Source organism: Protopterus annectens, chromosome 7.part1, assembly GCF_019279795.1.
Source record: "Protopterus annectens isolate FY-2018-M chromosome 7.part1, PAN1.0, whole genome shotgun sequence".
NCBI lineage: Eukaryota > Metazoa > Chordata > Ceratodontiformes > Protopteridae > Protopterus > Protopterus annectens.
The window spans coordinates 190,411,957-190,671,339 of record NC_056740.1 but is presented as its reverse complement, the minus strand read 5'-3'; the positions used below and the strand labels follow the sequence as shown (position 1 = coordinate 190,671,339).

At 42.6% G+C, this 259,383-nt stretch overlaps 1 long non-coding RNA gene across 1 annotated transcript; it reads left to right on the top strand.

Annotated features, from left to right (window-relative positions):
- The first annotated feature begins 16,553 nt into the window (after positions 1 to 16,553).
- On the top strand, positions 16,554 to 232,063 carry LOC122807683. The gene is made up of 2 exons (XR_006365716.1): positions 16,554 to 16,734; positions 230,516 to 232,063. It is a non-coding gene; the product is annotated as an uncharacterized LOC122807683 (long non-coding RNA).
- Positions 232,064 to 259,383: the final 27,320 nt, after the last annotated feature.

Sequence of the window (259,383 nt, the reverse complement as noted above, 5' to 3'; positions counted from 1 at the left end):
AGGTTTGTCATTTATCCCAGCAAGACTATCTGATTTATGCTATGTTGAACTTGAGACTGTTTGCTGAGAGCACGATGTTAAAGTATACAAGGGTATGTGAATACCTAGTACTTTTGTAGCAGTTTTTCATCCCGTCCTTGATGCCTTTCTAAAAGTATGTGAATCTAATATTCATGAAGTTCTGAATACAAGATATCCCCAAAGATTTTTTAGTTTAACTGGTGAGGAAAGAGCAGCCTTTGCTGATCTACAATTGAGGAAGAACATTCAGATTTGTCCAGCAGATGGGGTCGGCTTATTGTTGTGGATATTTTTTTTATATCTTTTTTATATTATCCAACACTAGCAGTTAGTCTGGTGTCTAAGATGGAGGTTAATAAGTTGATCCAAGATGTACATGGCACATTATTTGACTTTTTAATGACAAAGATGATGTCTTATGATTTATATAAGTTTGCTAGCTAATGAACCCCTTATTCCAGTAATGCATGGCTTACCTAAAATTCATAAACATCTGGTTGAACCTCTGATCTGGCCAGTAATCTCTGGACGTGGCTGGCTGAACCCTTGTCTGTTGATGTAGAAAGTAAGTTGCAACCAGTTTTGGAAAAGGCGCCTGCAGTGCTAAAAGAAACTGAACACTTTTTACAGTCCTTGTCTGAATGTACTGTTTCTAACTATGTACCTAATTGTTTCATGGTTACTTTAGATGTATGCACACTTTTCACAGTCATACCAAACGATGAAATTGATTCAGTTAGATTTTTTCTTTTACAGCATAGTGACTATTCTAATCAGATTAGTTTAATTTTTTTTATTAGAGCATATATTGACCAGTATATTTATTTTTTATGGCAACTTTTATCTTCAAAAGTTAGGTGTAGTTATGGGCACTGTCTGTGTGAATAGCTACGCCAATATGGTGATGGCACAGTGGGAGTATGAGTATGTTTTAACAAGGAATAGGTTCTCTCAGCATATTATGCACTATAGGAGGTTTGTGGATGACATGTTTTTGTTATGGGATGGACCAGCAATCTCTTAATGTATTTCCTGTGTGTAAGGGTTCAAGGTCTGAGCTGGACGTTCTGCTCGTTAAGTGAAGCTTCTGTTATAGCCTTTTCTTTTCCAGTTATAGTGATCTCTGCAGGACTACTGTCTGGTTCACTAGAAAGGAGGTCTCTGCATATGGCTTCTCTTGCACTAGTGTGTCCACAGCACCACCTTCTCGCGGGAAACCTGATTTCACAGACCCTGATGTGTGGCATGACTGAGTGCCTGGCAGTATAACTGGGTGGGCAGGCTGGACTTGTTAGCCATGGTTGGCAGCTAGCGTAGGAGAAAAACTCTGACTCCCAATCCGAGCAGATGGAGCTTGTTAGCCTTGTCAGACTGTTAATCTAGGAGAAGGTAACTCTTAACTTCAAACCCACAATCTGGCCATTGAATGATGGCTCTGCTGCCTTGTGGACATCTTTGCGGGGAAGAAAAGGCTATGGGAGTAAACCCAGACAGAAAATCCGGAGTGGAGCCCCTATGGCGGCTGGTTGTCAACTCTGACTTCTGGCAGCAAAGCTGACACCAAAAGTATCATTCTGTGTTCCTTTGGATTTCATCATGGAGGCCTAGAGGGGATCCTGTCGACTGGCTATCTCAGGATCACAGCATCAGAAACAACACAGGAGACAGCAGTTACGAGTTATAAGTCCAGAGTGATTGGTGTAAGCTTTGATGCTATGGGCAGTCTCCGGTTGGAGGTGACCATCGTCCCACTGGTCAGCTATCACCCACCTCAAGCTGGGCAGCCCCCAGCAAGTAAGATGCTAAGCCACCACAGTCTGCCTGCTTCAGTGGGTGCATGAAGCTAAGGTAAATACTGAAAAGCAGACTGTAAAATCCTGCACTAGGCAAGGAAAAGAAGAAAAGTTAAACTAATTGCAACTGACGAGCTGCAATGGCAAAACATTATACCCCAGCCTTTCTGATTATCTTCACCAGGTCGATGACTCCAGGAAAACACCCATCATTGATCATGAACTCGAAGCTCCACATCAGTACTGTTGTTCTGCAAGGAGACCAGACTTACAGCAAATGATATCCTCAGAGAATATGACTGTATGTTCTTCTGGCAAGGGAAGGAACTGGAGGAGCCACGATTGCATGGCATCTATTTTGCAGTGAGAAATTCCTGCTTTCCTCAGTCAAATCGCCATCAAAAAGCACAGCTCAAATCCTGTATCTCTCCGCCTCTCAACGTCTTAAGGCCCAGTGGCCATCCTGAGCATCTAGCTCCCACACTCTGCTCTTCAGCTGAGACAAAGGACAAGTTTTACATGGAGCCTGAGATTACTATCAAAGGGATATCTACTACAGAACACCTGTTCCGTTCATGCTTGAAAACCTCAGCATCTGAGATTCCTGGCCAGCAGCATCGGACTGTTTGGCGCTGGAAAGCTGAAAGAGAATGAGCATAGATTGCTAGTTATGCTGTTACCATAACCTCTACATGACTGCCACCAAGCCTAACCACAGAGTAGCCTGGCGACACCCAAGGTCCCATCAGTGGCACCAGCTGGATCTTGTCATCACTAGAAGATGCTTGCTAAACTGCGTCCTTGTCACCTGCAGCTATCCCAGTGCTGACCGTGACACTAATCACTGCCTAGTTGGCAGCAAGGTGCATCTCCAGCCCAAACTAATCTACCTGTCAAAGCATAAAGCACATCCTCATATCAACACTGGCAGGATGTCAATGCCAGACCTGCATGAGTGTTTTGTCAATAGTGTTGAAGAGCCCCTTAAGAACTGCCCACAAAGTGGTACTGAACTGCCCACAAAGTGGTACTGAAGCAAGGTGGAACCATATCCATGACACCATGTACATCTCCCCCATGGATACCTTTGATAAAAGGGAGAGTCAAAACCCAGACTGGTTTGAAGCAGAATCTCTGAGATTGAACCAGCACTGACAGCCAACTGAGTAGCACTGCTCAACTACCAAGTGGGAGCCTGCAGAGGTGACTCTAGCTGCACTTTGGAAGGCCTGAAATGATGCCCAGTGGGATCACTCGACAATGTGCCAGTGACTACTGGCTGAATCTCTGTCATAGCATCCAACTCACTGTTGACTGTGGCAGCATCCATGCCATGTATGAGGGCATGAAGAAAGTCTTCAGCCCCAGTACGGTTAAGATGACGCCCCTAAAGTCTACCTCAGGTGAAGTCATTGCAGGCCGAGGCAAACAGATGGAGAGATGGGCAGAGCTTTACTAGGAGCCCTGCTTAAAGGAGACCATTGTCGCCAACTCAGTCAAAAACTCAACCTCCCTCCCTATCTTGTAAGAGCTTTGATGATCCACCCTCTGTAGAAGAGCTCAGTAAGGCCATTGACTCCCTTGCCCTGCAGTAAAGCTCCAAGAAAGGATGGCATTCCCTCAGAGGTCATCCAGGTTAGAAAGAACTGTGTTCTGCTCGACCACCTGCATAAGGTCCTGCTACAGTGGTGTTGGCAAGGAAAAATGCCCCTGGATATGTGATGCCAACATCATTATGCTATACAAGAACAAAGGAAACAGAACTGACACTGCAGCAGCTACCATGTGATATCCCTCCTCAGCATTGTTGGGAAGGCCTTCAACCACATAGTTCTGAACAGGCATCAGTCACTCGCGGAATGTGTTTACCCTGAGGCGCAGTGTGGATTTAGAGCAGGAAGGTCTATGATCGACATGATCTCATTAAGGCACCTGCAAGAAAAGTGCTGCAAGCAAACGAAACCATTGTGCATCACCTTCATTGATCTAGCTAAGGCATTTGACTTGGTCAGCAGGAAAGGCCTTTTCACCCTGCTGCAGAGGACTGGATGTCCCCCCAAACTTCAGAGGATGACTGCATCCTTCCACGAGAGATATGCAAGGTGCCATACAATATGAAGACTCTTTCGTGCCCATTCCCAGTCAGGAGCAGAGTGAAGCAATGGTGTGTACTTGCTCCAGCACCCTTCAGCATCTTTTTCTTTACTGTCCCATGCCTTTAACAAGTCGAAAAACTCTGTATACCTCCACATTAGAAGCATTGGTAATCTCTTCGGCCTTGCACACCTTCGAGCGAAGACCAACATCTGGACAGCATGATCAGAGAGATGCTGTTTACTTGACTATTCACACTGAGGAAGCACTACAACGCCTCATAAGCTCCTTTGCTGGTGCTTAGAGTGCAGCCTCTCAGCCAGCCTCAAGAAGACCATCATCATGGGGCAGGATGTCAGCAGCACCCCTACATCTTCATCCGTGATCACGCTCTTGGAGTAGTGAAGGACTTTACTCACCTGGGCTCCACCATCACCAGCAACCTCTCCCTGGATGCCAAGCTGAATACCTGGATTGGTAAGGCAGCAGCAATGGCACACCTAACAGCAAGGGTCTGGCACAACTCCAAACTGACGGTTAACGCTAAGGTGAAGGTGTACCAAGCATGTGCACTTAGCATGCTGCTCTGTGATAGTGAAACATGGACCCTGTACTCCTGCCAAGAACACAGGCTCAACCCATTTCATCTATGCTGCCTCAGAAGTATTCTGGGCATCACTTGGCAGTACCGCATCCCAAGTAAGAACATCCTAGATCAGGCAGGGATATCTAGCATGTTTGACCTGTTCTCCCAAAGGAGCTTGTGCTAGCTTGGTCATGTCAGCCATATGCGGGACAGTCGAATCCCCAAAGACCTTCTGTATGGCAAGCTTGCCACTGGCTCTAGACCCAAGGGAAGGCCCGATCTGCACTTCAAAGATGCCTTCAAATGTGACATGAAGGCAGGCAACATCAATCCAACAGGCTAGGAGTAGCCATAGCTGCAGACTGCTTCACTTGGAGATTGGCTGTCAAGACAGGTAGCCAAATGAATGAGGAGAGAGGAGCTGTGGCTGGAGAAGCAAGAGCTCAGATGGCAGTTTTGGTGCCTACACAGCCAATGTAGACTACACTTGTACAAACTGTAAGATTCTGGTGATTAAAAATCGGACTTTACAGTCACAGCAGCCACTACTTTTCAACCATCGACTGACTTTGACACAAACTTTGTCAAGACAAAGGTCAACGCACGACTTGTTCAAAATTTGATACTGACTGTTTCAATGTTTGTCTGTATAAAGATAGGGATGGGCATATTGATACAAGGATATACAAGAAACCTTATTGGAAAAATAACTTGCTACATCGTACAAGTATGCACCTTGGGCTTGTATATAAGAATGTATTAAAAGGACAGAGTCTAAGGATTTCTAGGCTGCATACTGATGAAACCATCCATGATGCATTTAAAAGCTTACATAGCGATTTTGAGTAGAGGTTATTTTATGAATAAAGTTATGGAACCGATTAATGAGGTATGTAGATCAAGGAAAGTGAGAGACCTTTTTTCTCTCATGAACTGGAAGTGGGAACTTAGTAATCTCAGGGTGTCATTGATGCATCTGATAACACCAGAGTTGTTCTTACCTATTCTAGTAATGTTCTTGTTTGCGATGTTATCAAAAAGAACTAGTCAATACTTATGGCTGATGAGATTAGAAACATTATAATGGACCAACCTAGTTTTTGTTTTAAGAATGGACAACTGTGCTGTTGTCATACCCCAAAAATCACTTTGAAGTCAGATTAGGTAGGTACTTTTCCATGATGCTCAAACAAGGCTTGTGCCTCAATTTCTGATTTTGTTTATCCTACCGCTAAGAAAACTGTGCACTGCAAAACTTTATGCTGATTGCAAAAGTACTAATTTGGTTTATTTAGCAGTTTGAAAGGGATCCTCATCTTTTTACATTGGAAAAAACAAACTGTCCCTTGGAACCAGTTCTTGAGATCTGGGGGACGTATGTAATTGTGAGACATCTAATGCTCTTGCGAGGCATATAGCTTATTTTAATGCACACTTTGTTTTATGGTACTGCAATTGGTTGCTAAAAATATGAGGAAAGGTGATGTGATAAACAGAAGAGGTAGCAGAATTAAAATGGATTATTACACTGCAAGCCAGTAAAGGTTTTGGCCTTAATGGTAATGTACCTTTAAAGCCAGTTTTAAAATCACGTAAATTGATTTATTAATTGAATGATTATTTTATTTCAGTGCTGTCTATTTTACTGTTTCGTATGCTCTGAAGAAGTGCCTAGTGCATGAAAGCTTACCTAATAAATTATTTGTTTTGTGTTTGTTAGTCTTTTCCAATTTTGTTGCTGCTGCTGTTTTGTATTTGACCTATCTTTAACAACATTGGATACTTTCTCGTACTTTATCAGAGAATGTCCGTTCAAATAAGGATCACACAGACATGCAAGAAGTACCTTTGGTGGATAAGGTCAGACCAGCTTTTACAAGGCCGTCCATTCATTCTCCCTCACCCCAAAGTCATGGTGACCACAGATGCTTCCCAGATTGGATTGGGGGCATTTCCTGGGGAAAACACTTCAATGCACTTGGTCTCCTGAAGAGGCCATTTTGCACATCAATGTCCTGGAGATGAGTGCAGTGCTTTTAGCATTCCAGGCTTTTCAGGATGCTCTACCTCCGGGAACAGTTGCACTCCAAACAGTCAATATGTCAGTAGTTTGGTACATCAGCAGTCAAGGAGGAACCAGGTCTTATCCCTTGTGTGGAGAAGCCCTCTGAGTGTGGTAATGAGTGATCTTATCCAGCCACTTTCTAATAGCAACACATATTCTGGGGAAGTCCATGATAGACAAATTAAGCAGGTCAATTCTTCTACCTTACGAGAGGTGTCAACAAAAAAGTGACTGTGATTTTCCATCAATGGGGACAGCCTTGCTGCAATCTTTTTGCATCTCCCCTAAACAACAAATGCAGCAGCTTCTTTGCCCTAATCCCCCCAATGGGGTAGTCACTGAGGGATGCTCTGCTCCACAGTTGGCCCTCCGGTCTTCTCTGTGTGTATCCACCAACCCCATTGATTCCCAAATTCCTACAGAGGGCTGCAAGGTTGAAGAGCAAAGTAATCCTCATTGCACTTTACTGACCTTGACAAGTTTGGTTCCCCTTCTTTTGGCCTTGTCTAATTTACCCTCCTTGGATTCTAGATCAAATTCTAGACCTTGTCTCACCTGACAGAATATGATTCACCCAGATTTCTCAAATGTAAAGCCGACAGCATGGTTTCCATACTTCTATTAATAACCAGATAAACTGTTGTCATCTCCTGTCCATCATATACTTTTGTCTTCTCATAAAGCTCCCACTTGAAAAATCTACAAGAGTAAGTGGAAGAAGTTTGGGTGCATCAAAAAAGTATCTATCCTTTTTCACTCCCTACGCAAAATGTATTAGAATTTTTGGCAGAAATTTTTAATGAGGGAGCTAGCTCCACCATCATTAATGTTCAGTTGGTAGTAATGTCTGACTTTCCTATAGGAGTTGACCATTCTTCTCTAGCTCCTACTAAGTTATGCAAGGCCTTTCTAAGATGTACTATTTTACTTCAACCACCTTATAAAGAGCCTACTCCTTAATCTATTCCCTCTTTGAACCAGTTGGAAAATGCAATCTTAATTTTTGACATGGAAGACATTATTTTTAGTGTCTGTTACCTCTGTCAGGAGAATTTTAGAACTCCAAGCATTATTCTCTAAGCCTCCTTACTTGATTTTCCATAAGGCTAGGGTGACATTAAGAACAAACCCTTTCTTTTTTCCTAAGGTGGTGTCAGAATTCAGTACCAATCGATCTTAACTTGCCCATTTTCTTCCCCAAATTTGAAAACAAAGGTGAATACTTTTTCACTTACTAGATGTTCATAGACAGCTGTTTCTACTTGCACAGAACAAAAGACATTAAAAAATCTGACCAATTATTTATATCTTTTGCAGATAAATTGGGCAAGTCTCACAAAAGTGACATTGGCAAGATTGATTAGACTGCATAGCTTTTGTCTGCAAAAAAATCAGGAATTCCATTACCAAAACATTTAAAAGCTTACTAAACAAGATCCATGGCAACCTCTTCAGTATTTTTATCCAATCATTTAATGGATGACGTATGTGCAGCTGCTACTTGGGCCAATCCTCATATTTCTATTGCTCATTACAAATTGGATCTCGTCTCAAGGGGAAGAGCAGCCATTGGTTCAGCCGTGCTCAGGAATATCCTTAGAGTACACCCAGGATATAAGGTAGCTGGCTGGGGGCACTCTCCCAGTGGTTGAGGAATGAATGAAAATTGACAACATCCAATAAAGAAGTTATGTACTTACCATAATGTTCCATCTGTGTAGTCCATTTTCATTCTTCCTCAACTTCTCACCCACCAAGCTCCAACCTGCGTCATCTTAGACTTCTGAAAGAATGAGATGCTATTAAGACACCACCGTGTCTTCTGTGGGGCCCCAGGTAGTGGTTTCCTTTGTTAGGAACATTATTCAGATAGTTACTATTTATATCACTTACCAAACACGATCTGAGGTACGTTAAGCGTTGGTTCAGTATGAGTAGAGAGGAGCTCAAGAATTTCAGTTGGCCACGAACTATAGTATCAGCCAAGTCTGCACTGAGGATTGGCCCTGAACCCAATGGTTGAGGAAAAATGAAAATGGACAACGCAGATGAAACTTTAAGGTAAGTACATAACTTCATTTTTGTTTCAGAAGAAATTCGGTGTTCTCATTTTCAAGTAATCTTCCATCAAAATCAGGCATTGCGTCTTCTGTACTTGAGATTTGTGATTGAGATTGACTCTGCACTTCAACTTGTTTTTTACATTCCCATTTAAAATGATCCATTTTGCTTTCTTGTTTACCTTTCTTTACAGATAACTCATTGATGTTACTTAGTATAGCCTGTATGTCTTTTTTCATTGTACTGTCCTGTACACTGAGCTTAGTGGCCAATTGAGACAGTTGGTTATTTCTAGTTTTTTTGGCAGGAAAAAGCAATTACAAGTTTCAAGCTTTGTAGTAAACCTTTCAATAGATGTTCAGCTATAAATCCATCAAGTTTTGAAACGTTCTATTTGAGGTTTTAGTAAAAATCATGTCAGATGTTAAAATGAAGTAGAGCTAAAAAAAGTGCTGTTAACTGCTCAAAATCTTGGCCATGCCCCCTTAATTGAAAGTTTTGATAAGCATCAAGTAACTATTTCAGATAAAGTGATAAGTAAAATACAAATGCAGGATAATGAAGTCAAATGAGATACTGGCGCTTCTCCATCTATCTGTTAAACTCTGAAGAATTTTAGGAATGGGTAGTAGAAATTGTTCAGGAGTTATTACAGAAGATAGAATTTTTTTCAGAAAATATAGCTAGGGCACAGGATAAAATGAAATTGTAATTTAAAGTTAGGGTAGAAATAAAAGAAAAAAGATGTTTAAGAACCAAGTTATTTAGAGGAACTGACAAAGGTTAAAGTATTGCAGAATAGGGGGAAATCTCTCAGAACAAGAGATTCGACTGCAGATTGCTAGAGAGAGAGAATAGCTGAATAATTTGCATGAGTTTACTTAGGCAATAAGAAGTAGGTTTGTGGCCAAAAATAAGGTGACTGTAATATAGAAAATAACTTGAGATCCTGTAGAGGTATTAGAGATGTATCAGAAATGTTATGAAAATGTGTAGAAGGCAGGGAAATGTGGTAATCAAGAGCTCAAATGCAAGTATTTATGGAAGACTAGTATGCCAAGGTTAAATGTAGATGAGGCTCAGCAATTAACAGGATAGGAGGAGATGATATAGGAACTGTAAAGAACAATCAAGTTGTGCAGGAAAGTGTCCAAGAATAGATGGTATTCCTGTGGAAATTTGGAAGCTAGGAGGGAAGAAAGTGATTATCTGGAAGGTTTTGTTTAACAGTATTTTAATAGGAGAAAAAGCACTAATATATTGGAAGAAAACTGTTGTGGCTGTAGTACCTAAAGGTGGTAGACCCATCAGATCCAGTTTCATTTAGGCCCATTTCAATTCTAAACCATGATTATAAAGTGTTTGTGTACAATGGCTAAAAGAATGGCAAAGTTGATGCCAAACTTGATAGATATTAATGGAACAGTGATGATCCAGAGAGAAGTAGAAAGTCAGAAAATAAAGCTGTGATTGGAGCGTCTTGAGGCAGAAAAAAACCTTAGAGTAAACTGGGAGTTTGAGTAGGGCAATGGAAACGTGCATTCTGTGATAAAATAAGGTTGGATAGAAGGGATATACAAGGGATCTGGGGTTAAAATTAAAGTAGAGGGTCCTTTCTGATGAGTTTTGTTTGAGCAAAGGAACCATTTTGGGGTGACCGCTTTCCCATTGTCTGTATTGTATTTGGATCCAGTGGCAAAATAAGGGACCCAGAAATTCAGCGATGATATTGGTGTGGTAATCAAGAAAATTTGACTTTATTTGTAGAAGTTTTGTACCTGATAAAACCAGAAAAGTAGTTCAGTGTTGAGGAACATGCTGTGTAGTTTTGAGTCTTTTCATAATACAAAATGAATGAAGACAAAACAAAGGCAGTAGATGTAAACAGCTGTAAACTATCTACCCACACACACTAATTGGTTCAGTAATACCCATATTTATGGGGGCATGATGAAATGAAGTACTGAGGAGTATGGATTAAAAGGAATTATGTTATGGCAGCTAAGGATATATGAAGAAACTAAACAAAAGATAGTAAAACTGAGAAATTGGAAGCTTTGTTTTATGGATATGGACAGTAAAAAAAATAGCCAAAGAAAGAAATGCCAAAGTTAAAAAAAAAACACCCAATACTCCAAGCAAAAAACAGTGGACAGTAAGATACAATCAGTGAAAATGTTTTAATAGTTTGTTTTATACACAAATCAGGTACGTTTTTTTTTTATCAGAGGAGAAGTTGTGGATAGCGATCAATAGTTGAAGGATTTTATCTGCAAGGAGAAGAAAGCGAGTCAAGTGGAATAAGTTTATCGTTCCAGTAGAACAAGGTGGTTCGGGATTACCTTATTTGAAAAGATTTCAGACCCTACACAGTTAAGGCTCCTGTACATGGCACAAGTGGAAAGGGATGATGAAACAAACTCTAGAATTTAGAGAGTAGGATTTTGGATGCAGATCTTTAAGGAGAATAAGAGTAATCATACAAAATATATTCATAAAGTAGCAGAAAGTATTCTAAGAACTAGACCAGTATTGGCATGGAGAAAGAAGCTCCTGCCACTGGGGATGACTGCAATTAGGCGTACATAGAATAGGCAAGGGGGGCTAGAATTTACTGGGGAAAACTGGCAGAGGAACCAAGGTATTGGGAGCGGATTTTATCTGCAAGGAGAAGAAAGCGAGTCAAGTGGAATAAGTTTATCGTTCCAGTAGAACAAGGTGGTTCGGGATTACCTTATTTGAAAAGATATTTCAGACCCTACACAGTTAAGGCTCCTGTACATGGCACAAGTGAAAAGGGATGATGAAACAGAAACTCTAGAATTTAGAGAGTAGGATTTTGGATGCAGATCTTCAAGGAGAATAAGAATAATCATACAAAATATATTCATAAAGTAGCAGAAAGTATTCTAAGAACTAGACCAGTATTGGCATGGAGAAAGAAGCTCCTGCCACTGGGGATGACTGCAATTAGGCGTACATAGAATAGGCAAGGGGGGGCTAGAATTTACTGGGGAAAACTGGCAGAGGAACCAAGGTATTGGGAGCAAATAATTCTAGAGAGAAAGATAATAGAATGAGAATAGGCCACAAATGCATTTGGGCCACAGGTTGGAGATTGATATCAGCCTTTGATAGGGAAGGAAGAGCATAGGCAAAAAGAGAGGAATCTGGGAATCCTGAATAAGACCAGCACTTGGTAGAGTTCTTAGAGTCTATAACATAAGCTGCTGTTAAAAGTGATAATTAATAGAGCATATAAAATATTGTGTGATATAGGTATCAGTCAGAGGTGATTAGAAAAAAATGGGAAGAGAGATTGGATAAGCAATTCACGAAGAAACAATGTGTGGATATATGCATGACTCCCAGGTATGCAACAAAGTCTAGAAGATTTAGGATCTTTGCTTGTTTGCTATCTATTTTTATATCCCAAGCAGACTCCAAAAAAGTTTTTTCTAAAGTAGATTGCAAATGGTATGATGAGGAAGTAAGAGGTAAATAGCACATTTCTGGGGGAGTTTGATGAGTTTGCAAACTGTAAAAAAATCGCTACAGACTACTGTGAGAATTACGAGGTGAGCAAATTGGTGTAACTAAGAAAATATTTTTTTTTTGAGCTTTGATACAGAATCAGAATTGCCTAGACATAGTAAGACTTTGCTGAGTTTAATTCTGGTGGCTGCCAAAAAAACATTTACTAGAAAATGGAAATCGGATTTTAGATCAGCTGTATTAGAAGTGAATATAGTAAGAGATAAAAGAACTGGAATAGGTATCTTTAGACACTGGTAGGAGCTAATCACAGAAAAAATATGAATTTCTGGAACAATACATGCAGAATAATGTTTTGGAGGAGGAGTGAGGTTTAAGGGAAAGCAGGAATTGAGCTTTGTAATGTTTGACCGACAATGACTGTGCAGAAAATAATAAGTGATGTATGATGTTTGCAGCTGAAAATGTTAATATGGTTTGTTTTCGTTTAAATGATTGCTTATGTCGTAAGCGTTAATTCAGTAAAGAGAATTTGTATATAAAAAAGTAATAGTAATGAAAAATCAAATGCAAAGCATCTTCTTCCCAAATCCCCTCATAGGTTGGTACTAGGCTATTGGCTGTAGGGCCCATACAAGCCTAACATTAATTCCCTGGCTGTTACTTCCCCTGGTCCCCTGTCTAACAGGGCAATTGACGTGATCCCTGGGGTGAATTTCCTATCTCCCATCCAAACGTCAAGGTTCTTTTTGAAGAGGGCCAAAGAGGAGCTTAGCTTGACATGTATGGTCAGTCTATTCCAGAGTATGGGGAGTTTCATCCTCAGGTTTTGTACTCTCTTCGAGATCTGGAAGATTTTGCACTGTAATGTATCCATCCTTGCACCAATGTAGTCTATCACCATGTTTTCTGATTTTTTAGAACATTCCCGATTTTACCTTATTTTTGCTATATTACTTAAAAATATTTGATAATCTAGTACATCTCATAGCACTTCATTTAGTCAGTAAACCCAGCCATTATAGTTTCATTTATCTTACTGTTCCGAAAAAGCATTTTGATACAAAACCTCTTTCTGTTAGCTTTTTTAAATCCATGAGGTTAATATTTTAGTTTTGTGTAGAATTCTTGAGCAAACAAATTAAGAAATCTAGGTGTACTGTCCCTTGCGCATACATATATAAACACACACACCCTTAATTTAACCCTGAAGTTAATGCATCTAACTTCATTAGTTTTTTTTTTTCCCGTCAATTTTGCTAAACCTGACTTTGTAAATGCCATGGATAGTGAAGGAAAAAATGAACTTGCAGTTACTTTTATATTTTCCTTACTTTTCAGTTTTATTTGCTTATTTTTTTTTAATTGAAGCTTACTAAACAATTGTGATTAGCAAGTAAAAGCAGTATAGCAGCAATTTTTTTTTCTGTCCGTGCATCACAGTAGTTTGATATGCTGCCATGAAGCCATGGACTTGTTCTCGGAATGCAGTTGTACTTTAATATCTTGTTGTTTGATATTGTTACTAAATCCTACTTGTTTTCTAAAGCATAATAACTTTTCAGGCATACCAGCTACTCTCAAGTCTGCAGCATTATTGTGTAAATGCCAAAAGTAAATATCAGGATTGTATTGTATTTCAAAGGTGACCTTGCTAATTTAGTCTGCCCTCTGCTTCCACAAACAGTGCATCTTTTCCTATTTGCTTACTACCTTTTGAAAGGGTGGCAAGATTGCTGGATATGTTTTGTAGAAAGGGTGCTTGCCTCTAATGTACTGTTTGTTCAGGATACTTTACGAAAAGTACAGTTTCATAGGAAAAAAAGACTAGGCTTAACTGTAGTATATCGAAATGCTGATTTGAGTCTGTCTGCTGTGTTAAGGGCTGCAGTGGCAGGTGTAGTAAAAAGACATGCTTGTGATAGATCAAGGAAGACTGCAAGCTCCAGATACTGAATGTACACATAATCTACTTGTGGCAAGCCAACTGCTAATTTGCTGAAAAGTTTGCAAAAAGAAAGGTAAAAATTACCAAAATCTGCCAAGAGCTTACAGTCCTGCATTCCCCTCTTTTCTAGGGGAACTGTTCTTGCTTTGAAAATACTTATCTAAGTTACCAGAAGCAAGCCAGCATCCTGGGTCCCATAAACACAGAGAAGACCACACTGCATATTTTTTCAACAAAGATGCATGCCATTTAAGTTGAAAATCCTACCAAATTGGTCACAAAGCTCCTGTTATTTTACCTATGTTGAGCTCAGGATTAATGAATGGTACCTTTCATAATCTAACAAACGCTATGACCAGGAAAGGCCTCAATGTTGGTGCCAAGTGTATGTACAAAATCCATTGGTAACTGTTTGAAAACTAAAGATAGATGTGTAGTATATTATGAGCTCTTATATGAAGCAAATTACATCTGTCAACTTTGCTTGAGATTTTTCTTTTGTGACTGAAGAGAATAAAACTTTATATAATCAAAGCGATAGGGAAGAAAGTGTTTATGCAGTACACCTTTTTGTGAATATAATGTGATAAGTCATACTTTACATCTTTATACCTAATGGTGTAAGATAGCAATGCTTTTCATAATACTTTTTTAAAATAAGCTTTTAACTAAAATTATTTGGCTGATGCTTGCCATACCTGAGCTTATGCATTGAAAGTAAAGCTGAGTCTTCTTTCTTGTTACTGTGCCTTTAAAGAGAGTGGTCAGCTAACAAAGGTATTCCTCAAACATATCTACAATGAAAGCTGGATAGTTTGAAAAACAATTTGCAGAGGGATAGCTTGAACAGTTTTACTTGTTTAGAAAGTACAGTTTTATGAACTGGCACAGTTCTTTAATTAGTAGAGCATGATAATATCACCAGGCTAATGACATATTTTTAGAGTAGAGACAAAATTATATTCAGCATTTCTGCTACTCAGGTGTACATGGATAATTTTTCAATGTGAAGCCACAATCTGGGGATCAATTTAGTAGTGGAAGTATGGGTAATATGGCAGTAACTGTGTAGGTAAATTCAGTGGACACTAAACTGTAATTTGTAGTGACAGAGCTCCAGAAAATAAACTTGACTTTGAATGCGGTACAGTAAGAAGACAGAATGGCAGTTGGATGAAATGGAAGTTGCACTTTTGTCACATTCAAATTCAGTCTTGGCCTTGGCTGATTCCACGGTGGCGAATGGTCAGTGATTAGCAGACTGAACCAAGATTGAAAATGCCAGAATGTAGATTGTTGATTGAGGATCACACTCCGTGCAAGAAAGTTTTCTTGGAGTCCCCAAATCTGCTGAAGGCATGATTGTAAATGTTTCATCGCCCAAGCACCTGCTGACACTTGTCAAGGGTACCAGAACTTGTCAGAGAATTGGGATGCATGGCTAGGTTTGTAAAGGCCCTTGTGATCGTTAGCCTAGTAAACACCTATAAAACCTACAGGGGAGCTATTCATCTCTTATGTTGGAAAGACTGCTGGAGTAGACAGGCTTACAACTGAACTCTGTTTTTCTTGAGAGGAAGCACAGAATTTAGTTCAATTTCTTGGGAACCACGTCTGTAGACCCATTTTGACATTTTTTGTGACATTTAACCTTAAAGGTATTGTCTTTACTTTGGATGTAGGTAAAAAGTCACCATTTAATGATAGAGATTACTTTGAGCAAACCATTCTGCAGAAACAAGGAAAAGATGCAGGACATTCAGACCTGTCATGCAACTCTCCAGACAGGCTGGAAATTTTATGTTGTACCCAGTGCATCTTTGAGTTTTTGCAGGGGATGGTGCAAATGGTACTGTTCTCCAAGAAGAATGAGTGAAAATAGCAGTGTCCACCTCAGCCGCCTTTTCAACTGCATGAGATGCAACCAATGGGGAAACGTCTTGAGAATAACCTTATGAAGTGAGGGTATGTCCTCGTCATGTCTTGATCAGTTTCTTATGGTTAGAAAGGGAATAGTTGATCATCACAGAGTAGCAGCTAAAACTACTGCTGCAGCACAGTTGCTGAATTTCAGAGCAACTTGTGCTTACAGAAAATGTTAATATTTTGTTTGGATAAATACTTGAGGTTGTTTTTTGTTAGGGATATAGCGGGCTTGACATGTTGGCTAACTATTTGGCCTTTGCCCTTGTGATTATATAATCTGACAGGAGCCATGCTACACTGAGCAGGGGCTACCTCTTATATAGTTTTGATTTTGACTGGCCATGTACGAAAGTATTGAGGAGACTGACCTTACCTAAAAAAGCACTGTGAGGGAGGAAAAGAGTTGGCCAATGTACAGAAGCCTTGAGGCGAAATATGTAGGCCCTCCCTGATAAGATATCCAGATATGTTGATTTTCTTCTCCTATGCAGATACATTATAGTGGATCCCCTCAGAATGCATGTGAGAGTGAAGAGTTAATGTTGCTTAATTTCTTTTCAGGCATTGCTTTACAGACACCTATGATGTGATTGAACCATTTCTAGAAGAATTTCCAAATCTTTATGTGGGTTTCACTGCAGTTTTGACATACCCATCAGCTTCTTCTGCAAGAGAAGCTGCAAAAAAGATACCACTGGAAAGACTGATTGTAGAGACAGATGCTCCATACTTCCTTCCCAGACAGGTAAGAATTTTTACCCCTGCATGCTTACTAATACTTCCATTAATTTGCTTAATGATGTTTAGTAAAGGAAACCAGCATTTTGAATATATATGCATTAGAACACAAAATGCTTGATAGAGTAGTACATTCAATTCATCTTACATTAATTACTATTCTTTTGAGATCTTTCACCACACATGCAAGGAACATATTGGGTAATCTGATGGATGTGGAGGTACTGTTTGCCATTGTCTATTCTGCCTTTACAAACATAATGCACTAGGTACATAATTATGCAAAAGGCAGTACCTCATGTATTTGGAAAAATTTTTAACAGCCTGGGTGAAGTAAAGTTCACACTGTGACACTTATTTTTTTTTACTTTTGTTGTCACTGGGTATACTTTTTGATGACTGTAACCTAGATATCTAACTTTTGAGGTCTTCTGTAGGTAGTAACCATTGGGATGTCCTCTTCTGATTCTTCATAGTACAATTCAGACCTTTCTGTTGTACCCATACTCAGGGATGCACATCTCCCTATAGACACTTTGTAGCCATGTGCTGGGGTAAGAAAATGCTACCTGTCTTGTTCAGACTTGTTCTGTTCTACTAATTACATAGGTTGGATCTCCATCCTTGCGTTAACTATTGTAAGTTTCTATGATTGATGCCCAAGATGTCAACGCAGTCCATTCTGTAGCTCTTATCACTAACCAAGATCTTTACCACCACTGTTAACTGTCAGTTTCAGGATTTATTCATGAGTAGACCATTTAGTGGTATTGCTCTAGCTTCCTCCAAGATTGTGCAACCTCAGAGGATATTGTATAAAGTTGGGGGGGGAGGGTGAAAGGAGTAAAGCAGCCTACATATGCAAGTTGTGATTAGTTCCTCCCCCGCTTTACCAGTACTGGTAATATCTGATGTCTTTTTCGGCCATTTCTCAATTGATGGGTCTCTGATCTGATTTTGGCCACTTATAAAGACTTGGATCCATATCACGAGCTCCTCCCCATACCCATAATCCTCCCAATCAGCAGCATAACTTCAGATCCCATTTGCCGCTTCAGTGAGTAGACGTCTCTATAGCTTGGGTGTATTTTTCAAAATTGGGTAAGGGACAGTTATATCTGTATACTTGTATAGTTTAAGTAATATTTCCATCCTTTTATGGTTCTTCCTCCCCTTCTTAATATTAAAAAAAAACCTTGCTTATTTTCTGCATCCTACTTTGTGTCGGCCTTCTGTTCTCACACTTTCCCTCCAGCTGTTGCCTATCTTAGGTACTCTAAAGAATTACCACCTTCGGTAATATTTTCCATTTTTTGCCATCATTGGTAATCCTCTTTCCTCAACTGTCTTTATCTTATTTTTAGATAATGTCAGACAAGCTGACTGACCTTAAAAAATGCACCTCCTGTGAGCACAAAATACCAAACTCCAATACCCACCAGGAGTGTGTGTACTGTTTGGGTTCTTGAAATTTGTTTACAGACTTTGATGTATATGTGGGTTTCAACCACCGTGTCCTAGTTAAACATTGCAGTAAGTGGTTTTTAAGGGTCTTTTGCCTTCTTCCTCTTCGGGCTCTTCTACCCCTGCTTCTGTTTGCTGGAACTCCCCTTTCCAAGAAGCCTCCTGAGAAGGCCAAAATGGATTAATCAAACAAGAGTAAAAAAGGAAAGAAATTATCCCATGATCATTCTTCTGCTGTTCCAGGTTTTACTCCACCTGAAAAAAATTTCAAAACTGTTGGATTTGGCAACTTCTAAGATAGTCTCCGGCTTGCTGCTCTTCCTCCTTTACCCTAGAGCCAATATCTTCTTGGATCCACTCACCTGCCCTCCAAGAGACTTCCAGAAGTTGTTCCAGACCACCACCTATCTCATCGCCTCTCAGGTCATCTAAGAGCCTAACTAAAACTGTTGTGGACAGGATAATGAGGAAGTTTCTCTGAGCCCAGATTCATTTGGGAGTTGTATAGTCTTTTCCACCAGACCCATGAGTCTACCATTGCCCCCTACCCAGTTACTGATTCCTTTTCTGATCTAACGTTTGATTTCAGAGCTATTGGACCCGAGAATCCAGAGTCTGTATTGGATCCAAAGGCTTGGCCGTCTTCAACTCTGACCACGTCTCTGATTACAGAGGGATCTTTGAGCCGAGGGATCTGGAGGTTAGGGTCAACTCCGATGTTCTCTGAGCCATCTCTTCCTGTCAGAGCCTCAGCTCTTGGCTTCGACATCTCTTCCTGTCATAGCCTCAGCTCTTGGCTTCGAATTCTGCCTGGAGGCAGAGCCGTGGTGATGCTGTGAGCCATCCTGGGTAACTGTCTTCAGCTCCTGGCAGGGCGGTTCTTGCCTCTTCTGTACCTTTGATCTTCAAGGTAGTTACAGATAAGACGTGCTTGCCCCTCTTGTGTCCATCTCTTTCATAACTGTCTGCAGTGGTCTCTGAGCCCATGCATCCTGTTGCATTGAGGCAGCTGAACCATACAAGTCTTTAGACCGTCCTCACTTGGGACTCTACTCACACTTCTGAGTTGTCTCTGGAACATCCCACTGGAAAGTCCCCACGGACGCATACGTGCAAGAGGAAGCACTTGGATTCCCCACAGGGATCCCTTACAGAAGACAGCGATGTCGGTAAAGGGGAAGGGTCCCTCAGATTACACATTAACTCATTCACTCTGGGGCACCTCAGAAAATGCTGCCTGCTTATTTCCACCATAGGAACAATGGTGCAGCCTGAGCTCCTTTTCAGATAACCCATTTGTAATACCATACAGAAATCTGTTTTCATAACTCTTTAACCATAAGAGCTAAACTAAATATGTAAATGTGGAAGTTGTTCAGCAGACACTGACCTTTCCAACAGTGTAAATGTTGATAGTGTATGTCTGTCATTATTAAATATTTGCCAAGGAATGCTGATATTGTGCTTACTTTTTACCTTATTGGTAAAACAAATCACAATGTCTTGGTGAATGTACCATGTTAGACCCATACAGTTTGTAATCTGATTGTATGAATATCAGCTTTAAAATGATACCTTAACCATTACCGTGTGATGCTCCTTTACGGAGGTATTCACTGAAATATGATTAATGTTTCTCATAATTGATGAAGTGTAATATCTCACCACCTGTAAGACAGACTACATATCAGTGTACAAGTTATGTGGCTCAATGTCCGCTTCAAAATGATGCATCATTTGTGTTGTCACTATCCTCCCTTGCAAAGATATGGGCATAATGATGAGAAATATTGCAAATGTATAATTTTCATAATCCTACAAGACTAAAACTAATACCTGTATATGTGTACAGGATACAGACAGTTTTTTTACCATGTAAGGAGTAATACTGTCTTTAAAATGAGATATTACTTGGGACATTGACATGCTCCCTTGCAAAGTTATTTACCAAAATATGAAAAATCATAATTTCCATAACCTAGGTACTAAAACTTTGATATCTGTACATGTGTACAGCATACAGACAGTTTTTTACCATATTGTAACTATTAATACTGTCTTCAAAATGAGGTATTACTTTGCAAGGGAGCATGTCAGTGTGCTATGTTTACCAAAATATGGAAAAAAAATCAATTTTTATAACCTTAGTCCTAAAAAAGCTGCGATGGCTGTACATGTGTACAGCATACAGACACAGTTCTTTTACCATGTTGTACGTACTAATACGGTCTTCAAAATGAGGCATTACTTAGCATATTGACAACTTCCCTAGGAAAGTTATTTACCAAAATATGAAAAAACTCTCATAACCTATGGGCACAGCTCTTTTACCATGTTGTGAGGACAAACATTTTCTTCAAATGAGGTATTAACATGTTGACATGTTCCCTAGCAGAGGTACATTTACAATTCTTTTACCGTGTTCTAAGTAGTGAAAAAGGTTTTCATGAAATGTAATAGACTTTCACTTATACTGCTCCTACTTGGTTATGGTTGTTTTTCATCTTTTATCACTAGGTGCATGTTGCCAGTATGCCATGCAATGCTGCCATTATGCCATTGTGCAGATCAGTCAAGAACTGTTCAGTGCCATCTTCATTTAGGTGAACTCTGTCATTTCTGAAAAGGTGATAAATTATAATCTTATGCAGTGATGCTGTCATGGCTGATTGTCGATCCTCCAACCCTTAGCATCAATCAGCAGATGAACCCATTCTGCAACCATCTGGCATTGTGCGCTGCATGTTGGCTGTTTGCATGTCTCCATTTCTGGCGAGGAATTGTCGGACCACGCAAAATGTCAACATGGCCACCAGAACTGCATGCGTTCAAATATCTCCTTGATTTAAAACCTCAGCTGTCCAAGTTGGATGAGTGATGACATAATTCCCTCCAATGTGCAAGACAAGAATGTCAGGCTCTGGGTAGATGGAACACTTCTCTTCCAACAACCGCAGGAGTCCACCCCAATATACACCTCCTCTTGCAATCCAGTGTACTTTCACGCTAGATGTGGGGAAGCTCAAGTTGTAGTATTTATTTCTGGAAGCTCGTGTGCAAGCCCATTGAATGTAGGAATGGCCACACACCCACTTGTCATTCCCCTGCTTCTGAGCGATGTCACAGTCACAAGGTAGAAACATCTCCACAGGGAAGCAATGCAAGTCAGTTACTGATTGATTGAGGGATTTATTGCATTACTATGACTTGTATATGTATATAATGTTCATTACCTCATTTGCCTGTTGGAGTCTTCAGTGCTATCCACATAGGCATTATTCTTTTGGTTCATTATTTGCAATGATGATGCAGAGGTACATACCCAGCAACCTGAAAACCAGCAGCTCACACACACTATCAGATTAGTAGTAGACTCACATCACTGTAAACATGCACATTCTTGGTGTAGCCAACCTACTGCTGAATGGGTACTGACAAAAGGTTTACAGCCATGGCACATGTAGAGAAAAACTAGGGTAAGGACTGCCACTCCACTAATAAACCCAGGACAGGCATGGGACTTCAGTGGCACTCAAGGGCATCCGATGTGTCCATTACCTGTGCTGGTTACCCACTCAGACTGCTGATACCACTATCATCTTACGACCTCCTTCAGTGTCAGCAGTCTGCCTTACCCCTCTGTCTTTTCTCTTTACATGTGTCCATTCAGCAATGGACATAAGGGATCAAGGATGGAAGTAATGTAATATTTCCTGCCCTGACCTACATACATTTACTGTACCAGAGTGGAGGGAGAGTGAAGGGGAATGTCACACAAGAAAAAGATGTACCAAGACTCTTGTCTTTTTGCAGGTAGCCTTTCGGGGAGGGACTAAAGGCACCAGAGTGGCACCCTTGAAACCATGCATGTCCAGGAAAGCAGCTTAGTGAGACTGAGCTGAAGAGTCTCCAAGTTCCCCACTGCCATCCAGGATGATCCTAAGATTCATGATGTCTAGGTTTGTTGCCCACTGATGTACACAGTCAAATTGGGAATAGAATGAAATCACTGTGAACAGATACATTCTTGCCTTAGTCGAAATACTGCATGAGTGGAAACTGACAGGGGGCTACAGACAGGGCACATGTAAAGACAAAAAGCAGGGTAATGGCCGCCATTCCACTAATGAACCCAGGACAGGCATGGGACTTCAGTGGCACTCAAGGGCACATGTTGTCTCATACCTGTGTTGGGTACCCACTCAGACTGCTGATACCACTACTGTCTCACGACCTTCAGTATCAGCAGTCTGCCTTACCTCTGCCTTTTCTCTTTACATGTGCCCATTCAGCAATGGACATAGGGGATCAAGGGCAGATGTAATGTAATATTTCTTGCCCTGACCTACATACATTTACTGTATCAGAGTAGAGGGAGAGTGAAAGGAGAGCCACAGAAAGAGAACATCACAAAAGAAAGAAATGTACCAAGACTCTTTTTGAAGGTGGCCTTTTGGGGAGGGTCTGAAGGCATCAGTTGCATACTTGAAACCATGCATATCCATGGAAGCAGCCCACTGGGACTGAGCTGAAGAGTCTTCAAGTTCTCCACTGCCATCCAGGATGATCCTAAGATTCATGGTGTTTAGGTGTGATACCCAGTGGCACATGCAGTATTCAGTGCCACACCTAGTGTCTCTCCCAAGTGCCATACGAATACACATCTTCAATTTGTCTTGTGCATCTCATAATGTCCTTTTCCTGCTGTCAGCTACCGACAAAACCTTCATGGCCGTGGTACTCGCCAAAGCATTCAACACACAGGTTGATCTTGCAAGTCAGGCATCCCCATGATGGCTGTGCATGTTTACCTTTGCTGGCGCAGTTTTTGCATTTTGATTTCTGCCATTCAACAGGAAAGTGTGAGCCATGTTCATATCTGGTCATGGGCTGTAGGACCTTAATCTCAGTGCGTCTTTTCCTCCTCTTGTAACTGGCAAGGAGGTGCAAACCTAGGTTCCCTCGAAACTGTAACTGTGTTGCTGGAATAGCGCGTCCAGAGCAAGACAGTTTCTGGTGGCTGTTACTTTCACAAAGTATAATGAAAGCATTGAATATGGCCACATCCCATAAGAGCCAGAACAAGTACAGCCACCATTTGTGGGCCTTTCTGTCAGTGGGATACTGTGTCGTGAGCTGATCTGCTCGGTCCACCCATTCATGTATGTGCTGTAAATGTTTACAACTGGTGGACATGGCACCGATGCCTTTGTTCCATCATGCTTTCTCCTGTGTGTGCTGGTGACTGACAAGGTTGGGTTACTCAACTGTTACCAAAAGAAATAACCTCCGTCGCTGTACCATAAAGGGCTGTCCTCCAGTTACCGCTTGGATGTTCCACAAAGCGTTCGTAAAGGAATATCAGGCTGCAATTAGTCCATCGTTTTAATGCCACAAAAATTCACAAAAACACACACTGACATGAATAAAATGCTGGTGATTGAGCGCACTTTCGTATTTACATAAACACCTTCATCAGAATCACAAATTACAATAAAAATCCACCATCTTTTATATCCATATTACAAGCCCTTATTGGTTGGCTAATTAGTTCATAATTAATTAATTCCATACTATAAAAGATGTAACCCTTTGTTTGCATGTTGCATTCAGGTCCTATTTGATGCATTTACCAACTATACATAAAAAGTGCCTAACCCAACATTAAAGAATGATGTAAATATATGGCAATGTATATTTTCTACATATGAATATCCAAATATTAATTAATTAATATAAATCCAGTTATAAAATAATAATATAAATGCAGAAGTAAAATAAATACAATTATAAAGTGCAAAGTGCAAACCGACTGTCAATCTATCTTGTGTTACATATGGAATTATAACAATAGTTATAAATACATCCAAAAATACAAACAAAAATACATATGAATAATTCCATTTGTCAACCAATTAAAATACACTTGAATACTATAGGTTCAACCTATATGTTATGTTGTTTCTTGTTTAAAAACAGTTGTTAATTAAATAAATAAATAGTCAATATGTAATATGATGGTTAACTATATATTAAAATTAAAAATTACACTATTAAAATATATGATCTTGGGGCATAGGAGTTTTTTATTTTGTATTAGTATAAGTTTATGTTTGTTTATGTTAGTTTTTCTTGTATTTTATTTTGTTTTATTTTCATTTTTATTTTCATTTTTATTTTCATTTTTATTTTTGTTTTTATTTTTGTTTTTATTTTTGTTTTTATTTTGGGTTATTTGCCAAAAACTTTAGAGCTGGTTTTATAGAAAGATGGTCATTCATCCCTTTAGGTCCACAGGCATCCAGTTTAAGCTGCCAAATTAATTCTCTATACTCTAATAGGGATTCCCAGTCTCCTCCTCTATCATTCTTTTTCACTTCTTCTAATACCCAAAATTTAAAATTGGCTACGAAAATTGGCTACGAAAGCGCGCTCAATCACCAGCATTTTATTCATGTCAGTGTGTGTTTTTGTGAATTTTTTGTGGCATTAAAACGATGGACTAATTGCAGCCTGATATTCCTTTACGAACGCTTTGTGGAACATCCAAGCGGTAACTGGAGGACAGCCCTTTATGGTACAGCGACGGAGGTTATTTCTTTTGGTAACAGTTGTGTGACGTGGTGTTGTGTTCAAAGGTTGGGTTACTGTTAGTTGACAGGAGGAATACTGGGTTGCTGTTCTTCCATTCAGTAGTCAGCAGTGGTCCACTTTGCAACTGCTTGTAGTACCCTCAAGGTGCTTTTTCAATGACCTGTCTGTTGAATGTTAGAGGCCATCCTGACCTATTGGAGTGCATGGTACCACAGCCGTATAGGCCATCTTGCAGCAATTGCTGTGCCACCGGGATGGAGGTGAAGTTATCAAAGTAAATGTGATGCTTCTTGCCAATCAGTCCCCTAGTTAAGTCAACCACAGCTCGATGTGCCAGTCTGACCTCTGTATTCTGCTCCGATTTTCCAGTGTATACCTGGAATTCACATACATAACCATTGGCAGAGTATGCCAACACCCACACCTTAATGTCATACCTCTCTGGCTTACCAGGCATAAACTGTCTAAATGGCAAATCCACGGAAGCCGACCATGGCTTCATCTACAGCCACCTCAGTGCACATTGTACTGTGTCCTGCATGTATGAAGTACTGCATCCAGTATTGGACATACATGATGTAGCTTGTCATGACCCACAGAGCCCTGTGGTAAGCTCAGGCGGTTGTCGTTGCAGTGGAAATACTGCTGATTTTTTTTCAAAACCTCTGTGGTCATGTCCTCCGCTATTGGGAAGCGACCATATACATGGTGTTTTTCCCAGTACTGCCTTTATTCAGGAACATGTACAGTAGACATGTATATTCTGACACCTAGAAATGTGCATGTGTGTCCTGGACAAACAGGACTCCACTGTGTATCAACCTTGCCTGCTGCACCCTGCCTCTGTACAGCATGAAGATTTGTTTAATTGGCAATAAGGGTGTACAGCTCCTCTGGGAACATCAAATTCATGAAGTCTGTCTCTGTGCTATCTGAGCCCAATTTGTTTACAGGGCCTACTGGCCCCATAAAGTCATCAATGTGTACTGCCTGTGAGGCATTTTTCCCATGTGAGCTTACATTATGGTCATGCTCTGTATACCTTACTGGGTCGCCTGGAACAGTTGGAAATGTAAAGTCCTGTATGGTTCAGTGATGGTGCTCTCTCACTATTATGGTCAGTTTCATCATTATTGGTCAGGTCTTCTGTGGCAAGTCGTAGTGGTCTGCCAGGAATGGCTGGCACAGGGGTATAATCCGTATCGCTGGCAATGGGCTTCTCACACAGACATGCGAGTGGAATCTCATGGTCCGTCATATCTTCATCCTCACTCTGGCATTACGTGGTGGCTCAAGGTACATACCTGTCTCTGAACCACTGCTACAACTATCAGTCTGTTTCCCCACCCAAAAGGTAAATGCTGCTTGCTTTCTCCTCAGCAGATGGCATCTTCATTGGGGGAACATGTTGCTTTCCACTTGAAATTACACCTGAAAAACACAACAGTATAGAACATTCTGATATATACCTGCACAGAGGCACTTGAAAAGTAACACACCAGAAAACTATATAGTGATTGTGTGATACAGGAAATTGCTACATGATACGATGTTCAATTGCAGCAGTTCACAAAAATATAAAGCATATAACCACAAAGGGGACTTTACTGTATATCAAACAAATTGTAAAAATTACAGAAACTGGTGGGGGGTGGCTTGAAATGACTCCCATGTAGACAAAAACCCAAATCTGGCTTGTGCATTCATCAATGTGATCTTATGTGAATAACAGTGACAGCTGCTGAAAGTAATAATGAATCTGTGCTGCATTTAAACTGCACTTATTGTTAATGTGATAATGACCTGCATTTCATTACTGCAAAGTTATGCATGCTCAGACACAGGTGATGATTGCTGCACATAACCAGTTGAGTAGGCATTCATTATATTACTTTGTGCAGCTGTTATGTAACAGAGTCATTATCTGTTAGGAGACCGGAGTCGCCATCTTTCGGCTTTTCCCAGTTAGGGGTCGCCACAGCGGATCACCTGTCCGCTCATGATTGGCAGTGGAGTTTTACAGTGTCGAGTTGCCAGCCTGGCGCCCAACCTTCCACAGAAGGCGCACACACACACACTCACACCTAGGGCCAATTTAGTGTGTCCAGTCCACCTACTGCATGCTTTGTGATGTGGGAGGAAACCGGAGCACCCGGAGGAAACCTACGCGACCACAGGGAGGACATGCAGACTCCGCACAGAAGACACCCCAGCCGAGGATCGAACCGGAGAACCTCTTGCTGTGAGGCGACAATGCTAACCACTGCACCACCGTGGCAAAAATTGTATAACACTTGTATATTACTGAGCCCTTCCTCCCACCTAAATTCCACCCATGCCTGACAAAGCTAGGAAAAATGCCCAAAATATATGGCAGCTCCATGCTGGTAGTCAGCAAGTAATGACCTTTGTCTCACTCTGGCAACTACGGAGTATAATCAGAAATAGAATAATACAAGCAGAAATGTCAAACTTATCTGGTTGATCTGTGTAAGAATTAGTCCAAAAACTAGTAATTCACGTTAGCTCGCCTAACCACCCCTCTGGTTACAATAAGAGACAAGTAAAAAAAAGGCAAAACTATTGTCCAAAATACCTGGTTGAGCAATGCCAACAATCACCAATAAAATACTAAGCCCCTCATACCACTCGACATTATTCAGTAGAAAGAGGGACCAAATCAGAATATACGTTCAAAATGTTTGGATATATTCTTCAGCACTGCTCTTGTTATCCACCAGTCCAACATTTCAACATAATCAGGGACACACTTAAAATATTAGTACTGTTCACTTGAGATATTGATGGAGTAAGATGACGTGACTTGGTAAACATTTTCTTTCTTGTCCTTTATTAAGGGTAATTCATAACCTTTTGTCTAGAAGTCATCAGTTTTAAGAGGGATGAAGGACAGAACTAAAATTTGCATGAAAGCTATGTTGCCCTGTGTTCACTTCAGCAGTCTAACAATGTATGCACAAACATTTCCCCAAGCAACATCTTCATTAATATGTCCAGGTATACACATGCACCAACATGAGACATTCAAGCAATCAACCCCTTCAGTAAAATATTGTGTTATGCACAATCACCAAAATGAGTCATTTGACCAAATAACCCTTCAGTAACATTTGCTAGTTTGTGCAACCACCAAAATGAAACATTCCAAGCGACCTGTTCAATAAAATAATGCATGCACAAGTGCCAGAATGAAATATTTCATCAAATGACCCTTCAGTAACATTTACTGGTATGTACATGCAGCAAAATTAAACATTTATCCATGCAATCTCATTGCACCTGTAATGCAATTTCTTGGCAAACACCATTCTTGTATTTCTCATAAGTTACTTTGCAGGGAACATGGAAAACTGTAATTCTGTTACACCAAAAAAGCATATATAGTTTTGCTGTCAGTGACCATTTTGGCAGTAAATATGTACAACAGGAAACTACTAACAAAAGTGACCACAAAAAAGCTAGTTATAGCTACTTCCCTTAGCCCATTTTTATTATCAAAAACAACTGGAGTATTATACATACAGCTTGACTCATCTCCATTGAACTCAAAAGTCCTAAATTACATTGACCTCATCTTGTTCCATATTTGCAACGTATATGTCAAGTTTGCATCCCAGTTTTCATAGTTCTGTTTCTAAACCATAAATGCACTGACAAATTTAGTACCCATGCACACTTCTCTTTTCACACACACATACCTGCATGCATTCACTCCCACAAGCAGACACACACACACACACAGCTTAAACCAAAAAGTCACTACTACCGCTGTATTTTACAACATGTTATACTAGAAAGTATCCAACTTACTTTGTGTCTTTCGGCTTTTCCCGGCTAGGGGTCGCCACAGCGGAACTCCCGTCTGCCAATGATTGGCAGTAGATTTTTACGTACTGGCTTGCCGGGCCTAACGCACAACCTTCAACGAAGGAACGCCCATTCATGCATGTCGCCACACAGAAGACGCTCTAACTGAGAATCGAACGGGCAACGTCTAACTGTGAGGCGACAACGCTACCGCAGCACCCCCAACTTACTAGTAAACATAAATAATGAATACCTGAAACTCACTTATACAGTTTTCCAGAATATTCATCCACAGCAACACACCCTTAAGTTCATAGGTTCATACTAGGCTATCTGCCCTGGGGCATTTATAAGCCTAGCCCGATTGTGTTTGGCTTGCGCCACCCCTTGATTTGAGTATACTGTGCCCTTTTTAAAGTTTCGTTTACTGTGCCTCTGTCTAATAGTGACACGGAAGTAATCCCCGGGACAAACCTACGATCCCTCATCCACTCATCAGATTCTTCTTGAAGAGAGTCAGTGAGGTGCTCTGCCTAACATGAATTGGAATTCTATTCCAGAGCGAAGGGAGCCTCTGGGTTATGAATCTGTCCCTCCAGCATGTTCTATTTATTTCTGTGCTGAGGTTCAAGTCCCTCGGGCGCGTGGTTCTAAGGGATTTAGATTTACTGAGGTGGAGCATGTCCATTAATTCTGGGTTGGACATAGCTTTATATGTCAGGCATAAATCGCCTCGAAGTAGACTGTATGCAACTGAGTAGAGCTGGAGTTTTTTTAACTGAGCAGCATATGGCATCTGTTTGAGTCCCTTGATCCTCCTGGTGAGGTACTTTTGGGGTCTTTCTAATTGCTGCAGGTGTCTGGTAAGGTACATCCCAAAGGGGGCATTGTATTCTATGATGGGCCTGATGAGGGATGAATAAAGGGGCACGATTACTTCTCTTGATCTAGATGTGAATCCTTTCATGATGAGGTGGGCTATGTAGAAGGTCTTTCTAACCACTTTGGCAATGTGGTTGTCAAAGGAGAGATTGCTATCAACTTGAGTCCCCAGATCCCTAATTACTTTCTCTGTACTTAATGGGTTACCACCTATGTGGTAATTTGTGGGCACATTGTTTTTGCCAAAGGGTATGACTATACACTTCTTGTCATTTAGCTTTAGACCATGGCTCTGGCACCAGTTATCCGTCTCTACGAGACCTTTTTGAAGGATGTTTGTGTCAGCTGGAGAGTCTATTATGGCGTCCAGTTTGCAGTCATCTGCGAACTTGGTGAGCCATAGTCCTCCCACATTGGCCTGTACCTCAGAAAAGTAAATACCGAACGAGAGGTTCCAGGACAGAACCTTGTGGGACGCCACTTGCGACCGGTTTCGAGTCTGACATGGCTCCAGCAACTCTGACTCTGTGGGTTCTGTCTTTGAGCCAGTTTGCGACCCATCTTGTGACATAGGAATTTATATTTAGGCTGGATAGCTTATCTATGATGCCCGAGTGGGGTATTGTGTCAAATGCCTTTGCGAGATCCAGATAGGCTGTGTGGACTACCTTCCCTTCATCTATGGCCTTGGAGACTGTTTCGAAGAAGTCGATCAGGTTCATAAGGCAGGATCTGCCCTTGACGAAGCCAAATTGGGTAGGATCTAGTGTCTGTAGGTCCCCAGTGTCTTTGTTTATGAGTTCATGATGATCCTCTCCATAGCCTTGCATACTAGGCTAGTCAAGCTTATGGGGCGATAGTTTCCAGGGTCCACAGAGACGTCACCTTTGTGGAGTGGGACCACTGTTGCTGTACGCCATTCTTTGGGCACATATCCTGTAGTGAGGCTGAGATTGTACAGCAGTTTTACCTGAGGGATTAGTTCTTCTTGGAGTTCATGTAGGATGCAACCCGGGACGCCATCTGGTCCCATGGAAGCAGTGTTTTTTGCTTTGGAGAGGGCGGCCTTCACCTGAGCATCAGAGATGTTTGGGAGGCTGCACTCTGCCGGGATAGATACTTGCTCTTTTGGGGGGGAGAAGTTTGCACTGAACCTGTCTGCCAGGATATTGGCGATGTCTGTGGGTTCAGTGTATTTTTTGTCGTTTAGAATCAACTCAGAACAAGTCTGGGAGTTGCATCCCAGGTTCCTAACATAACTGAAAAAAACCTTATGATTGTCTTTAGTGTCCTGTGCAATTTTTCTCTCGAAGCTGGCCTTGGAGGATTTTATGAGGGATCGTAATTTTTTGCTAGTACTGATCAGAGATGCCTTCCCTTTTAGGGATTTTGCTCTATCATGGAGTAGCTTCCTCCTCCTCTTGTACAGTTTATTTATGGCTGGGTCCAGCAGACTGGACGCCTGCCTTTGGATGATTGGGTCTTGATTTTGTTTGGGATAGCATGATCCATGCATTCCTGGAGATGTCCGTAGAATGCGTTTATATAGGATTCTGCAGTTTGGGCCGTAGTTTCCACTGGCCCTGGGGCCTTGAAGGATTCCACTTCGGTTTTGAGAAGTGTGAAGTTCGCTTTTTAGAAGTTTTTCACTGTGGTTTTCTGGGCTGGGGGTGGGGTCGGGATGTGGATATCCAGTGAAATTAATTTATGGTCTGATCTTACCAATGAGGGGTATACTTCTGGTATGGAGCATAGAGTCCCCATGTTGGTAATGATCAGGTCTAGTATGTTTTCTCCTCTTGTGGGAGTGGTGACTAGTTGTTCCATAGCATTTGAGTTTATAAATTCCAGGAACCTTTGGGCTAAGGTGCTGGGGCTTGAGTAATGCTCCCAGTCTATGTTTAGGTAGTTGAAGTCGCCCAATATAATGGTGTTTGGAGAGATCTTCATGTTCTCCAATGTTTTCAGGAAAGCCGAGTGGGATTCCTGACTTTGAGAAGGTGGTCTGTAAGATGCTATAAACTGAAAAGCAGTCTTGCCCACTGTCAGTTGCACATGGATGGTCTCCGATACTTCGTGCAATGCCACTAACCTGGAGGTGTGGATATCCTTGATAAATATGGAAACTCCCCCTCCTTTTGTGGTTCGGTCCGGGTTTTGGGGCCGAAAAGCATGATATGAGGTATAACCTGGTAGTGCTGGGGTGCTCTCTGGAGCCTTGAACCAGGTTTCTGTCACTGCACAGATATCGATGTTCTCCATACTGAGGAGAGCTTCGTGTGCATGCATCTTGAGGTTAAGACTTCTGGCGTTTAGCAGCATTACCCTTAGTTTCTTGTTTTTTGTGCTGTCTATGGAGGTGGGTTTGACTTTTGAGCCTTGCCTAAAAAAGGCACTATGGGGGTGGCAAGAGCCTTTGCCAATATCCGAAAGCCCAGGGGTGACAGGTGCAAGCCGTCCCTAGCGAAGCAACGTGGCTTGTCGAGCATGTCATCCCAGGCTGACAGACACTGGATCCCCTTTGAATGACACCAAAATTTTAGCCAATTGTTAAAATCGATTATTTTGTCTATATACTGTGGCATCATTCTAGGTGAGGGTAAGATGCTGCTCAAGGTCAGGGTCATACCGGCCTGGGCTACATGATGAGAGAGCTCCTCTGTCTCCATGTAGTCGAGGGAGGTACGTCTCAGGTCATTCACGCCAACATGTACAATGACTGAGTCATATTTGCATTTGCTTTGGAGTGACCTTAGTGCTTGCGTTGTGGCGGATCCTAGCGCCCGACAGGCAGCTCACTGTGACCTCCTCTTTATTCAGCCTGGTGAGCGGGACGTCAGTGTGTCTGACAATAGTCACCTATTACAAGAGTAATCAGGTGTGTTATTCAGCCTTAAAGGCTGTGACTGCTTGGCACACTGACTTTGTGTGCTATGTGTTGTACGTGTTTTGTTTTGGGGTAGTGTTTGCTTGGATGTCTGCTTTGGAGGTCTCTGTTGCTTAGGTAGATTTTTATTTAGAGCCTCCGAGTATGTTTTTTGTGTTTTTATGTGTTTGATTCGCTGTTGTGATGGGACTGTGATACTGGAATTGTGTTGTGTGAGGTTACCTTCTCCTCCTGACTGGTTACACCAGTTTTGAGATGAGAGCTCAGCCTCCAGTTTGGCTATATGGTTGTATGTCTCACATATATTTGAACCTGTTTGGAGGAGAAGAGGGTTGTCCGTGTACATGAGACAGTTGTAACATTGCCTCAAAATTCCCAGATTCACCAGCTGGACTGGAGAGGAAACCATTGACTGACCTTTGGACATGCTAGAGTAATATAGGGAACTGAATTAAAACTGACCAATAGAGGACAAGGTAATCTTAGAGAGTATAAGAGTAAGTAGTGCTTATGGTTTATTAGTGCTAACTTGTAAGATTGCTTATTTGGACCAGTGAAGGGGGCCTTAGAATGAGAATATGGTGTTTAATTTGAGAGAGCAGTTCTAAGGGAAAAAGTGAAGAGCAGACTTTGTGGAGCCAGGAATAGTTTAAACCCAATTAGGCGGCGCTACCCGATGTTGCGCTATGCGCAAAAGAGGGTTTTAAGAGAGGGAGATCAAGGAGTTTGGAATTGACCCAAAATGGCCAATAAAACTACAGTTTCAAGGCAGTAACCACTCCCACAGGGGCAGGCAGGCTGCTCAGTGTTTATCACTGCCACTGATGAACACGGACTTCCCTTTAGCCCAAGCAAACAATGGCCTCCAAGAAACTTACAAACAGTTCAGAACAGCAAATCTGTAACTGAACTTTTTTAAATCTCAGAAAAGTGGGGAAAAAGCAAGATATTTTTTTTTTTTTTTTTTTAAGGAAAGCAGAGGTTCACAAGTATCAACAAGTTAGAACAGTGCAGTAAATGACCCCACACTTGAGTGCTAGGCCAGAGACAGATGAAATGCAAGTTTTAAGAAAAAAAAAACGATTTTAAAAATAAGTGCAGGCAGGAAATTCAGTAATCATCTCTAGGTTGTGTTCTAAATATAGTTACCAACACAGAAATTAAGTTTAACAAGCCAGAAAATACTCAAAAGTAGGCGGCAATGCAGAAAAACTTAACAAATAATCTGAAGCAAAATACTTAAAATCTCAAAAGTGGCTCCTTTCTTCTCTCAGCGTTTTCTCCTCCTGGTGGGTGCTTCACCAATAGCCAACAAGTCCAAAGACGCCAAAACCACGAGGCAATCGGGTTTTAAGAGTGGGGGAGGTCAAGGAGTTTGGAATTGACCAGTAAAACTACAGTTTCAAGGCAGTAACCACTCCCACAGGGGCAGGCAGGCTGCTCAATGTTTATCACTGCCACTGATGAACACAGAGACTTCCCTTTATCCAAGCAAACAATGGCCTCCAAGAAACTTACAAACAGTTCAGAACAGCATTGCTGAGCTACTAATTTTAGATGACATAAAACACTGTCAATAGAAAACGTTGGTTAAAAAAACACATCCCCGTGTGACTTCTGAAGTTAGACAAACCATGACGAAAAGAAATTGTTGGCTTGACCTACAAGCAGTGATGAAACTCTAGAGGATATACCTACAACAGAAATTGTGTTAATACCCCAAAATGCAATTAAAAACTTCTGCACATCACAGATTCAGCAGCTGGAGCAGTCATAGGATCATAGAAAGTTACTAGGCAAATGGTCCTGGGGCCCTTACAAGCCTAGCCAAGAGTTTATCCCAAAAAAAGAAACCTCAGTCAGCACCTGACGCCCCTGTCAATGAGGGACACGGTTGGAACCCCTGAGACAAATTTGTGGTCTCTCATCCACTCATCAAGGTTGCACTTGGAGGGTCACTGAGTTATAGGATCATAGGAGGTTTAGTATTACATTATAGAATGTTATACTATATTAGACTATATGTTTTGCATTATAATATGTTAAACATCTTTGTCTCGCTTGACTCTACAAAAAGGATGTTTTACTGACCTTATTAGTGTTTTTTTTTTTTTACATTGTCCACATTATGCAAGAAAATACATTTTATAATGTAATATACCACATTTACTTATTCTGTTCTGACATTGACAGAGTTAGTAGGAGCAGGTAAACTGGTAAAAGTAGGTTGCCCTTACTATCCCAAATAAAAATGGTCACAAACAATTCCAGTGATGTAAAAAAAACTGAGACAAAACAAAGCCACACTGTAAAAGCAGCCTTGCTTACAAATGTCAGTTGAATTATAAGCTGCCCAACTGTGAAATGCAAGTAAAACGTTGTCAGAACTGTGCACTCCAGACATAGCATTTTGGTATGCAAATCAAGAGGAACAATATAAGAGAGAACAATTCTTATACATGCAGCATACAAAACAGCCAAACCACAGCAAATTGAAACAAACTTGTTTTGCTGTCATTTAGTAAAGGAATACAATCTCCCATTCAACAATAAACAATTGTAAACGGCTGAGTACTGCCTACCAGATTAGTTAAGAATGTTCTTCATCTCACATTGCTGCAGTCCTTACACTTGGGTAGTCCGCTGTCCTCGGTCGGCCCGAATATCAAAGTATAAGGCTGACGTCGGTCGGCCCGAATATCAAAGTATAAGGCTGACGTCGGTCAAGGCGCATTTGACTGACATCAGAACGTCAGGGTACAAATGCGCATGACCGACGTCATATCCTCAGTCTTTTTTGCCGCATGGTCCGATGCAGAAGCAGCATTGCAAGTGCCGGTTGGCGTTCTGAGATTTTTCGATTTCGAAGTTTCAGACAGAGTTCAAAGTTGGCTAAGTACCCCGTTAGGTAATATTTTAGTTTTTTCTTGCCTCAGTGATTTACCGGATGTCAGAAAAAGTCAATAATTGCATTTCTTGTGGGAAACAGATACCGCATAGAGATTATCATACTTTGTGTATTCCTTGCTTAGGGCCTGAGCACGACGTTGTTGGCTGTCGCTCTTGTGCTAGATTTAATAAACGCACTATAAAGAGAAGGTTGGATTGTGCAAGGTTAGTCTTTGGGAAGCGGTGCAATTATAAAATGCCGTCGGATGCTCCGACGCCCGCTTCTTCGAAGAAGCGCAAGGACAAAGCAGTTAAGGTTAGGCTAGAAGAACCGTCTGTACCGGACGCCGGTTCTTTAGAGGTGTCGGTGGAGCCGGTGGCTCCACCGGAGGTTTCTTTGTGTTCTCAGGGTGAGACTTTATTATTGCAAGATGTGGCCTCTCAGGAGGCAAGTCAGGCTGAGGGGGCTTCTCAGGTTACTATACTCCCCTCCCTTCCTAGGGTGGCTAGGCCCTCTCCTTCTGTTTCAAAGGCTTCTCCCAGGGGCAGGCCAGGTTTAGCTTCAGTTGGTGTTACCCCTAGCTCTTCAGGAACTGTGCCCAAGAAGCATATGCTTAAAATGGCAGAAGATTTGATTACTTTGATTAGGGTTCTATGCCCCCTCCTGATAAGAGACCTAGGATGGTGCCTGAGCTGGGGGGTTTTGAGCAGGCTTCAGATGTTTCAGAGTCTTCGGCTGAAGACTTGCAGGAGTACTCTCCTTATTCTGATTCTGATGTGGATGATTCTACTCCTTCTGCTTCTCCTCCTGAGGATTTTTCTTTTTCAGAAACTCTTCATTCCATGAGGGAGCATTTTAAGTGGGAAGGTCAGGACTTCTCTGATTCCAGGAAAAGGCTTAGGGAATTTTTGTTTTTGCCCCAGCATAGGCCTTTGGCTATACCTCCTGTTTTGGATGTAGTGGAAGATGTTTTTTCAGAGGCTTCTCTTAATCCTGATTCTTTGCCTCCTGCTCCTGTTAAGCCGGATAGGTATTACAGGGTGCCTGAAGCTCATAAGTATCTTTTTCTGAGTCCTAGGGCAGACCCAGAAACTGTTAGCCAGGGGCCTAAAGGTGTTAAGGCTTCTGTTGTAAAGAATCCGGTTCCTGCAGACAGAGGCTAGGGCCTTGGATAGATGGGGAAAGAAAGTTTATACTTCTTCCACTCTTGCTATGAGGGCATTGAATTGCCAGTTTCACATGTTGAAATACCAAAACTATCTCCTTTCACATTTGAAGTCTAAGGTGGATGCTCTGGCAGTAGGTATTGATTGTAAAGAGTTGCAAGATTTAGTACATGTTTCTGAACAGGTGGGTAAGCATTCTTTGCAATGTGGTTTTGATGCTGTACAGGCCTCGTCTAGGGTGGCTGCCACTGGGCCAGTTCTTCGCAGGCACGCCTGGCTAAGGGATCAAAATTTGTCTGAACATGTTAAAACAAGGATTTTAGATGCTCCTTTACAATCTGACGTGTTGTTTGGTCCTCCTGTTGAGGCAGTTTTAAAGAAAATGGAAGACAAGGCTAAGTCTATGCAGACTGTTAAAGACTTTTTGCAGGTCCAGCCTCCAAAGTTTAGTAGAAATTGGCCTACTAAGGGGTGGACGTATCCTTCTTATGATTCCCAGTCTAGGGGTAGATCTAGACGTGGTAGGGGCAGAGCTCAGGGCTCTTTCAGGCCTAGAACAAGGAGTTCTCCTGCACAGTCTTCGGGTGAGGGCAGGGGTCAGTCCTTTCGTAAACAGACCCAATGACCTACCTTTTCAGCTGCCAGAGCCTTCTCGTCTGGCAGCACCTTTGGGAGGAAGGTTGGCGCTTTTCAAAGAAAATTGGAGTTTAATTACCCAAGACAGATGGGTTTTGGATATCATACACCACGGTTACAGGTTTTATTTCCATACCTTGCCTCCTTTCAAAGGCATGCCAGACGTTCCTCCTCAACAAAGAATAGAGGCTCACAAGCAAGTTTCTCTGTTACTCCAAATAGGGGCCATACAGCCGGTCCCTATGCCAGAAGTGGGCCTAGGATTTTATTCTCGCCTGTTCCTAGTACCAAAGAAGGGGAACACGTGGAGACCAATTTTGGATTTATCTACCCTCAACACTTATCTGGACATTCCCAAGTTCAAAATGTTGACGTTACAGCAGCTTTTACCTCTGCTGGGCAAAGATCATTGGATGGTAACTTTGGATCTCAAGGAGGCTTACCTTCATGTTCCTATCGGACTAAGTTGCAGGAAGTATCTGCGTTTTCGAGCTGGGACTTCTCACTATCAGTTCTCTGCATTGCCCTTTGGCTTATCTACTGCGCCCAGAGTATTCACGAAAGTTCTGGCTCCAGTGATAGCTTTCTTCAGGCTAAAAGGAATACAGATCTATCCTTATTTGGACGACTGCCTGATTCTGGCTCAAGGAAGGGAAGAGCTTCTTCATCATTTGGAATATGTGATAGCAGTGCTAAGATGCCTGGGGTATTCTGTGAACGAAATAAAGTCCAGTCTAGTACCCTCTCAGGACATGTGCTTTCTGGGTGTGAGACTGAATACAGCATCCCAGATGGCCTTTTTAACCCCGGACAAACAAAAGAGTCTATCCCTTTACTTCCATCAGCTATCTCATCAGTCCGGGCTGACTGCAAGGACAGTCCTTCAAGGCTTAGGGTTCATGGCATCTTGTATTCTGGTGCTTCCCAATGCCAAACTGCATATGAGGAGGCTGCAATGGTATCTCAAAAATGTATGGACACAGCACTGCCAGGATCTAGACACTGTCATTCAAATAATACCTTGCATTCAAAAGGAATTTTTGTGGTGGGCTCAGGAATGTCACCTAAACAAGGGACTCTCTGTGACCCGGCCAGAGGCGAGTCAGATTTTAACGACAGATGCCTCAGACAAAGCTTGGGGAGCTCATCTAAATGGAAAGTGGATACAAGACAAGTGGCCTGCCAGACTACAACATCTACATATCAACCTGAAGGAGATGTTAGCAGTCCAGTTTGCATTAATAGCTTTCAAGGATTTACTTCTTCCAGGGCAGGTGTTGATTCTAACAGACAACACAACTGTCATGTGGTACATCAACAAGCAAGGGGGAACGCATTATTATCCTCTATGCAGGCAAGCAATGATTTTGTGGGAGACTGCTCTCAGTTTACAGCTCAATCTTCAGGCAAGGTTTCTGCCAGGAGCACAGAACTCCTTAGCAGATGTGTTGAGCAGACGAATTATGGATCCCCATGAGTGGAAATTGGATCCTCATGTATTTCAGAAATTGACAGTGTCATGGTGTTAGCTTCTCCACTAAACCATCAGCTGCCAAAGTTTTGCACAAAAAGGTTTCATCCCACAGCTTGGAAAGTGGATGCTCTTTCTTTCAATTGGAGCAATCTTCATGTGTATGCCTTTCCTCCTCTGCCTCTCCTCCCAAAGGTACTTCTGAAGGTCAGACAGGACAAGCCAAGGATGATTTTAATAGCTCCAGATTGGCCTCGACAGCACTGGTACCCATTACTGAGAAGTCTGGTACGGAAGCCTCCATGGCCTTTGCCTTCGATTCCACACCTGTTGTCACAGGAGGACAGTCATTTGCTGAATGTCAAACTTCACTCTCTTCACCTAACAGCCTGGCATATTCTGTTTTGAACCATAGAGGGTCTCAACTTCCACAACAAGTTTTGAATGTGATTTTGGAAGCTAGAAGGCCTAGTACAAGGAAAGTGTACGCAGATAAATGGAAGAGATTTTTATTTTGGAGTGCAGCAAAAGATTTTGATGTTTCTGAGCCTAATTTGAGTGTGGCTCTTCAATATCTTACTGAGTTACTGGACAAGGGTTTGTCTTTCTCTTCTATTAAGGTTCATGCTGCAGCAATTTCGGCTCACTATGATTGTGTCCCACCATTGTTTTCTCATCCTTTGTTTAAGCAATTTCTTAGAGGGGCAAAGAATATAAGACCCCCACGAAGAGCTCCTACTCCTGCTTGGGATCTCAATTTTGTGTTGGAGAAACTAACTCTACAACCTTTTGAGCCTGCAGCTACTTCTGAGTTAAAATATTTATCATGGAAGACTGCTTTTTTGTTGGCAATTACCTCTGCAAGAAGGGTTTCTGAATTGCAGGCCCTTATGGCGGTTGAGCCTTTCTTGATTTTTCATAAGGATAGGGTATCATTACGTACTAATCCTTCCTTTATGCCTAAGGTGGTTTCTAGTGTGGCTTTAAACCAAACTATTCATTTGCCTACTTTTTATGCAAATCCCCAAAATAAAGGGGAAAAGATTTTGCACACTTTAGATGTACAGAGGCAGTTGCGTTATTATTTGGACAGAACTAAAGGGTTCAGGCAGTCTCAGCAGCTGTTTGTTTCTTTTGCTTTGAGTTCTCAGGGCAAGCCTGTGTCAAAACAAACTATTTCTAAGTGGATTGGGTTTTGCATTGCTTTCTGTTATTCCCATCATGGCAAGGTGATTCCAGCTGGGATTAGGCCTCATTCCACTAGGGCTACTGCCACTTCAACAGCTTTTTTGAGGGGAGTGGCAACCAAGGATATTTTGGAGGCAGCTACTTGGAGTTCAGTGCATACTTTCTCTAGGCATTATCACCTGCCACTTTACTCTAAATCCAGGGCTGGTTTTGCCACTGCTGTTTTGCAGGGCATTTTGGCAGCTCCTGCTTCCTTGTAGTTAGCCATCCTCCCTTACCTCTGCTTTGGGATTCTACCCAAGTGTAAGGACTGCAGCAATGTGAGATGAAGAACATAGTACAGTTTTGTACCTACCATAAATGTAGATGTTCGAAGATCCACATTGCTGCAGTCCAATTTACTCTCCCTCCTTCCCCTCTGCAGTTAGAGGTGGTTGTGTGGGTTGGGTTGTACATATTGTGTATATTTTATATATTGTACATATAGTTAGTGCAAGGGTGGTTGGTTGGTTGTTTGCTGTCTTTTGGTTTTGAACTTTATTTTTAGGGTCTTCTGACATCTGGGGCAAGAAAAGACTGAGGATATGACGTCGGTCATGCGCATTTGTACCCTGACGTTCTGATGTCAGTCAAATGCTCCTTGACCGACGTCAGCCTTATACTTTGATATTCGGGCCGACCGAGGACAGCGGACTACCCAATTGTAAGGACTGCAGCAATGTGGATCTTCGAACATCTACATTTATGGTAGGTACAAAACTGTACTTTTCTGAAATACAATTGCATATTTTTCTACTGCTCTGTGCATTACTGCTAAATTATTACATTATTAATACATGCTTACTTGCCTAGCAGATGAAATATGCTTACCTCACAGACTCCCTTCTTAAAAATGTGCCATAGTAATGCATCACAGCCCAATCCCAAGGAGAAGCAAAAGATACTAGATGAAATCTACAACCTTTGGGCTATGAGTCAGTTGCAAAATGAAACCAACAATACAGGATTACTTAGATAATAAATATATCTTCCGTTAACAGAAGGCAGTGTGTTTTTTACATTCCGGTATGTCGAACACGATCACCATGGTTACCATTGAACTATAACGCACATTAAATCACCAGTCCTCGTACATTTAGAAATGCCATATCAATCCTTTGACACTTGCGGGATCACTCCTTCATGTGAGCTGTACAAATATCAGCATCAGGAATGCTTTGAACTGAAAACATATGCATATTTTGTAGTAAATTGATCATAGCCCTGGAAGCTTAGATACTGCAACTTTTTATTCACTTTACCAAAAAGCAGGCAACTTTTCCATTAATGAGGCAGCAGTGCTCGCGAAACAGAAATAATTAGGAGAGGAAACGTCATTTTACTATACAAGACTTTGGTGTATTGTTGATACTATAACAGTCTCTAATATGAACAAATGGGGGGGGGGGGGGCAGACAGGCATTCAGAACTAAGCAGTCCGTGATATGTCATTACAATAAATGACATTTGTAGGACAATGATCATTAATGAATCACATACAGAATGTTAGCTATATGATTGCATATAGGCTGTGTGCATCTGATGCAATAAATTTTATTAGTCTTTATGGCAGTATAAGAGAGGTGCAGATTTGAAGTTTGTTTTCCACAATTTTTTTTTTTCTGTATCACAGAAATTGAGTAAAAAGGCATGGTAAAAAGTTCTCATTGGGACCGGGTATCACTATTTTCAGTTGCTCAGTGCTGTGTAAAATAAATGGGGGGAACCTGGCGTGAGTGTTGAAAGCAAGTGTTTTGTGATTCAAAGCCACAGTCAGAGATGAGAAAGACATTGTGCACCAAAATATTGCACTGGGGCTCCAGCCTTTTGAGAGAAGACAGAGACCGATTATTCACAGTTATTTGCTATACAGTTTGTGGGTTACTGGTTTCTTTAGCATCACAAATTGTGATTACAAGTTAAAAACAACCTGCTACATGGCATGTGTCAGAAGCTAAAAACTTAAAACCAGTCATGACTGTCAGTTGGTTCATTAAGACTAAATGTGCGCTGTGTTTACATTAACCAGCTATGCGTTTGGTTCTTCTGTATAAACTTTTCCTTTCTGTGTGGTTAACCTTCTAACGTACTTTGTGTCCAGCCACAACCATCAACACACTGTCAGCATACTATTAAAATAGCATGAACTGCACACTGCTCATTAATGTCAGCAATTCTGCAATTTATCATAGTATACTCATAGCTGAAATGAAAACTTGTAGGGAATTGTCTAAACAGAAATGAAACTGCTTAGCTTACCTTGTTGGTGGAATATGAATTCTGTTTCGCAAACACTAGTGCCCTGTTTTCAGAAAAGTACCAAAAACGGTGTGATTTTTATGCAGTTCCACGATCTAAGTAACTGTCAGTCAGTTATGATAGCAGATGTCCTATGCAGCTGATTCAGTTTCAGCATGACTGTGTCTGTACTGTCTCTCTCCTGTGTAGCAATCCAATCAGCACAGAAAATATCGAGGGATCCAGTAGCAAAGCAGGTACTTTCTGTAAATGTCTGGAAAAAGGGAATAGCTGCTGCTGGATCCTCTGTTTATTTGGACAGGACAATGGAAACTTATAACTGGGGGTGGAGGTGTTATGCAACTGGTGGCTTGGATTGTAAGAGCCCGATTGGCTGCCACTGCTTGAGTCAGGAAATACAGAATGAGTCTACTTTGGTGTCGTCATAAGAAAAGACAGGGAGCATTAAAAGCCAATTTTCTCATACAAGTCCAATAGGGCCATTGGGTAATTACACTCTAAACCCTAAGTTGAGAGAGTAACTGACATTTAGTTACTTTTTCAACTTATTTTTCAACACTAGCTTGAAATTAGGGCTGTAAACTTGCTTGCGCTGCAGGAAGGCACTCAAGGTTAACATGATGGAATTCCTATCATTTCATAGCACGCTCGGATTTGAGCACAGAGGTGCCCTGGAACAGTACTCTGGGTTAATGAGTTAAGGATGTCTCTCAAGCTTTTGAGATAAAAAGATGGTTGGTCTTCTGACCCCCCCCCCTTCCCAAGAGAAGCCAGTGTTTGAGGCTTTTGAGCAGGCTCAGCTACTTGTTAGATAGATCCACCATCTTTTCCGCTGGGGGGACTAATCTCCCACCAGGCATGGAAGGATTCAGATGTCTCAGAACCAATCCCCAAAAGACTAGATAAAGGTTTAGTTGCACCAAAGGATTAGGCCCACAGGAGCAAGGGTCCCCAGTTGATGTTACAGTGGTAGCAGCAGCTACCAAGAAAGAACTTGAGAAGCAAAGTTCTACTGTCCATCCTCCCAAAAGAGAGTTGAGGGTGTTGGACAAGTTTGAGAATTGCGTTTGTGTTAGTGACATTTGCCTTAGGTCACTGAATTATTTGGCACATAATTTCAGAGGGACCTGATCAGAGAGTTTCCTGATGCCCTCTCTGGGTCCTTGTCTGTGGAGAACACAACTGTTTCTATGCAACTGGCCATGCTACAGTCCGTATTGAACACTTCTGTGCATCTCATTTCTCACACCCCAGAAGGTGCTTCGAGAGCTCTGTGTTCAGGAATAGCTGAGACCACATGCCGGGATGCGCTTCTGACTTTGCAGAGCCTTTCAGGTCATCTTTTATCATTGCTCCCTGTGATAGATCTACCTTATTTGGTCGCAAGGTAAAGAAACCCTGTCTGGGAGTGAACAAGATGGGAAGACCTCATCTGTCACAGGGATCCATCTTTCTATACCTCAAAGAACCTTTTCTTGGAATCAGAGAGGTGGCAGGAAAATGTGGTTCCAGAAGTCACAAGACTCTTCCCAGGACCCCTATGGTGACAGATCCCCTCCGTGGAATCAGTGGAGGCCCACAAAATCAGGGTTTCAGAGTTCCTTTTTGTGAGAAATCATATCAGTACTCCTGAAGGGTGGCCCAACCTCTGTGCTCTGGAGGCAGTCAGGGGTGCTTATCCGTACATCCAGAAACATGGACAGATATCACCAAATACACGAGTGCAGAGGATTATTACTTACCCTTCAGCCTCTCCAATTCTGTAAAACTTCCAGATGCTTTTCTTTGACTGGACTGAACATCAGCCCTAGGAATACAAAAACTGGAAAAAGTTATCCAGATGTTCCCCCCCCAGACCAACAAGGATTATGAACTTCTGGTTATTTTTAGTGATAAAGAAAACTGGGAACCTGGGACCCATCCCAGATCTCAGCAATTTAAGCCAATATGTCAAACTCTCCAAGTTCTGAATGGTCACAGTTCAGTCCATTCTGCCACTTCTGGGCAAAGACAAGGACGATTAGATGTGCTTGATGGATCTCCAGGATGCATATTGTCGTATCAAAATAGACAGGTGGTCCAAGAGACTCCTTTCCTTCCAGCTGTGAGCCAGTCCTCATCTATTCAGACCTCTGCCCTTTGGTCTTGCCACAGCCCACAGGGTGTTCACCAAGTGCATGGCAGTGGTCGCAGCTCAGTTGAAACATCTAGGATTGTGTTTTTCCATATCTTGACAACTGGCTCCTCATTGCTCCCACCAACCAACTTCTGATTCAAGCAAGGGACTACTACCTTCAGCTGTGTCTTCAACTGGGCATTACAGTGAACTGTGCTAAATCTCGTCTCCTCCACACAAGTCCTAGAGTTCATTGGTGCTTGTCTGAACACAGTCACACAAATCGCAAGTCTCCCTCAATCAAGGATAAATACATTGAGATCAAACTTCCCAGTTACTAGTTTATCCTTCCCACCAGCAAGGTTCATTTTGCAACTTTGGCAGCTTCCATAACTCGTAATATCACTAGCAAGATATTAGATGAGGGTACTTTAGTGGACACTAGCAGTGGAGTGGTCTATCAGACACCATCCTCTCTGCTGCAGCATGCATTTCAAGAATTTGCAGAGCACGTTTACTGAGTGATCACCACAAGAGAAGTTTCTCAGGGCCTCACTTTTATCATTCCACCACCCACAGCCACAGTGACCATGAACATCTCCCAGCTGGGTGGGCAGGGGGCATTGCTTGGAAAGTACAGTCTGAGGTACTTGGTCCAGTCTGAAGACCAGTCTTCACATCAGTGTCCTGGAAATGAGAGCAGTCCTATTAACGTTTGCAGGCTTTTCAAGATGCTCTCCCTCCAGGGATGATTGACATTCAGACAGGCATGTCAGTTGTCTGATACATTAACAAACGGGGGAACCAAGTCCTACACACTATGTTGAGAAGTGATGAGAGTTTTACAGGGGGTGATCTCTTCCGTCCACTTTCCTATGGCAGCACATTCCCAGGAAGTCCAACATTCTCGCAAATTAAGCAGGTCCATATCACTACCTCACAAGTGGTCAAGCAGTCCTATGGTGGCCTGGAATGATTTTCTGTCAATGGGGGGGGGACCTTGATTCAGTCTCTCTCTCTCTCTACACACTTCTCCAAGTGAAGTAGGTACTTGCCCATGATCCCCTCCAGAGGGTGAGTCACAGGCAGACTTCGTAGTTCGCAGTTGGCCTCCGAGACTCTATGCTTTTCATCCTGTTCCACTGATCCCAAAGTTCTTTCAGAAACTACCAAAGGGCAAAGTAATTTTCATTGCTTCTTTCTGGCTTCGACAAGTATGGTTCCCCTTTCTGTGGCCTCACCTTGTACACCATCCATGGGTATTCGATCTGACCCAGGATCTTCTCTCACCCATTGGGAATAAATAGTTTAGACATTCAGACCATTAAACTAACCACGTGGTTTCTCCACCTCCCATGATGGCTAGCCAGTCCAGGTTTTAATCCTCAGTCAGACACACACTTATCTTCTCAGAAGGGTTCTACAAGAAAGATGTGCAAGAGTAAAAGGAAAAGATTCTCCCATTGAGCTTCCCAGAGACGGACTCCTTTTTAGCTCTTCTGGATTTTTCTGCTTCCATTTTTAACAATGGTGCAGGTTATACAGCTGTAAAAATTCAACTTGCAGCTATCTCATATTTTCATATAGGGCATAACCAGTCCCCTCTGACCTTATCTAGATAATGTAAAGCCTTTCTTAAAAATACTTTCTTACTCCGACCCCCCATCAAAGACCCCGATCCACCATAATATCTAAATATTCTCCTACAAGCCTTGACTTCCTTTTGAACCAGCTGCCAAGGTAGATGTAAAATTTTTGTCTTGGAAAATTGTTTTCTGGTCCCAATCACTTTGGCCAGACAAGTATCAGAACTCCAGGCCCTCTCATGTAAGCCACCATATCTAATTTTTTCATAAGCACAGGATTTTTCTCCACATTAATCCTTCCTTTGTACTTAAAGTGGCCTCAAAGAGTTATGAATCAATCAACCTTGCTGTTTTCTTTTTAAAATTTTCCAGTAAAGGAGTATGTTTCACCTTTTAAATGTGCATAAGCAACTTCAATTCTGTATCCACAGAACAAAAGATTTCAAAAAGATCAGACCAACTATTTAATTTTCCAAAGCCAAAATGGAAAAATCTGTCTCAAAAGTGACTAGCCAAGTGGCGTACTGACTGCATTTCCTTTGTAGACAACAGAAATGGGCCAACCCTTCTGGCTCATTCCAACAGATTGGTGACCACATCATCTGCCTTCTAGTCTGTTTTCTATAGATGACATTTGTGGCGCTGCCACTTGGTCTAATTCACATACCTTTATTGCTCACTGTAAATTTGATATCTTATCTAGAAACACAGCAGCTTTTGGCTGTGTTGTGCTGTGAAATATCCTTCCTTGAGGACTACTTTGGGTTTTCTGTATCTGTGGACTCTGCCCCATCAGTTGAGGAATGGATGAAAGACAATATCAGATGTAAAAGGTGTGTACTCACCATAGCTGTGCATTTGTGTTGCCTGTTTTCATCCTTCCTCAACCTCCATTCCCCTTCTTATTTTACAGTTCTTTTCTATTTCCTAAGACTCCTAGTTCGAACCGAGGAGTAAATATCCTGCTTGACTCACTGAGCTCTAGTGCTTTTCTCCATTTCTCCTTTTTATATAATTATTCTCTAGGATATTTTTATTTTTCCATATTGTTTCTATGTGGTAGCTGTTCGTGCACCCACTGTCGAGTTAAGGGAGGGCAAACTCCATCTGAAGTAATGCCATTGGTGAGGATGATTATGGGTAAAGGGAGGAGTTCGGGCTATGGATCCAAGTCTTTAGAAGCGGCTGAGGTCTGATCCGAGACTCATCAGTTGACGAAGGAAGAAAACGGACAACACAGATGCATAGTTATGGTGAGTATATAACTTTTATGTATATTTGCCATGCCATTGTGACAGAACTGTTGGCTAATAAAACAGAAGTCATAGAACTGTACTATAACTGCCTTTATTGACTTAGAAGGGAGAATATTGTCAGGCATTGGACAAGTGCCAGTGCCTCAACACAGCCATCCACAAGAAGTGAAAATAAATGTTCAAGGCCTGCATCATCTAGGAGTTGGTAGCTTGGGGGGGGGGGGCTATACTAGCCTTCAAAACTGACAGGATGGTGCTTTGAGCGATACTTAATACCAAGTCAATGTCAGACTAAGAGAAGGTGTAGGAATTGAAGACCAGCCATTAGTCAGACTTTAGCCAGAAATTTTCCCCATTTGAATGGTCCCTGGGTGTATGGGTGTAATGTCACACTTTGGCCATTACAGGGCAGCCATCAAGCTGCAAGAGAGAGCACACTGAATGCCTTACTCCACTCCTTTTTCTCCACAAGATTGGTATGCTTAGCCTTCCTTATGTTCAGTTCAGGCCTGCTACTTTAGCAGTAAATTACTTATTTTTGTATGCGAGAAGTATTTTGTACATTTTTCTTGTGCATTGCTAAGAAAATCACCATAGGTTCATAGGTTGGTACTAGGCTATCGGCCCTAGAGCCAACACAAGCCTAACCATAACAATTCCCTGGCTATTTCTTCCCACACTATTTACTTCCCTGGACCCTTGTCTAGCAGGGCGACTGACGTGATCCCTGGGGTGAATTTTCTTTCTCCCATCCAATCATCAAGGTTTTTTTGAAGAGGGCCAAAGAGGCATTCTGCTTGACATGTAGGGGCAGTCTATTCCAGAGTCTGGGGAGTCTCTGCGTCAGGAACCTATCCCTCCAGCATGTTTTGTTTATTGTGATGACAAGGTTTAAATCCCTGGAGTGTGTGGCTCTGAGGGATTGGGATTTCTTTAAGTGTAGTATGTCCAACAGCTCTGGGTTTGACATGGCCTTGTATGTTAAGCAGAGATCACCTCGGAGTAGACGATATGTGACAGAGTATAGCTGGAGATTTTTAAGGCGGTCAGCACAGGGCATCTTCTTTAGGCCTGTGATTCTATTAGTGAGGTATTTCTGCGGCCTTTCCAGCTGTTGCAGATGTCTTGAGAGGTACATACCAAATGAGGCATTGTATTCTATAATGGGTCTGAGAGATGAATACACTGGCACAATGACCTCCTTTTTTCTGGATGAAAAGCCCTTAGTGATGAGGTGTGCCACATAGAAGGATTTCCTGACTTTTGTGGCGATGTGGTTATTGAAGGTGAGACAACTCTCCACCTGTGTCCCTAAGTCTCTTATCACACTTTCATTGTTTAGTGTACTGCCACCTATGTGGTAATTCACAGGTACATGTTTTTTTCCCAAAGGGGATAACTATACATTTCTTGGCATTGAGCTTGAGCCCGTGGCTATGGTACCAAGCATCTGTTTCTGTAAGGCCCTTTTGTAGAGTATCCACATCATTTGGGGATTCAATAATGGCTCCCAGTTTGCAGCCATCTGCAAGCTTTGTTAGCCAGAGTCCCTTAGTGTTGGCCTGTACTTCAGAGAAGTAGATGCCAAACAAGAGAGTTCCCAGGACTGAACCCTGAAATATTCCACTTGTCTGGAGCTGGATTTGGAGTCTGCTACTTTTACAGTGTGGGTTCTGTCAGTAAGCCAGTTGGCAACCCATCGAGTGATGTAGGGATTAATGCCCAGCTTAGTATGTTTATCTATGATTCCAGAGTGGGGGAATGGTGTCAAAGGCCTTGGTGAGGTCCATATAGGCTGTGTGGACTGCCTTACCCTCGTCCACGGCTCTGGAGACTGATTCGAAGAAGTCAGTCAGGTTTAGGAGACCAGATCTGCCCTTCATGAACGTAAACTGGGTGGGGTCCAGTGTCTGAAGGTTGCCAATGTCTTTGTTTATAAGTTCCATGATAGTAGGTTCCATGGCCTAGGCTCGTCAGACTGATGGGGCGGTAGTTCCCGGGATCCAAGGTGGAATCCATCTTGTGGAGTGGGATAACTGTAGCTGTGCGCCACTCAGTGGGCATGAAGCTTGAGGTGAGGGTACGATTAAAGTGTCTATATCACGTTATCGAAATCTTACTACATTGAATCAATAAAGGTTGAACTTTATTGATCAAAGTAGTAAATTATCGAATAAAGTAAAAAAAAAAAAAATCAATTAAAAAAACTGACTAGCATAGGCAGGGGAGCAAGCCCCACTGCACCCCCCCCCCAACTTAAATATACCAACTCCGAGACCACACTACATTGAGGTGAACAGAAATCTCCCCTTTACGGAGATTTCCGTTTACCCGCGCGATGTTCTGAACTTTCGACATTGTCATGCCGAAATATCGTATTCGATATCAGCTTACGACAACGTGAAGTAGACCCTGATTAAACATGACACTTAGGTGAGGTGCCAGTTCATTTTGTAGTTCATGTAGTACACAGCCCAGGATGTCATCTGGTCCCATGGATGTTGTATTCTTAGCTTTGGAGAGTGCTTTTTTTTAACCTGTGTGGACGTTATTAGCAGAATTTGGCAATCTTCCGGTATTGAGATGGGCCATTTAGGGGGTGAAGTTGGCGCTGAATCATTCTGCTAGGATATTGGCAATATCCTTGGGATCAGTATAATGCGATTCTGTTGTAGCTCAGAGCAGATCTGAGCATTGCCATTTAGATTCTTTGCATAGTTATAGAATGCCTTGTGGTTGTCTTTGGAATCTTTGGCAATTTTATTTTTGTAACTAGCTTTGGAGGATTTTGAGGGATCTCAGCTTCTTACTGAGGCTGGTATGGGAGTTTTTTTTGCATCCTGGGATTTTCCTCTCTTCTGCAACAGTTACTTCCTTTTGTTGTAAAGTTTGTTTATGGCAGGAGGGCCACCAGATTGGCTTTCCTTTTTTTGGAGGAGAGCATCTTTGTTCTATTTGGGATGGCATGATTCATGCACAAGTGGATGCGTTCGTACAGTGCCTTAGTGTAGGACTTGGCAGTCGAACTTTCAGTTCCCTTCTGCATGGGTGTCATGAAGTTTGTAACTTCTGACTTGAGTAGCATGAAGTTGGCTTTGGAGAGTTTTTTTATGGAGGTTTCCTTACTGGGGGGTGGGGGTGGGAGTGGGATATGGATGTTAAGAGTGATTAGCTTATGGTCTGACCTGACCGAGGGGGTGACCATAGGTGTGGAGCATCGATTTCCTATGTTGGTAATGACCAGGACTAGGATATTGGAACCCCTGGTGAGACTATGGATTAGTTGATCCAGGGCATTGGAATTCTTGAATTCCAAGAACCGTTGGGCAAAGGTGTTGGTACCACGAGTATTTTTCCCAGTTAATGGCAGGGTAGTTGAAATCACCCAGTATTAGGGTGTTTGGTTGTATATTAATATTTTCCAGTATGTTTAGAAAGGTGTAGTGAGAATCTTGGGGGCATGCTGGGAGATCTGTAGCAAGCTACAATTTGTATTGCAGTCTTACCTAGTGTTAGTTGGACCTGGAGAATTTCAGACTCATTGTGTTGGGCAACTAACCTGGTGGTGTGAATATCCTTGGTGAATATGGACACTCCTCTACCTTTAGTGTTTTGATCCTGGTTTGGTGGCCGAAAAGTGTGGTAAGAGTTGTAGCCTGGTATTCCAGGGGTGCTCTCTAGAGCCTTGAACCAGGTCTTCGTTACTGCACAGATATCGATGTTCTCCACTTTTAGGAGTGCCTTGAGAGAGTGCATTTTGAGTTTTAGACTTCTAGCATTACCTTCAGATTTTGCATGCTTGTACCTGTTACGGTGGTGGTTTTGTCCTTTGAACTTTGCCTAAAAAAGGCACTATAGGGTGGCAAGAGCCTTGGCCAGTAACCTGAATCCCAGGGGCGACAGGTGCAGATTATCTCTGGCAAAGCATTGTGGTCTGTCAATCATGTCGTTCCAGGCAGACAGATACTGGATCCCCTTTGAATGATACCAGAAGCTTAGCCAATTGTTGGTCAATCATTCTGTCCTTATATTGTGGTATTCTGGCCGAAGGCTGGATGCTACTCAGGTCTAGGATCATACCTGTCTGAGCGACATGATCCGAGAGCTCTTCCATGTCTCTCTTCATGTAGTCCAGGGAGGTACATCTCAAGTCATTCACTCCAACATGGACAATATTTGTACTTGTTGCGGAGTGACTTGAATGCATGAGTGAGTTTGTAGGTCAGAGAAGTGAATGCTTATTAAAAGTGTCGACAGCACTGAACCCTGCAAGATACTACTGTGTTCACCTTTGTTTTCTGACACTGTCCTTGCTGCCCACACCTTGTGGATTCTGTCTTTTTGCCACTTTGCTATTCATTTTACCACATGGGGATCTTTGTGAAGCATTTAATTTATTAATTATGCTAGCACGGGGAATGGTGTCAAATGCCTTGGCCAAATCAAGGTAAGCTGTGTGCACATTGTGAACACTGTCAGCAGCTTGTGCTGTCTTCTCATAGAAGTTAACCAGGCTCTCCAGAATGTAGACCGAGATAGGGGTGTCCTATGTCAAAGACCTGCTCTGGTTTTTACATGAATCTAGAACAGAAGCTGCAATGAAAAAGCAGATAATTAGTAGGACATATATAAGAAATGATCAGAGATAGCAAAGCTTGGAAAGAGGGACTGGAAAAGCAATTTACAAGGCAACTATGGGAAGATGTACATATGACTCCCAACTGCAGTCCAGAAGGTTTAGGATTTTTGCAAGTGTTTGCATAGGTGTTTTTATACTTCAAGAAGATTTTAAATATTTTTTTCTTCAGGTGGATGGCAAATGTTGGAGGTGTGACAAGAAGGAAAGAGGAACTGAGAACTTGTTCCTAGAGTGTAATAAGCTGGATGGTTTTAAACATGCCCTACAGAGTGCTCTCTGAAATATTGGGGGAGCCACCATCTGTAACTAAGGAAATTATTCCTTTGAGCTGGAACACAAGATCTGAATTTGCTTATACATAGTTAGGCCTTAAGTTTAATTGTATTGCTTAACAAAAAAACAATTACTAGAAAATCAGAATCTAAACCAGCTGTATTTGAAATGATCGAATATTGTAAAAGAGGTGAAACAACTGGAAGTGAAATCTTAGAAAATGGAAGGAGCAAATTTCATAGAAAAGGAATCTGTGGGAACAATACATGCAAAATAATGTTCAGGAGGAGGAAGTGAGCAATTCATGTATTTTTGGAGTAAATGAAAATAGTAAAGAAAGAAAACCTATATGTAATTTACAATGTGTGTAAATGTAAAAATGTTAATACGTTTGTTTTCTTTTCTATTAAATGTGTGTGCTTCTGTCTTAAGTGATTAACAAAAATGTTAAAAAAAGGCTCATTAGACAGGATATACCTTTTATAAAACTAAATTAATGTAGCAGTAGTCCGAGATTTTTAATGCCTGTGTTAATCATTTCTGTTGTAATGTATTCCATGGCCTTACAAATTAATCAAGACTGTGCCTGTAATTTCCAGGGTCAGTAATAGGGCTGCCATTTTGGACTGGCATCACCAGTGCTCCACAGCATACTGCGGGACTTAACCTTAAGTTAGGCACAGTTTAACTAAGTTTCTGCCAGGCCATGTTTGGTACTATTTATCAAACTGCTAAGTATGTTATCTGGTCATATGGAGGTAGCATTCTTAATCTTAGCACTTTTCTTTAGTGATGATGAGGTGTTTGAGAGCTACAAGGATCATAGGGCTTTGGATAGTTTGTCTTGGGAACAAAATTTGGATTTAATTTATTTTTTATTATATTGGCAATGTTCACCACGTCCGAGTAGGTTTTGACATTTAGTATGACTTCTATACATTGCAGGGTAGTGCTTTCTGACACAAAACATTTGTAATTGTCTCTTGCTTCAGATTCCAACCCGAGTTCATAAGCTGCCTTAGTAGATCTAATGTTCTTTTGAAAATTCTTAGTCATGTTTTCAGTATTTTCCTTGACTGCAGAATCTTTAGATCTGTTGTATACTGAGTTTTTTTTTCTTTTAATTGTAGATTTTATTTGTTGGCCCACCACAATGGTTTGCTTTTAAATTTCAGATTCTATTTAGATATGGGTAGAACTGATTCTGTACATGTTTGTTTATATGGGTATAAAACTCCTTGGCCATTCTGTATGCTGAGGCAATGCCTAAGGTGATATAAGAGAATTTTTAAACTTTATTGTAGAATTTAAGGAGATTTGAACACACTGAATTCTGGTATAGTGGTTTCACGAAGCTTAGCGTGAGGGAAAAGGTTACTAGTTTATGGTCTGGCTTAATCGGTGAGAGAGTTGGGCTAGTAATCTGGTCCACTGAATTTTTAATTAAGCCTAGAAACTTCAGAAAATATACATTGATGATGTAGATACTCCAGTGAACTGCTGGGTAGTCTCCCAGAATCATGGAGATGTTCTTCATTCCACATTGCTGCAGTCCTAACCATTGGGTAGTCCGCTGTCCAGTCGGCCCGAATACCAAAGTATATGGCTGACGTCGGTCAAGGCGCATTAGACTGATGTCAGGACGTCAGGGTACTAATGCGCATGACCGACGTCATATCCTCAGTCTTTTTTGCCGCATGGTCCGATGCAGAAGCAGTTTTGCGAGTGCAGGTTGGCGTTCTGAAATTTTCTGAAGTCGGAGTTTCAGACCGAATCAAAGTTGGTTAAGTACCCCGTTGGGGAACATTTTGGTTTTTTCTTGCCTCAGTATTTAAACGGATGTCAGAAAAAGTGAATAACTGTATTTCTTGTGGGAAACAGATACCTCATAGGGATTATCATACTTTGTGTATACCTTGCTTAGGGCCTGAGCACGACGTTGTTGGATGCCGCTCTTGTGCTAGATTTAACAAACGCACTATTAAGAGAAGGTTAGACTGTGCCAGGTTAGTGTTTGGGAAGCGTTGTAACTATAAAATGCCGTTGGATGCTCCGACGCCCGCTTCGTCCAAAAAGCGCAAGGACAAAGCAGCTAAGCCTAGAGTTGAAGAACCGGCAGTCCCGGACGTCGGTTCTTTAGAAGGCTCAGTGGAGCCAGAGGTTTTGCCAGGAGTTTCTTTGGAGTCTCAGGCAGAGACTTTACTGTTACAGGCTGTGCCCTCTCAGGAGGTAGGCCAGGCTGAGGGGGCTTCTCAGGTAGCTGTTCTTCCCTCTATTCCTAAGGTGGTTAGAGCCTCTCCTTCTGTTTCCAAGACTTCTTTGAGGGTAGGCCAAGTTTAGCTTCAGTGGGGGCTTCTCCTAGCACTTCAGGTTCTGTGCCTAAGAAACATATGCTTAAAATGGCAGAGGATTTGATTACTATGATTAGAGGTTCTATGCCCCCTCCTGATAAGAGGCCTAGGGTGGAGCCTGAGTTTGAGAGTTTTGAACAGTGTTCTGAGGCTTCTGAGTCTTCGGTTGAAGACGTGCAGGAGTATCCTCCTTATTCTGATTCTGATGTGGATGATTCCACTCCTTCAGCTTCTCCTCCTGAGGATTTCTCATTTTCAGAGACTCTGCATTCCATGAGGGAGCATTTTAAATGGGAAGGCCAAGATTTGTCTGATTCCAGGAAGAGGCTTAGGGAATTCTTGTTGTTACCCCAGCATAGGCCCTTAGCTATACCTCCTGTGTTGAATGTGGTGGAAGATGTTTTGCAGAGGCTTCCCTGAACCCTGATTCTTTGCCTCCTGCCCCTGTTAAACCTGATAGGTACTATAGGGTGCCTGAAGCTCATAAGTATCTTTTAAGAGTCCTAGGGCAGACCCGGAAACTGTTTCTCAGGGGCCTAAAGGTGTTAAGGCCTCTGTTGTTAAAAATCCTGTTCCCACTGATAAAGAGGCAAGGGCTTTGGATAGATGGGGAAAGAAAGTGTATACTTCTTCCACTTTAGCCATGAGGGCGTTGAATTGTCAGTTTCACATGCTAAAATATCAAAATTATCTCCTTACACAATTGAAATCTAAGGTGGATGCTCTGGCGGAAGGTATTGAATGTAAAGAGTTGCATGATTTAGTTCATGTGTCTGAACAAGTGGGTAAGCATTCTTTGCAATGTGGTTTTGATGCTGTGCAGGCCTCCTCGAGGGTGGCTGCCACTAGTTCTGTTCTTCGCAGGCACGCCTGGTTGAGGGATCAGAATTTAGCTGAGCATGTTAAGACAAGGATTTTAGATGCTCCTTTACAGTCTGATGTGTTGTTTGGTTCGCCTGTGGAAGCAGTTTTAAAGAAAATGGAGGACAAGGCTAAGTCTATGCAGACTGTTAAAGATTTTTTGCAGGTGCAACCTCCAAAGTTTAGCAGAAGTTGGCCTACTAAGGGATGGACATATCCTGCTTATGATTCCCAGTCTAGGGGTAGGTCTAGACGGGGTAGGGGCAGAGCTCAAGGTTCTTTTAGGCCTAGAACAGGGAGTTCTCCTGCTCAGGCTTCTGGTGAGGGCAGGGGTCAGTCCTTTCGTAAACGGACCCAATGACCTGCCTTTTCAGCTGCCAGTACATTCTCGTCTGGCAGCTCCTTTGGGAGGAAGGCTGTCTCTTTTCAAAGAAAATTGGGATTTAATTACTCAAGACGGATGGGTTTTGGATATCATTCACCACGGTTACAGGTTTTATTTCCATACCTTGCCCCCTTTCAAAGGCATGCCAGACGTTCCTCCTCCACAAAGAAAAGAGGCTCACAAGCAACTTTCTCTGTTACTCCAAATAGGGGCCATTCAGCCCGTCCCTGTACCAGAAAGAGGCCTAGGATTTTATTCTCGCCTGTTCCTAGTACCAAAGAAGGGGAACACGTGGAGACCAATTTTGGATTTATCCATCCTCAACACTTATCTGGACATTCCCAAGTTCAAAATGTTGACGTTACAACAGCTTTTACCTCTGCTGGGCAAAGATCACTGGATGGTAACTTTAGATCTCAAGGAAGCTTACCTTCATGTGCCTATAAGACTAAGTTGCAGAAAGTATCTGCGTTTTCGAGCTGGAAATTCTCATTATCAGTTCTCTGCATTGCCCTTTGGCTTATCTACTGCGCCCAGAGTATTCACAAAGGTTCTGGCTCCAGTGATAGCTTACTTCAGGCTAAAAGGAATTCAAATCTATCCTTACTTGGACGACTGCCTGATTCTGGCTCAAGAAAAGGAAGACCTTCTACAGCATTTGGAATATGTCATAGCAGTGCTAAGATGCCTAGGGTATTCTGTGAACGAAATAAAGTCCAGTCTAGTACCCTCTCAAGACATGTGCTTTCTGGGTGTGAGACTGAATACAGCGGCCCAGATGGCCTATTTAACCCCGGACAAACAAAAGAATCTTTCCAGTTATTTCCACCAACTATCTCTTCAGTCCGGGCTGACTGCAAGGACAGTCCTTCAAGCCTTAGGGTTCATGGCATCTTGTATTCTGGTGCTTCCCAATGCCAAACTGCATATGAGGAAGCTGCAATGGTATCTCAAAATGTATGGACACAGCACTGCCAGGATTTGGACACTGTCATTCAAATAATACCTTGCATCCAAAAAGAATTTTTGTGGTGGGCTCAGGAATGTCACCTAAACAAGGGACTCTCTGTGACCCGGCCAGAGGCGAGTCAGATTTTAACGACAGATGCCTCGGACATTGCTTGGGAGCTCATCTAAATGGAAAGTGGATACAAGACAAGTGGCCTGCCAGACTACTGCATCTACATATCAACATGAAGGAGATGTTAGCAGTCCAGTTTGCATTAATGGCTTTCAAGGAGTTGCTGCTTCCGGGGCAGGTGTTGATTCTAACAGACAACACAACTGTCATGTGGTACATCAACAAACAGGGGGAACACGTTCTTATCCTCTATGCAGGCAAGCAATGATTTTATGGGAGACTGCGCTCAGCTTGCAACTAACTCTTCAGGCAAGGTTTCTGCGGGAGCACAGAACTCCTTAGCAGATGTGTTAAGCAGACAAATCATGGATCCCCACGAGTGGAAACTGGATCTTCATGTATTTCAGAAATTGACAGTGTCATGGGGAACTCCAGACATAGATCTGTTCGCTTCTCCACTAAACCACCAGCTGCCAAAGTTTTGCACAAAGGGGTTTCATCACACAGCTTGGAAAGTGGATGCTCTTTCTTTCAGTTGGAAAAATCTTCATGTGTATGCCTTTCCACCTCTGCCTCTTCTCCCAAAGGTGCTCCTAAAGGTCAGACAAGACAAGCCAAGGATGATTTTAATAGCTCCAGATTGGCCTCGCAACACTGGTACCCACTACTAAGGAGTCTGGTAAGGAAGCCTCCATGGCCTTTACCTTTGATTCCACACCTGTTATCTCAGAAGGACGGTCACCTGCTCAATGTCAAACTTCACTCTCTTCATCTAACAGCCTGGCATATTCTGTTTTGAAACACAGCAGGTCTCAACTTCCTCAACAAGTTTTAAATGTGATTATGGAAGCCAGAAGACCTAGTACAAGGAAAGTGTACGCAGAAAAATGGAAGAGATTTTTATTTTGGAGTGCAGCAAAGAATTTGGAGATTTCTGAGCCTAATTTGAGTGTGGCTCTTCAATATCTTACTGAGTTATTGGACAAAGGTTTGTCCTTCTCTTCCATTAAGATTCATGCTGCAGCAATTTCAGCTCACTATGATTGTGACCCACCATTGTTTTCGCATCCTTTGTTCAAGCAGTTTCTTAGAGGGGCAAAGAATATAAGACCCCACGTAGAGCTCCTACTCCTGCTTGGGATCTCAATTTTGTGTTGGAAAAACTTACTCTACAACCTTTTGAGCCTGCGGCTACTGCTGAATTGAAATACTTGTCATGGAAGACTGCTTTTTTGTTGGCTATTACTTCTGCAAGAAGGGTTTCTGAGTTGCAGGCCCTTATGGCAGTAGAGCCCTTTTGATTTTCCATAAGGATAGGGTATCATTACGTACTAATCCTTCCTTTATGCCTAAGGTGGTTTCTAGTGTGGCTTTAAACCAAACTATTCATTTGCCTACTTTCTATGCAGATCCCCAAAATAAGGGAGAAAAGATTTTGCACACTTTGGATGTACATAGGCAGTTACGTTATTATTTAAGCAGGACTAAGGATTTCAGGCAGTCTCAGCAGTTGTTTGTTTCTTTTGCTTTGAGTTCTCAGGGCAAGCCTGTGTCTAAGCAAACTATTTCTAAGTGGATTGGGTTTTGCATTTCATTTTGTTATTCCCATCATGGCAAGGAGATTCCAGCTGGGATTAGGCCTCATTCCACTAGGGCTACTGCCACCTCTACAGCATTTCTAAGGGGGGTGGCAACTAAGGATATTTTGGAGGCAGCTACTTGGAGTTCAGTGCATACTTTCTCTAAGCATTACCACCTTCCTCTCTACTCTAAATCTAGGGCTGGTTTTGCCACAGCTATTTTGCAAGGCATGTTGACAGCTCCTGCTTCCTTATGATTTGCCAGCCTCCCTTACCTCTGCTTTGGGATTCTACCCAATGGTTAGGACTGCAGCAATGTGGAATGAAGAACATAGTACAGTTTTGTACCTACCATAAATGTAGATGTTCGAGGATCCACATTGCTGCAGTCCAATTTACCTCCCTCCTTCCCCTCTGTGTTTAGGGGTGGTGGTGTGGGTTAGGCTATATTCTTGTAAATTTGTATATATTGTATATATGTTTGGTGCAGGGTTTTTTGGTGTTTTTGGTTTAGGCCTTGTCTTTTTAGGGTCTTCTGACATCTGGGGCAAGAAAAGACTGAGGATATGACGTCGGTCATGCGCATTAGTACCCTGACGTCCTGACATCAGTCTAATGCGCCTTGACCGACGTCAGCCATATACTTTGGTATTCGGGCCGACTGGACAGCGGACTACCCAATGGTTAGGACTGCAGCAATGTGGATCCTCGAACATCTACATTTATGGTAGGTACAAAACTGTACTTTATTTATGGGGAGTTCATCTATGATGATGAGAAACATGACATGGAACTTCAGAGGTCACGAAAGGAGTCCTGTAATAGTTGTTAAACTGACAGTTCATTTTATTTAGTGTAATTTGGAGTTTGATAAATTTAATTTGTGGATCTCTAGGTAATCCCTCTAGAGACTATATGGTCTCTTATAAATATTGATACACCACCACAGTTGCCACTGTATCTGAAGGAGTGCAGGCAGTAAACGCAGATCTGCAGGAAGTGTTTCTGGGCATTTAAACAAGGTATTCGTGATTATGCATCTTTGGATGCCTTCAAATGCAGGAGGAGTTCCTTAGTCGGACAGTTCATTGTTTATACTTTTGGCATTGAGCAAAGCTCAAGTATTAGTTTAAGGGTGTGCAGACTTATGCAACCAGCTTATTGTACGTTTTTTATTTTTTATATTTTTTCCCCTAACAGATTTGTTTGTTTTTCAATTGAATTGTACAGGTTATAGGTCACATTAAAGATGGAAAGAGTTTTGAAATGATTTATTGTAGTCTCATTTTTTTCTGTCACAAAAACCTGGCATTTTAACAGGGGTGTGTACACTTTTTATAGCCACTGTACATATGTATGCCTGTTTAAGTAAAAGCGCATCTTGGGCGTTCGTGGGTTCTCATAGTTGTATACTAGGCCAACAACCACCATGGCATTGCACAGTCCAGCTCAGTTGTGTTCCTAACTTACATTACCCCCTCATCAACCAAGGTACACAGGAATTTTCTAGGTTATGTGGGGGAGTGGGTATGTTAGCTTGGGCATTACTATTTGCATCTGTCAGACATGTGGACCAGACCTGAGTGAATTCACAATTTCCCATCTGTTTGTCAATGTTGCACTTCAAAAGGGTTAGGGATAGACTCTGCTTAACATAGATGGGGAGCCTGTTCCAAAGCATATCTGTCTCACAAACATATCTTATGTCGCAAGCAAAATTTTAATCCTTGGATCTAGTGGTTTTGATGCAGTTCATTTTACAGATGCACAAAAGGTCCATGAGAGCTGGATCCAAGCATGCCTTGTATGTCAGGCATAGATCTCCTTTCAGTTACCTGTAGGAAATAAGAGTAGAGAAAAAGGCCTTTAAGGCGATCCATATAGGATGATGATTATACCCTGGATTCACCTGGTAAAGAACCTTTGTGGGCATTCCAGAAGTTGTGTATGCCTGCTCAGGTACACACCAAAGGGGGGAGGTACTATACTGGGTCTATATTAATTCGCCGAAAGTGTATTTCAGCAAGCACCTAGTCATTGACCCACTAGTCAGTGAAAATCACTTCTGCGATTCACTGAATTTACCAAGGGCAATGAAATACTTGCCCTGCAGCACAAAAGACAAACATCAAATCTAACACACCCAAATGGGGGGCTTTGGCCCCAACTATATATACCAACTCCAAGGTTGCACTACAGTGGAGAAAAGGGCAAAGTTGTGTAGTTGGCCAACTACTACTTTGCCTTTGGTAAATTCAGAGAATCGCAGAAGCAATTTTCGCTGATTAGGAGTCTGTGTTCACTGAAATGCACTTTCGGAGAACTAATATACATCCATTATACTTTCTGATGGGTCTGATAAGGGAGGAGTAAAGTGGCACTCTGACTTACTTGGACCTGGACGCCATGCCCTTACTTACAAGTTGGATGACACAGCAGTTTTCTTACTACCTTAGCCACATATTTGTCAAAGGCCAGATTACTGTTTGTATATGTTCCCAAATCCTTGACTACTGTGTTAACTCTTAAGGGGGGTCTTATCTTTGTAGTAATTAGCTCGGGTGGCAGTTTTCCCAAAAGGCACTATAATGCATTCCTTGCGATTGAAGTTTAGTCCTTGACTTTGGCACCAGACGTTTGTTAGACCTTCTTAGAAGATGTTTGTGTCATGGGAGAAATTTTTGATCGCAGATTGCAAATTAAGAGCGAACTGTCAGCCAAAGGTGCTTGGCATTACCCTTTACTTCTCAGAAGCAGATACCAAGTAAGAGTAGTCCCATTGCAGAGCCTTGAGGTATCCTGCTGGAGATTCGGTCTGAATTACCTGGCAATCCATTAAGTTATGTAGTGTGTGTGTGTTAATTTTGTGTGTGTATATATATATATATATATATATATATGTGTGTGTGTGTGTGTGTATGTATATGTATGTCTATATTGATATTTAATATATATGTGTGTATATCTCTCTCTCTCTCTCTATATATATATATATATATATATATATATATATATATATATATATATATATATATATATACATACACACACAACTGTTAGTATAGTTGTGAGCCTTGCTTAACAGTAGTGTGGAGCTATTTCTAACAGCTGTTGGCCAAGTCATTTCACAGTAGTGTTGAGCTGTTTGTAGTGGCTATCTGCGAAGTTGCACAGTGTATCACCACTAAGAGCTGCTACGAGCCATTTTTAAGGTGCTAGGTATGCTGCTGTACACTTTATGCATCTGTGTGCACCTTGCTACATCTGTACGTAGCATGAATCTAATTATTGATTAGATTTAGTAAATTTGTGTTATATTAGGTGCAGTTACAGCTGAAAGTGCTTGTGTGGAGTGCACATTGCAGACCTGCTGCACTAAACACAATTCTGCACAAAATACATTAAACAGGGAAAATGAAACCGCCATCGAAAATGGTGAAGGCTCTTGCAAATAGTGTTTTATCTTCGCAGAACTGCAGACACCTCACTCACCCACTGTATTCTTACTAGCTGTAGATGCGCACTTTGCTACAAGTTTGAAAAGTGACTAAAACACAACAAATAAATGCATCAGTGCTGATTAATCCACTTAACACCATACAACCACTTGAAAAAGCAGTGCAAACTGCAAAACCAATTTGGTGAATAGCTGTAGTTTCATATTTGTAGAAGAAACTTTAAAATGCAGAAACATGATAGAATCCACTCAGACCAATTTAAATAACTAGGCACAGCCCAAAATCCATTTGAAAAGGAGTTGAAATAGTAAAATATCTTCAGTTAATAGCTGCAACTTCAGATTCAATAGAATTCCATTGACATATAGATAAAATGACAGGAACCACTCAAAACTGATTTACAATAAATGCACTTTCCTGTTTCCTGGATGCAAATTAGGGTCAAAACACTACTTTGCTTGGTTTTAGCTTGTGCACAGGAGCATCAGTTTCCAAAAAAAAATAAAAATCTGAAAACAAAGCCCTGCTGTGGTTTAAATCCTACCTCAGTGGGAGGCAGCAGGCTGTTCGCTGGAAAGGCAAGCTCTCTAACCTTCTACCAAATACCCGTGAAGTGCCACATGGCTCAGTATTAGGGCCTCTGCTGTTTTCCATATTTATTAATGACTTGTACACTGTCATCCCAAACGTCAGCTGTATCCAATACGCTGATGACTCCACCCTGATTTGCTCTGCTACATCTCCTTCAGAACTGAGGTCTGCTACCCAGGCCACCTTTAATACCATAGAAAACTGGCTCTCTGAACGTCACCTGTTATTAAATCCCAAAAAAAAAAAAAAAAAAAAAAATGCTGTTTTTCTCTCAAAGGTCTGCTGCTTTTACCTTCAACATTAATGCGAAGGATGGCACTGTTATCTCCCCCAACCCCTCTACAAAACTACTAGGAGTCGTCATTGATGATAACCTAAAATTTGATTTGCATGTCAATTAATCAAGAATAAAGAAATAAAAAACTAGGATCACTGTATAGAATAAAAGCCTTCCTAACCCCTCCAGCCAGGATTGCCATAGCCTGCACCCACCTAATCTCAACACTTCTGCATGCCTCCCCCCTTTTCTCTAATCTAAACAAGTCGGTTCAAAATAGATTGTCATCCTGTTACAATCACATTGCCGGGTTTGTCACTGGCCTGCCATTTAGGACACACCACTGCATTAACCTCAAACAGCTTGGGTGGCTAGAGCTTCCCAGTCTAATCCAATACAACCTTCTGACTATAGCTAAAAAATTCTCTGTAATCCAGATAATAAACCATCCCTAAGGAATATTATAACCCCTCATAACAATCAGAGACTGCTTAGATCCTCAAATTACTAATTCAGACAATCAAAATTAACAATACAGCTGGGGATGCCCTCTGCAAACTCTGTAGGCAGAGTTTGGAATCTCCTAACAGCCGACATTACTTCGCTCTCCTCTCTTTGCCAATTTAAAACCAAACTCAGACAACATGTGGCACTAAACTGGCTTTGCCACTGTAACGAGCCTGGTTAACCCTCCTCATAAATGTATATAATGTATTACTTTCTGCCTGCTGTCAGTGTATTCCCCCGACTTAAACCAGGGATAACTATACCTGTCAACTTGCCTTTCTCATGTTTTTTCATATATCCTCGGTAAATAAACTTACCTGTAATTATGTCTACATTGTTATATTTCTGACTGACTACCTTGGAGCTTTTCTCCCCGGGCCTCCACTGAAAATGGACATGTATCCACTCGGACTATCCCGGTCAACAAATGTAAAATAAATAAATTATGGAACTAAATCTTATGAATGGCAAGCCCCAAGTTGTCATCTGCCTTTACTTTTAAATGGGGACCACTCCATCTTCAGATAGTGGAGTTAAGGTTTGCCTCATTGTCTCCCTGTGAACCCATATTTTTGGATGGGTTTGTCGGAAAGGGACTGTGTTAAGGTAGATGGTGGTGGTTACTAAAAATGACAAACCATTTAAAGAATAGGTAGATGCTTCTAAAACTTGAGAGAAATTACTACTAAGGTGTGGAGAAATGCCTAGTTATCTGGTTAGGGGTGTACTGCAGTTTATGGTGTGTTTATTTGTGCTTGCCAGGTTTTATTTGAGTCTCAGATCTGGATTTCTAGGGTTGAAAGACTGGATGTCAGCCCCCAGATGCCTATGGCAAGCCTATTAGATTTATAGCTGCAGAGACTATGCAGTTGTGTAAGAAATTACCTTAATGGCAGATGTCCAACTGATCACTGTTGCATGACACCAATGGGTTATCTTGCCTGAAGTAACCTGACATTCAGCTGACATACCAAAGCCAGTACCTTCATGACTTATGAAATATCCAGCATATGACCTTTGCATGTCAGTGTAGGGGTATATAAATGGAAGTACAAACATAAGATCCACAGATTATCTAGAGCCAGGAGTTTCTGGAGGAGCTCTAATACAAATGCAGAACTGGTCCAGTCAAGAAGATGGGAGGGAGACTGTTCCTACTCTGTCCACAAAAAGGTTGAGGGAGTTAGAGGCAGGATGCGGTACTGCAACAATGATCTATAGGGCATCTGCTCTTTTGGTAAGTACTTGAACAGCTGTACTGTGTTTTTTTTATATCACTGTTGCAGTATTACAATACTGATGGGTGATTCCCAAAGCTACAGGCTGTTAAGGGTGGTTGGGTTGGCGACAGGAGAGCAGTCTGTCATTCTCAGCAGGACATATCTAGCAAAAGAGTTTCTGTTTCTGGAAAATGCATCTACTCAGTGTTTGGTAAAGGTGTGACTAGACCAGGTGTTCAGGTTGACACCTCCTGAATAGATAGATTTGAATCCTTTGAAGAAGGCTCCAGATGACTCTTCTGGTAGAATGGGTCTTCACTGGTGAAGACATGCATCTGCCATAAAAGGAGTAGCAGAAGCTAGGTTTAGAGATCTAATTGGAGAAGGTCTGTTTGAAAACAGGGTTACCCTACCTAGCCTCCTGGAAAGAGACAGAAACTGGTCGTATTTTATGAAAGCTTTTGTCTTTTCCAAGTAGAATATTGGCGGTTTGTTGTACATTCAGAGAAATGGAGGAGGGTTTTCCCCTTGTTCTGTGATTTAAGAACGAAGGTAGCCAAGTGGATTGTCTGGTTGAGGGGGAGGTTGCTGGTTCAAGAAGTGGTGGTGTTTTTTTTCCTTCAAAACAATATTCAGCTCCGAGGGAGGCAGAACAGCCCTCCTAGGTGAGTTTAAAGTGAAGGACACCTTTTAAAACATGTTTGACCTCCATTCTGGAACTCAAAGGAGGATTTAAAGGCATGCAGGTAGGAATAGCATAAGTGCGTCTTGATAGAGGACAAGGTTGGTCCACTTTTGAGTATTACACACAAGTTGTTGCGTCTTTCGGCTTTTTCCCGGTTAGGGGTCGCCACAGCGGAACTCCGGTCTGCTAATGATTGGCAGTAGATTTTTACGTGCTGAGTTGCCAGCCCTGACGCACGACCTTCAACGAAGGTACGCCCATTCACGCATGTCTACACACAAGACGCTGTAGCTGAGAATCGAACAGGACAACATCTTACTGTGAGGCGACAACGCTACCACAGCACCACCACCGCGGACTCGAGTATGGCACATAAGTAAGATAGAATAAATGGAATCCCCACCTTTAAGGGGTCCCCATTCTTGAGACACCAGATGGAAAATCTTTTCCAGTTGGAGATTTAAAAGTTTCTGATAGTAGATTTTCTCGCTTTTTAGAACACACCCTCTGAAAATTAGTGTTTAAAAGGGATTTAAGATTCTGTCATCCAAAGAGTTGGGTTTAAAGCCTGCGGGGGTGTAGCAGATTGTCATTTTTCAGTGCAAGTCCATGTTGTGGGGTAACTTGTAGTGATGGCAGCTGGCTAGGTGAAGCTGGTCTAACTAATGCTGTCTAGGCCAGAATGGTATTACTAAGAATTTTTTGGATTGTTACTTTTGCTCTTCAGAAGAACCTTGGAGATTGGGGGGTTATAAAAATTGAGGATGCCCCAGTAGAGGGGCATGGCATCCATTCTTCAGACCTTTAGATGGAGTCCTGAAGCAGAGTAGTTTGAGCTGTCTGTCCTGTGAGGAGGCAAATGGATCTATTTGATGAATATCCCAATCTGTGGAGTGTGTCCAGGAAGAAGTCTCTACTTCACGAGCGTCTTCCATGGACCTGCTTAGTGAGTTTGCAAGAATATTGTCTTCTGATGGAATGTTAATTGCCTGCAGGGACTTGTTGCATAGTGTCATGCCAGCTGGCCTGCATAGTTGATATTATTTTGTGAAAGTGAAACCTAATCTTTCCAGAAGTGACTGTGTGAATTTGAGGTGCAGTTACAGGGTGTCCATGGAGGATGCCTGGATAAAGGTAGTCATTCAGGTAGAGAAATATTTGTATTCCCTGGGTTCTGCAAAGGCAGTGATTGGTGCAAGACACTTTGAATACTCTGGGGATACTAGATAGATCAAAGTCTAAAGCAGAGAACTGGTGGTGTAATGATAAAACAGAGAACCTGAAGACTTTCTTGTAGAGATATGCAGGTAAGCGTCCATCTAGCCTAGGGTCACTAGAAGGGCTTGTGGAAGGATAAAAAGAAGCAAAGTTTGCAATAGGGCATCTGGAAATATAACACTTGCAGAATAAAAGAATTTTGGTTTCACATCTGCCTCCTTTTGGATTCTTGGTTGGATTACTTTTTGTGTTATTTACTTCCAGAAAAGTGTTGTGGTGAGGCAAGTCTAATGTGTGCTTTCAAGTAGCTTCCTTCCTAACAACCAAGAAGAGTCTTGAATAAGACCTTTTCCTAGGCTTGTGGTGGTACAAGTTCTTTGGTCCCCTGGGAGAAAAGGTCCTCGAAGGGGTGGTATGAGGTGAGCATGGGGGGGGGGGGGATTCCCCTTAAAAGGGAGATGTTCAACCAATATGCAGCGTTATTGGCATCCGAGTAGTAGTGACTTGCTACCCTCCTCGAACACACTATTAAAGCTCAGCATCCTTCCCATACTGTGAGTGTGATGGACCAATCATTTGGCAGTACAAGGACTGCCTTACACGCCCACAGAGAACCTTTTCAGTTTTCTAGTGCCACACTAAGAGATATCTTAGAAGGCCACTACTTTTTTGGATCTCTTCAACTGCTGAGCTCAGATATAAAACCCTTTTGAGTATTATTTCCTTCCTGTGCTGCTTCTGTCAGTGTTTGAATAGAGTATTCTGCTGCTTTGACTGTTCTGTGATTGGAAATTTTGTATATGCTTGAGTTTTTAATTTGCCTGCATTGTTTATTAAAAGTTTCATTTGGAAAATTTGACAAGATAACTTGATGAATGCAGTTTTTTCCCCCTTTGGTGTTATTATTTGAGATGATTGAGCAGGATTACAGCATTTTAAATGATTTTTTCATTTGTCATGATTTTGGCACCATTTTGTTTAATATTTCTGACAGGATTTTTTCATAAGTTTATATCTGATGTTGTCCTTTATATTCTTTCTCACTATTCGATCATGGCTCCAATCCTCGGATCCAAATCGCCCATATTTTTTCACAGACTTGGGTCCCAGTCTCGCTCCTCCTTGTACCCACAATGCTGTACAATGTACCCAGCTTCCTCAGATCTCTCTGGCAGCCATCGCTTATAGACATGGTTCTTCTGTCTCGAGTTCGAGAGCTCTTCTTTCCAATTTCATTAATCTTTACATATTATGTACTGTTTCCTGCTTCTCTACCCCCCCTCCCACTAGTTTTCGCAGGCGTTAGGGTTTTTGGTGCCTTACTGTTGCTGTATATTAGTCTTCTGCTTGTCTGCTTACGGACCGTTCCTTTTCTCTAGCTGTGTTTTTAACAATAAGGGTTTTTCCCTATTTGTTGTGTGTTTTCTTTCCTGTTTTCTGTTCTCCAACATGTCAGACAAACCTTCAGGTTTTAAGTGCTGTTAAGAATGTGGGTATAAAATCCCACATTCTGACAGTAAATGTGTGTACTGCTTGGGGTGCTGAGCATCTTTAATTGGCTTGTGACATCTGTGAGGGGTTTAATTCCAGGGCCATAGCCGACTGCAGAAACTGATTTTAAGAAGACTTCTGTCTTCTTCATTCTCTACTTCGCCAGGGGCTCAACCCCCCTCTAAACCTCTACCTGTCTTTTCAGATGCAAAGTTCCCTCACAAGTCTTAGGGGGTTGCTTCAGAGCCACCTACAAAATTATCGAAGTGTACAGATTCAAAGTTATCGGATCCAAGACCTACCTCTGCTCCAGTGGATCCGAAACGTTCCTCTGAGCCGAAAGGAAGTGCTTTAGCTATGGTGTCTCATAAACAGTTGGCTCCCTCCTCAGATCCCAGTTCCTCAGGTCTGAGAGTCCGAAGCCAAACTCCTGATTTGTCCATTATCTCAGTGTCCCTGACCTTACCACCTAAAATTCTGTAAACTCCAACCAGCCATTCCAGACCAGAGTCTGTAGCTTCCTCTTGATCCTCCAGGAGCCTGTCTGAACTAGATATGGACAGGATGATGTGGAGGTTTCTCAGATCCTAGATTCAGATGGGGGTTTTGTCTATTCCATCCAGTCCCAGATCTGAGAGTACTCTTGTGTCCCAAGCCAGATCTCCTCCTCTAATCTGACCTTTTGTTTCGGCGCCCCAGGAAAATGGACAGCCAAGAGAGTTGGCGTCAGATTCAAGGCAGCAGTCTTCATCGACTTCGACAGTTCCCCTGACTAGCTCTGCTTCGAGATCTTTGTATCAGTGTGCATTTTGGATCCGTGATGTCTGCGTTGGATTTGGGGGTAGGAGTTTGGTGCTTGACAGCTTGGGTCTGATCCTACAGAGCGATCTCAGATCGTAGTTGTCCCTCCCCCTTCTTCCTCAATTGCTTCAGCTCTAAGGGGGTTGGGGAGGGTTTCTCCAAGTCAGTCGGCTTTCCAGATTGTGGAAAGGGCCTTCTCAGAGCTCCGACCTCTCAGATCCGTGATCCTTCCGGTCATCCCTCATTGGATCCTGACTGCAGAGCGCATCATACCTGTCCAGAGTCGGCCCACCTCAAGAAGCCTCCAAGACATTCCCCTGGAGGGGGTCCCCTCTTCTTAGACGCCTCTCCTGAACATCCCGCAGAGGAGGTCCTTCGCAAGAAGACATGCAAAAGAAGGCACGTAGACTCCCTATGGATCACCAAAGATGGACTTTGATCAGAGAAAGGGCTCCTCAGACTCCTCAAGATCACCACCGGAAGGCTCCTCAGACTCCTCAAGATCACCACCGGAAGGCTCCTCAGACTCCTCAAGATCACCACCGGAAGCAGTCTCCTTTGGAGACATTTTAGAGGTCCTTGGACAGGTGGCTGGTCTGCTAAAAATCCTTCTGAATAGTCTGTTTATGGAGGCTTTTGGGACAGGCCCATCTATGTTTTCGGTAACACCCCCCCCCCCCTTGATGATGACCTCATTGAGCCTGGAAGGAGCCAGACACCATCACACCAATACCCAAATATTCTGATAAATCCCCCCTACCCCCCAAGGACTGTTTGGGCATACCAGTAGATGCTATGGTTGTGGCAGCAGCTACCAAAAGAGAGCTAGCTGAACAGAGTTCAACTGTCCATCTGCCAAACAAGGCGTCCAGAGTGGTGGACAGATTTGGTGACCATGTTTATGCCTTGGCTACCTTCTCGGTGAGAGTTAAATTATCTGGCACATTTCACTCACAGAGAGATCTAGTCAAAGAATTTTCTAACTTACTAGCAGAGACCATATTGGTAGAGGACTTCAAGTATCTCCCCAGTTGTCTACTCTTTCTTCCCTGTCTAACTCCTCCATGAGGCTAATCTTCCATTCAGCAGAGTGCACCTCACTGGTAGTCATCTCAGGTATTGCTATTAGAAAACATGCCTGGATGAGGCTTTGTGACTTCATGGAACTTTTCAAGGCATCTTTTGTGAATGCTGCCTTTGTCTGGTCTTTGTTTAGGCCATCAGTCAAAGATACTTTAACCCAGAGTGAGAAGGAAAGAAAGACCCCGTCTACCATGGGGATCAAGTTTTCTATCCTTCATCCTTCAACGGACTTTCTGAAGAAATCAGCGAGGAGGTGTAAAAAAAAAAAAATCTGGTCCTGAACATCGCAAGGGTCTTTTCAGGATTAACACTGGGATCCTTCCTCCTGGGGCAGAGGAGGAGGAGGTTTCAATGGGAGACACCACCCCAGAGGCATAGTGGGTCCACAGAATCGGGGCTTCAGGGAACCCTTCTCTGACAAGCCCTACAAGCACTCCTGAAGTGCTGCCCAACTGCTCAACTTTGGCAGCAGTCTGGTGTCTTTTTTGCTATACCCAAATGTCTAGACCAATCTAGCAACAAATACTTGGGTGTTGAGCATAATTTCCAGAGGCTCTTATTCCCTTTTTCCTACTGACATTCTACCTAGTCAGAAGGAGTATGCAGTATGAGAAATCCAAAAACTACTGCAAAAAAGAGCCATCCAGGAGGTCCCAACTGGACAAAGAGTTCGGAATTTACTCACTTCTTTTTAGTTCCAAAGAAAACTGAGGAGACCAATCCTGGATCTAAGCAACCCAAATCTCTTTGGTTCAGTCTATCCCTACCGCTGCTGCGAAAGGACAAATGGATGTGCTGTGTAGATTTGCAGGATGCGTACTACCAAATCAGGATGGACGGGTGCTCCAGAAGTCACCTGCACTTTTGGCTGGGAGACGGTTGGACTCTCCACAGCCCCCCTGGGGGTTTACCAAGTGTGTAGCAGCTCATATCAGATTGCAGGGATTCCAGTTATTTCCATACTTGGACAAGTGGCTTCTAACTGCCCCAACCAGACGACAGCTTATTCTTCAAGCCAGGAATTATTTCAGATATCCTGTTCCCCAGGCATCACTATAAATCTGGAAGAATCCCGTCCATCCTCAGTACAAACATTGGAATTCATATGGTTTCTTCTGGGCACAACAAATCAAGTGGTGGCATTGTCTCCCCATCACATTTGGATGCTGAGAGAACAAGTACAAGACAGTTCTAGACTTCCCATCTCCACTGACAAGATTAATACTTCAGGCTCTTGGATCTATGGCAGCTGCCATCAATCTTGTCCCATCAGCACATTTTTTTTATGCAAGTTCTCCAGTGGACCCTGACTGTTCAGTGGTCTATTCTGTACCAGCCTTTATCTGTTCCTATTAAAGTAACACCAGTTTGCAAGAGGCATCTACTATGATGGACCCTTGCAGATGGCCTGCTCCTTGGAGGACCATTTCTACCCCCCCCCCCCCCCGCCACTGTGACCATGAATGAAACTCAGCAGGTCCAATTTGATCCCTCATAAGTAGTCTCTCAATCTGTCAGTAGTGAATTTGATTTTCAGCAGCTGGGGCTACCCGACCTGCAACTTGTGTCCCTTCAAAACAATTCAGCAGGTACTTCAGTCTGAACCCCTGCTGTGGGATGCTGTGGTTCACGATTGCCCCCCCCCCCCAGTCTCCTTTATGCTTATCCCCTGTTACCGCTGATACCAAAATTTCTACAGAAAGCAAAACTGTTAAGTGTTCAGTGATCCTTATTGTCCCCCTACTGGTCTCATCAGATATGATTCCCCTTCCTCTGGTCTCACCTGAAATATTCTGCATGGATCTCACCCATCAGAAGGCCTACATCAGAATCTATCCACCCTCAAACTGACCCCTTGGTTTCTGCAGTTCCAACGATTGTGAAAAGGTCCAGGCTTTCTTCCCTTGTTTGAAATGGTCTTGACTTCTCAAAAAGCTTCTACTAAGAAGGTATACAAAAGCAAATTTATTTAATTTATTTATTTAATAAATAAAAGCAAATTGAAAGGATTTGCTGTTTGGGCCAACAAGGAAAATATTGATCCTTTTTTGGCTCCAGTCTGAGCCATCCTTTTTCTTACTTCTCTCTTTGAGGAGGGAAGTAGTTTTTCTACAGTCAAGTTTCAATGGGCAGCCCTATCCAATTTTCATGCTGGCAATTATTTGGGGTCCCTGTCCATGTCTCGATTATGCAAAGCCTTCATGAAAGGAATTTTCCTTCTTAGACCCCTAATTAAAGACCTGTCTCCTCTGTGGGATCTCACGGTTATCCTTCAAGGCTTAACTCTGAAGCCCTTTGAACAATCTAGTGATTGTGAAATTAAGTACTTCTCTTGAAAAACTATCTTTTTGGTGGCTATCACGTCAGCTAAAAGATTTTCAAAAATTCAGGCCCCTTCTTTCAAGCCACTGTATTATTTTCATAAAGTTTCCCTTCATACAAATCTCTCCTTTATGACTAAAGTAGCTATGGAATCTAACACTAACCAATCCATATAATTGCCAGTTTTCTTCCCAAATTTTGCCAGTAAGAGCAAGTATTTGTTGCATCTTTTTGATGATCACAGGCAATACGTTTTTATCTTCACAGAACGAAACACTGCAGGAAATCCAGCCATTCGTTTGTGTCCTTTTTTCCCAACCAGCTAGGCCTTGCAGTATCTAAGGTTATGCTAGCTAAGTGGATTTAGACTACATATCTGATTTATTCCAAAAATGGTCTGAAATTGCCTTTTCTTCCCAGAATCCATTCTACTAGGTCTATGGCTGCATCAGCTGCTTTCTCCTCTAGAGCCTCCATTGACATCTGCGCAGCAACCACTTGGTCAAAATGTCATACCTTTGTGACACATTACAAATTGGACATGGTCTCCAGAAGCAGGGTTTTGTTTGGTTCAACATTGCTCTGGCATATCCTTCCTTGAGTCCACCCAAGAATTATGCAGCTGGGGACACTGACCCAATCGTGAGGAAGAATGAAAATGGACAACACAGATACCTAGTTATGATAGGTACATAACTTATAATTACTCCTTGTCTAAAATTGCTTTATGCTGTTTTATTTGGGGATGAAAGTAGCTTTTTTATAATAACTGGGAGACTGTTGTGGATGTATTTGTGCTTTGTACTGTTACTGAAACTACTGTATTCTGTACAGTGTTCAGAATAGTATCCCTGCAGTAGTAAAGATTGTTAGAGGGATAATACTGGAATTTGTTCCAATTTTAGTGGGTAGACCATGCAGCTGCTGTTTGATACTCGTCTGGTTAGTTTTTTTGTCCTCTAAATTGATGGACTCTGATATGGTGCAAACCACCACCATCTACCCCTTTGCACATAAAAAAAAATAGAGGTAAATCAAGAACTTTACGGCCTACGCCTTGACTGCAGTAGCCTTGGGGGGCTGTTGGACCACTTGCCTTCTTTTGCCTCCAGGTTCCCTGATGTGGTGAAACTACCACAGCTGAGTGACAGAGGGTCAGTCATGTCCACCGGGTCTATATCATTGCCTGGTTGAGGTGCAGGATAACCAAACTCTCTAGGTGCAGGGGAAATTATGGGTATCGAAACTGTTACCAGCATTGTCTCCCCATTAGTGTAGTGCATGCAGAAGAGAGACTGAAGACCCACCACATTGCAGGGCAGTAGTCTGTGTTTTCACATGAGCTGGTGGCTATGGCTGGATCCATTATTCAGGCCGTTAATTACAGGGTGAACACCTGGGTTATGAGTGATGCCAACACTCCCACCCCCATTCATCCACTCGATCCTGATTTTGTAAAGGATCTGGAATCTGAGGTTTTGGAAGTGGCAGTGTCTGACCAGTCAATTTCCTCTGAAGGTAAATGGGTTGAGAAACCCAAACTGAGGTTTTCTTTTTTCCAAAAGCTGGCTAGATTTAGGGATGTATTCATTTGGGAGCAATCATCGGCTACCTTTGAGCTTATGTGATCTTTTGGAGGATGAGGTATTAGACATGACTACCTTTCCTGCACTGATCCCAGCATTGGAGGATGTTTTTAAGAAGGCTTGCAATTCTCCCTTGCTAAATGAATCTCTGACTAAAAAAGTGTTTAAGAAATCCAAGGTGTGCTCAGCCATGCGTGAACTCCAGGCCAGTGTGTCTGCAAACCCTGCTTTTGTGTCAGCAGCCTTTTCCAATGAAAAGACCATGTCTTCATCAAATCCATTGCCTCAAGATAAACTAGGCAAGTGGCTAGAATATGTGAAAGAAACAAACACTATAAAAACCAAAATGCTGGACCATGCCAAATTGCCACAGTTTAATGTGGAAGTTTGTGTTGAAGTATTTTAATAGTTTAGACAAGTTCGCTGCATCATTACGTGCTGAGCAGAAACACTTTGTGAAAGAGATTGTTCCAGTATTTCTGAAGTATCTGAACATGCTTTAGAAAGATCCTTGGAGGGGGCTAGTACTGTTTCTAAAAATGCAGCAACATCAGTTGTGGTAAGGAGGTGTGCTTGGTTGCACAGCCAAAATTTTTCTGATGAGTTAAAATGAGATTATGAATGCTGTGCTCGATTCTGATTGTGTTTGGTACAACAGCTAGTCAGATCCTAAAACACTGAGATGACAGGTAAACTCATGCAAGGAGTGAAGGATAAATCCCGCCTTCCAAACTATGACTGCTGTTTCCAAGTGCCCCATCTTCAAGTTGGCTGTCAGCAAGGATGCCTGGCCATCAGTAAGGATGCCTGGCCATCAGTGGTTTTGACAAAACTGGTATTCATCATCATTGGAGGAAACTTTTATGTAACCCAACAAACAGTGGTTACAAGTATTAGTTGAAAGAACATCTGTCTATGATCAAGGGGTGTTCCCCCTCACCTGCTGAACTTGACTTTATTTCCATCTGTACTCCAGCAAATGCTGGACCGGGGGGGGGGGGGGTGCTTATAGAACCCGTCCTTTTTTCTGAGAGAATGAAAGATTTCTGTTCTTGGAGTTGCGGAGACCAGTGATGGACATATAATTTGTGAATACTTTGTCAAGGTCCCCAAGTTTTAGATGCTCACTCTGCAGTCAGTGCTTCGTCTTCAGTTGGACTATTGCTTCATGGTAACCCCAGACGTGAAGGATGTGTATCAACTTATCCCCATCGCTTCAGGAGATATCTGAGATTTTATTTTGTCTGGTTCATACCGTCAGTTCTCTGCATTGCCCTTTGGGCTATCAACTGCATCCCGAGTGTTTACCAAAAATGTCTGGCTCTGGTACTCCTGACATTCGCATTTTTCCTTACAGATTTTGCACAGATCAAATCGTCCAAGTATGTAGGTGTTTTTTGAATCTTTAGAGAAGGTCGCAACCTTACTGTCCCCCAGGTAGGGTTCAAGCTGAACCTTTGGAAGTTGTGTCTGATGCCCTTAAGATTCATCTTTCTGGGGTGCTTAATCGACACAGACAAAAGAATGGGCTTTTTTCCTGAAGACTAGGTCCTGTTTTACCCGATGATTCAAGAATTCTCTAGAAGGAACATTGCCTTGGCAAGAGAATTCCTAAAAATTCTAGGAGTGATGGCATTCATGATTCTCATGTTATCACTTCCCATTTTCACATGAGGGAAATTCAGTGGTATATCTGAAATTTAGACTCAACACCTACATTCTCTGGAATCCTAATTGCTAGTACTGCCCTTCATCAGACGAGAGTTAGAGGTGTAGAGCACAGGTAACCATCAGTCCAGTACTTCTCTTCTTCCCACCTATACCAGCATAATCTCTACAAATGGATTCGCCCAACTTCAGTTGGGGAGCTGTGTCAATGTGAGTGCATTTGGAGGCCCACAGATGCTTGGAAGCACATCAGTATCAAGGAAATGTTCTACACCTTGAATGTCTTTCACCTCTTATGGACTCGTATCCTCCTGTTATGGTTCTGAACAACATTGTAGTGATGTACCTTAACAAGCAAGGGGGTACAAGGACTTGTTCTCTGTGCCAGTTAGCAATGATGACCTGGGAGCTGGCTTTATAGTATTTTCTGAGTCTTCAGGCATCATACATCCCATCAGAGAAAAACGTTGTGGCAGACTAAGCAAATCCTGGGCAGACCCACAAGAGTGGCAGCTCAAGCCAGTGTTCCATGATGTAGTACAGATGTGGGAAACGCCTCAAATAGATCTTTTTGCGTCCTTTCAAAGTCACAGCTGGAGAATTTTTTGGTTTTCAGACATCCTTGCAGCCATGCTTGGAGGACATATGCATTCTCGTTCCCTTGGACATGAATGTTGCTGTATGCATTTCCATTTCCACCCTTTCTACTGATTCACAAGGTATTACTGAAGATTCAGAAAGAAATGTGACCTATTGGCCAAGGGCGATTACCACAGACTTTCCCACACTCTGGATTTACTCAGTGTCATAGTTTCATAGGTGTGTACTAGGCCAACGGCCTTGGAGCCTTTACAAGCCTAGCTCCTAGAAGTGCCCTGGCATCATGCCACCATTAGTTCCCGTCATGGATGACTGATGCACCCCAGTTTGAAGCAACTACAACAGAAGGCCTGGATGATTGTGTTTGTATCATGAGGATTTGCAGCAGGTATTAAAGGAGGCTACAAAACTTGCTACTAGAAAATGAGTTTTTTTAAGTGGTGCATAAATGGGAACAGAGGGTTGTTCTGAAGTCAACTTCTCTGGTCATGAAATATTTTGAGCTACTTCAGGCTGGCTTATATGCATCCATTAAGGTGCATTTAGCAGGCATCTCTGCTAGTTTGTCAGTGGATCCCCTCTTTCTTCGCTTTTGATAAAATAGTTCATGAAAGGCTTATTGCATATGAGAAGACCTTGCAAGAAAATTCCTCTTTCATGGGATCTCAACTATGTTCTGGACAAATTGATCTTACCGCATTTCAAACCTGCAGCTCAGGCTGATCTGAACTTCTTAACGTGGAAAACTGGTTTGCTTATTGCTCTGACATCTGCAGAGTGAGCCTCTGAGCTGTAAGCTCTCATGGTGGAACAGCCTTACCTAATTTTCCACAGGGATAGGGGATGTATTGCGCACTGGCATTTTTTAAGCAGGGAAGTGGTCTCAGAATTCTCTCTCAGTATTACATCATCCTTGTGTTTTTCTCAGAACCTAAGAATAACAGCGAAGAGGATACTTCATACCTTAGATGTGCACCTGCAGCTTGGGTACTACCTTGACAGAATGAAACTTTTCAGGAAGGCTGTTAAGTCTTTATTTCCTACACAGAGACAAAGAAGGGTCAACCAGTCTCTAATCAAACCGTTGCTCATTGGTTTTCCTCAGTATTGCTTTTCATTACACCAGACATGACAATGGCAAGGCTAATCCCAAACAGGGTAAAAGTGCATTCTACCGGGTCGTTTTCCTCTTCAGTTGCATATTGGAAAGGCGTGGACTCTTGAGTATTCTAGAAACAGCAACTTGGTTCTCTGTCCATATTTTTAATACTACAAGCTGGATGCCTTTTCTAGATCCAGAGCAGGTTTCGCTAGGACCACTGTCCAGGGGCCCCTTGACCCTTACCCTTCCTCCTCCCAGGCTGGATAAGTTTTGGGAGTCTACCCAAATGCTGGTAAGGCAGTGTTTGTTGAACATAGTATAGTTGCACATGTCCTACTAACCTGTAACAATAGACAGTTCCCACCCACTACTAACCTGTAACAATAGACGGTTCCCACCCACTACTAACCTGTAACAATAGCCGGTTCCCACCCACTACTAACCTGTAACAATAGACAGTTCCCACCCACCATCCCCCTTTCTGGATGTATATAGTTTGGTGTTTGGGTTGCCATTGAGCAATGCCCTGCAGTCTTTTTCAGGTGGGTGGATGGGTGTATTTGTGGTTTTGGTTTGGAACAGTGTGTTTGCATACCTTGCGTTTCCTTTTCTTCCTGCTAGAACATAGAAAACTGAAAGGGTCTTTATCTGTGGGTGTGTAAGGCAGTCCCTGTCCTGCCAGGTGATTGATTCATTACAACCACAGACAAAGCAGTAGGAGGGACACTGAGCTTTGGTAGACTGTCAGAGAAGGAGGATAGCAACACACTATACCCAAATACCAGTAAGGCAGTATGTTCTAAGAACATCTACTGTTACTGATAAGTAGGTCTTCCAAGACATTTTGTAGCCATGTTAGATTTGTGACAAGTCCTGATATTTCCCCCTTCTCCTACAGAGTTTTGAAATGTTCAGTTGCAGTAGGGCCTAACAAAGTGCCCCTGTGAAGGGGAGAATCCAGTAGCTTGGACCTGTTACCATCAGGGTGGGACTTGAAAGTGGAGCCAAACATCTGTGGATATCAGAGCCAGTAGCCCTGAAGGAAGCCTCTGCAACCACAGTGGTCATGGCGTAGTGGTTAAGTTTAGTGACTATAGTGTACAAGGTCCTGGGTTCAAGACCTGCAAGGGCTGTTCATTTTGGGTTGGGAGGGTAGCCTAATGGTTAAGGTATTTGCCTTACAAACACAAGGTACAGGGTTTGAGTCTCACAAGGGCCTAGTTGGCTAGGCTTAAAATGGCTCGCAAGGGCAGTTAGCCTAGTACTAACCTATGAACCATAGCTGCATTTTACGTAATGGCTGGCTGCTTGAGTAGCCTGACTGAGCATGGACACTGCCTGTGCCTTGGAGTCCTGTAAAATTACCTTAGGTTTATTTAACTTCCCTAGAATGGACAAAAGGTGTTTTTGTCATTTGAGTATGACAATTTAGAGCCCTAAAGGCCAAGGTAGCAGAGCTGTTAACCCTTTTTCCATACTGGTCCACAGCCCTATTATGTCTGATAGCAGCATGTTAGTTGCAGGTAAAAGATCAGTGGGCTTATCAGTGGAGATAGAAAAGACTGAAGGATCTGTTGCAGGGTATTTGTACAGAAACATCATGTTCTCAAGGGCCTTCAGTTTTCCAGTGATTTAAGGTCTAGACTGTGAATCTCAGTTTAGGCCTTCAGAAGAGTTTTTCTTCCTTTAAATCTAGGGTCAAGTACTCTTTCCTTCAAGAATCTAGTTAAAGGACACCAATGAATTCAAGCTTCTTTAAATGTAGTGATAGAGAATTACACCACCTTACAGCTCTAATGTGAAAAGTCATAGCAAGTAAGTTTAGAATTTAGTTGTGAAACCACTACTAATTTGTTTATATTCGTAGAGTTAAAGTATGGAGAGGAAAATAAAATCCCTGTTGTAGCTCCTTTGATGTCATTATATTTACTTATATAAATCAAAATGTAATCCCCTCTTACAAGTCCATAGTTGATTGTGCACGTTTTAATCTTTCTCTGCAACTGTGATGAGTCTGTCTTGTCAGACACTTTTGGATTCTTTCCAGCTTCTTTATACATCTCTTATAAGTGCAAATGACCAGTCCATATTCCAAGATAGGTCTTATAACAGTTGTAGCTTGGGAGCAATACTGCAGCTTCCCTACTGTTGGTCCGTAGTATTGGTTTTATTTCCTATTACCACTTAAATGACATTGTTCATGTTTGAATCTAAAGAAAATGTCTGTCAGCACTCCAGTGTTTGCTCTTCCTCCTCTACAGTATGATCACCAGTTGCATAAGGCTAGCAAATGCTTGATTTTCTGAAGTGTATTTCAATTTTTTCGGCGTTAAATTCTATATTATATGTAGCCCCGTGTACAAGTTGGTCCACCATATTCAGTAATTGATCATTTACCAAGTATGCCATAACTCCTAATCTGATGATGTTAATCTTCATTCTTTCATGAGATAGGTCTTGGTTCCGTCCCTTGAGCTGAATCTGCCATTATAACAAGCTCGTGCCAGCCAAAGAACACACTTGCTAAGATTATCCATGGTGCCCCTCTCATCTCCTCAGATCTCTTTTGCTGTGTAGAGTTTCAAGACACTTCAGGCCAGCTCTCCAGCCAAATGATTTTTTTTCAATAATATTTCTTCAACTTTTGGGATTTTTCTCTCCTAATCCTTTCTTTAGCTAATCGTTTAGATTTAGATCCTGTCTGCATGTGTGATTTTTTTTCATTGCCCTTTTACCATTTTTTTTTTGTATTTATTCATACCATTGGTGGTACAGGCCCCTCCCTTACCTCTGTGGTAGTTTCTAATACCATCGTTGGTACTCCCTCCTTTCCTTACCCTTTTACCCTTTGGGTATACTTTAATTACCATCGTTGGTAGCTTAGAAAAAGAAAAACTTATTTTTCCTTGTCTGTGTGTGTATGTTGTACAGCTAATTGTGACAGGATTTTTCATCTTGCTGATGTTAAGTTGTCAGTCTCGCCTTCATTCTTGCTGGATGGGTTCGGAGCCAATCCTCGGCTCTGACTCGGCACTTGCTAAGCTCAAAAGTCACTTCCACCAGCTCGAGGCAGCCCCATATCCCATGATGCAAGGCGGAGATTACCCAGATCTCGTTTGCCGCTTCGCTCATGAGGTAACTTTTTACCGGCTCCTGGTAAGTGAATTTTTCTAACTATATTTCTGAGACTTTAGTCCACCCCAGTACTTTATTTTTATATATATATTACTTTATTAACTTCCCGATTCACTTAGCCCTATTCCCGTTAGTATCCCGTTCCCTTTATTCTTTATTTTTGCTAGTCGGGCCTTAGGTCCTTACCCCTCTTATATTTTTCCTGTCAGGGTTTGTTTGGGTGTGTCTGTGTGTTTTTTCCCTGTACTTGATTTTGTTAATTTAGTTTAATTTTTGAACTGACTGTGTAGTGTGTGTATATTAGGGACTTAGTCATGTCCAAAGAAGCTAGGGTCTCAGGCTTCAAGAAGTGTGACTCGTGCTGTCAGAAGATGTCTGACAGACTGTCACACTTCTTGTATTTATTGCCTGGGACCTCTACACCTGCAGGACTCCTGTGCTATTTGTCACTCCTTCAGCCAGAGAGTCCTGCAGGAACGTAGAAATAAACTTATTCTCAGGGGCTTATTAAAGCCTGAGAGCTCCCCGGCTAAGTCCGGCTCGGGGAAGCCCTCAAAGTCTCCCAAGGCCCAGGCTTCAGTGTCCAAGCCTTCAGCCTTGGCTCAGACTCCCTCAGAGTCTAGATCTGCTCCGGCTGGAGCCGATCCTTCCTTCTCTGAAGGTTCGGTATCGGCACCCATACTCTTGCTTCCATGCCTGTGTCGGCTCCGGCTGGAGCAGAGACATCTCTGACCCAGCTCGGAGCCAACAAGTTGTCGGCTCCAACTGGAACCGAAGGTTCTTCGGCTCCGATGGCTCCGTCGAGAAAGATCCAGATCTCCGTCGATGGAGCCTATTCTTTCGGCTCCGGCCTCTCCCTTACTTTCGGAGCGGAGCCATCGGAGCCGATCCTCAAGGTCTTCCAGACTCTCAGACCATGACTTGGAGAGAGTGGTGAGTAGACTGCTGAAATCACAGGCACTGGCCCAGATGCTTCATAGCCCGTCTCAGCAGATGACCGCTATTCCACACCCTCCAGAAATTCCTCCTTCGACTGTCCTTCAGAGCTCGGAGCTGGAGCTTATTGGAACTGTGACTGTTGGTGCTTCGGAGCCGATACCACTCCTTTCGGCTCTGTCGTCTTCGACTCCTATCTCCTCCTTGAGACCATCCTTGGAGGGATCCGGTCGTCGGGCTTCCTTTGTCGGTTCCGAGGGGGAGAGTGGCATCGGACCCTTGTCCGACCCCGTTCTCCCCCTCGGAGCTTCGGCTTTGGTAAGCTCAGCACCGACATCTGCTTCGGAGCCTTCCCTTTCGGTGGGGCCGGGGATTCCTGTTTCCTCGGAGCGGGAGCTCTCGGTCCTCCCTGGGAGGGGAGCCTTCGAGGTGATGAGGAGTGTACTAGCCCCCGAGCTGAGTCAACAGTCGGTCCCTTTAGCTCCTCCCTCTTCAGTGCCTGTAGATATCTTTTCCCACTCTCTTGCTCCCGGACCCAGAGATCCATCGCCCCAGGTTTCCCCATTGGGAATACCTTCCTCTTCCGAGGTTTCTCCTGATCCTTCAGGGAACCCCGAAGAGGACTTGCAAGAGGAAGCATTTAGACTCCCCTGAGTCTACAACATCAGATACCGACTTAGATGAGTCTGAGGGGTCCCCAAGATCCCCCTCTGAGGATGTCTCCTTTTCACACATTCTTGAACTCCTGAAACCGAGGGGGAACTGGCCCTCCATTAACCCCTCCGAGGATGAGTCTGTATACCTGGAGGCTTTTGGATCTCGACCCTCCACCTCCTGGGTTTCTCCGCCTTTCGACCCCCTCATGGACGTGATAGCTCGAAAGGCGTGGGCATCTCCTGATTCAGTAGAACCAGTCCCCAGGAGGCCTTCTAAATTTATCACGGCTCCCACTGAAAAACAGTTTCTCACCAAAGGTGTCCCGGTTGATGCCATGGTGGTGGCAGCCGCCACCAAAAAGGAACTTGCAGATCCTTCCGTACCGGTCCATCCTCCTAACAAGGAGTCTAGGACCATGGACAGGTATGGTAAGCGGATGTTTTCCTCCGCGACCTTTGCTATGCGTTCGCTGAATTATCTGTCACTTCACCCGACTTCAAAAAGATATCCTCAAGGAATTGGGTGAGGTGGTACAGGATCCGTCAGCTGCTGGGGCTCAAGAGAAGATTGCCTCTCAGCTGGGAATCCTAAATTCCATAACTAACTCCTCCATGCGGCTCCTTTCTTATGCAGCCGATGGAGCGAGTAGAGCTGCAGGCACAGGAGTGGCTCTCAGACGCCAGTCCTGGATGCGACTTTGCAATTTTGCAGACCCCTTTAAGGCGTCCTTCACAAACTCTCCCTTCGATGGGACAACTTTGTTTGGACCTCAGGTGAAGGACACTTTGACCAGGTGTGAGCAAGACGGCAAGACTCTTTCTGCCGTAGGAGTCCATTTCTCCACCCCTTCAAGGCCTTACCCCAAAGGTCAGAAGGGAGGGAAAATGTGGTTCCGAAAATCTCAAGGAGTCACGCCTGATGCACATGGTCAGTTTACCCCCAGAGGCAGAGGGGGTAATAACAGATGCCGCCCTAGGGGCAGAGGGGGTCCGCAGAACCAGGGCAGCAGAGAGCCTCTCTGACAAGCCCTTCCAGCATCCCTGAGGTGTTGCCCGACTGCCCACCCTTGGAGGCAGTCGGGGGAGATTGTCACTGTACCCAGAAGCCTGGCTTTCCCTTTCTCAAGACAAATGAGTACAGTCTATCATATCCGAGGGTTACAAAATACCTTTCGAGAAAAGCCCCTTCCCTCAAAAAGGATCCCTTCCAGACGTTCCACCCGGTCTATGGGAAATTGCAAAGCTAGAGGTTTCAAAACTTCTAGAGAAAAGGGCCATCCAGCCAGTTCCAGCAGGCTATTTAGAATCCGGAATCTACTCAAGGTTCTTTTTGGTCCCCAAAAAGACGGGAGACTGGAGACCAATATTAGACCTCAGCAGACTAAACAAGTCTGTCAAAAAGACGAGTTTTCGGATGGTCACACTTCAATCGATTTTGCCCTTTCTGGGCAAAGACAACTGGATGTGCTCTATAGACCTCCAGGATGCGTACTATCACATAAAAATCCACAGACGCTCCAGAAGGTTTCTCCGCTTTCGGCTGGGGACCAATCATTTTCAATTCAGAGCCCTGCCCTTTGGTCTCACCACAGCCCCCAGGGTGTTCACCAAATGCATGGCAGTGGTCACGGCTCACCTGAGACGTCAGGGATTCCAGGTGTTTCCATACCTAGACAACTGGCTCCTCACAGCCGCCACCAGGCATCAACTTCTCCAGGCCAGGGATTACACTCTAAGTCTCTGCAACCAGATAGGGATTTCTGTCAACTTCGAAAAGTCTTCCTTATCGCCTTGCCAATCTATTACCTTTATAGGCGCAGATCTAGACACTACTCAGATGTCAGCAAATCTAACAAATCAAAGAATCCTGGATATCCAGAATCATGTTCGGATCATCCTATTCAGCAAAAAGGTACAAGCCAGGTTGGTCCTGAAAGTGTTAGGCCTAATGGCAGCCTTTTACACGAGTCTCCTACAGTGGATGTTGTTTACCCAATGGTCCTTCCAGCAGTTGCCCATGCGTCACAAGATCCTTGTCACACAGATCTGCAAGAGCCACCTATCCTGGTGGATTTCTCCCCCCCCCCCCCCCCCCAGTCCATCAGGGCAGACCATTTGTCGCCCCGGTAGCCACGGTCACTTCGGATGCCTCCCTGATCGGGGGGGGGGGCATTATCAGGGCAGGATGGTCCATGGCACGTGGCAACCGTTCGAATACCTCCTGCATATAAATGTCCTAGAGATGAGAGCAGTGCTTTTAGCGTTGCAAGCCCTCAACGACTTTCTTCCTTTAGGAACTATCGCAGTTCACACGGACAATATGTCCGTAGTATGGTATATCAACAAATAGGGCGGGACCAAGTCCTATCCTCTGTCTCGAGAAGCTCTCAGACTTTGGCAATGGGCGATCTCCTCTCAGCGGTTTCTGATAACGCATATCCCCGGGAAAACCAACATCATAGCGGACAGGTTGAGCAGAGCTATACTCATGCCTCACGAGTGGTCTCAAATAATCTATAGCGGAAGAGATTTTTCAGAAGTGGGGCCCTCCTTGCCGCGACCTTTTTGCTACACCCCAAAACAGCAAATGCCCAGACTTCTTCTCTCTTTCCACCTCCAGGCCATCCCCCCAGAGACGCTCTAACCCAGGATTGGCCCCGGGGACTTCTTTATGCTTTTCCCCCTTTTCCGTTGATTCCTCAAGTACTTCAGAAAGCTACCGACTTGAGAGCCAAGCTGATTCTCATTGCTCCTTACTGGCCTCGACAAATTTGGTTCCCGTTCCTTCGACATCTCGTAGTGCAGCCTTGGCATCTGGACCCAGTTCCAGATCTTCTGACCCACCAGCCGGGTCAACTGCACCGGTACATTCGTTCCCTCAACCTCACTGCTTGGTTGCTCCACTTCCTTCCTTAGCCAGGCTTCCTATGATCTCTAATCCCGTTAGGGATATCATAGTAGCTTCTCTAAAGTCCTCTACCAGAAGGATTTACTCTAGCAAATGGCAACGTTTTTCCTTTTGGGCAAGGTCTAAGAACATAGATCCCTTTACTGCTCCTATTCAGTCAGTTTTGGTCTTCCTAGCTGAAATTTTTCACTCTGGTTGTTCTTCTTCCACAGTTAAGTCCAGCTGGCAGCAATCTCGAATTTTCATGTCGGATTTGCAGACCAGAACATTGTCTCACAAACTTTGCAAAGCCTTTCTCAGAGGGATCTTCCTACTTAAACCACCTGTTAGGGGTCCTCCACCACAGTGGGATCTAAATTTAGTGCTGGCATCCTTAATACTTCCCCCCTTTGAACCGGCTGCTACATGCTCGTTAAAATTTCTCTCTTGGAAGACGCTCTTTCTAGTCGCCATTACTTCGGCTAGAAGGGTGTCTGAGCTTCATGCTCTCTGTGTTCGTCCCCCTTACTTGGTCTTCCACAAGGATAGAGTATCTTTGAGAACTAATCCATCCTTTTTGCCCAAGGTTGTTTCTAAGACAAATTTAAACCAATCTATTGATCTTCCAGTATTTTTTTCCCAATTACTCTGACAGGGCGCAACAAAAATTGCATTGCCTAGATGTTCATCGCCAACTCGGATATTACTTGGACAGAACAAAGCAATCTAGAAAGTCTGATCAGCTTTTTCTTTCTTATGCTGAAAATAAGAAAGGTCTCCCCGTTTCTAAGGTGACCTTATCCAGATGGCTGTCTTCCACTATTTCTTATATTTATCAGCTTAGGGGCAAACAGCTGATCTCAATACCAAAGGCTCATTCTACTAGAGGCCTAGCCACATCTACAGCCTTTCAGGCTAGACTACCATTAGACACTATTTGTGCAGCAGCCACTTGGGCCACTCCTCATACCTTCATCTCACATTACAAATTGGATTTGGCCTCCAGGGACAGGGCGAGTTTTGGTTCCACTGTTCTCGAGTGTGTTCCATTGAGCCACCCAGGATAGAGGTGCTAGGGACGCGGTCCCATCCAGCAAGAATGAAGGCGAGATTGACAACTTAACATTTAGAAGTTATGTACCTACCATAACGTTCCATGTTAGTTGTCTTCTCTCGCCTTCTTTCTTGCGTCCCTCCCTCCTGTCCCCCTAGCCTGGACAGACCTTGTACTATCCTCTTCTCTGGGAGATTTCTCCCTTGGACACCAGTTAGCTGTGCACTTAGTTACCTGGGTTCCCCTTTCAGTCTTTTTCTCAGGTTAGTTCTTCTTCCCTTGGGAGAAGATAGTAGGTATTTTTTCCTCTAACTACCAAACGAGATCTGGGTAATCTCCGTCTTGCATCATGGGATATGGGGCTGCCTTGAGCTGGTGGAAGTGACTTTTGAGCTTAGCAAGTGCCGAGTCGGAGCCGAGGATCGGCTCCGAACCCATCCAGCAAGAAAGAAGGCGAGGGAAGACAACTAACATGGAACGTTATGGTAGGTACATAACTTCTAATTTTCCACTATATATATTGTGAATTGTTGACTACTGGACTTTCTAATATGGCAGATAAGTCACAACAGGTTTCAAACAGTGTGATAAATGTGGCAGGAAGATGCCTAATTCAGATGGGCATCTTTCCTGCGTCTGTTGCCTCAGTACCAGACTTAGTTCAACCTCTGTGCAAGCTTTGTAAGGGCTTTAGTGCCCGCACCTTAGCTGTGCTCAAGAATAAGTTTATATTAAAGGGTCTTCTAAAAACCCCTTTCACAAAGGCTTTATCTGAGGCAGAGGTCTCAACCCTTCTTAAAAAAGAATCAGAGGAGCCAAGTCAGTAGCATCTTCTCCTCTTTCTCTGGAAACGAAATCTACTAAGACCCAGGTTCATATGGAACCAAAATCAAAACCGGCAAAATTGACTTCTGCACCAGTCTCTGCACCAGAGCCTAAAATTCTGTCCATGGTGTTATCCTTGTCCACGGAACAGATAATGACTTCCACACCTATGGTACCGACCACATCCATGGTACTACAAGACCCTCTTGGCACCAAAAGTAGTCTCTCCTTTAATACAGGTCACTACCCCCACACACCCTTCTGGACTTCCATTCACGGTACAGAAGATAGAGACTGTAGCTCGGACCCAATATTCTGTCGATCCATTTTTTGGACAGCAATTAAGCCCATTTCTTGATCGGCCTGAATCTCCATCAGGGATGCCAATCCATTCCACCAGGAGCCTTTCGGAGCTCGATGTAGTGAGACTTCTGGATCAACTCCTGGCGGCCAGAGGAATTCCAACTCTTTCAAAATCCTCCCTCCCACCAGCCAGCAAGGAATTTTCTCCAGAGACTCCCAAGTATATTTCTCTTTCAACCTCCCCGCAAGTATTGAAGCAGTCGATGCCAATGCCTATCCCGGTGCCAGCTTCTTCAGTTCCACTGGTAGATCTTACCATGGTTCTGGAGCCTACCCTGTGGTCCACGACTCAGAGCCGACCCACCCTCGAGACCGTGACTGGTCTGTCAGCACTGTGACCCCTAGTATGGCACCCATTTTTTTCTACAGCACCATCTATGGTTCCGGTTGTTTTAACAGCTCCGAGTCCTCTTGCGACTACTTCTTTGTGGGCAGGTTCATCTGAGCAGGGTGTGACTCTGGTTCCTAGGTTGTCTTTCTCTGTTCCTGGATGCCGTGCATCTTTGGGCAGGCCTGCCTTCCAGGTTATGGAGAGGGCACTCACCTCAGCAGTTTCACAGCTGGTTCCTTCGGCACCAGAATGCCACTTATACATGTGCTCTGGTCTGCAGCTGACACAGGCCACTATGCTTGGGCCATCGGGCACTGGAACCTCGAGATACCCTACCGCAGGGCACCCTCTCTTAGGAGTCTTCTGATGCCCCCCGAAGACCCACCCTGTAAGAAATCATGCAAGAGGAAGCACATGGGTTATCCTGAGGAATCCCTTACCGAATGTATGAGGGGGGAGGTTTCCCACGGTCGTCCCCTGATGTCTCCTTTGGAGATGTACTAGAAATTCTTAAAGCAGTGGGTTGACTGGAAGCCTACCCAGCCCTTCCTCTGAGGAATCTCTATTCTTACAGGCTTTCCGTGCTCAACCCTCTACTTCCTGGGTGACCCCTCCTGCAGATAAATTAGTCCAGCTCATCGTGCCTGGAAGAGTCCTGACACTATTGAGCCAATCCCCTGGAAACCGTATAAAATACTTCTCCTCCAGAGGATCACCTTCATTGGTACAAAGGCTTAACAGTAGACGCTATGGTGGTGGCGGCCACTAGGAAGGAACTCGCTAAGGAGAGTCCTGCTGTCCACCCTCCAAACAGGGTGTCTTGGAAGATAGACTAGGGAAGCGGGTGTATGCTTCATTGATCTTTGCCATACGGTCCTTGAATTACTTGGCACACTTCACCAGTCTCCAGAGGGACCTCATCATGGAACTTTTGGGAACCTTAGCAGAAGCTGTGTCTGAGGTACGTGACAAAGTTGCCTCACAGCTTGCCACCCTGGAATCCATACTTAATTTGTCCATGCTATTGATTTCTCATACTACTGAAGGGGCGGTCAGAGCAGCAGGTGCAGGGATTGTCATGAGACGTCATGCCTGGATGGGCGCTTGTGTGACTTGACGGAGCCTTTTAAATCTTCCTTAGTCAACACTCCCATTGACGCTTCCTGTCTTTTTTAAATCTTCCTTAGTCAACACTCCCATTGACGCTTCCTGTCTTTTTGGCCCAAAGGTTAGACCACACTAGCCAGGTGTGAAAAGGAAGGCAAGACCCTGTCTGCTGTGGGCGTATGTTTTTCCACTCCCCAATGATCCTACTTTAGGAATCAAAGAAGTGGAAAGATGTGGTTCAGAAAATCCCAAAGGCCTTTCCATGACACGCGTGCTGTTTTCCCCCCTGCGGCAGGGGAGAACTCATCAGGAAGACGCCCTCACCGAAGCAGAGGGAGTCCGCATAACCAAGGGTCCAGAGATTCTTTCTCTGGGCTACCCTATCAGCACACCTGAAGAGCAGCCCAATTGCTTGCCTCTGGGAGCAGTCTGGGGACGATTTTTCTCTGCACCACCTAGCCTGGCATTCCATAATGACAGATTCTTGGGTGCAGACGATAATCACCCAGAGGTGATCACATCCCTTTCAGTCTTTACCCGAGGCTGCAAAGGGTGAATTCCCGACATTCCACCCATTCAGCGGGATGCAGCAACACAGAAATTCAAAAGCTGCTTTTAAAAAGAGTCATCCAAACACTCTCACCAGACCAGAGAGAATCCGGATTTTACTCTAGGTTCTTTTTGGTGCCAGAAAAGACAGGGTACTGGAGGCCAATTTCGGACCTCAGCATCCTAAACAAGTTCATCTTGCCTGGTCGCCCTTTCGCTTCACAGGCTCCAAAGACCAAGTAATACTCTCTCAGGACAAATTCCTAGCTCGTGCAGTCCAACTACTGGGATCAGTGGCTGCAATGATTACTGTAGTTCCTCTAGCAAGACTACACATGAGACTACTACAGTGGCTCCTGGCATCACAGTGGTCCCTTTTAACTTGCTCTGTCTTTTCCAATCTGTATAACAAACCGCTGCAAACAAGACTTGAATTGGTGGATGAAACCAGAAAAGGAATTATGGAGCCGCCCCTTCTCACCATCTCAGCCCAAAGCCATAGTGACCTTGGACGCACCCCTGATAGGGTGTGGGGGGCATTTTCAGGGAAAGACCGTCCAAGGCACTTGATCCCCCATGGAGGCCAATTTGCATGTCAGTGTCCTAGAACTGAGGGTGGTGCTTCTGGCTTTGCAAGCATTCCAATCTGTCCTTCCATCAGGGACAATTGCTATCCATTTGGACAACATGTCGGTCTGGTGGTAATAAACAGGGGGGAACCAAATCCTACTCGTCGGGAAGCCATGAGAATTTGTCAATCGGCGATATCTTCCTACTGCTTTCTGAAAGCAATGCACATTCCCTGGGATTCCAGCGTGATTGCGGACAAACTGAGCAGATGCATTCTCCTGTCTCACGAGTGGTCCCTCAACCCTGTCATAACGGCGGCGATTTTCAGTCGCAGGAGTCAGCCTTGCTGTGATCTATTTGTCTCCCATCGATCATCCTAATCCCCGTCAGGGGGGAGTCCCTGAGGGATGCTTTAGTACACGATTGGCCCACAGGACTACTTTATGCTTTTACTCCCTTTTCTCTGCTCCCACAATTTCTAAAGAAAGCTCTTCGGTTGAGAAGCAAAGTAATGATGATTGCACCCTATTGGCCTCAAGTCTGATTTCCCTTTCCTTTGGCCTTACCTGGTTCACTGACCAAAGACTCTGGATCCAACTCCGGGATTACTGTCACATCCACAAGGGTTGATCCATCCAAACCTATTGAGCCTAAAGCTGACACTTTGGTTACTCCACTTGCAGTAATTGCCAGGCAAAATAATCTATCTTCCCCTGTAGGAAAGATTCTTCTGGCTTCCCTATAAACCATCCACCAGGAACATTTATCATGACAAATGGAACATATTCATGTTTTGGTCTCCAGAAAACGGACTAGACCCCTTTTCAACTTCAGTTTGGTTTTGGAGTATTTATCATATCTACTCCATTCAGGGCCTTCAGCTTCTACTGTTCGTGTCCACTTAGCTATCTCAAACTTTCACAATGGTTTCGAAAACTCCTCTTTAATATCTCACCGCCTCTGTAAAACCTTCTTGAAGGGAGTCACACACATTAAACTGCCCTTCAAAGAACCGATTGAACCTTGGAATTTGACTCTGGTCCTACAAATTTTGACTAGTCTCCCTTTGAGCCTGCTGCCACTTGCGATATGAAATTTTTGTCTTGAAAAACTTTATTCTTGGTAGCAATTACCTTAGCAAGAAGAATATAGGAATTAAACTTTATGCGTAAAACTCCCTTACTAGTTTCCACAAAGAGAGTGTCACTTAGGACTAATCCATCCTTACTACCCAAAGTTGTTTTGGAATTGAGTATTAATTAATCCATTGACCTGCCAGTTTTCTTCCCAAAATTTTCTAATAAAGGAGAGTATTATTTGCACTTATTGGCTGTACATAAATAATTATGCTTCTTGGACAGGACTAAATCACTACGAAAATCTGACCAATTGTTCTTTTCAGGACCCAAATTGGAAAAACCTGTTACTAAAGTAACTTTGGTAAAATGGCTGAGACTGTATTTCTTTTGCCTACCAACAAAACCAAATGCATCTAACAACTAAAAATCAAGGTGTGTTCGACCAGGTCAGTTGCTACTTCAGTCGCTTTTCCTTCCAGGGCTTCCATGGATGACATTTGTGAGCAGCCACATGGGCTACTCCTCATACATTTATCACTCATTACAAATTGGACTTGGTCTCCAGGGGACGAGCATCTTTTGGCTCAGTGGTGCTCAGGAATATCTTTCCATAGGGCCTCCCAGGAAATAAAGCAGCTAGGGACTCTGCCCCATCTGTCATGAATGAATGAAGATTAACATCAGATAAAGAAGTTATGTTTACCATAATGTTCCATCTGTGTTGATCATTCATGACATCCCACCCTCCTACCCCCTCCGAAAGACTCCTGGAGATTCAGATTTGGTCCTAAATTCATGATAGGGCATTTGCTCAAAGAAGGCCTCCACTTTCTTTTCTTACGGGCAAACTTGATATGAGGAGACAGGCACTATGGGTAATCTTAGCTCAAGAGTTTTTTGGTTGGCACAAGCTTGTTATAATGGCAGAGTCCGTTCCGAGGACGTAATGAGACCCATCTGTCATGAAGATCAGCACAGATGGAATGTTATGGTAAGAACACTTCTTTTTTTCATGTCATCTGCAGACTTCCTGGTAGCAATGTTTTTTGCCAGGAAGCACCCAGTATAGACACTTGAGAAACACCTGAATTATCTCTGTAAAGGAATAATTATTGCGTTGTCTGTTTTCATTATAAAACCTATAAGCTTTTTGGGACCACAAGGATGGAAATTGGGGAAGCTTCCAGAAAGGCCTTCCAAGACTTTGGGATCAGGTGTGGGTTTAGGAGCCCCTACCTCAAGCAAATCATCGTATATTTGTATATCGGTGGTATTTCTGGATTTCCATTCAGAATGTTGTATCGTCTTAGTGATAGTTTCATTAACCATTTGAAATGTCGGGACCCACTTGAGCTGTTCCCAAAACACGGAAACTGAATTGCCAAAAAAAAAAAATGTATTTATATGCTAAGTAAAAAATGGCCGTTTCCCAGAATATTACCTTTTCTCTGAGGTATAGTGATCTTGGAGTTAATATATATACGTTGGGGAGGGGCTTGCCCCCTCACTTGTAGGGGGGAGCAGCGGGGCTTGTGCTTCAGACATTAGGTCTCTCAGTAAGGAGGGAAGTTTCATTCGAAGGTTTTTTTGGGACAACTGATTGGCAGATTTTTATAATTTCTGTAATCATGCCCAGCTCCTAAACAAAACAAAGATGAAGTTGGAGATCTTTGTACCAACCACAGTCACACACTCCTCTCTTACCTGACTGAATAAAGAAGATTCCTAATGGGATACTTATCTAAATAAGTCTAGGCAGTAGTAGCTGCAATGACAACGTGGTGCATTGAACAAGATTGAAGCTCCTACATTTGGATGGAGCAAGTCTTACCCTTAGGAATGCTGTATCTCTTTCTCTTCAACTATGTTCTGGTAGCAATCCCTGGTAAGGAAGGCAGTCTATAGCTTGCAGTCTAAACATCATCTTGACCTCTTCCCATTCTGTTACTTTTACCCTCTAGTTATGTGCCCCCTATGTCCTGGCTCCTTTGCTAGTTTTCTCCAGTAAATGCCCGCCCCTTTTGCCTATTTTCTGTATTCCTACTTAGTCATCTCGAATGGCAAAATATCCTTTTTCCATTTTTGTGTTGGCTTAGTTCTTTGAATACTTTCTGCTGCTTTATGAATATAGTATTTGTGGTTATCCTTCTCCATAAGGATCTGCATTCAAAATCCCACTTTCTCTTTATTTCTTCTCACTGCTTCAAAATGATCCCTTTCCACTTTGAATTAAAACAATTATATATATATATATATATATATATATATATATATATATATATATATATATATATATAAACACACTGGATATAAAAAGTGTACACACCCCTGTTAAAATGCCAAGTTTTTGTGATATAAAAAATGAGACCACAATAAATAATTTCAAATATTTTCCCACCTTTAATGTGACCTATAACCGGTACAATTCAATTGAAAATCAAATCAGTCCTTAGGGGAATAAATATAAAAAATAAAAAAAGTACGATAATCTGGTTGCATAAGTGTGCACACCCATAAACTAATAGCAGTCTGAACATATGTACTAACATCAATTCATGACAGATATTCAACATATGATTAATGTACAGAATACCATACAAGGTTGTTTATCTAATGACTATATTCCAGCTGATGTAGCTAGTTATTTGACTATTGACTCCCCTTGTGTCCCCCACCTTCCATGGCCTACCTAGGATTCTTAAGAATTTAAGAACACCTCCTTTTAGGCCTATTGTAGTGGGAGGTGGGTGGCTGACCAAACCTCTCATGATTTATGTTGAGAAACAGTTAAGATCTGATGTTAAGTTGTCTATCTGGCCTTCATTCTTGCTGGATGGGTTCGGAGCCGACCTCGGCTCCGACTCGGCCACTCTAAAAGCTCGAGAGTTGGTTCCACCGGCTCGAGGCTCCCCTTATATCCCACAATGCTAGGCGTGAGTTACTCCAGATCTCGTTTGCCGCTACAGCGATCGAGGTGTTGGTTTTCTACCGGCTTCTTGGTAAGTAAACTTTCAGTAAAGTTAGGATACTTAAACCCCTTTATTTTTAATTTTAACTACATTTTCCCTTAGTTTAGTGGAATTCTAACCCTTTTTTCACAAAAATCCCATTTCTTCCCCATAAGAACTTAAAAGTTCTCCCTCGGGCCTTCAGGCCTTTCTTCCATTCCCTAGTGGTGTGTGTGTGTTGCTTCTCTTAATTAAAACATTTTGATAGTTGTTTTATTTTTGAGTTTTAAAAATAAGATAAGGTGTAATCAGTGTGTTTGACTGAGTGTGTGTGGTTACACTTTCTTGTTCTAAGATGTCTAAAGACACAAAGGTCTCAGGCTTCAAGAAGTGTGATGCGTGCTGTCAGAAAATGTCTCTGACAGACGGTCACACTTCTTGTGTCTACTGCCTGGGGCCTTTGCACCTGCAGGACTCCTGTGCTGTATGCCATGGCTTCAGTCCCAGGGTCCTGCAGGAAAGAAAGAACAAATTGATCCTAAGGGGTCTACTTAAGCCTGAGGATTCCCTCTCTGTCTCTGGGAAGCCCTCCAAGGCTTCTAGGTCTTCGGCTCCAGCTACTGAGCAGAGACCTAAGGCTACTAAACCTACGTCTGCATCGGCTCCGGCTGGAGCCGATGAGTCTACAGCTTCTGTGGTTCCCTCGGCTCCGGCTGGAGCCGAGGTATTAGAAATTCCCTTGTCGTCTCCGACCAGACCTTCGGAGCCGACATCTAGGAAGAGATCTAGGTCACCATCCCTTGGCTCCGTTCATTCGGCTCCAGGATCTCCTCTGCTGTCTGAACGGAGCCATAAATCTCACTCCTCTAGGTCATCGAGGCTGTCGGACCATGACCTTCAGAGGGTAGTGAGTCGACTTCTTAAGTCCGAGGCACTGGCCCAAATGCTTCAGAGCCCGACTCATCAGTCGATGCCTGCCCCTGTCCATCAGTATGTTCCTCCTCCGACTCCATTGAGCTCGGAGCCGGGGCGTTGAACCGAGACTGTGGTAGGGTCGGAGCCGATACAGATGTCTTCGGCTCCGTCGTCGGCTCCGATTTCTTCTTTCGAAGAATCTCGGCGCCGGACTTCCCTCGTCGGCTCCGAGGGGTGAGTGGCATAGGACCCTTGTCCTGCCCCGCTCTTCCTCTCGGAGCTTCGGCGGTGGTGAGTTCGGCTCCGACATCGGCCTCGAGCCTTCACTGTCGGTGCGAGGGAGGTTCTCAGCTTCTCGGAGCGGGGACCTCTGGCTCTGCCTGACAGGGGTGCATTCGAGGTCATGGGGAGTGTGTTAGAACCTGGCTCTACTCCCCATTCGGCACCGTCCGCCCCTCCCTCACGGTGCCTCAGGTCAAGTCGACTCACTCCCTCATCCCGGACCGCAGAGAGCCAGCTCCTCAGGAACCCCTGTGGGATCTCATCCTCTTCGAGGCCTCTCCTGATTTGGCAGAAGAGCCCCTCGGAAGAGAAGTGTAAGAGGAAACACATTGACTCACCTGAGTCCGTCACCTCTGACACAGATTTAGAGGATTCGAGGGTTCCCCGTTCCCCTTCTGAAGATGTCTCTTTTGCAGACATTCTGGAAATCCTCAAACAGAGGGGAAATTGGCCAGCCCTCAACCCTTCGGAGGATGAATCTGTGTACCTTGAGGCGTTTGGCTCTCGTCCTTCCACCTCCTGGGTGTCTTCCCCCCTTTGACCCCCTCATGCAAGTGGTAGGTAAAAAGGCATGGACGGCTCCTGATTCAGTGGACCCCACTCCCAGGAGACCCTCAAAATTCATAACGGCACCAGCAGACAAACAGTTCTTGACAAAAGGAGTTTCTGTGGATGCTATGGTGGTTGCTGCTGCCACTAAGAAGGAACTAGCTGATCCTTCAGTACCTGTCCATCCACCTAACAAGGAATCTAGGTCCATGGACAGGATGCGGAAGCGGATGTTCTCGTCAGCGACATTTGCTATGCGTTCGCTGAACTACCTATGCCATTTTACTCGTCTTCAAAGGGACTTGATCAAAGAAGCGAGTGACATGTTGAAGGATCCTACAGCTGCGGGTTTTCAAGATAAGATGAACACTCAGCTGGCTACCCTGAACTCCATAGCCAACTCCTCCATGCGCCTCCTTTCTTATGCGGCTGATGGAGCGAGCAGGGCTGCAAGGGACAGGTGTGGCCTTACGTAGGCATGCCTGGATGCGGCTATGCAATTTTGCGGACCCCTTTAAAACGTCTTTCACTAATTCCCCATTCGATGGATCATCTCTCTTTGGTCCTCAAGTGAAAGAAACCTTGACTAGGTGCGAGACTGATGGCAAGACTCTTTCTGCCGTCGGAGTCCGTTTTTCTACTCCTTCTAGGCCTTACCCCAAAGGCCAGAAAAGTGGGAAAATGTGGTTCCGTAAACAATCTCAAGGGACTTCGCCTGACGCACAGAGTCGGTTCCCCGCCAGAGGCAGAGGCGGGAATAACAATGGTAGACGTCGCCCTCGAGGCAGGGGGGGTCCGCAGAACCAGGGCAATCGAGAAGCCTTCTCTGATAAGCCCTTTCAGCATCCCTGAGGTGTTGCCCGACTGCCCACCTTCGGAGGCAGTCGGGGGAAGATTGTCACTGTACCCAGAAGCCTGGCTATCCCTGACTCAAGACAAATGGGTACAGTCCATCATTTCCGAAGGCTATTCCATTCCCTTTCTTCGCATTCCAAACCAATCAAAAAAATCCCTTCCAGATGTTCCACCCGCTCAAAGGGATCTAGCGGTTTTGGAAATTTCAAAGCTGCTTGCGAAAAGAGCAATTCAGCCAGTTCCAGCAGACCAGCAAGGATCCGGAATCTACTCCAGGTTCTTTTTAGTTCCAAAGAAAACAGGGGACTGGAGACCAATTTTGGATCTCAGTATCTTGAACAGATCAGTCAAGAAAACAAGATTTCGGATGGTCACGCTGCAGTCCATCCTTCCCCTATTGGGAAAAGGAAACTGGATGTGCTCTATAGACCTTCAGGATGCGTACTATCACATAAAATGAACAGACGCTCCAGAAGATTCCTCCGCTTCAGGCTGGGAACCAGTCATTTTCAATTCAGGGCCCTGCCCTTTGGTCTCACCACTGCCCCCCGGGTGTTTACCAAATGCATGGCAGTGGTAGCTTCTCACCTGAGACGACAAGGATTCCAGGTGTTTCCATATTTGGACGACTGGCTCCTCACAGCTCCCACCAAGCATCTCCTTCTGATGGCCAGGGATTACACTTTTCGCATTTGTCAAAAGTTAGGCATTTCAATAAATTTCGAAAAGTCTGTTTTGTCGCCTTGTCGTACTATTACCTTCATAGGCGCAAATCTAGACACAGTAGACATGTCTGCGAGACTAACAGATCAGAGAATAACAGACATACACAAACTGGTCTCACTCCTTTTCAACAACAACAGAATCAAAGCCAGGTTAGTTCTGAAAGTGTTGGGAATTATGGCGGCCATACCTCTGCTTCCATTAGCCAGATTCCACATGAGAATCCTTCAATGGATGCTCTTTACACAATGGTCATACCAGCAACTTCCAATGTCCCACACCATTATGATCACGCAGGCGTGCAGAAATCATCTCATGTGGTGGATGTCTTCCCCTCAGCTCTTATTGGGAAGACCCTTTGTTCCTCCCCCTCCGGTTGCTACTCTGACAACAGACGCCTCCCTGATCGGGTGGGGGGGGCATTATCAGGGCAGGACGGTCCAGGGCACATGGCAACCAGACGAATGCCACTTGCATATAAATGTTCTGGAGATGAGAGCAGTGCTTTTAGCGTTGCAAGCCCTTCAAGACTCTCTCCCCTTGGGAACGATTGCAATCCAGACAGACAATGTCTGTAGTGTGGTACATCAACAAACAAGGCGGAACCAGGTCCTACCCCCTGTGTCGAGAAGCACTCAGATTGTGGTAATGGGCGATTTCTTCTCAGCGGTTTCTGATAGCAACGCACATCCCCGGGAAGTCCAATCAAATCGCGGACAAGTTGAGCAGAGCTATCCTCATGCCTCACGAGTGGTCTCTGAAAGACTCTGTTGTGAGAGAAATTTTTCTCAAGTGGGGTCAGCCTTGCTGCGATCTTTTTGCTACTCCCCAAAACAGCAAGTGCAGAGATTATTTCACTCTATTCCCTTTACCAGGCCAACCCAGCAGAGACGCTCTAGTTCAAGTTTGGCCCCGGGGACTTCTGTATGCATTTCCTCCCTTCCCACTAATCTCTCAAGTGATACAGAAAGCTATCGCTCAGAAGGCCTCGTTGATCCTCATTGCTCCTTACTGGCCTCGACAGGTGTGGTTCCCCTTTCTACATCAATTTCTATTGGCGCGACCTTGGCATCTGGACCTAGTTCCAGATCTTTTGATCCATCAGTCGGGTCAGTTTCATCGCTCCCTCCCCTCTCTGAACCTCACTGCTTGGTTCCTCCAGTTCCAACCTTAGCCAGGCTTCCTCCATTATCTCACTCTGTTCGAGATATTTTGATAGCTTCCCATAAATCTTCCACTCGGAAGATTTATTTGAGTAAGTGGAAACGCTTCACATATTGGGCTCAAGGAAGGGACATAGATCCTTTCACTGCTTCCATCCAAATAGTCCTTGATTTTCTAGCTGAACTCTTCCATGCAGGTTCATCTCCTTCTACTCTTAAAGTTCAATTGGCAGCTATTTCTAACTTTCATGTGGGTATTTCTGAGTCTGCCTTAATGTCCCACAAGCTTTGCAAAGCCTTTTTGAAAGGAGTTTTTCTTCTCAGACCTCCTATAAGAAATCCTCCTCCTCCTTGGGACCTAAATTTAGTTCTTACTTCTTTGATTCTTCCTCCTTTCGAACCTGCAGCCTCCTGTTCTTTAAAATTGCTATCATGGAAGACTCTCTTTCTGGTAGCTATTACTTCAGCTAGAAGAGTTTCAGAACTTCATGCACTCAGCTGTCGACCTCCTTATCTATTGTTCCATAAGGACAGGGTATCCTTACAAACCAACCCGTCCTTTTTGCCTAAGGTAGTCTCGGCGTCAAACCTAAATCAAAGCATTGACCTCCCTGTCTTTTTTCCAGAATATTCCAATAGGTCTGAACAAAAATTACACTGGCTAGATGTTCATCGTCAGTTGAGGTACTATTTGGATAGAACAAAACAATTTAGAAAATCTGACCAGCTGTTTGTCTCCTATGCAGAAAGCAGAAAGGGACTTTCAGTTTCAAAGGTATCATTATCTAGATGGCTAACATCTCTGATTTCCCTTGTTTATGAAATTAGACACCAAAAGCTGCCTAATAAACCTAAGGCCCATTCCACCAGAGCTTTGGCTACTTTAGCCTTCCAAGACAGACTGCCTATTGACACCATTTGTGCAGCGGCTACTTGGGCTACTCCTCACACTTTCATTTCTCATTATAAGTTGGATTTAGCTTCTAGGCATAGAGCTAACTTTGGTTCCACTGTTCTCAGGAGTCTGTTCCGTTAGGCCACCCGGGACAAGGTGCTAGGGACGGTCCCATCCAGCAAGAATGAAGGCGAGATAGACAACTTAACATATAGAAGTTATGTTCTTACCATAACGTTCCATGTTAGTTGTCTTCTTCGCCTTCTTCTTCCCCACCTCCTTCCCCCTGGCCTGGACAGACCTAGAGGAGTTGTGATTGTGACCTCTCTTTCTACCACCTCTTTTTTATTAGGCATATGCTGTTGTGCATATTTCCTGGATGAGGATATAGGTCACCCTTCTTTCTCCCTGGTTTTAGAGGTGGACTTTGTTTATAGTTATTCTGATACTATTATAAGCTGGGGTTAGCTTACAAACGAGATCTGAGGTAACTCACGCCTAGCATTGTGGGATATAAGGGGAGCCTCGAGCCGGTGGAACCAACTCTCGAGCTTTTAGAGTGGCCGAGTCGGAGCCGAGGTCGGCTCCGAACCCATCCAGCAAGAAGAAGGCGAGAAGAAGACAACTAACATGGAACGTTATGGTAAGAACATAACTTCTATTTTTGGATAAATCTAACAATGTGTACAGCAGTCTAAACACTTCTTACGGAATTTGTATGCACATGTACATTCGATTGAGATACCTTGTCATTGTTTAATGATTATTATGGATATTCAGTCCCTTTTTACGTGTATCCCGAATAACACTGGGATATATAGAGTATGTTAGCAGTTATTTGCACCAGTGTAGCGACTATAAGAAGATAGACCTGATTTGTCTGTTTCTTGAAATTATACTTTAGAACAATGCCTTTTTGTTCAATGGTACTAATTATTTACAAACCTCTGTTATAGTTATGGGCACCTCGTGTGCCAGTATATGCCAGTATGGTTATGGCACAATGGGAGAATAAAAATGTCCTTGGTATGCGTGATTATTCTAGGTACATTAGCTTCTTCAACAGATTTGTGGATGATGTCTACATGCTATGGACTGGTACTGAGAATGATTTGTCTGAGATTTTGAATTTATTTACATGGTACTACATCTTTTTTGAGGTTCACCACTAATTCGTATGCTGACATTGAGTTCCTAGATGTTAAGGTTGTTCTGCAGATTATTCTTTTGATAAACTATTATTTAGAAAAGATTGCTGTAGGAATTCATTGTTACATTGTAAAGCATGCACCCACCTCACATTTTTTGTAATATTGTAAAAGGGCAAGGTATGCATGCCTCTATCAAGCTTTGATGATTAACTTGTTACATTAAGGACACGTCTTAGTGATAGAGGATATAAAAAGAAAGAGATAGTGGACTTGGTGCCAGTTTTCAGCTCAGACCTGCGAGGGGTAAACCCTATTTTTCTAGGGCTCCATGTATGGATGGTGCAACAGCTGTAGACAGGAACAGCAGGTGCCTAGGCATATCTTTACAGTAAAGTAGCGACATGCGTGTTATTACTGATGTCATTAAGAAGCACTGGTCTGTACTCCTTACAGATGGTAGAATTAAGGATATTGTGGGAACACGACCAACTTTCGTTTTTAAAAATAAAACGAATTTAAAGAGATTACTCTGCTACCCTGATAAAGTGAGCATACCGGAAACAACTATGGGAAACCCAGGGACTATTCCATGTGGTGACTAGATATTGTAGCTACATAGAAACTAGTAATAGTTTTGTTAACCTAGATACTGGTTGGGAGTTTTATTTTACAATACATGCAAGTTGTGATACTAGAGAAGTGATGTATCTTGCTCATTGTGTCGTGTTTTTCATTTTATATAGGTAAGAGTAATCAGAAATTTAGAGTGGATTAGGGAACATCTTTATAGTATTAATATTCAGTACAGCTCCAATGCATTGGCAAAACATGTTTTAGAGAGAGGTGAAGCCCATCAGTTTAAATTCTCTGTGATAGATGGAATTTGCATGACACCTAGGCTGGGGGATTTTAGGAACCATACAGAGACAGTAGAACTAGAGTGAATAGTCAGGATGCAAGCACATAAGGGAAGAGGTTTAAATGAGAATGTTCCATTGAAGTCTGTGCTGAAAGCACACAAGCTGTTTAGATAAAACGTTTTTTTAGAAATTGCATATTTGAAATGTTATACATCTTTTATATGCATGTTGGTTAATGATATTTTATTTTATTTATTGTTATACTTGTTATATGTTCTGTGGTTCTTATGATGGATTTGGGGATGTGTTTTTCATGGTTGATGCTAATTGGGTTAATTTGCATATAAAAGTTGTTTGTGAGCCCATAATAATTGCTTTGATGAAGCGAAAGTACTAAGATTTTTGTGAAAGTGCTTATCTTGTGAATAAACCTGGTTATTTTACACGCTTGTGCTTTGAGTGCACAATTTTTCTTTTTAACTGTATACTTGTCATTGGATGTGAACTCTGATTTACATGGGTCCTGTGTAGTTGTTTTTTGAAGACCTCAGATGTACTGAAATTAGTTAAGGAAACTAGTGAGACAGATTAAAGGGCTAGTGTCTAAATAGTAAAAAGCCATTTCTATTGTAAAACTACAAGTCCTAGAAAAAAATTAAGCCAAGCTGGGAAGCAATACTGGGGGCCCAGACTGATAACCGGGAATGGATCTTGGGGTTAAAAAATTTTAAATGCTAAAATTACAAAGGCAGGGAAATTTAAAATCTTTGGATGGAAATATTTACATAAATATTTCTACACCCGCCAGGAGCTAGGGAGATGATTACCAGCCGCTAACAGGATATTGGAGATGAGAAGCAAAAGATGTGGGAAACTGGTTACACATTTTTTATACATGGCTGAAATTAAAAGAGTATACATTGTTAGAATATCTAGTAAGAGAAGTCCTAGGTAGAGAGTAAGCTTTCTCCCGCTCTCTTTTAAATTGGCAAAGAAACTGAGTTATCCAGGCAGGAAAGGGTACTAGTAGCATTGATGATGCTATCAGGCAGATGTCATAACCAGCATCATTTCTCCTCTGCAACTCGCCAAGCATTGAAAATAGATTTTTTTTTTTCATAAAGCAGTGGTCCACTAAGATATCTACAAGTAAGTGTGGGTAGTGTCAAGGGGATGGGATAGTACTATATATAATTCTCTCCCATTCTGACATCAGGCCTGATCACTTTTACACCAGATCATTTGCTATTGGCAACTTCACTTCTAAATTATTTTGAAATGTGTAGGTAGTACTGCTTGTGGTAGATGTAGAAGAGGAACCAGTTCTATTGAGATTTGTTTCCAGTTCCAAAGAAAGACAGTGAAAACCCTTTACGTTATCTCGAATCTTAAGTTTATAAAAAGTAAAAGAGTTGAGAATGTCTACCCTGCAGTGTCTCTGGCAGAAAAGGACATCTTCCTAGTTAGTGTGTTGTTTTGTACAGAATGTGAACTTCAGAGGCTCTGAGTGGAAAATTCACACTGCTAGAATGCTTCCTAGGCCTTTGACTGTTCTGTTATGGTCAGTCTTATACTGGTTTTCACTTATCCCAAGTTGAAGGGACTTAATATTTACCCTTATCTAGACAACTACACCATTCAAACAGCTGCTTTAGAGGCAGCCATTTTCTTGCAGATCTTGTGTAGACTTCTCAAATATTTATTACCCTTTCACGTTTAAGGCATTTCTGGGTGGAGTTTTGGACAAAACGTGCACACACCCACACACACACACTCCACCCCCCCCCCTCTCTCTACCTTCTTCAGGGCAGGGTTCAGGTGCCGGTGATAGTTTCATAATTTGATAGTCATTAACAGCCAGTATATCTTTGAAGGTGTTGGATTTTCATATCTGATTTGCTAACTATATAAGAGGTAGAGCTAGAATACCCGAGGTCTACAATACCTGGAAAACATGGGAGCCAATAAGAATGATCATTCAAATACACTGTTTTTATCTTCCTGCCTTCTATTGGAGAGCTCTGGTGGTTAAATGGGTAGATTTGTCTTAGAGTCTTTCTTACCACGTATCCCAAATCAAAAGTCGGTTTATTATGCACTGTCCCAAATCAGAAGTCCATTACATATGCATTGTCCTATGCTTCAGGGAGCCCATTTTTCAGATTGTCAGGTCCTGTGGTCTGCTGCAGAAGAAACCATGTAAATTTGAAAGGAACAATGGCTATTCAACTTTCTGTAGTTGGTCTGTACTTCAGTCAGGAACTCGCTCATTAGTAATTGACCGTACCTCTTTTATATGGTACACACGCAGGTAAGAAGGAACACACTCTTAACAGTTCATTGTAGTAGCAATTGTATGGTAGAGGTAGTCAATTTATACATGTAGATAATAAGAGACAAATTGCACTAATTATATTAGCTGAAGACATCCACGGGTTTAATGTATGGTTCTCCCCTTCCATCATTTTTACTTCTCACCTTATAGAGATTTGGCTTAACCTCTCCTTTACAAATAGACACTGCCTATATTCTAAGCTGTGTTTTCTGATACTTGTTATAGAAGCACTAATTACATAGAAAGGAAGAGCTATAGAGAGCTGGCTTAAACAAGCTAAGAATATTTAAACAATGTTTGGTTTCTGACTTTTTTTCACTTTTTTCACAATGTAAAATACTTTTAACTTTTAAAAATTAACACTAAACATGTTTATTTTATGTATATATATTTTTAGAACAATTTTTATGACATAACTGAGAGCATACACATGTTTCTACTGGGTAGATTTTAGAATATTTGTCAGCATATATTTATGTTAACTTTGGATTTTGTATTTTTCAAGAACCATTCAGACTTTTAAACTGCACCTTTTAATAGCACAAGTTTTGTTAATTAATGTAATTAGCAAGTGCTACAAACATCACATGACCAAATGCTTTTAGTATATAAAGGACAGAAAGCATTCATTTATTTAACTTGATAAAGCCTGGTACAACCAGGCGAAAGCGCTTGTTTGAAGAGTTCTGTTGTCTGTCAAAATAAAGGATTTAACCTGCTATTGGAACTACGATTGTTGCTGTTCTTGGGTTACTTCGAAGTGCACTAGAGCCATTCATTTTGCTATTACATTGGCTAGCTGAACCATGCTGTTTTCCTGCTTTGGAAACAAGTTTTTAACTGGATTTTTACTTGGCTTTGTTTGTAATTTATACATGTAATTACAAGCCACTTGTGTTCCAAGCCTATATATCTACATCAACACACACATTAAAAAAGGTGCTTCTTTCATAAGTGGAAACAAGCCATAAACCTGTTCCTGTACATTATAAACATATCTCTGCTAAGTTCTCTCATTTAACTCATGTCAGTAATGAATCCCTTGATTTAGTTCTCCAGTGTAGTTTCATAACCCAGCAATAGGAAGATTTCAGGTTAATTCTGCCCATTACTTTAGTAATGATGCATTATCAATTTGGAGGGGGGGATAGAAAGGCCTAGTCTCTAGTGCACTGGGCCATTTTGATAGGAATGTATATGCATCCAGTACATTTTAATTAGATTTTGATGTGCACTGGCTCATGAAATGTCCAGCATATTGCAGAGTTGCTGCATTGTGGTTCATTTACTTGACATTTTACCAAAAAATCTAATTGGGTAAGAAACCTATTTTCAGTGGAGGCTCTGGAAGAAAAGCACCAGTACAAAGAAAAGGAAAACATATAGCTTTTACATAATTAAAAAAAAAAAAAAAAAAAAAAAAAGACAACTTGCATGTGAACACAAAAACATATACATACATTTTTTTTACATGGGAAGATAAGCATGTCTATGCATTTTAACATAAAATTTACAGAGAAGAATAACATCTGTCTGCAGACATACATTTTGCATAGGAAGTTTACAAAACATGACAAATAAGATAATGTTATGGTAGGCACAGTTGCATCATAATTAAATTGCATAGATATGGCATTGAAACTAGACTGTATAATTGGTCAGGTTAATTGAGTAAAAGATGACTCACTTGTAAAATTAGTAGATAGACATAGAACTAGAGGTAAGAGAGCTCAGTGATGGTAGTGTGAAGAGGAATGGAAGAATTAAGATAGAGATTAGATAAGATTTATCAGCACAGAGAGTTTCTGATTAGGTAGAGTAGGGGATCTAGACTGGAGGGAGGAGGGTGAAAATTAGTGGAAGTGGTAGTTAGAATTCAGATAAAGGTGGAAGAGGGCAAGTGAGGAGGAGGTAGGAATGGTATAATTAAATTAGGGTAGAGTAAAAGGGGTGGGAGTCAAAATGGCTCAGAGCAGGAACAGATACATGACCTGAGTAGGAAGTATTTTAGTTTAAACTTGAAATTAGAGGTAGTTCTAATAACTAAGGGTAGCGTGTTCCATAGTTTGGTCACCGAGTAGGAGTATAGAAATTGTCTGGCAGTTTTGTTTGGTTTATGTAAAGTTGGAAGCTTTTTGTCTTCAGAGCGGAGAGTCCAGCTGGGGTGTAAATTCAAAGTGTTCTTTTTAAAGCGGGGCAGATCTCAGGATTGTAGATAACTTTATGGGCAGCTATTAGTTGGAGGTAGTTTAGATGTGGAAATTCTAGCTAGTTAAGGGTATATGGGACCACTTCAATTTCTGTATTTATTAAAATATTTTAGTCAGTGGAAATGGACCTAGAAGTGAAAAGTAAGAGTTTGATTTTGTTGGAGTTAAGTAATAGTTGTGCATTATTGAGTCAGGACTGTATGAAGGAGAAGGCAGTTTGGGTTATTTGTCTGAGGTGTAGTGTGTTGGAAGAGGAGATGAGAATTGAGTCATCAACATGTTGGATTAGGGAACTTTGCCAGGAGGCAGCATGGAGATCATTTATGAATGATGGAACCTTGAGGGAATTTTGCACACTTGTCCATTGGATAGGTAGCTAGAAAACCTTTGTAGAGAGGGACCAGAAAAGCCAAGGGAAAAAAGTTGGAGTAAAAGTTTGGGGTGTGAGACAGTATCAAGAGCTTAGCTTTTGATAAATCAAGAAATAGTGCTGAGGACAGTTGGCCAGAGTCTTGTGCTTTAATTATATCCAGGAAGGATGATATTGCAGTTGCTGTATTGTGAGCTGGTTTAAAGCTGTGGTGGTAGTTTATTGTGGATTAGGTGGTCAAGAAGCTGTTAGGTTATACATTTTTCTAAGATTTTGGAGAGATGGGATGGCAATGGACGGAAGTTAGATAATTCAGTAAATTTGCTTCCTTTATGTAATGGGTTATAACTGATTTTTTTTTTCCAAAAGGAGGGAATGCGGGATTCTGTGATGGATCTGTTGATAAGAATACCGTCTGAGTAGGCAAGGGCAGTTTTCAAGTATTCAGCTGGAAGGTTATCAGCAGAAAGAGAGCAGGGTTTTATTTTATATAATAGGGTATGTATATAGTTAGTGGATACAGGATGCAGTGAGAGGAGGTTTATAGGCTGCTGCTGAAATGTCTCTGGTAGAGAGGGATGGGTATGCAGTATGTCTAGATGCCATTTGAGAGAGTTGTTGATATTTTGGAATTGGAACTTGGGGGGTGCTTACTGGAATCATCGACCAATACAGCTATACATTCTGTAAAGTGGGTATTAAACAATTCTGTAATTTTGGATGGAGATTTGTCTGTGAATGGGAAGGGTTTTGTTTGGATCCGGGGTAAGAAGGGACGAGACAGTAGACCAAAACTTTTTGGGGTTGTTTTTTTTGGTTGGTTAATTGTTGTGTAAAGTATTGTTTCTTGTCACTAGTTATAAACTTCTTTGCATCATTACATAGATCTCTGTAGTTTTCCAGATTTTGATTATTTCTGTCTTTCTGCCATTACTTCCAGGCTGTGTCTGTTTACTAGTAGTGTTTTGTGTTTTTATGGACTTTGTTAGCCAGGGCGTACGATTAATTTTGGTTCTTTTTTGTTCAAAGTGGTGCTAGGCTATTAAGGGTATCCAGAAATAGTAACTACATTATCTGGGGGTAGTGTTTTCCATTTGGACAAGTTTAAGGTTTTTAGTATGTTAATAAAAAGTTGTTGATTAAAGCTAGATTGTGGGAGGTTTTATAATTATGGCCTTTGGGTAATGGGTGGTTGCCTTATAAGTATAAGCAGGAAGTTGGTCACATACTGTGTCTGGATGAGTACTGGAGTTGGACTATTTATTTGCATGTGTGACTAAGATCCAGTCTAGAATTGTTTCTTGGTTATAGCTTTTAGGAATTCTAGCTGGAGTTGCAATAAGTTATGTGAATCCCAAAAGATGTAAACTGTTGTCTGGGAAGTCCAGGATTGTTCACCAGTTGATATTAACATCACCCATGATCGTTTCATTGGATATATTTTGTGACATCCAGGACAGGATGTCCTCTAGTATGAGATTGTTGTGACCGGGGGGATCTACAGAACTGTGATGCAAAGCTGTTTAGTAGTTTTAAGAAGGCTATGAGGAGTTCAGCATTACTAAAATATGGGATGGGCTTGTGGTAGGGTACTATTGTATACGAGTTGGGATAGATTAAAGGTACCCCTCCTGCTTTAAGAGTTCTGTCAGATCTTATTATATTTAAACAAGGGGGAGTAATTCAGTGTCATGCATGTTTAGCTTTAGCCATGTCTCTGTAATTGCGAGTATATCAGGGGTATGTTTTGATAGCCACACATGGAAGTATGTTATTTTATTTCAGATGCTACATAGATTTAGTATGACTAGAAATAGTGATAGGAGGATCTGTTATAAGAGAGAGAAGTTAAAGTAGGTCCAGGATTTGGGGGGATGTTCCCCACATTTAGTTGAATCTGAGGAATGAGAGGAGTTGGTGCTGATTTGTTCTCTGATTTTGGTTTTCAGAGGAATAGTAATGTACAATTACAGCAGGGTTGCAACATTTTAGATTTTATGTATAAAAGGGTGTATGAATTAAATAGGCTAGCTGATATATTTGAGTAACTTTTTTTGTTTGTCAAGGCTTATGTCGGGTGTGACAGATTTTTGTTTGCATTGATTTTGTGGGTTTTGAATGCTGTGCAATGTTAGGAATATAGAGAGTAAGTGTGAGGCAGAGGAGGTGGATCATTGTAGGATAGGGGTGTGCTATGATAAGAAAAGGTAATAGGAGTGAAAGGAAAAAGATAGAGATATGGTAGGACTGGAATTACTAATGGGGTTGATGTGGTATGTAGGAGAGTTGGGCCAGCTGTAGTGACTGAAACTGGGATAATTGGTTTGGGATGAGCTGGAGTACAAGGTTAGGTGAAAAATGCATGTGATTGGTGGATGTGTAGGAGGGGATGTGGTAAAGGATAGAATAACTGTAGATGACATGAGAGGGTGGGAATTGGGGGTATGGTAGGGGCGGAGTGACAGGAGTGGAACTGAGCGGGCTGACACGTGGTAAAGAGAAGTTAACCTGTGAGTTTGGTTCCAAAATCAGAACAGAGTCTGCTGTACTACACCCCATGAGGACCGAAAACTTTTGAGCTTCTCTCCCTACCCATAATACTTCTCTCCATTTTACCTCCGATCTCATTTGCTGATTCCAGTGTCAGACACGTCGCCAAACCTCTCGAGCTAAGTGCAGTTGTATTTTAAAATTCGCTAGTTATTTATCTGTTATAGTCACTCTGTTACCTTGTCAGTCTCTCTACATTAGTTTTAGAAACTCCCCACTTTACATATTTTCTCTTTTAAGCTCCTTTTCATCCTTTTTTTCACTGCAGTGAAATCTTTACTACCATAGTTGGTAGACTTTTACATTTCTACTTTAAAAAAAAAAATTGTATATACCGCTTGTATTCTTTGTCTACCATCACTGGTAGCACTTTTCTATACACTTTCTCTGTTTTTTGTTTTTTTTTACATATACCTTTGTTGTTGTTTGTCCTTCGGCTTTTTCCCAGTAAGGGATCGCCAAAGCAGAACTCCGGTCCACTAATGATTGGCAGTAGATTTTTTTTTAACGAAACGCCGAGGTGCCAGCTCGACACCCAGCCTTCAACGAAGGTGCGCCCATTTACGCACGCATGTCTTTCGAACGCTACCCAACCGCAGGGAGGACATGCAGACTCCACACAGAAGGCACTCCCAAGCTAAGCCGAGAATCGAATGGGAGAACCTCTTGCTGTGAGGTAACAACGCTACCGCTGTACCACTGCGGAATTTGTACCCTTGGGTATTCTGGGCCTACCATTGCTGGTAGCACTTTACTGTAATTTTTTCCCCATCTCTGATTTCTAGTATTTTGTGTGCTTTTGTTTCTCTCTCCTAAATATGACTGATGAAGGAAAGGGCACTTCTGGCTTTAAAAAAATGTCAGAAGTGTGGTAGGAAAATGCATAATTCTGATGGTCATTTGCTATGTGAGACTCTTTAGGCTCGATAAATCTTCAGTAAGATTGATTAATATGCCATGGATTCAGTCACCAAGCCTTAGTTGAACAAAAGAACAAATTAATGTTAAAGGGCATGCTTAAAACGTCTTTTGAGGAGCCCTTATCTGGTTCCAAATCTTAGACGGACTCTTCCTCCTCTTCAGGAACCGAAAAAAATGAGAAGTCACTCTGCACCCAACCTCCCCTTCAGCACCGGTAACCAAGAAATCTAAACTAGAGGTTCCACAAATGTCTATGGAACCAAAAGCTTCGGCTCTGAGACTACTTGCATCTTCTGCACTGGAGCAGACATTGCAAAAACGGGACAAGATTTCGGAACAGACAAGCTCAGTTCCATCCGCTATACCTGCTGTGACACCTGTGGTTCCGACAATTTTTCTTGAAGAAAAAGACTACATGCTTCCAAGAATGCAGTATTCTCCAATAGATCCCTATGTGGAAGCCGCGGTGGTATAGCGGTAGCGTTGTTGCCTCACAGCAAGAGGTTCTTCTGTTCGATTCTCTGCTGGAGTGCCTTCTGTGTGGAGTCTGCATGTCCTCCCCGCGGTCGAGTGGTCTCTGAAAAACATGCGTGAATGGGAGTGCCTTGGGTGTCGGGCTGGCAACTCGGCACCATAAAAATCGACTGCCAATCATTAGCGGACCGGAGTTCCGCTGTGGCGACCCCCTAACCGGGAAATGCCAAAAAGACAATCAGTAGATCCCTATGTGGAACAATTGCTAAGTCCCTTTTTGGAGAGACCTAAATCTCCGTCCACCAAATCAGTTTGCTCCACCAAGAGCTTATCAGAATTCGATGTGCTGAGGCTAGTGGATCAGGTTCTTGTGGCGATAGGATTCCTTTCTATGTCCTCTGTCCCAGCTGCCTCCAGTTCTTGGAAGTACTTTCTCCTTGACTCCACCAAACCTTCCTCCTCTGACCCCCCCCCCCAATCTGTGGTTTTGGAGACTCTGGCTCTGATCCCTCCGACATTGACTGTTTCAGTTCCAGCCAGATCCTTTTCTCTGGGGCCGACTACTACCCCGAGCGCTCTTCTTCTCTGAACTGGGGGGCTGCCGGGGGGGGGGTGTTCCTGCGGTCTGTTCTGAGGGGCAGGTTTCAACTCCATTTTTTTGGAGCCACCCTTGTTCCTTGGGCCCGGTCTTGGCACGCGTGAGCTGCACTCTGGCTTCAGCATCAGAGGCAGTCTCCTTGGAGTGGGGAGTGACCTCTGTTCCGAGGCTGTCATTTTCTGTTTCAAGCTCCTTTCCCTCTTCGCAGGAACCTGCCTTCCAGGCAGTGGGCACCTAGTTGTCTGCCCCAATCGGAATTGTTCCCAGACCCTTCCTCTCGTTCTGACTCTCAACCAGCCTCTGCAATGGGACAGTAAGGACCAAAACTGCAGCATATACCTGTCCAGGTTTTATCTTCTGACACTTCAGATTTTCCCACTGAAGAAGTTCCTTACAAGAGAAAGTGCAAGAGGAAGCACTTGGATTCCCTGAAAGAATCCATCACTGAGGAGACTGACTACGATGAAAGGGAGGGTTCTCCAAGGTCTCCCCCGAAGATGTCTCCTTTGGAGACATCCTTGAGATCCTTAACAGAGGGATGGCTGGAAGTCCCAACATCCTTCCCCAGAGGAGTCCATGTGCCTTCAAGCTTTGGGCTCTTCCTCATCTACTTCTTGGGTAATTCCACCAGCTGCTGATCTCCTCATACTGATCACTCAGCGGGTGTAAAAGGCTTCTGATTCAATAGAGCCGATCCCTAAAAGTCCAGGTAAAATTCTCAGCCCCTGAAGATTTTCAGTTTTGGGTACATGGTCACCAGTAGATGCCATGGTGATTGCAGCAGCCACAAAGAAAGAACTGTGTGAGGAGAGTTCCACCATCCATCCTCCCAATCGAGAGTCTGAGATGATGGTTAGGTTCATTAAGCAGGTATACACTTTGACCTTTGCTCTACAGTCGAGCTTTATGGCACATTTCACTAGACTCCAAAGAGATCTGATTAAGAAGTTATCAAATACCTTTGTAGGAGTTGTATCTGAAGAAGTCCAAGAAGAGGTTGCTTCTCAGTAGGCCACGCTCGAGTCCATGTCCAACTTGTCCATGAGGCGTATAGCACATGCAGCCAAAGGGATGACCAGAGCAGTGGGTACTGGCATAGCCATAAAGAGACACGCCTGGATGTGCTTATGCAAATTTGTGGACCCATTCATGTCTTTGTTCATCAATGCACCCTTTGGATCTTCTCTTTTTGGCCCAAAGTCCATGAGACCTTGTCCAGGTGTGAGAAAGATGGGAAGCCCCTTTCTGCAGTGAGCGTACGTCTTTCTACTCCTCAACAGTCGTCCTCTAGGAACCAGAGGAGTGGAAAGATGTGGTTCCATAAGTCCTAAGGGCCTTTTCAGGACACACGTAGCGGCTCCCCCAGGAGTAGAGGGGGGGATTTTAACGGAAGACTCTGTCCATGCAGCAGAGGTGGCCTGCAAAACAGAGTTCCAGAGATTTTCTCTGCCAAACCCTACCAGCACTCCTGAAAGGAGGCCCGATTGCTTGCTTCTGGAAGCAGTTGGGGGATGATTATCCTTACACCAACATGCCTAGCTAGAAATTACTACAGATGTTTGAGTGCAAAGGATTATTACCAGAGAATACACCATACCATTTCACACGCTTTCCAAACAATTCAAAAGGATCCCCTATGTTCCATCTAGTCAGAGGCAACCAGCAGTTCGAGAAATTGAAAAATTGCTAGGAAAAAGTCATCCAACACATCCTTCCCCCAGCCCAACACGTCCTCCCCCCAGCCCAGAAAGAATACAGAATTTACTCCAAATTCTTTTTGGTACCAAAGGAGACGGGGGACTGGAGGCCAATTTTGGATTTCAGTGTTTTTAACAAATGTGTTTGACAAACAGAATTCCAGATGGTCACAGTTCAGTCCATCCCTTCCCTTTTTAGGAAAGGACAATTGGATGTGCTCAGTAGATATCCAGGATGCATATTACCACATTAAGATGGACAAGTGCTTCAAGAGATTTCTCCGCTTCCATCTGGGAGCCATTTACTACCAGTTCAGAGCCCTGCCCTTTGGTCTCACTACAGCACCCAGGGTGTTCAAATGCATGGCATGGGTAGCGTCCACTTGAGACTACATGGACACCAAATGTTTCTTTGTTTAGACAACTGGCTCATCACCACTCCCTCCAAGAATCTCTTAGAAAAATCAAGAGACTATGTTCTTCAGACATGTGCCTACTTCGGAATCACAATAAACCACGAGAAATCTCATCTGATCCCAATGCAGAATTTGGAATTTATAGGGGCAGATCTGAATACGAACACTTGCATTGCTTCCCTTCCCCCATTTACAAAAGATCAGATTTCAAGTCAGAAGAATCAGCAGCAGCAAGACAGTAGCCGAACATCTGATACTGCAGGCTGTAGGTTCTTTGGCAGCGACCATTATTTTGATACCTCTAGCAAGATTCCACATGATGATTCTATACGGGCTTCTTGCATCCCAGTGGTTTATTCTTCATCAGCCGATATTGCATCTTATTTTAATGACCAGCCGTTGCAAAAGAATCTTCTGTGGTGGATTCACTCCACAGATATTCTAGTGGAACGACCTTTCATATAAACACCAACCCCAGGCCATAGTGACCATGGACACCTCAGATTGGATGGGGGGGGCATTTTCTGGGCAACACGGTCCATGGGACTTGGTCACATACAGAAGCCAATTTGCATATCCGTTCCTAGAGATGAGGGCATTGCTCTTAGTGTTGCAAGGCTTTCAAACTGCTGTTCCTTCAGGGAAGATTGTGATTCATAAAGACGTCAGTCATCTGGTACATCAACAAACAAGGGGGCGGAACCAAGTGTTATCCCCTTTGTCGAGAAGCACTCAGTTTAGGAGTGGGAAATCTCTTCCAACCAATTTTTAATAGCAACGCACATCCCAGAGGCTTCCAGTGTGATAGACAAGCTGAGCAGATGTATACTCATGCCTCATGAGTGGTCTGTCAACTTAAAAGTTGCACAAATGATTTTTCGCTGCTGGGCCAAGCCTTGCTGTGATCTCTCTACATCATACCTAAACAAGTGCAGCAGCTACTTTGTCCTGGTCCCCAAGAGAAGCTTTCCTTCACAATTGGCCCTTGGGACTTCTATACGCCCCCCCCCCCCAATACTGTTAATCCCTCAATTTCCGAAGAAAGCGACCAGGTTGAAGAGCAAAGTGATCCTCATTGCCCCTTTCTGGCCTTGACAGATTTGGTTCCCCTTCCTCTGGCCTCATCAGATTAAGCAACCATGGATTATGGGTCCAGCTCCAGATTTCCTGTCCAGTCCAGAGGGCTTGGTTCACATGAACCTTCAGAACCTAAAGCTCATGGGTCTCTCTTAGATGAACAAATGCTTAAAATGTCGAGTACAGCATGCTTGACGGCTTTTAAGCGAACGTTCATCTTAGCAGAACCTCAGAATGTCAAAACAAGGAGTTTCGAAAATTTATAGTTTGCCAGCTGTCAGGAAGCCAACAGCTGACATCAGAACATTCACCCTGTCTAGCCATTCTTACAGGCCTCCACTGGTGCAATCTCAAAGTTGGTGTATTTAAGGTAGCCCCCCCACTTTATTTTGACAATTTGTTTTTTTTTTGGGGGGGGGGGGTAATGGTGCTCAGTGCATTTTAGCTGTCAGCCGCTGACTATCCTGATGGCTAGCCAACTATAAATTTTCAAAACTCCTTGTTTCAACACATTGAGGTTTCACTTAGATGAACATTCGCTTAAAAGCTGTCGATCATGTTATATACTCTACATTTTAAGAGTTCGTTCATCTAATATAGACCCAAGTTCACAGTGTGGCTTCTCCACTTTCATTGATTGCCAGGCATAACATTGTCTTCTCCAATCTATAGGATTATTTTGGCCTGGCATAAGCCCTCCACTAGAAAACGTTATTGTAGTAAATGGAAAAAATACTCATGTTGTGCTCGTAATAATGACATAAATCCTTTCTCAACCCCATCACAAAAATTTGAGTTTTTGACCTTACTATTTGAAGGAGCTTTTGCCTCTATCATCGGGATTCAACTAGTGTCTATTTCATGCTTTGACTATGGGTTACAGGACACCTCGTTAATGTCTCATAAAGTCTCATAAACTTTGTAAGGCTTTTTTAAAGGAGCCTTGATGCTGAGGTCTCCTTATAAAGATCACAACAAAAAGCCAGCACCCAACTGGAGCATAAGTATTTTGTGTAAAAACACAAAAACCGGTTTCGGCCCAATGGCCTTTTTCAGTGTATAACACAATCAGTTTAACCACTACGTTATATAAAAAACAATGAAATAATTGATCATGAATTAATCAATTATAAATGTTCATTAAGGCCAGGTGAAAATAATTCACCTAGTTTCACAATCCAAGATTTTTCTTTTCTATTTAACAATTTGTGCCAACCTGTTTTAAGGGATCTATGTCCCAAAATTCTGCCAACCTGTTTTAAGGGATCTATGTATTCAGTTCTCTTTACATCTATATTTTGGTGTTTTTTTTGCTACAAAAGTCTTAGATTGTGAAACTAGGTGGATTATGATCAATTATTCCATTATGTTTTGTATATAATGTGGTGGTTAAACTGATTGTGTTATACATTGAAAAAGGCCATTGGGCCGAAACCGGTTTGTTTTTACACAAAATACTTGCGCTCCAGTTGGCTGCTGGCTTTTTGTTGAGTTTTGTTTCTTTTTTTGAGGCTGTGCGCCTGCCGTCCTTGCAGAGGTTCTGGTTGTGGCAGCCTCCTCATAAAGACCCATATGGTCCATGGAATCTCAACTTGGTTCTTCAGACTTTTGTAGTAGTACCCCCCCATTTGAGCCTGCAGCCACTTGTCAGCTAAAATATTTGTCTTGGAAAACAGTTTTGTTAATAGTTGTTACGTCTGTTAGAAGAATTTCAGAGATTCAGCCACTATCTTGTAAATCACCATATTTGACCTTTCACCCAGGTAGGGTTTTTAAGGACCAAATCCATCCTTTCTACCAGAGGTTGTTTCGGAGATGAATATTAGGCTATAAATTTACCAGTTTTCTTTCCCAAATTTTCAAATAAAGGTGAATACTGTTTGCACTTAGACACCCACAGACAGTGGTTTCTACCTTCATAGAACAAAACCTGTCAGAAAATCTGATAGACTGTTTGCCTTTTCTAGTGCTAGACTAGGTAGACCGGTATCCAAAGTTAAGCTTTCTAAATGGTTGAAAGATTGCACATCCTTCATACATACCAAAAAGAATGTTAAATTACCTGGACCTCTGTTACAGCACACACTACCAGAGCTTTCTTGGGTGGCATTTGCGCAGCAGCAACCTGGGGTATGTCACATACCATTATTACTCATTACAGATTGGATTTGGCCAAGGGGAACAGCATCCTTTGGTTCTATGTTGCTCAGGAATATGCTTCCATGAGTTCACCCAAGGTAAAACGTAGCTGGGACTCTGTCCCACAGGTCAAGGACTAAATGAAGATATCAGCATCAGATAAAGAAGTTATGTACTCACCATATAATGTTCCATCTGTGTTGTCGATCTTCATTTATCCTTGACGCTTCTCCCTCCAACCCCCAACCTTTGATATCTCTTGGTGGAATGAGCAGAGTCCTTATTTACAATCCTTTTAACCATCCTTTACCAGATAGTCTCCACAAAACTACTTTCAGAATACATATCTTTTCTGTCTGACAATCAGCAAACTCGATCTGAGGTAAAATGGAGAGGAGCATTATAGGTAGGGGAAAAAACTCAAGATTTTTGGTCCTCGTGGGCTGTAGTAGATCTGAGATTGTTCTGGTTTCATAACTGAACCCACAGGTCAAAGATAAATGAAGATCGATAACACAGATGGAAAGTTATGGTGAGTACATAACTTATTTCCCAAATAAACTGCTTATAAAGAGTCTCTACTTTTACAAAGATCATGTCAATTGCTTGAGTCAGTTGGATGCATGTAACAATATCCACATAGTTCCTTATTGTGAATCTAAGAAAAAAAGATGACTCAAGTATCACTTGTCCACTTTGTCTAATCTGTCCATGTAGCTACCATATAATAAAGATGGTAGGGGCAGCTGAAACGGGTATTACCATTCACATGCATGTCTGGTTCAGCTCCTGTAACTTTACTGTGAACTGCAAGGTGTCCTTCACCAATGCCTTTTTTGAAGGTAGTAAGTTATTTTCACTCAAAGATGAAAGCCAAGGTATGTAAGTTAAGACACTGCTGTGAATGTCAATTTTTTTCCTCCTCAACAAACACTTTCCTGTAACTAGAAAAGGGTCCAGAGTGTAGAAAGAGCCGCATGACTTTGGTCAGCATTTTGACAGAGGTCAGCACCATCACAATGGGTTCCAAATCAGATGCCACCCACGAGGAAGAGTTAACAAAATCAATGGTTCTGTTGTCCTGCTTGGGGACCAGTCACAGAGCCACTGAGCACTTGCTCAGCTGTTCCACTGTGAAAGCCTTTGGAGATCGGTTGTCCGTCCATGGTCCTGCATGGGACACAGTCATGCAAAACAAGTGGGTATACACCATTATATCCACATACCCTTTCTTTGTGTTCCATGTTCACTATTCTTTCTTTCATAAATCACATTCAGTCAGAAGGTGTGGCCAGAAAAGCAGTCATCAGTCTCCTATAAGGAAATAGTAATTCAAAGGGTCCCATCTGACCAGAAGTGGGGCCATATACTATTCATAGTTCTTTTTAGGATCAGAGAAAATAAAAACGACCTCCTCGCACCCATTGTCAACCTCTGTGGTCTCAGTCAAGACATAATGAAAGTGACTTTCCCATGGTGCAGTAAAGCCTTCCATGTCTGTCTGAGGTAAACAGTTGAAATTGCCATGAAGGTCAGGAGGTTCCAGACCTCTTTTCAGTTCAGGATCCTTCCATTTGTTCTCACCTTGGCCTACAAGGTGCTAATACAATGCATGGCCACAGTGGCAGCGCAGACTGTTGAGGACTCAAGTATTCCTTGAATGATTGGCTCCTTGCTATGCAGCATCCTGCTTGGGAGATGCTGATTCAAGCAAGGGAGTCTATTCCAGCTGTCCCATCCTCTGGGATCTCTGTGAACCTCTGAATGTCCTATATGAAACCTCCTGACCTCCATGGCAATTTGTGTATGGTCTAAACAGCACATCCAGTTTACCTCCGATAGACAGGGAAGACTCCCAATGAAGAGATGATGGAGTCCCAATAAAAAGGTGATAAAATCAGCAAGAAAAGGGATAGTAGTATTACTGGAACTGAACTCGTCATCAAGTCTTGGTGAGTGCCTTCACGTGGTGGACCCTGTTTTCATAAAGTCCCACCAAGACGATACCGACATATAGACTGTATTTTATATATTCTATATATTGTAGATCGAGGTTTTAAAAAAAAAAAGATGGCTGGGTACACAAGTCCCTGGATAAGTGTTCAATCCTGGTACGCAGTAGTGCCAGGAATGGAAAAAGACTGTGTAGAATCTTCAAGACATGGAATCATCCCTACAGTGGGATGAGACCAATCTTTTTTTTTTTGGGGGGGGGGGCTGTTGAACAAAGTAGTAGTCCACAAAAACTGATAAAACGCTCCATTTTTTACTTTTTTTTTTTGGCCTGTTAATGATAAAGAAATGATATATTAATATTGTTATGCAAGAAGCCAATAATTTCCAGATAGACGATATTCAAAAAGATTAAGAAATTAGAGGAAAGAAAAATGCTTGCACAAGAAACTGTCAAAAACTTCAAATACAGATTTGTGTTGGTTAATATAACAGATCCATGAAAAACATTACACAGACAAACTTTGGGCCACTTAGAAAAAGAAGCGACAGAGGTACGAAAATATAAAGAACAAACCCCAAAGATTTTTGAAAGGTATAAAAAAGAAAAATGGGAAAGAGATCTAATCTAATATGGTATGATATTTATGCAAAGGAGAAAGCCAAACTAATAAATACAAAAAAGTATCTCCAAAAATGTTGAGAAAATACAGACAAAGCACCCAGATATGGAAAGTTTCACAATACAAAAAATAAGATCACAAAGGGAGATCACAGAACAGAAGATTAGTAAAGTAGAAGTTAAACAAATAGTGAAATTGTGGAATACCTGCTAAGGGAAAGATTTCGTGTAGAAAGTGTAACATAGGTTATGTCATAGCATCATGGAGCAGTGAGTTTCTGAATTAAGGAGAAACTGGTTGAGCTATCTGTAGAGAAATTATGGACATGGGAAACAAATATTTAATATAGTCCCATATTTATACAGAGGACTAATCAATACAAAAAACAGCATGTTGCATTTCAGACTATACATGTCTGTAGTCTGGTATATCAACAAGCAAGGAGGAACTCTATCTTATCCCCTTTGCAGAGAGGTCATGAGGGATTGGTAGAGGGCGATCTCATTAGACCACTTTCTAATTCTGATGCACATTCCAGGAAAAAAACAAAGTGCTTGCGGACAGACTAAGCATCTCATGAGTGGTGTTTGTCAGTAGCGAAGATGACCTTTCAGCATTGGGGCCGAGCTTGGTGTGACCTGCTCTTATCCCCCCTCAGGGGGTGTCACCAAGGGATACCCTGACGCTTGCTTGGCCATTGGGCGTCCTTTATGCCTACCCTCCTATGTCCTTAATTCCCCAAATTTCTACAGAAAGCAAGTCAACTGAAGGGCTGAGAAATCCTCATTGGCCCCTTCTGGCTAAGGGTAAGTATGGATGTTAGGTTGTCAATCTCGCCTTCATTCTTGCTGGATGGGTTCGGAGCCGATCCTCTGCTCCGACTCGGCACTTGCTATGCTCGAGAGTCACTTTTACCAGCTCGAGGCAGCCCCATATCCCATGATGCAAGGCGGTAAATACCCAGATCTCGTTTGCCGCTTCGCTGATGAGGTACTCCTTTTACCAGCTCTTGGTAAGTGTTTTATTATACACATTTTAGTCACCCCATTCCTAAAATTTCTCTCTTTTACTAGGTTTTTTGTCATTTTTAGATAGTTTTTCGGTCCTTAGCTAGTTTTACTATTTCCCTAGTTCCTTTTATTTAGTCGGGCCTTCATCCCCTCCCATCCCTTCCTGTCAAGGTGTGTGTGTGTGTGGGTTTATTTTTTACTCATTTAAGTTAATTATTTCTGATTCTGGGACTGTGTGAGTTGTGTGTTTTGTGGATAGCACTATGTCCAAAGAACAGAGGGTCTCAGGCTTCAAGAAGTGTGACTCGTGCTGTCAGAAGATGTCTCTGACAGACGGTCACACTTCTTGTATCTATTGCCTGGGACCTCTCCACCTGCAGGACTCCTGTGCTATTTGTCACTCTTTCAGCCAGAGAGTCCTGCAGGAAAGGAGAAATAAACTAATTTTGAGAGGACTTCTCAAACCGGAGGGCTCCCCGGCCAAGTCTGCTTCGGGTAAGCCCTCTAAGACCTCCAAGGCCCAGGCTTCTGCTTCTAAGCCTCCGGCCTTGGCTCCGACTCCTTTGGAGTCAAGATCGGCTCCGGCTGGAGCCGATATAATTTTGGCTAAATCTTCGGCACCGATACTTTAACTGCCACATTGGTGTCTGCTCCGACCGGCTCTGATCACCATGTGGCTAGGGCTTCGGTATCTGCGCCGACCGGCTCCGATAACATTATTTCCTTGCCTGTATCGGCTCCGGCCTGAGCCGATACATCCTTGTCTAGACTTGGAGCCGAGAAGTTGTCGGCTCCGTCTGGAACCGAGGGTTCTTCGGCTCCGATGGTTCTGTCGAGGAAGCGGTCCAGGTCTCCCTCTTTGGAGCCGATACTGTCGGCTCCGGCCTCTCCTCTTCTTTTGGAGCGGAGCCATCGGAGCAGATCATCTTGGTCTTCCAGGCTTTCAGACCATGATTTGGAGAGAGTGGTAAGCAGATTGTTAAAATCACAGGCACTAGCCCAAATGCTTCATAGTCCATCTCAACAGACGACTATTAGTCCACATCCTCTTCAAGTTCCTCCTTCGACTCTCCTCCAGAGCTCGGAGCCGGAGTCTATGGCAATAGTCACTGCTATGGCTGCGGGGCAGATACCTCCCCTTTCTGCTCCCTCAGCTTCTACTCTTATCTCCTCCTCGAGACCTTCCTTGGAGGGATCCGGTGGTCGGTTCTCCCTGGTCTGCTCCGAGGGGGTGAGTGGTATCGGACCCTTGTCCGACCCTGCTCTTCCCCTCGGAGCTTCGGCCTTGGTGAGCTCGGCCCGGACATCTGCCTCGGAGCCTTCTCTTTCGGTGGGCCCGGGGGTCCCTGTTTCTTCGGAGCGGGGTCTCTCTGATCTCCCTGGGAGGGGAGCCTTCGAGGTGATGAGGAGTGTGCTGGCCCCTGGGCTCAGTCAGCAGTCTATCCCCTTAGCTCCTCCCTCTACGGTGCCTGTAGATGTCTCTTCTCACTCTCTTGCTCTCGGCCCGAGAGATCCACCGCCTCAGGTTTCCCCATTGGGAAGAACCCCCTCTTCCGAGGAGTCTCCTGATCCGTCAGGAGATCCTCCGCGTAAGAGGGACCTGTAAGAAGCACCTAGACTCCCCCGAGTCTACTACTTCAGATACCGACTTAGATGAGTCGGAGGGGTCCCCTAGATCCCCCTCTGAGGATGTCTCATTTTCAGACATCCTAGAACTCCTAAAACAGAGGGGAAACTGGCCTTCCATTAATCCCTCCGAGGATGAGTCGGTATACCTAGAGGCGTTCGGATCTCGACCCTCCACCTCCTGGGTGTCTCCGCCTTTCGACCCCCTCATGGAGGTGATAGCTCGGAAGGCGTGGGCATCTCCTGATTCCGTAGAACCAGTTCCCAGGAGGCCTTCTAAATTTATTACAGCCCCTTCCGAGAAACAATTTCTTACAAAAGGTGTCCCTGTTGATGCCATGGTGGTGGCGGCCGCCACCAAGAAGGAACTTGCAGATCATTCCGTACCAGTCCATCCTCCTAACAAGGATTCTAGGACCATGGACAGGTATGGTAAGCGGATGTTTTCCTCAGCGACCTTTGCCATGCGTTCGCTGAATTATTTATGTCACTTCACCAGACTTCAAAGGGACATCCTTAAAGAATTAGGTGAAGTAGTGCAGGATCCTACAGCTGCAGGGGCTCAGGACAAGATTGCTTCCCAGCTAGGAATCCTTAACTCCATAACCAACTCCTCCATGCGGCTGATTTCGTATGCAGCAGATGGAGCGAGTAGAGCTGCAGGGACAGGAGTGGCTCTTAGACGTCAGTCCTGGATGCGGCTCTGTAATTTTGCAGATCCCTTTAAGGCGTCCTTCACAAACTCTCCCTTCGATGGATCAACTTTGTTTGGTCCTCAGGTGAAGGATACGTTGACCAGGTGTGAGCAAGACGGCAAGACTCTTTCTGCCGTAGGAATCCGTTTTTCCACCCCTTCTTGGCCTTACCCTAAGGGACAGAAGGGTGGAAAGTTGTGGTTCCGTAAATCTCAGGGAGTCACGCCGGACACACGTGGTCAGTTTACCCCTAGGGGCAGAGGAGGTAATAATAACAGACGCCGCCCTAGAGGTAGAGGGGGTCCGCAAAACCAGGGAAGCAGAGAGCCTCTCTCTGACAAGCCCTTCCAGCATCCCTGAGGTGTTGCCCGACTGTCCATCCTTGGAGGCAGTCGGGGGAAGATTATCGCTGTCCCCAGAAGCCTGGCTTTCCCTTTCACAAGACAAATGGGTACAGTCGATCATATCTGAGGGTTACAAGATTCCTTTCGAGGAAAGTCCCTTCTCTCACAAAAATTCCCTTCCAGATGTTCCACCCGGTCTAAGGGAAATCACAAAATTAGAAGTATCAAAGCTTCTACACAAAAGGGCCATTCAGCCAGTTCCAACAGACCATCCAGAGCCCGGAATCTACTCAAGGTTCTTTTTGGTTCCCAAAAAGATGGGAGATTGGAGACCAATATTGGACCTCAGCAGGCTCAACAAGTCTGTGAAAAAGACAAGATTTCGGATGGTCACACTTCAATCGATTTTGCCCTTCCTGGGCAAAGACAACTGGATGAGCTCAATAGACCTTCAGGATGCGTACTATCACATAAAAATCCACAGACGCTCCAGAAGGTTTCTCCGCTTTCGGCTGGGGTCCAGTCATTTTCAATTCAGAGCCCTGCCCTTTGGTCTCACTACAGCCCCCAGAGTGTTCACCAAATGTATGGCAGTGGTCACGGCTCACCTGAGACGTCAAGGATTCCAGGTGTTTCCGTATCTCGACGACTGGCTCCTCTCAGCCACCACCAGGCATCAACTTCTCCAAGCCAGGGATTACATCCTAAATCTCTGCACTCAGGAATTTCGATCAACTACAAAAAAATCCTCCTTATTGCCCTGCCAGTCTATTACTTTTATAGGTGCAAATTTGGACACTGTTCGGATGTCGGCAAATCTCACAAGCCAGAGAATCCTAGATATCCAAAGCCATGTGCGGATCATCCTTGCCAGCAAAAAGGTGCAAGCCAGATTGGTCCTAAAAGTTTTGGGCCTCATGGCAGCTGCCATTACTCTTCTTCCTTTGGCCTGCTTTTACATGCGTCGCCTTCAATGGATGTTGTTCACCCAATGGTCCTACCAACAACTTCCCATGCGTCACCAAATTCTGGTGGCACAAATTTGCAAAGAACACTTATCCTGGTGGATTTCTTCTCCCCAGGTTCATCAGGGCAGACCCTTTGTTTCCCCGGCCCCGGTAGCCACAGTCACTACGGACGCCTCCCTGATCGGGTGGGGGGGTCATTATCAGGGCAGGATGGTTCATGGGACATGGCAACCGTTCGAATATCACCTGCACATAAATGTCCTAGAGATGAGAGTGGTGCTTTTAACGTTGCAAGCCCTCAACAACTTTCTTCCCTTGGGAACAATTGCAGTTCACACGGACAACATGTCCGTAGTGTGGTACATCAGCAAGCAGGGCGGAACCAAATCCTACCCCTTGTGTCGAGAGGCTCTCAGACTTTGGCAATGGGCGATCTCCTCTCATCGGTTTCTGGTAGCAATGCATATCCCTGGGAAAACCAACGTTTTAGCGGACAGATTGAGCAGAGCTATACTCATGCCTCACGAGTGGCCTCTCAAACAATCTATAGTGGAGGAGATTTTTCGGAAGTGGGGCCGCCCATGTTGCGATCTTTTTGCTACTCCCCAAAACAGCAAATGCCCAGCCTTCTTCTCTCTCTTCCCACTTCCGGGCCATCCCCCCAGAGACGCTTTTACCCAAGATTGGCCCCAGGGACTTCTTTATGCCTTTCCTCCCTTTCCATTGATACCACAGGTACTCCAGAAAGCTACCGTTTTGAGAGCCAAAATGATTCTCATTGCCCCGTATTGGCCTCGACAAATTTGGTTTCCGTTCCTCCATCGTTACCTTTTGGCGCAGCCCTGGCATCTGGACCCAGTGCCAGGTCTTCTGATCCACCAATCTGGTCAGCTGCATCGGTCCATTCCTTCTCTCAACCTCACAGCTTGGTTGCTCCACTTCCTTCCTTAGCCAGGCTTCCTATGATCTCTAACCCTGTTAGGGATATCATAGTGGCTTCCCTTAAATCCTCTACTAGAAGGATTTACACTAGCAAGTGGAAACGCTTCTCCCTTTGGGCGAAATCAAGGAACATAGATCCCTTTACTGCCCCTGTTCATGCAGTTTTGGATTTTCTAGCGGAAATCTTTCACTCTGGTTCTTCATCTTCCACGGTCAAAGTTCAGTTGGCTGCGATCTCGAACTTTCATGTGGGGTTTGCAGATCACAACATTGTCCCACAAGCTTTGTAGAGCTTTTCTAAAAGGAGTTTTTCTCCTCAAACCTCCTATCAGGAGTCCTCCTCCTCAATGGGACCTAAATCTAGTGCTGACATCCTTAATTCTTCCTCCCTTTGAGCCAGCTGCTTCATGCTCACTAAAGTTTCTTTCATGGAAGACACTCTTCCTTGTTGCTATTACCTCGGCTAGGAGAGTGTCAGAACTTCATGCCCTTTCTGTTCGTCCCCCATATTTGGTCTTCCACAAGGACAGAGTATCCTTGAGAACTAATCCATCCTTTTTCCCCAAGGTTGCTTCAAAAACAAATTTAAACCAATCTATTGATCTCCCTGTATTTTTTCCCAATTACTCCAACAGATCGGAACAAAAATTACATTATCTTGATGTTCACCGCCAACTCAGATATTATTTGGACAGAACAAAACAATTCAGAAAGTCTGATCAGCTCTTTCTTTCCTATGCTGAAAATAAGAAAGGCCTCTGTTTCCAAAGTGACCTTGTCTAGATGGCTATCTTTCACCATTTCCGAAATCTATCAACTTAGGGGCAAACAGCTGTGCTCAAAACCAAAGGCACATTCCACTAGAGGCTTAGCCACTTCTACAGCCTTTCAGGCTAGACTACCCTTAGATACTATTTGTGCAGCAGCCACTTGGGCCACTCCTCATACCTTTGTTTCTCATTACAAATTGGATTTGGCCTCCAGGAATAGAGCCAGTTTTGGTTCTACGGTTCTCGAGTCTGTTCCAATGAGCCACCCAGGATAGAGGTGCTAGGGACGTGGTCCCATCTAGCAAGAATGAAGGCGAGATTGACAACCTAACATTTAGACGTTATGTACCTACCATAACGTTCGATGTTGGTTGTCTTCTCTCGCCTTCTTTCTTGCGACCCTCCCTCCTGCCCCCTTGCCTGGACAGATCTTGATCTCCCTTGTCTCTGGAAGATTGCTTCTTTTGGGCACCAGTTAGTTCTAGTTTAGTTATCTGGTTTCCCCTTACAGCCTTTTTAGGCTAGTTGCTCTTCTTTCCTTAGTGGAAAGTTTTTATGCTAGGTAGTTTTCCCCTCTAGGTTCCAAACGAGATCTGGGTATTTACCGCCTTGCATCTTGGGATATGGGGCTGCCTCGAGCTGGTAAAAGTGACTCACGAGCTTAGCAAGTGCCGAGTCGGAGCCGAGGATCGGCTCCGAACCCATCCAGCAAGAAAGAAGGCGAGAGAAGACAACCAACATGGAACGTTATGGTAGGTACATAACTTCTAATTCCCCTAGCTACAGTCCTGCCTTCGTTATCCTCCATGGATACTGGAGCTTATTCAGGATCTCCTCTCTCATCTGTCACTGATTCAGCACCCCAACATTCAGGCCCTTACATTAACCACATGATTTCTCCACTTCCTGTAATAATTAGACCAGGCTTTTTTCCCCTGTGCGTGACATTTTGACTTCTCAAAAATATTCCATCAAAAAAGTTTATAAAAGCAAATGGAAGACTGTTTTCATTTGGGTGTCAGATGAGGAAATTTACTTTGTTCCAGTTTCTGTTGTAGTTCATTTTTTAAACTTAAGCCAAGCCTCCTACTTTGTTTTGTTACTGGAAGAGAAATGGGAGGCTTGGCACTTAAATTTGATTGGCCCATGTCTAAATTTGTATATTTTAATGTAAATTATACTGATTTTATGAGTTATAAAGCTGTATTTAAGGTTTTAGAAAAAAAAGGTTTTAATACCCAAGAGATACCTTAAATTTATATATATATATATATATATATATATATATATATATATATATATATATATATATATAAAATGTGTGTACAATGGATATAAAAAGTGCACACACCCCTGTTAAAATGCCAGATTTTTGTGATATAAAAAAATGATCACAATAAATCCTTTCAAAGCTTTTCACACCTTTAATGTGTGACCTATGATATGTATAATTCAATTGAAAAACAAATCTGTTAAGGGAAAAAAAATAAAAAAATGTACAATATGCTGGTTGCATAAGTGTGCACACCCTTAAACTAATACTGTGTCCACACCCTTCAACTAATACTTTGTTGAAGCATCTTTTGATTTAATTACAGCATTCAGTCTTCTTGGGTACAGATCTGCCATCAGTTAGACTGATTAACCCCAAATAAAGTTCAGCTGTCCTAGTAGGCTTTTCCTGACATTTACTCAGTTGCCTGCTACAGCAAAAAGCCATAGTTCGCAGGGAGCTTACAAATCATCAAAAAGATCTCATTGTTGAAAGGTATCAGTCAGGAGAAGGGTACAAAAAAATTTCCACAGCATTGGATATACCATGGAAGACCGTCATCAAAAAGTGGAGAACATACGGGACAGCAGTGACGTTGCAAAGAACTGGACATCCCTCCAAAATTGATGAAAAGACCAGATGAAAACTGGTCAGGGAGGCTGCCAAGAGACCTAAAGCAACACTGAAGGAGTTGCAGGAATTTCTGGCAAGTAGTGATTGTCTACTAAAAGTGACTTCTCCCATATTCTCCATATGTCTGGACTATGGGGTAGGGTTGCAGGACAGAAGCCTTTATCTTACACAGAAAAACATCCAGGCTTGGCTAAAATTTGCAAAACAACACAATCTCCCAAAAGCATGTGGGGAAGTGTTATGGTCTGATGAGACCAAGGTTGAACTTTTTTGGCCACAATTCCAACAGGTAAGTTTGGCGCAAAAACAACACTTCAAAAGAACACCATCCCCACAGTGAAGCATGGTGGTGGCAGTATCGTGCTTGAGGTTGCTTTTCTTCAGCTGGAACTGCTGGGGCTTTAGTCAAGGTGGAGGGAATTGTGAACCATTCCAAATATCAGTCACTTTTGGCCTAAAACCTTCAGGTGTTTGCTAGAAAGCTGAAGATGAAGAGGAATTTTCACCTTTCAGCACAACAGTGACACCAAGAATACATCCAAATCAATTCACAAGAAGAAAATTAAAGTTTTGGAATGGCCCAGCCAGAGCCCAGACATAAATCCAATAGAAAATCTGTGGGGTAACCTGAAGATGGCTGTGCACAACAGATGTCCTCACAATCTGACAGATTTGGAGTGCATTTGCAAGGAGGAGTGGGCAAATATTGCCAAGTCAAGATGTGCCATGCTGATAGACTCAGACTGAATGCTGTAATTAAATGAAAAGGTGCTTCAACAAAGTATTAGTTTAAAGGTGTGCACACTTGCGCAACCAGCTTATTTGTATGTTTTTTATTTTTTACATTTTCCCCCAACAGATCTGTTTGTTTTTCAATTAATTTGTATAGGTTATAGGTCACATTAAAGGTGGGAAAAGTTTTGAAATGATTTATTGTGGTCTAATGCTGTTTATCACAAAAACCTGTCATTTTAACAAGGTATATATAATATATATTTAGAGAGCGAGATATGTATGTGTCTATATAATGTACTTAAATAGTTAACATTTTTAACAGTTTTGGAATGATGACAGCTTTTTAATTTTTTTTTTTGCTTGTAGTAAGGGGGCTGGGCACTTCTGGTTAATTTGATTGGATCATAATTACAGTTGCAACACATGACCTCTTTTTGAGTATTTAGAAATTGAGTTTTGTTAACTGAATCTTATCTGACAGTGCTGTGGCTCACGGGATGAAAGTACTTATCTTGTGAGTTTTATTTCACTTTTACCTTGATTAAACTTCTGAAACGAAACAGACCCTTTGTGCCTTTCGCATTTTTTTTAAGTTTACTTCCCTGTCAAGTTGCTGTTGTGATTTATTCTTCATTTTTTTGATCATCCTTTTTAAAGGAGGAGCAAGTTTCTCTACAATTAAGCTTCAGTTGGCAGCAATTTCTAATTTTCACACAGGAGCAAATCTTTTTCCTTGGCTTCCTGTAGGTTTTGTAAAGCTTTTATGAAAGGCATTTTTCTTTTGAAGCCTCTGATGAAGGGCCCATCACCGCCCTGGAATCTAGCAGCTGTGCTTGAGGGTTTAACGCAAAAACCTTTTGAACAGTCAGACAAACCTGATCTAAAATTTCTAAAACTCCTTACATTATTTACCATAAAGTTAGGGTTTCCTTATGGACTTCCTTCCTCATTTTTTTTTTAATAGCTAAAGTGGCTTCTGAAAATAACATCAACCAATCCATTCACTTACCAGTTTTCTTTCCAATTTTTTCCAATAAAGGGAACTACATGCTACACCTCATTGATGTGCACAGGCAACTAAGTTTTTAACTTCACAAGACAAAACTGTTTAAAAAATCAGACCAACTTTTTGTCTTTCCAAATCGCCTAGGTCATCCAGGTTCTAAAGTTACCGTAGCTAAATGGATTGCAGACTATTTCATGCATTTACTTTGAAAAAAGTATGATATTACGTAAACTTCGAGCTCATTCAACCAGATCCATGTCTACTTCATCTGCCTTTTGGACAAGAGCATCGATTGATATTGTGCTTGCAGCTACATGGTTCAAAACTCATACATTTGTGTCTCATTACAAATTGGATATTACTTCCAGAAACAGAACTGCGTTTGGTCTGGCAGTACTCCAGAATATCCTTCCATGAGGGCCACCCAGAGTCAGTGTAGCTGGAGAGACTGTCCCATATGTTGAACAATGAAAAGGGCAACATCAGATTTAAAAGTTATGTACTCACCATAACAAGGCATCTGTGTCCATTTTCATTCTTCCTCAACTTCCCTCGCATCCATCGGCCATCCTTTTTCTTCTGAAAGGACCTACTGGGCTGTTTGGAACCTACATTTCCAGGTTTGAGCCCTGTCTTTTCTAACTGCCTATACCCGTTTCTCTTTAACTATTGGGAAATAGGGCAGCAAACTCGATCTGAGCAATTTGGATGGAGTAGGACATTATGGGTAGAGGGAGGAGCTTGAGAGCTGGATCCAGAGTATTTCCGAGGATCGGATCCAAATCCATACCATGAGGAAGAATAAAGGACAGCACAGATGCCTAGTTATGGTGAGCACAACTTTTAATTTTCTTAGTTACAGCCATTTGCTCCCCCCAGCACTGCTGACAGAGTACTTTCTAAGGAATTTTTAAAGTCAGCCAACTCGTTAAACTCCCAAAAAGTATGTTCCCCATTACTTTTCTCACTTCTATCATACGTCCAGCATTTGCTGTCTGCTTAAGGAAAAATTCTGTGAAGTCTGCCTAGTGTATACAAATACTTATGAAAACATTTCCCATTTTCAAGCAAAAGTCTTAAACCCTCTGGACTTTGTTGCATACTTGGGAGTCATACAGATGTACTTCAATTCCTCTTTAAATTGTCTTGCCAGTCTTTTCTAACTTATGCTAATTTCTTGTAGTTATGCAGTCTTTTATATGCCGTGCTAATTATCCCCTTTTTAACAACAGTTTCTGCTCTAGAGTCTACTTAAAATTCTACCGGAGCTGGCCTTTCACTTGGCATTCCTATGTTCCTTTCTCTTTGCCTAGACACTGATATTAGTCCATGGTGGGAAGGTAGTGTCTAAACCTGCGATTGAAACTTCTGCTTAGCCTCATCCATTACCTTTCTCTCTCTAGTTGCTTGCTTACCAATACCTTGTTTTTTTTGTTTGGCCATTGTTCTCCAGTAAATTCCACCCCTTGTCTCTTTCATTATGCCTACTTGCAGTCATCCCTATTGTCAAAATCTTTCTCCATTCTCATGTTTAGTTCTTGGAATACTATCTGCAACTTTAGAAATGTAATATTCTGTATTTTGGTTATTTTCCTTAAGAATCTGCATCCAAAATCGTACACTCTCATCATTTTTCTTTCTCCATGCATAGCTCTAAATTATTCATTCACATAAGGCAATTGCAAACTAACTTGTTCTGTGGGGAAGATCAACTTATTCCACTTAACTGTTGCCCTCTTCTCCTCCCAGATAAAATTCCTACAACATCTTATTATTGTCCACAACATCTCCCCTAGTTGATTAAAAAAAAAATTGCCTGACTTGTATTTAAAACTTATTGACTAAAAACATTTTCACTGCTTGTATCTTATTATCAATATCCATAATCAACAGCTTCAGGTTCCTCAGTTTTTGCATTGTCTTGTAAGTCTCTTTCCACATAGGTTCATAGGTAGGTACTAGGCTATTGGCCCTAGGGCCTATATAAGCCTAGTTAGCCAAAGGTACCCTGGCTTTCGCCACCCAAGAAAAGTTTCCTGTGCCACTGTCGAGCAGAGCCACAGAAGTGATCCCCGGGGTGAATTTCCCATCTCCCATCAAATCATCAAGATTTTTCTTGAACAGTGCTAATGAGGAGCTTTGTTTGATATAGATAGGTAGTTTATTTGTATTACATATTCTTAGCTGCCATAAGAAAATCCTTTTTAATCCTTGCACTTAAATGCTTCATCTTGTCTCCATAAATATGGGAGCTGCTGAACCAATTCATGTAGTTTACTGCTATAACCTATGTTTTTATCTTCATTAATTTTATATCCCAAAAATGACTTGAAATAGTCTCAGTATATTCTGCAAAACCAAATTGTCCTTTTCTGGGTTTGTCAAGTGCAAAATAATATCTGCAAGTAAAGTTAACTTTTCGTGGTTACCATACAGGTTACAGCCTTGAATTTCAGTCCCTTATTTTCTTTACCAGTGGCTCTAAATATAAAGCAAGTAACAAACGGGAAAGAGGATACCCCTGCCTGGTTGCTCTTTTCAAACGCAGCTTGAGAGGAACGCTCACATCTTAATTGTTGCCTCTGACCCTTTATTATAGCCTCCTTATTTGCAAGCTCTGATAAAATTGGGTCAGTGTTTCCATTGCCCTGCTCATAAAAGTCCAGCCCAGTCCATCGAATGCCTTCTCTGCAAAAAGACCTACCAACAATAGCAGCATTTCCTTACTTTTTCCATGTGAATCAACATTGTTCTGTTAATGTTATGAAATGTTTGTCTTCCTTCCACAGAGCCACAATGATCCGTTTCTATCAATCTGAAGTAGTTAACTTCATTTGATCATCAACCTGTGGGTATTCGGATCCGATCGGATCTGAGACTGCAACTTCAGCATCTGCTCAGAGCTCCAAGCCCCTCCTCTTACCCGTAATACCCCTCAATCTCCTTCCTTCCCTCAGATCCCATTTGCCATGGCTTGCCTAAGCATCGTAATCTCTGCGCTCCAGGCGTGGTGAGCAGTTTGCGATAGTTTTTTGGGGTGTTGTACTCTGGATAGTGTTAAGTAGGTTTCCTTTCCCTTGCCTTACCTCCCCTTTCGCTGTTGCATTTTAAAAAAAAAAAAAAAGTTACTTTACTCAGTGTAGTGCCTTCCTGCACCCTTCCCCCTCCGTGTTAGTCCGTTTGGGTGAGTGTGTTTGTGGTCGGGTAGGTTAGGACCTTGTGCCTTGTAATGGCTGATCAGCAGAAGTCAGTGTTTCAAAAGTGTAGTGTGTGTGGCCACAAGTTGTCTCTGGTAGATGGCCACACTGTGTGTATCGTTTGCTTGAGGATTCCCCATCTTTCTACTGCCTGCACTACTTGCGCGGGGTTTAACCCCAGGGCTCTGACAGATTGTAGGGCTAAATTAGTGTTGAAGGGACTTCTCCCTGCTACAGAGGCAGCTGTCTCTGCTTCATCTGCAATCACGGCTGCGACTGCATCTTCCCCTGCTACTCTTTCCCTCCTAGGCCAGGACTCAACCTCCTGCTAAGAGGTCTGTGGATAGGGAGTCCAGATTTTCACTAGAGCCGGAGGAGCCTAGACCTCCTTCTAGGGCTTCCGTACATTGAGACTCCTGGCCTGTGTCGGTGGCCTCGTTGTACTCCACCAGCAGCTTGAGTGAGGCAGACATGGACAAATGTGAGGCAGAGCACCTCGCTGGCTTTGTTCAAGAGAAATCTTGACCAATGGATGGAAGATCGCAGATATACCCCAGGGATTATCTCAGTGTCACTGCTTGACAGAGGCACAGCAAAATAATGGGCATAGTATCCTCCAAACTAAAGGGGTGGCGAAAGCCACAAAACTCTGGGCTAGGCTTATAAATGCCCTTGGGCAGATAGCCTAGTATGAACCTATGAACAGGAAAGACAAAGATCACGGAAAAGGCAAAGGGAGGAGGAGATCCCTGGACCGATTAAATCCGAGAGGTCCTCCTCACAAACTAAGGGTGTCCAGGCCTAGTACTCTTCAGCTCCACTCGCCCAGATTTTCACCAGAGCCGGAGGAGCCTAGACCTTCTTCTAGGGCTTCCGTACATAGAGACTCCTGGCCTGTGTCAGTGGCCTCGTTGTCCTCCACCAGAAGCTTGAGTGAGGCAGACATGGACAAAATTATGCAAAGGTTTATTCGCGCCCAGATTCAGATTGGGGTCTTGCCAACCCCCCTCACCCTCTGGAGGGGGGAACTCGCTTCCCTTTTTCACCCCGATAACTCCTTCTCTGGTCCGTCCCCTGGTATGAGAGTTTTTGGCTCAGAGAGGTCCCGGAGTCCGGGGGTCAGCACTAATGGTACTGAGTACCTCGATGCCGGCTGTTACTTTGAGCGCGTCAGTCCTGACTAGTTCAGATCCGAGCGGCTTTCTGAGCCAAAGCCTGGGTGGCAGATCCGAGGGGTTGTTTTTTTCTCCAATGGCTCCGACTTTGTTGGGTCATGGCCAGGTCCTTGGTATCTTGGCTCCAATCCCCCCATCGGCTCCGGAAAAAGCAGCTTTATTAGCTTCTCTGGAGGCTCGCTCTCCCTCGGCTTTCAATGTGGTGGAAAGGGATCTCTCCAGCAAATCGAGGCCCCTGACCATCTCCTTGGATTCCGCCCAGACTCCCTCTGCTCTGGGTGCGACTTCCATTTTGCCCATTCAGGGACAGCCCATGCTCCTGTGCTCCAGACTATTCCCCTCGAAGAACAGATGGTTTGCGAGCTCTCTACAGAGAGTCCCACCGAAGAGGTTCCTCGCAAATGAACACGCAAAAGGAGGCACCTGGACTCCTCCCCAGAGTTCCTCTCTGAGGATGCCAATTTGGAGGAAGGGGAAGATTCCCCCAGATCACCTCCCAACGATGTCTCCTTTAGCGACATCATGGAAATCTTGTGCTAGCTTGGGGGGGTTGGTCCGCCCTCAAGCCTTCCTCAGTGAATCCCTTGGTGGATCTTATTACTGTTAGGGCATGGAAGGAACAGGACACCATGGAGCCAATCCCGAAGTGTCCAGACAAGATTGAGTCATCCTATGTATAGGCCAGGCTGGAACAAGGGGCCCCCAGTAGATGCTATGGTGGTAGTGGCTGCCACCAAGAAAGAACTAGCTCAGGAAAGTTCTACGGTCCATCCCCCCCCAACCGAGAGTTCAGGACGATGGATCATCTAGGATAGCGGGTGTATGCGTCTGCCACCTATTCTGTAAGGGTGCTGAATTATTTGGCCCACGTCACTCGACTGCAGCTCGACCTCATCAGGGAACTGAGTCGCCCCCAGTGTCCTTGTAGCCGGAGGATAAGCATATATTCTCTACATGAATAGCCACTCTCAGAGCGGTTTCTAATACATCCATGCATCTCCTTTCGCATGCCACCGAGAGAGTCAAGGATGGCGGGGTCTGGCTTTGCCATGAGGTGACACGCCTGGCTCAGGCTGTCAGTTCACGGAACCTTTTAGTGCGTCTTTCGCGAATGTCCCTTATGATGGTTCTTCCTTGTTTGGGAAGACTTATTCGTGAGATGTTGGTCCAGATGAAAAGGACAGGAATGCACTGTCTGCTGTCAGGATCCGCTTCTCGAAACCTCAAAAATCCTTTTCTAGGAATCAGCAGGGGCAAAAGAAGGTGCGTTTCCAGAATTCTCAGTATTCCTGGGATACTCAGGGCTCATCTTCACCCAGAGATAGAGGGGGACCAGACAGACTCCGACCCAGAGGCAGAGAGGGGGTCAGAGAAATTTCGGGTCTCTAGAACCATTCTTGGACAGGCCGCACAACAGCCCAGAGGAGTTGCTCGACTGCTCTGGTGGCATTCGGGGGTCATCTTTTGTTGCAGCTAACGGCATGGGAGTCCATATCAGCAGACCATTGGGTGCTTCACATCATATCCAGAGGTTATACCATCCCCTTTATTGTTCCTTCCATTCCCCCGAAGCACCTCCCAGACGTTCCACCTGCACAAAGAGTGGTGGCGGCAGCGCTCGAAGTAGACAAGCTGCTAAGAAAGTCATCCAGCCCATCCCCCAAGATCAGTCCGGATCAGGCATCTTTTCTAGGTATTTTGGTGCCAACAAAGGCGGGGGACCCAAGACATATTTTGGTTCTTTCCACCCTGGACCTATCAGTTGCCAAAGAAAAGTTCCGGGTGGTCACATTACAATCCATCCTGCCTTACCTGCAGGAGGAACGACTGGATGTGCTTCATAGACCTCCAGGACTCGTACTACCATATAAAGATGCACAGACGCTCCAGGAGGTTTCTCTGTTTTCAGCTAGGGGCCAATCATAGGTTCATAGGTTTATACTAGGCTATCTGCCCTAAGGCATTTATAAGCCTAGCCCAAATTATTGTGGCTTACGCCACCCCTTATATGAAAAAATACTGTGCCCATTAGTTTGTTGTGCCTCTGTCCAGCAGTGACACAGATGATTCCTGGGGTAAACCTACGATCTCCCATCCACAGGTCTAGATTTCTCTTGAACAGAGTCAGCGAGGTGCTCTGCCTCACATGGACCGGGATTTTATTCCACAGCATAGGGAGTCTCTGAGTGATAAATCTATCCTTCCAGCACGTCCTATTTATATCCGTGCTAAGGTTTAAGTCGCTTGCTCTAGTGGTTTTGGTGGATTTGGATTTTTTGAGGTGGAGCATGTCCATTAATTTCGGGTTGGACATGGCCTTGTATGTCAGGCACATGTCACCTCTGAGCAGACGGTATGCGACTGAATAGAGCTGGAGTTTCTTCAATCTGGCAGCATATGACAGATTTTGGAGTCCCTTTATCCTTTTGGTGAGGAACTTTTGGGGTCTCTCCAATTGCTGCAGATGTCGGGTGAGATACATCCCGAATGGGGCATTGTACTCGATCATTGGTCTGATAAGTGAAGAGTACAGGGAACAATGACCTCACTAGATCTGGATGTGAATCCCTTCATGATCAGGTGGGCAATGTAGAAGGTCTTTCTAACCACTTTAGCAATGTGAGTGTCAAAAGAAAGGCCACTGTCAACCTGGGTCCCCAGGTCCCTGATAACCTCTTCTGTGCTTAGTGGATTGCCACCTATATGGTAGCTTGGGGTTACCTTGTTTTTCCCGAAGGGTATGACTATACATTTTTTGGCGTTTAACTTCAGGCCATGGCTCTGGCACCAGCTATCTGTTTCCGTGAGTCCCTTCTGAAGGATATCCGTGTCCGATGCACTTTCCACTATACACCAGAATACAGTGACCACTGGCGGTCATCAGTTTTTGGCCCTACCCTTCGGTCTCGCTACAGCCCCCAGGGTGTTCAAGGTCATGGCAGTAGTAGCGGCTTACCTGAGGCTCCAGGGGATACAGGTCTTTCCATACCTGGACGATTGGCTTCTTGCTGCTCCCACCAAGCGTCTACTTTCAGGCCAGGGACTATTTCCTGAAACTGTCAGACTTCCTGGGAGTCATGGTCAACACATCCATGTCTTCTCTAGATCCAGTTCAGGTTTTGGGCTACATTGGAGCAAGGATAGATATGTTGCAAACCAAAGTTTTTCTAACTCCAGAGAGGGTGCAAAGCTTGATGCCACGTGTCCGTGTTTTTTCAGTCTCAACTTCCTTCAGCCGAGGCTCCTAGGTTCCATGACAGCCGCCATTACTCTTCTTCCCTGTGCTCATTTGCATATGCGGTACTACAGTGACCACTGGCGGTCCAATGGTCATTACTAGATCTGCCGTTGACCCATCCAGTTCATATAAGCGGCGCTTGCAGGAAGTCCATTCTGGTGTATACGCTCCTCAGAACTAGTCGAGGGATGAACATTTATTCCTGCCCCTCCCCAAGCCACTGTGACCATGGACGCTTCCCATCAATGGTGAGGGTCATTGCTCGGGCAGGACAGTCCAAAGCACGTGGTCCCCAAACAAGACCTATTTGCATATCGGTGTTCTAGAGATGAGGGCGGTCCTTTTGTCGTTGCAGGCTCTTCATGCCTTTCTTCCTCTGGGAACCATTGCAGTTCAGACAAGACATGTCAGTGGTCTGGTACATCAACAAACAAGGAAGAACCATATCTTACCCTCTGTCGCGAGGCTATGAGAGTGTGGGAATGGGCAATCTCCACCAGCCGATTTCTGGTAGCAACGCACATTCTGGGTCGATCCAACATACTGGCGGACAAACTGAGCAGGATTATTCTGATGTCTTACGAGTGGTGTCTGAATCCTTCTGTAGCGGAAAAGATCTTCCTAGAGTGTGATCAGCCTTGCTGTGATCTCTTCACATCTCCCTCCAACACGAAGTGCAGCAAGTTCTTCACTCTGATCCCCCCACAGGGAGACTCCCCCAGGGATGTTCTGGTCCATACTTTGTCTCCCAGTCTTCTCTATGCGTATCCCTTGTTACTTCTCCAACCAAAATTCCTCCAGAAAGCTCGCAGGTTGGGGAGCATCTGGCCTCCCCAAGTCTGTTTTCCCTTCCTCTGGTCTCATCTGTTAGTTCCTCCATGGATCTTGGATCTGATACCGGATCTCATCTCGCACCCTTCGAGGGTCCTTCACCCAGACCTGGGCAGTCTGAAGCTCACTGCTTGGCTGCTCCAGTTCCCTTAATTGCTAGGACTCCTGATCTGTCTTCTCCGGTCAAGACTATTCTGGTGGCAGTTCATAAATCGTCCACCAGAAATCTATACCGTAGCAAATGGAAGCGTTTTTCTATCTGGACGTCTCAAAGGGATTTGGACCCTTTCTGCAGTTCTTGAGATGTTCATAGTGTTTCACTGTTGCAGTCATTACACTTGGGTTATCCTGCTGGCAGTCGGCCTGAGTTTCAAAGTCTTGGTCCGGCGTCGGTTGCTGTCGCCTCTTCCCTGACGTCAAGTGTGCCAGGGGTATAAAAGATGCAACCGACGCCATTTTCTTCAGTCTTTCTTGCCGTGCGGTGCCCGAAGCAAAAGCAGTTCGCAAGTGCCGGTCGGCAGACTCCTGAGATTTTCGAAATTGAGTTTCAGAACCGAAGTCTTTAATAAAGCTAAGTACCCCGTTGGGGAATCTTTTTCTTGCTCCAGACCAATGTCAGTAAAAGTTAATAATTGTATTTCTTGTGGGAAGCAAATACCTCATAAGGACTTTCACTCTTACTGTATTCCTTGCCTAGGCCCTGACCACGACGTTACTAGTCGGTTTTGTGCTAGATTCAACAAACGCACTATTAAACGTCAGTTTGATTTTGCTTTGCATTATTTTGGCTGAAGGTTTAATTACATAATGCGGTCGGAACAACTGACTGGAATTTATAAAAACGCAGAGACAAAGAAAAGGACAGGTATCCGAGGTCCGTAACCAACGACGAAGCCTCTTCTAGGCCAGTCGCCGGTTCTCAGTGAGGCGCTTTCGCTGCCCCTGACACCCGCTACCTCAAAGCCACAGGCCGTATCCGACAGCCACGTGGAGACACCGAGGCCTGTGGAAACTCAAGGTATTGGGCCTGCGGAAACTATTCCCCTCAGATGAGTCCGGAGCCGCTGAGCAGGCATCGGCTTCTGAGGGTGTTTTCAGACCTTCACAGCTTACTATTAAGCCCACTACAGCAGCCAAGACAAAGTCAAAAACACCATTAAAGACGAGGAAACAAGTACAGCATTCTCCTGAACAGTCATCCATGCGAAAGAAACAGATGCTTAAAATGGGTGAAGACCTAATTACTTTAATCAGGGGTTCCCATCCCCCTCCTGACAAAAGGCCTAGGCAAGACCGTGATTATGATTCCTCTGACCAGGTTTCTATTTCCTCTGATTCCTCTTCTGATCAGGGATATTCTCTCCCTCCCTATGAGGACACTGACGCAGAAGAGTCTATACCTTCAGCCTCTCCGCCTGAGGATTATTCTTTTGGGGAAACCCTGCACACCATGAGGGAACATTTCCATTGGGAGAGCCAGGATTTTTCAGAATCGAAGAAAAGGCTCAAACTTTCTTTTATTGCCTCAGCACAGGCCCCTGGCTATTCCCCCTGTGCTTGATATTGTTGATGTTTTCTCTGAATCCAGTATGTCTCCTGATTCCCTACCCCCTGCACCAGTCAAGCCGGACAGGTACTACAGGGTCCTTGACTCTCATAAATTTCTTTACAGAAACCCTGCTGCAGATCCAGAAACAATTTCTCAGGGTCCTAAAGGGGTTAAGGCTTCCACTGCTAAAAATCCTGTCCCCTCAGATAGGGATTCCAGAGCTCTGGATAGATGGGGGAAAAAGTTTACACTTCTGCTACTTTAGCTGTAAGGGCTTTAAATTGCCAGTTTCACATGCTTAAATATCAACAGTACCTCATGTCTTTGTTAAAACAGAAAATGGTTTCAAACTCAAAGTCCTGACAGTAAGGAAATGCAGGATTTATTGCATGCAGCTGAACATGTGGGAAAACATGCTCTGCAATGTGGCTTTGATTCATTAGAGGCTTCTTATAGAGCCGCAGTTACAGGCTCTGTTATTTGAAGGCATGCTTGGTTGAAAGAACAAAATTTACCTGAACATGTTAAAGTAAAATTATTGGATGCTCCACTACAGCATGATACTTTGGTGTTAAGGCAGAAGAGGTGTTAAAGAAAATGGAGGATAAAGCAAAATCAATGCAGACAGTAAAGGATTTCTTACAGGTTCAACCACCTAGGTTTAGCTGAAACTGGCCTTCAAAAAAATTGGTCCTTTCCGGTGTCAGACAGTCCACAAAGAGGCAGATACAGAAGCCCAGGAGGCAGATCTCAGTCCCAAGGCTCCTACAGACCTAAACAATGGGGTGCTTCAGCCCCCAAAGGAGAAGACAAATCACAACCTTATAGGAAACAGTCCCAATGACTTCCCTCTACAGATGCCAAGCACTTATCTTTTGGCAGCACCCCTAGGGGGAAAGCTAACACTTTTCTCAAAAAATTGGCACATAATCACCCAGGACAAATGGGTACTGAATATTGTTTCTCAAGGTTACAGGTTCCACTTTCACACGCTTCCAAAATCAAAAGGTATGCCGGACCTGCCACAAAACCAATGGGCAGAGGCACAAAAACAAATTGCTGCTCTCATGGACATGGGAGCTATTCAAAGAGTTTCACAGCAAGAACAGGGGCAAGGATTTTACTTTAGACTTTTCTTAGTACCCAGAAAGGACAAAGCCTGGAGACCAGTACTCGACCTGTCAATCCTAAATACTTTCCTGGATGTTCCAAAATTCAAAATGTTAACACTACAGCAACTTCTACCCATGCTGGACAAGAAGGCTTGGCTAGTTACTTTGGACCTCAAGGAGACATACCTGCATGTCCCAATCAGACAATCTTGCAGAAGATGCCTCAGTTTCATAGCGGGCTCAATGCATTACCAATTCTCTGCACTGCCCTTTGGCTTATCTACTGCGCCCAGGGTCTTCACAAAATGCCTGGCACCAGTAATTGCATTTTGCAGACAAAAAGGAATTCAAATATATCCTATCCCTACTTGGATGACTGCCTTATTCAAGCAGAGAGCAAGGACATTCTTCTAAAGCGTCTGGCATTTGTAAAAAAGATTACTAATTTGCCTAGGGTACACAGTAAACGAAAAGAAATCAAAACTAGTGCCCTGTCAAGAGATTAATATTCCTGGGTGCAAGCTTAAATACAACTGCCCAGATGGCTCATCTCACACCAGACAAACAAAGGCAACTGACTACTTTCAAATGATGGCAACAAAGACCCAGCTGCCTGTAAGAAAAATTCTGCAGGCCCTGGGCTTCATGGCGTCCTGCATTCTAATAATTCCATATGCAAGACTGCATGTGAGGAAACTACAATGGTATCTAAAAAGTGTTTGGACTCAACATTGCCACAGCCTAGAGACAATCATAACTTTAATTCCCTGCCTACAACAGGAGTTTTGATGGTGGTCCCAGGCCTGTCACTACAACAAGGGACAGCCTTTCACCTTACCCACAGCCAGGCAGACAACAACGGATGCATCGGATTATGCTTGGGGGCACATATGGCAGGAAAATGTATTCAGGGCACGTGGCCCAGGGAACAAATGCATCTTCACATCAATCAGAAAGAGATGCTAGCTGTACAGAATGCCCTGACAGCTTTCAAGGACCGACTACATCCATGACAACTACTAATAAAGACGGACAATACCACATTTATGTGGTACATAAGCAAGGGGGCACACATTCCTACCCCCTATGCAGGCAAGTCATGACTTTGTGGAACACAGCACTGACCTATCAAGTACACTTGCAGGCACAATTCCTGCCAGGAACAAAAAATACACTGGCAGACGAACTAAGCAGAAATCTCGTGGACCCTCATGAATGGAGACTAAATCCACAGGTGTTCAGCATAACAAGGAAATGGGGACGCCCAGACATAGATCTTTTTGCTTCCCCTCACAATTGCCAACTACAGAAATTCTGCACAAGAACTTATCACTCACAAGCATGGAAAGTGGATTCTCTATCATTCACCTGGAAAACCCCTGACAGTTTATGCCTTCCCACCACTGCCTCTTCTTTTACCAAGGTGCTTCTAAAAGTCAGACAAGAGAGGCCAAAAATGATCCTGATTGCCCCACACTGGCCACGCCAGCACTGGTACCCAATCCTAAAGAGCTTATCTCAAGGCCCAGCCTGGCCTTTACCTCAAATTCCTCATCTTCTGACTCAACAAGGCCTTTACCTCAAATTCCTCATCTTCTGACTCAACAAAACAATCAGATTCTGCACAGTCAACTCAGAACCTTAAGTCTGGCAGCATGGCAGATAATGTAGCCACTTAGCCTGCTTCTCTAAAGCTGTTATGGATGTCATTTTAGAAGCCAGGAGGCCCAGCACTAGGAAATCTTATGCAGAAAATGGAAGAGATTCTGTGCTTGGAACCAGGCACAAGGGCTCGAGCCACTTGTTTCAAATATACCTCAGATTTTACAATACCTGACTGAGATGCTGGACAAAGGCCTATCTTTCTCATCAATTAAGATCCATGCCTCTGCCATTTCAGCTCATTACAATATGGAACCTCCAATTTTTTCACATCCTCTACTCACAGTAACCCAGAGGGGCAAAAAACATAAGACCCCCCAAGGAGAGCACCAATACCAACTTGGGATCTCAACTTTGTTTTAGAAAAGCTCACACTGCCTCCCTTTGAACCAACCAGCACAACTGATATAAAATTCTTATCATGGAAAACTGCTCTGCTCCTAGCAATAACTTCAGCAAGAAGAGTCTGAGTTACAGGCATTAATGGCTGTGGAACCTTTCATCATTTTTCACCAGGACAGGGTTTCTCTTAGGACAAACCCAACATTCATGCCAAAAGTGGTTTCCAATGTGGCTCTGAACCAAACCATTCATTTACCAACTTTCAACCCAAACCCCCAGAATAAAGGGGAGAGACTTCTGCACGCTTTGTATATACACAGGCAGCTACGATTCTACCTGGACAAAACAAAAGCTTTCAGAAAAACTGAGCAACTGTTTGTAGCCTATGCTGCAGGATCACAAGGAAAGCCCATCACAAAGCAGACCATTTCAAAATGGATAGGACACTGCATTCGCTTCTGTTATGCACAACATGGCAAATCAGTGCCTAAGGGCATTAGGCCACATTCTACCAGAGCAGCAGCCACTTCAGCAGCCTTACTCAGAGGAGTACCAATCAAAGACATTTTAGAAGCTGCAACCTGGAGTTCAGTGCACACTTTCACCAAGCACTACCACTTACCTCTCTACTCTAAATACAGAGCAGGCTTTGCCACTGCAGTTCTGCAGGGCCTGGTAGCCTCTCCAAATCCAATTTAGACCCAGCCACACTACCTCAGCTTTGGGATTCAACCTAAGTGTAATGACTGCAACAGTGAAACACTATGAACATAGTACAGTTGTGTACCTACCATAAATGTAGATGTTCAAGTGTATTCACTGTTGCAGTCCAGATTACCCACCCACCATCCCCCTTTTTTCTTTGCTGGGACTTCTCTGTACTTCTCAACTCTCTACAAACTATATGGTGTATTTGCTTGTACATAAAGGAGATGTTTATATTAGTACATGCATGCTTTTTGGCATAACTTATTCCTTACAGCTGTCCTCTATGGGGGCACCTGACATCTGGGGCAAGAAAAACTGAAGAAAATGGCGTCTGTTGCATCTTGTATACCTCTGGCGCACTGACGTCAGGGAAGAGGCAACAGCAACCGACGCCGGACCAAGACTTTGGAACTCGGGCCGACTGCGGGTCGCCTGCCAGCAGGATAACCCAAGTCTAATGACTGCAACAGTGAATCCATTCTAACATCTACATTTATGGTAGGTACACAACTGTACTTTTTTTGGCCTACATTTTCCAGCAGGGCTCTAGCTCATCTACAGTGAAAGTTCAACTGGCTGCCATCTCCAATTTTCGTATAGGTGAGAGCATGGCTTTATTAGCTTCTTCCAGACTTTGCAAAACCTTTATTAAAGGTACCTTTCTTTTAAGACCTCCAGTTAAAGATCCTACCCCCCCCCCCCCCGATCTTAATCTAGTTTTACAAGCTTTGGTTGCTCTACCTTTTGTGCCAGTTGCTTCTGTGGAGCTGAAATTTTTATCTTGGAAGACAGCCTTTCTAGTGGCTATCACCTCTGCTAGAAGGGTATCAGAGCTCCAGGTGTTATCGGTCAAACCTCCTTATATGATTTTCCTTAAGGACAGGGTCTCACTTTATACTAATCCTTCCATGTGAAGTTGTTAAATCTCGCCGTTTATTCTCACTGATGAGTTTGGAGCCGATCCTCTGTTCAAACACGGCCGATAGCAAAGCTCAAGGTTTGCCAGTAGCTCGAGACCAAGCCCCTTATTCCACAATGCACTGCTGGAATTACCCCAGATCTAGTTTGCCGTGGCAAGAGAGATCTCGGTGATCCAGTTAGCTCGGACCATTTTGATAAATCGCAAGTTTAAAAAAAACTTTTTTCTTCACTTTTTGAGAGATTATTCATATTTAGTGTGTGTGTTTCTTGTAAAAAATAGTTTAAAGTAGGTTAGATTGTCGTGATAATGCCCTGTGTTGGCTTGTTTTTCTTAGTGTTGGGCCCTTTCTTAGCCCTATTTACTTTAATTTTTACTTGTTCTTACTATATTGTTTAGTGTGGGCTTAGCCCTGTATTTAACCTTGACAGGTTAATTTTGTGGTGTCTCTCTCATAAAATGTCGGATGAGAGAGAAAAGTCTCACCCCAAGTCGCGGTTTAAGAAATGTCCATATTGTGGACAGAAAATGTCCGTCACGGACGGACATGTCCAATGTGTTTACTGTCTGGGGGCTAAACACCTCCAAGACTCCTGCAGTATTTTCCACTCTTTTTCATCTGGGGCTCTCTTAGAGAGAGGAGAAAACTCATAGATAGGGGGTTGCTGCAGCATACTTTTTCTGCGGCGTCGGGTAGCCAGGAAGGTGTTAGCACTACTTCTAAATCTTCTGATTCTAAATAATCCAAGAAGACAAAGAGATCAGAGGGTACAGGGTCTTCGGTTCCACAGTCCTCGGAACCAAGTGTCCCTTTGGTTCGGAGCCAGCTCCCAGTCTTTGTGCCGGTGTCTGAGGTTCCCTCATCTCCTCTGCTCCAGTCAGCACCTTCGGTGCATTCCTCGAAGTCTTCGGTCAGCCTCTCTGATATGGACATGGATCGGCTAGTACAGAAGCTTCTAAGGGCACCAGGACTTGCTAAATTTTTGTCTGCCCCGACCACTTTGTCAGAGCTGAAGACCATGGAACCGGATTTGACTATTCCTCCTCCAAGCTGTACTGGACTCTCTGAGCCGAAGGAGCCCAAACCGATGCTTGTTGAACCCTTGGAACCGAGACCTGCACTGGTGTTATCGGTTTCATCTACTCTGACGTCCTCGGCACCGACGAGGGCGCTAGGAGCAGATACTCTCCTGTCGAGTCCGGGGAGGATAGTCGGACCGATTTGTCGGTGCCGACTGTTCCTCTCAGGACTTCGGCTCCTACCTCTGGCTCCGGAGCCCATGGTTTCGGTGCAGGAGGATCGGACGGTCCCTCTGGATCTGTCCACCCCTTCTCATTGGAGCCATGGTGTTTTCGATGCCATGAGGAAAGTTCTGTCTGCTAAGACATCGTCGGCACCAGTTTGGGCTTCCTTCTCCCCTCAAGCTCTTGTGTCCGCTTCTACATCTACCGGTCCCCCTAAGCGTAGAGACCCCGAGCCTCAAGTAACCCCACAGGGTATCCCCTGCTCTTGTGAGACCTCCCCAGATCTCACCACTGAGGAGGTACCCAGGAAGAGACTGTGCAAGAGGAGGCATTTAGACTCCCCACAGGAGTCTTTGACATCCGACATGGACTTGGATGAGTCAGAAGGGTCCCCTTGATCCCCCTCTGAGGATATCTCCTTTGTGGAGATATTACAGATCCTTAGTCAGAGGGGCGATTGGCAGTCCAAAACCCCTACTGAGGACGAGTCTGTGCATTTTTGAAGGCTTTTGGGTCTCAACCTTCCACTTCTTGAGTGTCTCTGCCTTATGATGAGCTAATAGAGCTGATCTCTCGTAAGGCGTGGGAGTCAACGGATGCCATGGAACCTGTCCCTTGGAAGCCGAATAAGTTCACCTCTGCCCCTGTGGACAAAGCCTTTTTGACCAAAGGAGTGCCTATTGATGCCATGGTGGTAGCTGCAGCCCACCAAAAAGGAAGTGTCCGAAACATCCACATCTATCCATCCTCCTAACAGATTCTAGGATCATGGATAGATATGGGAAACGCATGTTTAGTTCAGCAACTTTCTCTGCGATTGCTGAACTATTTAACCCATTTTACGAGACTGCAAAGAGATGATCTGAAATAGCTAGGAGATGCTCTCCAGGGTACAGTAGCTGCAGGGGTTGCCGACAGTCAACACACAGCTTGCTACCCTAAACTCTGTTGTAAACTCGTCCATGCATCTCATATCTTATGGAGCTGATGGTTCAAGTAGAGCTGCTAGTTCAGGCATTGCTCTGCGGAGACCAGCCTGGACGCGTCTCTGTTCCTTTGCGGAACTATTTGTCTTCCTTTATCAACACCCCATTTGATGGATCATCACCGTTTGGGCCTAAAGTAAAGGAAACTTTAACCAGGTGTGAGCAGGAAGGCAAGACCTTATCTGTCGATGGAGTCTGTTTTTCTACCCCAACTCGGCCCTACCCCAAGGGCCCTAGGGGAGGGAAAATGTGGTTCCGATAAGCACAGGGAGCCTTTCAGGACACACGTGGAGAAAACCCCCTCTAGAGGCAAAGGAGGGGGTTATAATGGAAGATGCCGCCTGCGCGGCAGAGAGGGTCCGCAGCAACAGGGTGAACAGAGGCCACTTCTCTGGTCAGCCCTGTCAGCGCTCCTGAAAGGGGGCCCGGCTGTTCAGCTCTGGAGGCAGTAGGGGGTCGCTTGTCTTTGTACCCAGAAGCTTGGCTAAACATAACCTCAGATACATGGGTACAAAGCATCACTTCCAGAGGATATTTCATACCATTCTGTTCCCCACCTACTCCCGTAAACAGAATCCCAGATGTTCCACCCAATCTCAGGGAACAAGCAATCGTAGAGGTCCAAAAATTGCTAGAACAAAAGTCATCCAACCAGTTCCAGCAGACCAAGTTGGATTCGGAACTTACTCCAGATTCTTTTTGGTACCAAAGAAAACAGAGGACTGGAGACCTATCTTGGACTTCAGCAGACTCAACCAATTTGTAAAGAAACAGAAGTTCTGAATGGTCACGCTTCAGTCCATTTTTCCCTTCCTAGGGAAATGTGATCGGATGTGCTCCATAGATCTCAAGGACGCGTACTATCACATAAAGATGAACAGATGCTCCAGGGTTCACCTGCATTTCCGGCTGGGAGCCAATCATTACCAATTTCGAACCCTGCCCTTTGGTCTCACTACAGCCCCCAGGGTGTTCACCAAATGCATGGCAGTGGTCACGGCTCACTGAGGCGTCTAGGATTCCAGGTGTTTCCATATCTAGATGATTGGCTCCTCACTGCTACCACCATGCATCAATTGACTCAGGCAACACATTATACTCTGACACTCTGCCATCAATTAGGCATTATAATCAACTTAGAAAAGTCTGCCTTATTGCCATCGTAGCATACCGTTTTTATAGGAGCAGAGTTAGATACCTCAACCACCAGTCTACGTCTTCCAATCGAAAGAGTCTCACTTCTTCGCCAACACGTCATCTCACTGGTGTCAAAGAACAAAGCTACAGCAGCAGAGGTCTTGAAGGTACTAGGGTTGATGGCAGCAATCCTGGCTGTACCACTCGCAAGGATGCATATATGAATCCTTCAATGGCTCCTGTTCGCTCAGTGGTCCTACCAAAAGCTGCCAATGCACTACATGATTCTCATCACAGATTCTTGCAAGAGAGACCTTCAGTGGTGGTTGACATCTCCTCATGTTACAATCGGAAGACCCTTTGTCGTTGTCCCCCCCCCCCCCCCCCAGTAACCACTGTGACCACAGACGCTTCCCTGATGGGGTGAGTGGGGGCATTTTCAGGGAAAAACTGCCCAAGACACATGGACGGAACAAGATTCACATCTGCATATTAATGTTCTGGAGTTGAGAGTGGTACTTCTGGCGTTGCAGTACTTTCAGGACTCTCTTCCTCTAGGGACAATTGCAATTCAGGCGGACAGCATGTCAGCGGTCTGGTACTTGAACAAACAAGACGGAACCAAGTCTTACCCCCTTTGTCGAGAAGCATTCAGGGTATGGCAGTAGGCTGCGTCATCCCACCGTTTTCTGATAGCAACGCACATCCCAGGGAAATCGTGTGATAGCAGACAAGCTAAGCAGGGCAATACTGTTGCCTCACAACTAGTTGCGGATCTGATTTTCCACAAATGGGGCCAGACTTGCTGCGACCTCTTTCAGTCACATCAATACCAAATGCAGAAGCTACTTTGCCCTAATACCACCCCCGGGACATTCCCCAAGAGACGCACTCGTACACTGTTGGCCTCCGGGTCTCCTGTATGCATTCCCACCTATTCCATTGATACCCAAGGTTTTACAGAAAGCAAAGTCACTGGGAAGGACAGTTATCCTCGTAGCTCCCTACTGGGCTCGACAGATTTGGTTCCCCTTCCTTCACCATCATCTACTGGAGGATCCATAGATCCTGGACCCAGTTACGGACGTTCTGACACACCCGTCAGGTGGACCTCCATCTTACACTGCAGTCCCTAAAACTGACTGCTTGGCTAATCCACTTCCCTTAATTGCCAGGCTTCATTCACTCTCAGATGATACAAGACAAATCCTTTTGTCTTCTCACAAGCCATCCACTAGTTAACTGTATTGTAAGTGGAACAGGTTCTCAATTTGGGCCAATATACAGAAAATCAACACTTTCCTAGCTCCTCTATCGTCCATTTTAGAATTTTTTACAAATACTTTTAAAGGAGGAGCAGCAGCTGCCACAGTTGAGTCCAGTTAGCCGCCATATCAAATTTCCACCTTGGATTCGATGGGTTGAATGTTATGAGCCATAAGTTATCTAAGGCTTTTCTTAAAGGTGCCTTTCACATGAGACCTCCTGTCAAAATTCCTTATTCTCCATGGAATTTGAATTTTATGCGGTCTCAAATTATTCTCCCCCCTTTCGAACCAGCATCTTCTTGTGATCTCAAATATTTGTCCTGGAAGACTATTTCTGGTAGCCATTACTTCTGCCTGCAGAGTGCCAGAACTTCAAGCTTTATCTGTTAGGTCTCCTTACATGATTTTCCATGCTGATAGAGTATCTCTCAGAACAAACCCTCTTTTGCCTAAAGTCTGTTCTGAATCCAGTATCAATCAGGTCATTGAGCTGCCAGTCTTTTTTCCCAACCACTCTAACAAATTGGAATACATGCTGCACAAACTTGATGTACACAGCTCAAATTTTATCCTGACAGAACTAAGGATATTAGAAAATCATATCAACTTTTTGTATCCTTTTCGGAAGCCAGAAAAGGTAATCCAGTGGCTAAAACAACTTTATCTAAATGGTTATCAGATTGTATATCCTTTGTTTATGCGAATGCTAGCATGCCATTGACACACAAACCTAAGGCTCATTCTACCAGAGACATTTCTACATCTTCTGCCTTTCAAGCTAAATTGCCCCTTGACAATATTTGTGCTGCAGCCACTTGGTCTAAGCCTCATACCTGTATCACACATTACAAAGTAGATAAGGCTTCCAGGGACAGGTCTTCCTTTGGTTCCATGGTACTGAAAAACGTACTTCCATGAGCCACCCAAGAGTGAGGGTGCTAGGGACGCTACCCATCAGTGAGAATAAATGGCGAGATTTAACAACTTCACATAAAGAAGTTATGTACTTACCATAACATTCCATGTGAGTTGTTTCTCGCCTTTATTCTCACGTCCCTCCCTCCTTCCCCCTCCTGGCTGACAGTTGACTTAGAGGCTAGTACCATCCTGGTTATTCAGTACTACTACTTCCCCTTTGGGAAGTGCTTCCTTGTAGAAATAAATAAAAGGGTGTATATACTTGCAGCAAACAAGATCTGAGGTAATTCCAGCAGTGCATTGTGGGATAAGGAGCTTGGTCTCGTGCTACTGGCAAACCTTGAACTTTATCGGCCGTGTCGGAGCCGAGGATTGGCTCCGAACCCATCCGTGAGAATAAAGGCAAGATAAACAACTCACATGGGACGTTATGGTAAGTACATAACTTTTTCTCCTAAAGTGGCCTCTGAAACTAATATCAATAAGACGATACATTTACCTGTTTTCTTCCCAAATTTTCAGAACAGGGGTGAATATAAATTGCATTTATTAGATGTATATAGACAGCTATGTTTCTATTTACATAGGACTAAGGCCTTTCGCAGGTCTGACCAACTGTTTGTGCCCTTTTCAACACCCTTTCTGGGCAAACCGATCTCTAAGGTAACCATTGCCAGATGGATTTCTTCTTGCATTCTTCAGATTTATAAAGACAGTGGCATGTCACCTCTAGGACAAATCAAAGCCCATTCTACCAGGTCCATGGCTATGTCGGTGACTTTTTAGTCCAGGGTGTCTTTGGAAGATATTTGTTTGGCGGCTACCTGACCCTCATCTCACACCTTCATTTCTCACTGCAAACTGGACATAACTAGAGGGAGAGCATCCTTTAGCTCCGCGGTGCTCCGGAATATCCTTCCATGAGGGCCACTGAAGTGTTTGGTAGCTGGGGACTCTGTCCCATAGGTTGATGATCAAATGAAGTCAACTATTTCAGATTAAGAAGTTATGTACTCACCATAATGTTCCATCTGAGTAGTTGGACTTCATTTGTCATCAACAATCTTTTCCTCCTTCCCCCTGACCTTCTCATGGTGTTTCTACTTTGGTAGAACAGGGGAGAGTGCCTAGGTGGCTCTCCTGTGGTTTTTATTAGTCAGGGCTATCGGGTCAGGTTTATGTTTATGGTGCAGCAAACTCTGAGGGAAGGAAGGAGATGGATGGGGTATTATGGATAAGGGGAGGAGCTTGGAGCTCAGAACCGATGCTGGTGAAGTTGCCATCTTGGATCCGAATACCCACAGGTTGATAAATGAAGTCCAACTACTCAGATGGAACGTTATGGTGATTGCATAACTTCTGAATTTTGGCAACAATTTTGCTATTCGTAGCTAGTAATAGACATAAATACTTTATAATCATTGTATAAAAGTGAAAAAGGGTCTTTACCCCATTTGGGTAGTGGAACTACCACAGTTTTTTTTCCAAGATTTTGGTGACCCCCCCCCCCCCCCACCACCAGTTTTAGAATACTGTTAAAATCTTCTAGATCTTTATCACTTCCCCTCAAATTCCAAACTTCCACAGGAATACTGTGTTTTTTGGAAATTTTCTTGTGTAATGATTATACATCATTATTTTAGCTATTAAATGTTGAGCATCATCTTCCTCTATATTGACATTAAGTCCTCCCTACATATTTCCATTTGTGCCTTTTTTGTTTCTACATTCTTCTATTTTATACAAGTTTTCTTAAATTTTCCAAAGTATTTGTAATGTCTGAAAAGGATCTCTGGTTATTTTTCTTGTCATAGGCCTCCTTTGTTTGGCAACAGTCTTTTCTATGTTCTTTTGCCCAAGTCACAGTCCTAAAAACATTTTCGCTCTGGAATTATCAAAAAAAAAAAGTTATTTAACAGTAGCTTTTCCTCATGCATATTATCCAAATTTTCCCTTTAGTTGTCATCTTTCTCGTCAAATTCTCCTTATTCTGCAATATTTAACCTTTGTCAGCTCCTCCAAATAATTCTCATTACTTTTTTCCCCACATATTTCTCTTTTATGCCTACCTTAATTTTAGTCTTCATTTTCACTTTATCTTATTCAATGACTGTCCCTTATGAAGAAATTTCTGTGTTCCCATAACTCTTAAATAATTTCCACTCTCCGTTCCTTAAGCTCCTCTCTTTTTAACATGCAAGTAGAAAAGCACCAGTGTCTCACATTACTTTATTACCCTGCATATTTATCTTGGTTTATATTGGTGCGTGATATTTACTGGATGTGTCAAAACTTTCCATTAAATACACATGTTCTTATGAAATATTTCTGTCTAGTGCAGCCCAGTTATTGTGTCTTGGTAAATATGTAAATTTTCTGATTTTCTACTACTGAATTCACATCTTTCATACCAAATATTTTCATACATTTCTTCAGAAGTTTACCTTTTGTTATATTTTATCTTCTAGATCCCCGATCCACGGTCACTATTGCAAATCAAGTTACAATCCGTACCCATACGTATTTAGACCTTGTAAAGGCATTCAGCATCATCCCACACTCATGTATTGTAGATAAACTTTTTCAGCTAAATGTCAACCCCCTAAGTAGCTCATTGGATCGCAAGTAGAATCCTGTAAGTTAGGGTCAGTGGCTCTTTCTCTTCTGAAAGACCTGTTACCGGCAGATTCTGCCTTTGAGCTATTACTCTTTGGTATTTACTTCTCAGAGGTCAAAGCTAATAAGAGTATGGCTGAACAAGGTTAATATAACTTAAAACCTGGTGCCATCCTGAACTTCCCAGAAGACACCAAAATCTTCCAGGAGGGCCTGTCCTGAGCAAATAACTGTTGTCAAAACCATGGACTAAAACTAAATGTCATGGACTTCCACAATGGCTGCAAATTAATCAACTGCTTAATATAGACTCTCCCAGTGTGAAAACAGAAATTAAGAAATAAGAGCCAATGATATTGTCAGCTTGGGACCTTCGGTTACTGGCTAGAAAGGGCACTGTCTGGGTGCCAGCAAAGAAGAAATATGGACAGTCTGGAAGAAATCCATCCAGAAAAGGTGAAGAAAAAGCACTGGCTGAGAAGAGTCTTGCAGGTGTTCAACAAAAAAAAAGCAGTCCAAGCTTCAGCTTTGATACAAGGCATGAGTTTCAATAATTTAGATGAAAAAGATAAATCAGATATACTCGGGGGGGGGGTGATTAAAATAAACACTGAAGGCATATAGTGACTTAAATAACAAAAGGCTGGAAAAATAAAATAGGCTTTAACTAGCTATTCTGAACTGGCAAAATTGCAGAAATCAGATTGAAATCAAGAAAAGGCTGGCTGAATATGAGGCTTCTCAAGAAGATTAGTTTCATAGTAAATTTAGTAGAGAGAACACGCACAAAACTGAGATTTTCTTCTGCACCAGAGTTACTGGAAGGAAAGGGTACCTTCTGTGACCTACTTTAAAGAGGCACAGTAGGCTAATCTAATAGGGAGGTGGAAGCCAAATACACTCTGGCTAGGCTTATAAATGCCCTAGGGCAGATAGCCTAGTATCTACCTATGAACAAACTATTAATTTTATGAAAGTACAAATAAGTAACAGGACTGATGTTCCACAGCAGGATTTGGTAATTGAAAGGGGCACATTCTGTGTATGCGCCAAATGTGGCCACGGGAAAGCAGTCAAGACCTGTATTAAAGATGCAGTAATTCTGATAAAAAGTGTTGATCCTGACAAAACTTTGGCAGAAGGGAGAAATATTTAAAACTGTAGACAGCAAAGTGTGCAAAACTATTATCCACTGTACACTAGGCAGAAGAGAAGCAAATTTATCCCAGCAGTCTGTGAATTTCGATAGGTAGGTGCAAGATTCATGCTGCTTTATCCAGCTGTGTTTAGAATTCTTCTTGGACCATCAGACATTTTTGGATGTAGAACAGGCTGAGGAAATATTTTTTTCAACAAAAAGTGAGATATTAAGCAAAGGGGACTCTCATTCTGACAGTAAAGCTTACAGAGAGACTTTGCCAGTGAAACATCTTCCAATGTTCCAAAGAAAAATGCTTGAGAGATGGAAAAAAGTTGAATAAAAGTAGAGTACCTTGGACTTCAGAGTCTGTTGTTGGTCAATGGAGATGAACAATTAAGAAGGCCAGCAGCACTGAAATTACTGAATAAATGGGGGACTATAAAGCATTAATTACAGTTGTGAAATATGGTTTTGCAAGAAAGTGGCTGAGAAAGACTGCACTTCTGTTGCTTTTGTTAAACTTGTGAATGGGTTGTAAAGAATATATAGCCCAACTGTTAATGTTTAGAAGGGCATTAAAAGTAATTACAAATAAAATTTATTTTATTTGTGTAAAGCATTTCATGATATAAACTGCATGTTGTATAGTGAAACAGTTTAGTATAGTTTGTAGTTAGGGTATTCTAAATTTGTCTTTTTCAATGACTATTCTATCTGTTAAAGATATCAAAGTATTGTAAGAAATATAGGCTTTACATATAATGAGTAAAAAGGCTGAACAGAAGCAAGTTTTGTCCTGTGATTTTTGGGCTGTTGAGGTGAAGTGTGAAACTGCATTATAGGATCATATGAAATTAACTAGGCTATCGACCCGGAGGTCATTTTAAGCCTAGCTGTTTCATCTCAATGTAATACCATGAAAATCATAATCATTCCATTCAGTGATAACTGCCCATGTCCAAGAGGGCTGTGGGCCCTATCCCCCATTAAGAATTTATGATCCCCCATCCACTTGTCCAGGTTCCTCTTGAGCAGTGCTCTGTTTCACATGAATCTGTAGTCTGTTCCAGAGAGACTGCAGTCTCTGGGAGATAAATCTGTCCCTCCAGCATGTCCAATTTTAAGTCGCAGGCCATATTTAGGTCCCTGGAACAGGTAGCCCTAGTCCTGTTTGATTTACTGATATGCAGCAAGTTCATTAGGCTTGGGTCTTTCTTTCTATTGATAATTGATTCTATTTATAGAATTAAGATCATTTCCATTTTTACAAGGGAGTCTAGATTAATGCCTTTGGTTTAAGATCTAAACAAATCTTTTTGTAAGCAGGTAGGCTTGAAATATATGTGTGTGTGTATATGTGTGTGTGTGTGTATATATATATATATATATATATATATATATAAATAAAATGTATGCAGGACATCGTGGCAAAATTTTGGAGGTGCAGCACCCAGCAGGATAAAAAAAACAACTCAGAGGACAAATAGTCTACCAAAGTTGAGGTAAGTTTGGCCTCCTAGGCCAAGGACAACCACAAAGCACTCCAGCTATGTCCGCAACCTCAAAGGCAATACACAATTGTGCGCAGAGCTCATTGTAAATAGAGCCACCTATACTGAGCCAGAAGATATAGCAAACCTCCTGGCTGATAAATTCATCTCCATCTTTACTCCTTCTCCCCCCCCCCTTGGGAAATATCAAATGTAACTCCCCCTACTATCACTAGGGAACAGGTCCTTAATGCTCTCTTGAGACCAAGAACACTGCATCAATGGGCCCAAACAGTATCCCAGCATGCCTTCTAAATAGCATGAAACATGACCTGTCAGGGCCTCTGGGATTACTATTTAACTTTAGCCTCCAAACAGGCTTCGTGTCTCATGAATGGTGAAAGGCAACATTTATCCCTCTGCACAAAGGTGGGCCATCTACAGACCCATAAGCCTCACTAGTCTCATATGTAAAGCCGTGGAAAGAATGATCATAGAGATGATCAACAGAGATATAGTAAACCAGACACTGGACCCAACCCAGTTTGGTTTCGTAAAGTGCAGATCATGCCTACTCAACCTGGTGGGCATCTTTAAGAAGGTCACCAAAGCAAGTGGATGAGGGCAGAATCATTCACACTGCCTCCCTTGACCTGGCTAAGGCATTTGACACAATACCCCACTCTGGCATTGTTGACAAAACTCGAGGTTGGGTACAAAACCCGTATGTCACCCAGTGGATAGCCAACTGGCTTACAGACAGGACCCAGGAAGCTAGAATTAGGGAGTCCACCTCTACGAAGAGGCCAGTCACAAGTGGAGTCACTCTGGGATCAGTCCTTGGACAGCTCCTTTTTTGGCATTTACTTCTCAGAAGTCAAGGCCAATGTCAGTGGTCTCTGGATGACTAAATTTGCAGATGATTGCAAATTAGGAGCGGTCATTGAATCTCACACTGACGCACATGTTCTCCAGGAGAGGCTGACAGACAAACCACTGGTCAGTCATGGACTAAAACTAAATGCCAAGGAATGCATAATAGTATCCTTTGGGAAGTCATCCATTCTGATAACTATCATATTGACAACACACCCCTTAGAGTTGACCCAGTAGCCAAGGACTTAGGGACACACACAGTAAGCTAGTGTTTGATCATCACATTTCTACAGTGGTGAGGAAATCATTCTATGTGCACAACTTATAAACAAAGGTATGGCATCCAAGTCCAAGGAAGTCATTGTTCCACTGTATTTGGCATTCATCAGACCTATCATGGAGTACAATGCCCCCTTTGGTATGTACCTAAGCAGACATACCTAACCTCCACAGAGGTTCCTCACTAAAAATATACAGGGCATAAGTAATGTGTCCTATTCTGACCACCTCAAGGCCCTATCCCCTGTATTCAGTCTCCTACAGGCTTTTGAGAGATCATCTATGCCTGGCATACAGGCATTATCAGACCCCATTCTGATGGACCTCCTGCATATCCACAGAACAGTACCAGAATTACCCCTTCTAAAGACTTGAACCTTGCCTGTGATATAAATGGGTTCTGCTGGAGAGATGTCTGTATCCCAGAGACTACCCCATCTATAGAACAGGCTCCCCATCCATGTGAAGCAGAGTTCCTACCTAATCCAATTCAAATGCAACTTGGACAGTTGAATGGGAAACTGAAAATTCATCTCTGGTTTGGCACCTATGTCTCTGATGCAGACAGGTAACCTGTAAATGGTTAATCTCCCAGGCCCATGCTTACACTTACCAAGGGTATCAGAACTCATCAGAGATTTGGGATGCGTGGCTAGGTATAAAAAAACCCTTGTGGTCATTAGCCTAGCAAACGCCAATGAAAAATAATTAAAGCCATGACTCGTGCAAAGTCTTCACGCATCTGCAAAGATGTTAGCTTGTTTTTTCCATTAGTAAATGTTCTCAGTGGGAGTCAAGAACTCAGCAGCTGACTGCAGTTGTATATTCTGTTAGTAAAAATTACAAAGATTCCTTCATAGGTCTGCAGAGTTGTTAGATTTTTTTTCTTATTGCTGTTTTTACATAGAGATAAGCTAGAGTTCTGAGCATTCGTTGGTTTGGGAAATGGAAATTCTAAAGGCTCAATGGCAACATATATTATAAAAGTTTGAAATTATGGGAAGTCAGTAACAGATATCCTCCTTAGCAACCTTAATACTGTAATGTATTTAATAGAACAGTGTACAATTTATTTTTAAAGATAGCCAGTGAACTTTTTCTTAAGGTTAAAAATTAATGATTTCCGAAAGCATGTACAGTGCTTTTCACATCTGGGAGGGGAACAGAGATAAGAACAGACAGCAATCAAGTGGAAACAAGCTTGTAACATGCAGCTTAGCATTGAGTAACCTTAATTTCAGGTTAGGTAATGCTTGTGGATGCAGCTTTTGATTTGAGGCAGATCTTGTCTGGAGGGTTAAACTTCATTTTTGAAGATGTACATAGTTTTGTGTGTTCTACGTTAATAGCAGATGGGGGTGTTCTGAAAATATCTTCATTTCTTTAGTTTTAGAGTTTTCATTAAAAGAAAAAGTCTTAAATGTGATCAGTTCAAAAAGAGGTGAGATAAAACTGTATAAAAGATCTGCATGCAAAACAAAAGCTGGAAATGCACTTTAAAAAAACTGTTATGTATAAATGGAAACAATAGCTTTTTATCTAATGGCTGTGCTATCCATGTCTTGGAATGTTAATGGCCTTACAGGTGTAGACAAAAAAGGAAAAGTATTTAATTATTTAATATATCAGTGCTTCAGGAGACCGTTTTAGAAAGAAATGAGAATGTGAATTTGGCAAAGGATTTCAGGATGGATATTCACCGGGATATAGAAGACAGAGGTATGTGAGAATAATGATGATTGCTGGGGGGGAGTGCTGCAATAGTGCTAGGGAGAAGAGCAGTGGTAGATTTGTGTAAGTGGCTGTTGGCAAGGCAGGATTACACTGGCATATAATTATATTCCATCAGAAACTTTCGCTGTGGAGCTTAAAATGTTGGGAGAAATAGTCATCTTTTACAGTGGAGTATTAATTGTAGGTGGAGACAGGAACTTGATTTGTTGTAGTGGGGAATGTATCAGGGGGACTTGGAAAGGAAAATATAAAAGCAAATTTCTGAAGAAAGTTTTGAAAATATTTGGTATGGGAGACTTGAATTCAGTTGTAGGAACGTGCACAGAATTTACATGTCCCACGGTACAGTGACTTGGAGGTGCATTTAATTGAAGGTTTTGACACACCTCTAATAACTAGTTCAGGCCATGCACTAATAAAAAATTAAGATAAAAATGTAGGGTAATGAAGTAAAAATGAGACACTGCCACTTGTCCACCTTACCTACATGTTAAAAAGAGAGATGCTTAAGGAAATGGTAGTGGAAATTATTCGAGTTATTAGGGAATATAGAAATTTCTTCAGAAGTGATAACTACTGAGTGGGATAAAATGAAGTTTAAAAATAGAGTAGAAATAAAAGATGTGGTGGCTGACCGTATTAAGTATTGCAGAATCTGGGAAATCTTACAGAACAAGAATAGATGCAACTGCAGAATGCTAAAGAGAAATTAAGAGTTCCGTTTAGATAATATACATTAGTTTAGAAAGATTCTTGTTAAGCAACTATATTTTGATTACTCTAGAGCATAAAATGAAACCGAAAATAGAAAGGGTTGTCAGCAAATTAAGGGAACCTGTAACAAGAAAAATAACCAGAAATCCTGTAGTAGAGAGATTTTGGAAATTTTATGAAAGGTTGTACAAATTGGAGAAATGTGAAAATCAAGAAAGACCTCAAATGGAAATATTTATGGAAGACTTAATTATGCCAATGTTAGCGGTAGATTAGGCTCAACAACTAAACAGTTAATATAGGAGATGAAACAAAAACAGTGATGTATACTCAATCTGCAGGTAATTCTCCAGGAACTGGTGATTGTTTAACAGCATTTTTAAAAGGAGGGAAGCAGCATTATTTTAAACGACAGCTGTGATGGCTATGTTATCTAAAGACAGTAAAGATGAATCAGACCGAGTTTCGTATAGACTCATTTCAGTTTTAAAGCACAATTATAACATGGTTGTCATGTCAAATGTGTTGCAAAAATGTATAGATCATAGATTGTGGTTTTGTGGAGGGGCAGCAACCATTTTGCAGCACTAGTAGAACAATGGTGATCTAGAGGGAATCAGAATTTTAAGAAAATACCATTGTTGGGTCTTGATGCAGAGAAAGCACGAGTAAGCTGGGATTTTGAGTAGGGCAAGCATTTGCATTCACTGATACTAGTGTATCTGAGGCAAGAATTAAACAGAGAATTCCTCTCTGATAAGTTGTTTGAACAGTGGAACCCTGCAGGGGTGTCCTCTGTCCTTTATTTGCTTTATATTTAGTCAAGGACAAAAACAAGGGACTCGGAAATTCAAAGATATAATTTTTATGGTAATCAAGAAAAGGTGCATTTGCAGATGATATTTTGTACCTAGTAAATCCAGAAAAGGACACCTCAGTGCTGTGCAGCATTTTGAGAACGTTTTAAGTCCTTTTGTGGATGTAAAATTTTATGAAAATAAAACAAAGGGTATAGACATAAATTATTTACCCAGATACAAATTGGTTCAGTAATACCCATATTTATGGTGACACAATAAGATGAAGTATGTAGAAATATGGATTACAATGGTTCTGTTATGGCAACTAAGGATATGTGGGAAGAGATTAAACAGAAAGATAATACAGAAACTGTAAGCTGTTTAAGGATAGTAAGATAAAAGCAGTGAGTTAAGTTGATCCAATAGAGCAAGGGTGGTGCAGGATTACTTGATTTGAAGGAATATTTTACATCTACTCAGTTACTGGTCATATACATACAAGCAGGTGGTTATAATTTAAAATGGAAAGTGATGAAATGGGGCAGGGTTCAAGAAATGAGAGGATTTTGGATACAAATCCTCAAGAATAATAAGCATACAGAATATTATATTCATAAAATATTAGAAAGTATTCTAAAAGCTAAGCCAACGTAAGAATGGAGAAAGGAAATGTTGCCAGTTGGGTAACTGCAAGTAAGGATACAGAAAATAGACAATAGGTGGCTGTAATTTACTAGAGAAAACTGGGAAAGGAAGCAAGTAACTAGAGGAAGAGGTAATAGATTGGGATGAGTCCAAGATGACTTTTGAACTACAAGCTCAAGACTGCCTTCCTTACCAGAGATTATCAGAGTATAGGTAGAGAAATAAGAGGATTCCAAGTGTTAAGGCTTTTCTGGTAATTTTTTTAGTTGAATCTTAAATGGAAGCCACTGTTAAAAATGTATAGGGTATATAAAATGTTGCACAGTAACTATAAGAATCAGTAGGCGGTAGAAAAGATTGAGAAGAGAGACTGGAAAAGCAGTTTACAAGAGAACAATAGGAGAGCAAGCACATGGCTCCCAAATATGTAACAATGTCCAGAAAATTTAGGATTTTTGCTTGGAAGTGTTTCATATGTATCATGGGTATTTTATACTCCAAGCAGACTTCAAAAATGTCTTTCTGAGGCTGATAAGCTACTGTTGGAGGTGTGATGGGGAAGAAAGACGTAACTGGGTACATATGTTTTGGGAGTGTAATCAGTTGGCATATTTTGAAAATTCAACTACAGAGTATTCTGTCAGAAATATTAGGTGAGCAAATGGTTGCAACTATAAGGAAATAGTTCTTTAGAGTTAGGACACAGGATCTGAATTGCCTGAACATATTAAGGTCTTAAGTTTAATTCTGTTGGCTGCAAATCTGTTACTAGAAAATGGAAATCAAAGTCTAAAACTGTATTTAAAATATGAATATTGTATTGTAAATGAGAGAAAAGTGGAAGAGATGTTTAGGAAGGGGAAGAAGCAAATTACACAGAATTAAATGGAGTAATTTGATAGTTATGAAGAAAGAAAGTGATGTATATAAATGGAAAATGTTTGCTTATGCGCTGATAATTTAATAAAGGTTTAAAAAATAAATGTGTAATTATATCCTTTGGCAAGCAATGATTCCCCTTGGAGCCGCTATATTGACAATACTCTCCCTGAAAATTGCTCCCAAAAAAAGATCTTTTCAATCACAGGATCTGTGTACCTCTGTCAACAAGGAACTGTCCTTTGATCATTATATATCCACTGTTGTAATGAAGTCATTTTTCATTGCACAGCTTGTATCTAAAGGAATTGCATCCAGTTCCAGGGGATGTAATCATTCCAGTGTACTCCACATTCATCAGGCTAATCACCAAGTGTAATGCCTCTTTTGGTGTGTACCTGTCAAAACACTTGTCGCGACTGGAATGATTAGGGCCTAATTTAGAAACGCACTTCAGAACATCTCAAAGCGTTGTCCCTGTTTTCAGAATCCAGGCTTCTGAGCAGCAATCTGTGTCTAGAGTATAGAATTTCAATATATCCTATTCTGTCAGTCCTGTTACACATTTGCAGGTCTGGTTGCGATATACATTAAGGGATCTTAATCCCTTGCAAAATAAATATAACTAGTTGCAGAGATAGTTGTCTATCACAGAGAATACTGCTTCTGTGAAACCTTGTGTACATAAGACAGTGTCTGTTACTCCATTCAAGTGTAATTTGGATGAATGGTTGAGTAACTGCAAATTCACCCCTGCTTTGGCACCATGTAAATATTCCAACACATTGTTTGGCCCATCTGTACATTATTCATATGCAGAATATAAGGGCTAAAACCTTTCCTGGGAAATGTAAGGCTAGTTTAAAGATTCTCATACTCGTAAAACTGCTGATATTGGCAAGTTTTTATTCAGAGGATTCCTTCAGTAAAGTCTGCTGGGATTGTTTAAGTAGAGCATTGGTAGCATTTGCATTCCCCTAATAGAATAATACAGTTAAGAAGGATATAGGAAGGCGCAGGAATAAAGGCAGGATTCAGAAACAACCGGATGAGAATTGTATGCTTGTAAATGAAATAACCAAAAGATTGACATTAAAAAGATTAACTGTGATGAAGAAAATTTCTTTGTAATTGATGGAGCAGATATTATATAATTAGAATTGGGAGATTTTTTTCAGATCTGTCCAGAAATTACATACTTATGACTGAAGATTTAATTATAGGAGCTTAAATTTTGCAGAGAGGATAATGAACATTGAATAGTGTTATGCTTGTCAGGAGCAGAAATACAAGATGTGAGTAGGGCTGTAGAATGCATTAATGTTGGGAAGAACAGAGCTCTTTTTGTTCATGCTGGTATAGATCTCAGGGCACTCTTAATTGTTGATATGGAACTTGCACCCTGTTAGATAACATTGCTTATGCAGGTGTTAGGATGTATTTTTTCACATATCACATGTAGAAAGGAGAGTCTGGTCACTGTGAATGGAAGGATCTTTTAGGGGAAAGTGCCTGCGTGAGAAAGTGGCTTGTTTTTTTTTTTTTTTTTTCTTAAAAAGTGGAAATGTATAGAGCACCCAAGCCTAATTTTTGACATGGCTATATTTAGATAGGATGGCATGCACTTGTTAAGACAAAGCAAGTGACTTTTTTGCAACAGTAATATTTGACTAACACAAGACAGAATTTGTACCATGTCAGAAATTTAACAGTTCACATACAGCAACATCTGCTGCATCTGTGCTTGGTTGTTGGTGCTAGGAGCATTAGTAATAGTTTCTTTTATTGGACAGTTTGCTACAGTTCCACAATATTGATTATAATCATTGTGAAACATGGTTAATAATGATTGGAAACAAGTTCTGTCCAGCTGTAAATGTTTTTTTATGACAGACATTCTAACAAAAATCAGGTGTTAACGATGGGGATTAAAGATTGAGGCCTGTGATTATTACATGTTTGAGCAGTGCAGTGGTGCAGCTGTTAGTGTTGTCATCTCACAGCAAGAGGTTCTCCGGTTCGATTCTCAGCTGGGGTGCTTTCTGTGTGGTGTCTGCATTTCCTCCCTGCGTTCGCATGGGTTTCCTCTGGGTGCTCATGTTTCCTCCCACATTCCAAAGACAAGCATCTGGAGCATTTCTCCCTGGGCGGTCTCTGAAAATGGGCTTTGTCCCAGTCGGACTTTCTTGGTCCGCAAATGTTAAATGAAATAAATGATGACACCAATACTGTAGATTCTTTAACTGTGACAGTGACAATCCTGTGACAGATAATTATTGGAGTGTATACACTACCAAAATCAAGTGCTGATGCTCTAGAGGGATTCATACATTTCTTGCATGAAACATGAGGGAAAACTAATAGTTGCTGGGGACTTAAATTTACTAGAAACTAGACTAAATCTGCACAAACCATAGACACAGTAAAGCAAAAAGTGCAGAAGTTTATTAAAGTACATTGTTTACATTTGGACGAAAGTGTAATTTTAGGTTGCAATCTGTTCCTCATAAGTTTCTGTCCTAAGCCCATACTTGTTTAAGTTGCATCTTTCAGATGTCTTTCATCTAAGGTGTTCTACAGTCTGTATATAGATGACTTGAAAATGGATAAGCTTATTGCATGTGCTACAAAGTTAGCAATAAAACGTAACTAAATTGACCATTTGGGTACATGAGAATAATGTGCTGATAAATTTATAAAACTAAGTATATGATGTAGGAGACATTCACCCTTTAATCTATGTTTAAAACAGTGCACAGTGATTGAAAATGTAGATTCATGGACCGTGAGTATACTGGTAGATCCAGCTTTGAATTTTTATTATCGTATCAGCTAATTGGTCAGTGATAGTTGTAGAACTATAAGGTTGTATAAAAATTTAGTCTAGGAAATTAGAAATAATGAAACCATTGTTTGTAAGTTACATTAGACCCAAACGAGAGTATGGAATAACAGTAAGAAAATAAGCGTGAGTAAATTGGAAAGAGTAGCAGAAATATACAGAGCGCATCCATGGATATGAAAAGTTAAATTATTATGAAAGACTAATATCTGAACTTGTACAGTGTCTCATATTGAAAATTTAACATACCTTAAAAGTATGTAGGTCATGTAGAGAGAGCTACTTTGGGAAATTTCATGGATTATAAAAAAGTAGAGAATCATCAGACAACCTATGTAGAAGATTATATAGGAATGAACACTGTATTGGGTAGTTCTCTGATTAAAAAAAAAATAATGCCTAATCCTGGTAGGCGCACTGGTGCCTGGACTGGAAAAAAAATGACAGTGTAGAATCCTCAAGACACAGAAACATTCCTACAATGGGGCTAGGCCAGGCTGTCAGGGAGGATGCCCCCCCTGTTGTTAATAGTAGTAGCCCTCCACAAGAATAACAAAAATTGATAGGCCAAAAAAGAGCCATAAAGACGATAGAGTACACTACTGAAGAGAGAGAAATTATGTATTGCTCCTATTTATACAAGATTGCTCCTGTTATGCAAGAAGCCCACAATTTCCAGACAGAAGAGATGGAAAGAAATTAGAGGAAAGAAAAATACTTGCACAAGAAAAACTGTTAAAAGCTTCAAATAAAAATTTGTGTTCATTAATGCAACAGATGTATGTAAAACATTATATAGACCAATAAACCTTGGTCCATTTGGAAAAGCAACTGGGGAAGTGTGAAAATATACAAAATAAAATGTAGAGATTTTTGAAAGGTATACAAAATACATATGGACCTGAGAAAAAGAGAGGCATCTGATATGGTGCCATATTTATGCAGCTGGAAAGCCAAATTAACACAAAAAAGCAGCCCCAAAGATATTTGAAGAGAAATGCAAGCAAAGGCATCCAGGAATGGAAAATTTCACAGTACAAAACAAGATCATAAAGCAAGAACGTAAAACAGAAGATTAGTAAAGTAGAAGTTAAAAAAAATAGTTGAAGTTATGCAAACAAGTACAGAAGTTCAGTTAGAGATGCACAGCAAGGGGAAGGAACAGGAAACTGTGGCAGCTCTGACTCACTCGATGTTGTGGAGTGATAGGACAGTGCGTTCCCATATGGAAGAGCAATGGATTACACAGGATTAAACTGAAGAGAATTTGGTACAGGCAAATGCTCTGGAACTTTCTATAGAATGCCCACAGGAAATGAAAAATAATGTGTCCTCAGTTTAGAAGAAAATGATCTAAGAGAATGTTGCTTGATTTAAGAGATGAGCAGATATATTAAGATAAGGAAAGAAATAAACTACAGAAAGTCAGCAAAACCCCAAAAGTTAGAAGTTTGATAAAAACAAATCAATACAGTAGTTAGTACTAAGCTAACTGCTGTTGTGGGCCATTTTAAACATAGCCAGTTACCCCATATGAGAATCAGACCCTGCACTTTGTGTCTGTAAGGTGAACACTATTATGCCAGCCTCCCACCCCTGTTCATAGATTCATATGATACAACAGAAGTAAATAGGATGTTACTGTGCAGCTAAATGAATAACAGATAGTCTTACCACAAAAACTAAGGAAGGGGAGAAATCAAATGCGATCATGGAAGTATCGAATAGAGAAAACTATAAAGCAGTTAGGAAGTGTTGCTGTTAGAGGACTATCGAAGAGGGAACAAGTTGACAAAAATACCCTTGATAAAAGCAATGCACAGTATCCGAGCAGATCAGGCTCCATCATGCACAGTCGCAAATAATAAACTGAAAATATCAGGACAGGCAGAAAAACTTAGATATGCAGGTAAATATAAAGGAAAAGTACAAAATAAGCAATTTATTGATGACCCAACAAAGTTTTGTAGAGATTTGGGAAACAAGGCAAAATGAATTGAAATGCTAGATAAAAGAAAGATACATTTTGGAGAAATATCTCTGAAGATCCTGTAGAACATAATAAAGATGCTAAATGGATAGAAGTAGTAAAACAAGGAATAAGTTCAGATGTACAGGATATGAAATGGGATGACATAACAGCCAGGTAGAGTGAAACTCACTTGCTTAGAGAAAAAAAGCTCTTGTACTCACTCTCCTCACTTATCTATAGAAAAATAGTTTTTTATTCAGGCATGTCCAAGGGTCAGCTCTCATGTTCCCGGTGTTCTCTCCTGTCTATCTGATGAATTTGGGCATCTTAGGGCAATGTAGAAATTTCCTCATGTACACACACAACCCTCTCCTCCTACCACCCAACACTGCAACCTGTGAGAGATGCACTTATCTAGCCAAACTGGAGGTAAAGCTCTCTCCAACAAAGACTGAACTTGACAGTCAAGAGGAGAAGGTAAACACTTGCACCACACCTCACTCATCACATAGTCTCACTAAATGTACACCATCAAAATCCACACATAGAAACAAAAACATTCGCGGAGGCTCTCAATAATAATCTGCTCAAGCAGCAGAGACCTCCAAAGCAGAAATGCAAGCAACCTCCACCCCCCCCCCCAACACAAGCCAAATTACACACAGCCCGCAGACTGTGTGCCACTCAACCACAGCCAATAAGGCAAAACGTACCCAGCACACTAGTCATAGGTGACTCTATAGTCAGGCACACTGATGTCCCACTCACCAGGCTAAAGAAGGAGAAGGTTACTGTCAGCCGCCTGTCAGGTGCCAGGATCCGCCACATAACCCATGCACTCAGGTCACTCCACAATTACAAATATGACTGTCATTGTCCATGTTGGTGTGAACGACCTGAGACATACCTCCCTGGACTGCATGAAGAGAGACCTGGAAGAGCTCTCCGATCTTGTAACCCAGGCAGGTATGACCCTAGCCCTGAGTAGCATTCTGCCATCACCCAGCATGATGCCGCAGTACAAGGACAAAATAATTGACTTCAGCAATTGACTAAGCTTCTGGTGGCATTCTAAAGGGATCCAGTATCTGTCTGCCTGGGATGACATGGTCGACAGACCACGATGCTTTGCCAGAGATGGCCTGCACCTGTCACCCCTGGGATTCTGGATACTAGCTAAGGTTCTTGCCGTCCCTATAGTGCCTTTTTTAGGCAAGGTTCAAATGACAAATTCACCATCGTAACAGGAACAAGCAAGCAAAAACGGAGGGTGATTCTCCTCAATGCTAGAAGTCTAAATCTCAAAATGCACTCACTCGAGGCATTCCATCGATATTTGTGCATTGACTGAGCCCTGGTTCAAGGCTCCAGAGAGCACCCCTGCACTACCAGGCTATAACTCATACCACACTTTTCGGCCATGTAACCTGAACACCAAAGGTGGAGGTGTGTCCATATTCATTAAGGATATCCACACCTCCAGGCTAGTTGCTCAGCATAATGCAGCCGAGGTTATCCAAGTGCAACCAACTCTGTGCAAAACTGCGATCCAAATTGTAGCTTGCTACAGATCCCCCACTATGCCCCAGGATTCCTACTCCTTTTTTCTTGATGTACTGGAAAATATTAGGGTTCAACCAAACACCCTAATAATGGGTGAGTTCAACTACCCCACCATTAACTGGGAAAACTACTCATGTACCAACTCCTTCGCTCAACGCTTTCTGGAGTTCATAAACTCCAATGCCCTGGATGAACTTATCCACACCCCCACCAGGGGCAACAGTATCCTAGATCTAGTCATTACCAACATGAGTAATCAGTGTTCCACACCTGAAGTCAATGCCTCATTGGTCCAATCCAACCATAAGCTAATTACCCTAGATATTCACATCCTGCCCCCATTAAGGAAACCATAGTAAAACATTTCTCCAAAGCCAACTTCATGCTTCTTAAGACAGAAATGGTGAACTTCATGACACCCATGTAGATGGACAATACAGTTACGACTACTGAATCCTACACAATTGCACTTTATAAAACACTTACACAAGTGCATGGATCATGCTATCTCAAACAGCACCAAGACACTATCCTCCAAAAAAAGGAAGCCAATCTGGTGGTCCCCTGCCATAAATAAACTGTACAACAGAAGGAAGAAACTGTTGCAAAAGAGAGTAAAATCCCATGAGTGGAGGAGATCCCTGGTCAGCCTCAGTAAGAAGCTGCGATCCCTGATAAAATCCTCCAAAATTAATTACGAAAACAAAATTGCCACTGATTATAAAGACAATCACAACGCATTCTATAGCTATGGCAAGAATCTCAATGGCAATACTCAGATCTGCTCTGAGTTGCAGCACAGTGGTACTAAATATATAGAACCAACTGATATTGCCAACATCCTGGCAGATAGGTTCATTGCTAACTTTACCACCCTCACTCCATAAAGAGCCCATCTCTATACCGGAAGAATGCAAAGTTCCTGTAATCACGGCTGCACAGGTAAAAACCACATTCTCCAAAGCCAAGAGAACAGAATCCATGGGACCAGACAACATCCCAGGCTGCATTCTACACGAACTACAGAACAAACTGGCACCCCACCTAAGTACCATGTTCAATCTTAGCCTCACCTCAGGCTTTGTGCCTGCAGAATGGCGCACAGCGACAGTTATCCCACTCCATAAGGGGGGAGCCACCACGGACCCCGGGAACTACTGCCCCATTAGCCTGACAAGCCTGGTCTGCAAGGCCATGGAACATATCATCATGGAACTTATAAACAAAAACATTGGTAATCTCCAAACTCTGGACCCCACCCAGTTCTGGTTTGTAAAATGCAGATCATGTCTCCTACACCTGATAGACTACTTTGAAGCAGTCACCAAAACCGTAGACAAGGATAAGGTGGTTCACACAGCCTATCTAGATCTTGCCAAGGCTTTCAACACCAACCCCCACTCTGGAATTATAGATAACTCGCTAAACTAGGTATAAATCCCTATGTCACAAGATGGGTTGCCAACTGGTTCACTGACAGAACCCACACTGTGAAAGTAGCAGACTCCAAATCCGACTTCAGACCAGTGACAAGTGGAGTACCACAGGGTTCAGTCCTGGGTCCTCTCCTGTGTGGTATCTACTTCTCTGAAGTACAGGCTAGCACAGAAGGTCTTTGGCTAATGAAGTTGGCAGATGACTGCAAACTAGGAGCCATAATCGAAACTCCTAATGATGTGGACATCCTACAAAAGGGTCTCACTGAGACAGATGCCTGGTGTCAAAGCCATGGCCTCAAGCTCAATGCCAAAAAGTGCATTGTCATCCCCTTTGGTAAAAACTCTGTACCCATGAACTACAACATAGGCGGTAGTGTACTTAACACCGAAAGTGTGATGAGACCTTGGGACACAGGTGGACAGTAGTGTCTCCTTTGATAATCACATCGCCACAGTAGTCAGGAAATCCTTCTACGTGGCACACCTCATCATAAGGTTTTTCATCCAGAAAAAAATAGGTCAATGTTCCCCTCTACTCATCACTCATTAGACCCATTGTAGAGTACAACGCCCCTTGTGGCATGTACCTCACAAGACATACAACTGGAAAGGCCGCAGAAATACCTCACAGAGGATTATCGGCCTCAAACAGATGCCCTACTCATCCCGTCTCAAAAAACTCCAGCTTTACTTCGCCGCAAATCGCCTGCTCAGAGATGATCTCTGCCTAACAAACAAAGCTATGTTAAACCCAGAGCTGTTGGACATGCTCCACTTAAAGAAATTCCAATCCCTCCAAGCTACACGCTCTAGGGACCTAAACCTTGTCACCGCAATAAACAGAACATGCCAGAGGGATAGATTCCTGTCCTAGAGACTTCCCATACTCTGGATTAAACTACCTGTCTATATCAGACAAAGCTCTTCATTATAACTCTTCAAGAAAAATTTTGATTGGATGAGAAATAGGAGATTCACCCTGGGGATCACTTCTGTGGCTCTGCTCGACAGTGGCACAGGAAAATAATTTTCTTGGGTGGCAAAAGCCAGGGTACTTTTTGGCTGGGCTTGTATAGACCCCAGGGCCGATAGCCTAGTTACCTACCTATGAACTGTTAAAAGTGCTTAATTGGAAAACCCTAGGCCCAGATCCAGTACCTAACATTTGGCTGTAAGTATTAACTAATTTACATAAAGATTTAGCCATGAGTAAGAACTATTTATATGCAGATTCCTGAACAGACACCAACCTGGTTAACAGTAGGAAAAACAATGCTCCTACTTAAGAGCGAACTTACAAGCTATCCTAAAAACTATTAGACCAATAACTTTACTTCCGATGACATGTAAACATTACACTGATATTGATGCTAACAGAGTTTATAGTCATTTACAGGAAAACAAAATCATAGCAATAGAACAAAAGGGCAACAAAATGGTCGTATGGAACAAAGGATTATTTGTTGGTCATAATGGAGAACTGTAAAAAAATTAAAAATGGGGGGATCTAAGTATAGCATGGATAGAGTGTTTAAAAATGTATAAGATAAACCTTACGCTGATCGATTACATTACAGCATCCATGAAACAGTGGCAAACCATTTTGCAATTAAGCCATGATATAGGACAAATTATTATTCCACTGATAAAAATTCAAAGGGAGATATTCCAGGGTGACACTCTACCACTGCTTCTCTTTTGTCTTGCCCCTTAACCCATTAAGCTGTCTACTTAACAGATTAGGTTATGGCTGCAATTTGGCTCCAAGAAGACAAAAGTGTAAAGACTTTTCATCTTTTTGTGGATGATTTAAAATTGTATAGCTCATCAGGCGAAGAACTGAAAGCACAACTGCAAGTGGTCAAAACTTTTTCAGATGATATAAGAGTGTCACTTGGTCTTGATAAATGTGCAAAAGCAACCTTTAAAGCAGGAAAGCTTTAGCACTAAGAAAACATCAGTTTTGGACAGGAATGTGATGTAAAGGAACTTGAGCAAGAGGGATTGTATAAATGTTTGAAAATTGATGAAGGATCAACAAAACATGAATAAATGCCAATAAAACTTAGGAATATTTTAGAAGACTAAAATTAATACTGAAAACAGCATTGACATTTAGGAACAAAGTCCAAGCTATAAACTGGTTTGCTCTCTGGATTGATTGGCCCCAAAAGGCATTGGATCAGTTGGACCGGAAAACAAAAAGAATGCTTATCAAATGGTTTATAAAAATCGGTGTATACTAAGTTTATATATTCCCAGTTCTGAAGGAGGTAAGATCTACAATCGTAGGACTGTATGCATAGCTACTGACCTCACAAATTCTTCACACAGTGAAAGTTTTAAAACATGAGAAGTCTAAGATGACTTCCCTGGTTAGTTTAGCAGAAGCACATTGGAGGCGAACAGGAATGGAAATCAATCCAGAAGTAGATAAAAATCAGGCAGTAACTGAATGTGCCAAAAAAACAGACTATAAAATGAAGGATCAGATGAGAAGGCAAGAAATGAGAAAAATGCATAAATAAAGTTGCAAGTATAGAAAACTCTAACAGCCTCATGTTGATTAGGATCAAACACAGGAATGGTTGAGGAGAGGTGAATTTAAACCAAAAGACAAAAGGATAATATTGGTCCAAGATGGTGGACTGCATACACATTGGTTTACAAAGTCCAGTGACCATATTGGACTAACAGACAAAGGTAGGTTTTGTAAAACAGAATTGGAAATAGTTGCACCTCTAGTTGCTGGTTGTGATATACTAATGGCATAAGGACTGTGTACTGAACAGTATAATAATGTGGCAAGACTGTTGCATTGGGGATTGTGCAAACATTATAATGTTGAAATAGCTGAAAAACTCTGGAAACATGAACCAAATCATTATAGAAAAATGAAGTTTATATAACATTGGATCACCCATTACCAACAGTTCAAAAAATAGAGAAAACCAGATGTGGTAGCATTGATCATCGACATTGCTACACCCAGTGAGTACAGTGTCTTGCATACATAGAAACACAAACTCATACCAGGATTTGCAGGCAGAAACAAGGGCAGTGTGGAGGAAGGATACCCAGACAGTTCCAATAGTAGGAGCAATGGGTCTTATAAAAAAAAGAATTTATAATCATACTTGGATATATTGCTGATGCATGCAACTCCACAGTCTTAGCCCCTGTTTTGCTTATTCCTTCTCTTTCCCCTCCCTGCCCCCCTCTCCACTAAATAAAGCAGTACCATACCATAAGTTGCCACCAGGTGGCGCTTCAAACCCCATTCCCTGCACATTACATTTTCTCCTAAGCAGTCTCTGTTCCTGTGAAAATAGCCTCTCCACTTTTATTTTCCTATTCCATCTCTGTAAACTTACTGAGGATACCCTCCATTCTACTCTGTTCTTAGTCTTATATAGTCATTTACCACCTTATCTCCAGCCCCAGTCACCCTATCAGCGACCTACAGTCAAGTATATTCTACCTTTCTTCCTTACTATTCTCTGCATACTCTCCTCCTTTTTCCAGCCTTCACACTTACCTGTTGCCTGTCTTTTATTTTACCTGATTGTCTTATTCCACATTCTGCTCTTTTGTCTCTACCCGCTCCGTTTGCCCTGTGGGCTCACTACGCTCCCCTACCCTACCCCCAGTTCCCACCCACCCCCAGTACCTCTACATTTATACCCATATAGACACACCTACTTCCTCTGCTCCTACCAAACTCCACCCCTTCCTCTTTACCTACCAAACTCTACCCCTTCCTCTTCCTATCCCCTCCTCCAGTCATACTACCCACATCTCATTTCCCCACCTCCTTTCTCAACCCTCACATTGCTTATTAAAACTCTGACATGTCCATAACAATTCCATCCCTTTCTATCCAACTACTACTCCTTCTAAACCTCACTCTCATCTACCATCTCACCCAGCCTTACCTCTTCAATCACACCCTACTCCTACATACAACCTACCCTCTCCACACATCACATACCTACTCCATCTCTCCTGAACTTTATCCCATTAATCACTTTCTATGGTTTCATTACAAACCAATCCCTTCTCATTATACATGTATACACACTTTCCACCCCATATCCTCCACTAATCCTTTAACCCACATCCCTCAACCAAAACAACTCAAATACCTCTACTACTTAACTCCTAACTTCCATACTTTTATCCGGTGATATACACCCAAACTCAGGCCCAAACCTCTCCTCCTCAAATTCTAAATCCATCCTATTTGCATCCCTTAACGCACAAAGCATAGCTAACAAAATTCCAAATCTACATTCCTGGTTATTTCACAACAAACCAGACATCCTAGCCATTTCTGAAACCTGGCTAAAACCACATATAAAAGATTCAGAGAGAGTACCACCGAACTACTCAATCATCAGATCAGACAGAACCCATAAAAAGGGAGGTGGTGTAGCCCTACTCATCCTCCCTATGACAAAGCCATCCCCCAGTTCTACAAAGCAGAATTAATACTGGCTCTTCTCCAGCTGAACAAACACAAATACATATACATTGTCTCTCCCTACATTCCCCCAGGAGACAATATACCAATTCTCGAAGAAATCCTCTCCTGGCTCTCAGCTAACATTACAAATGAAACTATAATCATGGGAGATACCAATATTAACTGGTCCTCCATTCAGTCCCCCTCTCACTCCCTTAACATCAACCTATATAACTACTGTCAACTCATCAACTCCATTACTAGACCATACAAAGACTTCACCAGTGGCAACACCCTAGATTGGATTCTAGTCTCCCACCCTCACTACTACCCAGATAGCGGAACATTACCTGACTCCCTCAGTGACCACCTTCCTATCTTCACTAGACGTCTTCCTTCTCCCTTACAAGTCACTCATAATTACATTACTTCCCAGTGCCACAAAAACTTTAACCCAGAAGCCTTATGCAATTCCCTAAAATCACTTAACTGGTACCCCTTAAAAACTCTACCCCTTGATGATGCAATCATTCACTTTAATACCACATTCCTAAACCTTCTAGATACTCATGCTCCTTCAAAAACCAAAAGAATAAAAAAACAATCCACCCCCTTTTGAACTGCATACACCCTAACCTCCATGCGACGTAGAGACAAAGCCTGGACACAGTATCAAAAGAACAAATCTATATCTTCCCTCAATGAATACAAAACTCTTTGTAACTCATTTAAAAAACGTATCTCTACAGACCATCGTAACTACTTCACCTGACTCCAAACAAACCACAAAACTAACCCTCAAAAATTCTGGCGGGGTATAACTATGCTCCTAAAACCCGGAACCACAGAAAACCCTATCCCCTGCCCAAATGTAGATGACACAGATCTTGCTACCCAATTCGATTCCTTCTTCATAGACTCTATCACCAAACTTACCTCCTCTTTCTCAAATAACATTCCTTCTCTTACCTCCACTTCTCCTCACTCTTCTCCCACCTCTCCTCTTGCTTCTCCACCTCCAACTTCTCCCACTTCTCCTCAGACTTCTCCCCCTCCAACTTCTCCCACCCCTCTTCATGCTTCTCCACCTCCAACTTCCCCCACTCACACCACACCCCCACCTTTCTCCTTAAATCCTATTCCTACATCCACCATATATAAACTCCTGAAACAACTAAAACCATGCACCAATGCCCCAGATAACATTCCCTCATATTACCTTAGTATAGCTGCAGAAGCCATTGCCCTCCCTATCAGCATACTAATTAACCGCTCTATCCAAGAAAGTATTGTTCCTCAAATCTGGAAAAAAGCTTACATCATTCCCCTACACAAAGGTGGTAACAATACTAACATTACCAATTTCCGTCCCATAGCCATCCTGTCTCCCCTTTCAAAAGTTCTAGAAAAATGTATCCATCTACAGCTCCTTCCCCATCTTCTGGACAACAATCTATTAACTCCCACACAGCACGGATTCAGACCCCATCATAGCACCATGACCGCTCTCCTATCCTTCCTTGAAACAGTGAATAAAGCAAGAGATTCTGGCTTCACTGTATCTACCATCCTATTCAATCTTTCTAAAGCCTTCAACACTATCTCTCATAACCTACTTCTTACTAAGCTATCTAACCTAAACCTTACCCCCTCTTCCCTACATTGGTTTACTAGCTATCTCTCTAATAGGCAACAAGCCGTCAAATGGAAAAATGCCACCTCCTTCCTCAACACCCCTACAGGTGTTTCACAAGGTTCTATTTTAGGTCCACTCCTCTTCAATATCTTTATTAATGACTTCTACCACTCTGTCCCCCTTGCAAACATTATTCAATATGCAGACGACTCCACAATCATTTGTGCTTCCTCATCTATCCCAACTCTTCTAAAACGCACTCAAGACTTTCACCACCACAGAACAATGGATGAAAGACAACCATCTTGCACTCAATGCTGCTAAGACTAAACTTATGATATTTACCCCCTCCAAAACAAATTACTTTGATAGATCTCTATTCACTATCACCAGCCAGAACAACACATCTCTTGAGCCAAACTACTGGGTGTCCAAATTGATGACGAGCTCAAATTCAACTCCCATCTGCTACTAAATATAAAGAAAACTCATCAAAAATTGGGTATGCTCTACCGTCACAATCGGTTCCTCACCTCAACTACCAAAATTACTCTCTCTACCACATTTCTCCTTCCCTCCCTTCTCTATGGTGCCCCTCTTCTTACAAACCTACAGTCTTCTCTGAAAACCAAGCTGTCCTCTTGTTACAATAAAATAGCCAGATTCGCCACCAGTAACAAATTATCCACCCATCACTGTGAACCTCTCCTCCAACTCAACTGGCTAGAGCTTCCTAACTACCTCTCCTACACTCAGCTCACCTATGCACATAAACTCATTTTCCAGCCATCCCTCTCCCTCTCTCTTCTACCTTCAAAATGCAAACAACTCAAAGACTTCTAAGATCTAATAATCAAAACTTCATAGAAGTTTACAGACCCTTACACCCTCCTGGACAAAACCTCCTGTCCTCCTCACTAGCACGCCTATGGAACTCCGTTCCTCCCTGCATTCGAACCATTACCAACCTACCATCCTTTAAAAAATCCCTACACTCTCATCTAAAATCCTCTTGGGAATGCTCCTGTACACATCCTTCATAACCTACTCGCTACTCCCAACACTTCTCCTCTTTTCCTTTTCCTCAAAACCTAACCAGCAAATTCATGCTGGCTTCTAGCATATAACTCCTTTTTGTACCCTGCAATCTTACAATGTTTTTCTTTAATTTCTCATGTAAACTGTGTGTAACAACCTTTTCTGTATGTGGACTATAATCTTTGTATTATCTGTATGTGGAGCTTTTCTCCCCAGGACTCCATTGAAAACGGGTTCTTTAGGCCCAATGGACTATCCTGGTTAAACTGCAAATAAATAAATAAATATGAATTGCAGGAGGAATCATTATTGGGCACATTCTGTTTGCTGTGAAGAGCACTTTTGGCCAACATCAAAGTCTGAAACATTACTAATTTCATGAACTTTAATTGTACTTTGACTTAGGAATGGGATCCATTCCTGTCATGTTATTAGAAACCCGAAGGACCTGGAGAAATTAAAAGAAAGATTATATAGGAATGACAATATACTTGGTGGTTCTCTGACAGAGTAGCTGATACATGGAATAGACTACCAAGATATATTAAAGGAAGCAGTAGTTTAGATGTTTTTTAGAACAACTTGGATACTTTTTGGGAATGACTGTTGTGTTGTATTGGAAGGCTAGAAGAGCATTATTGCCCATGCATGAAATATTTGTATGTATATGCCTGTACAGTTGAGGCTGATATACATCACTCAAGCAGAAGATTAAAAATTTAAGTAGAAAAGGATGATGAAGTGGAGGGGTCAGAGTTCGAGAGACTAGTATTTTGGATGCAGTTCCTTAAGGAGAATAATTACACTGAATATTATATCCATAAAGCAGAAGAAATTATTCTAAGAATTAAGACATCCTCTCAATACAAATTCCCTGGAACAATTAGAGTACCTACAAAGGGGGCATAACATCTTGGAACTTGCTCTTAGTATGGGTACATCTTGCACTCTTACATATCTTCATCACTTGCTAGGTCTGACTATAAACTAGTCTACTTTGAAATAAAACTGAAACCAGAGATGTAATGTCCTAGCTTGCCTTCATTCTTAATAGATTGGGTTCAGATCCAATCCTGGAATCAGTCTCTGCCTTTATTTTCAAGCTTGAGATGCTCGTGGCTAACTCCTTATCCCAGCATGCATTGGAAATGTCCCCAAATCTCATTTGCCGCTAAACAAGATCAAGCGTTTGCCTGCTAGCTCTGGCTAAGTACAATTATTTTTGATTACCTTTTGATCTATAATTCTTAGAATTTTTGGATAATTGGATATGTTAACCTTTATAGCAGAGTGTGTGTACTCGTGACTTGATAATTCTTGTATTTGAGCTGTTTCTGACTTTGGCCATCGTTTATTCGCTAGGCCTTGTATTTTCCCTTCCCAGTTTGTGTTGATCTGTAGTTGCCCTATTAGTGGAACAGTTTATTTAAATTAGAGAACTATTAATTAGCCTGTTTTTAGTTGGAGGGCTTTTGACCTACTGTTCTTGCCTTTTCTTCCCAGTTTGTTAGTGCAGTTGCCATTGTAGTGTTGCAGTTCATTTAACTTAGAGAATTGTAATAGGGCCCATTTAAGTTGGAGGGCTTTAGTTTTTGTTTTTTTCCTGTGTTCTGTATCAGGGCCCCATATAAGTTAGAGGAGCTTAGTCTTTGTTTTTCCTTGTGTGTTCTGTCTCCTCAATAGCTCGACCTATTTAAGTTAGAGGGTCCAGCCTACAAAAAAAAAGTTTGTTTTTTTTTGTTTTGTTTTTTTTTTTTGCTGCTGTTCTTTACCTTAAAAATGTCCAGCAAGGAATCCAAGCCAATGATTTTTAAAAAAATGTGACAAGTGTAGAAAAAGATGCACTTTGGCAATAAATGCACCCTTTGTTTATTATCTTGGGGCAGTTCATCTCCAAGAGTAGTGCTCCATTTACCATTTGTTTAACCATAGAGCCCTCCTGGAAAGGAAAAATAAGTTGATCCTAAAAGGTCTTCTTAAAACTCCTCCTCAGATGCACTGGAAGAAGGTCTGGGTTCATCTAGATTAGATAAGTCGTCTCCTGTTAAATCTAACAATTCTGGAAAAAGATCTTCCTCTTCTACATAATTGGATCCGGCATGCAAAATACCTAGACTTTCCTCCTCTGATCCAAAGGCTACTGCATCAAACAAAGCTCCATCGGCTCTGACACCTTCTTGCTAGGTGTCAGTTGAGTATGAGCTTAGGAGCCAGTCCCCAACCTTGGAGCCAGTCTCCCCTGTTTTGAGATCTCCCATGCTACAAAAGACTAAATCTCCCACTCCCTCAACCCGGTCTTCTAGGGACCTTTCTGATGATGATGTGGTTGGGTGGTACAGAAGCTCTTACAGACAGTCTCTTGCCAAATTACTGTTGGATCCAACCACCAGGGCTTTGAATCTTACAACATCCACCTCCTCTGTTCCAAGTCCTCTGATCCAACCTCTGGCTTCAGAGTCGGAAAGGTCCGGAGTTGGCATTAGTGGAACTGCCAAATCCAAGACCTACCACGGGTTCCACAGATCCAACCTTGGCTCAGCCGTCCTCTGCTCCATCGGAGCTGGAGGAGTCTAGGAGTAACACTAGAAATTCAAAATTCTGGTTGGGTGCAGGGAAAGGCGAGTTGGATCGGACAGCTGTCAGATCCGACTGTCTCTAGGATCCTCGGCTAGGGTGAGTTTGTCTCCTAGTCTGTCATCTTTGGTACCTCGGATCAGGGACGGGGGCCTTTCGAGGCAATGAGGATGGTGCTGTTTCCAAGGAGGCCCACAGTCCTCTCCGGATGTTCCTCCCTCTAGAGCATCGGTACCTGCCTCTTTACCCCTGCATCTACAGGGATGCAGACACCCTAGGCTTCAGGATGCCCCACTGTACACCCCCCATTTTTCCAAAACCTCCCTAGAGTACTCTTCTGAGGAGGTCCCTTGGAAGAGACTCTGCAAGAGGAAGCACTTAGACTCCCCAGAGGAGTCCATCACTTCCGATATGGACTTTGATGAGGCAGAAGGGTCCCTACGGTCACCTAACATCTTTAAAATGCTAAAGCAAAGAGGTGGCTGGAAGTTCTCTAACCTGTCAGTGGAGGAGTGCATATACCTGAAAGGCTTTGAGTCTCACCCTTCCATCTCTTGGATGCCTCCACCTTTCAAAGAGCTCCGTGAGCTGGTTTTTCGAAAGGCGTGGGAGTCCCCAGATTCCGTGGAGTCTATTCTTAGGAGGCCAAACAAATTTATTACATCCCCCTCAGACAAACCCTTTTTAACAAAAGGAGTCCCAGTCGATGCCATGGTCGTGGTGGCGGCCACTACGAAGGAACTCTTGGAGACCTCTTCTTCTGCCCCCCCCCCTTCATAAATGCCCCATTTGACTGCTTGTCCTTGTTCAGGCCTAAAGGACACACTCATCAGGTGTGAATAGGAGGGAAAGACTCTGCTGTAGGAGTCTGTTTTTTCCATACCTACTAGACCTTATCCCAAGGGTCAGCGAGGTTGTGATAAGATGTGGTTCCAAAAATCAGAGATCTTTTCAGGACACACGTAGTGAAAACTTCCCCTAGAGGCAGATATGGAATTAGTAATGGATGACCCCGACCTCATTGCAGAGGGGGTGCACAAAATCAGAGCAACAGAGAATTCTTCTTTGGTAGGCCCTTTTAGCGCTCCTGAAAGGAGGCTCATCTGTCCAGATCTGGAGGCAGTCAGGGGTCGCTTATCTTTGTACCCAGAAGCCTACTGACAGTTAAAAGACAAATTGGTATGAAGCATCATATCCAGAGGTTATGTCATCCTGTTTTCCCTTCTTGCCCCAAAGATGAAAAAAGTTCAGAATGTTCCACCCAGTCAAAAGGAACAGGCAACACTAGAAATTCAAAAGTTGCTAGACAAATGACTCATCCAAGAAGTCCCTGCAGACCAATTAGGATCCAGAACTTACTCAAGATTCTTTTTAGTTCCAAAGAAAACAGGACTAGAGTCCAATTCTGGATCTCAGCATTCTAAACAAATCGGTAAAAAAAAAGCGCAGGTTCCGGATGGTGATAGTGCAGTCGCTACTCCCATTTCTGGGAAAAGATGATTGGATGTGCTCTATAGATCTCCAGGATGCACAATACTGCATAAAAATGGAAAGGTGATCCAGGAGACATTTGCACTTTCGGCTGAGAGCTAGTCCCTACCAGTTTCGAGTTGTGTCCTTTGGCCTCACTACAGCCCCCAGAGTGTTCACCAAATGTATGGCATTAGTAGCGGCTCACTTGAGACGTCTAGGATTCCGGGTGTGGCTGTTAACAGCCACGGCCAGGCATCTGCTAATCAATGCCAGAAATACAGCTTTGCAACTGTGCCCCTGCCTAAGGATTACCATAAACTATGAAAAGTCTGCCTTTAGTGCCTTCTCTCTCTTGTGTTTTTCATAGGAGCAGAATTAGACTCAACACAAATGACAGCGAGACTTCCACCAATCTCTAAGGCATTAGGTGAGATATCTTTTAAGAAGAAAGCAAGCCCCAGTGAAGATGGTCCTCAAAGCTTTGGGAATCATGGCAGCAACAATAGTTTTGGTCCCCCTAGCACATCTTCATATGAGGATTCTTCATTGGTTGCTATCCACTCAGTGGTCGATGTAAGAACTGCCGATGTCTCACAATATAGTCATAACAGAAACTTGCAAGAAAAATCTTTGGTGGCTAAACTCCACTCGAGTGACTCTAGGTTGACCGTTTGTTCACTCGCAACCAGTGGACACGGTGACCACAGACGCCTCTCCAGTGGGAAGGGCCATTATCTTGAAAAGACAGTCCAAGGCACCTGGCAGAATCATGAGGCTCACTTGCACATCAATGTCCTAGAGATGAGAGCAGTGCTTTCAGCATTGCAAGCATTCGAGGAGACACTTCCCCTGGGAACCATTGCAATCCAGATAGCATGTCTGTTATATGATATATAAACAAACAAGGAGGAACCAGATCTTGCCACCTTTGTCGAGAGGCCGTGAGAGTATGGCAATGGGCAACCTCCTCCCAACATTTTCTGATAGCAATGCACATCCCAGGGAAATCCAATGTGATAGCGGACAGACTCAGCAGAGCTATTCTGATGCCTCAAGAGTGGCCCCTAAAACAGGAAGTAGTAGAACACCTTTTTTGGAACTGGGGCCAGCCTTGCTGTGACCACTTTGCGAAATCCATGAATGCCAAATGCAGCAGCTACTTTGCCCTCATTCTCCCATCCAGGGGAGTCACCAAGGGGGATACACTTGTACACGATTGCCCCCCCCCCCCTGGCCTCCTCTATGCCTTCCCCCCTTTTCCACTAATTCCCAAAGTTCTGCAGAAAGCCAGCTGTTTGGGAAGGGACTTGATACTCCGCTCCATACTGGCCTCGCCAAATCTGGTAACCCTTGCTGTGGCCTCATCTTTGTGAGGAGCCATAAGTTCTGGACCCAGTTCCGGACCTTCTGACTCCACCCATCCCTTCAGACCTCAAACTGACAGCGTGGCTGCTCCAATTCCAATGATAGCCAGGTTTCCAACCCTCTTCCTCTTGAGTTAAACACATTCTGATTTCTTCTCATAAAGCTTTAACGAGGAAGATTTATAAAAGCAAATAGAAGTGATTCTGTTCATGGGCTAACCATATTCTATCCCTTTTTTGCTCCTATAAGTTTCATTCTGGACTTCCTAGCAAAACTTTTCAATGAGGGTGCAGCTACCATTAGGGTTCAGCTAGCAGCGATCTCAAACTTTCATTTGGGAGACTCTGGCTCTAATGTACTGTCTCATAAGCAATGCAATGCAAGCCCTTTCTCAAAGGTACTATGAGACCCTCCATCACCATGGGACCTAAGTTTCGTTCAGTCTCTGATAGTTTTTCCTCCCTTCAAACCAGCATCATCTTGCGATTTAAAGTTTTTGACGTGGAAAACCATTTTCTTGATGGCAGTCACCTCTGCCAGAAGGGTATGTTGCAAGCGTTGTCCATAAAGCACCCATATTTTCTTTTCCATAGAGACAGGATGTCTTTGCGAATAAAACCCCTCCTTTTTACCTAAGGTGGTTTCGGAGACTAATTTGAATCAAAGTATTGAGTTAACCAGTTTTCTTCCCAAATTATGAAAACAAAGCAGAGTACATGTTACATCAACTGGATGTACATAGACAGTTACGTTTTTACCTACACAGAACTGCAGAATTCCGAAAATCTGAGCAGTTTCTTTTTCAGATTCAAAGAAAGGATCCTCTGACTCTGAAGTTATACTTTCAAAGTGACGTTCAGATTGTATAACTTTTATTTACAAGTCTCAAAATACATAACTTCCGAAAACAGTTAAGGCCCATTCTACAAGAGCCATTGCTACTACTACAGCTTTTCTGGCTAAGGTACCAATTTGTGTTGCAGCAGCATGGGGTAAACCACATACTTTTATTACTCATTACAAAGTTGATTTGGCCTCCAGGAATAGGGCCTCCTTTGGATCCATGATTCTGAGGAATATTCTCCCATGAGCCACCCAAGAATCAATGTGCTAGGGGCGCTGTCCCAACCTAGTAAGAATGAAGGTGCGATAGGACAGCATCACATAAAGATGTTATGTACTCACCATAACATTCCATGTGTGCTGTCCATCTTCGCCTTCATTCTTGCATCCCACCCTCCCTCCCTTTCTTTCACTCTGACTGGGTCTAACTAAATTAAATCCCCTTGACCTCTGCTGCTCTTCAGCATCCTCTGAATCCTTCCTTGGAGTTCAGCATACCTGTATAGATTTAGGGCAGACAAGGTGTGGGGACAGTTCCGTTGCATGGCGGTATAAGGAGTTAGCCATGCGCTGACAGAGGACCTCAAACTTGAAAATAAGGGCCAAGACGGATCTGAAGATCGGATCCCGAACCCAACCTTGTAAGAATGAAGGCAAAATTGGGCAACACACATGGAATGTTATGGTGAGTACACAACTTCTTTATCCCTTCCATCCAAGGTACTTCTCAAAATTTCTTTAAGACCAGCTCCCTTCTAAGTGATATATTGGGAAGCTTCGTATCCCCAACAAACCCAGTTAACCCCACTGAATACACAGAAAATACACTACCCCAGCATATAAACCAATGCATAGATCAAACTACCCCATAAGAACAAGTGCGGAGCAAACTCACATGGTGGAATCACATCAACAAGCCTAATAAAAGAAGAATTTTGACCAAAAGTAAGAGTAATTCTCAGAATGGTAGAGCCGTTTTATCTGAAATACATAAACACTCAGAAGCTTAATAAAATCCACCAAAGACAAGTATGAGGCTAAAATACGTACCTTTAGCCATAGATATTCACAAAGCATTTTATTAGTTATGTTCATAATCTCAGAAGCACAATGCAGCAGTACACTGAGATGATCATGAACAATGTTACCTACACTAAAGCTGAGCATGTAGTCAACCTACTGGCTGATAAAACTGTACCCCTGTCTTCACTCCCTCTAGGCATCAAGATATAACTGAAACTGGCTCACCTACAGCTGTCACACAAAACCAAGCCCTAAAAGTGCTATCAAAAGCTAAAAAAATACTGTATCGATGGGTCCTGACAGTATCCCTGGGTACAGCTTAATAACATGAAGCATGATTTAGCCACACCCCTAACAGTGTTCAGTCTTTGCCTCCATACAGGTTTTGTACCAAGCAAATGGAGACTAGCTACAGTCATTCCCCAAACCCAAATTCTGACCAGCCTCCTATGCAAAGCCATGGAAAGACTTGTCAAAAGAACTAATCATTTAGGACAAATGGAACCACCAAACCGTTAACCTGTCTGTTTGGACTTGTCAAGGGCAGGTCATGCTTACTCAATCCTGGATTTTTTTGAAAAGGTCACCAAAGCAAAGGATGAAGGCATAACAGTACGCACTGCATACCTCAACATGGCCAAAGCTTTTGACGCAGTTCACCACTCAGGCATAGTGGAATCTAAATAAACTTTGAATAAACCCCTGTGTAACCTGCTGGATTGTTGACCTTCTCACAGATGGGATGTAGGAAATCGAAATGGGGAGGTTACTTCCACAAAGAGACCAGTCACATCAGTGGCACCCCCCAGGGTTCTGTGCAGGGACCTGTCCTGTTTGGCATCTATTTTTCTAAAATAAAACCCAATACTAAAAGGCTCTGGCTGACCAAATTTGCAGATGACTGCAAGCCAAGAGCAATGATTGAATTCCCAAATGACTTGGCCATCCTGCAGGAAGGATTGTCCCAAATAAAATAACTGGTGCCAATAATCATGGACTGAAACTAAATCTAAAAAAATGCATTATTTTATCCTTGGAGAAGTACGTCTACCCCAGGGATCTACCACATTAACAGTATACCTCCAGAGTTGACCCAGTTGTATACAGTGGCCTAACTTTGTCCAGCATGTATCCATTGCAAGAAAGTCATCCTGTATTTCGTAGCTTATAAACAAATGGATTGTTTAAATCTAGGGATGCTAGGCCAGTCATTAAATATAATGCTTCCTTTGCAAGTATCTGTCCACACACATGCATCAGCTGGAATGCCTACAGAGATGCCTTACTAAATACAAGGCCTATATATGTTCTACAGGGATCAATTCAGAGCTAAGAGATTACCTGTGTCTGTCATACAAGGCATCCTCCGACCCTATATTCATGGATTTACTGAACATTGGCAAGTCAGGTGACATCAGAAGTACTCCAGCTAGGGATCTAAACCTCTTCTGCAACATCAGAATGTTCTAGAGGGATAGGTATATCTCGCAGAGGATACTGCTGCTCTGGAACAGACTCCCCATCCACATAAAACAATGTTCATCCCTGTCTATATTTAAGTGCAATATGAATCTAGAGATGGGAAGCAATTTACCCTAGGACTGCCTTCTGTATTACTAATTGACAGAGGCAGCTCCTAAATGCTTTATCCCATGTATGTGTCCCCTCAAATTTATCTGTGGTATGATCCCAGTTCTTCTCATTAGGGGTAATACATTATTATCGACAGTGTGATGGGTAAGGCTAGAATTTGACCAAATGGGATAGGCTAATTTGAGAACAAAAAAGAAAACTGGCTGGTTGTAAAATGGCTCACAAGGACAGCTAGTCTAATACTTGCCTGTGAACCAGTGGAAATGGAGAAAGATTTTACCAATAGGGATGTCTGCAAATAAGGTACAGAAATAAGGCAAGAAGGGGCTAGAAGTTACTGGAGGAAATTAGCAAAGGACCCTGAGGTAGTAGGAACAGATAACTCAGGAAGGAAACGACTGCACATTAGACTGCTTTCCCCATCGTGGATTGATGTGTGTAGGTAAAAGGGATAGAAGAGTGCTGTGTGAATAGGCCAGTTCTAGTAGAGTTTTTAGTTGTCTAGAACAGAAGGTGCTATATAAAAGGAATAATTATTGGAGCAGATGAAATATTGTATGATAAAAATCAATTGGGGAAAGTTAGAAAAAATTGTGAAGAGACTGGAAAGGAAATTTGCAAAGGAACAATGGGAAGAAATTTCTAAGGCTCTGGAGTATGCTGCAAAGTCCAGGTGGTTTAGGATTTTTGCAAAGTGTCTGCATAGGCATTTCTATACCACACGTGAGCTTCAGAGGTGTTTTGCATAAGTAGATAGCAAATGCTGGAGTTGCAGTGGGTAAGAGAGAGGTGATTGGGAATATGTTTTAAGGAATGTAACAAGTTGGCAGATTTAAGAGTACTTTTACAGAAATATTGGGGGAACAAATGATAGTAACTCAGGAATGATTCTGAGGTATATGATCTGAATTACCAAGACATAATGAGGTATAAAGGAGATAGAACTGGAAGTAGGATCTTTAGAAAAAGGAAGGAAAATTTCACAGAAATGGAATTTGTGGCAACAGTACATGCAGAATAATGCTCAGGAGTTGAGGTCTAAGGGAAGACAGGAATTGAGCAATTCAGGTAATGCTGGAGTGCATTAAAAATAAACCTAGTTTAGTTTGTCGCTAGTTCTGACTTGTGCAAGGTGTCTGTATGACTTTTTGTCATGAGTTATTCCAGTCAGGATGTTATAGTCTGTTTTCTGCTCATTAAGATGTTGTGGGGGTGCAAACTTTGTCCATCATCAGCTAATGAGGCATTTACTCAAAGGGCTTTTGGCTATCCCTTCCTTTAAAACATCCCTTCATTCTGTGGGATCTGAATTTTCTGAAACATCGGCCTTATCTGTCCTCCATTCAGATCCTGTTTGAAAGTGTTGACATATTGGACATACATTTTGTGGTGATGGCTAACCTTTGTTTGCAGGATCTTGAAGCAGCAAGCCCTCATATGTACTGAACATTAATTTTAACTTTGACAAGAATCTGGTATCCTTTAGGTCCAGCCATGTTTCCTTCTAAAAATGGTGTCAAAACTGTCCTTGAACTATGGATATATGAATGGCTTCTTAGAAACTGGGAAGAAAGTGTCCTTCACGCACTGGATATGCATCAACACCTGAGTTTTTTTTTCTAAAGCAGGTGCATGCAGTTTGGAAGACGACAGCAGCTGTCTCCTGTACTCTAGAGAAAGAAGAGATGGTTACTAAGTGACCTGCAAACTGCATTATCTTTTGAAATGATAACCGGGCAGGGTAACGTTGTTGCTGGGAATGTACTCTTTGAAATGCCACCATTAAAAATAACTGAATTTCTGCCACCAATATATGATGTCAAGTAATTTTATTAGTTTTTCCCACTGGACCTACCTGATGGCTTCACTACCTTCACCCATCTGGCCAGTTTGTTCCATCAGAATAGAAAGCCAGATATTTCTGGGCTAGACAAGTGTCCGACCTCTTCATTCCTGCCCAAGATGCCTTTAATCCATTCATTCCCCATGCCAAGAGTCTACTGGAACAGCTTATTGTCTAGTACCTGCCTCCTCAGGTGGAACATCCCACCACCCCCCCACAGTGGCTCTCTGAGCTCCACTCCATTCTGCTGGCTGAAAAGAATGGCTTTGTACCTTCTGTCATTTCACACGTACAGACACACAGGCAGATTAGGCTTCACAGGCTTGTGGTACAGGACCACAGCACATAGTGGTCCCACTAGGTGTCAACCAAGTAATGAGCTAGAACTATATCCCACCTCCAAGTAAAGATGAGCCAACAGCATCTGCTCACTCCCATCCTACCCTGCCAGCTTCTACAGGTACCAGACGCCCAAGCTGAACTCAAATTATCTGCATTCCAGTCAGGGCTCTCTCTCTGTGCCATGGTGCTGGCTTGTCATTTCAATTTTTTGAGGAAGCACTGGTGAAATTATTGAAGGACCTGTACAAATTTTAAGGAAAAGTCTGTCTTATAATTTAATGAAAGATGAATGGATGGCTTTAAAGTAATTACAAAAGCTGAAATCCGGTTACATTTTCATGTTTGTATACAAAGCAGAAACCTGTTTTTAATGCAGAAATTTTATTATATTGAAATGGATATGATTGTATTGAATAATAAAAATAGTTGAATGGCAGATCTTTAGTTTGTTATAATAAAAAAAAAACTGTTGGAACTTATAAGTCAACTTTTTTTTTTAATTAGAGTGAAAAAATTGTATAGGAGCATCCTGAGCACTTTGCTTTTTATACTTTGCCTAAGATGCTTTGATAAAACCCCTGTGAAAGCCAGTAGTGTCCTCAGAGCACTTCACTTATCACGTTGTCATGTTAAAGCTTTATTTTTTAATGCACCTTCTAAGGACACAAGATTTATTAGTGATATTAAAGTGAATTATATGGCTGAAATAGTACTGTTGGGCAGCTGCTGTTGCTTGCAGTCTGGTATCTTAGACGTAAACTTGGAATATATGCAGTCTGTGTTAAGGCTGAAGTCTGAATTAGTCAATCAGACAGGATACAAGTTGCACACATTATTCTGGAAAACAACTTCAGTAAGTAACATTTTATATACTATAAGCCATCCCCCAAATTTATTAAATTATCTGCCTGATAACTATATAGAGTCTGGAGTAAGGTAAAAAAAGGAACATTTTATTTTTTGAATACAGTTATATTTGAAAATAAGGTTTCTTGATTGGGGATACACAGAATTCCAGTTTCAAAACTGTGAAAGAAATCTAATGTATAGTAAGCAATGAGAAGACAAGAAGAGTGGCAATGGTGGAAAAGAAGAATTTCTTTGTCATCACTTTTAGTGACTTCTCCCTTTAAGATTGTTCTGAGTAGCTAGTTTATTTTGAATCTAGACTCTGCCATTACTAGTATATTGCCCTTAGACTGTTTCCTCTTACAGAAAGGCAGAAGTCTGTGTCCAGTATAATGACCCTGTATAGACTCTAACAAAAGAGTAAGGCACCTTGTTTTGTGGAAGGTGAAAAATCTGACTTTTGTTCATTTGCATGGTACTAAAATCAATGGAATATAGTATTTATGAAAGAGTATTTACTTGTGATTTACCAGTTTTAATGTGTGTTATAGGTTGTATTTGTCTGAATATTAAATGGTATGTAGATGGATTAAGATAGTTTAAGGTTTGGATTATCAAACACATTGGGGTTGAAAGGGGAAAATTTGAACAACTTGCTTTTTGCTCATAATATCTTTAATCCCCTTTATCCCATTTTCTACATGAGGTTGGGGTGTTTTGTCAAGTGCCACAATCAATTCACTGCCACTCTTACCTTCCTCTGTTGCAGGTCTTCTCACACAGTCTATCCACATCTTTGCTGGACTTATTTTCCTCTTGACTTCTGTCTGTCCCAAATCTTCTTCACCAGATGGTCTTCTGCTTTCCTGCACATATGCCCAAACCACCATAATCTGTTTACTTTGTGTCTATATTAGAAGACCGAAAGTTTAAAATCGCGAATGCTCTAAAGAGCGAAAATGCTGGATCTCGGTGCTTTTTTTGAGATCGCAGTACAGTAAAGATCGGAATATTTGCCCTTTCCTCACTATAGTGCAATCTCAGAGTTGGAATATATATTTAGCGGGGGGCACAGCCCCCCACAATAATGATTTCGAGGTCCGGCATTTCCGCTCTTAAGAGCGTTTACGATTTTAGACTTTTGGTCCTCTAATATAGACCCGTTTTCTTTGACCTTCTCTGCAATTGGAACTACTTGGGCTTCTGCTGTGATGTCCCAATTTCATTTGTCCCACATTGTGCATCCTACCACCCATCTCAGGCACTTTGTCTCCATCAGCTGTAACTTTCTCAACAGCTGTACCTTTAATAATACCTAGGTTTCTATACCATACGGTAGTACAGGTCACACCACTGTTTTGTACACCTTACATTTCAGCTTCTTTGGCTTTCTTCTGTCATACACTACTCCTGGCACTCCATGCCAGTTGGCTGCAGCCCCTCTTATTATAGCTTTAACCTCCTCATTCAAGCCATCCATTTTTCTTAACCACCCCTCCCAGATGCGTGAAGCTGTTAACCTATTACATTATTTCCCTTCTGTCTCCATTCTCAGCTTCTTATGAGCTGCCCATTTGCTGCCATTAGAACTGTCGTATCTGTTTGAAATGTTATGAGAGGGAGAAACGTGACTTTCTGAAGTTTATTTGCATCTCCAGCATTGTACAGAGGTGGAGCTTAACAGTCATTTTTAACTTGGGGAAGGACTGAATGTATTAAAATGTCAGTTTGTATGATAGAAGTTTAAACTTAGAGTTTGGTCTTTTCTAAAACGATATTAGAATGTTACAAAAATACCAGTAATTTGTATTTGTGACTTAAAAATAATGGCATGAATTAGCTTTTGACTTTCAAGTTATTTTATTTACACTGACTACTTTGCCTGTCTTGTGAAGCTCCCTCCAAAGGTGAAAAACCAATATGCTAGGAATTTAATAAACTGCTAACTTGAAGGAAGACTCCATAGCCCATATTTCTCCCCAAAGGTTACATCAAAACTGTTCAATTCATCTCAGATGCAACGCTCTCTCATGGTCTCCTCCTTTAGCTGTACTGACAGCACTGCTGTGCCAACCTTTATAGTTTCCTTAGCACCAGTGCAAACTTTTGCAAGTTTGACTCCCCTCTCCCATATTCTTTTTGCATACTTCTACCTGTCTAGATCTTGTGTACTTTAACTCCAAATGGCCCCAGGCTAATTAAACTATGGCAGTGGATTTTGTATTGTTTTCTACTATAGAAGGGGTGTGTTTCCCACCTCCAGGAGCATTTCATTACTTTCCCAGGTGTTTTTTTTTTGTGATGGTGCCCAGATCTCCTCCTGTTGCAGTGATGCCATTTTGCAGTGTACTGTATGTGTGTGACAGCAAATTTGGTACTGCTATTGGTCATCTGGGCTTGTCTTTGTAGCCTTTCTTTTGATAAACTGTTTTTGATAGAAAAGTTTGGATTTAAAAATGCATGTCCTGTGGGAATAAGATTCCCACACTGGATTACCATTCCAAGTGCATCATCTGTTTGTTTTTTCCACTTAGATGAGGATTGTAGCATTTGTGACAAAATAGATATGTATTTTAATTGATAGGAATAAGTTAAAGGGTTTGCTACCTTGTGATGACTGGCAAAAAAACTGAAGCTCCACTAGATTTCATAATGGCGAAAAGGACAAATTTCAATCTAAAAGAAATGAGCCTTGTGCTAAGGAGTTTGCACTACCTCCTCATCCTTCCTAGAATTTATAGGAGGGAGGATTCTGGCTTCTGAGCTTGCACTGAAAATCATCTACAACCCAGGTCAGGGACTTCTCAGTGCAAGTGTGGTTAGTCCCACACAGAGGTGGCTATCTATGGAGTCTTATTTCAGTCCCCCTTCCGCATGGCCAGTTTCTTCTTACAGATCTGTGGTTGATGGTTATGTTATGATAAGTTTCTTTTTACAGACCTGTAGTTGATAGTTATTATGTTATGATAAATTGTTTAGGCCACTGCTACTGTGGCATAGAGGAATAAATCACTGACAATGGCCAAAATGAGACAGAATGGATTAGCTCGAGCACCAGTAGAGAAAGATGGGCAGACTCATCTGGGGGATATACACTAGGGTACTTCTCACACTGAATCCGTGGTGGAAGCTGGGGTTACAGATGGGGCATGCTCTTACAGAAGAGAGAAAGAGAGTGGCTGAGTTGTCAGAGGCAGAATGATACAGTAGCTTGTCCCCATTGTGCTCCACCTATCAGATATCAAGAGGCAAGTGCATTGAGAAAGGATGATTAGGGCATAAAGAAGAAAGCCCTCCCACCAAGCAGAATGACATGGGCCCATGTCAGCACCATCCCTTATCAGAGCAAGTCTAGCAGAGGCCAGGAGAGGTAGGTAGACCCAGTGGTCAGTGAGAAGCACCAGGGTCTGTTGATGGTCATCTGCAGGAGACAAAAAGATAAACTGCTAATAGGGCCATGGTTCATGTCCGACCTGAGTTTTGGTCTGGAAAGGACTTCCTGGATCTCTCTCTGCCCACAATTCCCCAAATGGCCCTTGTTCTATGACTATGTTCTTGGATAACCACAAAAACCGGCATAGATGGTAGAATGTGCTCCAAAACGAACTTTAATAAAATGATTAGTGCTTTAAGTAAAATACAAAACTTCATCTATTAGTGCTTTCGTTAAGTAAAATAAAAACTTCGATCATTTTATTAGTTTGTTTTGTAGCACATTCTACCATCTACACCTGTTTTTCTGTTTACAGTATTCATGGACCCCAAGTTTCTTACTTGTTCCAACACTGATTCAACTAGTATCTGATTTAGCATTGCTAACAATGCCAATAATCCTGGTACAGGTGTCTTCAGTGCCTAGAGCAGAGTTCCTTCCGCTGTTAAGTTCAGAACTGAAGGCTTGGTACCAGTTTCAACATGGCTACCAAGCACCATCAATGTTGGGGTATGAGGTAATTATTATAACCTTTCATTGTGAGCTGGCTGGCCTCTGTCTTCAAGCCTGACTCTGTCTCAGTTAATGAGACAATGTGCATTAACTATGTGCCTCTCCAACCCACCCACCTTTAGCATTTGTCTCGTGTGCTGTTCACGTGAAGTCCAGTTCATGGGGTGCCTGTTCCTGAATTTTTTCTGATATTATAGAGAACCCAAAAAACTTAACCAAGATCTCTGCATGTGGTCCAAACTTGACTTCAGTGGAGGGCCCTTCTCGAATTACTTCCCACTTTGGAGGCTAGCAGTGTGGTACAAGAGGAATACACCTAGGACCCCCCCCCCCCAAGAAACCTTCAAAGCCTTGATTTTATTCTTCTGCTGTGACAGATTCTCCTTTTCCACATCCCTGACAATCCTAAGTTTGGAGTGATCCTCAGATGATACAGAAGGGAAGGGTCAGTAAGAAGCTTTCTGGTCACTTCCATCACTATTTTTGTAGTTCTCTGAGTTAAGACGTTGTGTATTGTGGCCAAAGAGGCCTCGGAAGAACCTGATATTTCTTTAGTGCTCAAGGTGTTAGACCATCTCTCACCCTCAAGACCACCACACACACACACACACACACACACACACACAGATTGGGAGTGCTGGTCCAAGAATCCTGCTGTGGACACACTAGTTGTAGAGACAGTTCTTAAGTGGGTGCCATATCCCAGCACACTGCAGTCAGCCCCCCCCCCCCAAAAAAAAATATGGGCATCAGAATCTCTGTAAAAAAAAAAAATGTACACATACTCAACTTTTTATGGGTGCTACGCTGTTGGTCAGATATGCTGTACTTTCATTCAGAGATTATAGACTAGTCACTGAAACAGAATAAGCTTGGTACTCAAGCCTCCATCTTGTCTGTGAAGGTGAACCCCACCATATGATTAGCACATAATCCTACCAGTAGTGCAATGAGTTGAGGATGTCATGCACCATAATGACTGTATGCAATCATGCCTGCTTCCTCAGCTTGACAAAGTTCCAAGACTGCTTCAAAGCATCCCTTATCAGCACTGACCTTTTCAGCCTTCAAGTAAAGTCTTAAGATGAAGCAAAAGGAGAAAGGGTGAAACTTTTACAACTGAGTGTGTTATGTTTTTGGCACCACATCAGCCCATTTGGCTATCAGTATTATGTTCACGGCATCACATCGTCCATCCCATTCCAGGGCACAGAACAGTCTGATGGAAGTGGTTTCTGTGTGATAAACAGCCTCAAGAATAGTGTCCCATGTGGAACTAGTGCATCTATGGTGGTGGTATTGTCTGCCCAGTGGCAGATTTGGTAGGAGCAAAGGAAAGGTTTAGCAACCTTTAGGCCAAGGGATAAACAGCAGTCATCTTGATGACTTTCCTGGCTTGCCCATTCTGGAGGCATTCCAGGGGTTTTGTGCTTCCATTGGTCAGTATGGTCATCCATCACTTACAACTAATAGACCTTAGTTGTAATATCCAAAAGATACATAATTCTCTTCCTTGCTGCTCCCAAGCCACTTTTCTCTCCTCTTCACAATGTCCTTCCTTGTAAGAAGATGGCAGCCCATTGAGAGGATACAGATCTACTTTCAAATGGGGGCATCCAAGAGGACCCACCCGACTACAAATGATCCATTGTCTTCTCTGCATTCTTTTTAGTGACAGATGACCAAGAAACTTAGACCTGTTCTAGATATAAGTGGCTTTAAAAACTTTATTCCCAGACAGAAGTTCCAAATGGTCCTAGTTCAGTTGATTCTCTTATCTGTTCATGGGAGACTGGATGTCCTCTTTGGACCTGCAGGATATATACTGCACATAAAAATCACCAAGGAATCAGGCATTCCTCTGTTTTGGGGTGGGAACCAGTCAGTTCCAGCCCTTACACTGGGTCTTTTTGCAGCCCCTAGAGTGTTAATGAAGTGCATGGCAGCAGTTGTAGCCCACTGGAGGCTGTAGTGGTTAAATAGGTTTCCTTAATTGGATAGCTCCTGGTCATGCATATTGTAGAGAAATTAACTACAATCAGAAATTCCTTGTTCTTGCTCTTTCAGCCGCCGGTAATTGCAGTACACTTTGCAGAGTCCCAGATTGAGCCGCCCCAGTACCTGAAGTTCAGAGACTGCATTCTAAGCACCTCCACATTTGTATGGTAAGCCTTTAGAAAGACTGCCTCTGTTCAACTGGTAACAAACATCCTTCAGTTCCCTTAATTCTGCTGCATGCTTGATGTTTGAGCAACCCCTCTGTCTCCCTGGGCAGCCCCTCCATTTTTCTGCATTCCTAGTGACTTACCATATACATTTCTGCCCTATGGAGAAATGGGCATTTTCAGAGTCGGATGGCATAGATGTTTGGTCACAAACAGAAGTCATTCTGCATAGCAGCATCATTGAGAAGAGGAAAGTTGTTGCATTGCAGATTTTCCAGGATTATTTTCCTTATTAAATGATTGCCATGGCTTGGTGGCAAAGTGGTAGTTGTGTGGTACATCATTAATTTTGGTGGGACCCGTTCCTAAACTCATTCCTATATGTAGAGAGATTTTGAGACTGTGGAAGTGGGCAGTATCTTTTGTCTGCTTTGACAGCTTTTAACATTCCTGTTGAGAACAACCATTTTAATGTACCAGCCCAGCATTGTTTGCTACATGAGTGGCCCCCTCAGCTGATTGGTGGTGAGATTTCTTTTCCGTTAACGGGGAAAGCCTGACTGCGATTTCTGCCAGCTTGACCGGTTTCAAATGCAGCAGTGACTTTTTCTTGATTCCCCTCCCTGCATCATCAGGCCAGGGATGCTGTAATCTAAAAGTGTTTTTCAGGTCATTTTGCCTTCCCCCCGCTTTCCTCCTTTGATTCCCAAATTTCTGCTGAAGGTACAGATAAAGAAGGTTGTGGTCATTGTTCTAACCATTTCAGGCCTCAGCAAGTGTGATTTTTTTCCCTGCTCTTTACTACACCTCTTGGAGAAAATACTGTGACCCTTAGGATTCTTTAACACCAGTCTGGTATGCATTACTCAAGCCTCTAGGCCCTTCTTTTACTGCTGGGTGTCTCTAGTTCCGCTGATTGCTAAAGACTCTTCATACCCTGACATGGTGGTCTACATACATATTTCTATCGAGAGGCTTAACACCAGCAAAACATATTGGGACAAATGCACTTGTTTTTTGATGTAGGTGTTGAAGGATTTGAACCTGTTTTCATCCTCATTCCTCTCGATTCCAGATTACATTGACTCTGTTTTCAAGATGAGACTGAATTTCTTGTCTATTAAAGTTTATCTTGCAGTAATTTCTAATTTTCATTTTGGTTGTTTGAATTCCAGTTTAGTCTCTCTGCAAGGAGCTTTCCTTTTAAAGCCTACAGTTCTATAATCCATCCTGCCCAAAGACCTCAGTTGTTGGAAAAGTTGAATACACCTCCTTTCAGTCCAGTGTCTAATCTTGGCTTGAAGTTCCTTACATAGAAAAACTATTTTCTGGTAGACATTATTTGGCTCAGTGCATTTCTGAGCTTCAGGCAGTTGGTGTTGCCCATTGCTGCATACCAGTCTTAATTTTGCCTGAAGTGGCTACCAGGATAATCCCCTAGGCTCATGATACAGATAGATAAAGCCGTAACTGCATCCCATATGATCTGTATTTAACTAGAGGCATGAGAGCTGGAGAGACCAGGAGAAAAAGTATGGGTGTGAGCAATGATGCCAGCTTGCTCATCCTGGGGGAGGGCAATAGCTTGGCTTCACTGCCTGGAGATAGTCACAGCACAAAGCCTAGTGTGGCTTATGCTGTACTTGGTCAGGAGGTTGTGCATGTGTGGAAGTTTGTATGCATCTCCCAATGCCACTGTAGTTGAGAATGCACGTTTATGAAGATTGAGAGGGCAGTCAGTCCACAGGATCTCCACACTGGCATTCTCCCAATCATTTGACTCGACCTCCACTTAGAAATGAGTGGATCAGAGGGCTCTTGTCCCAGTAGAGGAACAAATGGGCCAATTTGGTGCAAGAAGGGGAGCCATTGGGGACGATCCTGCAGACCCCAAAAACAAATTAAACTAGTCAATAAGTCAAGCATTCTTTCCTAACCATTGCGCGCGCACACACACACACACACACACACTACATTGATGTCCAGAGACAACTGAGGTTTTACCTTCATCGCAGTGAGGACCTTTTCCTATGCTGCTAAGTTGGCTACTAAAGTGTCTAAAGCTACCTTATCAAGATGGTTGACTGATGTCACCGTTAATTGAAAATCTGGTTCAACTTTAGTTGGAGAACCTAAAACTTTACAAGAGCAATAGCCACCTCTCTGGGTATGAGTATTGTATTATATGATATATGTGCATCTGCTTCTTGGGCAGGTTTGTGAAACATGACAAGGTGGGCAGCTTTTTCAGGTCTTGAGTGGAATACTGAGCTGCCTTGGTCTGACTATATTAGAACCACTCAGATTGGTTGCTGGGAACACTGACCTGTTGAGGATGAACCAGACCATATCTAATTCAGAAGTTATAATTAACCATAACAGTAAATCTACAGGTGAATGGTTCATCCTTCATTGTCTTCTCGCACATTTACTCCTCGCGTGGAAGAGTGGGGTGTGGTTGATGGTGTGTGCTTCAGCTAAGGCACTTAGACCTGAATAAAGTGTACAAGGAATTATGCGATAGGGGAGATGTAGAAGCCTGGAGAAGTTTGCATCTGTTCCAAAGAGACTAGGCTGACACCATAGTCCTGTTAGAGGAGACTGAGCTAATGACCATGCAAATGAACCATTATGATAAGTATCCAACTTTCAGTTTTTCCAGGGAACGAAGGACATGCTGTAATTGCATGTAATTAGGAAGGCTGGTTGTTTTCCTAGGGAAGAAAGGGCTGGTAGTGGCCAAGAAAACTTTTTACAAGTGGATTGCTAATTGCATTATCTTTTGGTTACAGACAGTTCAGCACTCGGACATCAATGTAGTTGAACATGCACTACACATGCGACTGATTTTGGTGTTCGCTTCAGAAAGGTCTCCACTGCTTACAACTGTGTTCCAACTAGTCACATGGTCAGTGCCTCATATCTTCATCAAGCATTACTGTCTTGACCACAGATCTAGGTGATGGATCTTGTTTGGTACTTCAGAACTCTTCCATATGAGCTTTTCCTCTTGGCTGTTTTCTGGCTGCTTCTACCCTGGTGGTTGTACTGGTGTGGAATTCTCAATCTTCTATCCCCCAGAGACTTACCCATTATTAGATCCAACAGGTATGTCTTTGTATCATTTGAACTCCAAGAAAATCCTTTTGGTGGGGTGGGTATACATACAGTCCTGCCTGCCACTATGCTTGGATGGTATTGTGTCCAACCGTTCCTCTTAAGACTTCCTTGTAAGTCATCCAAGTGCATCTAACAATTTGGTTATGCAGTCATTCCATGTATGTTGTAGACAGCATGGGTGTCACATCTTTATTGCGTTTTCTTGATTTGTATTGAGTGTGTTCACTCATTGTTTGCAGTCAAACTTGTGAACTCTGAGGTTAAGCATGCTATGCTAGTACTGTGATTTGTTTCAAGATATGAACATTCCACAGGCACTGGAGCTTCATAGGAAAGAATTCCAGTGTGGACTGGAAGAGAGAATAAACCCAGTTGTAAACCAGTCTTTGAGATGCCCCTTCATAGACCATGGCACAGTAGTAATTTATCTGTTGATCTCTGTATTCAGTACAGTAACACTGCTATGGGGTTTTCTTTGGGTAATACTACCTCCTCTTTTAGTTTCTATGTAATTCTCTGTACCGTTTGGTGTTGCAGATGCATTGGCTTGGTTGGCTCTAACTCGCACGCACACTTAGACTTTTGGCATATACCTCTCAATGGCTGAGACAGTAGCATGTGCACAAAATCTATTTTGAGGACATTACAGCCATACTATTTATCACAGTGGCGCAGATAGCTTTGTCTCATCGGAGCAAGAGGTTCTCCAGTATGATTATCGGCTTTGGTGCTTTCAGTGCGGAGTCTGCATGTTCTCCCTATATTCACATAGGTTTCCTCCCACATTCCGAAGACATGCAGTAGATTGACTGAACGCACTAAATTGGCCATAGGTGTAACTGCATGTGAGTGTGTTGTATAAAAAACAGCCACGGCAGGGCTAGCCACCCAGCGGTTTGAACTTTGGCTCTGTGGGTGTCACTGTTGGAGTGACACCCTGACCTCCTGGACAGAAATGGGGAAAAGGTTGTGGCTGGATGGATAAATATTTATGGGGAAAAAATATAGATGAAGCCATACTATTAGCCATCAAAGAACATATTGTCATTGCACATTGCAGCATGTATCTTGCAGTTACAGAAGTGTGACACAGTGAAGTGTAAAACTGGAAAAGACGTGCATTTTGCAGCTGTGCTGTGTCTTTATCTTGTGCGCTAGAGCAACAGAAAGTAAGATAATGTGATTAATTCCTCCGTTAACTATGACTGAAAATAATATTTTTAGAGTTTGAGTGTGCTGAGAATGATCTAGCCATCCTTTAAGGAGTGGCTGAAATAAAGGCTTCAGCAAAAAGTCTGCTTTGAGGAAAGTAGTCACCTTTATTGAGTTATCACTTAATACACAGGAAAACATACATTTATATAAAAGAAAACAAATATTAACATGCTTCCAGTTACAAACATTGTACATAACATGTAATGTGAAGTTCTGTCTCGCCGTTAATGCTTACTGATGGGTCCTGAGGCGATCCTCTGCTCCGACTCTGCCAACTGCAACAGCTTGAGGTCTTCAACAAGCTCGTGGCTTACTCCCTATCCCATGATGCACTTGTGGTTTCCCCAGATTTCATTTGCCACTGCAACTAGATCAGGCGTCACCAGGCTCTGGCCAGTGAAATTTTTCTTATTTACTGACTAGCTTGTATTACATTATTCCTCTGATAGTTATAATGTTTAGATTGGTAGAGTGTGTTATTTAATGATTTATCTAGAGTTTTTTCTGCACTAGTTCAGGATTTTTAAACTACTTTTAAGAATGTAATCAATAGCGTGTGTTAGTGCTCCTTTGCAGGTTTTATATAGTTGTTTGACTACCTTTTTTGGGTTTCCAAGCCTATTGTATTAGGGCATCTGGAATAGTGTTTCGGTAGAATTTGTATATATATATATATATATATATATCTATATATCTATATATATATCTATATATAATATATATATATATATATATATATATATATATATATATATATATATATATATATGTGTGTGTGTGTGTGTGTGTGTAAAAGTACAATCCACTCTGCTACAGGCCCCATGAAGGCTCAGTGTCTTTCCAACCTTACACCACTCTTAAGTATTCAACTGTGGTACCACCTTTAACATTCCTATAAGGAAAGTGCAGTCCGGGTCTGAACTGTCTGCAAACAGCTACAGTTAACTTTGAACCTAACACCACTCTTAAGTATTCAACTGCGGTACCACCTTTAACATTCCTATAAGAAAAGTGCAGTCTGGGTCTGAACTGTCTGCAAACAGCTACAGTTAACTTTGAGTATGTGTCTAACTGTTAGAGCTAATCTTCATTTTCCCCTGGAGAGCACTGTGCTTTGGCTGTAAGCAGCCCCCCACCACCACACACATCTTCCACTTTCTCTTATTCCCTTCTGTTAGCAAATAGTATCCATAACTGATCAATACTGTGTGTTTGTTTATTTAAACTATACCACAGTAGCCTACTGATACAAGGTTATCCTGGTTTTCCACCTGAGAAATTAAGACAAGACTTAGTTTCAGAGCAGTCCTTGGTCAATTGCGATTGTTCTTAACACATACTTGTCTTGCTTTGTGATTGTTTCCAGCCCCTCATACAAGAACCTAACCGGGTCTCTACCCGCTTTGCTCCCCGCCCTGCCCCCTATTCCCTCCCGCCCCCAGTGGTCCCACCTTTATTGCACTCAAACCCCTCCCATCTTTCCAATAGCCAACCACAGCGCTAGCCCAACACTACCTCCTCCATATTCCCTCTACTATCACACCTCCTCAACTGACATGTACAAGCATACCTTTCCTTTGCTCACTGCATGCACTCTCCTTGCATATCTTACATCCTACCAAAGCTCCATTCCCCCACTCAACCACTACCACTGTACTACTACTCACACCACCACCCATGTCTCACCCATACTCAGCTCCCGTCCCACCGGCTCAAGAACCATCCCTATGCACCCCCCACATATTCTACCAACTATATTACTCAAACGTAAAGCATCCCTACAACTTAACATAGTAACCCTCCCACCATACCTGTTACCCACAGAGAGCAATCATAAAATTTCCCTTATAAACAAACACATTCAAAAACTGAGAAAACTAATAATCTCATGCATATCAAAACTAGCCCTAAGTGGAGACATCCACCCCAACCCTGGCCCTACCATCTCCAACCCCAATCCTCATAATTAGACTAGAAATCACAACTTCTTCCATATTACAGCCAATAGAAAGCCAAGTGACTTCCTTCTACTAAGCCTAAATATTAGAAGTATATCCAATAAAGTCCATGAACTCCATGCCACCATAAACTTATACTCCCCAGATATAGTCGTCCTGACAGAGACCTGGCTAAAACCTCACATTACCAGTGAGCAAATACTCCCTACAGGTTACGGCATACTAAGAGTAGACCGCTAAACAAAAAGGAGGTGGTGTAGCTATAATATTTAAACAACATCTAAACATCCAGATCTTAAAATCATCAGCTCCACAAATAGGCAATGAAGAAATAATATATACCAACCTCAAAATTAACCAAAACAAAACCGTCAACATAATTGGATGCTACTTCCCACCTGGCCAAAACATCCCTCCACTAGAAAACCTCCTCAGCTGGTCTACCCACCATCTCCACTAGAAACTATCATCTTAGGTGATTTCAATATTGACTGGCAATCCTGTTCTGGCAACAATCCAACCCATCATGTACACCTTCATGGATTCACCCAACTAGTCCAGTCACCAACAAGGATAAATAAAAACTCCAGCAAGCACACTACCCTGGATTGGATACTAGTCAGTAAGAACCCCCAGTCATATATAACAGGCTGCTTATCAGATAGCCTCAGTGATCACTCCCCAACATTCCTACTAAAAAAATACCTGTACCAAGCTAAACCTGTCATCTATCGTCAAATACGTAAAAAAATAAACTTTAACCCACTCGCATTCATCTCATCCCTCAAAGAATGTAACTGGCATGCTCTAAAGTACCTCAGTCTAGATGACGCAGTTGAATCTTTTAATACTACCTTCCTGCACATCCTTAATTACCATGCCCCCATAAGATTTTCCAGAACCAAAGCACAACCCTCCCCATGGCTACAGAAAACCACTAAGTCAGAAATGAAAAACAGGGATAAAGCCTGGGAGCACTGGCGCAAAACCAAAACCCCTGCAGCTAGACAGAAATTCCTAGAACTACGCAATAGAGTCAAAAAGCTAATAAAACGGGACAAATTCCAATACTACCAGTCTGCCCTAGACTCCTCACAACACAGCCCCAAACAATTCTGGTCCTCCATAAACTCCATCCTCCACCCAGGTAAAGTCAGTACCCCTCCTCCTAACATCCCTCACTCCTCAGAAAATATTGCTACCTCATTCAACACACACTTCACCCACACCATACTATCACTAGCTAAACAATACAACCCCCCCTCCCCTCCAACCCACACCTTCAACTAGTAATCTCCCCACTGCCTTCTCTTTTTCTCCTGTACCTACCTCCAACATAAAAAAACTCTTAACTAAACTTAAACCCACCAAATTAGCAGCAGACAACCTCCCAAGTGAATACCTACAAATCGCAGCTGATGCCCTGGCCTACCCAGTATCCATCCTGATTAACCGATCTCCGTCAGAAAGTTACGTTTCCACATTGTGGAAAGTCTCGCATATAATTCCCCTCCACAAAGGCGGACCCTCTGCAGAACTAACCAATTACCGCCCCATAGCTATTCTCTCTCCACTCTCCACAATACTAGAGAGATGCATACACTCTCAGGTCTCACACTACCTCCTTACCAACAACCTCCTTTCCAGTACTCAGCATGGTTTCCGACCAAACCATAGCACCACCACTGCCTTACTCTCCTTTACAAACACTATCCTTCAGCATAAAAACAATGGCTATCTCTCCTCTGCTACTTTCCTAGACCTATCTAAAGCATTTGACATGGTCCCACACAAACAACTTATCTCTGTCCTCAATAACCTATCCTTCTCACAATCAGTCACCAACTGGTTTCAGAGTTACCTGTCTGACCGCCAACAATCCGTTGTATGGCAGAATGACACATCTCCCCAACTACCTGTCTCCATAGGGGGTTCCCCAAGGATCCATCTTTGGACCCCTACTTTTCTCTGTTTACACCAATAATCTAGCCTCTGCCACCAAACATGGCGCACTCATCCAATACGCAGATGACTCTACCATCATCTGCTCAGCCCAGTCCCTACCCAAACTGCAAAAAGTCACACAGGAAGCCTTTTCCTCTGTTGAAACATGGTTATCCGATGCCCAATTAATACTCAACCCAAACAAAACTAAACTACTCATCTTCCAACCCACCAAACATACTCAAAACAACTCTCACTTTAACATCACAGCAAAAGACAACACCACTATATACCCAACTGAACACACCAAATTGCTAGGAGTGGAAATAGACAATAAACTAAAATTTGACATTCACATATCCATGACCATAAAAGAAGTCCACAAAAAACTAGGAGCATTATACAGAAATAAACAATTTCTCACCAAAACAGCAAAGATTTCAATAGCAAATTCCCACCTTATCTCCACCCTACTTTGCCTCTCCAGTATATACCAACCTATATATATATACACACACACACACATATATATATATATATATATATATATATATATATATACACACACACACATACATATATACATATACACACACACACATACACACACACACACACACATATATATATATATATATATATATATATATATATATATATATATATATATGTGTGTGTACGTACACACAGGTGTGTTAAGCCCGTTGTTGGTTTTGGGCATTGTTTTTTGTGCATTTTCTTAGCTTCTGCATTACAGCATGTCTCAAGAAAAAGAATGGTTTCAAAAAGTCCCCCAAATGTGGTCAAAAGATGTCTGTTACAGATGGTCATAAGTGTTTATTGCTTGAGGGAACTACATCTGCAAGAGGGACTGCTCCATCTATCACGCCTTCATCTCCAGAATTTTGGATGAGCGTAGGAGCAAGCTTTTTTTGGCCAGGGGGTTGCTAAAAACTTCCTTTCGGGCTAACCTAGACAAAGGCAATACAGATGAGAGATCTAAATCTTCTAAATGTGGTTAGTCAGAACTGAGTAGAGCACCGTCGACCAGCAAATCTTCTGGAAATAAACGGCCAACTTCGGCTCCAAGAGTTTCGGAGCCGACCGTTGACATTTAGGAACCGGTCCCCGGTTTTGGAACAGATTTCTCCTACATTAAAATCTCCCATACTCCAATCTGTGGCATCCTCAGTCCCTTCTCGGTCTTCGAGAAATTTATTGGATATGGACATGGACCATGTGGTGCAGAGGCTTCTGCAGGCACCGGCGCTAGCTAGACAACAGTCTGGTCCGATTCCCAGCATTTCGGAACCACTGAAAACCTTCCCTGCTACTTCTATTCCTCCTCCTCCGACCTGACTCGAGGGTTTGGAGCCAGAGGGTGTGGAGCTGATGGTTGTGGAGCCGTCTGAGCAGACACCTGTTTCTTGTCCATCGGCTCCGGCTACTCTGGCGTCTTTGGTGCCGAATGAAGTGTCTAGGAGCCAACACTGTCCGGCCGGGTCCAAGGAGTCGTCGCACCGACCTTTTGGTTCTGACTTTGCCTCTCGGTGCCTCAGCTAGGGTGAGTTTGGCTCCTACCTCTGGTTCGGAGCCCATGGTGCTGGTGCCGAAGGACTCTCCCATTTCTTCGGATCCGGGAGTTCTTCGCATTGGAGCCAGGGTGCCTTTGGTGGTAGGAGGGTATTGTCCTCACCAACAACCACACCATCACAACCTACTACTCTTCCCCCTAAAACTTGTCCTCACCAACAACCACACCATCACAACCTACTACTCTTCCCCCTAAAACACCGGTGTCTACTACTACTACTACTACATCACAGGCTTCACAGAAGCGTAGAGACCCACAGCCTCAGGAGGCCCCATTGGGCGAACCCTGCTCTTCCGAGACCTCCCCAGAAGTTCCTGCTGAGGAGATTCCCATGAAGAGGTTATGCAAGAAGAAACATCTGGACTCCCCAAAGGAATCAGTCAACTCTGATACTGATTTGGATGAATGAGAAGGGTCCCCACTGTCCCCCTATGAAGATCTCTTTCGGGGATATCCTGGAAATCCTTAAGCAGAGGGGTGGCTGGCAATCCACCACCCTTACTGTCTTCCTGAAGGCTTTTTGGTCTCAACCCTCCACCTCTTGGGCGTCTCCGCCTTTTGATGAACTGATGGATATTTGTCGGAAAGTGTGGGAGTCCCTGGACACCATGGAGCCGGTCCCTAGGATGCCTAATAAGTACATTACTGCTCCCCAAGATAAACTTTTCTTTACTAAAGGAGTACCCGTTGATGCCATGGTGGCGGTGGTGGCCATCAAGAAGGAAATGTCAAACTTCTACATCTGTCCATCCTCTTAATAGGGATTCTAAGACCATGGACAGGTACAGAAAGCGCACTTTTACTTCAGTGACCTTTGCCCTTCGGTCATTCAACTACCTTATGCACTACACCAGGTTACAGACAGATCTCTGGAAGGAGCTGGGAGATGCTCTACAGGGTGCTGTAGCTGCAGGAGTATCAGACAAGGTATCTCCTCAGCTTCCCACCCTAAATTCCTCTGGTAAACTCTTCCATGCATTTGGTCTTGTATGCAGCTGATGGAACGAGTAGGGGAGCGGGTACAAGAATTGCTCTGAGGAGAGAGTCCTGGATGTGCTTATGTTCCTTGGCGGAGCCCTTTAAGTCATCCTTTGTGAACACCCCTTTTGATGGCTCCGGCCCTCTTTAGACCAGAAGTCAAGGAAATGCTTACCAGGTGTGAACAAAAAGGAAAAGACTGTCTACCGTCAGAGTCCTTTTTTCCACCCCTACCAGACCTTAGCCCAGAGTGCAGAAGGGAGGAAAATGTGGTTCCAGAAATCCCAAGGAGCCTTTCAGGACACACGTGGAGAACACCCCTCCAGGGGCAGAGGAGGGGAAAATAATGGAAGACGCCACCCACGGGGCAGAGGGGGGTCCGCAGAATCAGGGTGACAGCAGTTCTTTGGGAAGTCCTATCAGCGCTCCTGAAAGGAGGCCCGACTGTCCTGCTCTGCAGGCAGTCGGGGGACGCTTCTCTTTGTACCCAGACACCTGGCTAAAAATAAGACAGCTGGGTACAAAGCGTGATATCCAGAGGCTACTGCATTCCCTTTTCCACCCCACCTCCGCCTGTAAGAAAAATCCTGGACGTTCCACCCAGTCAGCAGGAACAAGCAACCATGGAAATGCAAAAGTTGCTCAAAAAAAGTCATCCAACCAGTCCCAGAAGACCAAGCAGATACAGAATTTACTCAAGGTTCTTTAGTACCAAAGAAAATGGGACTGGAGACCCATTCTGGGTCTCAGCAGATTAAACAAATCTGTAAAAAAGGCAAAGTTTTGGATGGTCACGCTACAGTCAATACTCCCGTTCCTAGGGAAAGACAACTGGATGTGCTTGATGGATATTCAGGATGCATGCTACCATATAAAATTGGCCAGAACATTCAGGGATCATTTGCGCTTTCGGCTGGGAGCCAGTCATTATCAGTTTCAAGCTCTTACTTTCAGTCTCGCTATAGCCCCAGAGTGTTCACCAAATGCATGGCAGTAGTCACGGCTCACTTGAGACAACAGGGATTCTGGGTGTTTCCATATCTAGACAACTGGCTCCTTACTGCCACCACCAGGCATCAACTAATTCTAGCAAGGAACACCACCTTGGACCTCTGCAACCAGCTGGGAATTGACATAAATTTGGAAAAGTGTGCCTTAGAGCCATCGCAGTGTACTGTATTCATAGGAGCAGACTTAGACACCACCTTTATGACTCTAATACTTCCTACAGGTTCAAACCCTTCTCTTAGCAAGAAAGGTCCCAGCATCTGTAGTTCTGAAACTTTTAGGCACGATGGCAGCAGAAATCATCGCAATCCCATTAGGCCGCATGCACATGCGCATTCTACAGTGGCTCCTCTTCTCTCAGTGGACCTACCTGGGACTTCCAATGTCCCACAAGATACTGATTACAGACTCCTGCAAGAAAGATTTCAGTGGTGGCTAGCATCACAATCGGTGACCCCGGGTCGTCCCTTTGTGTTACCAGTTCCAGTTGCCACAGTGACCATGGACGCTTCCCTGATAGGGTGGGGGGGCATTATCAGAGAAAAACTGCCCAAGGCGTGTGGAAAGAAGATTAGGCTCATCTGCATATCAGTGTCCTAGAGATGAGTGGTACACCTAGTGTTGCAGTCCTTCCAAGACTCTCTTCCTCTAGGGACTATTGCAACACAGGCAGACAACATGTAATGAACAAACTGAAACAAAAACTTTTTAAGCACAAAAAGACAGCTTGTAGTGAAAATTCCCTCTACACATTTATTGTTACTGTAAGTGCTTTCGTGCAAGTCTGATGCCTGCACTATTTCAGACAAATTACATTCCCAAAGCCCATCCCTTTATATGCAATCATAATGTCATTAATCAAATAATTAGTATAACTTAAAGCTATAATTTAGCAAAAGTTAAAATTAAATTCAAAAACAAGTACTTAAAGGCATACTCTATCAAAACCATATTTAAAATACATTTAAATACTACATTTAAAAATATTTATATACACAATACTCTCTCAAAACCATATTTAAAATGCATTTAAATACTACATTTAAAAATGCACATATATACACAATTATCTACACTTTAGAAATATATTAAATCCACATTTCCAAGAGGACTATAAAATAACATTAATATTTTCATCCCACTCTTAATATCACCCACCCCATCCAACCACTACCTTTCTTTCCACTCCACGAACTACCTTGATTATAGCAAGCTCAGATGCTCATAAGCCTAGTACTTATTATACAGCAGGAACTTCTTATTGTAACATTTGTTAATGTCTGTTATGTACTTCACAGATAGATTCTAGTTGTCTACTGATGTACTATGTTCTTCATCTGTAAATATGTTGTAAGTAATTGCTATGTAAATTGTTTATCGCTATGTAATCCAATGTAACTACTGTCTGTTTTAACTGTGGAGCTTTTCTCCCCGGGCCTCTGCTGAAAATGGACCTACGTCCAGTCGGACACTCCCGGTCAATAAATATAAATAAGTAAATACATTTTAAAATTGTTATATATGCATTTTTTATATTTCACGATTTTTCTTTAGATGAAATTAAATTAAATTTATTTACATTGTTTTAGCTTCACAACTAAAGATCAACTGTTTATGCATTATCCATAGTATTTAAATTTATACTTATGCATGATTATTTTCACATGTATATACATTCTGTGTGTGTGTGTATCCTCATCTCAAAACAGTGTAAGAAACTTCTTTGTGTGGAAGATTTTCAGTCCCTATATTTCTAGTTAATCACTGTATATTAATCAGATCAGACAGTAGTAGAAGCAGCGAACTTACTCGTCTTAGGTCAAAACTAAACAAAAAATAATAGAAAATATATAATTGTACAGCATTACTAAGTATTCGAAAGTAATCCAAGCAAGGCAGGCAGTCTGTTTCCAGTCGAAAATCCTTTATTAAGTACACAGACAAGCGATCCAAGTAAAACAAAACAGAGTAATAATTTCCTCTCAAGCTTTCTAAATTTATATATATATATATATATACACACACACACACACACACACACACACACATATATGGCATGTGAGTGGTTTATTGTGCTGTAAAACAGTGTTATTGGTACACATGTTAAATTCACATCCCTTCCCCCATCAGTGTGACATTCAAGCTGGTCCTGCCCTACTTTAGTAGCTGTCATAATATATAACCCTTATGTACTTTAAAATTTATAATGATGTGGTACCTCTTATTTATATCAACCTTAGTTCATTTGGCAATCAAAAAATATACATAAATATATACATATACATTTTGCATGTAAAAATCAGTTTCTATTTTCATAACCTATTAACAAAGATCGCTCTCGTCCTAGACTACTTCAGGTCTGTGTACAAGAATCCTAAAAACAATCTATAAAAATATATATAATTGTATAATTAGTATTGTTATTACACATTTTGAATAAAGTGGAAAAAAAAACAGAAAAAAATAAAAATAAGAAAAAAATGTATGTATGATGATGGAAACAAAATATACACTTACATTACAACTGATTTAAAATGATATATAAAACCAACTGGTAGAATAAAATAAAATACAATTGGTCATAAACAATGTGGCAATTTTCTAAGTTCCATTGCACTTTTAATTGAAGAGTAGTAGTTTAGTCCAGGCTTCCTAAAAGAGTTCAGCTTTAATTGCCACATGAGTTCATGTTTCTCCAGAATATTTGGGATGTCTCCTTCAAGATCACCCATGTCTATGCGATCCAGGATCTGGAACTTAAAACCTGTCTTTTATGAAGAGAAAGGTGTTTGGCTAGTGCATTATTTTTACATCCAGAGCGGATTTCTGATAGATGACATGAAATCCTACGCTTGAGTTTATTTACAGTCTTGTCCATATATAATGCATCACATTCATTGCACTGTGCCCTATAAATTACTTTTATAGTGTTAGTCACCCCCTGCACTGATTTTAATGATTTTCTTTAAATAAGGGCAATACAAACTATCACCTTGCTGTATAAATATACAAAATGTACAATTAGTTTCACTTTTAGTGCTTTTCTCGTATGGTCTAGGTTTAAATTCAACAAAACTTCTAATGTTCCTGGCTTTTCCTACAAACAAATGATGGGGCTTCACCTAAGTTAATCAGAAAAGGGTTTCCTGTGACAGTGTCCCAGTTTTCTTCAATAATATTTTTGATACTGTGATAATCCAAAGTGTGTCAGGATGCAGCTATTTTTGCATTTGTTATTCTCTGTGGAACTACGTAACATTTTTCTACTGGGGAGGCTGAGTGAAGGTGTTTCAGTCCTTTTCAGTTCTATAATGGGTTCCAGGATGTTTTGTGACATCTGACTTTCATAGCCTCTCACTAGAAAATCATTCTCTAAGTTCAGGTTTCCCAAAAATGGTTCCATTTCTGTAGTAATTCTAGCTAATCTATCGCCTTGGGACTTCACTACATTATTCTTGGTTTTTGTAGGATGTAGACTTTTACTGTGGAGTAATAAGTTTACCCTAGTTGGTTTTCTGAATAGATCAGTGGTGATTCTGTTATTGTTGGTGTCCTTGGAAATCTGCATATCTAAGAAAGTGGTTGAAGTACAGCTATAGGAAGAGGTAAACTTCAGGAAGAGGGGTTGTTTGATTGAGGTAAGTGATAAAATCTCCAAGCTGCAAGGTGTCACCTTCCCACACAATAAAGATGTCATCAATAAAACGGAAATAGCATGTGATATGCTGCATGTAGTCTGTTTAACACAAAGTCCTTCTATTTGCCCAGGGCTATGTTAGGCTGGGAGCCATGGCAGCCCCCATTGCTATACCAGTTTTTTGTTTGTAGTGTTTGCCATTAAAAGTAAAAAAATTGAAGTCCAGTACAAGATTAATGAGCTTGCTTAACTTTTGCAGTCGTGCCTGTGTGTACCCTGATTGTTTCTTAAGACTCCATAGCTGCTGTTGTATAGTAATTGTGAGGGAGCACTGTGTACAAGGATTCCACATCAGTAGTTAATAAAATACTGTCAGCTTCCACTGTAATGTTTTTTTATTTTCCTCAAAAAATACATTGAATCTCTTATGTATGACAACTTCTTTCCTGCTAGAGGTTTCAGCAAGTAATCAGTGTGTAAATGGTTGTGGCTTCAGTAAGGGAACCTCCACTTGCTACCACCGGTCTATAAGGTGGGTCTTCTCTGTTCTTGTGTGGCTTTGGTATTCCAAAAAAGTAAGGTAGACATGGGCATGGGCTCCATAAATAATTATAAAGATTTTCAGTGATAAGTTTTTCTTCCCATAATGTGGTGAGATTAGTGTTCCATAAATCATATGCTCTTTTTATGTCATCTATGGTAAATAACTCAAAATCTGTTATCCTCCAGCATGTTCTCTATCTTTCAGTTGTAGCTAGTGGTATCAGTCACAACTATACCTCCTCCCTTGTCTGCCTTCATTACACGCCTGGATTTATCACTGCCTAGATCAAGCAATGCTTTTTTTTCTCCCTTTGTTAAGTTATAAAGTTTTTTCTTAGGAGGTTTTTTAAGCAGTGTTATTTTCAATGTCATTACTTTTGCCATGAAACTGTACCCTTAAGTTGGACAACACACTTTTTTTTCCTCTTCAGTGAGTGTTTTAAAAGAGTGGTTCCAGATAAGTGCAGCACCTGTTATTGTGTCTGGTTCCTCCGTTTGAGCCTGGGACCTGGGCTGTAGTCGGGGTTCCAGTCGGGATTGCCCAGGTATTGTTTTTCCCTCACACCTGTCCACTGTTTGGTTCTCCTGTCTCTCTAGGAGTTCGTGGATAGAGTATGAGACCTCTGGAATTCCTCCCCTGCTTTCTGGAATCTCGGTGGGTTGTAGTAGTATTCCTCGCTGTGGTATGGGGGAACCTGATAAGAGGGACAAGCTGTGGTGGTCATCGTCCTTGTTCTGGTAGTGGTGCTTGCTTTGGTATTGGTAAGCGATCTTTGTTAACAATAGGTTATGAAAATAGAAATTGATTTTTACATGCAAAATGTTTATGTATATATTTATATATATTTTTTGATTGCCAAATGTACTGAGGTTGATATATTTCCCGCCATGTAGTATATTGTCTTGGATAAAATCAGACTTAATATTCTACTTAATCTGGTTAAATAAGAGGTACCACATCATTATAAATTTTATTTAAAGTACATAAGGGTTATATATTATTATGACAGCTACTAAGTAGGACAGGACCAGCTCGAATGTCACACTGATGGGGGAAGGGATGTGAATTTAACATGTATACTAATAACACTTTGTTTTACAGCACAATAAACCACTCCCATGCCTGATAAAAAGTATATATATATATATATATATATATATATATATATATATATATATATATATATATATATTTAGAAAGCTTGTCAAGAAATTATTACTCTATTTTTGTTTTACTTGGATTGCTTGTCTAAGTACATAAAGGATTTTCGACTGGAAACAGACTGCCTGCCTTGCTTGGATTACTTTTGAATACTTAGTAATGTTGTACAATTATATATTTTCTGTTATTTTTTTGTTTTGACTTGAGACTAGTTTAAGGTCGCTACTTCTACTAATATTGTCTGATCTGATTAATATACAGTGATTAACTAGAAATATATGGACTGAAAATCTTCCACACAGAGAAGTTTCTTACACTGTTTTGTTTTTGGATCCACTACACATTAGTGGGCTGTTTTGAGTCTTCAGGGATACCACGGAGATTACTTGTTTTTAGTATCCTTATCTCACAGGCATGAATTCATTTATGCATCTACATCATATTTTAATTTGATTTTGCATACCTATACATAATGATATCAATACTACTTTATCTAATGTGAGCTCACCTCTCCAAGGCTTTGAGTTTTAAATTACATTTAATAGAGATATATTCCTTTAGACCTGAATACATATAGGCATTAGTATTAATTTGCCATATAAGCTCTCTTTCTTATAGGGTAAGCTGCCAAGGGCCACCAACAAAATATTCTCATCTGTGTTCAGCAAAAACATTTAAATTTATGTGCAGGATGTTCCAATATATGTCTAGGTAGGGCATTTGTAGTAGTACCCTTACTATGTGATATTGGTGTTCATACATTCTTTGCTTTAAGGCTCACTCTTTCCAACATAATAACTAGGACATAGCTGACATATAGCCATATATACTACACATGCTGTATCACAATTAAATTTACCATGAATATTATAATCTTTTTCTTTTATGGTAAATCTACTCCCTACATGTATATATTGACACTGCTGACATCTTCCACATTTTTTCATAGCCCCACCATTATATGTAGCCCTGGTCGTATTCTTATATTTAATCATAGCTTTCAAATGAAGGCCTCTCCTATACACTACATATGGACTAGTACCTACTTTCTTCCGGATATTTGAATTTTCCTGTAACAAGGACCAATTCTTATGCAAAATATGTCTAATTGCATCTGAATCTATAGAGAAGGTAGTTATTTAGCTTATTTTAACTTCTCGTTGAGTAGGCCTAACTACTTGGTTTGTCCTCAGTGTATCCCCTTGCTCTAAAAATCCTTTACTTAGAATGGGTTGGAAGTGTCCATTTTCTCTCCATTTTTACATTTTCCTAAATCTGCTCAAACAATACTAGGGGATAACCTCTCTGGACAAACATCCCTTTCAGATTATTGCATTCTTATAGGAAATCATCCTAGATGCCCTTACTAACGGGCCTTTTACCACCGCTCTTTTTTTAAAGTAAGGGTGGCTGCCGCTTAAATGTAAAAATACATTAGAATAGGTAGGCTTTCTAAATATGGTAGCTTTATACCTATTAAAATTTCTATCCTAGGTAAGTCTCGCATCCAAGAAATGAATAGTGTCAATATATACATGTAGGGTGTAGATTTAGGGGTGGTCCTTGGCAGCTTACCCTAGAAGAAAGAGAGCTTATATGGCAAATTAATACTAATGCCTATATGTATCCAGGTCTAAATGAATATATCTCTATTAAATGTATTTTAAAACTCAAAGCCTTGGAAACGTGAGCTCACATTAGATAAAGTAGTATTGATAGTTGCTGTTATATATTATCATTATGTATATGTATACTAAATCAAATTAAAATATGATGTAGATGCATAAATTCATGCCTGAGATAAGGATGCACACACACACAAGAATATATGTGTGAGTGCATACATATGTATACATATGTTTGTACATGTGAAAATCATACACAAGTATAAATTTAAATACTATGGATAATCCATAAACAGTTTCTTTAATTGTGAAGCTAAAACAATGTAAATTTATTTAATTTCATCCAAAGAAAAATCGTGAAATATAAAAATGTATGTGTGTGTGTATATATGTGTATATATATATATATATATATATATATATATATAAACAATTTTAAAATATGAATGTTTTATAGTACTCTTGGAAATGTGGATTTAATATATTTCTAAAGTGTATATAATTGAGTGTGTATTTGTGTATTTTTAAATGTAGTATTTAAATGTATTTTAAATATGGTTTTAATAGAGTATGCCTTTAAGTAGTTGTTTTTGAATTTAATTGTAACTTTTGCTAAATTATAGCTTTAAGTTTTACTAATTAATTGTTAGATTAATGACATGATTGTATATAAAGGGATGGGCTTTGGTAATGCAATTTTTCTGAAGACGTGCAGGCATTGGACTTGCACGAAAGCGCTTACAGTAACAATAAAGGTCAAGACAGACTGACAACATGTCAGTAATCTGGTACATAAACAAGGAGGAACCAAGTCTTACCCCCTATGTTCGGAGGCCATGAGTGTGTGGCAGTGGGTGACCTCTACCCAGCGCTTTCTGATAGCAACACGCATCCCAGGGATGTCCAACATGATAGCAGACAAACTGAGCAGGGCAATCTTATTGCCTCACAAGTGGTCCCTGAAGAAACAAGTAGCAGAAAGGATATTCCGCAGATGGGGCCAGCCTTGCTGCGACCTCTTTGAGATTCCAGCAAACACGAAATGCAACAACTATTTTGCCCTAATTCCCCCTCTGAGAGATTCCCCAAGGGATGCACTTGTACACGATTGGCCCTGGGTCATCTGTATGCTTTCTCACCTTTTCCTCTGATACCCAAAGTTTTGTAGAAAGCCAGTGCTCTGGGAAGGACAATCAGGCCTCGTCAGATTTGATTCCCCTTCCTTCAGCCTCATCTACTGGAAGAACCTTTGATTCTGGACCCAGTTCCGGACCTTCTGACTCCATCAGGGGCTCTTCATCCTGCTCTGCAGTCCCTCAAATTGACAGCTTGGCTGCTCCAATTCCAACAATAGCCGGGTTACACAATCTATCAAAAGCAGCTCAGCATATATTAACAACCTCCCACAAACCAACCACCAGGAAATTACACCTCAGTAAGTGGAAGAGATTTTCGATATGGGCATCTCAAAATAAAATTGATCCTTATTTTGCACCCATCTCCCCCATATTAGAGTTCTTGACTAAACTTTTTAATGAAAGGCAGCTGCAGCTACGATTCGGGTACAATTAGCCGCAGTTTCAAATCTTCATATAAGTGAACAAGGAGACAGTGTTATGTCGCATAATTAGCCAAAACCTTTCTAAAGGGTACTCTGCATTTAAGACCACCCATTAAACCACCTTCCCCATGGAATCTAAATTTTGTTCTTTCAAAAATCACCCCCCCCCCCCCCCCCCGAACCTACCTCATCTTGCAAATTGAAGTTTGTCATGGAAAACTATTTTTCTGGTGGCATCACTAATGCAAGGAGGGTTTCAGAACTACAGGCCTAGTCTGTCAAGCACCCTTTTAATTCATAAAGAGAGTTTCCCTCAGGACAAATCCTTCCTTCCTTTTCTACCTAAAGTCTGTTCAGAGTCAAATCTCAATGAATCTATTGAATTGCCTGTATTTTTTCCCCAACTATACCAACAGATTGGAACACATGTTACACAGATTGGATGTACACAGACAGCTTAGATTTTATCTGGACAGGACAAAAAAATTGAGAAAATCAGAACAGCTTTTTGTTCCTTTCTCAGACACTAAGAAAGAGCTCCAGTAGCGAAAACAACATCATCAAAATAGTTGTCCGATTGCATTGCCTTCACTTATGATTCAGTCCATACACCATTACAACAAAAGGTAAAGGACCACTCAGCCAGATCTTTGTCCCCTTCATCAGCCTTTTTAGCCAAGTTGCCTATAGATACCGTTTGCACTGCACATACATTTATCACTCATTGCAAAGTAGATGGGGCCTCCAGGGACAGGGCTGCCTTTGGTTCCACTGTCCTGAGGAATGTACTCCCATGAGCCACCCGAGAAAGATGGTGCTTGAGACGCTAACATCAGTAAGAATAAACTGTGAAATAGAACAACTTCACATAAAGAAGTTATGTACTCGCCATAATGTTCCATGCGAGTTGTTCATCTCACCTTCATTCTTGCGTCCCTCCCTCCAACCCCATCCTTTCTTGGGGGCCGAGAAGTTGGGGTAACCAAATCTACTTTGCCTTTATTTAACGTGATCGGATATCTATGGGCATAGAACTCTAATTTATTTAGCTAGCAGCAAACAAGTTCGGGGGAAACCACCAGTGCATCATGGGATAAGGAGTAGGCCACGAGCTTGTTGAAGACCTCGAGCTGTTGCAGTTGGCCGAGCTAGGATCAGCTCCGAACCCATCAGTAAGAATGAAGGCGAGATGAACAACTCACATGGAACGTTATGGTGAGTACATAACTTTTGTGTAACTGTCAATCCAACATTAAATAAATTGCTCATTTCCTGCCTTTCCTTAAACCTCATTCCTCCTCCAAAACATTATTCTGCTTGTGTTCCCACAATTTCAATATTTATAATTTGTTCCAACCCTTTTCTAAAGATCCCACTTCCAGTTTTTATCTCTGTTAACCATATTCAGTACTTCAGATGCATTTGGTTTAGACTTTGAATTCAATTTTTATAATTGCTTTTTTGACACCCACCAAAATTAAACTAAACACCATGCGATGTCTAGACAATTCATATTTTGTATCCCAGCTGAAAAAAGTAACTTCCTTTACATCCATCTGCTCGCCTAGTATTTCTGACAGCTTACTCTAGGGAATTTTTTTAAAGTGCGCCAAGTCCTTACACTCCTAAAATATGTTCCCAGTTACCTCTTTCTTCCCCATCATTCCTCCAATATTTGGCATTTACTGGATGAAAAATTCTTTAGAGTCTGTTTAGGATGCAAAAATAGCTGTGAGACACTTACAAGCAAAAGTCCTAAATCTTCCAGACTGTTGCATATTTGGGGACCATACACATGTCCACCCATTGTTTTTTTGTGAATTGCTTTTCTGTCTTTTCTAATCTCCGATTCCTATAGTTATCATGCAGTATTTTATATGTCCTAATTATCCCTTTTTTAACAGCAGTTTCTGTTCTAGATTCAACTAAAAACTCTGCCAGAGCAGGCCTTTCACTTGGGATTCCCCTATCCTTTCTTTTTGCCTGTATTCTGATATTAAGCCCTGATACGGAAGGCAGTCTCTGACTTCTTGGCCTCTTCCCATTTTATTACCTTTCCCTCTCTTGTAATTTGCTCCCAATACCTTGTTTCTTTTGTCAGTTTTCTCCAGTAAATTCCAGACTCCTCTTGCCTATTCTGTGTAACCCTAATTGCAGTCATCCCTGTCAGCAAAATCAACTTTCCCCATTTTCGTGTTTGCTTGTTCTTTGAATACTTAGTACTACTTCAAGAATATGATAGTCTATATGGCTTCTGTTGTTCTCCTTCAGGATCTGCATCCAGAATCCCACTTTCTCCATATTTCTTGAATTTCCTCCCTGCTTCATCACCCCTTTCTACTTTGAATTGTAGTCGTCTTCTTGTGTTGTGTATAAGAGCTTTAAAATATCCTTTCAAATCAGGTAATCCTAAACCACTTCCTTCTATTGCTAGGATCAACTTATCCCATTTGACCCTTTCAGTCTTCCCTTCACCTCTATTCATTATTGTCCACAACTTCTCCCCTGATAAAAATTTGCCTGAGCTGTATATAAAATGAAAGGAATTCAAAACATTTTCACTGCTTGTCTTGCTTTCCATATTCATAAATAAGAGCTTCCAGTTTTTTAATTTTTGTAAGTCTATTTCCGCATTTCCTTAGCTGCCATAGCAGAATCCTCTTTTAACTCTCACTCCAAATTACTTTTTTATTGTGCTCCCTTAAATATAGTTGTTCCTGAACCAGTTCATGTTTGGGTACATAGTTTGCAGCTATAGCCTTGGTTTTAGCTTTTTTAATTTTATATCCCAAGAAGACTCAAAATGTTCCACAACACTGAGATGTCCTTTTCTGTTTTTGTCATGTACAAAATATTGTTTGTGTTATTTGCACCTACTAATGTTTGGCAAGTTGATCTTTTATACACTTTATGTTCATCATGTTTCATTGTTGCAGTCATTACAGTTGGGTTATCCTTCTGGCAGGCTACCCGCAGTCGGCCCGAGTTCCAAAGTCTAGGTCCGGCGTCTGTTGCTGTCACCTCCTCCCTGACGTCAGTGCGCCAGGGGTATAAAAGATGCAGCCGAAGCCATTTTTTTCCGTCTTTCTTGCCGCGCGGTGCCCGAAGCAAAAGCAGTTCACAAGTGCCGGTCGGCCGACTCCTGAAATTTTCAAATTCGAATTTCAGATCCAAAGTCTTCATTAAAGCTAAGTACCCCGTTGGGGAAACTTTTTTTCTTGCTCCAGACCGATGTCAGGAAAAAGTTAATTGTATTTCTTGTGGGAAGCAAATACCTCATAAGGATTTTCATTCTTACTGTATTCCTTGCCTAGGCCCTGACCACGACGTTGCTAGTTGTCGGTTTTGTGCTAGATTTAACCAACGCACTATTAAGCTTCGGTACGATTTTACATTTCATTACTTTGGCAGAAGATTCAATTATATAATGCCGTCGGAACAGCCGACTACCGGAGTTTATAAAAAACGCAAAGAAAAAGAAAAGGACAGGCATCCGAGGTCCAAAACAGACGACAAGGCTTCCGCTAGGCCTGTCGCCGGTTTTTAGTGAGGCACTTTCGCAGCCCCTGACGCCTGCTACCTCAGAGCCACAGGCCGCTTCCTACTCCCACGTGGAGCCGACTAGGCCGCTGGAAGCTCAAGGTATTGGACACTCGAAAACGAATCCCTCAGATGGGTCCCGAGCTGCTGAGCAGGCATCGGCTTCCGAGGGTGTTTTCAGGCCTACACAGTTATATGTAAAACCAACTTCAGCTTCAAAGGCAAAGATTAAAGTAGCTCTAAAGACAAAGAAACAAGTACAGCATTCTCCTGGACAGGCCTCCATGCCTAAAAAACAGATGCTTAAAATGGCCGAAGACCTAATTACTTTGATCAAGGGTTCCCATCCCCCTCCTGATAAGAGGCCTAGGCAAGAGATAGAATATGAATCTTAAGATCATGTTTCCATTTCCTCTGATTCCTCTTCTGAACAGGAATATACTCTTCCTCCCTATGAGGATTCTGATGCTGAAGAATCTATCCCTTCGGCCTCTCCTCCTGAGGATTATTCTTTTGGGGAGACCCTGCATACCATGAGGGAGCATTTCCACTGGGAGAGCCAAGGTTACTCTGAATCCAAGTAAAGGCTCAGAGACTTCCTTTTATTACCTCAGCACAGGCCCCTTGCTATTCCTCCTGTTTTAGACATTGTAGATGTATTTTCAGAGTCCGGTCTGTCTCCTGACTTTCTACCACCTGCTCCTGTTAAGCCAGACAGATACTACAGAGTTTCTGATTCACATAAATTTCTTTATAAAAACGCTTGCTGACCCAGAAACTATCTCTCAGGGTCCCAAGGGGGGTCAAGGCTTCCACTGCAAAAACCCTATCCTCTCTGATAGGGATTCAAGGGCCCAGGACAGATGGGGGAAAAAGATTTATACTTTTGCTACCTTGGCTGTAAGAGCTTTAAATTGTCAGTTTCATATGCTTAAATATCAGCAATATCTTATGTCACTGCTTAAACAGAAAATGTTGACAAATTCAGAATGTGCAGAAAATAAAGAAATGCAGGATTTATTGCATGCAGCTGAACAAGTGGGAAAGCATACTTTGCAATGTGGTTTTGATTCTCTAGAGGCCTCCTGCAGAGCCGCTGTTACAGGTTCTGTCATTAGGAGGCATGCTTGGTTAAAAGAACAGAATCTGCCCGATCATGTTAAAGCAAAACTATTAGATGCTCCATTACAGCATGATACCTTGTTTGGTGTTAAAGCAGAAGAGGTGTTGAAGAAAATAGAGGACTAAGCTAAATCTATGCAAACAGTCAAGGATTTCTTACAGGTACAGCCTCCCAGATTTAGCAGGAACTGGCCTACAAAGAATTGGTCCTTTCCAGTGTCAGACAGGCCACAAAGAGGCAGATACAGATGCCCCAGAGGCAGATCACATCCCCAAGGCTCATACAGGCCTAAACAATGGGGTGCTTCTACCTCCAAAAGCGGAGAGGAAAAATCACAGCCATGCAGGAAACAGTCTCAATGACTTCCCCTGCCAGCACCAAGCACTTATCTTCTGGCAGCTCCTTTGGGGGGAAAACTAGCACTTATTTCACAAAATTAGCACATGATCACCCAGGACAAAAGGGTCTTAAATATCATATCACAAGGCTACAGGTTCCACTTTCACACCCTGCCAAGGCCAAACGGTATGCCAGATCTGCCACGCAATCACTGGGCAGAGGCACAAAAACAAGTTTCATCCCTCATGGACATGAGAGCCATTCAGCAAGTACCACAGCAAGAGCAGGGAGTAGGATTTTACTCAAGGCTATTCTTGGTGCCCAGAAAGGACAAAACCTGGAGACCAATACTGGACCTGTTATCTCCTAAACACATTCCTGGATATTCCAAAATTCAAAATGTTAACTCTGCAGCAGCTTCTGCCCATGCTGGGCAAGAAGGCTTGGCTTGTGACTTTAGACCTAAAAGAGGCATACCTGCATGTCGCAATCAGACAGTCATGCAGAAGATACCTCAGATTTATAGCTGGCTCAATGCACTACCAATTCTCTGCACTGCCCTTTGGCTTATCTACTGCGCCCAGGGTCTTTACAAAATGCCTGGCACCAGTAATTGAATTTTGCAGACAAAGAGGAATACAAATATACCCTTACTTGGACGACTGCCTTATTCAAGCAGAGAACAAGGACATTCTACTACAGCATCTGGCATTTGTAAAAAGATTACTAGCAGGTCTAGGGTGCACAGTAAATGAAAAGAAATCAAAATTCGTACCCTCTCGAGATAATATTCCTGGGTGCAGGCTTAAATACAACTGCCCAGATGGCTTATCTCATGCCAGACAAACACAGACAACTGACTACTTATTTCAAAATGTTGGCAACAAAGACCCAGTTATCTGCAACAAAAATTCTGCAGGCTTTGGGCTTCATGGCATCCTGCATTCTGCTAATTCCATATGCAAGACTGCATATGAGGAAACTTCAATGGTATCTAAAAAAAAAGTGTTTGGACTCAACATTGCCACAGCCTGGAAACAATAATTACCCTCATTAACTGGCCTGCAACAGGAGTTTCGATGGTGGGCAAAAGCCAGTCACCACAACACGGGACAGCCATTCACCTTACCCACAGCCAGGCAGACATTGACAACAGATGCATCAGATTATGCCTGGGGGGCCCACATGGCAGGAAGATGTATTCAGGGCACATGGTCCGCAAGTCAAATGCATCTACATATCAGTCAAAAAGAGATGCTAGCTGTTCAAAATGCCCAGACAGCCTTCAAGGATCTACTTCATCCAGGGCAACTACTGATAAAGACTGACAATACTACAGTCATGTGGTACATAAGCAGGGGGGCACACATTCCTACCCCCTCCGCAGACTAGCCATGAACTTGTGGGACACAGCATTGACTTACCAAGTACATCTGCAAGCACAATTCCTGCCGGGAAGGATAAATACTCTGGCAGATGAACTAAGCAGAAACCAAATAGATCCCCACGAGTGGAAATTGGATCCACAAGTCTTCAGCATGATAAGCCCGGACATAGACCTATTTGCCTCCCCTCACAACTGCCAACTACAGAGATTCTGCACAAGGACTTATCACAAGCAAGCATGGAAAGTGGATGCTCTATCTTTCAGCTGGAAAAACCTAACCGTATATGCCTTTCCTTCTCTGCCTCTCCTCCCCAAGGTACTCCTCAAGGTCAGACAAGAGAAGCCAAAAATGATACTGATTGCCCCAGACTGGCCCCGCCAGCACTGGTACCCAATCCTGAAGAGCTTGTCTCAGGGCCCAGCTTGGACATTACCTCAAATTCCTCATTCATTGACCCAACAAGACAGATACTGCACAGCCAACTCAGGACCTTAAACCTGGCAGTATGGCGAATAATGTAGCCATTCAAAACACACCTCTCTCTAAAGCAGTGATGGGTGTTATTTTGGAGGCCAGGAGGCCTAGCACCAGAAAATCTTATGCAGAAAAATGGAAGACATTCTGTGCTTGGAACCAGGCACAAGGTATTGACACGATTGTTCCGAATATTCCTCAGATTTTGCAATACTTAACTGAGATGCTGGATAAAGGCCTTTCCTTTTCATCAATTAAAATTCATGCCTCTGCCATTTCAGCTCATTACAATACAGAACCACCTATTTTTTTCTCATCCATTACTAAGGCAGTACCTCAGAGGGGCCAAAAACATAAGACCCCCAAGGAGAGCACCAATACCTGCATGGGACCTCAACTATGTCTTGGAAAAACTCACACTGCCTCCGTTTGAGCCAGCAGCTTATATAAAATTCTTATCCTGGAAAACAGCTCTGCTCCTAGCAATAACCTCCGCTAGACAAGTCTCAGTTACAGGCTCTCATGGCTGTGGAACCTTTTATCATTTTCCATCCTGACAGGGTTTCTCTGAGGACAAACCCTACATTTATGCCTAAGGTAGTGTCCAGTGTGTCCCTTAACCAAACAATTCATTTGCCTACCTTCTACCCAAACCCACAGAATAAGGGTGAGAGACTTCTGCATTCCTTGGACATTCACAGGCAGCTACACTTCTACTTAGACAGAACCAAAGCTTTCCGAAAGACTGAACAACTTCTAGTGGCATATGCTGCAGGATCACAAGGAAAGCCTATCTCAAAGCAGACTATTTCAAAGTGGATAGGTCACTGCATTCGTTTCTGCTATTCACAGCATGGCAAATCAGTGCCTAAGGACATTAGGCCTCATTCAACCAGAGCAGCAGCCACTTCAGCAGCCTTACTCAGAGGAGTACCAACCAAAGACATCTTAGAGGCTGCAACTTGGAGTTCAGTGCATACTTTTACAAAGCACTATCATTTACACCTCTACTCTAAATCCAGGGCAGGCTTTGCCACTGCAGTTCTGCAGGGCCTGATAGCCTCTCCTAATCCTATTTAGCACCAGCCTCCCAACCCTTAGCTTTGGGATTCAACCCAATTGTAATGACTGTAACAGTGAAACATGAACATAGTACAGTTGTGTACCTACCATAAATGTAGATGTTAGTGTATTCACTGTTGCAGTCCAGGTTACCCTCCCACCATCCCCCTTTTTCCTTGCTGGGACTTATCTGTACTTCTCTACTCTATACAACCTGTGTGGTGGATTTGCTTGTAGATGAAGGAAAAGTTGTTTTTTGTGTATGCATGCTTATTGGCATAATTTAGCCTACCATTTTAGGGGCACCTGACATTTGGGGCAAGAAAAACTGAAGAAAATGGCATTGGCTGCATCTTTTATACCCCTGGCACACTGACGTCAGGGAGGAGGCGACAGCAACCGACGCCAGACCTAGACTTTGGAACTCGGGCTGACTGCGGGTAGCCTGCCAGCAGGACAACCCAATTGTAATGACTGCAACAGTGAATACACTCTAACATCTACATTTATGGTAGGTACACAACTGTACTTTCCTTATCCTCTCCATTTGAACCTATACCGCATTTTATAAGACTTTTTGTTTTGCCGAAAACCCTGAAGAGAAGAAAAAACACCCCACAACCGATTAACTCCACACAAAACTATGTGCATCTTCATATATTGAGGTTTTACCCGGATCCCCAAATCAACAGCTGCACCCATAGGTTACCTAAACTAAAATGTAGGTAAAGACAAACCCACCCGCATAGACAACACAAAGAAAAAAAAACTAAGGGTAATGCTGCTCAACACCAGAAATCTAAACCTCAAGATGCACGCACTCGAGACTCTCCTCAGTATGGAGAATATCGATATCTGAGCAGTAACAGAAACCTGGTTCAAGGCTCCCAGGAGCACCCCAGCACTAACAGGTTATACTTCATACCATGCTTTCCGGCCCCAAAACTCTGTCCGAACCACAAAAGGAGGGGGAGTATCCATATTTATCAAAGATACCCACACCTCCAAGTTAGTGTTACTGCACGAAGCATCGGAGACCATCCATGTGCAACTAACAGTGGGAAAAACTGCCTTTCAGTTTGTAGCCTGCTACAGACCACCCTCCCAAACACAGGAACCTCACTCTGCCTTCCTGAGAACACTGGAGAATATGAGGGTCTCTCCAAACATTATTATATTGGGTGACTTCAACTACCCAAACATCGATTGGGAAAACTACTCAAGCCCAAACACCCTCGCCCAATGGTTCCTAGAATTCATAAACTCAAATGCTATGGAACAACTGGTCACCATTCCCACAAGAGGGGAAAACATATTGGATCTGGTCATCACCAACATGGGGTCTCTGTTCCACACCAGAGGTATACCCCTCATTGGTAAGATCAGACCATAAATCTCACTGGACATCCATATTCCGTCCCCACCCCTAGCCAAGGAAACCACGGTGAAGAACTTCTCAAAAGCAAACTTCACACTTCTCAAAACTGAGGTGGAATCCTTCAAAGCCCCCGGGCCAGTGGAAAATACGGCCCAAAATGCAGAATCTTTTACAAAAGCATTCTGTGGACACCTACAGGAATGCATTGAGCATGCTATCCCAAATAAAACCAAGACACTCTCCTCCAAAGGCAGGAGACCTGTCTGGTGGACCCCAGCCATAAATAAGCTATACAACAGAAGGAGAAAGCTACTACATGAGAGCAAAATCCCAAAAAGGGAAGGCGTCACTGATCAGTACTAGCAAGAAACTACGATCCCTCATAAAATCATCTAAGGCCAGCTTCGAAAGAAAAATTGCACAAGACACTAAAGATAATCACAAGACCTTCTTTAGTTATGTCAGAAACCTGGGAGGCAACTCCCAGATATGCTCTGAGTCGGTGCAAAATGACAAAAAATACACTGAACCCACAGACATTGCCAACATCCTGGCAGAAAGGTTCAGTACAAACCTCTCTCCCCCTTCCCCCCCCAAAAGAGCAAATGTCTATCCCAATAGAGTGTAGCCTTCCTGAGATCACAGATGCACAGGTGAGAGCCGCCCTCTCCAAAGCAAAAAAACGCAGCATCAATGGGACCAGACGGTGTCCCGGGCTGCGTCTTAGACGAGCTCCAAGAAGAACTAAACCCTCATATAAAGTCACTGTTCAATCTCAGCCTTACTACAGGATATGTACCCAAGGAATGGCGTATAGCAACAGTGCTCCCACTCCACAAAGGTGGTGCCACAACAGGTCCCGGAAACTATCGCCCTATAAGCCTGACTAGCCTGGTCTGCCAAGCTATGGAGCGTATCATCATGGAAATCATAAACAGACATTGGGAACCTCCAGACACTAGATGCTACCCAATTTGGCTTTAAGGGCAGATCTTGCCTCTTGAACCTGGTCGACTTCTTTGAAATAGTTACCAAAGCCATAGATGAAGGGAAGGTAGTCCACACAGCCTACCTGGACCTCGCAAAAGCCTTCGACACAATACCCCACTCGAGCATCATAAATAAGCTCACCAGCTTAAATATCAACCCCTATGTCACAAGATGGGTTGCAAACTAGCTCAGGGATAGAACCTACATGGTCAGAATAGCAGGTGCCATGTTAGACTCTAAACCAGTTACAAGTGGTGTCCCACAAGGCTCAGTCCTGGGACCTTACTTGTTCGGTATATATTTCTCCGAGGTACAAGCTAACACAGGTGGACTATGGCTGACCAAGTTCGCAGATGACTGCAAACTGGGTGCTGTAATCGACTCTCCGGCTGACGCAAGCATCCTCCAAAAGGGCCTCTCAGAGACGGATAACTGGTGCCAGAGCCATGGCCTAAAGCTAAATGCCAAAAAGTGCATAGTCATCCCCTTTGGGAACAAAGTGCCCACAAGTTACCACATAGGTGGTAATCCATTAAATACGGAAGAAGTAATTAGGGACTTGGGGACCCAAGTAGATAGCAATCTCTCCTTTGACAATCACGTTGCCAAAGTGGTTAGAAAGACCTTCTGTATAGCCCACCTTATGAAAGGGTTCATATCTAGATCAAGAGAGGTCATTGTGCCCCTCTACTCATCACTTATCAGGCCCATAATTGAGTACAATGCCCCATTTGGGATGTACCTTACCCGACACCTTCAACTGGAAAGACCCCAAAAGTATCTCACCAAGAGGATCAAGGGGCTCAAACAGATGCCCTATCCAGTTCGGCTAAAGAAACTCCAGCTCTACTCAGTTGCGTACCGCCTACTCAGAGGTGATCTGACGTGTAAAGTCATGTCAAACCCAGAATTAATGGACATGCTTCACCTCCGGAAATCCAAATCCCTTAGAGCTACATGCTCCACGGACTTGAACCTCAGCACAGAAATAAACAGGACATGCTGGAGGGACAGATTCATATCCCAGAGGCTCCCCTCATTCTGGAACAAAATCCCAATCCATGTTAGGCAGAGCCCCTCACTGACCCCCTTCAAGAGAAATCTTGACGAGTGGATGGGAGATTGTAAGTTTACCCCTGGGATCTCTTCGGTGTCCCTGCTTGACAGAGGTATAGTAAACTAACCTTAAAAAGGCTACCTTCTGTGACTTACTATACAGAGGCACAGTCAACTAATCTAAAAGGGTGGCAAAAGCCAAACACACTCTGGCTAGGCTTATAAATGCCCTAGGGCAGATAGCCTAGTATCAACCTATGAATCGGTGCTAAATTCCATGTTACCGCCTGTGCTCCTACTTGCAGTAATTGCTATGTGTTATTGTCTTATCTTTATTCCTATCCCAAATGTGAAAAACAAGCTTGTATGCTTTCAGAAAACATTCACTTTTAGCCTTAAGAAAGTGCACTGTCTGTCTTTAAATAAAACTAAATTATACACTGTAGTAAATAAATTGAACTGTTTAGGTACCAACAAAGTGCTCTTCCTCGCTACCAGTAATTTCATGCTTTGTTTTCTATTAAGCTGCATGCACTTGTACTTTTTAATTTTACAATTCTCTTGGCAAACAATGCCCAGAACTCTTGATTTATTGTGTGCACCTGTAGTCCGCTTACTCCATGGAAACTTAAAAACAGAACACACAGCTCTTCTCAGCTGCAGACTACTCAACTCGCACTGAAAATTTATTTGCCAAAGGAAGACTTTTCATTACGTTCCCAGTGTTATGTTATTTAAGTCCGTATGCTTACACACAAAAAAATTAGATTAAGTAAGGGCATTTAATCTAGACATTCACTTTGCAAAAGTAAGAAAAAACATCTCCACTCTACATATATTATAATTGGTGCACTTTTACATCCCATTCCCCCCACTCCGACAGGCCAGGTTTACAGCATATAAATTTAAACATGCTTTTGTCCAGCCTTTTTTTACATTGTAATGCCTACTTTTCTTAAAACTGAAAGGAAAAAAGTACTTGTTTACTTCAATATCTTCGTTATGTACACCAGTTACTAAAATGCTTTACTTTATAACTTTGCAATTTGTATCATGAAAAAGAACAAAAATTGTTTTTATTGTTCCCCACTTTGTGTTCTTCCAAACATGAAGTAGGGTATATATGCCTTTCAGTCCCCCCACAAGTATAAAAAAAACAACAAAAGTTATTTCTCCTATGCTTTCTCTTGTAAAGCCATACTTCACAAATGTGATTGATGCTTTATAGTCCCACGTTTATTCACAAATTTCAGTGTTGCTGATCCTTTTTCCTGTTTATCTTCATCTGCCATCTCTAGGCTCCAGTTAGTCCAAGATGCTCCCAATTCTTCTAGTCCACTCCTGTGCTTTTTTTCTGTCTCAAGCGTTTTCCTTTGGAACATTAGAAACAGTTTCACTGGCAAAGACTGTCTGAGCTTAATCATCAGAAGAATGAAAAGCAGAGTCCCTTTCTGTTTGACGGCTCAATTTTTGTTAGACAAACCTTTTTATTTCTTCCTTAGCCTTGTTCTGTATCAAAAATGACTTTGATCTTCCAGGAAAGAATATTCTGAAGCTATCTGGACACAGCAGCTTGACACTCACCTGCCTCTTGACATTCCCCAATTGCTGGGATAAAATTGCTTTCTCTTCTGCCTGGTGTACAGCAAAAAAAAAATAATTTTCCTCAAATACTGTCTCCCCAATTTTTAATAATTTGCTCTTCTGCCACAGTTTTGTCAGGATCAACTGTTATTGCTGGTATGATTGCATCTTTACTAATACAGGTCTTGGCTAGGTTTGGAGCATATATATATAGTGTGCTCTTTCATTTAACAAGTCCTGATGTAGAGTTCATAAAGTTACTACAATCTCTTCCTTCCAGTTTCTCAGGTTTTCTCTGCATGCTCTGTTTTCTAACTGTATAATCGTTTTGAAACGGGTAGCAGTGTCAAAGCCACCCATTTCAACCTTTGACTTTTGCAGTTTTGCCATTTCATCTGAGTAGCTGTTTAAAGCTTCTTCCATTTCCCAGCCTTTTATTATTTGAGTTGATATACTCCTTCAGTGTTTGATTTTAAATAGCTCTGAGTACATTTGATTTATTTTTTTCCCCTCTGGAAACAATCTTTTGTACCAAAGCTGGAGCTTGAGCAGCTTTTTGTTAAACAGCTGCAGGATTTTTCCCAGTCAGTTTCCTCTTCACATTTTCTAGATTATTTTCTTTCAGGCTGTCTAAGTTTCTTCTTTGCTGTCATCCAAGCAATGTATTTACTAGCCAGTAGATGAATTTTACTAAAGCTGATGACATTACTAACCCTTATTTCTCAGTTACTTTTTTTCCACACTTTGATAGCTGAAGTTAAGCTGTTGAACAGCATGCAGCCATCTTCGAAGTCCCAGTACAGCCATACTACTCATCTAAAGAATTGATTAGCTGCATACAGGTTTTGATATTTAAATCTGATAAGTTAGTACTACCTAGTCCACTACTGAAGGATGTGCTGGCAGGGAATGCAAATAAAATAACGCATAAGAATTAAGTGTAAATAGACCTTTTAACATGTTATACTAGCCAAGAATCTTGGTGTTGCTTGAGCAAGAAGTTCAGAGCTTTGCAACATGTAATGCTAATCTCAGTAATAACAGGAGTGATGTTTTCTGACTCAGTTTTACGAAGACTGATGTAAAATGGGAACAGGTGGTTATACAGTTAACTGGTGGTACAAGTAAAAGTGTGATCAAAAGTACAAAGGACTGTGCTCAAGATATTGAGATTCCCGACGCAATAATATCTGGTAATTGTTTGCAGTGGTGGGAGTTGCAACATGTGACCTGTAGTTTTAACTGCCCATAGACTTGATGTCGCGTTGAGAGAAGTGTGCACGCTGTCAGAAATCTTGTGAAGAAATCACAAAGCTTTTATAGTGAGCAAGTGTACACTTAGCAGTGTAGTGTTCATCTATTCTAGTAAAGCAAAGTGTAGGTTCAACACCATCTCTTTTAAGTTGAAGCTAGAAAATTTCAGTTATGCTGAAGAAAACAAAGCCAGTCTAAGCAAAATAGCTTTGTGAACAGAAAGCAATAAATCCATAGTCTTTGAAGCAGGGGGAGAGAGAGAGTAAAAACGTATATAACCTTGACGATTTCCAAAATGAACTCAAAGCATGCAATTGGAATGTCTTGAAATGATTACAAGAAGCAGTTGAGTACTTCAATACCAGATTTCTGGCTATCCTTAACCACCATGCTCCTTACCTATAACATCAGTGTAAAAGCCACAGTTGCACCGTGGCTATCTAAAGAAACAAAAACCAAAATTAAACTAAGAAACAACGCCTGGGCCAGTTGGCATTTTCCCAAAGCCCCTATGGACCAAGTAAGATACCGGCAGCTAAGGAACCAGACCAAAAAATCTGTCATTCCAGGCAAAAAAAATCACTACACCCTCCTACAACAAAAATATCCACTAAAACCTCAAAAGTTCAGGGCTGGTATAAACAATCTTCTCCACCTAGGCCGTTCTGCCACTCCTACCCCATCAGCTGCCCTTGATAAATCCCCTGTAGAAATTGCAAACAGCTTCAACTCCTTTACTGAAACTATCTGGTCTGTAGCTACCCATCTCACTCCATCGGACACGCACACCAGCTCTGGCACATCTAGCCCTGATCCACCCAGCACCCAACCCACCTTTACCTTTCAAACCATACCTACCAACCTGATCAGGACTTGACTCAAAAAGCTAAAACCTACTACACTAGCTGCAGACCACCTCTTAGATGAATATCTTGAAAAAGCAGCTGATGCCATAGCACTTCCCATTTCTATTCTGATCAACAGATCCATCTCAGAAGGATCCATCCAAGCAATATGGAAAATATCCCATGTTATACCTCTCCATAAAGGAGGAAGTTCCACAGAATTATCTAAATTTGGACTTATAGCCATTCTTTCACCACTAGCTAAAGTCATGGAAAGACGCATACACAAATCATGCACTTTCTTATTCAAAACGGAAAGCTCGACGAGACTCATCACAGCTTTGGGCCATTCCACAGTACCAGCACGGCTATTCTATCTTTCTCTGATGTCATCAGTCTTCATTGTAACAGCAGCAGACTATCTTCAGCACTCTTCCTAGATCTCTCAAAAGCATTCAATATGGTCAACCATCATCTACTGGTCGGTTTAGACCAACACGCAATACAGTGGTTTCACTCCTACCATAACAGTAGACAGCAGGCTGTCTTATGGCAGAGCAGCCTGTCATCCCAACTTCCTCTAACCCTAGGTGTCCCACAAGGGTCCATACTAGGTCCCCTTCTTTTCTCTTTTATCAATGATCTGCACACCATCTCAGGAGCCGCCTGCATCCATTATGCAGATGACTCCACGCTAATATGCTCCACCTCCTCTCCTACACAACTTCTAACCCTCACCCATCTAAATCCTAACAAAACCAAACTACTACTTTTCTCCCCTAACCGTAGAATTTCTCCTCCTTCCTTCAACATTAAATCTAGCAGTTGCACCATTATCTCCCGTGGTGGTCATACAAAGCTGCTAGGCGTAATAATGGACAACAACCTTAAATTTTGATAAATGTCAATCACACTATCAAGTCCATCAACAAAAAACTTGGCTCCCTGTACAGAGCCAAACCTTTCCTCATCCCCCTAGCTAGGGTAGCTATTGCAAGATCACACCTCCTCTCTACCCGTATGTATGCCTCCCCTGTAACTCACCAACCTATCCAAAACTAATCTCAACAAATTATCAGGATGTTACAATCATATAGCCAGATTCGCTACTGGCATGGCTTTTAGGACCCACTATTGCCAGAACCTCAAAGCACTGGGATGGCTAGAGTATCCTACCCTTCTACAGTTCAACCAGCTTATAGTTGTGTCTTTCGGCTTTTCCCGGTTAGGGGTCGCCATAGTGTAACTCCGGTCCACTAATGATTTGTAGTTGATTTTTACATGCCGAGTTACCAGCCCTGACGTACAACCTTCAACGAAGGTACGCCCATTCACGCATGACTCCACGCAGAAGACGCTCTAGCTGAGAATCGAACTGGACAGTGTCTTACTGTGAGGCGACAACGCTACCGCAGCACCACCACCGCGGGTTCAACCAGCTTATAGTAGTGCATAAAATACTCCAACCTGATAACACCCCTGCCCTAAAATATTCTCACCTCTCATAGTGCCCTCAGGCCATTACGCTCAGCTGATAAACTAATGATACTGACCCAAAAATCCAACAACTCTGCAGGTGATGCTATATTTGCCAGCTCAACCAGTAAAATCTGGAATCTACTCCCTACTACCATTACCAAGGAAACCTCACTACCCCTATTTAAAAGAGAACTCAAAAAATGCCTCACATCTCATTGGCTGTGCTCTTGTTCTAAACCTGACTAACAACTTCACTAATACATGTCTTGCTACCCAACCTGCTGTTTAGCAAAGTACCTATGCCTCATAGCATTTGAATGTCTAAGCATTGTGATTTATGAGCTCAGATTGTATTCTGTTTCCATTTTCTGATGCATCTTTGCCAATCAGATGCAAGTCTGCACATTGTGTATATTGATATCTGCCTGTATTCTTTGTCTATATTTTTCTAACCATGTCTGCCTGATTTTATCACTCCGTAATGTATGTACTGTCTCTTTTTTTGGTATGTGGAGCTTTTCTCCCCGGGCCTCTGCTGAAAATGGACATCTATCCAGTCGGACTATCCCAGTCAACAAATGTAAAATAAATAAATATAAAAATTCTTAGACATGGACAGAAGGAATGCTTATGAAGCATTATCAGAAGTGTAATGCACTACTTTTTACTGAGGATGAATGTTTCTTAGAAGAAATTGGAGGTATTCAAGATAAATAGATCCATAAACCATTACAGAATAGATTTAAGAAGTTTCTCTTAGTGATTGTGTTGAATACAGTGTGCTTTTATGATACCATCCTGCCTTAGATAATCATAGACGTTTCCAAAGTGATAGCTATAGAGGTGGAAAAAAAAGCATTTCCACTACAAAGTGAGAAGATTGAGCCCCTTCAGGTCCAGAGCATCCTTAAGACAGTCTGATAATTTGTTACATGAAGACATTTGTAGTACTTCAGTATCAGAAATGCAGACCACAAAATTCCCAGAGTATTTGAAATTTGGAACATTGCTTGGAAGCCATGCCGGAATGTCAGATAACTGTGATAAGAAGTATTACTTGACAAATGAATAATACTGGAATGTATTGTTATTGTAGAGTAAATGTTTTGCTCTTGCACTTGAACTAAGTGTTGCTGAGACAAATTAAAATATCAAAGCAATTGCATGATTAACTTGACGCTTGTTTAATAAAACTTTGTGTAAATGTGATAAACTTACCTGTGTCTGTCATTTAGTTTTTTTTTCTCCTTTTCTCTGTAGGTTCCAAAAAGTACTTGCCAGTTTTCTCATCCCGGGCTAGCTTTGTACACAATAAAAGAAATTGCCAGACTGAAAGCACTGAGTGTATCTTCTGTTCTCGCTGTACTCAGACAAAATACGCATAGCATATATGGATTGTAGGAGTGATAGGACTGCAACATTATACACTGGCAGAACACTTGCATTGTTTTTAATTTATTGTTATATCATAACCTCGTGTGAGAATGAAAATGCTCAGCTCTGTAGAGCAACCCTTTTGGCTTTTCAGTAGAAAGAATTATGGTATGCTATCACAGCTGCAAACCACTTAACGAACTCTAGACTGCAGAGCTTGAAATGAGCAGTGTTGCACTGCTTATGACTGGACTTGCTTTTGAATATGCTCTGCGAGTACTCCACTCTGGAAGTTTGTATATGGAAACCATTGAATACTGATTGAAATATACCATTTTTTTCACAGGATTTTCAGTGCATTCAGCTACCTCGAGCTCCTATACATATCAGTCTGAAATATGAAAGTTTACTAACTGAAATGTCTTGTTAACATCTTCCCTTAATATAACATCAGGAAACCATATTTGAATATAAATTACCTTTTGAGACTGGTTTGTTTCATTGTAATGGAGCATCCAAAAAGATTATTGCATGCAGAGAAGTAAGAATTTTCACCACAGCAGCAGCTGCATATACCATGCCACCTTTCTTGAACTGCTAATTGTTGAGAGCCCACTGCAGATACTTTTAAGTTATTTCTGCATCATTCAGGGGAACTCAAAATATTGTATACACAGCAATGCTGACACTAGTCATCCAGTTTGACTGCACCTTTAAGTCAATGAGGTGAATAGCTTTTTCGTGGGGTATAGAAATAGGAAAATGTCCTTTTTAATTGGTTAACTATCATGAGAAACTTGCTTTCACTGTTTTTTTAAGTTAGTTTTGAATGTGTTCTTTAAAATGCTTTTATTTTCTGCTTTATAGCTATTGTTTCTAAGCTAAGTTCAGATTTTTTTAATGTGGCACAGATTTTCATTATGTTTTTAATATGTTGAGTTGGTCTTTAAACAGAATAATGTGTGCAAGAAATGGTGTACCATTGGTTTATGTGAGGATAGAATAGTAGATGAGTAAAGTAACTTTTGTAAGATAGGAGACTTTCTATCCTTTTCAAATTGTCCATAAACATTCCTTTTGCTGCGGAGAGGAAAGCCAACTCTGTTATGTTCTGTTTCATGTGTGCTTGTGTACTTTTTGTCACCACTTGCACCTCAGCATTTTGCAAGAGGAGCATAATGTTATATGCATACCAGAGTAGAAGAATGCACTTTAGTTTAAAATTTCAAAGTAAGTGCTGATTTAGCGTGCAGAGTAGCAGTAGTGTCTGTGTTCACTGCAGTGGTGAGCCATGTCCTGGTAAACTATTTTGTAGTTACTTTGTATTGTGCCATATTTTAAAAGTAAGATGCAATGAAATTTTGAGAAGTTGCTGTACAGAAAGTTTGCGTCTCATATTAATAAAACTGAAGTAAGGTTGCATTGTTCCATGTATTCAGCAAGTTTTACACTATTGTTTTATATCCCCCAAGAACAAAAATGTGCATAACTAAGGACCATTTGTCATGCTTTGTAACTTCTCCATTGATAGTTCTCTTGTTAGTTTTTGTTTTGTGGCTTAATGGAAGAATTTCAAAGGCAAGTACACAAGTGAAGTGTTGATAGAGCATTTATACTTCTGAGAAAATAACATTACTGGTGGTTTACCACACGACTCTCTGCTGTGCTGTATTTTGTTTGGTATTTGTTTCTCAGGCTTTCAAGCTAGCATTCTTTCAAGCCAGCTATGGTTATCTAAACTTGTATACAACTATAAACTATGTATTATTCCTTCCTCCACTCACTCACAATTGCTTTACTGTGGGTTAGACTATGTTAACAGTTGTTACAAGGACAACAGTCTTTTACACTGTTACCAGTCCCCCCATTAGTGGTTATAATTCCCCTTGTGGCATGTCTTTTTCTAAACATATCACTCCGTGCAAGAGACCTCAGAAATTCCTAACTAACTAGATCAGTGGCCCCAAGAACCTCAGTTATCCAGACAGATTGCCAACCCTCTCCTTGTACTCTCGCTTTTAAATAATCCTTTATGGTAATCTGTGTCTAGCCTTTCAAGCAGTGAGAAATCCAACCCATGTGGACCTCCTGTTCCTCCACAGAACAAGTGGTTTCTCATATCCCAATATATCCTCTCCTTCTGGAAGTAATGTCCAGTCATTGTCAAGCAGAGCAGCCACACTCCCATCTCCAGGTAAACCTAGATAGTTGGATAAGCAGCCTGAAAGTCTTGGTAGTCTGTCTTGCATCACCTTCCTTGAGGTTAGGAATTTTTAAGTATGGTATGTTGGCTAGGCTTGTAAAATAGCCCAAGAACTGATTGCCTAGTACTTATAAACCTATCACCTCCCTCAAGATGTCTTGTGTAAAGCATAAATGAATCTGAACGTCTCACCTCACCAACATTATTTTAGTATTTTTGTTCTAATTATTGTTAATCTGAAAGCTCTGTCACTATTGTTTATGGTCGCTAATGGCATTGTTTGAAAGCTGCTGTCATTTCAGAATCGACAGCTTTTTCCCCTCCCACACACACACACACACACACACACACACACACACACGTTGATTATTCTTTGTGTTTTTAAGTCTTTGGATTTTCATCTGTTTTAGGAAAATTGCAGTCAACATAGATTGGTAGATGCATGATTCTGAATTTTTTAAGCAAATCACCTTTTATAATCATCCAGTCAACAGTGAAGTACATTGAACTATCGAAATCTCTCTAAAGTTGAAGCAGGGAAATGTGGTGCAAGCAACTTTGATGCATTGACACCAGACTGGTCAGTTTCCATAACTGTCTTGAAACTTAAATTTTACAGGGTTTACTATTGAAATTCCGAATCCGCTTCAGTCGACCGTTCAGAATGGCAACCTGAAATGCTGAATTCGGATTTTTGAAAGAGCAACCAAGTTGAAAATGAATACATCGACATCCGTAGTTTGTATTCGACATAGGTGATGTCACTGACCTCCTGCTATGCACATTAACTTACCATTATACTCTACAGTCAACAGCACGTTAAATATATTATTTTGCAGGGAGGGGCTGAGCCCCTCACATCCCCTGCATATTAAATATACCAACTCCAACATCGCACTACAGTGAGGAAATGGGCTAATTCCCTGTTCCTCACTATACCGTGATCTCCCTGTTCAATGTCGAACCCAAATACTCTAACACTACCTGTTCGCTGTAGTGTAGTTGATACATTTTGGTTGCCATTCGATCACATGCCGGTCGACCAATGCAGTTTCAAGGTTTTCAATGTAAACATTTTTACAGTTATCACTTTTTTATGCACCGTGATGCTAAACTATATTCTTCCCTACTTCTACAAGTCAGACCTAATTCCCCTCAAAAAAAAAAGTTGTATATGTAATTCCTAATTAACTAGGAATTTTCTAAACAAAACATTTCCTTCTCTATAGAGCAAATGTTATCAACAGTAACTCATTTGGCTTTTCCAGAGGTGCAGAAGGGATAAAGCTCTGACTACATCCCGGACAACCCAGGTTTGTGATAGAGCTGCAAGGAAAGGATGGGCATGCCCATCCCAGCTGGGAAGGCACTTGTTGATGCACTTCCTAAGGGGAGGTGTGGTCCAAAGAGGGGAGTTGCCCACCAATGCAGTCAGCAAGTGTTGGGGACAGGGAAAGGGAGTAGGTGGGACATAATGAACCTGCCCCAACAGAAGCACAGATGAACCAAGTCCTCAGGACACCCTTAGGATCCATGACCAGCCCCAGCAATGCCAGAGTAAGTTGGAGGATAGAAGCATAGCTGATAGACGTAGCATGGACATGGGCACTGTGGGCTAGGCTATTTAAGATGAGGTATGATGGGATAAAAAAAAATTGTTATACAGAGTTCAAATGATGTCATCAGTCAAAAATTAGCAGATTGCTTATCTGCAGTGTTAGATGCTTGTTAGATATATTTATAGTATTTACATCAAATGTAGGTAGGATATGCCATAGAGGGTTTCACAAGGTGAAAGAGATAGAAGTCCGTTTTTTAACTTCTTGAGTGACTTGATATACAATCTAATCTCTCTTTTCTGAAATTATGCAGTTCCCCAACTCTCATCTTAGTGTTCCCAATTTGCAGTACATCATGCACCAAACTTTATACCCATGTCTTTAGCTGCTTAGTAACTTCCTTTCTATATTTGTGTATGCATCCCTTCGTAGACATCAACCAAGCTCAGTTACCATAAAATAGAAAATCCCTGTCATACATAATTTTACATGTATACACGCATACAAACACACACACATATATGAATATATATATATATATATATGTGTGTGTGTATGTAGATAAAGCTGTATATGATGCTCTTCCTATAAACTCTGTACCACCACAGACAAGCAAATGCTCAGCCTTAGTTTGCCTCATCACTTCTAGAAATAGTTCTCAAATTATCTCTTCCATATAATTAGGTCTTTTAAAGTAATGTTAATCCTTTAAACTGCCATGGTACTAATGTATTATTTTTACAATACATATATTAATTATCTTGGACTAATAACATACCAGAAGAGAGCATCCTTCAAGTAATATAGCAGCCTCAAAACTCTCCCCATCCTGGGAGGCACTTTTGTAAATACTGATATTTTCAGGCATTTCTCACAGAACAGCGTTTTTGTTGGTATAACACAAAATGGGCAGACTTTACCAAAATTAAGCTTAAAAGGGAAAAGATAAAATAGTATGCTTGCAGTTCTTTAGCTGCATTACTGATAACACTCAAAGGTGCATATGCTATCTTTTCCAGGATTCATAGTTGGGTACTAGGCTATCGGCCCAAGGGCCTAAGTAAGCCTAGCCAACAAGGTTCCCTGGCTTACTCCATCCAAGAAAGTTATTTTGCTGTGTCCCTGTCGATTAGAACCACAGAAGTGATCCCTGGGGTATATTTCCTATTTCCCATCCACTCAAGATTTTTCTTGAAGAGTGCTAATGAACTTTGCTTGACATTGATGGGGAGATTGTTCCAAGTATGGGAAGTCTCTGGGACAGGAATCTATCCCTCCAGCATGTCCTGTTTATTGTGGTGACAAGGTTTAGGTCTCTAGAGCAGGTCCCTAGGTCAGAGGGATTGGGATTTTTCATTAGGTGTAGCATGTCCAACAGCTATGGGTTTGAAAGATCACCTCGGTGTAGGCGATTTGCTACGGGGTAAAGCTGGAGTTTTTTGAGACAGTCAGTGTAGGGCATCTGTTTGAGGCCAGTAATCCTCTTTGTGAGGTACTTCTGTGCCCTTTCCAGCTGCTGCAGATGTCTTGTGAGATGCATTCCAAAAGAGGCGTACTCTATAATGGGTCTGAGTGTCGAGTAGAGGGGAACAATGACCTCTTAATTTTCCTGCATGAGAACCCTCTTGTGATGTGTGTCACGTTGAAGGATTTCCTGACTACTGTGGCAATGTGATTATTAAAGGAGAGACTACTGTCCACCTGGGTCCACACATTTGGCTTTAAGTAGACTGCTGCCTATGTGGTAGTTCATGGGTACATAGTTTTTACCAAAGGGAATGAGTGTGCACTTTTTGGCATTGAGCTTGAGGCCATGGCTCTGACACCAGGCATCTGGCTCAATGAGGCCCTTATGTAGGATGTCCACATCATTTGGGGGCTCTACTATGGCTCCTAGTTTGCAGTCATCTGCAAACTTTGTTAGCCAAAGGCCTTCTGTGTTAGGTTGTACTTCAGAGTAGTAGATACCAAACAGGAGAGGACCCAGGACTGAACCCTGTGGTACTCCACTTGTCACTGGTTTGAAGTCAGATTTGGAGTCTGCAACTTTTACAGTTTGGGTTCGGTCAGTGAGCCAGTTGGCAACCCATCTTGTGATGTAGGGATATTTGTACCTAGTTTAGTGAGTTTAGCTATAATTATAGAATGGGGGATGGTGTTGAAAGCCTTGGCGAGGTCAAGATAGGCTGTGTGAACCACTTTACCCTCGTCTACGGTTTTGGTGACTGCCTCAAAGAAGTCAATCAGGTTCAGGAGGCATGAGCTGCCTTTCACAAACCCGAACTGGTTGGGGTCCAGAGTTTGGAGGTTACCAATGTCTTTTGAGTTCCATGATGATACGTTCCATGGCCTTACAGACCAGGCTCGTCAGGCTAATAGGGCGATAGTTCCTGGGATCAGTGGTGGCTCCCCCTTTGTGGAGTGGGATAACTGTTGCTGTGTGCCATTCAGTGGGCACAAAGCCTGACGTGACGCTGTGATTGAACAGGGTGCTTAGGTGGGGAGCTAGTTAATTCTGAAGTTTGTGTAAAACGCAGCCTGGGATGTTGTCCGGTCCCATGGATGCTGCTTTTTTGGCTTTAGAGAGTGCAGCTTTTACCTGCGTAGTTGTGATTACAGGGACTCTGCATAGTTCCTATATAGATATGGGCTCTTTAGGGGGTGAGATGTGGTTTATTTAGGGGGTGAGATGGGGGTAGTTAGCACTGAACCTATCTGCCAGGATGTTGGCAATATCAGTTGGTGCTGTAATTTTCGTGCCATTGTGCTGTAACATGGAGCAGATCTGGGTGTTGCCATTGAGATTCTTGACAGCTGTAGAATGCTTTGTGGTTGTCCTTAGAATCAGTGGCAATTTTGTTTTCGTAGCTATCTTTGGAAGATCTTATAAGGGATCTCAGCTTCTTACTGAGGCTGACCAGGGAGCTCCTCCACTCATGGGATTTTACTCTTATTTTGCAACAGTTTCTTCCTTCTGTTGTAGAATTTATTTATGGCAGGGGACCATCAGATTGGCTTCCTTTTTTTTGGAGGATAGCATCTTGCTTCTGTTTGGGATAGCACAATCCATGCACTCGTGCAAGTGCTTATAGAGTGCATGTGTGCACGATTCAGCAGTCGTAACTGTATTGTCCATCTGCATGGGTGTCATGAAGTTTGCCACTTCTGTCTTACGAAGCATGAAGTTGGCTTTGGAGACATCTTTTACTGTGGTTTCCTTAATGGGGGGGGGGGGTGAGAGCAGGATGTGGAATATCTAGGTTGATTAGCTTATGGTCTGATCTGACCAATAAGGAGTTGACCAGGTGTGGAACACTGGTCACTCATGTTGGTAATGACTAGGTCTAGGATATTGTTGCCCCTGGTGGGGGTGTGGATAAGTTGATCCAGAGCACTGGAATTTCTGAATTCCAGAAAGCATTGAGTGAAGGAGTTGGTACTTGAGTAGTTTTCCCAGGGTAGTTGAAATCGCCCATTATTAGGGTGTTTGGTTGAACCCTAATATTTTCCAGTATATCAAGAAAAGAAGAGTGGGAATCCTGCGGCATGGTGGGGTATCTGTAGCAAGCTACAATTTCGATTGCAGTTTTGCCCAGAGTTAGTTGCACTTGGTTAATCTCAGATGCATTATGTTGAGCAACTAGGCTGGAGGTGTGGATATCCTTAATGAGTATGGACACACCTCCACCTTTGGTGTTCCGGTCCAGGTTGGATGGTCAAAAAGTGTGGTATGAGTTATAGCCTGGTAATGCAGGGGTGCTCTCTGGAGCCTTGAACCAGGTCTCAATCACTTCACAGATATCAATGTTCTTCATTTTAAGGAGTGCCTCGAGGGAGTGCATTTTGAGATTTAGACTTTTAGCATTGAGTAGCATTACCCTTAGTTTTTGCTTGCCTGTTCCTGTGACTGTGGTGAATTTGTCATTTGAACCTTACCTAAAAAAGGCAATATAGGGGCAGGAAGAGCCTTGGCATGAGTATCCAGAATCCCAGGGTTGACAGGTGCAGGCCATCTCTGGCAAAGCATCGTGGTTAGTCGACCATGTCATCCCTGGCAGACCGATACTGGCTCCCCTTATAATGACACCCGAAGCTTACCCAATTGTTGAAGTCAGTCATTTTGTCCTTGTACTGTGGTTTCATTCTGGGTGATGGCAGGATGCTACTCAGGCCTAGGGTCAAATCTGCCTGGGCTACATCATCGGAGAGCTCTTGCATGTCTCTTTTTATGTAGTCCAGGGAGGTACGTCTCAGGTCGTTCACATCAACATGGACAATGACAGAGTCATATTTGTAATTGTGGAGTGATCCGAGTGCGTAGGTTATGTGGTGGATCCTGGCACCCGACAGGCAGCTGACAGTAACTTTTTCCTTGTTTAGTCTGGTGAGTGGGACATCAGTGTGCCTGACTATAGAGTCACCTATGACTAGTGTGTTACGTTGTTTTGCCTTGTGGGCTGTGGTTGAGTGGCACACTGATTCTGTAGGCTGTCATTTGGGTTGTGTTGGGGGTGGAGGTTGCTTGCTTTTCTGCTTTGGAGGTCTTTGTTTGAGCAGATTATTATTGAGAGCCTCCGCAAATGTTTTTGTGTTTCTGTGTGGATTTTGGCAGTGTAGGTTTAGTGGGACTATGTGATGTGTGGTGTGGTGCAGGTGTTTACCTTTTCCTCTTGACTGTCAACTTCAGTCTTGGTTGGAGAGAGCTTTACCTCAAGTTTGGCTAGATAAGTGCATCTCACAGGTTGTAGTGTTGGATGGTAGGAGGAGAGGGTTGTCTGTGTACATGAGGCAGTTGATACATTGCCCCAAGATGCCCAGATTCATCAGATTGGAGAGAACACTGGGAGATGATCCTTGGACATGCCTGAATAAAAAAATATTTTCCTCTAGACAAGTGAGGAAAGTGAGTATAAGAGCTGTTTTTCTCTAAGCAAGTGAGGAACTTAAGTACAAAAACTGTTTTCCTGTAGGTAATGAGGAAGGTTGAGTAATTTGTAGTTTTAGTGCTTACAAGTGCTGAGCACGAATAAGCAAATTCAAGTGCTAAAATTAAGAATCTGTATCTGAACTAGACTAGTTACAGGAAAGAAACAAGTGCAAATGTGGGCTTTTAAATCAGAAAATTGAGAGAGAAGGAAACATTGCACAAACAGCCAATAACTACAATTTCTGGGCCAGAAACCACTCCTTATGTGGTAGATAGGTTACCTAGTGCTTACCACTCCCACTGATAAGCTGGCAGGCTTCCCTCCAACACAGAAAGGGGGTTGGGGAGCTCAGGAGCTTACAAACAGTCCTGGATACAGCAAATCTGTATCTGGACTAGACTAGGTATAGGAAAGACAGGAAACCAGCGTATTTTTTTTTGTTGCAGTTAAGCAGAACACAGGGGGATTCTAGCAAATTGTTTTGACACTCTGAAATTGTACCCTCTTCCGAACCAGTCTCAGGAGGAAGTGTGTGTGGAATGCATGAGCTAAAATATTATCCAAGAAGCATTCACCGGTTTAAAAAAATTAACTCCGTATCTTTTACTGCCATGATTTTCTGTGGCAAAACAAATGCATCTTTCAGCAGAACCTCTCTGATCAGGCAACCTGCAAAATTCCATTGCAATAACTTCCACTAGCATTTGCAGACTAATTGCTGAAGCCCTACCTTAGAGCCAATTATTCCAGCTTCTGCCATTATCTCCTTTCAGCAGTAGTACTCGATAAAAGTATTCCACATTCATCTAGATCCTGCCATATGGTTTCTGCCATACTGGAATTATCGAAGTCTTACAGTGCGAGTTAACAGCTGACTTCAGACATCTTAAAGGGACCAGTCCCCCTTACATTGTCCAAGTGTGTTCTATTCCTTCCTAGCTAAATACTCCAAACTTAAGATGTGAAGTTGTTCAATCGCACCATTTGTTCTTTACATGTGGGTTCGGAGCTGATCCATCGGCTCCAAGTCAGCCGCTTTCCAAGCTCAAGATCTTTGAGTTAATTTGAGGCACAGTCTCTATCCCATGATGCTCTCCTATCAACCCCAGATCTAGTTTGCCACCAACGGATTGCATGATTTTCGGAGGAAGCTCAGGCCAGTAACCTTTTTTTCCCTCTTAAAAGAATTTAGAATTACTTATTAGACTATCAGGGATCTGATATTTGTGAGACTTCTCATATTTTTTGTAATTGTTGTTCAGTGAGTTAACTGAAAAGTATATTTTTGTCTTTTAATTCGGTGCGGTTGCTCCTAGGCCTTTAGCCTTTCTTGAGTTGGATTTACTTGACAGGACTCTGTCAAATTTAATTCCCTATCCCCTTATTTTTTCATAGAATTATTGTATTTGAACGTTTTTTGTGTCACCTCGAAAGGGTCGCATTATTCTCGTAGTCATTGCAGTTCAGGGATCTGAACTTTCTAAGGAGTTCTGTGGTTTCGACTGTTTTGATATCAGGGATCTGATATTTTTGTAATTTCTGTTTATAATGTCTGAGAAACAAAAATCTGGATTTAAAAGGTGTGACTGTCGACAGATGTCCATCACCGATAACCACATTTCTTGTGTGTACTGCTTGGGTCCACTACATTTACAGGAAGATTGCTCTATCTGCCATTCCTTCAGCAGCAGGGTTTTACTTGAGAGACTAAGGAAATTGGTCGATAGATGGCTGTTGAAGCCAGATTTTCAAGAAGCATTAGACAAGACTGACCAGACCTCCAAGTTCTCGAAGGGGTCGAAGTCTTCTAAGGTGTCATCGGAGCACAAGTCTTCTGTTCCGAGCACCTCTGGGAAGACACTGTCGTCGGCTCTGCAGCCTTTGGAGCCGTGCACCGAAATCGTACCTCAGAGCCAAATCATTGTATTGGAGCCGGTGTCAAAAGTTTTAAAGTCCCCAATCCTTAAGTCGGTGGCTTCTTCGGCCCGTTCTTCAGGTATCCTTTCTGACATCTGTGTGGACCACGTGGTGCAGAGACTTTTGGTGAACCTGGCTGAATTGCTTTCAGCTTCAACCCAGTTGGCTTCGAAGCCTATGACCCCCCCCCGCCACGATTTCTGCTCCTCCTCTGAGGCCAGTTGAGCCTTCGGAGCCAGAGAGAGAGGATCGAACCTTCGGAGCCGAGGCCTGTTCCAGTGCCCTCGGCCCTGTCGACCTTGACTACTTCGGTTCCAATCGAAGAGTCTCTGAGCCGACACTCTCGCTGGTTGCGGGGGAGAGAGTCGAACAGACGCTTTCGTTCCCGACACTCCCTCTAGGGGCTTCAGTGCAGATGAGCTCAGTTCCATCCTCTGGTTCGGAGCCTGTGGTCTCGGCCCCTGGGAGGTTGCCATCTTCTTCAGAACCGGCGGACTCCTTGGGTCGAGAAACCGGTGCCTTCGATGCCATGAGGAGGGTCATGTCTGCTAAGACCCTTACCTCTTCGGATCTTTCCTCTTCCTCTCCTAAAGGGCTGCATTCTGTCCCTACACCACAGGTCCCCACCAAGCGTCGAGACCCAGAGCTTCAGGTAACGCCATTGGGTGACCCCTGCTTGACTGAGGCTCCACCAGACACCCCCACTGATGAAGTCCCCAGAAAGACTGTGCAAGAGGAGGCATTTAGATTCCCCTCAGGAATCCTTAACATCAGACACCGACTTATGAGGAATCAGAAGGGTCCCCACAATCCTCCTCTGAGGATGTCTCGTTTTCAGACATCCTGGAAATATTAAGGCAGAGGGGTAACTGGCAGTCCCTTACCCCTACTGAGGATGAGTCTGTGCTCCTGAAGGCCTTGGGGTCTCAACCTTCCACCTCCTGGGTTACTCAGCCCTTTGACGAATTAATGGATTTGGTCGCTCGAAGGGCATGGGAGTCTCCTGATTCCATGGAACCGGTCCCTCGAAGGCCCAACAAATTTATCACCTCCCCTCAAGACAGGTCTTTTCTTACAAAGGGAGTCCTCGTTGATGCCATGGTGGTGGCGGCGGCCACCAAGAAAGAGATGTCAGAAGCCTCCTCTTCTGTTCATCCCTCCTAATAGACACTAGGATTATGGACAGATACGGGAAACGCATCTTTAGTTCTGTGACATTTGCAATGAGATCGCTCAACTATTTGAACCACTTTACCCGTCTTCATCGAGATGATCTCAAAGTGCTTGGAGTTGCTGTACAGGGCAAAACAGATTATGCTGTTTCGGAGAAAGTATTGGCACAGCTTAACACCCTTAATTCTATTGTGAACTCGTCCATGCGGCTTATTTCTTATGCAGCCGATGGCTCGAGCCGGGCAGCAGGAGACTATCCTGGATGCGCTTATTCTCCTTTGTGGAAGCCCCATTTGATGGCTCTTCCTTGTTTGGGCCTAAAGTCAAGGAGACGCTCACTAGGTGTGATCAGGAAGGAAAGACACCATCTGCCGTAGGAGTCTATTTTTCCACCCCCACTAGACCATACCTTAAAGGGCAGAAAGGTTGAAAAATGTGGTTCCGAAAGTCCCAAGGAGCTTTCCAGAACATGTAGTGAAACCCCCCTCCAGGGGCAGAGGAGGGGGGGTATAAGGGTAGACGCCGCCCAGGCAGCAGAGGGGGTCCGCAGAATCAGGGTGACAGGGAGCAGTTCCTTGGCAAGCCCTATCAGCGCTCCTGAGAAGGAGGCCCGACCGTCCTGCTCTGGAGGTAGTCGGGGGTCACTTAGCTTTATACCCAGACACCTGGCTAGGAATTACATCAGATTCTTGTGTAAAAAAGCATAATTACCAGAGGTTACTTCATTCCCTTTTCAGAATCCCTTTCCATTCGTACAAGAATCCCAGACATTCCACCCAGTCTGCGGAATCTAGCAGCCATAGAAATTCAAATGCTGCTAGAAAAAAGTCATCCAGCCAGTCCCGGTGGGCCAGATAGGATCTGGAACTTACTCCAGGTTCTTTTTAGTTCCAAAGAAAACAAGGGACTGGGGGCCCATCTTAGACCTCAGCAAACGAAATACCTTTGTCAAAAAGGAAACGTTCCAGATGGTCACGCATCAATCAATACTTCCGTTTCTTGAAACGGATGATTGGATGTGCTCTATAGATCTCAAGGATGCGTACTACCACATCAAAATGGCCAAGCCCATCCAGAGATCACTTGCGTTTCCGGCTGGGCGCTAGTCTTTACCAATTCCAAGCTCTGCCCTTTGGTCTCACCACTGCCCCCAGAGTGTTCTCCAAATGTATGGCAGTGGTCACGGCTCACCTGGGACGTTTAGGATTCCGGGTGTTTCCATATCTTGACGACTGGCTCCTCACCGCCACCATCAGGCATCAACTAATTTGCGCCAGAGATTACACTATCAACCTGTGTTCCAGGTTGGACATAACCTTGAATTTTGAAAAGTCTGCTTTATTGCCTTCGCAGCATATTTCCTTTATAGGAGCAGATCTAGACACCACCCACCTCCCTGGTCAGATTGCCTCAAGAAAGAGTAATATCTTTGCGAAGTCAAGTGTCACATTTGTTAATGGAAAGGAGAGTTCCGGCATTACAGGTTCTGAAGCTGTTGGGCACCATGGCAGCTACACTCATAGCGGTTCATCTGGGACGAACGCACATAAGGATACTACAATGGCTACTATTCACACAGTGGTCTTATAAACAGCTTCTAATGTCTCACAAGATTCTTCTGACGAATGCTTGCAAAAAGGACCTTCTTTGGTGGTTGAACAGCCACCAAGTTACTGTAGGTTGCCCATTTGTACTCCCCCACAGCCACAGTGACCATGGATGCTTCCCTGATAGGGTGGGGGAGGGGGGCTATTTCAGGGAAGAACTGTCCAAGGCACTTGGTCAGACATGGAATCTCATTTGCACATCAGTGTCCTAGAGTTGAGAGTGGTGTTTCTAGCGTTGCAACACTTTCACGACTCGCTACCTCGAGAGACGATTGCAATACAGGCAGACAGCATGTCTGTAGTCTGGTACATCAACAAGCAAGGGGGAACCAAGTCTTACCCCTTATGCCGAGAGGCCCTGAGACTTTGGCAGTGGGCTTTATCCACCGGGCGCTTTCTGATAGCAACGCACATACCCAGGTCATCCAACGTGATAGCGGACAAACTGAGCAGAGCCATTCTGTTGCCTCACGAGTAGTCCCTCAAAGAACGAGTGGCAGGATATTCCGCAGATGGGGCCAGCCTTGCTGCGACCTTTTTGCATCCCCGATGAATGCCAAATGCAGAAGCTACTTTGCCCTGTACCCCCCACCGGGGGACAGCCCAAGGGACTCACTCGTACACGATTGGCCCTCGGGTCTCCTATATGCCTTCCCTCCAATCCCCAGATTCTTACAGAAAGCCTAAAGCCTGGGAAGGACTGTTATTCTAATAGCCCCGTTTTGGCCTCGGCAGATATGGTTCCCCTTCCTACAGCAATTTCAAGTGGAAGAACCTTAAGTTCTGGACCCAGTGTCAGACCTGACTCATTCGTCGGGAATACTTCATCCCTCTCATCTCCCTCAAACTGACAGCTTGGCTGCTGCACTTCCCAATCTAGCCAGGTCACATTATTTGGCTCCAGCAGTTCAGCATATTTTAGTTTCCTCTCACAAAGTCTCCACCAGAAAACTTTATAATAGCAAATGGCGATTTGTTCATTGGGCTTCTCAGCATGATATTGATCCCTATGCTGCCCCTATTCATAGTATTCTGGCATTCTTGACTTTGCTCTTTCACGATGGTGCTGCAGCTTCTACGATAAGGGTTCAATTAGCTGCCATATCTAACCTCCATTGTGGGATGCAGTGGCTCAAATATGTCCCACAGATTATGTAAAGCCTTTTTGAAAGGGACTCCTCACCTTAGGCCACCTATCAGACATCCTGTTACTCCCTGGAATCTGAATTTGGTGTCTCAACTCATTCTTCCAACTTTTGAGCCTGCATCATCTTGTCCTTTGAAGTTCCTTTCTTGGAACACAATTTTTCTAATGGCTATTACTTCAGCTCATATAGTTTCTGAACTACAAGCACTATCTATCAGGCCCCCATATCTAGTCTTTCACCCCGACAGTGTCTTTAAGAACAAATCCAACCTACCTTCCCAAGGTCTGCTCTGAGGCAAATTTGAACCAGTCTATTGACCTTCCTACTTTTTTTCAGACATTATGCTAATAGAATAGAGTACATGTTACATAAGCTTGATGTTCACAGACAGTTGAGGTTTTACTTGGACAGAACAAAAGAATTTAGGAAATCTGATCAACTATTCGTTTCCTATGCAGACAATAAGAAAGGTTTGTCGGTATCCAAAGTTACATTGTCCATATGGATTGCTGATTGTATAAAATTTGTATATTCTTCAGCTAAACAACCTCTAGAACATGAGGTGAAAGTTCATTCTACCAGGGCTGTTTCTATATCTTTAGCCCATGCAGCCCGTCTACCTTTGGACACCATTTGTACAGCTGCTACTTGGTCCAAACCTCGTACGTTTATCACGCATTACAAAATGGACAGGGCCTCCAGGGACAGGGCTTCCTTTGGTTCCACCGTTCTCAGGAATATACTCCCGTGAGCCTCCCAGGATTAGGGTGTTTGGAACGCTACCCACGTGTAAAGAACAAACGGCAAGATTGAACAACTTCACATAAAGAAGTTATGTACTTACCATAACGTTCCATGTGAGTTGTTCATCTCGCCTTTGTTCTTACACTCCCTCCCACCTTCCCCCTCCAGGTTATGGAAGAACAGGTATGACTGATGGTCTGGTTGGTCTTGCTAGTGTCCTTTCCAACCAGATTATTGTTTAGCTATTGTAAATAGTTATGTACTATGTACATTGTTTATAATTGGTTGTAGTGTGTTTTTCTTGCTGGTTCAGTAAACTAGATCTGGGGTTGATAGGAGATCATCATGGGATTAGGGACTGTGCCTTGAGCTTGGAAAGCGGCTGACTCGGAGCCGATGCATCGGCTCCGAACCCACATGTAAAGAACAAAGGCGAGATGAACAACTCACATGGAACGTTATGGTAAGAACATATCTTCTTTTTTAGTGCTGATTCATCCAAACTTCTCTTATCTTTGGCCCTCACATGGTGGAACCACCACATTGTATTGCAGCTCATCAGTTCATACCCATCCCTTTCCAAACCTGTTGATTACATTGCCAGTCTGTTCATGTTTGTCTTGTGCCAGGCCTTCTTGTTGTCTTAAAACATTAAACTAAATTCAAATTTGTACTTGCTGGAATGCTAATTGTATCAAATTTGAAGAGTTTAACATCATGCAGCCTTCTTTTGTCATCATGAAAATAAGCAAAGTATCACACCTGACATCCTCTAAACTTTTGTTCATTAAATCTACTCCATCTTTTAACATGAGTTCTTTGCATTAATAGCCAGGGTTCACCTGATATACACAAGCACTGCCACCCCACCTGTAAGAGGCCATCACAAAAATGAATAAATGAACCCTAGAATGTGTACCCAACAATCCTTGATTTGGCCCAGTCTGTATACACTTGGCACTCTAATTCACACAGTATTTAACTCTTTACCACTACTCTAAAAAGTAATGCACCCTCAGTCTTTCAGTATTGAGCTCTCCTCAGTCTTTAACCATTGCTCTCAATATTTTATAAAATGCATCAGCCTTTCAGTAAATACACCCATAATAATATCCAAAATAGGTGAATTGCATGAAAACTGCACATAATTTCATACTCATCACAAACCGCATTCTTGTAGTTGGTCAGCTTAGTGCATTTCCAGTACAAAATATTTAAACCCATGTACCAGATTTACTTCTGTTTAAAAAAAAAAAAAAAAAAAAAAAAAAGATACTCGTAACAGTGGTTGTGGTTCTCAATTGTTATAATTCATAGAGCAACTTCAGAGCAGAAAAACAAACCAAGTTCATAACCCTTTAGTTTCTGACAGCTCCTGTCTCTACAGTTGCAGGTATCCAACAAACTAGATATTTTCCATCTGATCTTAGATTTCTTAAATAGAAATAGTGAAGGATGTAGATTTTTTTCTGCCGGTCTTAATTTTGTGTGTATATGTATGATGTGTGTGTGTGTGTGTAGGTTCATAATTAGTACTAGGCTAACAGGCCTTGTGGGCCATTTTAAGACTAGCCAATTATCCCATGTGAGAATCAAACCCTGTAGCTTGTCTGTAAGGTAAACACCTTGACCATTATGCCAACCTCCCGCTATATAGATATTGATTTATGGATTCATAGGTAGGTACTAGGCTATCTGCCCGAGGGCATTTATAAGCCTAGCCAGAGTGTCAGCTTTTGCCGCCCCATTGATTATTAACTGAGCCTCTGTCAAGAAGAGCCAATGAAGTGATCCCAGGGGTGTATTTTCCGTTACCAGTCCACTCATCAAGGTTTCTCTTGAACAGTGTTAGTGAGGGGCTCTGCTTAATGTAGTTAGGAATTTTGTTCCAAAGCATTGGGAGTCTCTGTGACAGGAATCTATCCCTCCAGCATGTTCTATTTATTGTTGTGGTGAGGTTTAGCTCACTAGAGGGAGTGGCTCGCAGTGACTTGGATTTCTTTAGGTGGAGCATGTCCTCCAATTCTGAGTTGGACATGGCTTTGTAAGTCAGGCAAAGATCACCTCTGAGTAAGCGATATGCCACTGAGTACAGCAGGAGTTTTTCAAGTCAGGCTGCATAGGACATTTGTTTGAGGCCAGTAATCCTCTTGGTGAGTTACTTTTGTGGCCTTTTCCAGCTGTTGGAAGTGTCTTATGAGGTACATCCCAAATGGGGCATTGTACTCTATGATGGGTCTGATGATTGACGAGTAGAGGGGCACTATAACCTCTTTATTTCTAGATGCGAACCCTTTAGTAATTAGATGGGCTACATAGAAGGATTTCCTAACTACTTTGGCAATATGATTGTCAAAGGAGAGATTACTATCTACCTGGGTCCCCAGATCTCTTATCTCTTCTGTATTAAGGGGGCTACCACCTATGTGGTAATTCATGGGTGTTTTGTTTTTCCCAAATGGGATAACTATGCATTTGTTCGCATTTAGCTTGAGACAATGACTTTGACACAAGGTGTCCATCTCAGTAAGGCCCTTTTGGAGAATGTCCGTGTCAGCCAGAGAGTCAATTATGGCTCCCAGATGTTCTTCATCTCACATTGCTGCAGTCCTAACACTTGGGTAGTCCGCTGTCCCAGTCGGCCCGAATACCAAAGTATAAGGCTGACGTCGGTCAAGTCGCATTTGACTGACATCAGGACGTCAGGGTACAAATGCGCATGACCGACGTCATATCCTCAGTCTTTTTTGCCGCATGGTCCGATGCAGAAGCAGTATTGCGAGTGCAGGTTGGCGTTCTGAAATTTTCTGAAGTCGGAGTTTCAGACCGAATCAAAGTTGGCTAAGTACCCGTTGGGAATATTTTGTTTTTTCTTGCCTCAGTATTTAACCGGATGTCAGAAAAAGTGAATAACTGTATTTCTTGTGGGAAACAGATACCTCATAGAGATTACCATACATTGTGTATACCTTGCTTAGGGCCTGAGCACGACGTTGGCTGTCGCTCTTGTGCTAGATTTAACAAACACACTATTAAGAGAAGATTAGATTGTGCCAGGTTAGTTTTTGGGAAGCGTTGTAATTACAACATGCCGTCGGATGCTCCGACGCCCGCTAAATCTAAAAGCGCAAAGACAAAGCAGCGAAGCCTAGGGTGGAAGAACCGTCTGTCCCGGACGTCGGTTCTTTAGAGGGCTCGGTGGAGCCGGTGGTTCTACCAGAAGTTCCTCTGGATTCTCAGGGAGAGACTTTACTGTTACAAGATGTGTCCTCTCAGGAGGTAGGCCAGGCGGAAGGGGCTTCTGAGGTAGCTGTTCTCCCCTCCCTTTCTAAGGTGGTTAGGCCCTCCCCTTCTGTTTCCAAGGCTCCTTCTAGAGGCCAGCCAGGGTTAACTTCAGTGGGGGTCTCCCCTAGTTCTTCAGGGTCTCTGCCTAAGAAACATATGCTTAAAATGGCAGAAGATTTGATTACTATGATTAGAGGTTCTTTACCCCCCCCCCCCTGATAAGAGGCCTAGAATGGAACCTGAGCTTGAGAGTTTTGAGCAGTGTTCGGTGGCTTCTGAGTCTTCGGCTGAAGACTTGCAGGAGTATCCTCCTTATTCTGATTCTGATGTAGATGACTCTACACCTTCGGCTTCTCCTCCTGAGGATTTTTCTTTTTCAGAGACTCTTCATTCCATGAGGGAGCATTTTAAATGGGAAGGTCAAGATTTCTCTGATTCTAGGAAAAGGCTTAGGGAATTTTTGTTTCTACCCCAGCATAGGCCTTTAGCTATACCTCCTGTTCTGGATGTGGTAGAGGATGTTTTTGCAGAGGCTTCCCTGAACCCTGACTCTTTGCCTCCTGCCCCAGTTAAACCGGACAGGTATTATAGGGTGCCTGAAGCTCATAAGTATCTTTTTAAGAGTCCTAGGACAGACCCAGAAACTGTTTCTCAGGGCCCTAAAGGTGTTAAGGCTTCTGTTGTTAAAAATCCTGTTCCTTCTGATAAAGAGGCAAGGGCTTTGGATAGATGGGGGAAAAAGGTGTATACTTCTTCCACTTTAGCCATGAGGGCTTTGAATTGCCAGTTTCACATGTTGAAATACCAAAATTATCTCCTTTCACAATTGAAGTCTAAGGTGGATGCTCTGGCGGAAGGTATTGAGTGTAAAGAGATGCAGGATTTGGTTCATGTTTCTGAACAGGTGGGTAAGCATTCCTTGCAATGTGGTTTTGATGCTGTACAGGCCTCTTCGAGGGTGGCAGCCACTGGTTCTGTTCTTCGCAGGCACGCCTGGCTGAGGGATCAGAATTTAGCTGAACATGTAAAGACAAGGATTTTAGATGCTCCTTTACAATCTGATGTGTTATTTGGTGCGCCTGTGGAAGCAGTTTTAAAGAAAATGGAGGACAAGGCTAAGTCTATGCAGACTGTTAAAGATTTTTTGCAGGTTCAGCCTCCAAAGTTTAGTAGAAATTGGCCTACTAAGGGGTGGACTTATCCTTCTTATGATTCTCAGTCTAGGGGTAGATCTAGACGTGGTAGGGGCAGAGCTCAAGGTTCTTTTAGGCCTAGAACAGGCAGTTCGCCTGCCCAGTCTTCTGGTGAGGGCAGGGGTCAGTCCTTTCGTAAGCAGACCCAATGACTTGCCTTTTCAGCTGCCAGAGCCTTCTCGTCTGGCAGCACCTTTGGGAGGAAGGCTGGCACTTTTCAAAGAAAATTGGAGTGTTATTACCCAAGACAGATGGGTATTGGATATCGTTCACCACGGTTACAGGTTTTATTTCCATACCTTGCCTCCTTTCAAAGGCATGCCAGACATTCCTCCTATACAAAGAAAAGAGGCTCACAAGCAAATTTCTCTGTTGCTCCAGATAGGGGCCATTCAGCCGGTTCCTGTGCCAGAAAGGGGCCTAGGATTTTATTCTCGCCTGTTCCTAGTACCAAAAAAGGGGAACACGTGGAGACCAATTTTGGATTTGTCTATCCTCAACACTTATTTGGACATTCCCAAGTTCAAAATGTTGACGTTACAACAGCTTTTACCTCTGCTGGGCAAAGATCACTGGATGGTAACTTTAGATCTCAAGGAGGCTTACCTTCATGTGCCTATCAGACTCAGTTGCAGGAAGTATCTGCGTTTCCGAGCTGGAAATTCACATTATCAGTTCTCTGCATTGCCCTTTGGCTTATCTACTGCGCCCAGAGTATTCACAAAAGTTCTGGCTCCAGTTGTAGCTTTTTTCAGGCTAAAAGGAATACAAATCTATCCTTACTTGGACGACTGTCTGATTCTGGCTCAAGAAAAGGACGAGCTTCTTCAGCATCTGGAATATGTGATGATAGTGCTAAGATGCCTGGGGTATTCTGTGAACGAAATAAAGTCCAGTCTAGTACCCTCTCAAGACATGTGCTTTCTGGGTGTGAGACTGAATACAGCAGCCCAGATGGCCTTTTTAACCCCGGACAAACAAAAGAGTCTATCCCTTTACTTCCATCAACTATCTCATCAGTCCGTGCTGACTGCAAGGACAGTCCTTCAAGCATTAGGGTTCATGGCATCTTGTATTCTGGTGCTTCCCAATGCCAAACTGCATATGAGGAAGCTGCAATGGTATCTAAAAAATGTATGGACACAGCACTGCCAGGATTTAGACACTGTCATTCCAATAATACCTTGCATTCAAAAGGAATTTTTGTGGTGGGCTCAGGAATGTCACCTAAACAAGGGACTCTCTGTGACCCGGCCAGAGGCGAGTCAGATTCTAACGACAGATGCCTCAGACATAGCTTGGGGAGCTCATCTGAATGGAAAGTGGATACAGGACAAGTGGCCTGCCAGACTACAGCATCTACATATCAACATGAAGGAGATGTTAGCAGTCCAGTTTGCATTAATGGCTTTCAAGGAGTTACTTCTTCCTGGGCAGGTGTTGATTCTAACAGACAACACAACTGTCATGTGGTACATCAACAAGCAAGGGGGAACACATTCTTATCCTCTATGCAGGCAAGCAATGATTTTGTGGGAGACTGCGCTCAGCTTGCAGCTAAATCTACAGGCAAGGTTTCTGCCAGGAGCACAGAACTCCTTAGCAGATGTGTTAAGCAGGCAAATCATGGATCCCCACGAGTGGAAACTGGATCTTCATGTATTTCGACAATTGACAGTGTCCTGGGAACTCCAGACATAGATCTGTTCGCTTCTCCACTAAACCACCAGCTGCCAAAGTTTTGCACGAAAAGGTTTCATCACACAGCTTGGAAAGTGGATGCTCTTTCGTTCAGTTGGGAAAATCTTCATGTGTATGCCTTTCCACCTCTGCCTCTCCTCCCAAAGGTACTCCTAAAGGTCAGACAAGACAAGCCAAGGATGATTTTGATAGCTCCAGATTGGCCTCGGCAACACTGGTACCCATTACTGAGGAATCTGGTAAGGAAGCCTCCATGGCCTTTACCTTTAATTCCACACCTTTTGTCTCAGAGGGACGGTCATCTTCTCAATGTCAAGCTTCACTCTCTTCATCTAACAGCCTGGCATATTCTGTTTTGAACCACAGCAGGTCTCAACTTCCTCAACAAGTTTTGAATGTGATTATGGAAGCCAGAAGACCTAGTACGCGTAAAGTGTATGCAGAAAAATGGAAGAGATTTTTATTTTGGAGTGCAGCAAAGGATTTGGATGTTTCTGAGCCTAATTTGAGTGTGGCTCTTCAATATCTTACTGAGTTATTGGACAAAGGTTTGTCTTTCTCTTCCATTAAGATTCATGCTGCAGCAATTTCAGCTCACTATGATTGTGACCCACCATTGTTTTCTCATCCTTTGTTCAAGCAATTTCTTAGAGGGGCAAAGAATATAAGAAACCCCACGTAGAGCTCCTACTCCTGCTTGGGACCTCAATTTTGTGTTGGAGAAACTTACTCTACAACCTTTTGAGCCTGCGGCTACTGCTGAATTGAAATACTTGTCATGGAAGACTGCTTTTTTGTTGGCCATTACTTCTGCAAGAAGGGTTTCTGAATTACAGGCCGTTATGGCGGTTGAGCCTTTTTTGATTTTTCATAAGGATAGGGTATCATTACGTACTAATCCTTCATTTATGCCTAAGGTGGTTTCTAGTGTGGCTTTAAACCAAACTATTCATTTGCCTACTTTTTATGCAGATCCCCAAAATAAGGGGGAAAAGATTTTGCACACTTTAGATGTACACAGGCAGTTGCGTTATTATTTAAGCAGGACTAGGGATTTTAGGCAGTCTCAGCAGTTGTTTGTTTCTTTTGCTTTGAGTTCCCAGGGCAAGCCTGTGTCAAAACAAACTATATCTAAGTGGATTGGGTTTTGCATTGCATTCTGTTATTCCCATCATGGCAAGGAGATTCCAGCCGGGATTAGGCCTCATTCCACGAGGGCTACTGCCACTTCAACAGCATTTCTAAGGGGGGTGGCAACTAAGGATATTTTGGAGGCAGCTACTTGGAGTTCAGTGCATACTTTCTCCAAGCATTACCACCTTCCTCTCTATTCTAAATCCAGGGCTGGTTTTGCCACTGCTGTGTTGCAGGGCATTTTGGCAGCTCCTGCTTCATTATAGTTTAGCCATCCTCCCTTACCTCTGCTTTGGGATTCTACCCAAGTGTTAGGACTGCAGCAATGTGAGATGAAGAACATAGTACAGTTTTGTACCTACCATAAATGTAGATGTTCGAAGATCCACATTGCTGCAGTCCAATTTACCCTCCCTCCTTGCCCTCTGTGTTTAGGGGTGGTTGTGTGGGTGGGGTTCTATTTTTGAAAATTTGTATATATTGTACATATATTAGGTACAGGAGTGTTTGGTGTTTTTTGGTTTTGGCCTTATCTTTTTAGGGTCTTCTGACATCTGGGGCAAGAAAAGACTGAGGATATGACGTCGGTCATGCGCATTTGTACCCTGACGTCCTGATGTCAGTCAAATGCGACTTGACCGACGTCAGCCTTATACTTTGGTATTCGGGCCGACTGGGACAGCGGACTACCCAAGTGTTAGGACTGCAGCAATGTGGATCTTCGAACATCTACATTTATGGTAGGTACAAAACTGTACTTTTGCAGTCATCAGCGAATTTGGTTAGCCATAGTCCTCCTGTGTTTGCCTGTACTTCTGAGAAGTATATGCCGAACAGTAGGGGTCCCAGCACCGAGCCTTGTGGGACACCACTCGTGTCCGGTTTAGAGTCGGAACTGGAGCCTGCTATTCTTACCGTGCGAGTTCTGTCTGTAAGCCAGTTGCCAACCCATCTTGTGACATAGGGGGTTTATGTTCAGGCTGGTGAGTTTTTCTATAATTCCCGAGTGGGGAATGGTGTCAAAAGCCTTGGTGAGGTCAAGGTAGGCTGTGTGAGCCAACTTCCCCCCATCTGTGGCCTTTATGACTGTCTCGAAGAAGTCAACCAGATTTAGTTGGCATGATCTGCCCTTAAAGCCAAACTGGGTAGGTTCAAGTGTTTGGAGGTTCCCAATGTCTTTGTTAATGAGTTCCATGATGATGCGCTCCATAGCCTTGCAGACCAGGCTAGTCAGGCTTATGGGGCGATAGTTACTAGGGTCAGTTGTGGCCCCTCCTTTGTGGAGCGGAATAACTGTTGCTGTGTGCCATTCTATGGGCACGTAACCAGTGGAGAGGCTGAGGTTGAACAATGTGTTTAGGTGGGGGGTTAGTTGTTCTGTAGTTCGTGCAAGACGCAGCCTGGGACACCATCTGGCCCCATTGACGTTGTGCTTTTGGATTTTGAAAGGGCTGTTTTCACCTGTGTCTCTGTGATTTCTGGGACACTACACTTTTCCGGTATTGTTGTGGGCCCTTTTGGGGGTGAGAGGGGGGGTGAAGTTTGCACTGAATCTGTCAGGATGTTGGCAATATCAGGAGGTTCAGTATATATTGTGCTATTTTGCACTAGCTCAGAGCATATCTGCGAGTTGCCACTTAGATTCTTGACATAGCTAAAGAAGGCTTTGTAGTTATCTTTCGAATCCTTGGCTATTTTTCTTTTGAAGTTAGCCTTGGATGATTTTATGAGGGGTCTTAGTTTCTTACTGATACTGATCAGGGATGGCTTTCCTTCTTGGGATTTGCTTTTTTCCTGAACCAGTTTCCTCCTCCTATTGTGTAGGTTGTTTATTGCAGGGGTCCACCAGACTGGTTTCCTTCTCTTAGGGGAATGAGTCTTGGTTTTGCTAGGGATGGCACGATCCATGCATCCTTGTAGGTGCTCAGAGTGCATTTGTAAAGGTTCCTGGATCTTGGACACTGTTATCCTTTAGTGTGGGGGCTGTGAAACTTACCACCTTCGTCTTAAGTAAGGTGAAGTTTGCTATAGAAAAGTTTTTCACTGTGGTTTCTTTGGTTGGGGGTGGTGGTGTGTACATCCAGAGTGATTAGTTTATGGTCTGATCTAACCAGTGACGGGTTGACCTCAGGTGCGGAACACCTGTCACCCATATTGGTGATGACCAGGTCCAATATGTTTTCACCTCTGGTAGGGGAGTTTACCAGATGATCCAGGGCATTTGAGTTGATAAATTCCAGGAAGCGTTGGAACTACTTGAGTAGTTTTCCAAGTTTAACGGTAGGGTAATTGAAATACCCAACATCAGGGTATTCAGTAGGACCTTCATGTTTTTTAGTGTCTCCAGAACGGTGGAGTGGTGGCCTTGGGTCATGGAGAGTGATCTGTAGCAGGCCACAATTTCCATTGCAGATTTGCCCAATGTTAGTTGCACATGGATGATCTCAGAGGTATCATGCTGCACCACTAACCTGGAGGTGTAGGTATTTTTGATGAATATGGTTACACCCCCTCCTTTTGTGTTTCGGTCCATGTTCTGTGGCCGAAATGTGTGGTATGAGTTGTAGCCCGGTATTGCTGGGGTGCTCTGTGGAGCCTTGAACCAAGTTTCAGTTACTACACAGATGACATTCTCCATACTGAGGAGTGCTTCAAGCACATGCATTTTGAGATTTTAAACTCCTGGCGTTGTAGCATAACCCTCATTTTTTTTATTTGTGCTGTTTACAGAGGTGGGTTTAACTTGAGCCTTGCCTAAAAAAAGGCACTATGGGGGCAGCAAGAGCCTTGGCCAGTATTCGAAAACCTAGGGGTGACAGGTGCAAGCAGTCTCTTGCGAATGCCGTCCCAGGCTGACAGACACTGGATCCCCTTTGAATGACACCAGAAGCTTAGCCAATTGTTGAAATTTATCATTTTTTTTTATACTGCGGTATCATTCTTAGTGAGGGCAGGATGTTAGTCAGGGTAATACCAATCTGGGCTACATGATCAGAGAGCTCTTCCATGTCGCTTTTCATTTAGTACAGGGAGGTACATCACAGGTCATTCACACCAACATGAACAATGACAGAGTCATATTTGTACTTGTTCTTGAGTGACCTGAGTGCTTGTGTTATGTGGTGGATTCTGACTCCCGACAGGCAGCTAACAGTAACCTTCTCCTTGTCCAGCCTAGTGAGTGGGATGTCAGTGTGCCTGACTATAGTCGCCTTTTACTAGTGCGTTAGGTATTTTATTTCGCCTTAAGGGCTGTGATTGTGCAGCACTCTGATTTTGTGTTCTGTGTGTTTTCTGGTTTGTGATGGGAGGTGCAGGTTTTTTTGGGTGTCTCATGCTTTTGCAGGTTTTTATTTAGAGCCTCCGAGTATGATTTTGTGTATTTGTGTATTTTTTGTCAGTGCTGGTTTAGTATGTCTTTGTGAGGCTGGAGGTGTGGTGCAAGTGTTAACCTTCTCTTCATGACTGCCTGTTCCAGTCTTGGGTGGAGAGAGCTTGGCCTCCAATTTTAGCTATATAATTGCATCCCTCGTATATGTTAGTGTTTTGTGGTAGGAGGAGAGGGTTGTCTGTGTACATGAGGCAGTTGTAGCATTGCCTCAGGATACCCAGGTTCACCAGCTGGACTGGAGAGTATACCTGAGACTGTGCCCTTTGGTCACCCCTGAATAGTAGAGTGAGCTGCTTGTTCGCTTTGTTGGTGAGTGGTGAATAGTGAGCCTTGCCCTACTGGGCAATCAAGTGTCTGGATATGTTAGTGCTTGCTATTAGGTCTGAGCAAGTGCTGGACTCTAGGATGCTTTTTAAGTGCATAGGTTGAGAGTTAGACTAATTTCAAGGGAAAAACTGAAGAGGAGACTTGGTGGAGCCGGGAATAATTTAGCCCTAGATAACTGGCGCTGCCTGGACGTGCAAACTCTGTTTTTACAGCAGAGAAATGAAAGAGAGAGAAATTAGCCCAAAATGGCCTATAAACTACTAACTTCTGGGCTGGAACCACTCCTCCAGGGACAGATGGCTGTTCAAAGCTCCCTTTCTCTCAGGTGAACAGAGAAACCTCTTCCTATCCAAGTAAGGTATGGGCAACTCAAACTTGTAACACAGCCCTGAATTCAACACTAGCCTGAAAACTGGACTATCCTAGCTTAGAAAGGTGGGAAACAAGATAAACATTTTTTTGAAAAGAAGGCAAAAACGGTAAAAAATAGTTAAAACAGCTTTAAATGACTACAAACAGTAAAAGACACACTTAAAACAGCTTTAGATGACTACAAGCAATCAGAAAAGGCTTTTAAACAAATTACCCAATTAACCAGTAAAAAAAATCTCAAAACTGAACCCTGTTCCTGTAGTCTTCAGTCAGACAAGTTCTAACTGCACACTCCTGCCACTGGGGTGCAGGGGAACCTTCTCCAAAAAAGGCCTGGATTAGTGCTCAAGTTATACAAACAAAGCTAGATTCAGCAGGCTTGCATCTAGTTTATGCGACAACAAGCAAGGCATACCAATTTCAGTAAGAAACAGTTCAAATATGCAGGCACTATAAGCCTCTCACCAGAAATTCCCAGCTCAGAAGGGCAGAGTCCAGCCTCTCCTCCCACAAGAGTGCAGACCACAAACCTTCTTAATGTAAAATGACTGGCCTGAAACCCAAGTACTTAAACCAGGGCTAATACACTTTTAGAATAGCAGGCACTGAGCCTTCAATCAGCAGTTTCCAACTTAGAAGGATGTAAGCTACCTGTCCTGCTACAACAGTGCAGACCACAAACCTTAATGTAAAACAACTGGTCTGAAGCCCAAGTGCTTAAACCAAAAGGCTTAGAATGATGGCTACACTTTAATCAGGTTACTACCAAGCAGTAATAAATACAATTGCGTACTTTTAAGATGACGCAAAAGCAAAATAAAGTAATAACTGTACTGTCTCACTACTTCATCCCAATCTATCATCCCTCTACCTGATGTTATGAATGATAGGATTTTGATTCCCTTAAGACACCAGTTTTATGAAGACGTTCTAAGGGTTCTTCAGGAGGCAAGAAAACCTACCCCTAGGAAGTCCTGCATATCCAAATAGAAAATATTTTTTATCCAGTGCCATGCTAGAGAACAGGACCCTATATAATCCGGGATCTGTACTGTCCTCTCTTACTTGTGTAAGCTATTAAGAGTTGATCTTGCCTACTCTACTGCTCCTGGATTAAGACACACCTATCAGCCATTTCTGCATGCTTATCATTTAGCCCCCCCCCCCCTTTTCTTTCCTGCCTAGGAAAGCAATTCCATCTGCTTGGGACCTTTTTTTGTCTTCTAACAACTTGGTAGTCCGCCCTTTGAACCAGCAGCTTCTGCATCTCTCAATTTCTTTACTTGAAATACTATATTCTAGTAACCCTTGCTTCAGCTATGAGAGTCTCTAAACTCCAAGCCCTAATGTTATCTGCTCACTTCCTTATTTTTCATAAGGACATTGTCTATCTGCGGGGCAACCCCTCATTCATACCTGAAGTAGTCAGTGAGTTATCCCTCCATCAGTCTCTCTCTGCTTTTATCCCCTAGCCCTCAGAACAAGGGAGAGTCCTCCATTCCCTGGATGTACACAGATGTTCAGATTGTACTTGGAAACGATCAAGCTTATCTGTAAGACTGACCAGTTTATTTCCTTTCAAGAAGCAGCTAGGAAACCCAGTGTCTAAGCAAACTACTGCTAACTAGATTTCCAAGTCTGTTTCCTTTTCTTACACTTGCTATGGGAAAATCTTTGCCCTCGAAAGTAAAAGCACATTTTACTAGAGCAGTGGCCTCTTCTGGAGTTCTTTTATCAGTGATCCAGCTTCCCTAATTGTCCAACAGTGTGGAATGTTGCAACAGTAATCTAAGGAAGGACATAGTAGAGTAGATGTCTTACTGATCGCTGTTGCAGTATTCTGTTCCACACAACCCACCCTTCTTGTTTGGGGTTTTTTTTTTTTTTTTTTTTTTAACTAGGGTTTGTCCTATTTCTTCTGGACTAAGGGGGAGCCATCTTACCTGACCTTTACCTATCTTATACTGTCTAGCATATCCGGGTCTCCTTGCTTTGATATAGTCTGAAATTTTATGCTTATACACCCACTTAAGTACCCTTACGACTGTGGGCTTAGGTCATATGTTGGATGT